Source organism: Protopterus annectens, chromosome 3.part1, assembly GCF_019279795.1.
Source record: "Protopterus annectens isolate FY-2018-M chromosome 3.part1, PAN1.0, whole genome shotgun sequence".
NCBI lineage: Eukaryota > Metazoa > Chordata > Ceratodontiformes > Protopteridae > Protopterus > Protopterus annectens.
Genome location: NC_056732.1, coordinates 1,829,091,278 through 1,829,333,777, shown reverse-complemented (window position 1 = coordinate 1,829,333,777; position 242,500 = coordinate 1,829,091,278). Strand labels below are relative to the sequence as shown.

Below are 242,500 nucleotides of genomic sequence, written 5' to 3'. Positions count from 1 at the left end.
ACCCAGTCAGAGGGAGCAGGCAGTCCAAGAAATTCAAAAATTACTGTAAAAAAAGTGTCATTCAAGAGGTCCCAGTCGAGCAAAGAGGATTAGGAATTTACTCCTGCTTCTTTTAAGTGCTGAAAAAGCAAGGGACCTGAGACCCATACTGGATCTGGATCTGGATCTGGATCTAAGCAATTTGAATTTTTATGTAAAGAAGTCAGGGTTCCAAATGTTTATGCTTCAGTCCATTCTGACCCTGTTGTGCAATGATGATTGGATGTGCTCAAAGATCTGAAGGATACATGCTATCATATCAAAATAGACAGGTGCTCTAAGAGATACCTGCACTTTTGGCTGGGAGCCAATCACTTTTAGTTCAGAGTATTGCCCTTTTGGCTCACCACAGTGCCCAGGTATTCACCAAATGCATGGCAGTCATAGCAGTTCACATGAGACTCAAAAGATTCCGGGAGTTTCCATACGTAGACGATTGGCTTCTTACCACCCCAATGAGGCATCACTTTCTTCAAGCCAGAGATTATCTGATTCAACTCTCATACTCCCTGGGCATCACCGTAAATTTAGACAAGTTCAATCTGCCTCCTGTGCAGAACCTAGAATTCATAGGAACACAGTTGAACATGCAGGATCAAATAGCTTCTGTCCCCCTTCACTGCATAATGACACTGAGGAATCAGGCCCGGGAACTTTTGCCCCCCCACCCCCCTCACTTTTTAGTCATACAAGCTCTGGGGTCAATGTCAGCAGTGATTTTTTAGCTCCTCTGGCAAGGAACTTTATGCAAATTCTTCAATAGACATTAGCAGTACAATGGTCTGTACTCTACTAACCCCTATCTGTTACCATCAGACTGACACCAATCTGCAAACATCACATCATTTGGTGGATTCAATCAGATAACCTCTTTTTAGGCAGACCCTTCTTGATTTCCCCCTCCAATAGCCACAGTGACCACTGATGCTTCGAATTTGGGGTGGATGGGCATTACAAGGGAACGATGGTCCAGGGCACATTGTCCTATCTGGAGACCAGGATGTATGTCAGTGTCCTCGGGATGAGTGCAGTTCTTCTAATGTTGCAAGCCTTTCAGGATGCTCTGCCTCTGGGGACCATTGTTGTTCACACATGTTGTAGTCTGGTACATCAACAAGCAAGGAGGAACCCATTCTTATCCATTGTGCAGGGAGGCCATGAGGGTGCGGGAATGGGCAATATCTTTGGACTGCCTTCTGATTGCAACTTACATTCTGGGGAAAAAACAGTGAGCTGGCAGACAGACTCAGCAGATCTATTCTGATTCTGCACGAATGGTCCCTCAAGCAGTCCTTGACAAACATGATCTTCAAACACTGGGGTCAGCCTTGCTGCGACCTTTTTGCCTCTCCCCTCAACAACAAACACAGCGAGTTCTTCACTCTGATTCTCCCTTAGGGGAGAGTCCCTGAGAGATGCTCTGATGCATAATTGGCCCATGGGTCTCCTTTATGCCTATCCCCCTCTTCTGTTTATTCCAACATTTCTTCAGAAGGCAAGCAGGCTGAAGAAGTTAATCATCCTCATTGTCCCCTTCTAGCCTCGACAGATATGATTTCCCTTCCTCTGGTCTCATCTAAAATATCCTCTGTGGATATTGGAGATGAGACGGGATCTTCTGTCTCACCCATCAGGATTGCAGCATCCCAGTCTTCTTGCCCTCAAGCTGACTGCATGGTTTTCTCCACTTCCAACCATAGTAAGGCAGTCCAGGCTTGCTTCCACAGTTTGTAACATCATTTTGGCCTCACAAAAGGTTTCAACTAAGTCAACGACAGTAAATGGAAAATATTCGTTGTTTGGGCTGCAAATAAAAAAAAATTGACCCCTTCTCAGCACCTGACTCAGACATTTTGCTTTTTCTTAGTACCGTGTTTAAAGAAGGAACAAGTTTTTCTACCATCAAACTACAGCTAGTGGCAATTTCTAATTTTCAAATGATTAGCCAGTCTCACTCCTTTTCTACTTTTAGATTATGCAAATCATTTATGAAGGCCATCTTTTTGTCGAGATCACCCACTGAAGATCCTTCCCCACCTTGGGACATCACCGTTGTACTGCAGAGTTTGACTCAAAGATCATTTCAACCAGTTGCTAGTTATAACTTGAAGTTTTTGTCATGGAAGACAATCTTAGTAGCCATTACTTCAGAGAAGAGAATTTTTGAACTACAGGCATTATCTTCCAAATCTCATAGGTTCATAGGTAGGTACTAGGATATTGGGCATGGGGCCTGTATAAGCCTAGCCAAAAAGGTTCCCTGGCTTTCGCCACCCAAGAAAATTATTTTCCTGTGACCCTGTCAAGCAGGGCCGCAGAAGTGCTCCCCGGGGTGAATTTTCTATTTCCCATCCAGTCGTCAATATTTTTCTTAAAGAGGGCCAATGAGGAACCTTGCTTGACATGACTGGGTAGTTTGTTCCAGAGTATGGGAAGTCTCTGGGACAGGAATCTATCCCTCCAGCATGTTCTGTTTATTGTGGTGACAAGGTTTAGGTCCCTGGAGCATGTAGTTCAGAGAGATTGGGATTTCTTTAAGTGCAGCATGTCCAACAGCTCTGGGTTTGACATAGCTTTGTATGTTAGGCAGAGATCGCCTCTGTGTAGGTGATATGTGATGGAGTAGAGCTGGAGTTTTTTGAGACGGTCTGCATATGGCATCTGTTTGAGGCCGGTAATCCTCTTAGTGAGGTATTTCTGTGGCCTTTCCAATTGTTGTAGGTATCTTGTGAGATGCATGCCAAACGGAGCAATGTACTCTGTAATGGGTCTAATGATGGATTAGTAGAGAGAAACAATGACCTCCTTTTTTCTAGAGGAGAACACTTTTGTGATGAGGTATGCCACGTAGAAGGATTTCCTGACTACTGTGGCAATGTGGTTATCAAAGGAGAGACTACTGTCCACCTGTGTCCCGAGGTCTCTTATAATACTTTCAGTGTTTAGTAAGCTACTGCCTATGTGGTAATTCATGAGTACCGAGTTTTTCCCAAAGGGGATGACAATGCCCTTCTTGGCATTGAGTTTGTGGCCATGACTTTGACACCAAGCATCTGTCTCTGTGAGGCCCTTTTGTAGAATGTCTACATGATTAGGTGATTCTATTATGGCTCCAACTTTGCAGTCATCTGCGAACTTTGTTAGCCAAAGACCTTCTGTGTTGGCCTGCATTTCAGAAAAGTAGATGCCGAACGGGAGAGTACCCAGGACCAAACCTTGTGGTACTCCACTCATCACTGGTCTGAAGTCGGACTTGGAGCCGGCTACTTTTACTGTGTGGGTTCTGTCAGTGAGCCAGTAGGCCACCCATCTTGTGACATAGGTATTTATGTCCAGTTTAGTGAGTTTATCTATAATTCCAGAGTGGGGAATGGTATCAAAAGCCTTGGTGAGGTCAAGATAGGGTATGTGCACTACCTTGCCCTCATTTACAGCTGTAGTCACTGCTTCAAATAAGTCAATTAGGTTTAGTAGACATGATCTACCTTTTACAAACCTAAATTGAGTGGGGTCCAGGGTTTGGAGGTTACCTATGTCTTTGTTTATAAGCTCCAAGATGATACTATCTGCAGAAAATCACACTCACAGCAGCACAGATACTTGGTCGAGAAACCTAAGCAGAGCCACAGGTTAGGAACACAAGATATTTTTGGTGCAGAAGACCCCCCCCCCCGCAAGAATTGAGTTGCATAGAGGGCCTCAGTGCAAGAGCCTAATTGCTTTCTACCAGTGTATGTGGTGGAGGCAAGTAAATATACTTATCACACAAGCAGTTTTTTCCGTAGTGTAGTGGTTATCAGAGGCAGAGGAGGAGGATTTAATGGTTGACATTGCCATAGAGGCAAAGAGGGTCCGCAGAACCAGGGCTTCAGAGACACGTTTCCTGAAAAGCACTATCAGCGCTCCTGAAGCGCTGCCAAACTGTCCATCTCTGGAGGCAGTCGGGGGGTTTACTTTCCTTTCACCCAGAAGCCTGGACACACTTGACAACCAATTCATAGGTTCTAAATGTAATATCCATAGGCTACTACAATCCCTTTTCCTCCCCTCCAAACACCAGCAAGAAACTTTTCAGTGTGCCACCCAGTCAGAGGGAGCAGGCAGTCCAAGAAATTCAAAAATTACTGTAAAAAAAGTGTCATTCAAGAGGTCCCAGTCGAGCAAAGAGGATTAGGAATTTACTCCTGCTTCTTTTAAGTGCTGAAAAAGCAAGGGACCTGAGACCCATACTGGATCTGGATCTGGATCTAAGCAATTTGAATTTTTATGTAAAGAAGTCAGGGTTCCAAATGTTTATGCTTCAGTCCATTCTGACCCTGTTGTGCAATGATGATTGGATGTGCTCAAAGATCTGAAGGATACATGCTATCATATCAAAATAGACAGGTGCTCTAAGAGATACCTGCACTTTTGGCTGGGAGCCAATCACTTTTAGTTCAGAGTATTGCCCTTTTGGCTCACCACAGTGCCCAGGTATTCACCAAATGCATGGCAGTCATAGCAGTTCACATGAGACTCAAAAGATTCCGGGAGTTTCCATACTTAGACGATTGGCTTCTTACCACCCCAATGAGGCATCACTTTCTTCAAGCCAGAGATTATCTGATTCAACTCTCATACTCCCTGGGCATCACCGTAAATTTAGACAAGTTCAATCTGCCTCCTGTGCAGAACCTAGAATTCATAGGAACACAGTTGAACATGCAGGATCAAATAGCTTCTGTCCCCCTTCACTGCATAATGACACTGAGGAATCAGGCCCGGGAACTTTTGTCCCCCCACCCCCCTCACTTGGTTAGTCATACAAGCTCTGGGGTCAATGTCAGCAGTGATTTTTTAGCTCCTCTGGCAAGGAACTTTATGCAAATTCTTCAATAGACATTAGCAGTACAATGGTCTGTACTCTACTAACCCCTATCTGTTACCATCAGACTGACACCAATCTGCAAACATCACATCATTTGGTGGATTCAATCAGATAACCTCTTTTTAGGCAGACCCTTCTTGATTTCCCCCTCCAATAGCCACAGTGATGACTGATGCTTCGAATTTGGGGTGGATGGGCATTACAAGGGAACGATGGTCCAAGGCACATTGTCCTATCTGGAGACCAGGATGTATGTCAGTGTCCTCGGGATGAGTGCAGTTCTTCTAATGTTGCAAGCCTTTCAGGATGCTCTGCCTCTGGGGACCATTGTTGTTCACACATGTTGTAGTCTGGTACATTAACAAGCAAGGAGGAACCCATTCTTATCCATTGTGCAGGGAGGCCATGAGGGTGCGGGAATGGGCAATATCTTTGGACTGCCTTCTGATTGCAACTTACATTCTGGGGAAAAAAACAGTGAGCTGGCAGACAGACTCAGCAGATCTATTCTGATTCTGCACGAATGGTCCCTCAAGCAGTCCTTGACAAACATGATCTTCAAACACTGGGGTCAGCCTTGCTGCGACCTTTTTGCCTCTCCCCTCAACAAGAAACACAGCGAGTTCTTCACTCTGATTCTCCCTTAGGAGAGAGTCCCTGAGAGATACTCATGCATGATTGGCCCATGGGTCTCCTTTATGCCTATCCCCCTCTTCTGTTTATTCCAACATTTCTTCAGAAGGCAAGCAGGCTGAAGAAGTTAATCATCCTCATTGTTCCCTTCTAGCCTCAACAGATATGATTTCCCTTCCTCTGGTCTCATCTAAAATATCCTCTGTGGATATTGGAGATGAGACGGGATCTTCTGTCTCACCCATCAGGATTGCAGCATCCCAGTCTTCTTGCCCTCAAGCTGACTGCATGGTTTTCTCCACTTCCAACCATAGTAAGACAGTCCAGGCTTGCTTCCACAGTTTGTAACATCATTTTGGCCTCACAAAAGGTTTCAACTAAGTCAACGACAGTAAATGGAAAATATTCGTTGTTTGGGCTGCAAATAAAAAAAAATCGACCCCTTCTCAGCACCTGACTCAGACATTTTGCTTTTTCTTAGCACCGTGTTTAAAGAAGGAACAAGTTTTTCTACCATCAAACTACAGCTAGTGGCAATTTCTAATTTTCAAATGATTAGCCAGTCTCACTCCTTTTCTACTTTTAGATTATGCAAATCATTTATGAAGGGCATCTTTATGTCGAGACCACCCACTGACATCACCGTTGTACTGCAGAGTTTGACTCAAAGATCATTTCAAACAGTTGCTAGTTATAACTTGAAGTTTTTGTCATGGAAGACAATCTTAGTAGCCATTACTTCAGAGAAGAGAATTTTTGAACTACAGGCATTATCTTCCAAATCTCATAGGTTCATAGGTAGGTACTAGGATATTGGGCATGTGGCCTATATAAGCCTAGCCAAAAAGGTTCCCTGGCTTTCGCCACCCAAGAAAATTATTTTCCTGTGACCCTGTCAAGCAGGGCCGCAGAAGTGATCCCCGGGGTGAATTTTCTATTTCCCATCCAGTAGTCAATATTTTTCTTAAAGAGGGCCAATGAGGAACCTTGCTTGACATGACTGGGTAGTTTGTTCCAGAGTATGGGAAGTCTCTGGGACAGGAATCTATCCCTCCAGCATGTTCTGTTTATTGTGGTGACAAGGTTTAGGTCCCTGGAGCATGTAGTTCAGAGAGATTGGGATTTCTTTAAGTGCAGCATGTCCAACAGCTCTGGGTTTGACATAGCTTTGTATGTTAGGCAGAGATCGCCTCTGTGTAGGTGATATGTGATGGAGTAGAGCTGGAGTTTTTTGAGACGGTCTGCATATGGCATCTGTTTGAGGCCGGTAATCCTCTTAGTGAGGTATTTCTGTGGCCTTTCCAATTGTTGTAGGTGTCTTGTGAGATGCATGCCAAATGGAGCAATGTACTCTGTAATGGGTCTGATGAGGGATTAGTAGAGAGAAACAATGACCTCCTTTTTTCTAGAGGAGAACACTTTTGTGATGAGGTATGCCACGTAGAAGGATTTCCTGACTACTGTGGCAATGTGGTTATCAAAGGAGAGACTACTGTCCACCTGTGTCCCGAGGTCTCTTATAATACTTTCAGTGTTTAGTAAGCTACCGCCTATGTGGTAATTCATGAGTACCGAGTTTTTCCCAAAGGGGATGACAATGCCCTTCTTGGCATTGAGTTTGTGGCCATGACTTTGACACCAAGCATCTGTCTCTGTGAGGCCCTTTTGTAGAATGTCTACATGATTAGGTGATTCTATTATGGCTGCAACTTTGCAGTCATCTGCGAACTTTGTTAGCCAAAGACCTTCTGTGTTGGCCTGCATTTCAGAAAAGTAGATGCCGAACGGGAGAGGACCCAGGACCAAACCTTGTGGTACTCCACTCATCACTGGTCTGAAGTCGGACTTGGAGCCGGCTACTTTTACTGTGTGGGTTCTGTCAGTGAGCCAGTAGGCCACCCATCTTGTGACATAGGTATTTATGTCCAGTTTAGTGAGTTTATCTATAATTCCAGAGTGGGGAATGGTATCAAAAGCCTTGGCGAGGTCAAGATAGGGTATGTGCACTACCTTGCCCTCATCTACAGCTCTAGTCACTGCTTCAAATAAGTCAATTAGGTTTAGTAGACATGATCTACCTTTTACAAACCTAAATTGAGTGGGGTCTAGGGTTTGGAGGTTACCTATGTCTTTGTTTATAAGCTCCAAGATGATACTATCTGCAGAAAATCACACTCACAGCAGTACAGATACTTGGTCGAGAAACCTAAGCAGAGCCACAGGTTAGGAACACAAGATATTTTTGGTGCAGAAGACCCCCCCCCCCCCGCAAGAATTGAGTTGCATAGAGGGCCTCAGTGCAAGAGCCTAATTGCTTTCTACCAGTGTATGTGGTGGAGGCAAGTAAATATACTTATCACACAAACAGTTTTTTCCATAGTGTAGTGGTTATCAGAGGCAGAGGAGGAGGATTTAATGGTTGACATTGCCATAGAGGCAAAGAGGGTCCGCAGAACCAGGGCTTCAGAGACACATTTCCTGAAAAGCACTATCAGCGCTCCTGAAGCGCTGCCAAACTGTCCATCTCTGGAGGCAGTCGGGGGGTTTACTTTCCTTTCACCCAGAAGCCTGGACACACTTGACAACCAATTCATAGGTTCTAAATGTAATATCCATAGGCTACTACAATCCCTTTTCCTCCCCTCCAAACACCAGCAAGAAACTTTTCAGTGTGCCACCCAGTCAGAGGGAGCAGGCAGTCCAAGAAATTCAAAAATTACTGTAAAAAAAGTGTCATTCAAGAGGTCCCAGTCGAGCAAAGAGGATTAGGAATTTACTCCTGCTTCTTTTAAGTGCTGAAAAAGCAAGGGACCTGAGACCCATACTGGATCTGGATCTGGATCTGGATGTAAGCAATTTGAATTTTTATGTAAAGAAGTCAGGGTTCCAAATGTTTATGCTTCAGTCCATTCTGACCCTGTTGTGCAATGATGATTGGATGTGCTCAAAGATCTGAAGGATACATGCTATCATATCAAAATAGACAGGTGCTCTAAGAGATACCTGCACTTTTGGCTGGGAGCCAATCACTTTTAGTTCAGAGTATTGCCCTTTTGGCTCACCACAGTGCCCAGGTATTCACCAAATGCATGGCAGTCATAGCAGTTCACATGAGACTCAAAAGATTCCGGGAGTTTCCATACTTAGACGATTGGCTTCTTACCACCCCAATGAGGCATCACTTTCTTCAAGCCAGAGATTATCTGATTCAACTCTCATACTCCCTGGGCATCACCAGAATTTAGACAAGTTCAATCTGCCTCCTGTGCAGAACCTAGAATTCATAGGAACACAGTTGAACATGCAGGATCAAATAGCTTCTGTCCCCCTTCACTGCATAATGACACTGAGGAATCAGGCCCAGGAACTTTTGTCCCCCCACCCCCCTCACTTGGTTAGTCATACAAGCTCTGGGGTCAATGTCAGCAGTGATTTTTTAGCTCCTCTGGCAAGGAACTTTTTGAAAATTCTTCAATAGACATTAGCAGTACAATGGTCTGTACTCTACTAACCCCTATCTGTTACCATCAGACTGACACCAATCTGCAAACATCACATCATTTGGTGGATTCAATCAGATAACCTCTTTTTAGGCAGACCCTTCTTGATTTCCCCCTCCAATAGCCACAGTGACCACTGATGCTTCGAATTTGGGGTGGATGGGCATTACAAGGGAACGATGGTCCAGGGCACATTGTCCTATCTGGAGACCAGGATGTATGTCAGTGTCCTCGGGATGAGTGCAGTTCTTCTAATGTTGCAAGCCTTTCAGGATGCTCTGCCTCTGGGGACCATTGTTGTTCACACATGTTGTAGTCTGGTACATCAACAAGCAAGGAGGAACCCATTCTTATCCATTGTGCAGGGAGACCATGAGGGTGTGGGAATGGGCAATATCTTTGGACTGCCTTCTGATTGCAACTTACATTCTGGGGAAAAAACAGTGAGCTGGCAGACAGACTCAGCAGATCTATTCTGATTCTGCACGAATGGTCCCTCAAGCAGTCCTTGACAAACATGATCTTCAAACACTGGGGTCAGCCTTGCTGCGACCTTTTTGCCTCTCCCCTCAACAACAAACACAGTGAGTTCTTCACTCTGATTCTCCCTTAGGGGAGAGTCCCTGAGAGATGCTCTGATGCATAATTGGCCCATGGGTCTCCTTTATGCCTATCCCCCTCTTCTGTTTATTCCAACATTTCTTCAGAAGGCAAGCAGGCTGAAGAAGTTAATCATCCTCATTGTCCCCTTCTAGCCTCGACAGATATGATTTCCCTTCCTCTGGTCTCATCTAAAATATCCTCTGTGGATATTGGAGATGAGACGGGATCTTCTGTCTCACCCATCAGGATTGCAGCATCTCAGTCTTCTTGCCCTCAAGCTGACTGCATGGTTTTCTCCACTTCCAACCATAGTAAGACAGTCCAGGCTTGCTTCCACAGTTTGTAACATCATTTTGGCCTCACAAAAGGTTTCAACTAAGTCAACGACAGTAAATGGAAAATATTCGTTGTTTGGGCTGCAAATAAAAAAAAATCGACCCCTTCTCAGCACCTGACTCAGACATTTTGCTTTTTCTTAGTACCGTGTTTAAAGAAGGAACAAGTTTTTCTACCATCAAACTACAGCTAGTGGCAATTTCTAATTTTCAAATGATTAGCCAGTCTCACTCCTTTTCTACTTTTAGATTATGCAAATCATTTATGAAGGGCATCTTTTTGTTGAGACCACCCACTGAAGATCCTTCCCCACCTTGGGACATCACCGTTGTACTGCAGAGTTTGACTCAAAGATCATTTCAACCAGTTGCTAGTTATAACTTGAAGTTTTTGTCATGGAAGACAATCTTAGTAGCCATTACTTCAGAGAAGAGAATTTTTGAACTACAGGCATTGTCTTCCAAATCTCATAGGTTCATATGTAGGTACTAGGATATTGGGCATGGGGCCTATATAAGCCTAGCCAAAAAGGTTCCCTGGCTTTCGCCACCCAAGAAAATTATTTTCCTGTGACCCTGTCAAGCAGGGCCGCAGAAGTGATCCCCAGGTTGAATTTTCTATTTCCCATCCAGTCGTCAATATTTTTCTTAAAGAGGGCCAATGAGGAACCTTGCTTGACATGACTGGGTAGTTTGTTCCAGAGTATGGGAAGTCTCTGGGACAGGAATCTATCCCTCCAGCATGTTCTGTTTATTGTGGTGACAAGGTTTAGGTCCCTGGAGCATGTAGTTCAGAGAGATTGGGATTTCTTTAAGTGCAGCATGTCCAACAGCTCTGGGTTTGACATAGCTTTGTATGTTAGGCAGAGATCGCCTCTGTGTAGGTGATATGTGATGGAGTAGAGCTGGAGTTTTTTGAGACGGTCTGCATATGGCATCTGTTTGAGGCCGGTAATCCTCTTAGTGAGGTATTTCTGTGGCCTTTCCAATTGTTGTAGGTGTCTTGTGAGATGCATGCCAAACGGAGCAATGTACTCTGTAATGGGTCTGATGAGGGATTAGTAGAGAGAAACAATGACCTCCTTTTTTCTAGAGGAGAACACTTTTGTGATGAGGTATGCCACGTAGAAGGATTTCCTGACTACTGTGGCAATGTGGTTATCAAAGGAGAGACTACTGTCCACCTGTGTCCCGAGGTCTCTTATAATACTTTCAGTGTTTAGTAAGCTACCGCCTATGTGGTAATTCATGAGTACCGAGTTTTTCCCAAAGGGGATGACAATGCCCTTCTTGGCATTGAGTTTGTGGCCATGACTTTGACACCAAGCATCTGTCTCTGTGAGGCCCTTTTGTAGAATGTCTACATGATTAGGTGATTCTATTATGGCTGCAACTTTGCAGTCATCTGCGAACTTTGTTAGCCAAAGACCTTCTGTGTTGGCCTGCATTTCAGAAAAGTAGATGCCGAACGGGAGAGGACCCAGGACCAAACCTTGTGGTACTCCACTCATCACTGGTCTGAAGTCGGACTTGGAGCCGGCTACTTTTACTGTGCGGGTTCTGTCAGTGAGCCAGTAGGCCACCCATCTTGTGACATAGGTATTTATGTCCAGTTTAGTGAGTTTATCTATAATTCCAGAGTGGGGAATGGTATCAAAAGCCTTGGTGAGGTCAAGATAGGGTATGTGCACTACCTTGCCCTCATTTACAGCTCTAGTCACTGCTTCAAATAAGTCAATTAGGTTTAGTAGACATGATCTACCTTTTACAAACCTAAATTGAGTGGGGTCCAGGGTTTGGAGGTTACCTATGTCTTTGTTTATAAGCTCCAAGATGATACTATCTGCAGAAAATCACACTCACAGCAGCACAGATACTTGGTCAAGAAACCTAAGCAGAGCCACAGGTTAGGAACACAAGATATTTTTGGTGCAGAAGACCCCCCCCCCCGCAAGAATTGAGTTGCATAGAGGGCCTCAGTGCAAGAGCCTAATTGCTTTCTACCAGTGTATGTGGTGGAGGCAAGTAAATATACTTATCACACAAGCAGTTTTTTCCGTAGTGTAGTGGTTATCACGTTCGCCTAACACGCAAAAGGTCCCCGGTTCGAAACCGAGCGGAAACACTTTAGGGGTTGGGAGGGTGGCGTAATGGTTAAGGTGTTTGCCTTGCAAGCACAAAATGCAGGGTTTGAGTCTCACAAGGGATAATTGGCTAGGCTTAAAATGGCTCACAAGGACAGCTAGCTTAGTACTAATCCATGAACCTATGAACCTATACGTTCCATGGCCTTGCAGACAAGGCTCATCAGGCTAATGGGCCGGTAGTTTCCGGGGTCCATGGTGGTACCCCCTTTGTGGAGTGGGATAACTTTTGCTGTGTGCCATTCTGTAGGCACATAGCCTGAGTTGATGCTATGATTAAACATGGTACTTAGGCGGGGTGCCAGTTCGTTCTGTAGTTCGTGCAGTACGCAGCCTGGGATGTTGTCTGGTTCCATGGATGCTGTGTTTTTGGCTTCGGAGAGTGTGGGTTTTACTTGTTCATCCATAATTACAGGGACTTTGCATTCTTCCGGTGTTAAGATGGGCCCTTTGGAGGGTGAGAGGGGGGTAAAATTAGCACTGAAGGGTGAGAGTGGGGTAAAATTAGCACTGAACCTATCTGCCAGGATGTTGATAATATCGATTGGTTCTGTATATTTAGTGCCATTGTGCTGTAGCTCAAGCAGATCTGAGTGTTGCCATTGAGATTATTGACATAGCTGTAGAATGCCTTGTGGTTGTCTTTGGAATCAGTGGCGATTTTATTTTCATAACTGGCTTTGGAGGATTTTGAGGGATCTCAGCTTCTTGCTGAGACTGACCAATCTTGGGATTTTACTCTCTTTTTGCAACAGCTTCTTCCTTCTGTTGTAGAGTTTGTTTATGGCAGGGGACCACCAGATTGGCTTCCTTTGTTTGGAGGATAGCGTCTGGATTCTGTTGGGCATGACACGATCCATGCACTCATGTATGTGCTTATACAGTGCATTTGTGTAAGATTCAGCAGTTGTACCTCTATTTTCCGTGAAGTTTGCCACTTCTGTCTTAAGAAGCATGAAGCTGGCTTTGGAGTAGTTTTTGACGATGGTTTCCTTAATGGGGGGTGGGGGTGGGATATGGATGTCTAGGGTGATTAGCTTGCAATCGGATATGACCAGTGAGGAGTTGACCTCTGGCTTGGAACACCGGTTACCCATATTGGTAATGACCAGGTCCAGGATATTGCTGCCCCTGGTGGGGGTGTGGACAAGCTGATCCAAGGCATTGGAATTTATGAAATCCAGAAAATGTTGAGCGAATGAGTTGGTACTTGAGTAGTTTTCCCAGTTGATAGTGGGGTAGTTGAAATCACCCATAATTAAGGTATTGGGTTGTACCGTAATATTTTCCAGTGTCTCAAGAAATGAAGAGTGGGAATCCTGGGGCATGGTGGGGGATCTGTAACAAGCTGCAACCTGGATTGCAGTCCTGCGTAGTGTTAGTTGCACTTGGATATACATACTTCCATACATAATGTTTCATAACTCAGTGTGTACCAATCCTTCTTTTATGCCTAAAGTAGCCACAGAAAACAACATTAACCATTACTTTCAGTTACCGGTATTTTTCCCAAATTGTTCCAACAAAGGAGAGTGCATTCTATATCTCCTTGATGTTCATAGACAACTGCATTTTTATTTGCATAGAACAAAGCAGCATAGGAAGTCAGACCAATTGTTTATAGCCTTCTCTGCTAACAAATTAGACCAATCTATATTTTATTTTAATATTGTATAATAAGTTACTGCCTATGCTTGGAGCTTTTCTCCCCGGGCCTCTACTGAAAATGGACATGTATCCAGTTAGACTAGCCCGATCAACAAATGTAAAATAAATGAAATAAATAAATAAAATAAAATAAAGTGGTGTTTAAAATCACACTGGCCAAATGGATTACTGACTGTATCACCTTCATTTATTCTCAGAGAGGCTTAGAACTACCTCACCCTCCAAGAGTGCATTCTATTAGATCTATGGCTACTTCTTCTGCCTTTTCATCCAGTATTTCCATTGTTATTTGTGTGGCAGCCAGCTGGTCAAACAATCACACCTTTGATGTGCACTATAAATTGGATATTGTGTTTAGGAGCAGGGATTCCTTTGGCTCAACAGTACTTCGGCACATCCTTCCATGAGGGCCACCCAGGAATCACGTACCTGGAGAATCTGACCCAGTCATGAGAAGGAATGAAGAACAGGACAACATCAGATTAGAAAGTTATGTCTTACCATAACTTGGCATCTATGTTGTCCATCTTCATTCCTCCTCACTTTCCCACTCAAACAACCCCCTGCCTTATTCTTCTAGAGAATCTGTGGATGATTGTGGGTCACTAAGATCCTATGTCTGAGCCTCAATTGCCTTTCTTCTGTTCTGTCCTTGTTATCAATGGATGATGAATCAGCAAACTCAGTCTGAGATGCTGGGGTGAATGTAGTGCATTATAGGTAAAGGAAGGAGCTCAAGAGTCAGATCCAAGTATGAAAAATGTGGCCAAGACGGATCCGAGGATCGGACCTGAGACCCAATCATGAGGAGGAATGAAGATAGCAACACAGATGCCAAGTTATGGTAAGACATAACTTTCCATTTCATTTTATCCCACTCCCTAGCTATGTTTTCAGAAGAAATTTCTGTCTTCTCTAATAGCGCCTGAATAATTTTCACTACCCATTCCTAAAATTCCTCTCTTTTCAACATATGGATGTGAAAGTGCCAGTGTCTCATTTTTATTTCATTACCCTGTATTTTTATTTTATTCATTATTGTTGCATGGTCTGAAATAGTTATTGGGTACATATCAATACCTTCAATTAAATGCACATGTTCCTATGAAATGTAAGTTCAGTCTAGCCTAGCCCAGATTTTGTATCTTGGGGAATAATATGTAAATTCACACTGAAGTCTTAGTACTGAATTCACATTTTGCATACCAAATATTTTCACAAATTTCTTTAAACATCTACCTCCTTTGTTATATTTTCCCTTCTGGGGCCCCCAGACACATCTTTACTGTTCCAAATCAAATTCCAGTCCCACCTATAAGTAATATTCCTTGTTGAAAGCTGATTATTTCTCCCAGAATTTTCTTAAGCTCCATTGTAGTGTTTTTCAGTGGAATATAAATATATACCAGAGTAATCCTCCTCCCTTGCCAGTAGCCCCTTAGTACTACAAATCTACCATTATTATTTTTTAATCTCTTCTGTCACTATTAGGGCCCCTGTTGTAATGGATGCAAGTACTCCTCTTTTTCTTTGCCACAGGTATTCCGCTGAATAACCATACTGAAACCCTTTCTTTATCAGATTCACATTTAGTTTTTTGCCAACTGTGTCTCCTGTAGCATAGCTATTTGCACTCTACATTTTAATATAGTTTACTACTCTTTTTTATTTACTTGTGAGATCATTTAGGTTGAAAGACATTACTGAAAGCATCATTGTCTTAACAAGTTGTTATTCCCACCTTTTATGTATAACAGCTTTTTGTTAAATGTCTGGTTCCAGCTTTTGTGTTACATGCATGTACTATTTAACATGTTGATCCTTTAACCAATTGTTTCTTGTCATATCCATTTGCGCCTATGTCACATATTACAAAACTTTTTGTTTCATTTAAAGCCCTCAAAAAATCACACCCCAATACCTCCAAAACCTATTAACTTAATAATAATACACAAAACTATGTACATCTTCAAATATTGAAGTTTTACCTTCCTAACAGGAACAAATGTTCCAAACTGACACCCACACTCAGACTTGAGATAACCTAAAAGAAAGGTTATCCATGCTAAGACACATGGTACAGCCTGCACTTCTACTAAGTGCTGTCTGGCCTTGTCTTATCTTTATAGCTCTGGCAGCTGGGAGAAAACTTGAATGCCTTCAGAAAAAACATTTTCCACAAGCCATTTTTCTTTATCAGATTATCTCCTACAGACATGAGAAGCAGACACAAAACTGCCAAGCATACATTTGTTTACCAGAAAAAAAGCCTTACAATATTCAGTATTATTTTTCATTTACTTGCTTTCTCTTAAAATGTATTACTAGATTAAGCTAAGGGCCTTAACCTAGTCATTCCACTATGCCAAAATGAGAAAAAGTACACACATTTTTCTTTTGCCATGCTCTTTTTAAACAGATTTTTCTTTTTTTACATTGCAGTGCCTACATTTCTTAAAACTGAACAAAGAGAAAAAGAGAAGAAGGGAGAAATTAAAAAAAGAAAAAAAAAATCAGGAGCATCTGGTTACTTACAGTTAACTTTCTCCCTCCTCTTCCCCTGTCCTGAGTATTTTTCTGAAAATTAATGACATGAAGTAGGCCATATGCTTTAGAGTCCCCTACAGATTGTAAGTCCAAACAAGTCCAATATTTCCAGAATTTCTTGTTCCGTCATGTTTCACAAATATTATTATTCCTTTGTAATCCCACATTTGTCAATTTCCAAGTTGCGGGTTTTATTCCTGTTCATCTCCATCTCCCAAATCATGTCTTTGCTTCATTTCTGACTTACTTTTGATTCTTCTAGTCAACCATTGTGTTTTTTTCCTTCTCTCAAGCATTTTCCATTGAAACATTGGAAACATGTTCATTGTTACGCCCTCTATGTGGTCTTTATTACCTGAACAAGAAGAATAATCTCCTTCTTTTTCACAGCTCACTTTTTGTTGGACAAACTTTTTTATTTCTTCCTTATCATGTACTTCATCAAAAATGATTTTGTCCTTCCTGGGAAAAATATTTTGAAGATAGCTGGGTATAACAGTTTAAATCTCACACCTGCTTCTCAGCATTCCTTGAATAATGGAGTAAATTTACTCCTCTTCTGCATGGTGTAAAATGAGTAGTCATTCTCCACAAATACTCTGCTGCCTCCCACTTTTAGTACTTTGTCCCTTTGCCACAGCTTTGTCAGAATCGACTCCTTCTGCTGGTAAGATTACATCTTTTCCATTAAAGGTCTAGGTTGCTTTTTTATAACTGGGTTTGGAGTATGGGCACAATGTGCCCTTTCAGTTAATAATTCCTGTTGTGGAATATCTGTCTAGTTGCTTATTTGTGCTTTCATAAATTAATACAGTCTGTTCCTTCTAGCTTCTCTGGTACAGCAGAAAATTTCACGTTTTCCCTAGGTGCTCTGTCCTCTAATTCTATTATTTTTTTTTAAACATTTCTTCTTGTGCAGTCTCCTATTCGGCCAGCCTTTTCTTCATTTCAGCCTCTGAGTTTTGCAATTTTATCAGCTTATCTGAATATCTGTTTAAAGCTTCTTTACTTTTTTTCCAGCCTTTTATTATTTGAGTTGATATACTCCATCAGTGTTTCATTTATTTTAATCAGGTCTGTGTGCAGTTGCCTTAAACTTTCCTCTAGGTTACTGAAAGTCATGTCTGGAGCTTGCACTGCTTTTTGCTGAACAGCTATTGTAATTTTCCCATCCAGTATTTTTTGTCATCTTTTTATAGCTGATTTTCCTTCAGGTCCTCTGTATTTCTTTTTTTCCCTGGCATCCAAACAGTGCACTTACTAGCCACTTACTGAAATGTAGGTCCACTGGCTTTCTCTGCTATGTTTCTGTTTTCATACTGGGAGAGCTAGAATTAAGCTGCTACTCAGTGTGCAGCCATCTTGGAAGTCGTCTCAATTTGGGACATTCTTGAGGGAATGCTGTTATCATTCCAACTGTACCCAAACCAATCAATAATGTTTGTAATGCGGTGGTGTTGCTGCAGAAACTCTTACAAGTTGCATATTGCCGACATAAGGAAGTTCTAGACGACTGTCTTTAAAATTGTAACCTGATTTTTTTTCAGTGGGGTAATGTTATAAAATTGGTCTCGGAAATAAAAAAAGAGACATTATATTACACCACAATTCCAATAATATTATGACAACTTGTAAGCCATCAAACTGCTATTTAAAACAAACATTTTTCAGTTTTGCAAGCTATTAACCAGCAGGAGTTACTTAATGAATGTGCTGCTGAGGGTGTTAAATTTCCTTGCTACTGCTCTGACCATATAGCATAAGCAAATTGGTCCTCCTTCAACTACAACTGTATTCCAATAGGCAAAGCAGATCATACTTTATAGGCATGGCTTCTGCCTAAACATTCATTTAGGCCTTAAAATAAAATATAACAAATAATTAAGGAAAAAGTAATTATCATCTGAGTGATCATTAGACTTGTAGATATAAATTCATTAGTAACCTTAGATAGTATTCCCTTTTTGTTATAAATTCTGCTTTGTTGACAGTAGAAAAGCCTCGTTTGGACTTTATTTATTTGCAGTTGATTAACTGGGAAAGTCCATTGGGCCAGAATGAGCCCATTTTCAATGGAGGACTGGGGAGAAAAGCTCTATATACAATTATTACAAAGCTAATATCTACAAAGTTAAGAAGTACAATACAATTATCAAAATCTGCTCTCTAATTCAGGTAGAACTGTGCTATTCCACAACACTTAAACCTAGCTGTGATAGCAGCCTTTGCAGTTTGATTGACAGCATTCTAAATTAGAACTTGGCAGGGCTTTCACTGTGCTGAAAGGTAATCAATCTTTGCATAGTGGTCTCTATTTTTTGTGTCAGTAAAGCACAAAGGGGAACATTGAATCAGGTGCAGTTTGAGTTCTGCCTTTTACTGTCTCTAAAAAGACAACTTAAAAATATTAAGTTTGAGATTATTTCCATTAGTAACTTTAATGATTTGAACTGTACTGTACCAGGTTTTTAAAACTGTAGAAAAGAAAAAGTAGCTGCGGTGGTGCAGCGGTTAGCGTTGTCGCCACACAGCAAGAGGTTCTCCCGTTCGATTCTCGGCTGGAGCGCCTTCTGAGTGGCGTCTGCATGTCCTCCCCATGGTCGAGTGACGTTAAAAGACATGTAGGTAGGTGCGAATATGAATGGGTGTGCCTTCTTTGAAGGTTGGGTGACGGGCTGGCAAATTGGCACCGTAAAAATCTACTGCCAATCATGAGTGGACCGGAGTTCCGCTGTGGTGACCCCTAACCGGGAAAAGCCAAAAGTCTTAAAGTAAAGAAAAAGCTGCTTATGCCACAACCTTTATTACAGTAGTACAGCATAAATAACCATTTTTGATGGTAAGTTTTAGGAATTCATATTAAAGAGCGGTTATATGACAGTTATATGATAATAAATTCTGCATTTATTCTATTTCAGTATTTTTCTTATTTGTAAACCATGTTAAAGCAGACTGAAAAGATAATGCTGACTTGTAAGAAGAGGTATTAGTTCTCTGTCCTGATTTATTAAAGGAGAACCGCATCCACAGACTCAAAAAAACATGTTTATTTCATCATGGTTTGGTGTTGCATACATTTTAACACCACTCTGGGACTATTCACAGGTTTTTAAATATTTTTATACGCAATTTCTAAGTCTGACCACATGGGGTCTGGCATCTTGAAGTAATTCTGATTGTTGAGTCTGCCTCTAGGTATCCCATAATTCAGTGCTTGTCTGTAAAAAAATTACATCAAATGGGTCTCTCTTCCTAAAGCTCCTGTCACTGCACTGATCTTACATGCATACACAACTGTCTTTCAGTCAGTTAGTTTTAAGTAACATTTCATGACGTTCAATGACTACTTAAAACACAAACAGTGCAAGTGCCACAGAACAGTCTTTCAAAGTGCTTTTTACTGCTGCTTCTTTTTAGAATGGCTAAACTGCAGTCTTTTGTGAAGCCTGAATTTGTACTACTTTGACTCATCTCCCATCCCCCTTCACACCTAACTTCCCTAGCTGTCCAAGTGTTAAGGGTAATTTGAGCTGTTACCTACTGTTTTGACAGCTCACAGCAGGAGATTCGACTCATGTACCGTTTCCTTGTTCTAGCTTTTACTTTCTGTATGGGTAGGGGAAGGACCAGGGAGCTGTGACATCACAGCATGGGTGAGTTTTTCGGGTGGTAGTCATGATATCAGTCTGGGGAGGGAAATGGCCAGAAAACTACCTGTATCCAGTGGCCTGGATGACATCATTGAATTGGAGACTTTTCCAGGGTGGGACAAAAGTTTTTTGAAAGTGAAACCAACACAGTACAGTAAAATGCTGTTCTAGTGGAGAGAAACAGTCAGTTTAAAATATTTTAAATGCTGTATTGTTGTTTATTCATAGCAGGGACAGTAAATGTGGAGAAATGACAAAGAAGTTGAGCATTTAATAATAGAATCCCGTTATTGTCCTTTAAAGTACTATTTCCCTGTTGCTTTACATATGAAGTAATTAGCACATTTGACATATGCATGGCTTATAGCAACTCACATGATAGTATTATTTAAAAACTTCAAAGGTGCCAATATGAGCAAGTAGCTGCACCATAAGCCCAACACTTAAAACAAAATGCTCACAAAGAGTATGCTACCTCCCTTTATTGTTAAGCGCTTTCTTCCCCAGTATACACCTCGGGGACTTCCTCAGAACAAGAAACAGAAGAAATTACATTACTCCAAGTCAACACCCTTTATATGCAATGAAACAATCAATTAATCAATTATTCTCCCACAATTTTAAAGACATAGACACTAAAACACTAAAAACCTTCGTACTTTAAATATACACACAAAAAACTTTGGAAAATATTGAATTTTACATTATTAAAAATAGTATGTTGTACAAAATACAATAAAAATTCAGATGTTTAAAGCTCTTTTTCTTAGAACAGGAACCAGGGAAATATGATCATTTAACCCTGGTTCAACAGTGGCATTTAACCTAATAATCCAATAAAACTCTCTAAGATCAACCTGAAGCTCCCACCAACCACCTCTAAAATTCCTTGGGACAACGTCTAAAATGCCAAACTTAAATCTTGTGTCTCCCTCACATGCTAGTGTGTGCCTATACAATGCATTATTTACATTCCCCTTATTAATGGCATAAAGGTGTTCATATAGTCCGGTCTTAAAATTCCTTTCCGTTTTGCCAATATAATAATATGAACATGTTTGGCAAACTGAAGTATATATATAACACCTCTCGTGTTAACTGAAATATATATAACACCTCTTGTGTTAAACTGAAATATATATATAACACCTCTCATGTTAACTGAAATATATGTAACACCTCTCGTGTTAACTGAAATATATATAACACCTCTCGTGTTAACTGAAATATATATAACACCTCTCGTGTTAACTGAAATATATATAACACCTCTCGTGTTAACTGAAATATATAACACCTCTCGTGTTAACTGAAATATATAACACCTCTCGTGTTAACTGAAATATATATAACACCTCTCGTGTTAACTGAAATATATAATAACTCTCGTGTTAACTGAAATATATATAACACCTCTCGTGTTAACTGAAATATATAACACCTCTCGTGTTAACTGAAATATATATAACACCTCTCGTGTTAACTGAAATATACATAACACCTCTCATGTTAACTGAAATATATAACACCTCTCGTGTTAACTGAAATATATATAACACCTCTCGTGTTAACTGAAATATATATAACACCTCTCGTGTTAACTGAAATATATATAACACCTCTCGTGTTAACTGAAATATATATAACATCTCTCATGTTAACTGAAATATATATATAACACCTCTCGTGTTAACTGAAATATATATAACACCTCTCGTGTTAACTGGAATATATATAACATCTCTCATGTTAACTGAAATATATAACACTTCTCGTGTTAACTGAAATATATATAACACCTTTCGTGTTAACTGAAATATATATAACACCTCTCGTGTTAACTGAAATATATAACACCTCTCGTGTTAACTGAAATATATATAACACCTCTCGTGTTAACTGAAATATATATAACACCTCTAGTGTTAACTGAAATATATATAACACCTCTCGTGTTAACTGAAATATATATAACACCTCTCGTGTTAACTGAAATATATATAACATCTCTCATGTTAACTGAAATATATATATAACACCTTTCGTGTTAACTGAAATATATATAACACCTCTCGTGTTAACTGGAATATATATAACACCTCTCATGTTAACTGAAATATATAACACCTCTCGTGTTAACTGAAATATATATAACACCTTTCGTGTTAACTGAAATATATATAACACCTCTCGTGTTAACTGAAATATATATAACACCTCTCGTGTTAACTGAAATATATAACACCTCTCGTGTTAACTGAAATATATATAACACCTCTCGTGTACTGTACTGGGGAAGAAAGCACTTAATAAGAATTTTGTTTTAAGTGTTGGGCTTATGGTGCAGCTACGTGCTAATACTGGCACCTTTGATGTTTTTATTAGTAGATTTTTGGTGCCTTATCAAACAGATTTGTTGTTGTTAATAGCCTTCTGGTTGAAGGCTTATAGTGCATGCATATCTGAACTGCTTCTTACTGAAGTTGGTGCGCCTTGTTTGCTGTGGCATCGACTGGATTCGGGCCTGCTGGATCTAGCTTTGTTTGTGTAACTTGAGCACTAATCCAGGCATTCTCTAAAGTATTAAATTGTATTTATTACTGCTTGGTAGTAACTTGATTAAAGTGTAGCTATCATTCTAAGTCTTTTGGATTAAGCACTTGGGCTTCAGACCAGTTGTTTTACATTAGAAAGGTTTGTGGCATGCACTGTGGTGGCAGGACAGGTAGCTTTCATCCTTCTAAGTTGGGAACTGCTGATTGAGAGCCCAGTGTCTGTTATTCTTAAAGTGTATTAGTTCTGGTTTAAGCTCTTGGGCTTCAGGCCAGTTATTTTACATTAAGAAGGTTTGTGGTCTGCACTCTTGTGGGAGAAGAGGCTGGATTCTGCCCTTCTGAGCTGGGAATTTCTGGTTAAAGGTTTATAGTGCCTGAATATTTGAACTGTATCTTAATGAAATTGGTACACCTTGTTTGCTGTAGCATAGACTAGATCCAGGCCTGCTGAATTTAGCTTTGTTTATATGCTTGTTGTTTGTTTGTTATTTCCCTGGAACGCTAATTCCACCTGATGCACGGCTTCTCAGCGCTTCTGTGGATCACTAGTGGTGTCTGCATTGCTTACTGTACTTGTTTCCTTGTTTCACTTGAAAGAAAGTTAGTTTGTCGTTTTTGCATTTGAGTTACCTGTAACACATTGCACTTAAGTTACCTGGCACTTGCTCACTAAAGCAATTATATAAGTCAGCACTAAAAATTAAAAGCACTACACCTTCACTCCCCACTCCCCACTGGCCCTGGTTTTCAATTATTAAGGAATTCCCAATATTATTCTAGCATGTCCAAAGGTCAGTTGTCAATCTCCTCTCCGGTCCAGCTGGTGAATCTGGGAATCTTGAGGCAATGTTACAACTGCCTCATGTACACAGACAACCCTCTCCTCCTCCCAACAAATTCCAACACATGTGAGAGATGCAACCATATAGCCAAACTGGAGGCTAAGCTCTCTCAACTCAGTACTGGCATAACTAGTCAGGAGGAGAAGGAAACCACACTCACTACAATTCCAGTCTCACATAGACCTACCACGACAGCAAACCAAACACATAATCACACAAAAACATACTCGGAGGCTCTAAATAAAGATCTGCCGAAGCAGCAGAGACCTCCAAAGCAGACACCCAAGCAGCCGCTACCCCAAAACAAAACATGTGCAACACATATCTCACAAAGCCAGTGTGCCAAACAGTCACAGCCCTTAAGACTAAACAACACACCTGATACACTTGTAATAGGTGACTCTATCGTCAGGCACACTGACGTCCGCTCACCAGGCTGAACAAGGAGAGGGTCACGGTGAGCAGCCTGTCGGGCGCTAGGATCCGCCACATAACACAAGCACTCAGGTCACTCCAAGGCAAGTACAAATATGACTCAGTCATTGTCCATGCTGGTGTGAATGACCTGAGACGCACCTCCCTGGACTACATGAAAAGAGACATAAAGGAGCTCTCTGAGCATGTAGCCCAGGCCGGTATGACCCTGACCTTGAGTAGCATCTTACCCTCACCAAGAATGATGCCACAATATGAAGACAAGATGATCAATTTCAACAATTGGCTTAAGTACTGGTGTCATTCAAAGGGGATCCAATGCCTGTCAGCTTGGGATGATATGCTCGACAAGCCACGATGCTTCGCTAGGGACGGCTTGCACCTGTCACCCTGGGCTTTCGGATATTGGCAAAGGCTCTTGCTACCCCCATAGTGCCTTTTTTAGGCAAGGCTCAAAAGACAAACCCACCTCCATAGGTATCACAAGGGATAAGAAACTAAGAGTAATGCTACTCAACGCCAGAAGTCTAAACCTCAAGATGCACGCACTCGAAACTCTCCTTAGCATGGAGAACATCGATATCTGTGCAGTAACAGAAACCTGGTTCAGGGCTCCCAAGAGCACCCCAGCACTACCAGGTTATACCTCATACCATGCTTTTCGGCCCCAAAACTTGGACCAAACCACAAAAGGAGGGGGGAGTATCGATATTCATCAAAGATACCCACACCTCCAGGTCGGTGGCAAAGCACGAAGCATCAGAGACTATCCATGTGCAACTAACAGTGGGTAAAACTGCCTTCCAGTTTATAGCCTGTTACAGACCACCCTCCGAAACCCAGGAACCCCACTCGGCCTTCCTGAGAACACTGGAAAATATGAAGGTCTCTCCAAACACCATTATATTGGGCGACTTCAACTACCCAAACATAGACTGGGAGCATTACTCTAGCTCCAACACCCTAGCCCAAAGGTTCCTAGAATTTATAAACTCAAATGCTATGGAACAACTTGTTACCACTCCCACAAGAGGGGAAAACATACTGGACCTGATCATCACCCTCACTGGTAAGATCAGACCATAAACTAATCTCACTGGATATTCACATCCCGACCCCACCCCCTGCCCAGAAAACCACAGTGAAAAACTTCTATAAAGCAAATTTTACACTCCTCAAAACTGAGGTGGAATCCTTCAAAGCCCCCAGGCCTGTGGAAAATATGGCCCAGACCGCAGAATCCTTTATAAACGCATTCTATGAACACCTTCAGGAATGCATGGATCATGCGATCCCAAATAAAACCAAGACCCAATCCTCCAAAGGCAGACGTCCTGTCTGGTGGACCCCAGCCATAAACAAACTATACAATAGAAGGAGGAAGCTACTAAATGATAGAGCAAAATCCCAAAAAGGGAAGGCATCACTGATCAGTATTAGCAAAAAACTACGGGCACACATAAAATTGTCTAAGGCCAGCTTCGAGAGAAAAATTGCACAGGACACTAAGGATAATCACAAGGCTTTCTTTAGTTATGTTAGGAACCTGGGTGGTAATTCCCAGATATGCTCAGAATTAGTCCAAAATGACAAAAATACACCGAACCCACAGACATTGCCAACATCCTAGCTGCCAGGTTCAGCGCAAACCCCCCCCCCCCCAACAAGGCAAATACCTATCCCAGCAGAGTGCTGCCCCTGACATCTCAGATGCTCAGGTAAGAGCCGCCTCTCCAAAGCAAAAACACAGCATCAATGGGACCAGATGGTGTCCCGGCTGCGTCCTACATGAACTCCAAGAAGAGCTAAACCCAAACATAAAACTACTGTTCAATCTCAGCCTTACTACAGGATATGTGCCCAAAGAGTGGTGTACAGCAACAGTGGTCCCTCTCCATAAAGGTGGTGCCTCAACGGATCCTGGAAACTATCGCCCCATAAGCCTGACTAGCTTGGTCTGCAAAGCTATGGAAAGGATCATCATGGACCTCATAAATAAAGATATTGGGGACCTACAAACACTGGATCCTACCCAGTTCGGCTTTGTTAAGGGCAGATCCTGCCTCTTAAACCTGGTTGATTTCTTTGAAACAGTCACCAAGGCCATTGACGAGGGGAAGGTGGTCCACACAGCCTACCTGGACCTCGCAAAAGCCTTCGATACAATACCCTACTCGGGCATTATAGATAATCTCACCAACTTAAATATAAACCCCTATGTCACTAGATGGATTGCAAACTGGCTCAAGGACAGAACCCACATGGTTAGAATTGCTGGAGCCATGTCAGACTCCAAACCAGTTACAAGTGGTGTCCCACAAGGCTCAGTCCTGGGACCTCTCTTGTTTGGTATATTTCTCGGAGGTACAGGCCAACACGGAAGGACTGTGGCTGACCAAGTTCGCAGATGACTGCAAACTGGGTGCCATAATCAACTCCCCAGCCGACACAAGCATCCTCCAAAAGGGCCTCATAGAAACAGACAACTGGTGCCAGAGCCATGGCCTCAAGCTAAATGCCAAAAAGTGTATAGTCATCCCCTTTGGCAAAAACAAAGTGCCCACAAATTACCACATAGGTGGTAATCCATTAAGTACAGAAGAAGTAATTAGGGACCTGGGGACCCAAGTTGATAGCAGTCTCTCATTTGACAACCACGTGGCCAAAGTGGTTAGAAAAACATTTTATATAGCCCACCTAATCATGAAGGGATTCACATCTAGATCAGGGGAGGTCATCGTGCCTCTTTACTCATCCCTCATCAGGCCCATAATCGAGTACAATGCCCCTTTTGGGATGTACCTTACCAGACACCTGCAGCAACTGGAAAGACCCCAAAAGTACCTCACCAAGAGGATCAAAGGGCTCAAACAGATGCCATATGCTGCCCGGTTAAAGAAACTCCAGCTCTACTCAGTGGCATACCGCCTGTTCAGAGGTGATCTGAGCCTGATGTATAAAGCCATGTCCAACCCGGAATTAATGGACATGCTGCACCTCAGAAAATCCAAATCCCATCGAGCTACGCGCTCGAGAGACTTGAACCTCAGCACTGAAATAAATAGGACATGCTGGAGGGACAGATTCATAACCCAGAGGCTCCCTTCACTCTGGAATAAAATCCCAGTCCAAGTTAGGCAGAGTCCCTCATTGACTCTCTTCAAGAGGAATCTTGATGAGTGGATGGGAGATCGTAGGTTTACCCCGGGTATCACTTCTGTGTCACTGTTAGACAGAGGCACAGTATACTAACCTCGAAAAAGGGCATAGCAAAATAAATTTAAAATGGGTGGCGAAAGCCAAACACATTCTGGCTAGGCTTATAAATGCCCTAGGGCAGATAGCCTGGTATGAACCTATGAACCTATTATTTAGACTAGACAAGATTTGCTGTTAAGGGCACAAGCTGCTAATGATTCTCTTCATGTAGTCTAGGGTTTGATTCCCCTCTGTCTGCATTTGTTTACTGTGTAACTCTGAGCTAGTCACTTAACAAGACTACGCCCCTAAGCCTGAACTGAAAATGAGCATTAACTAAGGGGGACAACCCCATTAACAAAACATATACATATAAAAATATAAAATAATGTTATACAGAAGTAATGTCACATGCTCAAAGTATTAACTCAGAGTAGCAGACAAACACTGCGACAATAGTAATTAGCATTCCACATATTTAGTGCCACCAAAAATCTCAGCATTGATTGCATTTAACTTAATCATCAGTGGCATCAGATAACTCTGGATTCTAGCTATCGGGCACTTGGATTCATATTCTAATACTGATACTTTAGTGCAAAGTCCTGAGCTGTTGTCTTTCAGATGATACATTAAACCTCAGTTAAATGTGACTGAGTTGGTGACAGTTCAGGCATATTTTAACAATCCCTTGCCAGCCCTGAAGATGAAGAGGGAAGCTTTCCCTTGTGTGCTGGAGTAATGTCCTCTGGTCAGCATAAATACAACCTCAAGTCTCCTCTAAATAAGGGCTATATGTTCAGTCCGTGGGATCTACCCAGTAAACAAAAGTAAATACATGTATAGTCTGTTAGATACTTCTCTCATACTGACCCATAGTGATGAAAAAGTAGCTGATATTACAGTAATAAAGTGGATCAGATTGTAGCTATGTTACTTTCTTTGCTAATGCCTATTTAGTAGGACAGCCGTCTACATTGTATCTAAAGAGCCGAATATAATGTTTTGCACAGTTCTTCTTTCAGCTTTTCCCAGTTAAGGGTCACCACATTGGATCACCAGTCCCTTACTGATTGGCAGTGATTTTTACGGTGTCAAGTTGCCAGCACATATACACTCACACACCTACCTGCATGTCTTTAAAGTTCACTTGACCTCAAGAAGGACATGCGGACTCCAGACAGAAGGCGCTCCAGCCGAGAATCGAACCAGAGGACCTTTTGCTGTGAGGCGACAATTCTAATCACTGCACTATTGCAGCTGGTAATGTTTTTTACATTTCTGCAGCTATGAAATGCTGCTAATACCATTACTTTAAACAAAGTGTCAGTGAGTGCGGTCTTTGAAATTATGGGACAGAAGCTTCCCTTTTAACTCTTGCATGCTACACAGTACTGCAGGGCATTTAATCTTGAAACATCAGACTGCTTTTTCTTACTGCATCAATGTCAGTGGCACAACAAGTAACGTACTCACCTTTGAGTACATATTTTTCATCAAAGTGTTGTTACTTTTAATAGAGAACAGATTTGTGTGATGTGAGCTTAGAAATGCCACCAGATGTATTTTTGTTGCAAGTCTTCTTGTGAAGCCACAAGTGTATATAATGAGTTCTGTGATGGGTACATTTGGTGAGTGATGTGATATAGTACAGCACATGATACAGTATATGCATTCAAGAATTCTATGAATTTCAGACTTCAGTGCTGTGCCGCATTAAATGGAGGTACCGTAGTCTGAGAAATCCATGCTCTGAAGCTGCTGGGAGCACATGTAAAACTAGGTCAGTCAGTTGAGCTGACCTTGGCAAATACACACATGTAGAAGTGATGCCTCTATTGCATTTGTGTAGCAGAGACAGGGCACACCTGTCAGCATTTTAAATCTCTGTACTCTAGCAAGCGGCTGAGAAGCACTAATTACTCCAGATGGAGAGATGATAAAATCAGTGAGCAAAGGAGAGTAGTATTGCTGGAATTGAATTCATCAAGTCTTGGTGACTACCTTTGCAAGGTGGACCCTGTTTTTACAAAAGCTCACCAAGATGACACTAATGTATAGACTGTATTTTATATAGCATATATCATGTACAGAAGTAGATTAAAGACCCCTGGATGTACAAATCCCAGGATGAAAATAAGTGCCCAATCCTGGTAGGCACACTGGTGTCAGGACTTTAAAAAGTGTCAGTGCAGAATCCTCAAGACACAGAAACATTCCTACAATGGGGTTAGGCCAGGCTCAGAGGGAGGATACCAGCCCCCATTGTAGGAGTGCTTAGTGTGGGGGGGTAGGAAGAGGCAATATTTTCAGCCTGGTAGCAGCTCGGAGGGCATGTATTTAGGTTCAGAAAGACTGAAACTATCACTTGTCTGGAAGAAAGCATTTTGTCATTCAGGGTAGACTGAAGTTCCTTAAGAATTGATTTGTCAGGGTGACCTGATATGAAAATGACTGAGTTGTTGTGCAATTTCATCCGCATACATAAGTATGTTATGAGTCATTAATTGTGTAGAGACGTTATTTATAAAAAGCAAAAAAGGAAAGGAAAGGGGACGAAAGTAGAGCTTTGAAGTATACTTGTGGAGAGACTGTAGAACAAAGGATGATCCCTACGGAGAGACTGTAGAACAAAGGATGATCCCTACGGAGAGACTGTAGAACAAAGGATGATCCCTACGGAGAGACTGTAGAACAAAGGATGATCCCTACTTTTACTTGAAAACCTTTATTACCAAGATAACTGTTGAGCCACACAAGTATACAGTTACCAAAACTGAAGAATTATAGAGCTATTAGGAGTAGGGTATGACTAACAGAATCAAAAGCATTAGGGAAGCCTAAAAAACAGGGCTCCAGTGAAATGGCTTAATTTAGCTGAGGTGAGTATTTCATCCATAAAAGAAAGTAAAGGTGTTAGAATACTGCCTCCTTTAGTGGATCCATGTTGAAAGTGAGAGAGCGATATGGGTTTTGTAAGTTAATTACCGATAGTTTTCTCAGGTACTGTCCTGAAAGGTGGAGTGATAAACCAGACTTATAATTGGAGAGATTTGTAAGGTGAAGTTTTTTTTTAAGGTAAAAGGTTCGTAGATTCATAGAAGGTTACTAGGCTAATGGCCCTAGAGCCCTTACAAGCATCATCATATTTACAGGTTCATAGAAGTTTACTAGGCTAACGACCCTAGAGCCCTTACAAGCCTAGCCATGTTTATAGGTTCATAGAAGGTTACTAGGCTAACTGCCCTAGAGCCCTTACAAGCCTAGCCATATTTATAATTTCATAGAAGGTTACTAGGCTAACATCCCTGAAGCCCTTACAAGCTTAGCCATATTTATCCCAAGTTGCCCCAGTTGTTTAGGTAAGTGAAGTTCGCAGAGGGTGAGGGTCTACGGTAGTTAATAATGACTTCCTCTGTCCAGGAGGGACGTGGGCACCACCACAGGAGTGAATTTGGAGTCACCCATGCATTGATCTAGGTTGCATTTGAAGAGGATCACAGAGGAGATCTGTTTCACGTGAATTGGAAGCTTGTTCCAGAGAAGTGACAGTTTCTGGGGATCTCTCCAGCATGACCTGTTCATGTCAGAGGCTAAGTAAAGATCCCTGGAGCGAGTGACCCTCGTGCAGTTTGATTTAAATGTGTACCATTTCCATCAGGGCTGAGTCAGAGACTGTCTTGTAAGCCAGGCACAGGTCACCCCTTAGCAAACTGTGGGAGACAGAATACAGTGACAGGGTTTTCAGTCTTTCCACGTAAGACTTGTTTTGTGTACCCTGTAATTTCTTGGTGAAAAACCTCTGTGATATCACCAATTGTAGGTGTTTGGTGAGGTTCATAGGGAGCATTGTTCTCAGTTATTGGTCTGATGAGGGCCAAATATAATGGAATTATAACATCCTTAGATTTAGATGTAATGCCTTTACTTATAAGATGTGCCACATAGAAGGATTTCCTTACTACTGTGGATATGCGGTTGTCAAAGTTCAGATTGCTATCAACCTGAGTACCCAGATCACATACCACTGGGTCTGCACTTAGTGGGGGTGTTGTCTATAATGTAATTAGCAGGGATATCCACTTTCTCAAAGGGAATAGGGTCTTGGTGACTTTCTCTAAGGAGTCAACAAAGTTTAACAGGCATGATCTACCTTTAATGAATCCGAACTTGATTGTGTCCAGAGTTTGGAGATTATGTATGTCCTTGTTAATAATGTCCATAATGATTCTTTCCATGGCCCTGCAAATGGGGCTAGTCAGTCTTCTGGGCCTGTAATTCCAAGGGTCGGTTAATGGTCCACCTTTGTGCATAGGGGTTACTATTGCTGTCCTCCATTCCACTGGAACTTAGCCAGTTTACAGGCTGTGGATAAATAGGGATCCAAGTGGATCTGCTAATTCATGTTTTACGTTGTTTAAAAGGCAATCTGGGATGTTGTCTGCTCCCACTGATGCCATGTTTTTGGCCTTGGAGAGTGTTGAGATGACCTGCTCTCTTGAAATAATAGGTTGAGGAATGGTGGCAGGTATACTTTGGGGGATGACTGGAGGGGACAGTAGGGTGAAGTTTGCTTCAAATCTGTCAGCTAGCAGGTTAGCTGTTACCTCCAGTTGTGTATGGGTGGTGCCATCCACAACCAGTTCAGTGATCGCTGGCTATTCCCCTTTAGATTTTGGATGTAGGTAAAGAATACCTTCTGATTATCCTTAGCTAGGGAGGCTACTTTTGCTTTGTAATTAGCTTTGGAGGACTTAATAAGCCATGGGATTCATTGATAAAAAGAACATCCAAAAACTAGTATACTCCACAAACGAAATTGAAAAATAAAGGCTCAAAACCACAAAATGTTATATGTAAGCACTTTCGTTTACTAAAATACAGCACACTTCTTCAAACAAAAAGTTGGATACAATAACCAGTTTAACTACTGTGCAAGTGTGATATCATTACGCACATTGGACAAAACCTGCCCACATTTAAACTAACAGCAGCCAAAAAGTGAAACATCACAAATCAATAAATCTCATCAAATACATTAAACTCATCAACTAATCAAAATTATTTCTCATTAAAAACAGTATCCTACTCATTAAATTACATTACATAGTTTCATAGTTTCATAGTATAATACTAGGCTATCTGCCCTGGGGCATTTGTAAGCCTAGCCATAGTGATGTGGCTTTTGCCACCCCATGAAATGGTACAAAAATGTACAGAATAAATCTAGAATACTGTGCCTCTGTCTAGTAGTGACACAATGAAGGTCCCCTTATATAATAGAATTAGTTTACTGTGCCCCTGTCAAGCAGTGACACAGATGTGATCCCTGGGGTAAACTTTCGATCTCCCATCCACTCATCAAGATTTCTCTTGAAGAGAGTCAGTGAGGGGCTCTGCCTAATACGAACAGGGATCCTGTTCCAGAGCATGGGAAGCCTCTGGGTTATGAATCTATCCCTCCAGCATGTCCTATTTATACTTGTGCCGAGGTTTAAGTCTTTAGCTCTCGTGGTCCTGATGGATTTGGATTTTTTGAGGTGGAGCATGTCCATCAAATCCTGATTGGACATGGCCTTGTACGTCAGACAGAGATCACCCCTGAGCAGGCGGTATGCCACTGAATAGAGCTGAAGTTTCTTTAGTTTGGCTGAATAAGACATATGTTGGAGACCCTTGATCCTTTTGGTGAGGTACTTCTGTGGTCTCTCCAGCTGTTGCAAGTGCCGGGTGAGGTACATACCAAATGGGGCATTGTACTCAATCATGGGTCTGATGAGGGAGGAATATAGGGGTACAATGACATCCTTGGATCTGGATGTGAATCCCTTCATGATGAGGTGTGCAAGGTAGAATGTTTTTCTAACCACTTTGGCAACGTGGGTGTCAAATGAGAGGTCGCCGTCTACTTGGGTCCCCAGGTCTCTGATTACTTTTTCCGTACTCAGTGGGTTGCTGTCTATGTGATAATTTGTGGGTACTTTGTTTTTTCTAAAAGGGATGACTATACATTTTTTGGCATTTAGTTTAAGGCCGTGACTACGCACCAGTTGTCCGTTCAGTGAGGCCTTTTGTAGGATGTGTGTGTCTGCTGGTGTATCGACTATGGCTCCTAGTTTACAGTCATCTGCGAACTTTGTCAGCCACAGCCCTCCCATGTTTGCTTTAACATCTGAGAAATAAATGCCGAACAAGAGGGGTCCCAGGACAGATCCCTGTGGGACACCACTTGTGACCGGCTTTGAGTCTGACATTGCTCCAGCGATTTTAACTTTATGGGTTCTGTCCTTTAGCCAGTTTGCAACCCATCTAGTGACATAGGGGTTTACTTTTAAGCTGTTTAGCTTATCTATGATGCCTGAGTGGGGTATTGTGTCGAAGGCTTTAGCCAAGTCCAGGTATGCTGTATGGACTGCTTTGCCCTCATCAATGGCTTTAGTGACTGTTTCGAAAAAGTCAACCAGATTTAAAAGGCAGGATGTCCCCTTCACAAAGCCGAACTGGGTGGGATCAAGTGTCTGTAGGTCCCCTATGTCTCTGATTATGAGTTCCATAATGATTCTTTCCATGGCTTTGCAGACCAGGCTAGTTAAGCTTATGGGGCGGTAGTTTCCAGGGTCTGTAGAGGCACCCCCCTTGTGGAGTGGGACCACTGTTGCTGTACGCCAGTGTACAGGTACATATCCCGAAGTAAGGCTAAGGTTAAATAGCATTTTTACGTGTGGGTTTAGCTCCTCTTGGAGTTCACGTAACACGCACCCCGGGATACCGTCAGGTCCCATTGATGCTGTGTTTTTTGCTTTGTTTAGGGCGGTTCTCACTTGGACATCTGAGATGACAGGGAGATTACATTCAGCTGGGATAAGTATTTTTTCTTTTGGGGGTGAAGGAGGCGAGAAATTTATAATATAATTATAATAATTAAAAATGTATATCAAAAATATATACATACACTCATATATACACGCATGCACACAGCATTTTAAACCATCAAACAAGGAACATCAAGAATCAATGAATAAATATAGGGAATGTAATTTCATAAATACATCATCTCAGCAAGGATTTTAATTTAAGCATACACTTAATAGATAAGCTATCATTTAGCCCTGGGGGTCTATGGGCATTAAGCATAAGCTGCCAGGCTAATTCTTTTTCCTCTAATCTTAGACATGTTGGACCCCCCTATCCTTATCTATTACCCTGTCGATGGCTAAAAACAGGAATTTGTGGGTAGGGTTCAAACTCGCATGTCTAGCCAAAGCATTATTCAAATTCATCTTATTAATGTTTTAAATATGCTCATAAATCCTAAGCTTCAAGGGTCTTTCTGTCTTTCCAATGTAAAAAGATGGACAAGACTGGCACATACTCAGATAAACCACCCCCTTTGACTCACAATTAAATTTCCCCTTAACTGGGAAACGATAGTTTCGTATTGTAAAGGTGTTACTGGTGCTAATGTATTTGCACGACCGACAATGCCCACATTTTGACATACTGAAGAAGTTTGCTGTATTTTAGTAAATGAAAGCACTTACATAAAACATCTTGTGGTTTGAGCCTTTATTCTTCAATTTCGTTTGTGGAGTATACTAGTTTTTGGATGTTCTTTTTGTCTTTGGTTTGGTATGGAGAATGAAGTGGCTTCTGAACCACAAGTGCTTTTTTCTGGTGAGAGCTCAACCAATCTACCGAGGTCTAACGAACTTGGGATGCTTACGGCCCTTATCCAGAACCTTACGCAATGTGTTAATGATTTATACAGCCAAATGAATGTGAATTCAACCAATGGGGAATACTTTGTTGGTGCAACCTTTTGGATTGCAGGATCGAAGGATGAGTATTCCTGTGTCCATTTCTTTGGCTGGTTTAAGTGGTGTTGCCGGCCAGGAAATACTTATTAATACCACCAGGAACAAAAAACGTCAACTGGTGAATGCATATCAAGAAACTGTAAGTACTAATAATGTTGTTCCGAATTTGAATGACTGGTTAAAAGAACCTATTTTGATGGGGCTTAATAATGTGGCACCGGATGGTTTGCCTAATGCCTCTGAACAGAATCGGAACCTTGTTGAGAATTTAAAACTTTTTGACCAGAAGCTTTTCAAGTTTAAAAAGCTTCAGGTGGAAGTAGAATATCTTAGGGAATGTCTTAACAGACAAGTCCCAAAGGGATTAAGACAATGGCGCTATCCTACCGGTTTGATACCTAATTCCACACAGCATGTGGAATTATTGAAATTGTTCAATTGACAGGGCTGCAAATTCTTATAATTTTTGATTAAAGATTACAGTTCGCAGACTGAGGCCCTTAAAGTGGACATCCAGGTGGACACTGAATTTCCGCATTACAAGTATGATTTCACTCATATTTTTTCTAGTATTGAAAATGCTTTGGTGAGAATTAAAGAGACCAAAATTAAGAAACATAATAGGGATAAGCATGACTATGAGCATGGGCTTGGTTACCCGTTGCCTCCAATTAATGTGCAGACCAACATACGGGTTGATAATGGTTTGGGGGTAAATGTGATTAATCCAGTTAATGTCGCTAATACTAATGGTACTACTGGTACTGTTGTTTTTGACAATAACACCGAACCTGAAGGGCCAAGTGTTAGAAGGAGCGAGAGAATCGCTAACCAGCGGGGCCATAATGGTTCTACTAACACTGTGGATGCAGACAACAATTCTAATAACCTCCTGCATTTTCGGGGGGTCAATGGGAACAAACCAGCTTACCAACAGGGTGGTTTCCAACAACAGCGTTGGAAGAAGAAACAACAGAACAGACTGAGGAGGAGATAGTTAATACTGAGCCCAATATATGTGAAGGGCCAACTGAGTGTAACATATGTGAAGGGCCCACCGAGTGCCCCAACACAGTGCAAACTCTTTATAACAGCACTGGTGACTTTAAGATATTCAATTATTCCGATTTTGAACCTTCAGTCAGTTTGATTGAGACCTTGGTTAAGGCCTTACTTTTGTACCGACTAAGCGTAGTGACTTGGTAAAGACATTGATGGATTTGAAATGTTACACTAGGAAGCTTAATTTGAACATTTTATTGGGTAACTAATAGTTTGGTGTCTGATTTTAGGATTGCCAGTATATTTAACCCTCCATTGCAGACGTCTATTTTATTATTTGAGAAGGTGTGTGAGAATGACATTAGGTCTCTCTTGAATAATAAATTGGTGCATCACTGACATGTTGATAATCTATCTACCCCTGAAAGGAAAGCATTGATGGACTTGAAATTTGCTGGTATTCGTATCATAAAACCTGACAAGGGTGGAGGCTTAATTTTTATGAACAATGATGATTATGTTAGGAGAATGCGTCTCTTATTGTCTGGTGAAGCATATGATAATTTTCCAGAAATGAAATTAATGGAGCCTACCAGCAAATTAGAGGGTTTATTAATGATTTGTTTATTGATGGTTCAGTTGATATTAACCTGTATAACTACCTGAATATAACTTGCCCAGTTGTGCCTGTCATTTTTGGGTTACCAAAAATCCATAAGGATTTGGTCAACCCTCCATTATGTCCAGTTGTGGATGGGAGGCAATCCATTACTTATGGGTGTGCCAAATTTGTTGATTCTAAATTGAAGCAAGTGTTATTAACAGAGTCTCATATTTATAAAGATTCTTGGGCATTTTTAGAAGCCATTAATACGTTACTGTACGACAATGAGGTTAATTTTTTAACAACTGATGTCCGGGATTTGTATACATCTATTCCCCAAGATTTAGGGCGGAATTGGGTAAGGGACTTTTTGTTGGATAAAGGCATGGATGGGCTAACTATAAATCTTATTGACTATCTATTGGATTTAGTATTAATCAACAACTTTTTTTATTTTTAATAAAGAATATTACTTGCAGAAGACGGGTGTGGCCATGGGCTCACCCTGTGGAGCCACTTTTGCAAATATTGTAATGGCCCACTAGAGAAAAATGTTTTATTTAAGGATGATGTTTTCCAATGAAGAGCTGTGTGGTACACCCACTATTTGGATGACATCTTCATCATGTGGAAAGGTGATGAAGTTATGGCATTAGATTTTGTACATTATATCTCAGGGTACACTAGCTTTTTGGATTTCGCGTGTGACTTTCAGGAAGAAAAAATAGCATATCTAGATGTTAAGCTAAATAGGGACAGGAATAATAACAGATTTACATCTAAGATTTTTAGGAAACCCACATACTCGAATGCCTTTCTCCATTACACAAGCTCCCACCCTTATCATCAGAAGAGAGCGGTTATCAAAGGGCAGCAAGGATGGTGACCCTTGAATTCCGACTTCTTGGATAATGTAACTTATTGAGGGAACTGTTTCTTAAGAGGGGTTACCCTTTGAGGTTAGTGGGCCAGTTAATCAGTGAAGTTCACCATAAAAGAATTGATGGGACATTCAAACCACTATTGGTTGCTCTAGGTGAGTGTGAACATGTGATTGGAGACAGACCAATGGGGAACATAATTGGACAGGAATTAGTTCCCACACAGGAAGATGATTGTTTGCCATTTATTGTTGAGCAAGATCTTATGGTGGAATAAATCTGTACAACAATTGATAATGAACCCCAATAACCACAAATACAATTGGATTTGTTACAACTTTTTCACTTGATGCACCTTTATTGAGGGATATTTTATGAAAAATTGGTGTTTCCTTTATGAGGATACATCCATCCGAGACAAAGTGGGTGATACACCAACAGTGGTTTTTAGGAGGGGGTGGAACCTGAAAGCAATACTTGAGAATTGTATGTCATATACCCACTCCCCTTATTATGGTATGTCAAAATGTGGGCATTGTTGGTCGTGCAAATACATTAGCACCAGTAACACCTTTACAATATGAAACCATCGTTTCCCAGTTAAGGGGAAATTTAATTGTGAGTCAAAGGGGGTGGTTTATCTGAGTATGTGCCAGTCTTGTCCGTCTTTTTACATTGGAAAGATGGAAAGACCCTTGAAGCTTAGGATTTATGAGCATATTTATAACATTAGTAAGATGAATTTGAATAATGCTTTGGCTAGACATGTGAGTTTGAACCCTACCCATGAATTCCTGATGTTCATTGTGTTTCACTGATGCAGTCATTACAATTGGGTTATCCTGTTAGCAGGCTACCCGCAGTCGGCCTGAGTTCCAAAGTCTAGGTCCGGCGTCAGTTGCTGTCGCCTCTTCACTGACGTCAGTGCGCCAGGGGTATATAAGATGCAGCCGACGCCATTTTCTTCAGTCTTTCTTGCCGCGCGGTGCCCGAAGCAAAAGCAGTTCGCAAGTGCTGGTCGGCCGACTCCTGAAGTTTTCAAATTCGAATTTCAGATCCGAAGTCTTCATTAAAGCTAAGTACCCCACTGGGGAAACTTTTTTTCTTGCTCCAGACCGATGTCAGAAAAAGTTAATAACTGTATTTCTTGTGGGAAGCAAATACCTGATAAGGATTTTTATTCTTACTGTATTCCTTGCCTAGGCCCTGACCATAACGTTGCTAGTTGTCAGTTTTGTGCTAGATTTAATCAACGCACTATTAAGCGTCGGTACGATTTTGCATTTCATTACTTTGGCAGAAGATTTAATTATATAATGCCGTCGGATCAGCTGACTACCAGAGTTTACAAAAAACGAAAAGAAAAAGAAAAGAACAGGCATCCGAGATCCAAAACCGACGACGAGGCTTCTTCTAGGCCCATCGCCGGTTCTCAGTGAAGCACTTTCGCTGCCCCTGACGCCCACTACCTCAGAGCCACAGGCCGCTTCCGACTCCCACGTGGAGATGACTGGGCCTCTGGAAACTCAAGGTATTGGACACTCGGAAACTATTCCCTCAGATGGGTCTGGAGCCGCTGAGCAGGCATCGGCTTCTGAGGGTGTTTTCAGGCCTACACAGTTATATGTGAAACCTTCTTCAGCTACAAAGACAAAGACTAAAGCAGCTCTAAAGACAAAGAATCAAGTACATCATTCACCTGGACAGGCCACCATGCCTAAAAAACAGATGCTTAAAATGGCCGAAGACCTCATTACTTTGATCAGGGGTTCCCATCCCCCTCCTGAAAAGAGGCCTAGGCAAGACTTAGAATATAAATCTTCAGACCAGGTTTCCATTTCCTCTGATTCCTCCTCTGAACAGGATTATTCTATTCCTCCCTATGAGGATTCTGATGCTGAAGTATCTATCCCTTCAGCCTCTCCTCCTGAGGATTATTCTTTTGGGGAAACACTGCATACTATGAGGGAGAATTTCCACTGGGAGAGCCAAGAATACTCAGAATCCAAGAAAAGGCTCAGAGATTTCCTTTTATTGCCCCAGCACAGGTCCCTTGCTATCCCGCTTGTTTTAGACATTGTAAATTATGCATTTACAGAGTCCAGTTTTTCTCCAGACTCTTTACCACCAGCCCCTTTTAAGCCAGACAGATACTACAGGGTTCCTGATTCACATAAATTTCTCTATAAGAACCCTGCAGCTGACCCAGAAACCATCTCTCAGGGTCCCAAAGGGGTCAAGGCTTCTACTGCAAAAAAACACTATCCCCTCTGATAGGGATTCTAGGGCCCTAGACAGATGGGGCAAAAAGATTTATATCTCTGCTACCTTGGCTGTAAGAGCTTTAAATTGCCAATTTCATATGCTTAAGTATCAGCAATATCTTATATCTTTGCTTAAACAGAAAATGCCAGCAAATACAGAATGTGCAGACAATAAAGAAATGCAGGATTTATTGCATGCAGCTGAACAAGTTGGAAAGCATACTTTGCAATGTGGTTTTGATTCTCTTGAGGCCTCCTGCAGGGCCACTGTTACAGGTTCTGTCATTAGGAGGCATGCTTGGTTAAAAGAACAAAATTTGCCGGATCATGTTAAAGCAAAACTATTAGACGCTCCTTTACAGCATGATACTTTGTTTGGTGCTAAAGCAGAAGAGGTGTTGAAGAAAATGGAGGACAAGGCTAAATCTATGCAAACAGTCAAGGATTTCTTGCAGGTACAGCCTCCCAGATTTAGCAGGAACTGGCCTACAAAAAATCGGTCTTTTCCAGTGTCAGACAGACCACAAAGGGTCAAATACAGACACCCCAGAGGCAGATCACAGCCCCAAGGCTCATACAGGCCTAAACAATGGGGTGCTTCTACCTCCAAGAGCGGAGAGGAAAAATCACAGCCATACAGGAAACAGTCTCAATGACTTTCCACATCCAGCACCAAGCACTTATCTTTTGACAGCCCCTTTGGGGGGAAAGCTAGCACTTTTTTCACAAAATTGGCATATGATCACCCAGGACAAATGGGTTCTAAATATAGTTTCACAAGGCTACAGGTTCCACTTTCACACCCTGCCAAGGCAAAACGGTATGCCAGACCTGCCACGTAATCAATGGGCAGAGGCACAAAAACAATTTTCATCACTCATGGACATGAGGGCCATTCAACAAGTACCAGAACAAGAGCAGGGTCATGGATTCTATTCAAGACTGTTCTTGGTAACCAGAAAAGACAAAGCTTGGAGACCAATACTGGACCTATCTATTCTAAACACATATCTGGATATTCCAAAATTCAAAATGTAGACTCTACAGCAGCTTCTGCCCATGTTGGGCAAGAAAGCTTGGCTTGTGACTTTAGATCTAAAAGAGGCATACCTGCATGTCCCAATCAGACAAACATGCAGAAGATACCTCAGATTCAAAGCTGGTCTAATGCACTACCAATTCTCTGCACTGCCCTTTGGCTTATCTGCTGCGCCCAGGGTCTTCACAAAGTGCCTGGCACCAGTAATTGCATTTTGCAGATAAAGAGGAATACAAATATATCCTTACTTGGATGACTGCCTTATTCAAGCGGAGAACAAGAACATTCTACTACAGCATCTGGCGTTTGTAAAAAGATTATTGACAAGTCTAGGGTACATAGTAAACGAGAAGAAATCAAAACGCGTACCCTCTCAAGAGATAATATTCCTGGGTGCAAGCTTAAATACAACTGCCCAGATGGCTTATCTCACGCCAGACAAACACAGACAACTGACTACTTATTTCAAAATGTTGGCAACAAAGACCAAGTTATCTGCAAGAAAAATTCTGCAGGCTTTGGGTTTCATGGCATCCTGCATTCTGCTAATTCCATATGCAAGACTGCGTATGAGGAAACTTCAATGGTATCTAAAAAGTGTTTGGACTCAACATTGCCACAGCCTGGAAACAATAATTACCCTCATTCCCTGCCTGCAACAGGAGTTTTGATGGTGGGCAAAAGCCTGTCACCACAACACGGGACAGCCATTCACCTTACCCACAGTCAGGCAAACATTGACAACAGATGCATCAGATTACGCCTGGGGGGCCAGTATGGCAGGAAGATGTATTCAGGGCACATGGTCCACATGTCAAATGCATCTACATATCAATCAAAAAGAGATGCTAGTTGTTCAGAATGCCCTAACAGCCTTCAAGGATCAACTTCATCCAGGACAACTATTAATAAAGACGGACAATACTACAGTCATGTGGTACATAAGCAGGGAGGCACACATTCCTACCCCCTCTGCAGGCTAGCCATGAACTTGTGGCACACAGTATTGACTTACCAAGTACATCTGCAAGCTCAATTCCTGCCAGGAAGAAAAATACTCTGGCAGATGAACTAAGCAGAAACCTAATGGATCCCCATGAGTGGAAATTGGATCCACAAGTCTTCAGCATGATAACTAGGACCTGGGGATGCCCGGACATAGACCTATTTGCCTCCCCTCACAACTACCAACTACAAAGATTCTGCACAAGGACTTATCACAAGTAAGCATGGAAAGTGGATGCTCTATCTTTCAGCTGGAAAAATCTGACAGTATATGCCTTTCCTCCTCTGCCTCTCCTTCCCAAGGTACTCCTCAAGGTCAGACAAGAGAAACCAAAAATGATGCTGATTGCCCCAGACTGGCCCCGCCAGCACTGGTACCCAACCCTAAAGAGCTTGTCTCACTGTCCAGCCTGGACATTACCTCAAATTTCTCACTTATTGACCCAACAAGACAGTCAGATACTGCACAGCCAACTCAAAACCTTAAACCTGGCGGCATGGCAGATAATATAGCCTCTCAACACACACCTCTCTCTAAAGCAGTGATGGATGTTATTTTGGAGTCCAGGAGGCCTAGCACTAGCACATCTTATGCAGACAAATGGAAGAGACTCTGTGCTTGGAACCAAGCACAAGGTATTGACATGGTTGTTCCAAATATTCCTCAGATATTTGCAGTACTTAACTGAGATGCTGGATAAAGGCCTTTCCTTTTCATCAATTAAAATTCATTCCTCTGCCATTTCAGCTCATTACAATACAGAACCACCTATTTTTTCTCATCCATTACTGAGGCAGTACCTCAGAGGGGCCAAAAACATAAGACCTCCAAGGAGAGCACCAATACCTGCATGGGATCTTAACTATGTCTTGGAAAAACTTACACTGCCTCTGTTTGAGCCAGCCTCTGCAGCTGACATAAAATTCTTATCCTGGAAAACAGCTCCGCTCCTAGCAATAACCTCCGCTAGAAGAGTCTCAGAGTTACAGGCACTCATGGCTGTGGAACCTTTTATCATTTTTCATCCTGACAGGGTTTCGCTGAGGACAAACCCTACATTTATGCCTAAGGTAGTGTCCAGTGTGGCCCTTAACCAAACAATTCATTTGCCTACTTTTTATCCAAACCCACAGAATAAGGGTGAGAGAATTCTGCATTCTTTGGACATTCACAGACAGCTAACGCTTCTACTTGGACAGAACTAAAGCTTTCAGAAAGACTGATCAACTTCTAGTGGCATATGCTGCAGCATCACAAGGAAAGTCTATCTCAAAACAGACTGTTTCAAAGTGGATAGGCCATTGCATTCATTTCTGCTATTCACAGCATGGCAAATCAGTGCCTAAGGGCATTAGGTCACATTCAACCAGAGCAGCAGCCACTTCAGCAGTCTTCCTCAGAGGAGTACCAACCAAAGACATCTTGGAGGCTGCAACTTGGAGTTCAGTGCATACCTTTACAAAGCACTATCACTTACCTCTCTACTCTAAATCCAGGGAGGGCTTTGCCGCTGCAGTTCTGCAGGGCCTTATAGCCTCTCCTAATCCTATTTAGCTCCAGCCTCCCAACCTTAGTTTTGGGATTCAACCCAATTGTAATGACTGCAACACTGAAACATGATGAACATAGTACAGTTGTGTACCTACCATAAATGTAGATGTTCGAGTGTATTCACTGTTGCAGTCTAGGTTACCCTCCCACCATCCCCATTTTTTCTTTGCTGGGACGTATCTGTACTTTTCTACTCTATACAACCTATGTGGTGTATTTGCTTGTAGATGAAGGAAAAGTTGTTTTTTGTGCATGCATGCTTGTTGGCATAATTTAGCCTACCTTTTTAGGGGCACCTGACATCTGGGGCAAGACAAAATGAAGAAAATGGCGTCGGCTGCATTTTATATACCCCTGGCGCACTGACGTCAGGGAACAGGCGACAGCAACTGACGCCGGACCTAGACTTTGGAACTCAGGCCGACTGCGGGTAGCCTGCCAGTAGGATAACCCAATTGTAATGACTGCAACAGTGAATGCACTCGAACATCTACATTTATGGTAGGTACACAACTGTACTTTTTTAGCCATCGACAGGGTAATAGATAAGGATAGGGGGGTCCAACATCTCCAAGATTAGAGGAAAAAGAATTAGCCTGGCAGCTTAGGCTTAATGCCCATACACCCCCAGGGCTAAATTATAGCTTATCTATTAAGTGTATGCTTAAATTAAAATCCTTGCTGAGATGAAGTATTTATTTATGAAATTACATTCCCTATATTTATTCATTGATTCTTGATGTTCCTTGTTTGCCGGTTTAAAATGCTGTGTGCATGCGTGTATATATGAGTGTATGTATATATTTTTGATATACATTTTTAATTATTATAATTATATGTAATGTAATTTAATGAGTATGATACTGTTTTCAATGAGAAATTATTTTGATTAGTTGATGAGTTTAATGTATTTGATGAGATTTATTGATTTGTGATGTTTCACTTTTTGGCTGCTGTTAGTTTAAATGTGGGCAGGTTTTGTCTAATGTGCGTAATGATGTCACACTTGCACAGTATTTAAGCTGGTTATTGTATCCAACTTTTTGTCTGAAGAAGTGTGCTGTATTTAGTAAACAAAAGCGCTTACATATAACATCTTGCCATGGGATTCATTAACAACTACACTTCTGAGTGAGCAGACAACACAGACATAACACACATCTTCTTCCTAATTTTAGTTTTCCTAGTGATTTTCCTGCAGCGTTAAATACTGAGGGGATTCATAAAAGTTACCACAAAGTGTAGACTACTTGTACACTTAGTGTAATCTTTTCGAGTGACTAGAAAGTGCAAAAGATGTGTTAGGGATGTTCTTGAATACAAATTGTGTACACTTAGTGTAGGTGTTACTGAATCTGGCCCAAGATCTCTAATTTGTTTGTTTAAGCTAGAGAGAGATTTCTTCCTCTGCTGAGCCAGTTCCCTTAGACATTATTTTTTTTTTCTTTTGTTGTATAGCCAGTTTATAGTAGGGGTCCACCAGGGTGGCTTGTTTTTTCATCAAGAACTGGTTTTAATCTAGTCAGGTACAGCCGATTCTGTACAACTGCTTAAGTGGTTATACAGGGTCTTGGTGTATACCTCTGCATAGCAGTCTGTGTAACCTGCATTCAAGGGGGCTTTGAAACTTCTTATACCATCACTTAGTAGGAAGTAATTTGTCTTTCAAAAATTCTTAAGTGTTTTTGAGCTTGAAGGGGTATCTGGTCTTATAATTATATCGAACAAGACTGATTTATGGCCTGATCTTACCAGGGAAGACACCACAAAGGGGGGGGGGGTGCAGTGCTCTCCCATGTTAGTGAGTACAATGTACAGAACATATGAGCCTCTTGTGGGTGTAATGACTGGCTGTTTCAGAGCATTTGCATTAACACAGTCCAAGAACCTCTGAGCCAGCATGTTTGTGGTCATGTATGTTTCCCAGTTGATGGTAGAATCAGTAAAATCACCCATGAGTAAGGTGTTGGGCTGTATAGCTAGTGACTCCAGTAAGTCCAGGTATGAGGTATGCTTTTCCTGTTTCATGGTGGGGGACCTATAGCTAGCTATGATGTGGTAGGGGGTTTTGCCTATAGTTAATTGGACATGGAGTAGCTCAAGAGAGTCATACTGTTTGACCAGTCTCCAGGTGTACTTATCCTTAGTGAAGATGAACACACCTCCTCCTTTGGTTCTTTCACGCTCAGTTTGTGGTTTGAATGTATGGAAGGCATAGTAGCCCTACACGGCTGGGTAATTTCTGCACCTTTGAACTACATCTCAGTGGCTGCACAGGCATCATCATTTTCCAAAATGAGGAGTGCTTCCAGAGAGTGCAATTTTTTGTTTAGAATCCTAGCATTAAGTAGCAGTACTTTGAGTTTATCTAGAGAGGATTTTGCATTGTTGGAGGTTGGTTGTTTTGACATTGCATGAAAAATGCACGACAGGAATGGCTAATGGCTTTGGCAGTATCGAAAAGCCTAAAGGAGACAAGTGCAGACCATCTCTGGCAAAGCAGTGTGGCCTGTCGACCATGTCTTCCCAGGCTGATAGATATTGGATCCCCTTGGACTGACACCAGAAGCTAAGCCAATTGTTAAAATCACTCATTTTTATTTGTATTGTGGACTCATCCTTGGAAAAGGTAGAATGCTGCTTAAGGCTAGACTTATACCTGCCTATGACACATAATCTGAAAGCTCAGTCATGGCTCTCTTCATATAGTCCAGTGAGGTACTTCTCAAGTCATTCACTCCCATATGGACTATGCTGGAGTCATACTGCTACTTGTGGTTGAGTGACTTGAGTGCTTGGGTGACTTGAGTGCTTGGGTGACTGCTATGATGGCTTAGTGGTTAACTACTGTGATTGTAGTGTACAGGGTCTTGGGTTCGAGCCTTGCAGAGGCTGTTTATTTATATCTGATGCGGCTTAGTGGTAAAACACTTTGGCTATGGTGTGCAGGGTCCTGGGTTTGATCCTTGCAAAGGCTGTTTATATCTGACTTGATGGATCCTGGCATCTAAAAGGCAGCTAACTGTGTCTTACTCCTTATCAAGCCTGGTGAGGGGAATATCCGTGTGTCTCGCAATGGAGTCATCTGTGACCAATACATTAGGTTTTATGGTGTTACACCTTATGGGCTTATTTATTGAGACACTGGTGTGTGTGTTATTATGTGTTGTGATTGTTTTTTGCATTCTGTGCAAGTGGTTTCCATTTGGGAGGCTTCTGATCTTTTGGTAAGTTACTAGTGGGTACCTCAGCATATGTGGGTTTATGTGCCCTGCCCTTATTTGGTGTGAGAAGTGTGTGTGTGACCTAACAACCCATTTGGCATTCGATTTGTCCTTATATGAGAGTCTTGGCTCCAGTTTCATAGTGTAAGTACATCTCTCACATAAACTGTTTGTTTCAGATTAAGTGATTGTCTATATACATGAGACAATTGCTACATTTATTTATTTATTATTTATTTTACATTTGTTGACCGGGTTAGTCCGACTGAGTTAGTAGCTCATTTTCAGCGGAGACCCAGGGAGAAAAGCTCCTCAGTGAGTTACAATTTAAACAGCACATGCAGAAACAAAAATACATTCAAGATTACATGACATAAGCACTGGATAAAAAAATGTGATGTAGATTTAAAAGTTTCATTGTATTAGTATTTAGTTTACAGTGGTAGTAAAGTGATAATGAGGACAGTAATCCTTCTCTGTGAGACTGATATTTTCAAAAAGAACAAAATAGATGCCTAAGATGGATTAAAAAAACAGTAGGTAATATAACATAGGATGCAACAATCTGAGGTACGTTGAAAGGTTATGTAGTTTGTTAAAGGTTTATACTGGCAAAAAAGAAGAGGTGAGAGAGTATCTGGAGATTAGTGTTAGAGCAAGAGTCAACTAAATAGAGCTTGTTTTGTATGGTATGAAGCCAACAAATGAGAAGGAGACGCTGGAGAAGACAGATGTGGAGGGGAGATGAGAGATGGGAGGTAACGTCTGGAGAAGGTAGGATAGAAGGTATGATTAGAGGAAAAGTGCAAGTAAAAATTTGGTGGGGTCAAAAGGGATGAAGGAGGTAAAGTAGTGTGAGGGTGTATCAATGAGGGACTGAGGAGAGAAGGAATTATTGGATGCAGGGGAAAAAGTGGTTCAGGGGGGATAAGTGCAATGGCAAGACCAGCTTTTCTTTAGGTAATCTCGTGTGGCTGGTTTAAATTGTTTATAGAGTGTTTAAGTGACCTCAGGATGTCCGTACCTGTTAGGCTGGCTAGAGAAATGATGGGGAAAACTGCCCATCCATGATAACAGGCCCTTACTGTATGTTTTATTAGGGAAGGGAATGGGTTAAGATGCAGGTTTCTGAATATAAGGAAAGGTGACTGCTAGATGTTTGGGTGTTGGATGGGTGAGGTCAGTGCATTATTGTGCAAAGGTGTGAGGAAAGATCTGTGATTGTATTAGGAATTATCTGGTTATGGCTTTGTTGACTTCATGTTAGAATTTTCTGGAGCAGGAAAAATGTTCAATAGTTTCCCTCAGTAGTATGTAGTTTGTCTAGTGGATATTTTTTTTCTTTGCTTCATTGTGTAATTGTATATGCCTTGCAGTCTAGTTTTGGATGGGAAATACTTAGACTGAACATTAACAAGTATATTTGTTAGGATAGTACACGTTTCATCAACAAAAAAAATTATAATAGGAAGAGCAGTATATTTTAGCAAGGTCTTCGTGGAGACCGAAGAGCAGTATATTTTAGCAAGGTCTTCGTGGAGACCGAAGAGCAGTATATTTTAGCAAGGTCTTTGTGGAGACCGAAGAGCAGTATATTTTAGCAAGGTCTTTGTGGAGACCGAAGAGCAGTATATTTTAGCAAGGTCTTCGTGGAGACCGAAGAGCAGTATATTTTAGCAAGGCCTTCGTGGAGACCGAAGAGCAGTATATTTTAGCAAGGTCTTCGTGGAGACCGAAGAGCAGTATATTTTAGCAAGGTCTTCGTGGAGACCGAAGAGCAGTATATTTTAGCAAGGTCTTCGTGCAGACCGAAGAGCAGTATATTTTAGCAAGGTCTTCCTGGACACCGTAAATATTTCTGTGGTTCTGTTCTTGTATATAAATTGGAAAGTTGGTGATGTGGAATTTTTTGGAGGTGCAGTTGAAAATTATTGGGCAGTGGTTATTAACATTAAGTGGTTGTGTTGAGAGATTTATGTAGTTTTATTGGTGGATTTGTAATAGAGAGAGCTAGTAGTGAATGATTCTTTACTTTTGGGTAAAGTAGGTTCTGTTATTTCTTGGGAAAAAACAACTTTGTTGCATATGAGCTGATGGAATTTAATTTGAGGCCACCTTTGCCATTTTTTTATGACTAGGGGAAATATTTCCTAAAATAGTGTTTGGAAGCTTTGTGGTGCTGATGGAGGGGTGTACACCACTGCAGTGGTGCTGATGTAGGGGTGTATACCACTGCAGTGGTGCTGATGGAGGGGTGTATACCACTGCAGTGGTGCTGATGGAGGGGTGTATACCATTACAATAGTGCTGGTGCATTAATTGTTAATTGAGGTGTCTGCTATTAACCATTTTAAGGGATACTTACCAGTGCTAGAGGAGAATACAGTGAGGCTGCTCTGGAAATGAACTGTCCAAAGAAGGAGTCCTCTTCCTAAATGGACACCTGGCCTATCCTAGGACAGCACAGCATAATCATGGGAGTGATTAATGGAATGTCAGGTTTTAGCCACATTTCAGAAATGGCGGTGATGTCTAGATTATGGTTTGACATCCAGGTGTGGATGTTGTTGGGCTTATTTTTGACGTTTTCAGCATTGAGAAGTCTAATGGTTAGCTGTGTGTGCGTGTGCGTGTGTGTGCGTGAGTGTGTGTGTGCGTGTGTGTGCGTGTGTGTGTGTGTGCATGCGTGTGCGTGCATGTGTGTGCATGTGTGTCTGTGCGTGTGTGTGTGTGCGTGTGTGTGCGTGTGTGTGTGCGTGCATGCGTGTGTGTGCATGCGTGTGTGTGTGTGTGTGTGTGTGTGTGTGTGTGTGTGTGTGTGTGTGTGTGTGTGTGTGTGTGTGTGTGGGTGCGTGCCCACCCTAGATTCATAGGGTAATACTAGGCTTCTGTTCTGGTGGACCATTTGCAGCCTAGTCAAAAGATCCCAAATCATATGACATGAATAATACTTACTTTTGATCTCTTTTAATGAGATCTTGATAGCCCAGACCATGGGAGTATTTATGTTTGCCCGTCCATTCGTCTAGGTTTTGCTTAAAAAAGATCAGGGAACCCACTCTGCTTTTAATCCAACAGGAGTCCGTCTCATTCAAGAAGGATCCCTTGGGAGAGGGATCTGTTTTGCCTGTGGGGTCAGATTTATGTTATGGTGGAAGTTTAGATCTGTTGAGCAGGTGTTTAGGGTGTTGTCTGTTTTGTGGATGTGCAGGAGGTCACACAGGATTGGATCCTATGACGCTCTATAGGGCAGACAGCGAACACCTCTCTGGAGTCTGTAGGAAGAAGAACAAGGAGAGAAAACACTATAAGTTGCTTTGGTTAGCTCATGGAAGGCATTCCCTTGGTTTGTCTTGGTAATGAAACACTGCACTCTCTCAAGATGGGCGATGTGCTTAGACAAGTACTTACCAAAATGACCATTATACTCTGTGGCCTGATGAAGGAGCAGTAGAGAGGGATGATGACGTCCTTAGAGCTAGAAGATAAACCCTTATTGGTTAGTCTGGGTAGATAAAGGGACTTCCTTTGACCACCATGTACCCACTGTTGCTAGGAACATTTGTCAATGAAAGTTATCTAGGTTCCTGCTGACTGAGTCAGTTTTCAAAGGAGTTTCACCTATTTGGTAGGGGAATGAGTATTCAGTTTTGCCAAAGGACGCAATGCTGCATTTCACTGGCATTTAGTTTAAGGCTGTGGTCCAGGTACCCTTTGTTCACGCGTGGTAGACCCTCCTGAAGAATCTGGAAGTCAGGTGGTGGAGTTTATGACAGCAAGAAGTTTACAGTCATATACATACTTGTTCAGCCAAACGCCCTTGATATCGACCTTGACATCAGAGAAATAAATACAAAAGAGAAATGATCCCAGGATTGATGCCTCAGGGACACCTCTGGCTACTGCTCTTTTTAATGAATATTCCTCCAACAGTAGTAGGTCGGCTTTTATCACATACCCAGTTTGCTATCCAGCAGATAACATAGGATTTCACATTTTGTTTGATTAGCTTATTAATGCTAGAATGTGGGATGGTATCAAACACCTTGGCCAGGTCTAGGTAGTCAGTGTGAATCGAATTGCCTCCATTTAATGTCAATGACTTGTTCACTGAAGTCCAGCAAGTGAAGAAGGTAGGATCTACCTTTAAAAAAATCAAACTGCTGTAGGTCCAAGGATTGTAGACTGCCTATTTCCTTGTTAATAAATTCCATAACGATGCACTCCATTTTGTAGATAAGGCTGGTGAGGCTTATAGTCTATAGTTTCCTGGAATGGTAGTGAATTCCCTTTGTGGGTTTTGTTGACCAAAGCAGTTTTTCATTCCTCTGACATGAATCCAGTGGTGAGGCTGAGGTTGAAAGGGTTTTGTACCGAGTCTTCCAGACCGTGTCTGCTGCTAACTAGAAGACAGTATGGTACCTTATCAGGACTCATGGGGCTTGTGTTTTGGGCTTTTTTTAATTTTTAAACACCTTTATTAAATTATCACTAAACACACTGGCGCACATACATTAGTAAAAAAGTAAAACAAACCGTATTAATGTTTTTTTTCATGCATTATACTTTACATACAAGTTTTCTTTATAACAACTGCCATTCACTCCATCATTATGTAAATTGCTCAAGTCCTGCCTTCCCTTATGTGTTTTTAGCTATTGAAAGAACATTCCTGACTTGCTTTGAAGTGATCAGAGAGGCATGGTGTGGGTATGTTAATGTGTTGGGGGGATAACTGAGTAAAGTTTGAGGTGAATTTTTCTTCTAATATGTTGGCTGTGTCTTCAGGAGATGATGGTGTGGTTATGTATTAGCTCTGAACATTGCTGGACATTACTTCTAAGGTTTCTAACCCAACTGAAGAAGGCTTTGTGGTTGTCTTTAGCAGAGGTGGCAATTCTTAGTTCTTAATTTTCTAGGACATGATTTTGTTTCAGAGTTCTTTGATATTTTTGAATTCTCCCTTAAATATTTGAGCATTAAATTTCTCTTATGGACTATGAGTTTCTTCCACTTTTTGTTTATACTAGGGTTCCACCAAAGTGGTTTATTCCTGAATCTGGAATTATATTTGCCTTGTGGGAACAGATGCCTCTGTGCATGCTTTGAGGTAGGCAAAGTATTATCCACAGTTGTTGTAGCATGTGAGATGAGGTCATTTATTATCCACAGTTGTTGTAGCATGTGAGATGAGGTCATTGAGGTGGGGAGGGTGCTTAAATTTCACCAGATAATTAGTTACCTTGGTAAGGTTTGCCTTGGAGTATTTCTAAGCACATAAGGGTTTGCAGTAAATCAAGTTTTACCAACAGTGGTCAGATCTGACCAGTGATGAAACTGTTGATGCTGGGAATTGGGGGGGCTGTATTCAAGTCTCCCCTGAAAAGAGGGCATTGTCCTAGTTGGACTAACCCAGTTAACAAAGTGTAAATAATAAATAAATACTGATGCAGCACACAAAAGTACCAAGTAGAGGTAGTCAAACCCAAAGCACGAAACACAATCCAAAGTGGAAGCACCAGCAGGAAGTTTGTCGTTTTGGGTACCTGGCCTCTTGTGTTTTTTACGGTTAATAAATAAATACTGGTGAGAACTAGGACCAAAATTTTAGAATCCCTAGTTGGGACTTGAGCTAATTGGCCTAAAGAACTGGCATTAATGAAGTTCAGGATTCTTTATGCAAACAACACAGCAGAAGTGCACTCAGACTGATGTTTGAACTGGCGGCAAAGAAATTCTGAGTATCTGTGTCCATACAGTATCTTTATGCCATATGTGATACACAGGGAGCATACATGTGATGTATGGCACCTATAAGAGCTGAAAGCCTTGGTATAGCGACCGGATGTTGGGCTATACTTGGCAGGAGATGCCTTAGGTGAAGAATACTGCAAAATTGAAGAGAAGGACATCTACTGCCATGGTAAGATATTACACAACTGTTCGTTTTAATAAGTGGAAATATGTAAAACATCCAAGTCTAGTTTAGGGCACACATGTTTAGTCAGGATAGCATGTACTTGTCAAGACAACAGAAGAGAATTTTTGCTGCAAAGATATTTTAATGTTTGACTAATACAAGACTGGATTTTTGCCAGGTCAGAAATTTAACAGTTCACAGATAGCAACATCTGATGTATGTCTCTTGGTTGTCAATGCAAGGAGCATTGTAAGAGAGCCTCTTTTTTATTGGAAAATTCGGTCATTACCTCAAGATTGATATTGTTGTTTGTGAAACTTGGTTAAAGAACAATGACTGAAAACCAGTTTAGTCAAAGTATAAATGTTTTTACTGTAATAGGCATTCTAACAAAAAATCAGGTGTAGGTGTTATGACAGGGATTAAAGATAGTTATGAGACCTGTGATTCTTCCATGTTCAGGAATAAGACCAACACTATATACTGTGTAACTGTTACAATTAATGCAACCCTGAAACATATAACAATTGTTGGAGTGTATAGACCACCAAAGTCAAGTGCTGATGACTTAGAGGAATTCATATATTTTTTGCATGAAACACAGGAGGGAAGAATAATATTAGCTGGGGACTTGCATTTACCGGAAACAGACTGGAATAATATTGATTCAGTAGTGATAGTAAGGAAATTATTCACAGTGTGTGTTCATGAACAACGTTTGCTTTAGATTGTAAAAAAGACCACCAGGGCATGGAATGTTGTGTTCCTAAGGAAATGGCTGGCACTTCATGTCAGTAGATGTTCAGTGATCATGGTGTTATAAAGGATAAATTGCTGCTAGATAGTACTGCCAACCTGAAATCTAAACCAGTGCACATAAGATTAATAACGGACTGTATGGAAGCAAAACGGTCACTATGGAAAACTAATTAGAGTAATGCATTTTGTGGAAAACGTGCAGAAGGAATGTGGAAAGTTTTGAAAGAGAAATTGGTTGCATGCAAAAAAAAAAATCTTTTAACATCAGGATCTAGGCACGCAAGGTCAGGAGGATATATTTCCATTAAGACCAAGATACTTGATAAAGGTGAGAGACAAAAAAAATATATAAGAATAGAAAAGAGGTCAAACTAAAACTTTGCGAACTGAAATAAACAACATGGACAGATAAATAGAGTGTGAGACAAGATCAGGAAACATTTGAAGAAAATTTATGTAAAGATATTAGGCATAATAGGAAAACATTATACAGATACATAAGATGTGGTAGGAGAGAAGACATACAAATTGATAAAATGTGTATATATTCTAAAATACTATATATTCTCCAACACAACAGATTATAGATATATTTACAAAATTTTATGCAACACAGTTGGCTCCACAGACTACTTTGCAATTCTTCTTCTTCTTTCGGCTTTTCCCAGTTAGGGGTCACCACAGCAGATCACCTGCGTGCTCATGATTGGCAGTAGAGTTTTACAGTGTCGAGTTGCAGCCCGGCACCCAACCTTCCAAGGAAGGCACAAACATGCACGTACTCACAACTAGGGCCAATTTAGAGTGTCCAATCCACCTACAGCATGTCTTTGGGATGTGGGAGGAAACCGGAGCACCAGAGGAAACCGACGCAACCACAGGGAGGACATGCACAGAAGGCACCCCAGCCGAGGATCGAACCAGAGAACCTCTTACTGTGAGGTGACAATGTTAACCGCTGCACCACCGTGGCCGGCCTCAGACCACTTTGCAATTAAGTCATGATAAAGGACAAATTATTATCCCAGGGATAAAGATTCAAGGGGGGATATTCCAGGGTGTCTCTGTCACCATTGCTGTTCTGCCTTGCCCTTAACCCATTAAGCTGTTTACTTAACAGCTTAGGCCATGGCTACAATTTGGCGCCTAGAAAACAACAAAGTCTAAAGACTTTGCATCTTCTATTTGTCGATGATTTAAAGCTGTATAGCTCATCGGATTTGGAACTGAAAGCACAGCTGCAGGTTGTCAAAACTTTTTCAGATGATATTAGAATGTCATTTGGCCTTGATAAATGTGCAAAAACAACCTTTAAAGCAGGAAAACTGCAGCACCAGGAAAACATCAGTTTAGGACAAGAATGTGATATAAAAGAGAGAGTATATAAATACTTGGGAATTGATGAAGGATCAGCAATAAAACACGAACAAATGCGAGTAAAACTTAGTAAGGAATATTTTAGAAAACTTTAACCCTAAAACCAGCACTGACATCTAGGAACAAAATCCAAGCAATAAACCAATTTGCTCTTCCTGTCCTAACCTACAGTTTTGAAGTTATTGATTGGCCCCAAAATGTTTTGGATAGATTAGATATTAAAACAAGAAAGATGCTTCATGCTCACCAAATGATCTATAAAAAATCAGTGCATACCAAGATTATATATTCCCCATTCCGAAGGAGGGATGGGCCTTCTTGAAATTGATTACATGTACAGGTCTGCAATCGTGGGACTCCACACATATCTGCTGACCTCACAAGACCCAAACGTAGTGAAAGTTTTAAACATTAGGAGAATAAATCTAAGGTAACTTCTCTGCTTAATCTAGCAGAAGCATATTGGCGTCAAGCAGGAATGGAAATCAAACCAGAAGTAGATAAAAAAATCAGGCAGCAACTGAATGTGTCAAAAAACAAAAGAAAGAATATAAGTTGAAGGATCAGATGAAAAAGCAAAAAAATGTGAAAAATGCATAAATATAGTTGCAAGTGTAGAAAACTTCTGGAAGAATCTCATGTTGATCAGGAATGAACGCAGGAATGGTTAAGGAGAGGTGAATTCAAACTAAGAGATGAAATGTTAATATTGGTGGCTCAAGATAGTGGGCTACATACATGCTGGTTTACAAAGTCCATTGAGCATGTGGGAGAAACAGACATGTAGGTTTTGTAAAACCGAACTGGAAACAGTCGCACACCTCATTGCTGGTTGTGACATACTAATGGCAAAAGGACTGTATATTGAAAGGCACAGTAATGTGGCAAGACTGTTGCAGTGGAGTTTGTGAAAACATTATGGTTTTGAAGTGGCTGAAAAGCATTGGAAACATGAGCCACAAAGCCTCATAGAAAATGAAGACGTTACATCACATGGGATCATCCATTACCAACACTTCAAAGGATAGATGCTAGAAAACCAGATATAGTGGTCCAAGAAAAGAAGGCAAGAGTAGCATTGATCACTGAAATCACCACACCCAGTGACTATAGTGTCCTGCGCACAGAGAGACATAAAGTTATAAAATATCAGGATCTACAAGCAGAAACGAGAGCAATGTGGAAGAAAGATACCCAAATAGTTCCAATAGTAGTAGGAGCAACAGGTCTTATAAAAAAAATAATAAAAAAGAGTCTAAAATCTTATTTAGATATGCTACCAATACATGTAACTCCATACAAACTGCAGAAGGAGTCATTACTGGGCACGTTGCGAGTGCTGCGAAGAGCACTTTTGGCTGATATCAGAGAGTGAAACAATACTAATTTCATGAACTTTAATCGTACTTTGACTTTGGAATGGGATCCATTCCCGTCATGGTATTAGAAACCCAAGTGATTTGGAGAAATTGATAAATTGTCCTAGTAACACCTAGGTAACCAGATACCGATTATATTGAAAGAGCTCTACATAAACTGGACCCAAACAAAGTGCAAGAAGGAGGCAAAATTAGTAATAATAACCTGAGAATACTTTGACATGAACTTTCAGTACCATTACATCCGTAATTCACTAGGTCTTTGGGGAGATTCCTCAAGAATGGAAACGCACGATTGTTAAACCTATATTTAAGGGAAAGAGGACTAGCACCAACCCAGAGTCATATAAATGTACCTTAATGTTGTGGAAAAATAACGGAGTAGGTTATTTTGGATCAATTATCAGAATTGGAAAGGTTCATAGGTAGGTACTAGGCTATCGGCCTGAGAGCCTACATAATCCTAGCCAACAAGGTTCCCTGGCTTTTGCCACCCAAGATAGGTTCATAGGTAGAAAACCAGAGCACCCAGAGGGGACCCACACAAATGCAGAAAGGACATGCAAACTCCATACACAAAGCACCCCAGCCAAGAATCAAACCAGAAAACCTCTTGCTATGAGGTGATAATGCTGGGACTTAAAACCATATATCAACATGAATATGTTGAAAGTAGATCTATAACTAAGGGTAACATAATGTTTAATAATAATATAACCACTGCAAATGAAAACTTGTACTATGATGTAATTTACATAGACTTGACTTCAGCATTTGATAGAGTCCTACACAAAACACTGATCAAGAAATTATAACAACTGGTTATTGATGCAATCTCAAGATGGCTTACAAACAGGACATGACAAGTATGATACAGTAATTGGACAGGTGAAATTGGTTACAGTCAGGGTGTCCCACAGTACTTTGTCTTTGGCTCAGATATGTTTAGGTTGTATCTTTCAGATCTATCTTCTTCATCTAAGGTGTTCTACAGTCTGCATACGGATGACTTGAAAATGGGTAAACTTACAGATAGGGCATGTCTGCAAAACATCTTCACTAAATTGACCATTTGGGCACAGGAGAATAATATGCTGATAAATACATCAAAAACTAAGCATTTGATATTTGGGAGGCATAGACTGAAAGGTGAGCATTTCATACAGCAAATAGTCATTGAAACTGTAGATTAATTTAAGTACCTGGGTATACGCCTAGATCCAGCTTTGATTTTTTCTAATCATTACGACCATTTGGTTACCAGAGCAGGGCTAGCCATCCAGCGATGTAAACCATGGCTGTAGATGATTGTCACTGTTGAAGTGACACCCCGACCCCATGTGCAAAAATGGGGAAAAAGGGGTTGCGGACAGATGGATCATCCATTTGATTAATAATAGTTATAGAAACTATAGGTTGAATAAAAAGATTTATAAAGTCTAGGAAATAAATGATAAACTCATTGCTTGTTAGTTACATCAGACCAAAACTTGAGTTTGGAATAACAGTTTGGAAACCTTACAAGAAAACCAGTGTGAATAAATTGGAAAGAGTGCAACAGAAACATTCCAAGAGCATCCGTGATTTGCAAATTTAATTTATTACAAAATAAAATATCTGAATTTGTACAATGTTTCATACATACATTTAAGAGGACACCTTATTCAAGTATATATAGAATATTTAGAGACAACTACCTCTTATAGTATTTGGAGATGTCAAAAAGTACTAGAGAATCATCAGGCAAGCTATTCAGAAGATTGTATAGGAATGACAAGTGTACTAACTGGGTCTCTGACAGAGTAAATGACACATGGACTAGAGTACCAAATTACATGAAAGTAAGCACCTGGACACATATTATGGGATTAACTGTTCTGGTATATTGAAAGGCTAGAAGGGCATTATTTGCCCAATGGGCCTGAAATATTTGTATGTATGAAACTGCTTCCTTAGTATGAGGCCACATTGTAACAGTGCTTGGTGGGGTGCTTAACAGTCAATATTAAGCACTCGCGTAAGTGCCGTTATGATCATGTCTTATGCTAGGGACTCAGAGAGGACAGTGCTGGCCAACATCAGCTTTGTTTCTGCCTGCTGCTCATGACTTTCAACTGTCTCAGAGTTTGTCTCATATTTCCACTCTATCCTTTGTAAATTTTGTTTTACTTTTATGGTAAATCACTGAAAATTACAGTCAGGCAGTCACTAATGCCAGACATTAGACTCTCATCCTTATTGTTTAGAAAAGGCATGTTGAAGCAAATCCTGTTGTTCTATTAACCTTTTAAATGAATAAGAGCAATATTTAAAGACTCTCCCTGGATCTGGTCCTTTGCACTCTTATTAGTTTTGGGTTTGTCCAGAGTTTGTGAGCAATGAAGCTAATGGGTATCCTGCGGAATGACAGCATTAAGTGTTTACCATCTTTCAAAACTGGTACAACACTTCACAATCCTACATTTTCTCAATTATTTTCTCTGACTGGTAGAACATAAAACTTCATGACTACAGTGATCGTATTAATTAATTAATCCATGCACTACAGCGATCCTGCATTTTCTCTCTTTTTTTTTTTTTTTTTTTTTTTTTAATCTAACTGGTGGTATGTAAAGCTCCAGGCACGACAAAGAATTATAATCATGTTTCCTGTCATAACATGTTATGTGTGCTCATCATGGATGGAAAGATTCGCCTTGAGCTCTTTACTCCAATGTGAATTTGTCATCATCCATGTCTCAACCACATAATAAGCCTGCTATTTTCGAAGACCTGATCACAATCCTGTATGCTAGTATCCAGAAATTATCATAGCAAATGTATTAAATGTAAGTACTGAAGTTATCCAAGTATTGCCAAATAAGCAGTGAAGCTTGGAACACAGAAAAAACACCCCCTCAAAAATAGCTTATTTTACAAAAACTGAAGAATTCTCCTTCATGTCTGAGGAACTTACTGTAGGCTGAATCACATTAAACTCAAGACTGAAAATGGTGACTAAGATGCCATCATAGTGACAGATGCAACACACCTACTGATGGTACATTTATCCCCTTAACTGCTGAGCATTTTCAGATCTGTCCTCAGAATATTGTCTGTTTTGGCCATTTTAGTTCTATGATTTAAAAGCCTATGTCTCCAAAATGGTTCAGCATTTATTCAAGATACTTTGAGGGAATGTTACTGGTATAAGTATCTATAAAACACCATTGGACCTGTCCTCCTATCCACAAAGAAGACAAAGTAGCAGGCATCTTGCATTTTACTGAAAAAAATGGCTTTTTAATGTAATTTTTGAGTCAATGTACAAAAATATGAAAACAATCATTTTAGGTCTGAAATTACTGTCACATTATATGGTTTGTTTTTTGGTAGTTTTTATTTTGTTGTCTGAAGAGAACTGAAAGTTAGACCATTTGTCTTCGGCTATTTTGTAAAATTTGTACTCTGTCAGTTTACATATTTTATGCTTGTCTGAATTCCACCCTGATTTCAATTGAAACCCCCCCCCCCCCCCATCTCTCTCTCTCTGTCTCTCTCTCTGTCTCTCTCTGGAAGATATTTATATGAAGCTTTCCTGGCAAAACCCCTTGGTAATCCCAATAACTTTTACAAAAGTTAGACGTGAGAATTTCAAATATGTGTATGCCTTTCAAAGCATGTATAATACGCATATTTTGCTAAAACTACAAAATGACAGAAAATATTACTTTTCCCTAGAAAAGAGTATGATTTTGTGGTTCTTATTTCACATAAACATACCTGTATTATGATAGTGATGCATTCTGAGTTTATCAGCTTGAAACAATGCAAAATCTATATTTTTTTTTATGAAACAAATGGCAAAAGTTAGGTTCATTGATGCTTACTACTGTATTGAGCTATGAGAAAATCAAGAAGCCTGGGCTTAAATTCCCAGAGTAGGTTTTAGCCCTTATATTTTGTATATGAATAACCCAGAGGTGGGCAGAACTATGATGTACTGGGACATTTACTTGCTGCCCATTTCCATGAGGATAATGGGTGTTATACAATGGTGACGTTACGGTTTTACATTCACGTGTCCAAATTTCATTTGAATAGAATAAGAGAAATACTTTCCTTAATGTGGAGTGGAAGACAGTTCCATAGGAGTGGTATTCTCTGAGATGCATAGGTATTCCTTCAACATATCCTGTTTGTGTTGAGAAAGAGATGGAGATCCCTTGAGGGGGTATTCATGCTACTATCAGACTTGCAAATGTTTAATAGGTCTGACAGGATAGGGTCTACGGAAATTCTGTGTGTGCCAACCCTAACCCTGTCCCTGCTTCTAACCCCGACCCTGCACATTACATTACAAAAAAACTTTCCATAACACTACCACTATTCAGATAAAATTGGTCTTAATGTAATGGTAGGATTTTAATTAGGGCATTACTAAAAGAAAGTGTTTTCATTTTGCAGTGATTTTTGTTTTTCTGTAAGTTGCTTTTCAAAGGTAAAACATCAATCTATATTTTGTTTTGATTTTCTGCATTTCACTTGTTTGATATACACTCATATTAAATGCATTATATGTACTGATTTCCCACTACTCTGGAACTGGCTTGCAATATGTGCTTTATAAATTACTGCCCAAAAGTCCATTGTTATGGTATTTGGCACTAGCAAAAGCTACATAATGCCTTACCACCACTAATTATTTTTTGACACCTTAACTTGTAACACTACTCAGTGGCATGGGTACACATAGGTTCATAGGTTGGTACTAGGCTATCGGCCCTAGGGCCTATACAAACCTAACCATAACAATTCCCTGGCTATTTCTTCCCACAATATTTACTTCCATAAAAAAGAAAACAGGCCATTACAAACATGTTTCCTTTTCATGCATTGCACATGCATGGTTTCTTTCTTAATTATTATTTAATTTAACAATACACAGATTGATCAAGTCCTGCCTTCCCAGAAGTTTCAGTCCACCTTCTGAATGGTATTCTGCATACATTGTCCGCACAAATTCCATTTCTATGAAATTTGTTCCTTCCTTTTTCTAAAGATTCCACCTCCAACTCTTTTATCTCTTTTCCGTAATTCTGTTTCTGTATGTTTAGTTTTTGATTTCCATTTTTCTAGTAATTGCCTTTTTGGCATCCAACAGCATTAAACTTAGTAGGGCCTTACTATATGTAGCAATTCAGTTTCTGTGTCGTCATCATTATCAACGTCCTTTTTCCCCATTTTTCTACTTGGGGTCGGGGTGTCGTGTTAGTTGTCCCCATGTCTCTCTCCTCAGTGCTGCTCTCCTACCGTCTTTGACACTCATGCCTGACTGTCGCAGATCTTCATTCACACAATCCATCCACGTGTTTGCTAGATGCACTCCTTTCCTTTTACCCTCTTCCTGTCTGTCCCAAATCATCATCACCAGATTGTCTTCTGCTTTTCTGCACATGTGCCTGAACCACCGTAATCTGTTCTCTTTGATCTTTTCTGAAACTGGAGCTACTTTGGCTTCTGCTCTTATGTCCTCATTTCTTCTGTCCCACAGTGTGCATCCTATCATCCATCTCAGACACTTCATTTCCATCTCACCTCTAGCTTTCTCATCTGCTCTGCCTTTACTGCCCAGGTTTCTGTACCATACATTAGTACTGGTCAACCACTGTTTTCTACACCTTACTTTTCAGCTTCTTTGGCATTCTTCTGTCAAACACCACACCTGACACTCTATACCAGTTGACTGCAGTCCCTGTGATTCTAGCTTTGACATCCTCATTCAGACATCCCTTCTCCTCAACCACTCCTCCCAGATACTTGAAGCTATTAACCTGTTCCAGTATCTTTCCTGCTATCTCAGATCTCATCTTCTTGTGATTTCTCCAGTTTGCTGCCATTACCACTGTTTTATCTGCACTTAGTTTTATCCCATGTGCCTTCAGTTTTGTATTCTATCCCCCAATCCTTTGCTGAAGTTCTTGCTCAGTCTGCCTGTAATGCCACATCATCTTTTTACAGCAATTTTGTTGATATGTCCCCTCTGACCTGTTTGCTAATATAGTCCATCACCAGTACAAACAGCAGCAGACTCAGAGCTGAACCCTAATGCACAGCCACTACCACTGGGAACCTCTCTGTGAGACCAAACACTGTTCGTACTTGGGTCACTGGGTCCTTGTACACAGCCTACGCTAATTCTGCCAATGTTTCTGGGATTTTAAATCACTGCAGTAATACACAAATAAGCTTTCTTGGGACCTTGTCATACGCTTCCTGCAAGACTAGGGATGTTCAATTGGACTCTTTCCTCATATTTAGGTTCTTCTCCACTATCTGTCTCACTGCAAACATCAGGTTGGTTGTGTTGCATCCTGATCTCAATCTGAACTGCTCATCTCCCATCTTACTTTCTACTACTCTGCGTATTTGTTTATCAATCACTCTCTCCAGAATTTTCATGCAATGTGACAGGAGCTTGATATCTCTGTATTGCCCACAGTTATGGATGTCCCCTTTGTGTACACTGGAACAAATATGCTTATTCTCCAGTCATCTGAGATGCATCTTTCTCTCTAGACTGCTACAAACACTCTCAAGAGCCAGGTTGTTGCTGGCATTCCTTATTGGGCTGTTTGTCTGTCTTCTTTATCTTTCTGCCTTGCAACCTGATACAGTTTCTTTGTGCCACATACTGAGTCATTTTCCAGAAGGTGGAAGAGTGCCTCCGATGCCCTGCTTTTTGCTATTGCAACTCCTTTCTTAGCTTCTTTGTTAGCCAACCATTATTCCTTCACATCCTGGTCCGTCTTTTCTATCTCACACTTTTTTTCTGCACTTCTTTCTTTTGATGACTTCTTGGTTCCACCACCAGCTTTTCTTGTGTACCTTAGTTTCATACCTGTGGCCCGGCCATGTATCTGTTCTGTAGTCCTCACACATGCCATTTTGAGGTGCAACCATTCTTCTTCAACTCCACCCATTTCCCCCTCTTCTTGGGGTGCTGGAGCTCTGAGTAATTCCTTGAACTGTTGTATTTTCTCTCCAGTCAGCTTCCAGGTCTTCAGCCTGGTCTCTGTTGACCTTAGAGGCTTCTCTGACCATTGGTTGCACCTGATTGTGGCAACCAGTGGCTTATCCTGTGGGCCAACTGTTTCACTGGGGATGACACTGCAATCACTGATTCTACGCTGAGACCTTTCCTTACTAGGAGGACGTTTACCTGAGTTTCATGTTGGCCACGCTTATATGTGATCTTCTGACTGTCTGTTTTTCGGAAGCATGTGTTGGCTATTGTCAAGTCATTTGCCAGACAGAAGTCTAGAATGGCTTCTCCTTCTTTATTCCTGTTGCCCCACCTATGACGATCCAAGTAGTCCTCATATCTTGTTCTCTCTGTCCCGATATGTGCATTCAAATCACCCATTATCAAAAACATTTCCTGTTGTCCTGCTTTATCTAGTAGGTCCTGCAACCGCTTTCTGAATACGCACTTTTCCTCACCGTCACAACCCTGCTGTGGAGCATAGGCTGAGATTATGAATACTGTCCTTTCACTGCATTGGAGTCTGATTGGCCAGGGGCCTATCACTAATTCTGATGCTATCCCTCACTGCCTTCTGAAGCCTCTCTCTCTCCACAATTCTCATGCCATTTCTAGACTGTCCTCCTCCTGAGTAGGAGACTGTGGACCCCAAGCCAAGTGTCTTTGCTGCACCGCCCTTCCATCTCGTCTCTTGGATACATAGGATATCCAGTCTCCTCTGTACCATCATGTCATCCACTCCACTTTACTTCTTCCTTCTGTGTAGTGTTTCTCAAATCACCACCCCTAATTGGGGTTTGTATTACTTGCAATATAAGAAATTTTAAAGAATGTGTTGAATCTGTTAAACTAATATGTTTATAAACTGGGTTAGTAAGTGTCTACCTGCCTATGTCTGAAAGATGATTGATTACATTTTGTAAACTTCTTATTGGTCTTACTAATATAGTAAGCCTCACAGGTTGTACATCTGACCATATATAATGTTTTTGGTGTCACAAGTCCCAAATGCACATAGAAAAAAAGTATTTTTGAGTACTGGAATCTGTATAAATTTCTCAGTAAATAAATGCATAGAAAAAGTGCATTTATGATATTTAAACATGCCTTGCTTAGATAGTTTGAACATCTTGGGAATTTTCAGTTGTTCCTTATAACATAAACAATGGTAGTGTAAGCATTAAACCAGTTTTACATGAATTACACAATCAGATTTAATGAACTGTTTCTTTAAGCCAATTGAAAGTCTGATCATGTGACAGTTTTATTTCTTATGTAAAGCAGTTGATTTCATTGTTGTGTCATTAAGCTTGAAGAAGTGATATGCAAAAGTTTTACCTTGTGTTATTAAATCTTGTTGCGTCTTTTGGCTTTTCCCGGTTAGGGGTCGCCACAGCGGAACTCCGGTCCGCTAATGATTGGCAGTAGATTTTTATGTGCCAAGTTGCCAGCCCTGACGCACAACCTTCAACGAAGGTGCGCCCATTCACGCATGTCTCCAGACAGAAGATGCTCTAGTTGAGAATCGAACGGGACAACGTCTTACTGTCAGGCGACAGCACTACCGGAGCACCACCACCGCAGTTGTGTTATTAAATCTATTTTGCATAAATACTTTGTGGTTCATCTGGACTTTTTATACTTGTTGTTTTTTTTTTTTTAAACCACTTAATGCCACGTTTGATTTGGTTTTCATTTTTCCTGTGGTTTATCAGCATAGCGAACATGAGTGTTCCTGGAGTTTTACCTTCCACCAGCAATTTGTCCTTTAGGCTGGTTATTTCCATTCTTGAACTAACTGATATTTCATCATATGCCCTCCTTATGGAAGTAACAGCTGATGTTCAAAGGGAGATTGAATTAACACTTAGCAAGGAGCTATTGCAGCAGTACTGACATAAACTTGAATTATTTGAACAGAAAATCTTGATGTTTAAGCGGTTACAATGGCAGTGGCTTAGTTTTGCTGTCTATTGGCAGTATAATATAGCTCCAAGGGGTTTTCGGATCCTAAAAATGCCTACTTGTCACACTACCCTGAGCTCCTGAAGCAATGGCAAGCCATCAGTTTGAATTGTTTGCATGAGTACATGAAAATTATGAATACATTTTTTGAGCCAATTGAATGTACACTAAAATCTGAAGTCAAATCCCATAATTGCACTTTTTATATGCATTTATTTACTGAGAAATTTATACAGCATCTAGTAGTCAAAAAACTTTTTTTTCTATGTGCATTTGGGACTTGTGACACCAAAAACATTATATACATGGTCAAATGTACAACCTGTGAGGCTTACTATATTGGCAATACCGATAAGAAGTTTAAAGACCATATTATCAATCATCTTTCGGACATAGGTAGGAAGGTACTTACTATCACACTTTATAAACATGTTAGTTTAACAGATTCAACACATTTTTTAATTTTTTTATTGCAAGTAATACAAACCCCAATTATGGGTAATGATTTGAGAAACACTACAGAGAAGGAAGAACTAAAGTGGATTATGTGCTTTTGAGCACACACCTATCCAGGTCTTAATGGTAGTGTAAGCATTAAACCAATTTTACATGAATTACAGTCAGATTTAATGAACTGTTTCTTTAAGCCAATTGAATATTTGATCATGTGACAGTTTTATTTTTTATATAAAGCAGATGGTTTTATTGTTGTGTCATTAAGTCTGAAGAAGTGATATGCAAAAATCTTTGTGAAGCGATGTGTCATGGCAACATCTGGGATGGTGCTTCTGTGAGTGAATTTTGAAACTTTTGTTTTAGAATTTGATGAGATTAGTTCATTTTAAAATCATCATTGAATTTTGAGATAATTGCTTTCTGTGGGGTCAAAGATTTTGATGATGAGGATAAGTAGTTTATGATGTAACTTAACCAGGGAAGGAGATACCAAGGCAATAGTGCATGAGGAAGACACATTCGTAAGGACCAGGTCAAGAATATTTTGTCCTCTAGTCAGGTTATTAACAATCTGGAATTTGTTTTCATTTATTTATTTATTGATTGATTTCTTTTGTTGACTAGGGTAGTCTCACTGAGCTGTGACAACCCCTTTTCAGTGGAGACCTAGAGAGAAAAACTCCAATAACAAAATAGGCAAATTTATATTACAGAGAAAACTGTAAAGCCATAACTTTCAGTATGGATTTCCAATAACTAAAAGGCAGCTATCTAGAAAATTCTGCAGTCAGTAAAATACAGCGTTATTACATATTAATACAAGACAATTTGGAATATTCAGTGAAGTTTAAAATATCAAATTACAATTTTACATTTAGGGGTAGCAGAAATGAGAGAGTAGGTGTTGGAGATATGATTAGAAAGCAGAGGGGAGGTGAGAAAAGGTAAGTAGGTGATATAAAGAAAACATAGTGAAGCTGAGATAAATGTAGAAGGAAGGAAGTATATGTTGGAATTTTGCTGCAGGGAAAAACTTGTCAGGTGGTAAATAGAGACAGTAGAAGTGGCAAAGGGATACAAGACAGAAAGTATATATTGAGAATTTTCTTTGTTGAGGTATACAGGGGTAATGAAGATATATAAGGGTCGAGGTTGTCCACCCTCCCCCCAGACCGGGAGGTGCAAGAGCAGAGCCAAGTATTTTTAAAGTGTTGTTTTAACAAATATTTGAATCTGACTAGGTTGCGTTGTTGTCTGATGGTGGTAGGGATAGAATTCCAAATTTTGGGGACATACTTCGAGTATAGGACATACTTCGAGTATAAGGGCACACCATCAGAGTTGTGGATTTTGGTTATGGTTGACAAGGCCTTGTCTGTGGAGTGAAATTATAGCACAGGGTTGTAAGGTTCCATGGAGTTTTGAGGTTTGTAGATTATATTATGAACAATTGCTCACTGGGTGACAGAGAGATAGTGTGGAAGTTCTAGCCAGCCTGTTTTAAGGCTGGGCAGTGATGTTTTTTAGCAGATATCTTGTTATAGCATTGTTTAATTTTTGTTGGGTGACATTGCTGAAGGTTAGTGTAGATGGGGGACAGCATATATTAGTGAAGGCAGGATATATGCAGAGAGCTATTTTTATGATATTGCTAGTTAAAAAGTGTTTTCGTTTATTAAATCTAATAACTTTTGGGCATATCCTACATTGGAGCTATAGTCTGAGAGGTAGTTAGTCATCCAAAATAATGGTTCTCTTGTTTATAGGAAATTCATCAAGTACATTTAGGAAGCTTACATAATTTTCAGGGTACACACAGGGTGTCCTGGAACAGATTATAAACTGACAGTCGTTCTTGTTTAGTGTGATATAGAGGTCCATTTGTGGGTCTTTGGGAATCTGTTTAGAGGTGATCAAGTCCTTAACAAATGTGGAGACACCACCACAATTGGCATCAGATCTGAAGGTATAGTAATACAAAACCCAAGTATGGAGGGAGTACTTTCTCAACATTCAAACTAAGATTGAGTAATCAGACAGATATGGATACATTCCAAATACAGGAGAGCTTTCAAGGTTGGTCAGTTTGTTGTTGAGACTGACTGCATCGAGCACAGCCACCTGATTGTGATCCTGTTTTGGATTTAATATGTTAGTTGTCGACATGGCCATCAGCTGGAGTTTACCTAAAAATGGCACTGTGGGGGTCACAAAAGGATTTAGCTGTTATGCAGAAGCCTTGGAATGATAAGGTGGTGGGACTGTCCAGCATGTCATCCCATGCTGGCAGATATTGGATCCCTGTGGAATGATACAACCGTTTAGCCAGTAGATGAAGCCAGTTATCTATTCATTGTGCCTAGGCATCATTCTTTGAAAAGAAAGGATTCCACTTAGGACCAAAGTGTTGTTTGCATTTGACATGCATGGAGAGTTCTGACATGTCCCTTTATGTCCCTCAGGGTTTTTTGTCCCAGGTTGCTCATTCTCACTTGGTCCGCCACCATATTGTATTCATATTTGTTAAGTGAAATGGCCTTAAGGGCCCTTGAGATATCTGAGACCCTTTCACCTAACATCTGAAATGCAACACACCATTGTTTGTCCAGCCTAGTGAAAGGAGAATCATTGTGCCTGACTATAGAGCCAGTGATCACTAAAACATTGTTATCTGGAGAGTAGTCCGGTGTACTGAATTTGATATAATTTAACCCCTGATGACTCTTTGAAACTGTTTATAAAGGTGATGTGGTGCTGAAGTTTTGTGAGATCTAGTCTTCGTGGGTCTTAAGGGCTTTGGCAATGATTTTTGCAGACTCAATGTAAGATATATTTTAGTATGGGTTGAGGCAGTGTGTTGTGTTTTTTTTTTTTTTCTGAGTGTGAGGATATTTGTTGAAAACTTGTATCTCTGACAAACAGAATTTCTTGTGTTAAGTAAAAGTTCATTGTGAGCAGAGGGCAGGTAGTACACTGCCTATAGATACTAAGTCCTATGAGTGTGACAGAAGAATGGAAACAAGCAGGTTGACCCTCCATCTTGGTCCAGAAATTCTGAGAATTAATTAGGATTATGTTGAGTACTGTATGTAGATGTTCATAGTGTTACACTGCTGCAATCATCACACTTGGGTTATCCTGCCGTCAGGCAGTCCCGCAGTCGGCCAGAATTCCAAAGTCCTGGTCCGGCGTCGGTTGCTGTTGCTTCTTCCCTGATGTCAGTGCGCCAGGGGTATATAAGATGCATCCAACGCCATTTTCTTCAGTTTTTCTTGCCGTGCAGTGCCCGAAGCAGAAGCAGTTTGCAAGTGCCGGTCGGCCGACTCCTGAGATTTTCGAATTCGAATTTCAGAACCGAAGTCTTCAATAAAGCTAAGTACCCCATTGGGGAAACTTTTTTCTTGCCTCAGACCGATGTCAGAAAAAGTTAACAATTGTATTTCTTGTGGGAAGCAAATACCTCATAAGGACTTCCACTCTTACTGTATTCCATGCCTAGGCCCTGATCACGACGTCACTAGTTGTTGGTTCTGTGCTAGATTTAACAAACGCACTATTAAAAGGCGTTTTGATTTTGCATTACACTACTTTGGCCGAAGGTTCAATTATACTATGCCGTTGGATCTTCCAATGACCGGATTACCAAAAAAATGCAAGGACAAGGATAAAGACAGGCATCAGAGGTCCAAAACCGACGACGAAGCCTCTTCTAGGCCAGTCGCTGGTTCGCCGGTTCTCAGTGAGGCGCTTTCGCAGCCCCTGACACCCGCTACCTCAGAGCCACAGGCCGCCTCCGACTCCCATGTGGAGACAACTAGGCCTCTGGAAACTCAAGGTATTGGGCCTACGGAAACTAATCCCTCAGATGGGTCCAGAGCTGCTGAGCAGGCATCGGCTTCTGAGGGTGTTTTCAGACCTTCACAATTTACTATCAAAACAACAACCAAGACAAAAGTACCACTAAAGACAAAGAAACAAGTACAGCCTTCTCCTGGACAAGCCTCCATGCCTAAAAAACAGATGCTTAAAATGGCCGAATACCTTATTACTCTAATCAGGGGTTCCCATCCCCCTCCTGAGAAAAGGCCTAGGCAAGATACAGAATATGATTCCTCTGATCAGGTTTCCATTTCCTCTGACTCCACTTCTGACCAGGGGTATTCTAACCCTCCTTACGAGGACTCTGATGCTGAAGAATCTATCCCTTCAGCCTCTCCTCCTGAGGATTACTCTTTTGGGGAAACTTTGCATACCATGAGGGAGCACTTCCATTGGGAAAGTCAGGAATACTCAGATTCTAAGAAAAGGCTCAGAGATTTCCTTTTACTACCTCAACACAGGCCCCTGGCTATTCTGCCTGTGCTAGATATTGTGGATGATGTGTTTTCGGAATCCAGCTTATCTCCTGATTCCTTGCCCCCTGCACCAGCCAAGCCAGATAGGTACTACAGAGTCCCTGACTCCCACAAGTTTCTTTACAAAAACCCTTCTGCTGATCCAAAAACTATTTCCCAGGGTCCAAAAGGGGTTAAGGCTTCTATTGCAAAAGATCCAGTACCCTCTGACAGAGATTCCATAGCTTTGGATAGATGGGGGAAGAAAGTATACACTTCCACTGCTTTAGCTGTAAGAGCCTTAAATTGCCAGTTTTACGTGCTTAAGTACCAACAATATTTACTGACTCAATTAAAGCAAAAAATGCTTGCAAGCTCAGAAGCTCCTGATTGTAAAGAAATGCAGGATTTATTGCATGCAGTTGAACAGGTGGGAAAACATATTCTGCAATGTGGTTTTGATTCTTTAGAGGCCTCTTGTAGGACCACAGTTACAGGCTCTGTGATTCGAAGACATGCTTGGTTAAAAGAACAGAGTTTACCTGATCATGTTAAGGCAAAATTATTGGATGCTCCTTTACAGCATGATACCTTGTTTGGTGTTAAGGCAGAAGAGGTCTTAAAGAAAAGGAAAAAGCTAAATCAATGCAAACAGTCAAGGATTTCTTACAGGTACAGCCACCTCGATTTAGCAGAAATTGACCTACAAAAAATTGGTCCTTTCCGGTGTCAGACAGGCCACAGAGAGGCAGATACAGACACCCAAGAGGCAGATCTCAACCACAAAGCTCAAACAGACAAAAACAGTGGGGCACCTCAACCCCAAGAGGAGGTGAGGACAAGTCTCAAACTTACAGGAAGCAGTCACAATGACTTTCCCTTTCGCACGCCAAGCACTTCCCTTTTGGAAGCCCCCTTGGGGGGAAAACTAGCACTTTTTTCTCAAAACTGGCAAACAATTACCCAAGACAGATGGGTTCTGAAAATTGTGTCTCAAGGTTACAGGCTCCACTTCCACATGTTACCAAAGCTGAAAGGAATGCCAGACCTGCCACAAAATCAAAGGGCAGAGGCACAAAGGCAAATTTCAGCCCTCATGGACATGAGAGCTATTCAGAAGGTACCACAGCAAGAACAAGGACAAGGATTTTACTCAAGACTGTTCCTGGTCCCCAGAAAGGACAAGGCTTGGAGGCCCATACTAGACCTGTCAATTTTAAATACATACCTGGATATTCCAAACTTCAAAATGTTGACTTTACAACAGCTACTACCCATGCTGGACAAGAACGCTTGGCTTGTTACTCTGGACCTCAAAGAGGCATACCTGCATGTCCCTATCAGACAAAATTGCAGAAGATTCCTCAGGTCCAAAGCTGGATCAATGCACTACCAATTCTCTGCACTGCCCTTTGGCTTATCTACTGCGCCCAGAGTCTTCACAAAGTGCCTGGCACCAGTAGTTGCTTTTTGCAGACAAAAAGGAATTCAAATATATCCATACCTGGACGACTGCCTCATTCAAGCAGAGACAAAGGACATCCTCTTACAGCATCTGGCGTTTGTAAAAAGGTTGCTAACCTTTTCAGGGTACACTGTAAATGAAAAGAAGTAAAAACTAGTGCCCTCACAACAGATTATATTCCTGGGTGCCAGCTTAAATACAACGGCCCAGATGGTTTACCTCACGCCAGACAAACAAGTGCAACTAAATCAATATTTTCAATTACTGGCAAAAAAGTCCCATCTCCCTGCAAGAAAAATTCTGAAGGCCCTGGGATTCATGGCATCCTGCAAACTACTAATACCATATGCCAGACTGCATATGAGGAAACTACAATGGTACCTAAAAAGTGTTTGGACACAACACTCTCACAGTTTAGAAGCAGTAATACCAATGATTCCCTGCCTACAACAGGAGTTTCGATGGTGGGCACAGGCATGTCACCTAAACAAGGTTCAGCCTTTCACCCTACCCACAGCCAGGCAAACTCTAACAACGGATGCTTCAGATTACGCCTGGGGAGCACACATGACAGGAAAATGCATACAGGGCAAATGGAGCACAGACCAAATGCATCTACACATCAATCAAAAAGAGATGTTAGCGGTGGAAAATGCCCTAACAGCTTTCAAGGACCTTCTGCACCCAGGACAATTATTAATAAAGACAGACAACACCACGGTTATGTGGTACATAAACAAACAAGGGGGCACTCATTCTTACCCCCTATGCAGGCAAGCCATGACCTTATGGAACACAGCTCTAACGTACCAAGTACACCTGCAAGCACAATTCCTGCCAGGCAAGGAAAATACTCTGGCAGACGATCTAAGCAGGAATATCATGGACCCTCATGAATGGAAATTGGATCCACAAATCTTCAGCATGTTAACACAAAAATGGGGTTGCCCAGACATAGATCTTTTTGCCTCCCCACTGAACTGCCAACTACAAAAATTCTGCACAAGGACTTACCACAAACAAGCATGGAAAGTGGATGCTCTTTTGCTCAGCTGGAGAAACCTAAAATTATATGCATTCCCACGTCTACCTCTCCTTTCAAGAGTGCTCCTAAAAGCCAGACAAGAGAAACCACAGATGATACTGATTGCCCCAGACTGGCCATGCCAGCACTGGTACCCGATACTAAGGAACCTTGCTCAAGGACCACCATGGATTTTGCCTCAAATTCCTACTCTTCTGACTCAACAAAACAATCAGATCCTGCACCAGCAGCTCAAAACCTTAAACCTGGCAGCATGGCAGATTCATTAGACAAACAGGCAACATCTCTTTCTAAAGCAGTTATGGATGTTATTTTGGAGGCCAGAAGGCCTAGCACCAGGAAGGCTTATTCCGAAAAATGGAAAAGATTCTGCGCCTGGAACCAGGCTCAAAACCTTGATCCTCTTGTCCAAAACATTCCTCAGATTTTACAATACTTAACTGAGATGCTGGACAGAGGCCTATCCTTTTCATCAATTAAGATCCATTCCTCTGACATTTCAGCACATTACAACACGGATCCTCCTTTATTCTCTCATCCTTTGCTAAAACAGTACCTCAGAGGGGCTAAAAACATAAGACCGCCCAGGAGAGCTCCAACACCAACTTGGGACCTCAATTTTGTTTTAGAAAAACTGACTCTGCCTCCTTTCGAGCCAGCTTATACAGCAGATCTAAAATTTTTATCATGGAAAACAGCTCTGCTCCTAGCAGTAACTTCAGCATGAAGAGTCTCAGAGCTACAGGCATTAATGGCAGTGGAACCTTTTATAATTTTTCATCAGGACAGGGTTTCTCTAAGGACAAACCCTACCTTCATGCCAAAGGTGGTATCTAGTGTGGCCCTTAACCAAACCATCCATTTGCCAACTTTTTATCCAAACCCCCAGAATAAAGGGGAAAAACTTCTGCATTCTTTGGACGTACACAGGCAGCTACGCTTCTACTTGGACAAAATAAAAGCTATCAGGAAAACTGAGCAACTGTTTGTAGCATATGCTGCAGGATCACAGGGCAAGGCTATCTCAAAGCAAACTATTCCCAAATGGATAGGACACTGTATTCGTTACTGCTACACTCAGCATGGAAAATCAGTCCCTAAACACATTATGCCACATTCCACCAGGGCAACAGCCACTTCAATGGCCTTTCTCAGGGGAGTACCTACAAAGGAAATTTTGGAGGCTGCAACTTGGAGTTCAGAGCACACCTTTACCAAGCATTACCACCTGCCTCTTTACTCTAAATCCAGAGGTGGATTTGCCACTGCAGTTCTGCAGGGCCTCGTAGCCAATCCTAACTCCTTATAGACCAGCCACCCAACCGTAGCTTTGGGATTCCACCCAAGTGTGATGACTGCAGCAGTGTAACACGATGAACATAGTACAGTTTTGTACCTACCATAAATGTAGATGTTCGAGTGTTCACACTGCTGCATTCCTGGTTACCCTCCCTCCATCCCCTCTGAACTGGCTGGCCTTATCTATACCTTTCTATCCTATACAACCTTTGTGGTGTATTTGCTTGTATCTGAAGGTATTGTTATTGTATATGCATAACTGTTTATAGCAATATGTATTGCCTACCTACTTGGGGGCACCGGACATCTGGGGCAAGAAAAACTGAAGAAAATGGCGTCGGATGCATCTTATATACCCCTGGCACACTGACGTCAGGGAACAAGTGACAGCAACCGACGCCGGACCAGGACTTTGGAATTCTGGCCGACTGCGGGACCGCCTGACGGCAGGATAACCCAAGTGTGATGACTGCAGCAGTGTGAACACTCGAACATATACATTTATGGTAGGTACAAAACTGTACTTTATTGGGTTATAGTAGGAGGAATGTAACTGCAGATTTTCATGTATAAGGTTTATACTGAGTTATATGAACTAAATGACGTAAATTAAAGTATGGTTTGTAGGGGCACATTGCCTTTAAAGTATGGTTTGTAGGGGCACACTGCCTGTTATATGAATAAATGAGGTACACTATATTTGGTTAATAGGGGTACACTGCCTGCTATTAGATGAAGTAAATGAGGTACACTAGATTTGACTAGTATAGGGTTATATTGCTTGAGGAAATAAATTAGATGAAGTAATTTGGATTAAGTTGCTACAGTGATAATGGACAGTATAGAGTTATTATGTTGCTTGCATATGAACTACATGGAGTAACTATGAGCTGATTTGGGCAGTTTAGAGCAGCTGTGGACTGTTAGATGTGTTAGGACGGTGCAGAGGTGCAGCGGTTAAAGTTGTCGCCTCACAGAAAAAGATTCCCCAGTTCAATTCTCGGCTGGAGTGCCTTCTATGTGGAGTTTGCATGTCCTCCCTGCATTTGTCTGAGTTTTCTCCTGGTGCTCCAGTTTCCTCTCATGTTACAAAGACATGCATCTGGAGTGTTTCTCCCTGGGCCTCTGCTGAAAATTGGCTCGTTCCAAGTCAGACTTTCCCAGTAAAAAATGTTAAAATAAAAATAAAATAGAGGCTATTTGGAGGTACATCTTTTACAGTGCAGTGTGTTGTGCAGCTACAAGTAGCCCACTGCACTGCTGTGTATTGCTGTTCACAGTAACTGATCTGTTTATGGAGAAGTAGGTATTAAGGCAGGTGGGGATCAAGATGCCTGCGTCTACACAGTGCACGTTGCAACATTGCTGTGCTAAAGTGGTGCTGCTCAGTGCCTGTTGCAACATTGCTGTGCTAAAGCAGTGCTGCTCAGTGCATGTTGCAACATTGCTGGTCTAAAGCAGTGCTGCTCAGTGCACGTTGCAACATTGCTGTGCTAAAGCAGTGCTGCTCAGCACATGTTGCAGCATTGCAGTGTAAAATAGTGCTGCTCAATGCACATTGCAACATTGCTGTGCTAAATCAGTGTTGCACAGATGAAGTCAGTTTATACAAAACTGACAAAAGCTGAAAAAAATTCAAATGAACACATTTGCCAATGGCAAACAACTTTTCTTAAGATTCTACAGCAATCTGAAACCTAAAAATGGCTTGGTTCTGTCCTGACTCTCTCTACAACAAACAAGAAGCAGTTCTTGGCTAAAGTACAAAAGCACAAAAAATATGCAGCTATCAAAGTAAAATCTGTAGAAAATCAGCAAAGCACTTTTTTGATCTGTTTATTTATCTCTGTATCCTTTGTTGACCTGGCTAGTCCCAGTAGGTTATTGTTCTCTTTGGAGACCCAAGGTGCTATTTATACTAATAGGAGAAATTTGACCTGGGCATTAGGGGACTTCCTCTACTCTTTTTTACAGGTGTCATGGGATCTTTTATACCCATCTAAGCAAACAGCAACTTAAGCAGGTGGGCCCTCTTTAATGTATCATCTGAAGGATGACACACGCAGGAGTGCAGCACCACCCTAATGCTGTACTGCAGTGTCAGCAATCTAGTCACCTGGAGTGGGAATAGAACCCACAGCCTTCTGATCTCAAAGGCTAGTATGTTACTTGTTGTACCACTAACATTTATCCCGGGCTTTGTAGGGCAGACTGACTAGTAAAGTAAATAAAGGCAAGCAACAGGGTAGGTATTTAACTTTGTTGTTTTGTCCCAGAAGTTGCAAGTTTAAAAGTCAGCTGGAAAAAAAGGTTGATATATCTAGGAAATGGAGTGTGCACTAACCAGGCAGGAAAATATGAAGGAGGGGTAAATCCAGAATTAGTTGTTTAAGGAGAGGAGCTTCCTGTCTTATCTTCTAGTGCTCCCTAGCATGAGCAGATTAGATACCACCTAAGAAGAGTGTAGGAAGACATTTTGTAGTAAAGGCTGGTAAAGAGCCGCGGAGTACAAATGAGCAATGCATCTTTGTTGGTTGAGTGGAAACGCCATCTACTAGAGCTATGGAAAACAGTAGGCAGGTAAATAGCTAAAAAGGAAGCGACTTTGCAAAATGACCACTTAAACGGCCAAGGCAGTGCAGCTGTTTACTGTAACTGCTGAATAAAGGCTTGCAAAACCTGATGCTGTGGGGTCGGAAACAAAAATGATGATTAACTTAATGATTTAAAACTGCTAAATCAGATGCTAACTATTGATTTAAGACAGAAAACAAGAAGGAAAACTGGTGAAAAACAGATGCATACTATTAAAATGAACTTAAAAACACATAACAAGAAATTAACATTTTTGGCTATTTTTTTATTTATTTATTGACATTTGTTTACTGAGAAAGTCTGACTGGGCACAGCTGCCATTTTCTAGCTGAGGCATGGGGAGAAAAGCTCTAAGGTATCATATTTAATACACTTAATTCACTTAACCTAGTTGTTGAATAGACTGAGAATATCCTGTCTATTCTGCACATCTGATGCCTCTTGAAGATTAGAATTGACATAAGGAGAACTTCCAGCAGCTTCTGAATGAAGAAAACTCAACACAAGTTGTACTGGCCCAGACACAGCCTACTATGAAAGAAGAGGAGGGGCCCACCCCAAAAGAAGTAAGAACAGCACTAAGGAAGATGGTCAGGGAAAGCAGCAGGCTCAGATGAGGTCACAGAAGGTATGATAAAGATGCTGGGTGAGATAGGAGAGAAATGGCTCCTGAGGGTACTCATAGCAATGTGAAGAAAAAGGTGTACCCCAGATGACTAGAGAATAAGCATACAAGTCCCAGTGTACAAGAACAAAGGGACATCCACAACTGTGGGCAGTACAGAGGTATCAAATTCCTGTCACACTGCATGAAATTTACAGAGAGGTTGATTGATAAATGAATATGCAGAGTAGTAGAAAGTAAGACAGGAGATGAGAGTTCAGATTCAGATCAGGATGAAGCACAACCGACCTGATGTTTGCAGTGAGAGACATAGTTGAGAAGAATCCAGAAATGAGGAAAGAGTCCAACTGGGCATTCCTAGTCTTGGAGAAAGCATATGACAAAGTGCCAAGAAAGCTGATTTGGGCAGTCCTGAGGTAGTGTGATGTCCCAGAATCATTAGTGCAAGGTATGTACAAAGACCCAATGACTCTAAGTACGAACAGTGTTTGGTCTCACAGAGGCATTCACAGAGGCATTCCCAGTGGGAGTGGGTTTGTATCAGGATTCGCCTCTGAGCCCACTGCTGTTCATACTGGTGATGGACTACATTAGCAAAGAGGTCAGAAGAGACAGCTCAACAAAACTGCTGCATGTAGCAGTGGATGGTGCAGTGGTAGCGTTGTCGCCTCACAGCAAGAGGTTCTCTGGTTCGATTCTCGGCTGGGTTGTCTTCTGTGCGGAGTCTGCATGTCCTCCCTGTTTTCATGTGGGTTTCCTCTGGGTGCTTCGGTTTCCTCCCACGTTACAAAGACTTGCGTCTGGAGCATTTCCCCCAGGGCCTTCGCTGAAAAGTGGCTCACTCCAAGTTAGACTTTCCCGGTTAACAAATGTTAAATAAATAAATAAAATAAATGTAGATGATGTGGCATTACAGGCAGACTCTAAGCAAGAAATTCAACAAAGAATAGGCAAATGGAATTCAGAAATTAAGTCATATGGGATGAAACTGAGTACAGGTAAGACACTTGTAATTGCATCAAGTGGGGGAACCAGAAAAAGATGAAAATAAGATGGAAAAGATAATGGAATGGGTTAACAGCTTCAAGTATCTGAGATGGGTGGTTGAGAAGATTGGAAGTTGGAATGAAGAGGTCAAAGCTAGAATCAGGCTGCAGCCAGCTGGCACAAAGTGTCAGGGGTAGTGCATTACAGAAGAATGCCAAAGAAGGTTAAAAGTAAGGTGTACAAAACAGTGGTGTGACCAGTGCTGCTGTATGGTACAGAAGCCTGGGCAGTAAAAGGCAGAGCAGATGAGGAAGCTAGAGGTGAAGGAGATGAATTGCCTGAGATGGGTGGTAGGATGCACACTGTGGGACAGACAAAGAAATGAAGATGTAAAAGCAGAAGCCAAAGTAATTCCAATTGCAGAGAAGGTCAAAGAGAGCAGATTATGGTGGTTCAGGAATATGTGCCGAAAAGCAGAAGACAATCTGGTGAAAAAGAGTTTGGACAGACAGGAACCAGGCAAGAAAAAACAAGGGCAGAAGTTTACTGAATGTATATATGAACACCTCTTGGATATTAAGAAAAAAAAGGGGCACAACTGCATTATACAAGCACATAGCAGACTTTAGTAATCATTATTTTAAATTTTTAGTTATAGAGCAGATGAAACAAGATTCACCGGGGTGGGTAACTGGGGAACATCTGGAGGTTTGTGAGTTCAAATGGCAGGTCTTTTTAAACGCCACTAACCACCCTGGAATAAATGAAGCCTGCTCTATTAATCCGATTTTAAGATTAAAGCATTATACTGTTTCTAACTGTCTTTAAATTTTGATTTGTCGCTTTGGACTCATGATACGTTTGTTGTTATAATCTGGTTTGCATTTATTGCTTTTAGTTCTGATGAAGTTCCAACACTTAGAAGTGAAAGCGCTCACTGTTTAAATACATTTTGGAAAGTATTGCTGGCTTGTCCTCATTGCATTCCCACTACCACAGGGGTGTATTTTTCTTGGTTTGTCTTCACCGTTAGGTTCTTCATTTGTGAATGTTGTGCACTTCTGGGTACTCATTTTCCCTTGTCTTCGACGTATTTGTCTTAGACAAATGCCTGTTATTCTTCACACTGGATCTTAGTTCAACTGTTTTCCTAACTAGATTTGATGCTATCCATGTCATTATTGATCACAGATAGGTCTTGGATCTGACCTGAGATCTGAGCTGGCAGAATGAGCGACAGCTCCTGAGCTCGAGCTCTTCCCCTCTTAGGAACCCCTGCTACCCATAATCCTCAGATCTCGTTTGCCACAAACTGTAAGTGGATGTGTTCTCTGCAGCCCAAGTGTTTTATCTAGATAAGTAGTCTTTTTTGGTATTTTTTGGGGTTTTCCTCTTTCTTTTTTTTTTTTCTGGTTAGTTAGTTTGGCTAGTTTACTGGTAGGTCCCTCCCGTCCGTTAACTGATCGTTGGTCCTTTAGGTTTTTCCCGGCCTTTCCTCTGCCTTAGTACTTTGTTCTAGTTTCTTTGAGTGAGTGCTTATGTGTGTGCTGGGGGGATTGTATTTTTTTGTTTTTAGTATGTCGGACAAACCCTTTGATTTTAGGCGCTGCTCCTCATGTGGTCGGAAGTTAGCTCCTGCCGATACGCATGAGAAGTGCATCTACTGTCTAGGAGAGCCCCATTTAGAGATTGAATGTGATATTTGTGTAGGGTTCAACCCCAGGGTTCTCCTAGACCATAGAAATAAGCTTTTACTAAAAGAGCTAGCCAAAGGGGTTCATCTGGTCTCAGAGTCCCCTCCAAAGCCCTGCCGGATCAAAAAAGGAAGCCCTCTTCCTCTCGGGACTCTCCTTTAAAAGGACGAGGCTATCAGATTCCAGTGCCCCGAATCCAAGTCAGCCTCTGGGGCATCAGCTCTGGGGTCTTCGTCTCCAAGAGCCTCAGATCCACCTATCTGATCCGAATCCTCAGAGGCTCAGAGGTCCTCAGGTCCAATCGGGCCCAAAACCCCCTCGGATCTGACTTGTCCATTGGATTCATCCATGGGGTCCTTAATGCATTCAGATCCATCAAGGCCGTCCTCGGAGCCCATAGTTATTGTTGATCTTCCAGTCCCTTCAAGAGCCTCAGATCTGAGGCAGTCTATCAAGTCCTCTTCTAGGGACCGCAGACACTCAGTCCATTCAGGCCATTCTTCGGTTTCCTCCCAGTCTACTAGGTGTTTGCTCACATCAGACATGGACCAGATTATGAGGAACTTTCTCAAAGCCCAAATGGAACTTGGCTTATTACCATCCCCTAGCCACTTGCTGAGGGGATCTTCACCCACGGCAGAACTCCTCTCTTTCTGTCCAACTCATGTGAGGTCGGCCCTCCAGGGTCAGAGCTTGCCTAAAGAGAGGCCATCAGTGTCAGGTAGTGTTCCCATTCCCACATCACCTGGGTCCTTGGCTGGTTCAGCCCCGTTGTCCTCAGAGCTGGCTTTTCCTTGGTTCCTGAGAGGTCCGTGGGGTCACTGAGGTGGAAGATTCAGTCTGGAGTTTTTGGACCATTCCCTTCCTTTGGAGGCATCCACTTTGGATAGCTTGAGACCGATATCAGGGACATCAGTGCTTTGTCAGGGTTGCCTCTTCCGCCCCAGTTGGCCTTCCCCAGCAGGGATGAAGGTGAGGCTTTTTCCAGTCTGTCAGCCTTACGGGCGATAGAGAGGACTGTCTCTAGTTGGTCGGCAGCCTCTACCTCAGCTCTGGACCCACCCCTGCCTCTTTCTGTTTTGGGTGGCTAGCCCTCATCATCAGTTTGGGGTCAGCCCTCCCAAGTATGCTTTCAGAAGGGCATTTTCCCCCATGGGGATACCCTCTTCTTCTGAGTCCTCCCCAGAGTCAACTGTGGAGGAGCCTCCACAGAAGAGAATGTGCACGAGGAGGCATCTGGACTCCCCTCTAGAGTCCCTCACTGAGGATACAGATTTCAAGGAAGGAACGGGTCCCCCAGATTAACATCCAAGGAGATGTCCTTTGAAGACATTCTCGAGATCCTGAAAGAGCAGGGTGGTCTGCCCCTACTCCGTCATCAGAGGTATCCGTGTTCCTGAAGTGTTCTGGATGGGCCAGTATTCCTCCTGGGTGTCTCCCCCTGCAGATGAGCTAGCCCAGCTTATTGTCAGAAAGGAGTGGAAGGAGCAGGACACAGTAGAACCGGTCCCCAAGAGAGTGGACAAGTGCCTAAGTCCACTGAAAGACAAAGCATTATGGAGTAAGGGTGTCCCTCTGGATGCCATTGTGGTTGCCGCAGCCACCAAGAAAGAGCTCACGGAACAGAACTCTATGGTCCATCCCCCTAATAGGGAGTCGCAGGTGAATGACCATTTTAGGAAGCGCATGTATGCCTCAGCTACCTTCGGACTGAGGACAACTAATTATATGGCACATTTCACTTAGCTGCAAAGGAATTTGGTGTCTGAGCTTTCCTCTTCCCTTTCAGAGTAGTTGCTTCTGAAGAGCTTTAACTGGTTTCTCTGAAGGTTTCCACTCTTGCATCCCTTGCTAATGCCTCGATGAGGTTGATCTTTAATGCGGTTGAGGCCACCTCTCAAGCAGCGGGCACAGGCACTGCCATCAGGTGTCATGCCTGGCTTCGTCTTTATGGGTTTGTGGACAACTTCAAGGCATCCTTTACTAATGCCCAGTTTGACAGAGCTGCGTTGTTTAGTCCTTCTTTCAAGGAAACCCTAACCCACAATGAGCAGGAGGAAAAGACCTCGTCCACAGTAGGGATCAAGTTTTCTACTCCCCAACGTTCCTTCTCCAAGACTCAGAGGGGTAGTAAGAGTTTGTGGTTCTGAAAGGCTCAGTCTTCCTTCCAGCATGCTCCTCAGGAATCCACTTCTTCCAGACGGGGAAGGGGATTTCATGGCAGACGCTACCCCAGAGGCAGAGAAGTTCTGCTAAATCAGGGCTCCCAAGAACCCTATTCAGAGAAGCCCACACAGCGCTCCTGAAGCACTGCCTGACTGTCCTGCCCTGGAGGCAGTTGGGGGCCATATCTCCTTGCATCCCCTGGCCTGGGCTGCTATTACTTCAGACCACTGGTGCTAAGCATTATGTCCTGGGGATACTTTATATCCTTTGATCACCTCCCCCCAATCCAAAAGTCGTTCCCAGACGTTCCACCCTGACAAAGGGAGTTAGCTCTTGCAGAGGTCCAGGACCTCCTTCAAAAAAGAATCAACAGGACAATGAGGGTCCAGAACTTACTCTCGCTTCTTTTTAGTGCCCAAAAATAAGGGGACCTGCATCCCATTCTGGACCTCAGCAAGTTGAATTTATCAGTCAAGAAGTCGAAGTTCCAGATGGTCAGTTCAGTCCATTCTTCCGCTTCTGCAGAAGGACAGTTGGATGTGCTTGGTAACTCTCAAAGATGCATACTATCACATAAAAATCAACAGATAATCCGGGAGATTCTTGCGCTTCCAGCTGGGGGTCAATCACTATCAGTTCAGAGCCCTGCCCTTTGGTCTCACCTCAGCCTCCCGGGTGTTCACTAAATGTATGGCAGTTGTAGCAGCCCATATCCGGCTGCAGGGGTTTCTGGTCTTCCTGTACCTGGATGATTAGCTCATCACGGCTCCCACAAGGCATCATCTCTCTCTAGCCACAGATTACACACACTGCCTATTTCAAAATCTGGGCATTACAGACAGCCTTCCCAAGTCACACCTTTTTCTGTGTCAGAGACTGGAATTCAAAGGGGTTCTTCTGGACACTGTGTCTGAGACTGCAGCTCTTTCCCCATGCAGGGTTGACGCGATCTGGGAGCATGTCCTCCTCCTCCTGGATCGGGAGAGTGCCCCTGCCCATCTAATTCTTCAAGCCTTCTGTTCTATGGTGGCAGCTGTTCAGCTGGTTCCCCTCACCAGGTACCACATGCGAGTGCTTCAGTGGACCCTTGTGGTACAGTGGTCAGTTCATCTTCACCCTATGTCCATGGCAGTCTGGATATCTCAAGTCTGACGGCATCATTTAGCATGGTGACTCCAGTCCAAGGATCTTTCTCTAGGGAGTACCTTATCTTTTCCACACCTCCAGGCCACAATGACCACAGACGCCTCCCTGTTGGGGTGGGGGGGCATTTTCAGGGAAGGATGGTCCAACGCATGTGGTCCCCATCGGAGACCAAGTTGCACATCAATGTCCTAGAGATGAGAGCAGTACTGCTGTTACCGCAGGCCTTCCAAAACTATCTCATAGGGTCATAGGAAGTTACTAGGCTATTGGCCCTGAGGCCCTTACAAGCCTAGCCAAGAATTTAGCCCATGTTCCAACAAGTCAGCACCCTATACTACTGTCCAGCAGGGATGCAGATGGAATCCCAGAGAGTGTATTTTCTGTTCCCCATCCAGTTATCCAGGTTGCGCTTAAAAAGGGTTAATGAGGTACTCTGCTTTACGTGGAGAGGGAGTCTATTCCACAAAAGGGGGAGTCCCTGGGACACAAATCTGTCCTGCCAAGAAGTCCTATTAATGTCACAGACCAGGCTGAGGTCGTGCATGTGGGTTACTCGAGTGGAGCTTGACTTGCAGATGTGCAGCAGTCCCATCAGGACAGGGTCTGAGGTTGCCTTGTATGCCAGACTGAGGTCACCTCTGAGGAGTCTGTAGGCAACTGAGTAGAGGGACAGGACATTTAGCCTATCTGTGTAGGGTTCATAGGTTTACAGGTTAATAGGTAGGTACTAGGCTATCGGCCCAAGGGCCTACGTAAGCCTAATCAACAAGGTTCCCTGGCTTACGCCACCCAAGAAAGTTATTTTCCTGTGCCACTGTTGAGCAGAGACACAGAAGTGATCCCCGGAGTGTATTTCCTATTTCCTATCCACTCATCAAGATTTTTCTTGAAGAGTGCTAATGAAGAACTTTGCTTGACATAGATGGGTAGCCTGTTTCAGAGTATGGGAAGTCTCTGGACAGGAATGTATCCCTCCAGCATGTCCTGTTTATTGTGGTGACAAGGTTTGGGTCCCTAGAGCGTGTAGCTCGGAGGGATTGGGATTTCTTTAGGTGTAGCATGTTCAACAGCTCTGGGTTTGATATAGCTTTATATGTTAGGCAGAGATCACCTCGGAGTAGGTGATATGCTACGGAGTAAAGCTGGAGTTTTTTGAGACGGTCAGTGTAGGGCATTTGTTTGAGGCCAGTAATCCTCTTTGTGAGGTACTTCTGTGGCCTTTCCAGCTGCTGCAGATGTCTTGTGAGGTACATTCCAAAAGGGGCATTGTACTCTATAATGGGTCTAATGAGTGTCGAGTAGAGAGGAACAATGACCTCTTTTTTCCTGGATGAGAACCCTTTTATGATGAGGTGTGCCATGTAGAAGGACTTCTTGACTACTGTGGCGATGTGACTATCAAAGGAGAGACTACTGTCCACCTGGGTCCCAAGGTCTCTTATCACACATTCGGTGTTAAGTAGATTGCTGCCTATGTGGTAGTTCATTGGTACAGAGTTTTTACCAAAGGGTATGACACTGCACTTTATGGCATTGAGCTTGAGGCCATGGCTCTGACACCAGGCATCTGTCTCAGAGAGGCCCTTTTGTAGGATGTCCACATCATTTGGGGACTTGACTATGGCTCCTAGTTTGCAGTCATCTGCGAACTTCATTAGCCAGAGGCCTTCTGTGTTAGCCTGTACATCAGAGAAGTAGATACCAAACAGGAGAGGTCCTAGGACGGAACCCTGTGGTACTCCACTTGTCACTGCTTTGTGGTCAGATTTGGAGTCTGCAACTTTTACAGTGTGGGTTCTGTCAGTGAGCCAGTTGGCAACCCATCTTGTGACATAGGGATTTATACCTAGTTTAGTGAGTTTAGCTATAATTCCAGAATGGGGGATGGTGTCAAAAGCCTTGGCGAGGTTAAGATAGGCTGTGTGAACCACCTTACTCTCATCTACGGCTTTGGTGACTGCCTCAAAGAAGTCGATCAGGTTCAGGAATCATGATCTGCCTTTGACAAACCCAAACTGGGTGGGATCCAGAGTTTGGAGGTTACCAATGTCTTTGTTTTTGACTTCCATGATGATGATACGTTCCATGGCCTTACAGACCAGGCTCATCAGGATAACAGGTCAATAGTTCCCGGGATCAGTGGTGGCTCCCCGTTTGTGGAGTGGGATAACTGTTGCTGTGTGCCATTCAGTGGGCATTAAGCCTGATGTGAGGCTGTTATTGAACATGGTGCTTAAGTGGGGAGCGAGTTCGTTCTGAAGTTCATGTAAAATGCAGCCTGGGATGTTGTTCGGTCCCATGGATGCTGTGTTTTTGGGTTTAGAGAGTGCAGCTTTTACCTGCGTAGTTGTGATTACAGGGACTCTGCATTCTTCCTGTATAGATATGGGCCCTTTAGGGGGTGGGGGGGGTTAAAATTAGCACTGAACCCATCTTCCAGGATGTTGGCAATATCAGTTGGTTCTGTAATTTTCATGCCATTGTGCTGTAACTCAGAGCAGATCTGGGTATTGCCATCGAAATTCTTGACATAGCTATAGAATGCTTTGTGGTTGTCCTTAGAATTAGTGGTGATTTTGTTTTCGTAGCTAGCTTTGGAGGATCTTATAAGGGATCTCAGCTTCTTACTGAGGCTTTCCAGGGAGCTCCTCCACTCATGGGATTTTACTCTCTTTTGCAACAGTTTCTTCCTTCTGTTGTACAGTTTGTTTATGGCAGGGGACCACCAGATTGGCTTCCTTTTTTGGAGGATAGCATCTTGGTTCTGTTTGGGATAGCACAATCCATGCACTCGTGTAAGTGCTTATAGAGTGCATTTGTGTAGGATTCAGCAGTTGTAACTGTGTTGTCCATCTGCATGGGTGTCATGAAGTTCACCACTTCTGTCTTAAGAAGCATGAAGTTGACTTTGGAGAAATTATTTACTGTGCTTTCCATAATGGATGGTAGATGTTTGAGGCCCTGGATTCTCAGGGCGAGGAACCTCTGTGTTCTCTCCAGCTGCTGCATGTGCTTTGTGAGGTACATGCTGAAAGGGGCATTGTACTCAATAATGGGGCTTATAAGGGAAGAATACAGGGATGTTATGACCACCTTGTCCCTGGATGAGATACCCTTACTAATGAGGTGGGCATTGTAGAAAGCTTTCCATACAATGGAGACAATATAGTGGTCAAAAGTCAGTTTGCTATAAACCTGGGTGCCCAAGTCCCTCACGACTGATTGCATGCTTAGGACCTTATTATCAATGTGGTATTCCACATCCTGTCTGGTATTCCTGATTCCATTCAGCTATATAAATGCTCATGTAGTACTTTGGTGTAGGTTTGGACATATGTGCCATCTCCCTCTTGCGACTGTGGCAATTCATAACCACACTGACACCTCCAACAAGAGGATTGACTGATAACTGTGGTGATTCAGACAGACAACATGGCAGTAGTCTGGTACATCAACAAGCAAGGGGGACATGGTTGTATCCTCTGTACAGAGAAGCCATGAGAGTGTGGGAATGGGCTACGTCCTCCAGGTGCTTTCTTCTTGCATTGCATATTCCTGGCAATTCCACCATGTTGGCAGACAAGCTCAGCAGATTTATCCTGAGTCCCCACGCATGGACCCTGAATCAGTCAGTAGCAGGCCAGATTTTCAACCATTGGGGTCTTCCGTACTGTGAACTGTTTGTATCCCCGATCAATCACAAGTGCACCAAATACTTTGCCTTGATCCCCCCACTGGGGGACTCTCCCAGGGGCACTCTGATTCACAATTGGCCACCGGGACTTCTCTATGCCTATCCTCCAACGTCCCTCATTCACAAAACCTTACAGAAAGCCTGTCACCTGAATACTCACCTCATCCTCATTGCTTCCTTCTGGCCTTGTCAGATGTGGTTCTGCCACCTCTTGTCTCATCTAAAATTGCCACCCTGAATATTAGATCCAGTTCAGGATCTCATTTCCCATCCCTGAGAGCTTCCTCTTCCCAATCTTCAATCCCTGAGGCTGACAGCTTGGTACCTCCAGTTCCAGTGATTGTCAACCAGGTTAAGCTGCTTTCTCTGGTGAAGGACATAATTTTGGCATCCCAGAAGCCTTCGACTAAAAAGGTTTATTCTAGCAAATGGAATAGGTTCCCTATTTGTGCTCATCAGTGGGACATAGATCCTTTTTCTGCTACTGTTCCAGACATTTTGTCGTTCCTTTCCTCTCTATTTCATCAAGGAGTTAGCTTCTCGATGATTAAGCTTCAATTGGTAGCTATTCCTAACTGTCATGTGAAAGCCCCATGTTTTCTTCTAGGCTGTATAAGGCCTTTCTTAAGGGTGTTTTCTTGGTCAGGCCTCCTTTTCAAAGATCCGTCTCCTCCTTGGAATCTTACTTTGGTGCTGCAGTCCCTGATACAACCCCCCTTCGACCCTGCCATGAATTGTGATATTAAGTTTCTGTCTTGGAAGACGGCATTTTTAGTGGCTATTACCTCTGCCAAGAGGGTTTCTGAATTGCATGCTCTTTGCATAAAAGCTCCCTTCTTGATTTTTCACATGGATGGGGCTTCTCTCAGGACCAATCCTTTATTCATTCCTAAAGTAGCCTCAGAAACTAACCTTAATCAGTCAATTCAGCTTCCCATCTTTTCTCCCACTTTTTCAAAGTACAAATTATATTGCCTGGATGTACACAGTCAGCTACGTTTCTATTTGAAGAGGACAGAGAGTTTTTGAAAGTTGGGTCAGCTTTTCATAGCTTTCTCTCAAGCCAGGAAAGGGAAGTCCATTTCCAAGGTGTCAATTTCACATAGGATCGCTTCTTGCATAGCTCACATTTACGAAAGTAATCACATTGATCTTTCCAGGCCTATTAAAGCTCATTCTATTAGGTTGGTGGCTACTTCTTTGGCCTTCTGGGCTAGGACTCCCTTGGATGACATTTGTGCTGCTGCCACTTGGTCAAATCCCCATACTTTTGTAACACATTACAAGCTGTATTTGGTGTCCAGGGGTAGAGCTTCATTTGGTTCTTCTGTACGTCCTGCATGTCCTTCCTTGAGACCACCCAGGGTTATGGGTAGCTGGAGACTCTAACCCATCAGTGATCAATAATGACACAGATAACATCAGATAAAGCATTGTGTACTTACCATAACTTGGAATCTGTGCTATCCAGTGTCATTATTTATCACTTTCCCACCCTCCGTCCCCCCTCTTTTTAGTGACCAGTGGATTCATGGAGTATGTAATATGCATATATATATATATATATATATATATATATATATATATATATATATATAATATCCTAAGGTTTTTATTAGAGGCATAGTGATAGGGGGGGGGGGTGAGTAGTGTCACAAAATAATGTATATTTATTTTATTTAGCATTTGTTAACCAGGAAAGTCCGACTTGGAACAAAGCCACTTTTCAGTGGAGGCCCGGGGAGAAATGCTGCAGACGCATGTTTTTGTAATGTGGGAGGAAACTGGAGCACCCAGAGGAAACCTACACGAACACAGGAAGGACATGTAGACTCCACACAGAAGGCAATGCAGCCAAGAATCGAACCGGAGAACCTCTTGCTGTGAGGCGACAATGCTACCACTGTGCCTGGGAGATGATAGTAAAACTATTTGGGTATTGAAGACTGGTTGTGAGGTACAGGCTTCCGAGAGAAAAGAAATGGATTGACAGTATAGCAAGGTGAAGATAACAGTGCTATTTATCATGAATGTGTACAGGAGCAGATCCATTGATTTGTGGGTGAAGTCTTAGTTGCGTTTGAAATGAGTTTGCATTATGGTTGGATTTCAGTGGTAGTGAGATATGATTCCATAGTTTAGCTACACTGAATATTGAATCACCTGCAATATTATTTGATTTTAATGAATATTGATTTTTCTCTAGAGTGTAAAATACTGCCTTCTGCTTATATGTTTGGAAGTCCAGAAATACTGCTGTAGTAGCATTTCTGCCTCTGCTGATCATTTTCTGGTGTTTTTTTTTTACTTTATATTGATTTTCCTTTTTTTTTTTTTTTGTTTTTTGTTTTGTTGAATAACTCTGCAGAACTGGCCCAATGTCAGTAACCATTGACTCCCGTCCTCCCTGGCCAGCTTCATCAGATACCCAAACCACTAGCTGAACTGTGGTCACTTGGGCCATTGCAAGGGCTCTGTCCCTCTATTCCAACAGAGTTGACACTGCATTGATCATTTTATTTTCTTTCTTTGTGTGTGTGTGTGTGTGTGTGTGTGTGTGTGTGTGTGTGTGTGTGTGTGTGTGTGTGTGTATATATATATATATATATACATACAGAAATATGTACACACACACGCACACACACACACACACACACACGATACAAGACTTTATTAGATGGCAACAAACTGGTGTCATTGTCACACCGTGAATAATCTGGTACTGGCTATCATTTCCTCCTGCTTATTGTTGTTATGGTATGCATTGTAAATGACTCAACGCTACTTGTTTTGTGCGAGCCAATACTTCACATCTCTTGCATTTTGCTGTTCTTAGGTTTGATATCTTCTCATCCTTTACTCTTTTGAGTTGGCTGGGAACATTTTTATTTATTTAATTAACATTAAGCCTCTTTTGTCACCAAACAAAAATTAAAACTGAATTTCTTTACTCAGTGATGATTTTTGCTCGGGCGACCTCCTCGTTGTAACATCTTTCAGTAACTATATTTCTAAGTCAATGTCAGTAATTCCCTGAAAAGTCTGTGTAACATTGTACAAGTCACTTAACCAGATAGTACCCTCAGATCACCTCTGAAAAGGGACACTTGTGTCCAGTTGGCTTACCCAGTTAATGAATAAACTAAAAAAAATTATATAGTATAAGTGATTATGCGAGGTATTGCCAGCTATGCCAGGAGAAGTAGGGCAGTGGATGTGTAACATATGCCAGCAGAGCTAGGTGGAGTTTTGTAAAGAATTATATCTCATTTGTATATCAAACTGATTTATACAGATGCTTGTGTTGAAAATGTATTTGTAAAGCTGCTTGTGTTAAACATGTACCAACAATGTGTCCTACTGGACTGAAAAAAAGAAATACACATGCATGTCAGAATGTATTATGACTGTTGACATTAATATTGTAACAGAGGATACTGGAAGAGAGGAGGTTAATTTCAGTCCAGCTAACTCTGAAAAATAGTCTGAAATTAAAGTTATCTGGTAGGCCCTAAAGATTGTATCTTACAGTTCTGATTGCAGCCAGAGACAAAATGTCTGTGAAAACAAGGACTAGGAATCGTGCTATATTGTCCTTAGCAGTGAACTAATTGCTGCCGTGGAAAAGTGGAAGTGTTGAAATGGTTTTATGGCTTCCAGATGCTATAACACATCTTAGCAAAACTCTATCTGTGTGTATGGTAACACTTATGTCCGTGATTCTGGTTCAGTTTCTAGTAAAGGGGGGTAGTATGGATATCAGACGTCAGATGACCAGATGTATGTGATGTCATTTTGTAATCCAGCACTGAAATAATGTTTTATTACTAAGTGAGACTGAAGTCTCAGTGCAGTCTGTTTTTGTAACCTGACAAAGAAGTATCTCTCACCCACTTCATCTTGCCTTGCTTTAATAAGCAAGGAATATTAATTCTTTAGATCAGTCAGGAAAATATAGTGAGATTAGTGCTCTCTGTCTGTGTGAACCTGTTCATCTGTGTTATTTTTAATATTCCCTGTGACTGAAACTCTGGTGTTTTCTGTAAATAGATATTTACTCTTTTCATGTTCTTTTATTATTTAATATTAAATGTATTTAAACTTTTCATTTTGGCTGGTATTTTAGATAATATTTTAACCTTTGAGAGTACTTATATTTATTGGTGACACTGTGGCTGCTCGTGTAAGCCTTGTTGTTTGGTCAACATTACCATTTGTATTAATATTAATTTATTCAGTATAACTGGGTACCCTTCTAAGAGCCTTAGAGGAGCTGGCTTTGGAGTATCCTGGTGACAGTATCTACCTTATAATCTGGGCAGAGGGGCATAAGTCTGTGCCAGCCTTTCCCAGAGTGTGTGTGTCAGCTACTTGGAGCAGGGACACAGAGCAGTGGTTTCACAGAGAGAGTGGTGCAGGACTTGGCTTGGACAACTCGGCTGAGGACTCAACTCTCCAGCTGTGCCAGATGATAGTCTTACTGGGGGCCTGGAGAGAGATAGAGGGAGAGAGAGAGAGAGAGAGATGAAAAACCCAGGCCTGGACTGTGTGTGTTCCCTTTGTGCTCTTAACGGAAATTGTGCTTGATGCAGAGAGCTGCATCTGGAAATGCTGAGTGAATCTATCTTTGTTCCAAGTGAACGTCCCTCGCCAGTGTCAGTGGTGAGGATGCAGGCTCCTTAATTACTAGTAAAACCAGGAAGCAAACAAGAAGCAGTACTAAACCAGTAAAGCCTCCAGAGAATAAAGGAGTCCACTCCAACAGTAAAACACGTCCTTTAATACACCACTGATAACCACAAAGCACTTTGTGGTTATCAGTGGTGTATTAAAGGATGTGTTTTACTGTTGGAGTGGACTCCTTTATTCTCTGGAGGCTTTATTGGTTTAGTCCTTGATTGCTAGCCTAGAGGAGAGACATCACAGTATATTTGCTCTTTGAAGTTCCTTGCCTGGTCTGCATTTAACTTTCAGATCATACTTCTAAAGATTTAAGTAACACTCTGCAGTCTCAGAGGTGCTTTTTTATAGGTTCATAGGTAAATACTAGGTTAGTGACCCTCATGGTCTTTATAAACCTAGCCTCACAACCCAACTAAGTTGTGTCCATGGGCATTTATTAGCAGAAGTTGTGCTAGTTAAAGAGGTTTCTAAAGGTTATGGGTGAGGGGGGGGTTATGTTAGTTTGGGCATAGTTACTGTCTATCAGAGACATGGGGGCCAGACCCGGGGTGAATTTTTAATTTCCCATCCATTGGTCAGGGTTGTGCTTAAATAGGGTTAGGGATGGACTCTGCTTCACATGGCTGGGAATCCTGAGACACATATCTGTCTCACCAACATGTTCTATTTATTTTGCAAGCAAAATTTAAGTTCTTGTATCTAGTGGTTCTGATGCTGTTTGTTTTCTGGATGTGCAAAAGGTCCATCAGAGCTGGATCTGAGGATGCCTTATATGCCAGACATAGAGCACATGTCAGTAACCTGTAGGAGCCAGAGTATACAAATAGGGTTTTAAGATGATCTGTATGGGATGATGTGTTTATACCCTGAATTCTCCTGGTGAGGAACCTCTGTGGGTGTTCCAACTGTTGCATATGTTTGATCAGGTGCATGCTGAAGTGGGCATTATACTCAATGATAGGTCTGATAAGGGCTGAACAAAGTGACACTGTGACTTCCTTGGACATGGATGCCGTACCCTTACTTATAAGTTTGGTGACATAAAATTATTTTCTTACTGAATTGGGCACATGTTGGACAAAGGCCAAATTACTGTTTACATATGTTCTCAGATCTCTTTTACTAAGTCAACTCTTGGGGGGGGGGGGTCTTATCGATGAAGTAATTAGTCTAGGTGACTGTTTTCCAAAAAGGCATTATAATGTATTTCTTAGCACAGGTCAATTGTCTGTTAGACCTTCTTGTAAGATGTTTCAGTGTTCAGTATTATTCCGAACTACAAACATCTCCCCTATCTCGACCCATGTTAAAACCCGTTCCTAGGTTAATTTTTTGTCATCGATATTACCGTTTTCGAACTTAAGTGTTCGCCAATAGTACAGTCGATAGAGTTCGTTTCGAAATTTTAATAGTAAACCCTCTGTCACATATCGTCTACTCAGAGGTAATCTCTGCTTAACATACAAGGCCATGTCAAACCCAGAGCTGTTGGACATGCTACACTTAAAGAAATCCCAATCCCTCAGAGACACATGCTCCAGGGATCTAAACCTTGTCATCACAATAAACAAAACATGCTGGAGGGATAGGTTCCTGACCCACAGACTCTGGAATAGACTGCCAATACATGTCAAGCAGAGCGGCTCTTTGGCTCTCTTCAAAAGGAACCTTGACGATTGGATGGAAGATAGGAAATTCACCTCGGGGATCACGTCAGTCGCCCTGCTAGACAGGGGTCCAGGGAAGTAAATACTGTGGGAAGAAATAGCCAGGTAATTGTTATGGCTAGGCAGGGAGTTGTTATGGCCGATAGCCTAGTACCGACCTATGAACCTATGAGAATACTTTACTGGAGCTGCTTTTTTCCTACAACCTTTATAGTTCCTTCCTTTCTTCTGCATTGACATTCGAGGTGCTTTTTCCCTACAACCTTTATAGTTCCTTCCTTTCTTCTGCATTGACATTCGAGGTGCTTTTTTCCTACAACCTTTATAGTTCCTTCCTTTCTTCTGCATTGACATTCGAGGTGCTTTTTCCCTACAACGTTTATAGTTCCTTCCTTTCTTCTGCATTGACATTCGAGGTGCTTTTTTCCTACAACCTTTATAGTTCCTTCCTTTCTTCTGCATTGACATTCGAGGTGCTTTTTCCTACAACCTTTATAGTTCCTTCCTTTCTTCTGCATTGACATTCGAGGTGCTTTTTCCTACAACCTTTATAGTTCCTTCCTTTCTTCTGCATTGACATTCGAGGTGCTTTTTCCTACAACCTTTATAGTTCCTTCCTTTCTTCTGCATTGACATTCGAGGTGCTTTTTTCCTACAACGTTTATAGTGCCTTCCTTTCTTCTGCATTGACATTCGAGGTGCTTTTTCCTACAACCTTTATAGTTCCTTCCTTTCTTCTGCATTGACATTCGAGGTGCTTTTTTCCTACAACCTTTATAGTTCCTTCCTTTCTTCTGCATTGACATTCGAGGTGCTTTTTCCTACAACCTTTATAGTTCCTTCCTTTCTTCTGCATTGACATTCGAGGTGCTTTTTCCTACAACCTTTATAGTTCCTTCCTTTCTTCTGCATTGACATTCGAGGTGCTTTTTCCTACAACCTTTATAGTTCCTTCCTTTCTTCTGCATTGACATTCGAGGTGCTTTTTCCCTACAACCTTTATAGTTCCTTCCTTTCTTCTGCATTGACATTCGAGGTGCTTTTTCCTACAACCTTTATAGTTCCTTCCTTTCTTCTGCATTGACATTCGAGGTGCTTTTTCCTACAACGTTTATAGTTCCTTCCTTTCTTCTGCATTGACATTCGAGGTGCTTTTCCCTACAACGTTTATAGTTCCTTCCTTTCTTCTGCATTGACATTCGAGGTGCTTTTTTCCTACAACGTTTATAGTTCCTTCCTTTCTTCTGCATTGACATTCGAGGTGCTTTTTCCCTACAACCTTTATAGTTCCTTCCTTTCTTCTGCATTGACATTCGAGGTGCTTTTTTCCTACAACCTTTATAGTTCCTTCCTTTCTTCTGCATTGACATTCGAGGTGCTTTTTCCCTACAACGTTTATAGTTCCTTCCTTTCTTCTGCATTGACATTCGAGGTGCTTTTTTCCTACAACCTTTATAGTTCCTTCCTTTCTTCTGCATTGACATTCGAGGTGCTTTTTTCCTACAACCTTTATAGTTCCTTCCTTTCTTCTGCATTGACATTCGTTTAATGTCGCTGGTTTTTAACATCAGCCAAGTCTGCTAATGTTAGAACATAACTCATGAATTTCAGACTTGTCACACTTATTTTACATTTGCTCTTATTTAGTTGGAATTATGATGTCATAACCTATTAATCGGCCATATCGGTCTCTTGTCATGCTGTTCGTAATATCTTACCCTATATTAATAAATCAACAATTTTTCACCTTCTAAGCCTTTAGTTCCTAATGCAGTAACTGTGAGGAACATCTCTCCTGCTAACTAACTACCAGCAGAAGTCTAAGGGATCTTCACCTTCCTAACTGCATGTTAAATGTTCACAGTATGGCGTTGTCTTCATTATCTTCCAGAAACAGTGGTTTGCTTCTTTCTTTCTTTCTTTCTTTCTTTCTTTCTTTATTGACATTTGATTACTGGGAAAGTCTGACTGGGTTTTGTAGCACATTTTGAGCTGAGACCCAAGGAAAAAAGCTCCAAATTATTGCAAAACATTTTAAGAACAATAATTTTACATTCTTCAAATGTAAAATAAAAACATCTGCAGTTTAATTATAACAAATTAGACAATATAAAAACACTGGTTAAGAATTGATAGAGGTTATACGACAATCATTTAATATTTAGAGAAAAACATGTGGCACACGTGATACCACTCTTTCATCTGGAGCCAGTTATTAAGTTTGTCTTTTAATTAGACTCTTCATTTCTTGTGTAGCAATACAAATACAGATCTTCATGACTGAACCCATACTATTCGCCCATCCTTTTGGCTTCAAATGCTCCTTGGTGGTGCCTAGGCTTTCTGTTTACTTCATTTACTGCTTTGCTCTACTTCTGAGAATTACTATTAATTTCGTAAAAACATTTATCACTATCATAACATCAGGATTTATTTTATATGATATTCTCCTGATAAACTTTCTGAGCCTGTAAAAACAAATTAACATGGTCTTGAAGGATATCATTTATTTACTGCCGCACTGCACTCAGGATGTCTCTGAGTTTGTGACTCACTGTATAAATGCATTTTTACTTTTATACTGTGAGTTTATTTTACTAAACTATTCATGGCTTCTCACAAGCCAAACGACCTAGAATATATGGATTTACTACTTTTTAAATTATGTAATTTGAAATAAGATATCTTGATTCTTATTTTGTATTCTTGTGTCAGCAACTTTTGACCTACTGGTTTTACATGATGCCCTTAGTATGTTAGCAAAGTGTGCACCTATTTTTTTCTATGTCTTTGTATCCCAGTGCTTAAAAAGTATCTTTAGACAAAAATATTGTACTGTTCCACTATTCTAGTTTAAATCCAACATATTGGTTAGTAGTACTCAGCAGTTTTTGCAAACAGGCTGAATGGTAGTCTTTTCTTGGTACCAGTGATATGCCTTCATACTTCACTGAATCAATTTTTATAGCTATATTTAGTATGAGAGCTTCAAATTTTAGTTGCATGGTCTCTTCTTTGCCATTAATTGTTGTGATTCAGGTCTCCATTACTCTTAGAGGAAATTCTCACATGGCTGGCTTTTTTCATATCCATAGTATAACCGCACATTCACTCTTCCTTCTTTTGACAATATTTTCTTGCATTTTATTTTATGCGTGCCTATTCCCTCAGTTCTTTCAAATATATACTTGTAATTTTACTTGCTGTACACACATCAGTAGTTTTTGATAATGTCAAGTCTGTTTTCCTTAGTCTTCCACTCAATAATATATAATAACTCAGACTGTTCTGTTTCTTACTAATAAATCATGCAACTCCCCCTAATTCACACTCATGCTCAGTAATATAAGCATAAGAAGTCTTTGCAGTGCCTTGTTGTTGTTGTCTTTCGGCTTTTCCCGTAGGGGTCGCCACAGTGGAACTCCTGTCCGCTAATGATTGGCAGTAGATTTTCACGAACGCCGAGGTGCCAGTTCGACATTCAACCTTCAACGAAGGCACGCCCATTTACGCATGTCTTTCGAACGCCCACCCAACCGCGGGGAAGACATGCAGACTCCACACAGAAGGCACTCCAGCTGAGAATCAAATGGGAGAACTTCTTGCTATGAGGCAACAACGCTACCACTGCACCACCGCGGAGTAAAGAAAAAAATGTGATTAATAGCATATTATTTCTAGGCATGCAGCCATTACTGAACTTTTCTTTAACTGCTTCTGTTTTTTTGTTTCTCGTGTTTAGGAGAAGTAAATTAATGAGTGCCTTTAAGAGTTTGTTTCCTCTTCCCTTTTCAGACATGTGAAACAGCACAGTGTATCTTCAGGCTTTTCAGCTGTTCCACTTGGTGAGGAGTAAATCAAATTCCTGGATTTGAACCTTGAGTTTTCTGTTAAATTTCCATGCTTTAAGAGAACTACTGTTTTACTTTCAAACTCACAGAGAAAACAGATGTATTTCTTTACTTCTGAAAACATGTGATATATGAGTGTTTATCAGGCTGGTTAATAAACAACTCAGACATTGTAACTGTATAACTAAATTCCAGGAAGTCTTTAATAAGACTGCTATATACACCCCTTGTATCATATGAAGCATGTCAGAGGCACATCTGAGAACATTTATGCATTTTATTTATATTTTGCCACGGTGGTGCAGCTGTTAGCATTGCTGCCTCACAGCAAGAGGTTCTCCGGTTCGATTCTCAGCTGGGGTGCCTTCTGTGTGGAGTCTGCATGTCCTCCCTGTGGTCGCGTGGGTTTCCTCCGGGTGCTCCGGTTTCTTCCCAGATCCCAAAGACATGCTGTAGGTGGATTGGACACTCTAAATTGGCCCTAGGCATGAGTGTGTGCATGTGTGTGCCTTCTGTGGAAGGTTGTGCGCCGAGCTGGCAACTCGACACTGTAAAACTCCACTGCCACTCATGAGCGGACAGGTGATCCGCTGTGGCGACCCCTAACCGGGAAAAGCCGAAAGAAGAAGAAGATTTATATTTTGCTATAAGTGTCACTCCCTGCCCCAGAAATATAACTTAAAGCCTCCCAAAGTAGTTTTTTTTCTTGATGTTCTAAGTGATTGTGTGCAAAAATTCTCACAATGAATGCCTCCAAAAAAGTTGTTTGGAACCTCTGAGAGACTGAAAGAAAAAAACTAGTCAAGTTATGCATTTCTTATACCCAGGGTACTGCATACAATTGCTATACATCAGTATATGGTTATACCCCACACTGATGTACGTCTCACATTATATCTCTGCCACAAACAAGATCTCAGTAGTGCTGAAATTGTAGTGTGGAGTTACATACTTGTGCATCTCTCAACCATGTATGGCTGTTGCTAAAAGGTACTTATCACTCCATTATTGTAGCCATTTTTGCATTTACTGTAGGCTTTTCAGCTAATGCCAACACACTACAGACTGATTTAAATCAAACTTATTGCTTTATTTTCCCAATCTGACATTACTTTGTTAACCCTTGTAAGGGTTACAAAAACAGCAGGTCACATCATTTGTAGTTCACAAGGCCCCTCTAGAATAGAATGTCACATGAGATTTAGCCTGCTTAGTTTATAAATTTCTGTATGAAGACCACTGTCCCCCACATACGTTGCTTAAAAACTGTCCAGTTTCCCTTGGGGTACTGAGATTTGCATTCATTTCCTGTGATCCACTTATCTTGTATAGAATGTCTGAAGTCATTGAGGTCACTTAGTAATGGAGCAGCTGCCCAGGTAAACCCTAAACCTACTAAGGACAAAGGACCTTTTTTTTTTTCTCTCCTAGGCTGTACAACTTGGAACCAGGTATCCGTGAACTATGATATACTCAATATCACTACTGCATATTCATCTTAAGGAACAAACCAAAAGCTTGAGTTCTTCAGTTCAAATCAGATTTAATGCTCAATGAGACTTCAATCTGAGCCCAAAGTGAACCAGAGCAAAAACATGTTCTGGGATCATGAGACCTTAGAGCACATTGGGGGTGACATCTTTTAAGCAGATGTAGTGTGGGATATGTTTATTTGCTTACTTACATTTCCATCCTACCTAGCACATGTACTTATAACCTACTGAGATTCCTGCATTTATAAATGAAACCGCTCTATTTCTCTCTTTCCTTTTTTTAGCTTTGGAAAGGAATCCTAGATTTCTCTGTTCTCAGAATGGTTGACCTGAAAACCATTTTGGTATATGCATAGAGTGTCCTGTGCTCTTTAGTGTAGAAACTGAGCACCTGTGATATATGCCCATCAGTTGGCCATGGGGATCATCTTGTGGACAGTAGATGTGCCAATTCTGTATGTACACTGGATACTGCCCAGGTGGTAGTAACTCTTTCGCAAACCAAAACTAATCTAGGTCATGGTGCTTTCTTCACTTCTCCACCATCTGCATCTGCAATGTAATTCCTGTCAGTTTTAGTACTATTGCAGCTGTTAATTTTGTCATTGTCAAACTGCAGCATGGGTCTGATATGACTGTTATTACATACGGGTGTCTGACTTAACTGGGAGCCTAACCTGTAAGATCTGTGCCACTGTGTAAACACAGAGGGTGTCTTAATGGCTAAGGTGTTTGCCTTACAAACACAAGGTGCAGGGTTTGAGTCTCACAAGGGATAATTGGCTAGGCTTAAAGTGGCTCGCAAGGGCAGTTAGCTTAGTACTAAACTATGAACCTATGAACCTATGTAGCCTGATATGCATTGTTTAGTTAGCATAGTCTGATGTGCATTGTTCTGCTGTTAATATGTTGAAATGTTGTGTTCTGTCATGTCCCATGGCTTCCAACTACTCTGATTATAATTTATCTTGCCTTTGTCTCCGCTATGTATTGAGATTCCACTTAACCAGGTTAACTCACTCAAGCCTATAATACCTTTTTTGTATACATCCTGTTCACACCTGTACCTCCTTGTGGTATCCAGAACTTTTTAGATTTGGCTTCTTTAAGCAACTTACCAACTGATAATAGTCAGTATTAGAAAGGGCAAGGAGTTATTAATAAAAGGACACTACAATTGCAAGTCTAAGATGTCTTGCAGTGAGGAAATGAATCTTTGTTTCCCACTTGTTCATATTTTCTTATTTATGTTCATATTTTTATAACTGAGATACCTACATTTTATTTTTCTTTTCAAACACCTTTATTGAATTATCACTTGTGGCATAGGTAAATTTACATTCATATAAAAGTAGTCAAACTATATTAATGTAACAAACATTATACTTCACATATATTGCTATATACCATATAACCTAAGCAATATTATATAAATTATTCAATTCCTGCCTTTTTTTAAACAAGAAACATCTTTATTAAATCACCACTTACAACATAGGCAATCATACGTTTATATAAATGAAAACAAACTACTCTGACACACACTCCAAGTTGTAAGCATTTTACATCACAAACCATACTGACACACTTCCCGTTGCAAACATTTTACATCACTTATAATCTACCCAAGTCTTTCTTACTCAAACTTTACATAGCTCGTTTAAGTCCTGCTGCATTTTAGACCTCATTCCTCCCTTGTATGCATTGTTCCCGTGATTCCCATTTTTTCCTATGTAGTTTGCTCCTACCCTTTTCTAAAGATCTCAATTCCAGTTGTTTTATCCCTGTTACTATGTGCACTACTTCCAGTATAGATGGATTAGATTTTGGTTCCCATGTTCTAGTAATTTTGTTTTTTGGCAGCCACCATTATTAGACACAGCAAGGCCTTGCCATGTCTAGGCAATTCAGATTCTGTATCATAGCTCAGAAAAAGAGACCTACATTTTATTAAGATGTATGGTGTGAAGCACCAAATAGGACAGTTCACTCTCAGGTGAAACCTTAAATGTTGTTGAAAGAAATTGTCTTTGATATTTGCTTTGTAAGCTGCACATCTTGAGAAATATCCAGTATTATTTATATTGGTAATTATACAATTAAACATATGTGTTAATATTTCTGTAAATATCTCAGTAAACATGCACTTATAGAGAAATGTCTTGTCATGTGAAAACGTATGTCTAGTTAACAAAAATGTTCTAACAATATATGTGTAGGTTGTATAGTTTCCAAGATACGACAATTTGTGAAAGTTTTTAGAAATATATTTTCGTTTATGTGTGTAGTATAATATATACAGTAGTTACCTTTTATTGTTCACAAAATATTTACATTTGTTTATCTTATGATTTTTAAGTTTGTTTTTCAAGAAATGCTCTGGAATGCAAGATGTGGGTAGGCTGCTAAAGTTATGGCATTCCACACCAGACAGTTAACTAGATCATAAGAGCCAGGATTGAACCTGAATCTGAATTTCAGCATCAAGAAAAGTGGTGTAAAAATTATATTCCATAAAATAGAATAAGCAAAATAGCAGCGTGTGCAGATTGTTTTAAGATAAATGGTGTAGTATTGTTCATACTAGGAGAGAATGCAAGGGTAAAATAGAGTGCAAACATGTGGACAGTAGCTATTTAACTCCAGAGATGGTCAGGCTTTTACCATAGTTTGCATGAGAAGTTCCTCTGGTTTTGTGGATTTTGTTTCTTCTCTAGCAGCTATCAATGATTAAGTTACATGAGAAGTTCCTCTGGTTTTGTGGATTTTGTTTCTTCTCTAGCAGCTATCAATGATTAAGTTACTGTAAACACAGAACAAATAAATCCTGGGATAATGAAATTTAACTGTATAATTCCTGTTGATTTAATTTTACAGGGTATAACATCCCACTGGAACATCTATGGTTATTTATTAACAAAGCTGAGAACATTCTGTCTGATGACACTGAAGAAGAAATGATAGTACAAAACAGCTTGATTTCTGACAGTAAGTACAATTTAGTTAGTTTACTGTTTGGGTTTTCCCACCTGTGACTAGCAGTAAATAAAGGTGTTCAAGGCGGCAGAAGATGGGAGAATGCTTGCTAGGGTGGATCTACATAATACAGGCCTCACTGTGCCTCAGATGACTGAAATGTTTGGTGCTACATGACATAGTCTTTACTGTGCCTCAGATAACTTGGATTTGAACACCAGGTTTATTCACTGGTGGAGCTGGCTGGAATGGAATGGTAGTAAATGTTCGATTCCAGGGATCCTAAACTGGATTGAGGTAGAGAATGTAAGTTCCACTGCTTTGCCATCTGTTGGAGGGATGGATGCAAGAAGGGTCTCAAGATATGGAGTCAAAGCATGGGTAGTCTGACAAAACATGAGTGGATGGACAGGAATGTACACTGGCACTTATTGACCCAGTGTTACAGGTAGCACTATATCTGCTGACTGGCAGAGTTAGGAGATGGAACAGCAAAAGTAAAAAGTGCCATGGATGTTGACTCGCCATCTCCTGATCCACCCTTTGCCATGGATGATGATTCACCTTCTCCTGACACACCCTTTGCCATGGATGATGACTCACCTTCTCCTGACCCACCCTTTGTCATGGATGATGACTCACCTTCTCCTGACCCACCCTTTGTCATGGATGATGACTCGCCATCTCCTGACCCACCCTTTGCCATGGATGTTGACTCACCATCTCCTGATCCACCCTTTGCCATGGATGATGATTTGCCATCTCCTGACCCACCCTTTGCCATGAATGACAACTCGCCATCTCCTGACCCACCCTTTGCCATGAATGATGACTCGCCATCTCCTGACCCACTCTTTGCCACAGATGATGATTCACTGTCTGCTGACCCACCCTTTGCCATGGATGATGACTCGCCATTGCCTGACCCACCCTTTGCCATGGATGATGACTCACCATCACCTGACCCACCCTTTGCCATGAGTGATGACTCACCATCTCCTGACCCACCCTTTGCCATGGATGATGACTTGGCATCCCCTGACCCACCCTTTGCCATGAGTGATGACTCATCATCTCCTGACCCACCCTTTGCCATGGATGACTTGCTATCGCTTAACCCACCCTTTGCCGTAGATGATGATCCGTCATCGCCTAGCCCACCCTTTGCCATGGGTGACGACTCGCCGTCTTCTGACTCATCCTTTGCCATGAGTGATGACTCGCCGTCTCCTGAACCACCCTTTGCTATGGGTGAAAACTCGCCGTCTCCTGACCCACCCTTTGCCATGGATGATGACTCACCATCACCTGACCCACCCTTTGCCATAGATGGTGACTCACTGTTTACTGACCCCTTCCTTCACTGCCAGCTAAAATTTTAACGTGAGAAAGACAAGTCTTCCACAGAAATGGGGATCAACCAAGGGTGATGTGGGGTGCAAGGGACAATAGAGCATGGATGGAATAGATAAATTAGTTTGGTTCAGTGGGCTGATGTTGAAGAAAGAGGGTGATAAAAAGGTCTTTCTCTGTTGGCTTTGTAGAGTAGGCCCTTTCCACATCTCAGATAACCCACATTTGACTAGTGCTATGGCTACTGGAGGAGCTAACAAGGAAGGATGGTAGTGAATGGTCAGTGTTGGTCACCTCCCCTGGGGGAAGTGAGTGGTCTGCTCTGCTGTGAAGCTGAGTTGTTCATAAAGCAGGAGTACATTGCGCAGTTTACAGGCTAAAGACATACATGCACTTGGCCATTGATAGGCAATAGCTTGCTGGGTAGCATGTGCAAAGCATAACAGGCCCTAACTTAGGTCAGCATGCTCACCAGTCACCTAGGTCTGGGGGTTTAAAACCATTGCAGGGAAAACCCTAATTGCCACCTGGATGACAATCTCCTTTGATCAGCCCTTTCCCTACAGGGGAATGAATGACCAGATGATTGTAAGATGGCTGTTAGTTAGCATGGATTAGGGGCAAAAGTACAAATGATAGTGATTCCATTATTAGTCAAGAAGGCTTCCTGCCAAGTATTCTCCTCAGCTGAACTTGCTTTGCACAAGAGCAATTACAAATAAAAAAAAGCTTCCAAATACAAACAGCTTTCAAGAGTGGCACACCCCTTCACCCCCTAATGTTTGGGGGTGTACCCCACACATACTCCTGCTTGTACACACATATAGCTTATATATACCAATTTTGAGGTCACACCATCAGGGGGTAAGGATATTCCTTAGTGTACAAGTAATTCACCCTTCTGGGAAAAGCTGCAAGGTCACATACTAGAGACCACACAAACGCACGCCGATCACTCATGTTTCAAACTCAGGTCTGGACTATTAATGACAATGCAGTCCTTAACTGTGGGGTGGGATAATCACTCTGACACGACTGGGTAAAGTAATGTACAGCAAATAAGTTATTGCCTAGTATAATTAACTGCTTTAATCAAAACAAGTTGGGTAAATAATATGAAATACAACCATGAGTAGCAATATCTTGTTGTCATACAAATCTGGACTCTGCATCTAACTCATACCTTTCAACTGTTCCTGATTTTGCCTACTATTTCTGCCCTGTTTTTCATAAAATGTTTAATTTTCTGACAAATCACTGAAGATTACAGTCCGTCATTAGAGTGACACACATTATTGTTCAAAAATGCATCATGAGGCAAAACCTATTGCTCTGTTAACTTTAAGCTGGAGTAATGTTTAGAACCAGTCCTGGATTTTCGGCCTTTGTCCTGACGTTACTTTTCACTTTGTCCAGAATTCCAGCATAAGAATTTGAGAAGTATAACTATGCACCCTGGCTTACCAAAGAAACCAGGTCCCTAATGAAACTTCGGGATAAAACATGGACTGATTGACATAAATCTGGCTCTCAAGCTCTCAAAACATCTAACCTGGAACTCAGAAATAAAGTCAAAAAAGTGGTCAAACTAGACAAAATCTGCTACTATCATGACATACAGAAAAAACATCTAAACAACCCTCATAAATTGGACAGAATTAGCAGAACAAAAGTGTATTCTCCTCCTTAATGCAGATAGAGCCCCTGGTTTGAATGGGGTTCTTTCACTAAAACCTTTCCTTAAAGCACGTGCCTTGAAACATTAATTGAGAATGGATATAATTTTTAATAGATTTTAAACAATCAGAATGCACTTATGAAGTTTTTATATTTTAGGATTTATATTTTTCCATATATAACTGTGTATATGTATATTTTCTATACTCATATTTTTATGGTTGATTTTGAATAGGTATACTGCATCTATGAAGTTTGTTTTTTTAAGAACTGTAGGTTGATACAGTCCTAATTGGAGTTAATTGATTTTAATTAATCATTTCACTTGTTTGTGTTTCACTATTTAAACAGAGTTTGTATTTCATAGAGTGAGTCTAATGAAGCGATTTGAACTATCGCGAAAGAGCTTACTTTTATTTTGAATAAATTTCTCTTTGCCTAGCTGTGTTGGTCCAGCACTTTTTTGTTGTACTATATACAAGTTTATATTAGTACCGGTCCTTTATTGGAGCCCCGTTTTTATTTTATTTAAAGTTAGAACTCTCCCCCCTACCATTACAAACACTAGTGATAACATAGCTACTCAGTTCAACAGGTACTTCACTGAATCAATTCTAGTCCTAACCAAACCTCGACCTTCCTACACCCTCACTACTTCTTACAATATAGACAATAACAACCATTTCTCTTTACAACTCGTAAACATGGATAGAATAAAAAAAAAATGCTAAAAAATTGGAACCCCTTACATTACAGCAGATAAACTTCCAGCTGACTTTCTGAAACTAGCTGCTGAGGCCATAGCTTATCCTGCAGCAATTCTTATTAACTGATCAATAACTAAAAAACTGTTCCTGATATCTGGAAAATTTCCTATGTAATCCCTCTCCACAAAGGCGGCACCTCAAAGGAACTGTCAAACTATCACCCCATTGCTGTCCTCTCATCTCTCTCCAAAGTTCTGGAAAGTTATATACATAGGCAAATTATGGGCCACCTCAATGCCCACAACCTACTTACTAACACACAACATAGATTCCGCCCCTCTCACAGTACCACTACTGCCATCTTGTCATTTACGGAAACTGTAAATAAACATAGAAACAATGGTAAGTTTGTATCAGTTCTCTTTCTAGACCTCTCAAAGGCATTTGATACAGTAGCACATAATAAACTTATCAATATCCTTTCTAACCTAAGCCTATCAGAGTCTACTATAACTTAGTTCCAAAGCTGTCTATCAGGCCACCAACAGGCAGTTCGCTGGCACACCATTTCCCCACTACTCCAGTAACACTAGGTGTTCCCCAAGGTTCCATCCTTGGGCTACTACTTTTCACTATCTTTACCAATAATCTCCACACCTGTATACCTCATGCTGCAGTCATACAATATGCAGATGGTTCCACACTAATATGTGATGCCTCTTCCATCAGAGAATTACACATACTCACACAAGCATCCTTCCTATCCGTTGAATCCTGGTTATCTGACCACAAGCTAATTCTGAACCCCAATAAAACAAAATTACTACTATTCAGCCCTTCTTAATACAAACCTCCTTCTCCTCCCTTCAATATAGTATCCAAAAATAACACAATTATCTCACCTTGAAAACGAAAAAATACTTCACAAACTGAATAAACATAAAACAAGCAACCGATGTAAGAACACCACAAAATCTATTTATTAAGCGCTTTTCATCCAGCGCAGTGGCTGGACTTCTTCAGATAAAAGAATCAACTTCATAGACACTCTTAAATGTTTCAACAATCCAGTCATGTGACCAATGTCTCAATTAAACCTCTTAACAATGTTCAGTTAACGCATCACTTGATAAAAGTTCTACCATAGTTAAAAATACAGAGAACTCTTTATTCAGGGCTTTTAACTCTGTATTTATAACTATGGTAGAACTTTTATCAAGTGATGTGTTAACTGAACATTGTTAAGAGGTTTAATTGAGACATTGGTCACATGACTGGATTGTTGGAACATTTAAGAGTGTCTATGAAGTTGATTCTTTTATCTGAAGAAGTGCAGCCACTGTGCTGAACGAAAAGCGCTTAATAAATAGAGTTTGTGGTGTTCTTACATCGGTTGCTTTTTTTATGTTTAACCATTATCTCACCTGTTAATCACTCCAATCGTCTAGGAATAGAGACTGACTGTAACTTGACATTTGATATTCACATTGCCCATACCATAAAAAAGTCCACAGTAAACTCAGGATCCTATATAGGAATAAACCCCTTCTGACAGAAACGACCAAAGAAATGATAACAAAGACACACCTTCTTTCCACACTCACATATGCCTCTCCTATTCTCACTAATCTAAGAAAAACAGACAGCATTGAACTACAAGCACACTACAATAAAATTGTCAGGTTTGCCACGAACTTGCCGTATAGGTCACTTCATTGTATAGCCCTAAAACAACTACAGTGGCTTGAATTCCCCCATCTCTTACTGTATAACCAGCTAACCCCATCCCATAAGATTCTACATCATCCAGAAAAAAACCCACCCTAAATAATCTACTCCAGCCATACACTGGAAAAAGAGTTCTACATTCCAATAACAAACACTTATTAGAAGTCTCTAAGGCCTCTAACTCTGTGGGAAAATCCCTATACTCCTCTTATATAGTCAGAATATGGAATTCCCTTCCCACCAGTCTAATAAGCAAAAGCTCTACAACTGAATTTAAAAGAGCCCTAAAGGCCCACCTCGCTAGCACCTGGCTGTGTCCCTGTTCCACATCAGGGTAACATATTTATTTATTTATTTATTTATTGCAGTTGGTTTACCAGGATAGTCCATTGGGCCAAAATGAACCCGTTTTCAATGGAGTCCTGGGGAGAAAAGCTCCAAACAATCAAGGTTACAGTAGGTTATGAATGATAATTATACAAATGTAAAAAATATGAATGATAATTATACAATTTTAAAGAACAATTCAAGCAAACAATAACAAATGGTACACAAACGTTACAACTAATACAAAGTAGTGATTGAAACTAACAGATGATACAAACTAAAAAAGGTGGCTTAAGAATGCAAATACCTTCATCATCTCCTCCTTAATCCCTTCAACGGTGTTAACCACGGATTGTGGGCGGCACAGTGGTGCAGCGGTTAACGTTGTCGCCTCACAGCAAGAGGTTCTCCGGTTCGATTCTCGGCTGGGGTGCCTTCTGTGTGGAGTTTGCATGTTCTCCCTGTGTTCGCATGGGTTTCCTCCGGGTACTCAGGTTTCCTCCCACATTCCAAAGACATGCATCTGGAGCATTTCTCCCCGGGCCTCCGCTGAAAACAGGCTCTGTGGAACCTAGTCGGACATTCCCGGTCAACAAACGTTAAATAAATAAATGACCACAGATGATCCTGTATACCATGACTGTTAGTAACCTATTTTGCTCTATACTTGGTGGCTTTACCTCAAGATCTTTATACAATATAAGAATACTGTATATCTTTTCTTATGTAACTGTTTCATCAATGTATTCATTGTTCCTACTTGTACTAATATTGTATATAAATGTGGAGCTTTTCTCCCCAGGCCTCCACTGAAAATTGACTGCTTGTCCAGATGGGCTTTCCCGGTTATCAAATGTAAAATAAATATAATCCGAGTTATGAGTGTACTCCCTGTAGTCAACACTGCTCATGATACATCATCTTTAACCTGAGGGTAAAATCACATTCAGTCATACATGAGATATCTTTCCTAGACTTTTCCAATGATAATCATGATGCATTGAATTAAATACTTAGGAAAATGCATTAGAATACTTTTTTCTAAATGACCCAATTGAATCTACTCAGGATTCTGTCAATGAGTTTTATTATATTAACTTCTGTATTTATGCTGGCAAGACATAAATATACAGGTAAATTCCAATCAAAAGTCTAATGGAATTACAAATTTAATAATATATACAGAAGAAATAGGAACAGATTTTAAATATTGCTCATATAAACTTAAAAGGTTGCTAGAATAATAGGTTTTGTATTACCATGCATCTTTTAAAGGATATGAAATTTGAAACTGAAATACCTGTTATTATTTATTGGTTTGAATCCTCACTGATTTGCCAGAAAAGCAGAGATTTATGAGTAACAGAACCAGAAAACCACACATTTATGAGGAACATAACCGAAAGTAAGAGGCAGAAATCTGGACATTCTGCATAAATCTGGATAGCTGTGAGGTATGAAGAGTCTAGATTAAGTTCATAGGTTCATAGGTAGATACTAGGCTATCTGCCCTAGGGCATTTATAAGCCTAGCCGGAGTGTATTTGGCCTCCCTATTAGATTAGCCTACTGTGCCTCTGTAAAGTAGGTCACAGAAGGTACCCTTTTAAGATTAGTTTACTGTGCCTCTGTCTAGCAGGGACACAGAAGATATCCCAGGGGTGAATTTGCGATTTCCCATCCACGCGTCCAGATTTCGCTTGAAGAGGGTCAGCGAGGGGCTATGTCCAACATGAATTGGGATTCTATTCCAGAGTGAGGGGAGCCTTTGGGAAATGAATCTGTCTTCCAGCATGTCCTATTTATTTTTGTGCTGAGGTTTAGGTCCCTGGAGCGTATAGCTCTAAGGGACTTGGATTTTTTGAGGTGGAGCATGTCCATTAATTCCGGGTTTGACATGGCTTTGTACGTCAGGCATAGATCGCCTCTGAGTAGGCGGTAAGCAACTGAGTAGAGCTGGAGTTTCTTTAGTCGAGCTGCATAGGACATCTGTTTGTAGCCCATGATCCTCTTGGTGAGGTGCTTTTGGGGTCTCTCCAGTTGCTGCAGGTGTCGGGTAAGGTACATCCCAAAAGAGGCATTGTATTCAATTATGGGCCTGATGAGTGACGAGTAGAGGGGCACAATGACCTTTCTTGATCTAGATGCGATCCCTTTCGTGATAAGGTGGGCTATATAGAAGGTCTTTTTAACCACTTTGGCAATGTGATTATCAAAGGAGAGATTACTATCTACGTTGGTCCCCAAATCTCTAATTACTTCTTCTGTACTTAATGGATTACCACCTATGTGGTAATTTGTGGGCACCTTGTTTTTCCCAAAGGGGGTGACTATGCCCTTTTTAGCATTTAGTTTGAGGCCGTGGCTCTGGCACCAAGCATCCGTCTCTGTGAGACCATTTTGGAGGATGCTTGTGTCAGCTGGAGATTCGATTATGGCCCCCAGTTTGCAGTCATCTGTGAACTTTGTCAGCCATAATCCCCTGCGTTAGCCTGAATCTCAGAGAAGTATATACCGAACAAGAGAGGTCCCAGAACTGAGCCCTGTGGGACACCACTTGTAACTGGTTTGGATTCAGACATGGCCCCTGTGATTCTGACCATGTGGGTTCTATCTCTGAGCCAGTTTGCAACCCATCTTGTGATATAGGGGTTGATATTTAAGCCGGTAAGCTTATTTATGATGCCCGAGTTGGGTATTGTGTCGAAGGCTTTTGTGAGGTCCAGGTAGGCTGTGTGGACTACCTTGCCCTCATCTATGGCTTTGGTAACTGTTTCAAAGAAATCAACTAGGTTTAAGAGGCAAGATCTGCCCTTAGCAAAGCTGAATTGGGTAGGTTCCAGTGTCTGGAGGCTCCCAATGTCTTTGTTTATGAGTTCCATGATAATACGCTCCATAGCATTACAGACCAGACTAGTCAGGCTTATGGGGCGATAGTTTCCAGGGTCCGTTGTGGCACCACCTTTGTGGAGTGGGATCACTGTAGCTCTACGCCATTCTTTGGGTACATATGCTCTAGTAAGGCTAAGTTTGAACAGTGACTTAATGTGAGGGTTCAGTTCTTCTTGGAGCTCATGTAAGACAGAGCCTGGGACACAGTCCGGTCCCATAGATTCTGTGTTTTTTGCTTTGGAGAGGGCAGCTTTCACCTTTGCATCTGTGATATCAGGGAGGTTACATTCAGTTGGGATAGGCATTTGCTCCTTTGGGGGGGAAGGGGGGGAGAAGTTTGCCCTGAATCTGTCTGCCAGGATGTTGGCTATGTCTGTAGGTTCGGTATATTTTGTACCGTTATGCAACAATTCAGAGCATATCTGGGAGATGTTCATTGTGCTATGCTGCTGCAGTCATCACACTTGGGTTATCCTGCCGTCAGGCGGTCCCGCAGTCGGCCTGAATTCCAAAGCCTTGGTCCGGCGTCGGTTGTCGTCGCTTCTTCCCTGACGTCAGTGTGGCAGGGATATAAAAGAGTCAGCCAACGCCATTTTCCCCAGTCTTTCTTGCCACGCGGTGTCCGAAGCAGAAGCAGTTCGCAAGTGTCGGTCGGCCAGCTCCTGAGATTTTCAAACAGATTTTCAGCCGAAGTCTTCTATAAAGCTAAGTACCCCATTGGGGAAACTTTTCTTGCCTCAGACCGATGTCAGACAAGGTTAATAATTGTATTTCTTGTGGGAAGCAAATACCTCATAAGGATTTTCATTCTTATTGTATTCCTTGCCTAGGCCCAGACCACGACGTTTCTGGTTGTCGGTTTTGCACTAGGTTCAATAAACGCACTATTAAGCGTCGGGCTGATACCGCCAGACATTATTTTGGCAGAAAATTCAACTACATTATGTCATCGGAACCTCCGACTACCGCTATGTTTAAAAAATGCAAGGACAAAGACCGGCAGCCTAGACCTAGGCCAGATACCGAGGTCTCGGTTAGACCTGCCGCCAGATCTTCGTTATTCAGTGAGGCGCCTACGCAGCCCCTGACTACCGCAGATTTAGAAAATACGACTACCTCTCAGTCAGAATCTACTGGGCCACTGGAGCCGGTTCCTCCTCAACTCACGGACGCCAGCCCTGGCGGCGATCCGGAGACTATGGGCAGGCCTTCGGTTTCAGAAGGCATCTTTAAACCGATGACTCTTTCCATTAAGTCATACGCTAAGCTTCCAAAGGTTAAGAAACCGGGTCCACAGACTCCCATACAGGCCCCTATGCCTAAAAAACAGATGCTCAAAATGGCGGAGGACCTGATTACCCTTATCAGAGGTTCCCAGCCCCCTCCTGACAAAAGGCCTAGACAGGAGGAAGATTTACCTCCTTCTGACCAGGAATCCATTTCCTCAGCAGACTCTGATGAACAGGATTACCTCTTCCCTCTCTATGAAGACTCAGATGCTGAGGAGTCTATTCCCTCTGTTTCCCCCCTGAAGACTTCTCTTTTGGGGAAACCCTGCACACCATGAGAGAGCATTTCCACTGGGAAGGACAAGATTACTCTGACTCCAAGAAAAGACTCCATGAGTTTCTTCTTTTGTCTCAGCATAGATCCCTAGCCATTCCTCCTGTTTTAGACATTCTGGATGATCTCTACACTGAATCCAGACTAAATCCAGATTCCTTACCTCCAGCACCACCTAAACCAGACAGATACTATCGAGTCCCTGACTCTCACAAGTTTTTATATAAAAGCCCTGCTGCAGACCCAGAAACCATTTCCCAGGGTCCCAAAGGGGTTAAGGCCTCTACTGCTAAGAATCCACTACTTGCGGAAATAGATTCCAGGGCATTAGAAAGATGGGGAAAAAAGTGTATACCTCTGCCACTTTGGCCATAAGGGCATTAAACTGCCAATTCCACATGATTAAATACCAGCAGTACTTGCTTACTCAGTTAAAACAGAAAATGATCCCTCAAACAGATCAACTAGATTTCAAAGGGATGCAAGATTTGTTGCATGCAGCAGAACAAGTGGGAAAACATACCTTGCAGTGTGGTTTTGATTCTTTGGAGTCCTCATGTAGAGCAGCAGTCACAGGGTCTGTAATACGTAGACATGCTTGGCTAAAAGAGCAGACCTTACCAGAACATGTCAAAGCAAAGTTACTGGATGCTCCACTGTAAAAGAATGTGTTATTTGGTGTCAAAGCAGATGAAGTTTTAAAGAAGATGGAAGAAAAGGCAAAATCAATGCAAACAGTTAAAGATTTTTTACAGGTACAACCTCCTCGCTTCAGCAGAAACTGGCCATCAAAAAACTGGTCCTTTCCTGCTTCAGACAGACCCCAAAGGGGCAGGTACAGATGCCCTAGGGGCAGAGGCCAGGCACAGGGTACCTTCAGGCCTAGACAATGGCAAACAACAACTCAAAAAGGGGGAGACGACAGATCTCAACCCTTCAGAAAACAAACTCAGTGACTTTCCTCTTCGCCTGCCAAGCAAAATTAATAAAACAACAAATATTGCCACAGAACCTTGCTCCAGCACCAGAAAAACTCCGTACTCAGAATTCAGTAAAAACAGCTGAACGCAATTTTTATTATTAAGCGTTTTCGCCTTGCTTAATAATACAAATTGCGTTCAGCTGTTTTTACTGAATTCTGAGTACGGAGTTTTTCTGGTGCTGGAGCAAGGTTCTGTGGCAATATTTGTTGTTTTATTAGTTTGTGTTTTTTTGCGTTTTATGCCAAGCAAAATTGCCCAGGCAGCACCTCTAGGAGGAAAACTGGCTCTTTTCCCACAAAATTGGCATAGCATAACAAAGGACAAATGGGTTCTGGATATTATTACCCGAAGCTACAGATTTCATTTTCACACTTTACCACGGATGAGAGGCATGCCAAATCTGCCAACAAACCAATGGGCAGAGGCACAAAAGCAAATTTCAGCTCTCATGAACATGAAAGCAATTCAAAAGGTACCTGCAAAAGAGCAAGGTCAAGGATTTTACTCAAGACTGTTTCTAGTACCAAGAAAGGACAAAGCCTGGAGACCCATCTTAGACCTTTCAATTCTAAACACATACCTGGACATTCCCAAATTCAAAATGCTCACACTACAGCAGCTTCTTCCCATGCTGGGTAAGGAGTCTTGGCTGGTAACATTGGACCTCCAAGAGGCATACCTGCATGTCCCTATCAGACAAGATTGCAGACGATACCTCAGATTTTTGGCAGGCACAACGCATTATCAATTCTCTGCATTGCCCTTTGGCTTATCTACTGTGCTCAGAGTATTCACAAAATGCCTGGCATCAGTAATTGCATACTGCAAACAGCGAGGAATACAAATTTAGCCATATCTGGACGACTGCCTGATCCAAGCGGACAGCAAAGACATCCTACTACAGCATCTGGCATTTGTAACAAAGCTGCTAAGTTGCCTAGGGTACACAGTAAACAAAAATAAGTCAAAACTAATACCCTCACAAGAAATAATTTTCCTGGGTGCCAGCTTGAATACAACGGCCCAGATGGCTTACCTCATGCCAGACAAGCAAAAACAACTGGCTCAGTACTTCAAAAAGATGGCAACTTCTACCCAGCTCACTGCAAGAAAATTCCTGCAGGCATTGGGGTACATGGCATCCTGCATTCAACTAATTGCATATGCAAGGCTGCATATGAGAAAACTACAATGGTACCTAAAATGTGTATGGTCCCAACACAGACACAGCCTCAAAGCAACTATAACTCTCATTCCCTGCCTTCAAAAAGAGTTTCTGTGGTGGGCTCAAGCATGCCAAGCAAACAAGGGCCTTCCTTTTGTCTCACCTCCTGCAAACCAAACCTTGACAACAGATTCATCAGACTATGCCTGGGGTGCACACATGGCAGGAAAATGCATACTGAGCAAATGGTCTGCAAACCAAAGGCAACTACACATCAATCAAAAGGAGATGCTAGCTGTAAAAAATGCACTAACAGCCTTCAAGGAACTTTTGCATCCAGGACAACTTCTAATAAGGACGGACAACATCACAGTTATGTGGTACATAAACAAACAAGGAGGGACGCACTCCTACCCACTATGCAGACAGGCAATGGACTTGTGGAACACAGCATTAACTTACCAAGTATAACTGCAAGCACAATTCCTGCCAGGAAAAGAAAACATTTTGGCAGACAAATTAAGCAGAAATTTGACAGACCCTCACGAGTGGAGACTACACCCACAAGTATTCTCAATGATAACTCAAAAGGTGGGGACCACCAGACATAGATCTGTTTGCCTCAACCAACAATTGCCAGCTACAAAAATTTTGCACAAGGACTTACCATCCCCTGGCCTGGAAAGTGGATGCCCTATCATTCAGTTGGACAGCATTGTCAGTCTACGCCTTCCCACCTCTGCCTCTACTCACCCAGGTATTACTGAAAACCAGATCAGAGAGACCACAGATGATCCTCATTGCCCCGGACTGGCCACGTCAACACTGGTACCCACTACTACGAAACTTGACTCACAGCCCTCCATGGATCTTACCTCAATTCCCTCTGCTGTTAACCCAACAAAACTCTCAGATCCTTCACAGTCAGCTAAGGACCTTAAATCTAGCTGCATGGAAAATACCTTAAATTATCAAATAACACTTCTCTCAAAGGACGTCCAGAATGTCATTTTGGAGGCCAGGAGGCCCAGCACCAGAAAAACTTACTCAGACATATGGAAAAGATTTTGTGTATGGAGCCAGGCCAAAAGCCTAAATCCTGGCATCCCAAATATTCCACACATACTCCAATATCTAACTGAAATGCTACACAAAGGCCTTTCTTTCTCATCAAGATCCATGCTTCAGCCATTTCAGCTCAATATGATATTTCAGCAGAGCTTCAATACTTGTCATGGAAGACAGCCCTGCTGCTGGCTATCACCTCAGCACGCAGAGTCTCAGAACTGCAGGCACTTATGGCAGTGGAACCTTTCATCATTTTCCATCAGGACAGAGTATCTTTACGCACCATCCCTTCCTTCATGCCAAAGGTAGTATCCAGTGTGGCTCTCAATCAGACTATACACTTGCCCACCTTTTATCCAAACCCACAAAATAAAGGAGAAAGACTCCTTCACTCTTTGGACATTCACAGACAGTTACGTTACTATTTGGACAGGACAAAGGCCTTCAGAAAATCTGACCAACTCCTTGTATCCTATGCACCAGGCTCAGAAGGAAAGGCTATTTCAAAACAGACCATCTCCAAATGGATAGCACATTGCATCCGCTTTTGCTACTCACACCACAGGAAAGCAGTGCCTGCTAGTATTAGGTCTCACACTACCAGGGCTACAGCAACCTCAGCAGCCTTCCTCCGAGGAGTCCCAACAAAGGACATTCTGGAGGCAGCTACCTGGAGTTCAGTGCACACCTTCACCAAGCATTACCACCTTCCTCTGTACTCAAAAACCAGAGCTGGGTTTGCCACTGCAGTTCTGCAGGGCATCTTAGCTGCACCTAACCCAGTTTAGCTCCTACCACCCAACCATAGCTTTGGGACTCTACCCAAGTGTGATGACTGCAGCAGCATAGCATGATGAACATAGTACAGTTTTGTACCTACCATAAATGTAGATGTTGGAGTGGTTATGCTGCTGCAGTCCAGGTTACCCTCCTTCCATCCCCTCTACCTAACAAGGCTTTTCTTATACCTCCATGTACTTCAACCTTTGGGATGCATGTCTATATGGTGTATTTGCTTACAACTAGTACCACTGTTTTGCACTAAGGTATGTTTTGCAAGCTTCTTATTTTGCCTTCTTAGTTTGGGGCACCTGACATCTGGGGCAAGAAAAACTGAAGAAAATGGTGTCGGCTGCCTCTTTTATACCCCTGCCGCACTGACGTCAGGGAAGAAGCGACGACAACCGACGCCAGACCAAGGCTTTGGAATTCAGGCCGACTGCAGGACCGCCTGACGGCAGGATAACCCAAATGTGATGACTGCAGCAGCATAACCACTCGAACATCTACATTTATGGTAGGTACAAAACTGTACTTCTCTGCCCATGTTCCTGACATAACTAAAGAAGGCCTTGTGATTATCTTTACTGTCTAGGGCAATTTTTCTTTCAAAGCTGGCCTTCGATGATTTTATGAGGGATCGAAGTTTCTTGCTAATACTGATCAGAGATGCCTTCCCTTTTTGGGATTTTGCTCTGTCATGTAGTAGCTTCCTCCTTCTGTTGTATAGCTTATTTATGGCTGGGGTCCACCAGAACGGTCTCCTGTTTTTGGAGGAGTGAGTCTTGGTTTTATTTGGGATAGCATGATCCATGCATTCCTGCACGTGCTCATAGAATGCATTTGTAAAGGATTCTGCGGATTGGGCTGTATTATCCTCTAGCCCAGGGGCTTTGAAGGATTCCACTTCAGTCTTGAGAAGTGCAAAGTTGGCTTTTGAGAAATTCTTTACAGTGATTTCCTTGACTGGGGGTGAGGACGGGATATGGATGTCCAGGGAAATTTGTTTATGGTCTGATCTTACCAATGAGGGGGTTTACCTCTTGTGTGGAACATAGAGTCCCCATGTTGGTGATGACCAGGTCCAATATGTTGTTCCCTCTTGTGGGAGTGGTGACCAGTTATTCCATTGTGTTAGAGTTTATAAATTCAAGGAACCGTTGGGCAAGGGTGTTTGGGCTTGAGTAGTTTTCCCAGTCAATGTTTGGGTAGTTGAAGTCACCTAATAACATAGTGTTTGGTGAGACCTTCATATTCTACAGTGTTCTCAGGAATGCCAAGTGGGGTTCCTGTAATAGGGAGGGTGTTCTGTAGCAGGCTACAAACTGAAAGGCAGTTTTGCCCGCTGTTAGTTGCACATAGATGGTTTCAGATGCTACTAACCTGGAGGTATATGTATCTTTGATGAATATAGATACTCCCCCTCCTTTTTTGCTTCGGTCCGAGTTTTGGGGCCGAAACGCATGGTATGAGTTATAACCTGGTAGTGCTGGGGTGCTCTCAGGAGCCTTGAACCAGGTTTCTGTTACTGCACAGACATCGATTTTCTCCATACTGAGGAGAGCCTCGAGTGCGTGCATCTTGAGGTTTAGACTTCTGGCATTGAGTAGCATTACCTTTAGTTTTTTTATCCTTGGGTTGTCTATGGAGGTGGGTTTGTCCTTTGAGCCTTGCCTAAAAAAGGCACTATGGGGTTGGCAAGAGCCTTGGCCAGTATACGAAAGCCTAAGGGTGACAGGTGCAAGCCGTCCCTAGCAAAGCAACGTGGCTTGTCGAGCATGTCATCCCAGGCTAACAGACACTGGATCCCCTTTGAATGACACCAATACTTTAGCCAATTGTTGAAACTGATCATTTTGTCTTTATTCTGTGGCATCATTCTTGGTAAGGGCAAGATGGTACTCAAGGTCAGGGTCATACCAGCCTGGGCTACATGGTCAGAGAGCTCCTCTATGTCTCTTTTCATGTAGTCCAGGGAGGTACGTCTCAGGTAAGTCAAGTACAGAAAGTACTTACTTACTGTATCTTTTAGATCTCGATATAAAGGCACTTTGTTCTCAGAGGGAGAAAACAGCAACAGAAAAATTGAGAATGTGACGTTGTCTGACTCCTCAGTTGCAGGACTTGGTGAATGTGCCTACAGAGGCAGTCTGTGCAGACTTTACAGTAAGCAGAAACATATGTCATAGCATTATAGCAATAAGGTGGATGGATTTATTGTATATAACTACAAATGTGGTAATTGCTGTTACAAATGCAATTATAACTCCAGGTTCCTTTGGACCAGACATTATACCCATCTGATGTTCTTCGTGTTTCATTGTTGCAGTCATCACATTTGGTTATCCCTGCCAGGGTTGCCCTCGGCCGGCCCGAATACCAGAGACTTAGTATTTCTGCATCGGTTGCTGTCTCTCCTGGACTGATGTTAGGTTGGCAGTAGTATAAAGTAAGGCAGCCGATGCCATTACATCAGTCTTTCTTGCCATGGAGCTCGAAGCAGAAGCAGTTTGCATGAGTGCCGGTCGGCCGCTGCCTGAGTTTTCGTCTCCGAACTGAAGTTAGGTCTTCTAAAACTAAGTACCCCATTGGGGATCCTTTTTTCTTGCACTAACCGACGTCAGAAAAAGTTAATAATTGTCTCACCTGTGGAAAGCAAATACCACACCGAGATTCCCTCTCTTACTGCGTCACTTGTTTAGGCCCAGACCACAAAGTCCCTCGTTGTCCTTTTTTTTTTTTTTTTTTTTCAATGCCAGAACTATCCATTATCAGGCCCTTATTGTAGCCAGACATTTTTGTTTACAGTCCTCGAATTCTGATATGGCTTTGGTAAGCCGTCAGACAGCAGATCTTCTGAAAAAATGTAAAGATAAAGACAGAGACAGACCTCACAGGTCCAAACCTACCGACGATACTTCCATTAAGCTAGTCGTCAGTCCTCCGGTACTCAATGAGACACTTTTGTAGCCCCTAATGCTCGCTTCAGTTGATTCACAGGCCACTACCGAGACCTTTTCGGAGTCCAGTATGCCGCAAAACTCTTCTTTGACTAAGGATCCTGTGGTCCTCTCTACCTTGGATGGGTCAAGAGCTGCTGAACAGGCACCGGCTTCCGAAGAAGTCCTTCGCACTACCGAATCTCGACACAAACCGATGTATTCTTTTGTGACTACTGTTCTTTCAAAAACGCCTGTTTCTTAGGCCCAGAGTTTGAACCACACCCAAAAAACCGACGACCCACTCTCAGGTGCCTGCTACCTTGCCTCAGTCTCAAATGCTTAAAATGCTGGAAGACCTTATCATGTTGATCAGGGGAAGCCAAGCTACCCTCTCAAAAAGGAAAAGAGGTCTGTCTCCTCTAGTTTTGTCTGAAGAGTCAGATGAATCTGATGCATCTGACTATGAAGACATGCAACCCCTCTCAACTTTTGAGGATTCTGATGCAGAGGACTCTATTCCTTCAGCCTCTCCCCCAGAGGAATTTTCCTTTGGGGAAACTCTGCATACTTTAAGGGAGCATTTCCAATGGGAGAGTCTGGACTACCCGCAGTCTAAAAAGAGACTCAGGGAATTTCTAGATCTTCCACAACACAGACCCTTGGCCATCTCCCCAGTCCTGGATGTTGTGGATGATGTTTTCCTTGAATCCAGCTTGACTCCTGATATCCTACCTCCTGCTCCCAGAAAACCAAACGGATACTATAGAGTCCCTGACTCAGGCAAATATCTTAAAAATCCAGTAGCTGACCCTGAGGTCATTTCTCAAGGGCCAAAAGGGATTAAAGAAACCTCTGCTAAGAATCCCACCCCCTCAGACAGGGATTCCCAAGCATTGGACAGATGGGTAAAAAAGTATACACCTCAGCTATTCTTGCTATCAGGTCACTAAATTGTCAGTTCCATCTGCTGAAATTTCAGCAACATACCTTGGAACTCCTTAAACAAAAAATGTCTTCCTTTCCTACTTGGGCAGAATCTAAAGATTTACAAGACTTAATGCATTCTGCAAGTCAAGTAACTAAACATACTTTGCACTGTGATTTTGATGCCCTAGAAGCTTCTTGCAGGGCAGCAGTCACTGGATCTGTCATTAGAAGACATGCATGGCTTAAGGAACAGCCCCTGCCAGACCATGTCAAATCTAAATTGTTGGATGCCCCCTTGCACAAAGATAACTTATTTGGCACTAAGGCAGAATAGGTCTTAAAAAATATGGAAGAAAAAGCAAATATCTATGCAAACAGTTAAGGATTTCTTACAGGTCCAGCAGGCATTGTCCCTCCAAGCACTGGTCCTTTCCTGTTCCGAGTAAACCGGCCCAGCCTAGGCCCCTGGAAACAGACCCTCCCCCCAGACAGCAGCCCCAGGGAATGCAGAGATCTAAGCAGTGGACTACCTCCACTTCAAAACCAGAGAGTTCTAAGCCACCCCCTTATGGTAAGAACTCACAATGACTCACCTCCTCCACCCCCCTGCCCAGCTTCACTTACCCCAGGAGGAAAACTCTCCTTTCACTCAGGCATCTGGGCCACCATTACCAAGGACCAATGGGTTCTGAATATTGTGTCTCAGGGATACAAATTTTCCTTCCACACCCTTCCAACCCCAAAAGGTTTTCCAGATCTACCACCAAATCAGTGGACAGAGGCTCGAAAGGAAATCCTTTCCCTGATCTCTGTGAGGGCAGTGGAGCATGTTCCTGCAGAACAGATAGGCCAAGGCTTCTACTTCAGACTTTTTCTGGTGCCCAGAAAAGAGGGCACCTGGTGCCCTATCCTTGATCTATCCATTCTAAACACCTTCCTGGTGTTCCCAAAATTCAAAATGCTCACCCTCCAGCAGCTGCTACCCATGCTCTCCAAGAAAGCTTGGCTAGACACCCTAGATCTAAAAGAGGCCTACCTCCACATTCCTATTAGGGAATCATGCAGGAAATATCTCCACTTCAGTGCAGAATCTCAACACTTGTTCTCTGCGCTTCCCTTTGGTGTATCTACTACAGAGTTTTCATAAAATGTCTGTCTCCAGCCATTGCCTTTTGCAGACAAAGAAATATTCAGATTTACCCATACTTAGATGACTACCTTATTCAGGCAGACAGCCAGGAAAAGCTGATCAAGCACCTGGCCTTTGTAAAGACCCTACTAACCTCCCTAGGGTACACAATCAACGAAAAGAAATCCAAACAGGTGCCCACCCAAAGGATAATCTTCCTGGGAGCAAGTCTGGACACAGCATCCCAGATGGCATACCTTACACCAGAGAAACAAATTTTCCTGATAGCCTACTTCTTTCAACTAGCCACCAATCCCCAGCTATCTGCAAGAAAGATCCTGAAATCTCTGGGGTTCATAGCATCTTACATACTACTCATTCCATATGCCAGACCGCATATGAGGAAACTTCACTGGTACCTAAAGAACCTTTAATGTCAGCACTCTCAAGACCTGGAAACTATTCTACATATAATTCCTTGCCTCAGAAAGGAATTTCTTTGGTGAGCAACAGCATGCTCCCACAACAAGAGCCTGCCCTTCTTCCCACCCCCCACCAATCAGACCCTCACCATAGACAAATCAGACTACACCTGGGGTGCACACCTGGACGGCAGGTGCATACAGGGCCAATGGAGCCCACAGCAAATCCCTCTGCACATCACTCAAAAAGATGATGGCTGTGCAGCATGCTTTGATAGCTTTCAAACCCCTTCTCTCTCCAGGGGTTCTCCTGATTAAAACAGACAACACCACTGTGATGTGGTACATCAACAAACAGGGAGGGACACACCCCTACCCTCTCTGCAGGCTGGCCATGATCCTTTGGCTCACAGCCTCTTCCATGCAACTACACATGTTAGCACAATTCCTACCAGGCTCTCTCAACTCTCTGGCAAACCAGTTAAGCAGAAACCTTCTGGACCCACACAAGTGGCAACTCAACAGAAGTACCTTCACCCTAATAACTCAGAAATGGGGAACCCCGAAGGTTGACTTCTTTGCCTCCTGCACCAACCATCAGCTCAGCAAATTCTGCATCAGGGAGCATCACTGCATGGCTTGGAAAGTGGATGGCCTGTCCTTCCCCTGGGTCATTCTATCAGTCTGTGCCTTTCCTCCTCTACCTCTCATCCCCAGGGTACTGCTCAAAATAAGGGAGGAAAAGCCAAGGACCATTCTTATAGCTCCAGACTGGCCCCAACAACACTGTACCCTTTGCTGTGCAGCCTGTCCCTGCTGCCTCCATGGCATCTTCCTCAGATTCCAACTCGCTTGACCCAGAGGGAAGGGGAATTCATGCATCCATAATTGTAGACACTCAATATGGCAGCTTGGCTTTTTCCCTAACCCCAAACCAATCTGCCATCCTCAGTAAACATATTCTGGATGTTATCCGTGAAGCCAGATGTCCTAGCACCAGAAAGTCTTATGCAGATAAATGAAAAAGGTTTGGCACCTGGATCCAGTCTAAGGGAGCCAATATGGCACAGCCCTCCCTCCCTCTCATCCTGGATTACTTAGCTGACCTACTACACAGTGGTCTCTCTTTCTCCTCTATAAAAATTCATGCCTCTGCTATTTCTGCTCATTTTCCCACTGAGCAGCCCCTTTTCTCACACCCTTTGATCAAACAGTTCCTCATAGGGGCTAGCAACTTGAGGCCCCCCAGAAGGGCAGCAACACCAGCTTGGGACCTTAACTTTGTCTTGGAAAAGCTCACCTTGCCCACTTTCGGACCAGCTTCTTCTGCAGAGCTAAAATTTCTCTTCTGGAAGACGGCATTCCTTCTGGCCATCACTTCAGCCAGAAGAGTCTCTGAACTGTAAGCACTCATGGCTGTGGAACCCTTCATCATCTTCCATGCAAACAGGGTATCCTTCAGAACTAACCCATCCTTCATGCCCAAGGTGTTGTCCAGTGTGGCACTCAACCAATCCATTAATTTGCCCACCTTCTTTCCTAATGCCCAGAATAAGGGGGAAAGTATTCTTCACTCTCTATATGTGCACAGACAGCTCAGATTCTATCTGGACAGGACTAAATCCTTCAGAACATCTGCTCAATTGCTGGTTAGCTTTGCTACAGGGACAGAAAGTAAAGCTATCTCCAAGCAAACCATTTCCAAATTGATAGCACACTGCATCCATTTCTGCTACAAACAGCATGGAAAGCCTCTCTCCAGGGGGTCAGGACACACTCCACCAGAGTAGCCTGCACCTCTGCAGCTTTCCATAGAGGTGTCCCCTTTTTACCAAGCATTACCACCTGCCTCTTCTCCAAATCCAGAGCAGGGTTTGCCTCTGTAGTCTTGCAGGGCATCCTAGCCAGCCCCTAGTTTCCTTCACTGCCTCCACCCATTTCCTCAGCTTTAGGAATCTACCCAAATGTGATGACTGCAACAGTGAAACACAAAGAACAAAGTACAGTTGTGTACACTTACCATAAATGTAGATGTTCAAGTGTATTCACTGTTGCAGTCCTGGTTTCCCTCCCTCCATCCCCCTTTTTTCTCCTTCTCCTTTTGTTACCATTCTTCCTTGTTGTTCTCCTTTCCTTACAAAGGACATATTGGTATTTATTTTCCACTGGTGGGGTTCTTCCACCAGAACCTGGCCTCCTACTTTGGGGGCTCCTGACAGGTTAGGGCAAGAAAAACTGATGTAATGGCATCGGCTGCCTTACTTTATACTACTAACAACCTGACGTCAGTCCTGGTGTGACAGCAACCGACACAGAAATACTAAGTCTCTGGTTTTCGGGCCAACTGAGGGCTACCCCTAGCAGGATAACCCAAGTGTGATGACTGCAACAGTGAATACACTCGAGCATCTACATATATGGTAAGTGTACACAACTGTACTTTTCCTCTACAGGCTCAAGGAAAGTAAATTAGACCCTTTTCAAATGTGTTAAAACAAAATGACCAGACCTGAATGTATACCATATGGCTGTAGTATTTTATTTGTTTTATGTATTCTTCTTAACTGGGTAGATCAGCTGACCAGAAGATCCTTTTCAGCCATGATCTGAGGCAAGGGACACATTTTATAGTATTGTATAACAGAGTAAATGGTGAAGTTATTACATTTATTAACACTACAGACATCAGAACAACACTACTTATTTCAATGATACAACCTCTTCAGATTGACATAGTTTCTGCAGAAGAGGTTTTGGGGGTACTTCTGGCGGACCTGCTGTTCTCAGGGGCATGTGCTACCTGGCATCACTTGCTCTTGTCTCGGCTCATAACTAAAGATGGTACATCCCTCTTAATTCACAGACATGCTGACATCCAGATGGGTGGGTTTCTACCCAGCAATGAGAGAAAAGAATAAAAATGTCTGGAAGTCAGATTAGAATTAGGCTTTCTGCAGCAGAAATCCCAAGTGTTATCACTTCTGCAACAATGAACATACTCTAGTATCAACTAGTGGTAAGTTCTTAAAATAACTATACTTTCATCTGCATCATGGCATATTTACACTATGCACTGCAACTCAAAAAGTTCACACACACACACACACACACACACACACACACACACACACACACACACACACACACACACACACACACACACAAATATGGAACTGGTGATTGCAAGTAAACTTTGTTAGCTGTTTGAAAATGACTATAATGTTATTTGCCTAAATTACTTTCTCAGTGTCCAAAAGTGTCTGTAAAGAGCCCAGAAGGTACAGTAATCCCTCAGATATAGAACCAAAAATAATTGGGGATCTGGTTTGATCAGAATCTAAACTTCCACTAGCATACTAAGCTAGTATGTAATTCAGCTGTTCTACTGCTGAAATTGTCTTACTAGCCTCCTGTCCTATGACTCCAAATAATCTGTTGGGTTATCCTAAAAAAATGAATGTGCTCTTCCTACCATCTGTTTAAACTGAGCAGAAAATACTAAAAACCTAATTATAGAAAGCGTCCTTTTCTGGTTTTATTGTATATAAAAACATGTCATCTGCAGATAAAGCCAACTTCTCTGAATTTCTGAGTCACTTATTTTCTTTTTCATTGGTTCTAAATATAATGCAAATAACATGGGGAAAGAGGAAACACCTGTCTGGTTCCTCTGTTCAACAGAACTTATTAGAGAGGAATCCCTAACACTTTAATTTTTCACCACTGATCCTTCAGACATCCCTCTAATTGACCTTATTATTTTGTCAGGGAATGCAAATGCAATGCTTCCACTGCCCACATGTAGAATCCCAGCGTACTCTGTTGAATGCTTTCTCTTCACCAAGACCCACTAACAGAGGTATTTTCTCACATTCGTTGCTCTATTAATGTTGTCAAATGTTTTCCTCCCCTCTACAAAACCACACCAATCCATATCTATCAATATTTGGCATAATCTTTGCCAGTCTTTTAGCCATTGTAGTCATAAACGCTTTGTAATCATGGTTTAGAATCTAAATGGGTCCATATGAAGCTAGATCTGATGGATCTTTACCACCTTTAGGTATTACAGCCACCACAGCTTTATTCTAGGAATTAAATGAATTAATCAGTTAATTCATTAATTAATTCAAGAAATGTTAAAACCTTCCACATCTTTCACTTTCTTCCCTCCTAGCTTCCAAACTTCCACAGGAATGTCATCTATTCCTGGAGACTTTCCTGTAAATTGGTTATACATCACCATTTTTATCTCATCTCCTCCTATCCTAACTGTTACTAGCTGACATTCATCTACCTCTAAGCTTGGCATATTTAATTCTTCCATAAATATTGTAATTTTTCTTGATTTTCTACATTTTTCTGCTTTATACAGACTTTCAAAAAACTTCCAAAATATTTCTAATACCTCTACATGATCTCTGGTTATTTCCTTGTTATAGGCTCCCTAAGTTTGGCAACAACCCTTTTTACTTTCTGTTGCATGAGCCATTGTGCTAAAAGCTTTTGTACCCTGGAGTTATTATTGAAAAACAGTTGCTTAACAGCAATCTTTATAAACTCATGCATGTTATCCTGCTAGTCCCTTATTTCCCCTTTAGCACTATTCAGTTGCTTCTCTTCTTGTTCTGCAAAATTCCCCTATTCTGCAATACTTTAACCTTTGTCAGTCCCTCTAAATAATTCTTGTTACATATTAGCCATATGTCTTTTTCTTTTATGTTTGCCCTATTTTTAAACTCCACTTACCCTACGCCCTAGCTATATTTTCTGAAGGAATTTCTGTCTTCTCTAATAGCTCTCAAATAATGTCCTCTACCCATTCCTTAAATTCTTCTCTGTTTAGCAGATTGGTGTGTGTGTGTGTGTGGGTGGGGGGTGGGGGGGTGCTCTAGTGTCTAATTTGTGTTTCATTACCCTCCATTTTTATTTTAGTTATTATCGATCCATGATCTGAAATGGTTATTGTATGTGTATCAAAACTTTCAATTAAGCGGACATGTTTCTTTGAAATATAATTACTGTCTAGCCTAACCCATTTTTTATACCTTGGGGAATACTATGTAAATTCTGTCCAAGCACCTACTACTGAATTCGTATCTTCTATACAAATAGTTTTAATACATTTCTTCAAACATCTAGCCTCTTTTGATGTATTTTCCCTTCTCAGCCCCTCCCAGATACATCCTCACCATTGCAAATCAAATTCCAGTCACCACCTATAAGTAATATTCCTTGCCGGAAGCTGATTATTTCTCCCATAATTTTCTTAAACTCCATTGCAGACGTTTTAGTTGGACTACAGGTACATGCAAGCTCCATTGCAGAAGTTTTAGTTGGAATACAGGTACATGCAAGCTCCATTACAGAAGTTTTATTTGGAATACAGGTACATGCCAGCATAATCCTCCTCTCTTGTCAGTAGCCTCTTACTACTACAAATCTACCATTATCTTTTTTTCCTGTTCCCCTTCTTCTTTGCCCCAGATATTCCACTGAATATTCATCCTGAAATCCCTTCTTTATCAAATTCACACACTCACTTCTTTCCAAATTTGTCGCCTGCAGCATAGATATTTGCACTCTGCATTTCTTAATATAGTTCACTACTATTGCTTTTTTTATATATACCTGAGAGACCATTTATGCTCAAAGATAATATAGAATGCGTTGCTGTTATTCTCACCTGTTGTAAATAACAAATTTTTTAATGTCTAGTTTCAGCTTTTGTGTTACATGCATATACCAGTGATTGGCAGGTTGGTCTTTTGTACAGTTGTTTATTGTCATATCCATTTGAATCTGTCTCTCATCTTACAAGATTTTTTGTTTTAATGAAAAACCTCAAAAAAAAAAAAAAAAACAGAGTACCTCCATTGCCTGTTAACTTAATACAAACACACAAAACTGTGCATATCTTCAAATAATAAAGTCTAACCCTCCTAATAGGAACACTTGTCCCAGATTGACAGCTATACTTACAGGCTTGATTTGACCTATAGTGAAGGTTATCCATGCTAAGATGCATAGGTACAGCCTGTGTTTCTGCTTACACTAAGGGCTGTCTGTTTTTGAGTTTTCTTTATTCCTTTCACAGATGTAGAAAACAACTTGAAAGCTTTCAGAAAACATTATCTTTTAGCCACTGAGAAAAAAGGTATAATGTTTTTATTGCCTCTTATCAGCTTGTCTCCATAGAAACATGAGAACCAGCTACACAGTTGCTTTCAACTACAAGCTTCTCATGTTGCACTATGAACATTTATTTGCTAAAATAAAACCTTTCATTACATTTAGTGTTCTTTTATTTACTTGCTTCTACTTTGAAACTTTTTGTTAGATCAGACCAAGGACCTTTATCCAGTCATTCCCCTAGGCAAAAGTATGAAGAAGCATATACATTTTATTTGTGTCATGATCTGAATACTTTTACAATCTGTCCTTTTTCAGCAACCCAAGATTACAGCCTAGTATCTTAAATATGATTTTCTGTAGGCTTTATTTTCTTTTTACATTGCAGTGTCTGGGTTTCTTAAAAGTAAACAAGAAGAAAGGAGAAGGAGAAAAAGGGCAGCTGTTTACTTTAGTATCCCTATAACATACAAAAGTAACTAAATATTTTATAACATGCAGTATATGTCATGTTTTATAAAAATACTATTAAAACAAAAATTGCTGTACTTACATTTATCTCTTTCCTTCCTCTTCCTCTCTCATCAGTGCTCTTCCAGACATTAATGACATAAAGTAGGACAAATGCTTTTGAGTCTCCTACAAGTATGACAAAAGTAAAAAAAAGTCCAATATTTCCATTTTTTTCTTGTTCAGCCATATTTCACAAATTTGTTCATTCATATCCAAGTTGCTGCTTTTCTTTCTGTTGATCTTTGTCTCCCAACTCCAGTCTCCAGTTCATTTCCAGCATACTCATGGGTCTTCTGCCCATCTCCTGTGCTTTTCTCTGTCTTTCAAGCATTTTCCTTTGAAACACTGTAAAAAGTTTCACTGACATAGTCTCTGTATGAGCTTTATTATCAGAAGAATAAGAAGCAGAGTCCCATTCTGTTTGATAGCTCACTTTTTATTGTATAAACTTTTATATTTCCTCCTTAGCATGTTCTACATCAAAAAATGGCTTTGACCCTCTAGGAAAATTTTTCTCTATAAAGTTGGATATAGTGGCTTGAATCTCATACCTGCCTGTCAGTATTCCCAGATTGCTGGAATAAATGTACTCAACTTCTGCCTGGTGTATAGGGACTAATCACTTTCCACAAACATTTCACTGTGTCCAACTTTTAGTACTTTGTCCTTCTGACACAATGTTGCCAGAATCAACTCTTTCTTCTGGTAGGATTGCATCTTTGCTATTAGAGGTCTTGATGTGCTCTTTCAATTAACAACTCCTACACTTATTTGTGCTTTCATAAAATTAATACAGTCTGTTCCTTCCAGTTTCTCAGGTATAGCAGAAAATCTCAGGTTTTACCTACGTGCTTTCTTCTCTAATTCTTCCATTTTTTGAAACATCTCTTCTTGAGCAGTCTCGTACTCAGCCAGCTTTTTCTTCATTTTGACCTCTGATTTTTTTTGCAGTTTTATCAGCGTATCTATCTATTTAAAGCTTCTTCCATTTTTTCTACCATTTGTTGTTTGAATTGCTATACTCCTTCAATGTTTCATTTATTTTAATCAGCTATGAGCACATATGACTTATTTTTTCCTCTAGATTACTGGAAGTCATGTCTTTAACCAGAGCTAGAGCTTTAACTGATTTTTGCTGAACAGCTGCAGGATTATTCCCAGCCAGTGTGTTTTCCTCACTTTTGTGGTTGATTTTGTTTCAAGTTCACTAATTTTCTTGGTGGGGGTTTGCTAGCATTCAGGCAGTGCACATACTAACCAATAACTGAAATTTTGCCCAAAAAGACAGTCAGTGTCTCATTACAGCTGTGTGTGTGTCTCCATGCGTTTCTGTAGTTAACTCCTACTGCGCCTCTAGGCGTCAAGTTTTGCTTGTTCATGTTTGCATTAATAATTCCAAAACCATGCTACATACAGGGTATCAGAGTATTTTATCTTGAAGCATATGTGATGGCAAACACAATTGTATTGCTATTTGACCTCTGCCCCCAATTGCCTACTGTGTGACCTTGAGTAAGCACATAATCAGACATTGCTCCTGGGTCACCAGGCACTCCTTAAAATGGAGAACATCGATATCTGTGCAGTGACTGAGACCTGGTTCAAGGCTCTAGAGAGCACCCCTGCATTACCAGGCTATAACTCATACCACACTTTTCGACCATCTAACCTGGACCAGAACACCAAAGGCAGAGGTGTGTCCATATTCATTAAGGATAGCCACACCTCCAGGCTAGCTGCACAGCATAATGCATCTGAGGTTATCCAAGTGCAACTAACTCTGGGCAAAACTGCAATCCAAATTGTAGTTCGCTACATATTCCCCACCATGTCCCAGGATTCCCACTCTTCTTTTCTTGATATACTGGAAAATATTAGGTTTCAACCACCCTAATAATGGGTGATTTCAACTACCCCACCATTAACTGGGAAAACTACTCATGTGCCAACTCCTTCACTCAACGCTTTCTGGAATTCATAAATTCCAATGCCGTGGATCAACTTATCCACACCCCCACCAGGGGCAACAATATCCTAGACCTTGTCATTACCTACATCAGTGACCAGTGTTCCACACATGAAGCCAACTCCTCATTGGTCAGATCCGACCATAAGTTAATCACCCTAGAAATCCGCATCCCACCCCCACCCACCATTAAGGAAACCACTGTAAAAAAATTTTCCAAAGCCAACTACATGCTTCTTAAGACAGAAGTGGTGAACTTCATGACACCCATGCAGATGGACAATACAGTTACAACTGCTGAATCCTGCACAAAATGCACTATATAAGCACTTACACGAGTACATGGATTGTGCTATCCCAAACAGAACCAAGATGGTATCCTCCAAAAAAAGGAAGCCAATCTGGTGGTCTCCTGCCATAAACAAACTCTACAACAGAAGGAAGAAACTGTTGCAAAAGAGAGTAAAATCCCATGAGTGGAGGAGCTCCCTGGTCAGCCTCAGTAAGAAGCTGAGATCCCTTGTAAGATCCTTCAAAGCTAGCTACGAAAACAAAATCACCACTGATTCTAAGGGCAACCACAAAGCATTCTGTTCTATAGCTATGTCAAGAATCTCAATGGCAGCACCCAGATCTGCACTGAGTTACAGCACAATGGCATGAAAATTACAGAACCAACTGATATTGCCAACATCCTGGCAGGTAGGTTCCATGCTAACTTTACCCCCCTCTCACCCCCTAAAGGGCCCATATCTGTACAGGAAGAATGCAGAGTCCCTGCAATCACATCTATGCAAGTAAAAGCTACACTCTCTAAAACCAAAAACACAGCATCCATGGGACCGGACAACATCCCAGGCTGCGCTTTACACAAACATCAGAATGAACTGGCTCCCCACCTAAGCACCATGTTCAGTCATAGTCTCACGTCAGGCTTTGTGCCCACTGAATGGTGCACAGCAACAGTTATCCCACTCCACAAAGAGGGAGCCACCACTGATCCTGGGAACTATCGCCCTATTAGCCTGACAAGCCTGGTCTGCAAGGCCATGGAACGTATGTATCATCATGGAACTGATAAACAAAGACATCGGTAACCTCCAAACTCTGGACCACACCCAGTTTGGGTTTGTGAAAGGCAGATCATGCCTTCTGAACCTGATTGACGTATTTGAGACAGTCACCAAAGCCGTACATCAGGGTAAGGTGGTTCACACAGCCTATCTTGACCTCGGCAAGGCTTTCAACACCATCCCCCATTCTGGAATTATAGCTAAACTCACTAAACTATGTATAAATCCCTATTTCACAAGATGGGTTGCCAATTGGCTCACTGACAGAACCCACACTGTAAAAGTTGCAGACTCCAAATCTGACTTCAAACCAGTGACAAGTGGAGTACCACAGGGTTCAGTCCTGGGACCTCTCCTGTTTGGTATCTACTTCTCTGAAGTACAGGCTAACACAGAAGGTCTCTGCCTAACGAAGTTTGCAGATGACTGCAAACTAGGAGCCATAGTGGAGTCCCCAAATGATGTGGACATCCTACAGAATGGCCTCACTGAGACAGATGCCTGGTGTCAGAGGCATGGCCTCAAGCTCAGTGCCAAAAAGTGCATTGTCATCCCCTTTGGTAAAAACTCTGTACCCATGAACTATCACATAAACGGCAGTCTACTTAACACCGAATTTGTGATAACAGACCTTGGGACCCAGGTGGACAGTAGTCTCTCCTTTGATAATCACATCACCACAGTAGTCAGGAAGTGCTTCTATGTGGCACACCTTATCACAAAAGGGTTCTCATCCAGGACAAAAAAGGTCATTGTCCCCCTCTACTCGGCACTCATTAGACCCATTACTGAGTACAATGCCCCTTTTGGAATGTACCTCACAAGACATCTGCAGCAGCTGGAAAGGCCACAGAAGTACCATACAGAGAGGATTACTGGCCTCAAACAGATGCCCTACACTGACCGTCTTAAAAAACTCAAGCTTTAGTCCGTAGCATATCGCCTACTCAGAGGCGATCTCTGCCTATCATATAAAGCTATGTTAAACCCAGAGCTGTTGGACATGCTACTACTTAAGAAATCCCAATCCCTCCAAGCTACACACTCTAGGGACCTAAACCTTGTCAACACAATAAACAGGACACACTGGAGGGATAGATTCCTGTCCCAGAGACTTCCTGTACGCTGGAACAAGCTACCCATCTATGTCAAGTGAAGTTCCACATTAGCACTCTTCAAGAAAAATCTTGATGAGTGGATGGGAAATAGGAAATACACCCCGGGGATCACTTCTGTGGCTCTGCTCGACAGAGGCACATGAAATTAACTGCACCTATGAACCCCTGAAAGGGGAGCATGTGTCCAATGTCCCTAGCTGATTAGTAATAGTGTTGTTGTTATTACAGAGAGAAAGAAGTTGTGTGTTGAACTTAAAAATGTTATCCTATTAAGTATGTCAGTTATTATGGTAATAGATTTTAAGTGCAAATTGAAAACAAGAGGGGGAAAGTAATGCAAGATGTAAGTTATAAGACATGGAGGTTGAAGATAGGGGAAAAATGGACATATTAAAGGGTCCATTTAGGACTGAAATAGATTGTGTGATGTAATCAAACAATATGAAAGAAATAACAGGTGAGATAGAAATGGCTGAATTTTCAGCTCACTGAGTGATGTGGTCTGGAACAAAAGATGACCAAGCAAAAGGAAGGAAAAGATTGGAGAGACAGCTAAACCAGGTACGATGAAACGGGAACACGGGATTTTATGGGAAGAGCATGTGACAATGAGAGTAGATTAAGAAAACTTGAAGCTTGGTGGAGTGCTTATAAAGAAAAATACAAGAAAACAGTTTTGATTGCATAAAAAGAGTGAAGCAAATGAATAGGAGAGTATATATAATGAAATCATAAAAAGGCATGAAGAAGGCATAGAACAATGGGGTGATATAATACAAGAAATAGCGGGCAGCAGGAAAATAGTGAAAAGGTTAAAAAATGTTGTTTAGACAAAACGTTTTTAAAGGAAAAAAGTTAGCATCACCATTTTTGGGAAAGTGGTAAAATATGAGAAGGAAGAATTTCTAATGTTTAATAAAGAAGGCAATATTAGATCCAGACAGAGAAATAATGGAAATTGCAGAAAAGTTTGAGTAGAATATATGAAAAGGAAACAGTACAAGAAAAGAATATGGATCATAAAAAAACATGTGAAAATGTTAGGAATTCTCTAGAAATGGAGATATCTCTGGGATACTTGGAAGGAATATTAAAAAGGAAAGGAAGAACTGGCACAAGGAGTAGATGAAGTTATGAATATGGAATGAAAACAAGAAATTAATCATGTCCTTCCTTAGTGCGCTTTAACTTGGAATATCCTGCCAAGGATAGCCTGACAACGGTCAGCATACCAAAGCCTTTGAAGCTTCCTGCCATTGTACATCAGAAGAATGTCCTACACACAACTCATAAGGTACATATGTGACATATGGATACCTAATCCTCAGAACTTCTTTGCTGCTAGTCCAAATGCTACTTCTGAATTCGGCCTGTACACTCTTCACTGAGCTGGTTCATCTACCGATCCTTCTAAAGAGAAGTGCCTCATTAGGGTTCCTTCCTTTCTTTTTTCTCCTTGTAGTCTAGTTTTGTGTCATCCAGGAAGGGGAAATGTAAGTGTGGGATGTAGATTCCCCATAAATACAGACATTTAAAGTGTCTTTTTTGTTTAGGTGCTACACGCGACCATATTCAGTGTGGTATCTGTCAGCCATTTGTCCCTAAGACAATCTGCAGTAGTTTGTCTTCCCTTTTTGTTTATCTGGAAAACCAGTGTCTGAAATTACTAACCCAGTGTACTATGGCCAAATCCAGCTGCCCTGAGGTTGAGCCGCCTCTTAAGAAAAAAAGCTGAAAAAGCACACACTGAATCTGCTGCTGTCCAGCCTCCACTGGATGTTTCCCTCAGGTTGGAGGAAGAACCCAATGACCATCTGGTGTTGATGTCAGTTCCTGCTGCCACAATCCAGTTGGAGGCTGACACAGAGCTGCCTTCTAGCATGTCCACTGAGGCTGCGCATACATCTGGTTCAGCTGTAGGGGAGAGCCATGGCTGATTATGTCTGAAGGACCTAGGGGAATCCCCAAATTTTTATTAAGAAGGAGGTGTCTGGTAACCTCATTGAATCCAGGCAGTGATCTGACCCTACTAGATTTGTCAAAACTGATGTTCTTCTAAAAAAGAAACAGAAAAACAAACATGGCTACTGTAGCTAAGGATCCTCACAAAGAGTGGCAGGATTTTACTCAAGGGCTGTTTAACACCCTCATGGTGCTGAAACCCTCTCAGGGATTGTCTGTCCCTGCTGCTGCTCCCTGGTCATCCACCCCATATAAGAGACCTAGGGATTCTGATTCTTCTGATGAGGAGTTGGACTCTGGTGAAGAATCCTTAGCATATTCCTCAGAAATGCACCTTCTTTTGGCTTTGGGGCCTGTTGAAGAAGATTCTTTGTCCCCTCACTCTCCTTTTGAGGAATTATCCTTTGAAAATACAGTAATCTATATAATAGAACACTTTAAAGTGGGATTGTTCCCATATCTCAGAGGTCCAAAAGAGGTATTATGAACTCATGCATCTGGACTCACCCAAACCTTCTGCAGGCCTTCCGGTTTTAGCTGCCATGTTGGACACATTTACAGTAGCTTCTCAGGCTTCTAATTGTCAACCTCCAGCCCCTAAGATGCCAGACAGACTTTATAAAGTGCCTGAGAATCACAAATTCCTGTATAAAAGTATTTTCTCTGACCTTGTTGTGGTTTCTGTGTTCACCCTTAAGCCATACAAACTGCTTATCTCTTCCACGCTTCTGCCTTCTGGCAAGGCCAGCCATGCTATGGAAAGATATGGGGAAAAAAATATGTATTTCTGCCACTTTGGCTTTCAGGGCCATCAGTTGTCAGACCCACATGACTAGATATGCCCTGGCCTGCTGTCCCAGCTGGCAGGGTTGACTGACATTCCTGGTTTGGACAGTAAGTCTTCTGCTGTGTCTCTTGTGAGTTCTGACTCCTGGGTAGCTCACTATTCCCTTAAACGTAGCTGTGATGCAGCCGATGCTTCTTCTAGGACAGCTGAATCTGGCTTTGTTATGAGGAGATATTCCTGGTTGCGCTTGCAGGCCTTACCTGGGGACATTGAGGACAAACTTTTGAATTTGCGATTAGGCAACCAGAATCTTTTTTTACACTGCTGCAGAATTGTCTAAAACACTGGAGGACAAGGGTAAGGTTATGTAGTACCTCAAACAATTTTTTGTTTCTCCTTTACCTAAGTTCCAGAGGAGCTATACTTTGAAATCTTCTTTTGTCCATAGGCAGCCTAGACAATCTACTTGAAGTATCACCTTGATACAGCACTCTTGTTATAGATAGTACCCCAAAAAGGCGAACCCCATTTCTCGGACACCCACATCCCCCGGAATCTCCTTTAAGTTTTTTTGTCTATTCCTTCTAGCATATCGAGGGATCAGTTGCTAGTGTCCTCTCCTGCTCAGCTGGTGAACCTGGGAATATTGAGGCAATGTTACAATTGCCTCATGTACACAGACAACCCTCTCCTCCTCCCACAAAACACAAATACATGCGAGAGATGCAACTATACGGCCAAACTGGAGGCTGAGCTCTCTCAACATAGGACTGGCAAGACCAGACAGGAGGAGAAGGTTACCACACACACTATAGACCCAGTCTCACATAGTACCATCACAACCTCAAATCATACACATAAACACACAAAGACATACTCGGAGGCTCTGAGCAAAAATCTACCAAAACAGCAGAGGCCACCAAAGCAGACACCCAAACAACTACACCTCAGAACACAACACCTGCAACACATAGACCTCACAGTCAGAGTGTCAAACAGTCACAGCCCTTAAGGCCAAACACAATGCCAGACACACTAGTCATTGGTGACTCCATAGTCAGACACACTGACATCCCGCTCACCAGACTGAGTAAGGAGAGGGTTACAGTAAGCTGCCTGTCGGGTGCTAGAATCCGCCACATAACGCAAGCACTCAGGTCTCTCAACAGCAGGTACAAATATGACTCAGTCATTGTCCACGCTGGTGTAAATGACCTGAGACGTACCTCCTTGGACTACATGAAAAGAGACATTGAGGAGCTCTCTGATTATGTAGCCCAGGCAGGTATGACCCTGACCTTGAGCAGTATCCTACCTTCACCAAGAATGATGCCACAATACAGAGATAAGATGATCAGCTTTAACAATTGGCTTAAACTCTGGTGTCATTCAAAGGGGATCCAATGTCTGTCTGCCTGGGATGACATGCTGGACAAGCCACGCTGCTTCAAGGGACGGCTTGCACCTGTCACCCTGGGATTCCGGATATTGGCAAAGGCTCTTGCCACCCCATAGTGCCTTTTTAGGCAAGGCTCAAATTCTAAACCTACCACCCTAGAACACAAAAATGGAAAAAAGCTAAGGGTAATGCTGCTCAATGCCAGAAGTCTCAATCTCAAAATGCACGCACTCGAGGCCCTTCTCAGTATGGAGAACATCGATGTCTGTGCTGTGACAGAAACCTGGTTCAAGGCTCCTGAGAGCACCCCAGCACTATCAGGTTTTACCTCATACCATGCGTTCCGGCCCCAAAATCCGGACAATACCAAGAAAGGAGGGGGGATATCCATATTCATCAAGGACACCCACACCTCAAGATTGGTGGCAACGCACGATGCATCGGAGACCATCCAGGTGCAATTAACCATAGGCAAGACTGCTCTGCAAATTGTAGCATGTTACAGGCCACCCTCACAAACTCAGGAACCTCACATGGCTTTCCTGAAAACACTGGAGGGGATAAATGTATCTCCAAACACCATCATACTAGGTGACTTCAATTACCCTAATATAGACTGGGAACACTACTCAAGCCCAAATACCCTAGCCCAAAAGTTCCTGGAATTCATAAACTCAAACGCCATGGAACAACTGGTCACCATCCCCACAAGAGGAGAAAACATACTTGATCTCATCATCATGAACATGGGAGCACAATGTTCAACACCAGAAGTATACCCCTCACTGGTGAGATCAGATCACAAACTAATCTCGCTGGAGGTCCTCATCCCACCCCCACCTGAAATAAAAAAGACCACAGTAAAGAACTTCTCGAAAGCCGACTTCACACTTCTAAAGACTAGTGTGGTCTCCTTTAAGGCCCCCGAGCAGGCGGAAAACAGTACCCAAGCCGCTGAATCACTTACAAATGCCTTCTACCAGCACCTACAGGACTGCATGGATAAGGCAATCCCAAGCAAAACAAAGACTCTTTGTACCAAAGGCAAGCGTCCAGTCTGGTGGACCCCAGCCATAAACAAACTCTACAACAAAAGGAGGAAGCTACTACAAGATAGAGTAAAATCCTTAAAAGGTAAGACACCTTTGATCACTACAAGTAAAAAACTAAGAGCTCTCATAAAATCATCCAAAGCAAACTTTGAGAGAAAAATAGCTAAAGACTCAAAAGACAATCATAAGGCCTTCTTCAGCTATGTTAGAAACCTGGGAGGAAACTCCCAGATATGCTCAGAACTAGTTCAAAATGATGTGAAGATTACTGATCCTACAGACATTGCCAACATACTGGCTGACAGGTTCAGTGCAAACTTCTCCCCCCCAAAAGGAGAGATATCTATACCAAACGATTGTAGCCCCCCAAACATCTCTAACACCCAAGTGAGAACTGCTCTCTTCAAAGCAAGAAACACAGCATCCATGGGACCTGATGGTGTCCCCGGCTGTGTGCTCCACGAACTCAACGAGGAATTAAACCCACAGCTAGGACAGCTGTTTAATCATAGTCTCACCTCTGAATACGTACCCAGGGAGTGGCGCACTGCGACAGTGGTCCCACTTCATAAAGGCGGTGCCTCCACCGACCCTGGAAATTACCGGCCCATTAGCTTGACAAGCCTTATCTGCAAAGCCATGGAGAGGATCATAATGGATCTCATAAACAAAGACACAGGGAATTTGCAGACTTTGGATCCAACCCAGTTTGGCTTTGTCAAAGGCAGATCATGCCTTTTAAACTTGGTTGACTTTTTCGAAACAGTCACCAAAGCCATTGATGAGGGAAAGGCAGTCCATACAGCATACCTCGATCTGGCGAAAGCCTTCGATACAATACCCCACTCGGGTATCATTGAAAAACTCATCAGCTTAAATGTTAACCCATACATCACAAGATGGGTTGCAAACTGGCTGAGTGACAGAACCCACAGGGTCAGAGTTGCTGGCGCCATGTCAGACTCTAAGCCTGTCACAAGTGGTGTCCCACAGGGCTCAGTCCTGGGCCCACTCTTGTTTGGCATCTACTTCTCAAGTACAAGCAAACACAGGAGGGTTATGGCTGACAAAGTTTGCAGATGACTGCAAACTGGGCCGAGTCGAAAACACATCTGACACAGATATCCTTCAGAAAGGTCTCACAGAAACGGATAACTGGTGCCAGAGCCATGGCCTAAAGTTAAATGCCAAAAAATGCATAGTCATACCCTTCGGGAAAAACAAGGTTACCCCTAGCTACCATATAGGTGGCAATCCACTGAGCACAGAAGAAGTTATTAGGGACCTGGGGACCCAGGTTGACAGTATCCTGTCATTCGACACCCATGTAGCTAAAGTAGTTAGGAAGACCTTCTACATTGCCCACCTTATCATGAAGGGATTCACATCTAGATCAAGGGAGGTCATAGTTTCCCTGTACTCATCACTCATCAGACCAATGATTGAGTACAATGCCCCATTCGGAATGTATCTGACCCGACACTTGCAGCAGCTGGAGAGGCCACAAAAGTTCCTCACCAAAAGGATAAAGGGTCTCAAAAATCTGTCCTATGCTGCCCGACTGAAAGAACTTCGGCTCTATACAGTCGCTTACCGCTTGCTCAGAGGTGACCTGTGCCTGACATACAAGGCCATGTCAAACCCAGACTTGATGAATATGCTTCACCTCAATAAATCTAGATCCGTCAGAGCCACAAGGGCGGGAGACTTAAACCTCGACACGGCTATTAATAGGACGTGCTGGAGGGATAGATTCATCACCCAAAGACTCCCTATGCTGTGGAACAAAATCCCGGTATATGTGAGGCAGAGCACCTCGCTGGCCTTGTTCAAGAGAAATCTTGACCAATGGATGGGAGATCGCAGATATACCCCGGGGATTACCTCAGTGTCACTGCTCGACAGAGGCACAGCAAAATAATGGGTATAGTTCCCCATATTAAAGGGGTGGCGTAAGCCACAAAACTATGGGCTAGGCTTGTAAATGCCCTCGGGCAGATAGCCTAGTATAAACCTGTGAACCTATGAACCTAAGTAACAGGGTTTCTAAGTGGATTTTCCCAAATAAACCCAGTCAGAATGCTAAAGGTCAAAAACCCACCTTTCCTGATAAATCTGCCTCTATCCTACATGCAGCCCCCCCCACCCCCACCCTCCCAGCCAGATTCCTCTGTTGCTCAGGCTAACCCTTTCATTTCCTGTTTGGCAACAGATAACCACAGATGCCTGGGTTTTCTCCATTACCAACCATGGTTATTTTATGGCCTGGAAGTCCCTTTCTCTGTGTTCTGGCTTTCCTTATCCTCCTCCTTGCCAGCTTCCTCATTTTCCTCTGGTCTTGCGGGAACTGATAGAACAGAGAACCATACAACCTGTTTCTTTCTCTCTACAGATAACAAGATTTTATTCCAGAATGTTTCTGGTCCACAGGAAAGAGAGGTCATGGAGGCCCATTCTAGACCTGTCCTATCTCAACACCTTTCACAAAGTCCCTTCCTTGAGGATGTTCTCTTCAGACCCTTCTTCCCCCCTTTTACTTCCACAGGCTTTTCTGGCCTCTCTGGCTTTGAAGAATGCTTACCTCCATATTCCTATTCACCCTGTCTTCAGGAAACTTTGACATTTCTCTATTTCTTCCTGTAATTATTAGTCCTCTACTTTGCCTTTTGGTCATTCTGCAGCTCGAAAGGTATTTCCCAAATGTCTGACCCTATAGTAGTTTTTTTATTCCCTTATCTGAATGACCTTCTGATTCTAGCTCCCTCTCAGCAACTCTTGCTTTACAATCTACATTTCACTATGCTTCTCCTGTGCAGTGTGGTATTCATCCTCAATCTCAAAAAGTCAGTGTTGACTCCTTCTCAGGACCAAGTGTTTTTGAGTTTCGGGACTCAGACCATCCCACTGCTGGCTTCTCCTCTGCCTCCCAAGGGCCTGTCTTTGACTGCTTGTTTCAAGTCTCTTCATTCTGTTCCAGTTTTTCTTGCAATGGAATTTCTCCAAGCCTTGGGGTTCATGGCATCTGACATTCCCATCATGGTTCATTTGGACAAACTCCACATGAGAAAATTTCATTGGTATCTCAACACTGCTTGACTCCAGCACTACCACCCTCTGGAGTTTCCAGTCTCTCTTTTACCCTGTTTCAAACTCTGTAACTCTGTGGGTGGATTCAGCAGATCTCCCTAAATCCAGGCTTGCCTTTTTAGGTTCCTCTTCCTACTCAAGAGCTGTACATGGATGCTCCCAATCAAGATTGGGAGCTTCCTCCAACAATCTGAAATTTCATGGTCTTTGTTCCCATTGACAGATGTCCAACCACATCAGTATCGGTCAGATGAGGGCTCCAATCTGTTCACATTGACAGATGTCCAGCCACATCATTATCGGTCAGATGCGGGCTCTAATCTGTTCCCATTGACAGATGTCCAACCACATCAGTATCGGTCAGATGAGGGCTCTAATCTGTTCCCATTGACAGATGTCCAACTACATCAGTATAGGTCAGATGCGGGCTCTAATCTGTTCCCATTGACAGATGTCCAACCACATCAGTATCGGTCAGATGAGGGCTCTAATCTGTTCCCATTGACAGATGTCCAACCACATCAGTATCGGTCAGATGAGGGCTCTAATCTGTTCCCATTGACAGATGTCCAACCACATCAGTATCGGTCAGATGAGGGCTATAATCTGTTCCCATTGACAGATGTCCAACCACATCAGTATCGGTCAGATGAGGGCTCTAATCTGTTCCCATTGACAGATGTCCAACTACATCGGTATCGGTCCGAAGAGGGCTCTAATCTGTTCCCATTGACAGATGTCCATCCACATCGGTATCGGTCAGATGAGGGCTCTAATCTGTTCCCATTGACAGATGTCCAACCACATCAGTATTGGTCAGATGAGGGCTCTAATCTGTTTCCATTGACAGATGTCTAACCATATCAGTATCAGTCAGATGAGGGCTCTAATCTGTTCCCATTGACAGATGTCCAACCACATCAGTATTGGTCAGATGACGGCTCTAATTTGTTCCAATTGACAGATGTCCAACCACATCAGTATCGGTGAGATGACGGCTCTAATCTGTTCCCATTGACAGATGTCTAACCACATCAGTATCAGTCAGATGAGGGCTCTAATCTGTTCCCATTGACAGATGTCCAACCACATCAGTATCGGTCAGATGACGGCTCTAATCTGTTCCCATTGACAGATGTCCAACTACATCGGTATCGGTCCGAAGAGGGCTCTAATCTGTTCCCATTGACAGATGTCTAACCACATCAGTGTCAGTCAGATGTCCAACCACATCAGTATCGGTCAGATGAGGGCTCTAATCTGTTCCCATTGACAGATGTCCAACCACATCAGTATCGGTCAGATGAGGGCTCTAATCTTTTCCCATTGACAGATGTCTAACCACATCAGTATCAGTCAGATGTCCAACCACATGAGTATCGGTCAGATGAGGGCTCTAATCTGTTCCCATTGACAGATGTCTAACCACATCAGTATCGGTCAGATGATGGCTCTAATCTGTTCCCATTGACAGATGTCCAACCACATGAGTATCGGTCAGATGAGGGGTCTAATCTGTTCCCATTGACAGATGTCCAACCACATCAGTATCGGTCAGATGAGGGCTCTAATCTGTTCCCATTGACAGATGTCCAACCACATCAGTATTGGTCAGATGAGGGCTCTAATCTGTTCCCATTGACAGATGTCCAACCACATCAGTTTTGGTCAGATGAGGGGTCTAATCCTAACCCTTTAAGCCTTTCACTCACTTTGGTTCCAGGTCCTCTAAAGATTTTTAAAGACAATACCACAGTCATGGTACATCAACAAGCAGGGAGCACAATGTCTTTCCTTCTTTGCAGAATGTAAGAAAATACCACTGTTGGTGGTGGGTCTTGATTCAGAAAAAGTATCTGACAGACAGACTAAGCTGATATTTATGAGTAGGGTAATGGAAGCATTTGCATTCTCTGATACAATTATAAGGTTGATTAGGAGGGTATATGAGGGATTGGAGGTGAAAATTAAAGTGGGTAGGTTCCTCTCTGATCAGAGGAACCAGGCAGGGTGTCCTCTCTCCTCTTTATTATTTGCATTATATTTAGAACCATTGGCAAAAAAATAAGAGACTCAGAAATTCAAGAATATAATTGATATGATAGTCAAGAAAAGTTTTCTTTATTTGCAGGTGATATTATTGTATACATGATAAAACCAGAAAAGGACATTTCAGTGTTGTGAAATATTCTGAGACAGTTTCAAATCTATTCAGGATACAAAATTAATGAAGATAAAACAAAGGCAATAGCTGTAAACTGCGTACCCACACACAAAGTGGTTCAGCAGTACACATTTGTGGGGGGCATGATAAAATGAAGTACTTAGGAGTATGGATTAAAAGGAGTTCTGTTACGGCAGCTAGGGGCATATGGGAAGAAACTAAAGAAAAGGTAATAAAAAGCCGAGAAATTGGAGGCTCTGTCTTGTGGATAACAAGATACAAGCAGTGAAAATATTTTTAGTCCCTTTAGTTGTATTCACAAATCAGGGATATTTTATTAACCATATTCGTTGTGGATGGCAATTAATAAAGAGTTGAAGGATTTTATTTGGGAGGGGAAAATGGCAAGAGGCAAGTGAAATAAGCTGATCCTTCCAAAAGAACAAGATAATTTGGTATTACCTGATTTGAGGGGGTATTACAGAGCTACTCAGTTAAGGCTCCTATACATACAACAAGCCAAAACCAAAAGTGGAAAAATATGATGGTGAAACAGGGGGGGATGCTCAAGAAACAAGGAAAGAATGGGATTTTGGATGCAGATCCTTAAGGAGAATAACAATAACCATACAGAAATTATATTCATAAAGTAGTAGAAAGTGTTTTAAGAACTAAGCCAACATGGGGATTTAGAAAGGAGATTCTGCCGATAGGAATGACTGCAATTAGGGATACAGACAATAGGCTGGAGGGGGCTGGAATATACTGGAGAAAACTGCCAAAGGAACCAAGTTTTTGGGAGCAAATAACTAGAGAGGGAATGTTAATATAATGGTAAGTGACCAATAATTTATTTGGACTGCAGGTTAGAGAATGTCTTCCCTATCAAGGATTGATATCAGAGTGTAGGCAAACATAAAGAAATAGGGGGTCCTAAATGAAAGACTAGTATTGGTGGAGTTTTTGGTAGAATCTAGAACAAAAGCTGCTGTTAAGAAAGGGATAATCAGTAGGGCATATAGAATGTTGCATGATAACTATATGAATAAATCAGAGGAGATTAGAAAGGCTTGGGCAGGGATATTGGGTAAGAAATTCACAAAGAAACAAAGGGGGTATATGTATAACTCCCAAATGTGCAACAAAATCGAGAAGATTTAGAAGCTTTGCTTGGAAGTGTTATACCCCAACTAGACACCAAAGGAATTTTCCTCAGGTAGACAGGAAATGTTGGAGGTGTGGTGAGGAAGAAAGAGGTAACTTCGAAAATATTTTATTTGGGGAATGTAATCAGCTGGCAGAATTAAAAAATTCCTAGCAGACTACTCTATCAGAAATTCTGGGTGAGCAAACTAGTATAACTAAGAAATTTTTTTTTGAGTCATAGTACAGAATTAGAATTGCCTAGACATACGAAAGCCTTACTGAGTCTCTGGTGGCTGCCAAAAAAACAATTACTAGAAATGGAAATCAAATTTACTAGAAGCAGTGAATATAGTAACAGAGATAACACAAATGGAAATGGGATCTTTAGAAAAGGGTGGGAGCAAATTACCTAGAAAAAACAGGAATTGTGGGAGAGTACATGCAGACTAATGTTTTGGAGGGGAAATGAGGTTCAAAAGAATACTGGATTTGAATGAGCTATGTAGTGTTTGACAGACAATGACAGGACAGATTTTAAATGATGTATAATACATGCAACTAAAAATATGTCAATATGGTTTGTTTTCATTTATATAAATATGTGATTGCCTGTGTCATAAGTGATGCTTTAATAAAGATGATTATAGGTTCATAGGTTGGTACTAGGTTATCGGCCCTAGGGCCTATACAAGCCTAGCCATAACAATTCCCTGGCTATTTCTTCCCACACTATTTACTTCCCTGGACCCCTGTCTAGCAGGGTGACTGACGTGATCTCCAGGGTGAATTTCCTTTCTCTCATTCAATCATCAAGGCTCCTTTTGAAGAGGGCCAAGGAGGTGCTCTGCTTGACATGTATGGGCAGTCTATTCCAGAGTCTGGGGAGTCTATGGGTCAGGAACCTATCCCTCCAGCATGTTTTGTTTATTGTGATGACAAGGTTTAGATCACTGGAGCGTGTAGCTCTGAGGGATTGTGATTTCTTTAAGTGTAGCATGTCCAACAGCTCTGGGTTTGACATGGCCTTGTATGTTAAGCAGATCTTGGCTCTAAGTAGACGATATTCTTGTTGATGATGATTCTTGTTTAAAAAGAAATACTGGTTTGGCATATTCCTCTGTTAAAGCTCATTTGTCAACCATTTTATCTACCTGCCCTTGAGTCCACATTTGGCTTCTAGTTTTGAAGTTAAACAATTCCTAAAAGGCATCTTTCATATCCGCCCCCCCCCCCAATAAAGCCTAGCCCTCCTCCGTAGGACCTTAATTTTGGTTTTGAAAAACTGACTCGGCCCCCTTTTGAACCCATCTTTTCTTCTTCCCGCAGTATTGTATTTGTATGGCATGGTTCTTCTGCTTTTGTTTTTTCATAAGGATAGGGTGTCTCTTCATACTAATCCTTTTATTCCCAAGGTGGTTGATGATTTGTCCTTGAATCAGTCCATTCATCTTCCTTTCTTTTTTCCTTCCCCACAATCTGCTAGTCTGAGGGTACTACACACCTTGGATTTCTGTAGACAGCTCAGATATTACTTGGATAAGACAAAATACATCAAAAAATTTGAGCAACATTGTTTCCTTTCATGGTAGGAAATTGGGTTTGGCAGTGTCTAAGCAAACCCTCTCCTCCTGGATCTCTAAGGCCACTTCCATTTGTTATTATTTTCATGGCAGCCGCTTTCCCCTTTGATTTGTGCTCACTGTACAAGGGCAGTAGCCTCTTCTGGTGCTTTTTTTACAAGGTCTGGATACTAGATCCATCTGGGAAGCCGCTACTTTGTCTTCTGTTCACACTTTTACCAAGCATTATAAGCTGTATGTCATTTCCATGGCCAGGGTAGGATTTGCCAGGGACATCCTTCATAGGTTTGTGGAGGGTTGGTTTTTTGGCTTCCTTCACCCATACTTTACAGTGGCTTTTGAAATCTCCCAAGTTAAACAATTGTGCAACAGTGATAAGGAAGGAAATATGAAGTTCAGTTGGGTTAAGATCTTACCATAACAGTTTGTGTCTTACTTTTCACGGTTGCAGTATTCGTTCCCTTACTCCTGACCCATTTTTATTTTTCTGTTGCCCTACTGCTCACCAGGGTGTTTTCTTTTGCATCTTTATCTCCTTTTGTTTCCCTTCCTGGATGATCATATTATTATTCTTCTGGGGTACTTCAGTTCTGAGGATGTCCGTATGTCACATATGTACCTTACACTTTGTGTGTAGGACATAAGTCTGATGTACAATGCCAGGAAGATTTGAAGGCTTTGGTATGCTGGCCAGAGTCAGGCTATCTTCAGCAGGATATCCCAAGTTAAAGACTACCACAACAGTGAGAATTAGGACATCTAGTGTTTGGGTAAGATCTTGCACTGTACTTTCTGTACAATATTAAATGAACGGATAGAGAAAATAATAGCAAATAAAAATGGATTTGTGGTGAAGTAATTAAGTTTATATGGAAAAAATAAGAAAGAAAATGTATAAAAAAATTGGAGATCTATTAACACTGGGAAATACCTTTGTGAAAGTAATACAAAAAAGATGGAGAATGTTTTGGATGCAGTTACAGAAGAAGGGGTTTTCAGAATCACGGGGAAAGATTTTGTATGAAAGTGTCAAATGAGATCCTATTAGGTAAAGAAATAACAGATAGGATTTTGAAATAAAATAAGGATCTAGTGATTTGATATGGCTAAGGCATTTGATAAGGTTAGTCCTGAAGAAGAGATATGGAAAATTCTAGAGACATATGAGATAGGAGAAAATATTGAATATTAAAATAAATAAGGTGTGAAATATTATGGGTAAAAGTTATGACAGATGAGCAAAAAGTTACAAATTAGGACAGGAGATGAACAAGGATGTCCAAAAGCAATAATTCAGTCATGTATGTGTGAAATGAAAGAAGCAAAAGCTTACTGGGGAAAGGCGTTATAATACTAATTTGTAACATGTAGATTGATTTAATGGCTGGCTAAAAATAAAATATGAACTAGTAAAGTGGTGGTGCAAGCAGAGGAATGATAAAGCTGGGTTACAGTTAAATAAGGCAAAAAAAAAACAAGGGCTGGTGAAACTAAGAAAATAAGTAGAATATATTTTACTAGAAAGCAAGTGTATTAGTAGTAAAATTGGGAGATTATGAAAATATAATATCTCTGTGGAAAATAATGCTGGGAGAAATAAAAAGATACTGTCATGGTGGACAAGTTTTAATATGTCATTTAAGAAAAAGTGTTTGTTAATCCATATTAGGAAAATGACCACATTTTTGGGGGTGTGAATAGTTACAACTAAAATGGAGAGAGATGTTAGAAATGTGTTTAAATTGTATTTGACAATCAAGACTGATTCCAGTGAAAAGAGGAGGTGTGTACAATAAAGAAAGAATGTTTGAATCTGAAAAATCTTGTAGTGTACTTGGTATCTGCATTTTTCCTGGGCAATAAAGAGGGTGAAAGAGAGAGCCGAAAATGATAGGGAAATGTAATGTAAGGTGTGAAGGAGGGAAAGAAGTAATACAAGATGGAAGGAAAAGACAAAAACAGAATTATGAAAGGTGAAAATTAATGACATTGATGAAAACAGATTTTTTTCTGATAACAATATTATAAACTAAAACAGTGAGTGAGAAGGTCACTGAAAAACCAATCAGTAAAAACATAATGAAAACTCCAGCAAAGCTAGAACTTCCTGATGTTCATAAGGATCATTTACGTATATTCCATGTGCCTCTGATAGATGAGGTTTGGGAGGTCACTCAGTGGAAGTTCTAGCTTTGCTGGAGTTTTCATTCTGTTTTTACTGATTGTTTTTTCAGTGACCTTCTCACTCATTGTTTTAGTTTGCTGTTGGGGATATTTTTACAGTGACCCTAATGATAATGGACATCAGTTGGGTATAACAGCCCTGTGTTTCTAATGTTTAGTCAAACACTCTGCTTGTGCTGTGCTGATGAGGTCATAAGGCCGAAATATGCATATCCACAGCTTGTGCAGTTTGGCTTTATTGGCCTGAAATTGTCCATTAAAATGATGAAGCAATTCATGGGCGTTCAGAATCGCCAATTAGCTGAAACACCTGATGTTCATAAAGATTGTCTGCATATATCCCATATGTCTCTGATACAAGAGGTTTGGGAGGTCACTCAGTGGAAGTTCTAGCTTTGCTGGAGTTTTCATTCTGTTTTTACTTATAACAATATTATGGAGAAATGCTATATGGCATGTCCTCTGAAGGGATTAAAAGAATATATAAAAAAATGCTGTGAGTAACAGTAGGAGAAGGTTTGAGCAATTTTATGAAAGAAGACATCTCCTGTATAGAATTTTGTTGGATAACTTACTAATTAGAAGTAATATGAAATATAAGGTATTGGAAGAAATAAAATGTGCAACAAGGAAGAAACAACGAAAGTTAAAAAAAATGTAAGAAAAATAGAAGTTTTGGAGAATGTTTTAAAAAGATTATCAATAGGAAGGATTTTAAAAAATATAGCAATAGATGTGATGTATATGAGAAAGAAAAAAAAGTGAAATTTAAAAATGGACAGAACATTTTTAGTAATTCATAGATTATGGAAACAAATAAATGAAGGATTAATGTATAATTAAACCAGAGATGGTAAAGATAAACCAGACAAAATAAAAATATGGTTGTGAAAGAAAGGACTGGGGATAAATACAGAAAATTTGAAAAATAGTTGATGACTTAGAAAAAAATCTTCTGTGCAGATTATATGCTGAGATTTAGAAAAAAATGTGAAATAATCGACAAGATATCATCTATGAATATGAATGCATAAATAATGTAAAGAAGTGTAAATAAAGCAATCCTTTCGGTTTTTGATAACTGCTATGGGAACATTTACATCCACCTGAGCTACTACCAGTCTGAACAGATGGCACCTCGATTTAACATCTTATCCAAAGGATGGTGCAGTCAAGAGTATAGCACCCACTAATGCTGCACTGTACTAACATCAGTTTGAAAATAAATGCAGTCTCCTGCAGCGGGAGTAGAACCCATGGCTTTCTGGTCTTCCAGCACCAAACGCAAGTGTGTTTCCTGTTGTGCTACTGACACTGACTTGTAAAAAGATCAGGGATTACTTGTTTCACAGAGTAAAGGCATTATTAAAGTAATCTGGAAGAAAGAAGATGGAAGAGCAACAGGGATTATTTTCATCCAGTACAACCAGTAGGGATAAATAGGGTGCACTAGAAAGTGAGAAATGATTGCATACTATGAAATCTGGGGTTCTGATATTGTGAGGGACCACATTACATTAAAAGAAATTATGTTATTTTATAGAAAAGAATTGTGATCTGCAGGGGTGGTTGTATTCTTGGACAGTATCTATGGTAAACATGTCAATATGTACCAGGTTACAAATCTAAGGCAGTAAAGTACATATGGTTTTGTTTTATTGCAGTGCATTTCTGTGCGTCATCACCAGAGTTATTTGTACCTGATGATGCAGGTATTTGCAGTGATTTGTTGCACTTTATCGTGTCAGGTGGTCACTATGATTATAAGGCTCCTCAGATCTCAGTGTATTTTATGGTTTGTACTTTGTATTTACAGACATGATAGTAGAAGTACTTCAACTTATAAGCCAAAAGAAAGCCGTAGTCATTTGTTGACAGTGTTATTTACGTGTGGAATAAAGTTCAATCTTGCACAGTTCGTTTTTTGACTTCTCTCCGTATCTACGACTTTCTTTTGGCTTACTAGTGACTGCTTGGAAGCTTCCACTGTTGTAGTTTTTTAGTACTTCAACTTATACTACAATAAGAAATTAAAAAAGGTTTGTATGGAAAAAACACACTTATGTACAGTTTGTGTTGTAGCACTTGGGATAACACAATAAACCTTCACTGTACCTCATTGCATTCTGACCCATTTTTTTCTCTCTTAAGTCAACAGAAATACAGATTTTACTGAGGTACACTGTCTACAGTCATCGCATGGAAAATGCCGCAATTCTGACTACAGTGAAGTTTCCCCAAATGTGATGTCGCTTGCAGTGCTAGACCTGGTGTTCGCTGAAAACCAACATGATAACCATATGCAAAGTAATGAGGACTGTATCGAGAAAACTGAATTAATAATGCATCTGACATCCTGTGCAGAAAAAAGGCACTACAAACAACTTAACGAGAGTGGTACTTCAGTGCTTAATAGTAAGAAATTAAATGCACAATTAATTCATAGTGAGAAAAGGCAGACAATAATGTTGGCAAAATTCAGCAAAGAGAAATGGCATAAATCTGCCATGCCTGGCAAAAGTTTTACAGGTGAAAAAAGATCATCAGTACAGAAACTCTTCAAAAGTACAGGGTGTGGCAAACGTTTTGCACTAAAGTCAGTTATGGAAAAACAGTTAGTCCACACAGGACAACAGCTATATGCCACACATGACAAAGGCTTTACCCATAAACCTTTAGCAGGAAATAATAAGAGGGGGCACACTCCACAGGAACCCTGTAAGTATACCACATGGGGCAAAAGTTTTAGACAGAAATACTGCATGCTAAAACATCAGTATGACCACAGTGGGCATAAATCCTACAAGTGTGCCACATGTGGCAAGGCTTTTACGTACAAGTGTAATATGGTGAGACATCAGTATATACACACTGGACAAAAACCCTTTAAGTGCACAATATGTGATAAGAGTTTTAGACGCAAAAGCACTGTGGTAGCACATCAGAATATCCACACAGAGCAGAAACCCTACAAATGTACAATGTGTGATAAGAGTTTTGTGCGAAAGTCTCAAATGAGAAGCCATCAGATTATTCACAGTGAACAGAAGCCACATAAATGCTCCATATGTGACAAGAGTTTTAGACATAAAAGCACTATGGAAACCCATCATAGTATACACACTGGGCAGAAACCCTATAAATGCACCATGTGTGGGAAGAGTTTTAGGGACAGAAGAGCTATGGTAAGGCATCAAAGTGTCCACACTGGCCACAAACCATATAAATGTACCATGTGTGACAAGAGTTTTAGACTGAAAGTCACTATGGTAAGGCATTATAGTATCCATGCTGAGCAGAAACCCTATAAATGCACCATGTGTGAGAAGAGCTTTAGACTGAAAGGCACTATGGTAAGGCATCACAACAATATCCACACTGGACGGAAACCCTATAAATGCGCAGTGTGTGATAAGAGATTTACACAGAAGAGTCATATGGTAAGCCATCAATATAGCCACAGTGGACAAAAACCTTATAAATGCACAGTCTGTGACAAGGGGTTTGCACACAAAGGCAATATGAAAGCCCATCAGAGTATCCACATCGGACTGAGGCCATATAAATGCACCATATGTGGTAAGAGTTTTAAAGACAAAAGTAGTGTGGTAAGACATCAGAATATCCATACTAATGAGAAACCATATAAATGCACCATATGTGAGAAGAGTTTTAAACAAAAAAATAATATGGTATTGCATCAGAATATTCACACTGGGCAAAAGCCATATAAATGCACAATGTGCAATAAGAGTTTTTTACAGAAGAGTTACATGGTGAATCATCTAAATATCCACACCGGGCACAGAACCTATAAATGCTCGATGTGTGATAAAAGTTTTAGACACAAAAGCAGTATGACAAGACATAAAAATATCCACATTGAGTAGAAAAAGACAAACTATTCAATATAAAAAAACAGCTTCGAAGATATTTGAAGAGAACTACATCCAAAAATTCCCAGATATGGTGAATTTCATAATCAAAGAATAAGATCACAAAAGGGGAGTGTGAAAAAAATGATTAGTGAATTAGAAATTAAAGAGAAATTGAAGTGACAGACCATTTCAAGTGAAGGCTTTAGTGTGGAAACTCCAGTACATGCAGTGCTGCAAAATGATGAAGCAATGGGTTCCCAGATGCAGGACCAGCAGGTGGAGCTGGATGCATCTGAAAAGGATATGCCACAGGGTATGATCTCGTGCCTTCTGTAGGAGACCACAAGAAAGTCCAATTGAAGGTGTATAATAATGGAAGGAGCAGGAAACAGTGGCAACTCTGGCACATGTAATGTTGCAGCGTGATGGGCCAGTGGGTCCCTATAGAGAGGAGCAACAAATGAAGCAGGATGCATCCACACAAGTTATGTCACAGGGCAATGTTCTAGAACATTCTGTAGAAGACTCACAGAAAACAGAGAGCAAAGAAGATGCTCTTAGTCCAGACATCGATCTAAGAGAAGACTTGCTTGATTTACAAGAGATCGGTATCAATATTAAGATAGATGAAGGAAACAGAGTATACAAAGTTAGTAAAACCCAAACATGTTATAAAACTGGCAAAACATATGAACACAGTAATTAGGACTGCTAAGAGAAATGAATGTAATATAACAAAAATAAATACAATATACCACTGTGCAGCTAAACTAATAACTGGTGCATTTTACTACAAAGACCTAGAGTAGCAAAAGAAAGGATGGGATCAAGTGGAATGACACCACTGAAGAATCAGATAGAGAATGGAATGACACCATTGAAGAGTCAAGTAGTGAGTGGAATGACACCACTGAAGAATCAGACAAAGAGTGGAATGACACCATTGAAGAGTCAAATAGTGAGTGGAATGACACCACTGAAGAATCAGATAAAGAGTGGAATGACACCATTGAAGAGTCAAATAGTGAGTGGAATGACACCACTGAAGAATCAGATAGAGAGTGGAATGACACCATTGAAGAGTCAAATAGTGAGTGGAATGACACCACTGAAGAATCAGATAGAGAGTGGAATGACACCATTGAAGAATCAAATAGTGAGTGGAATGACACCACTGAAGAATCAGATAGAGAGTGGAATGACACCATTGAAGAGTCAAACAGTGAGTGGAATGACACCACTGAAGAATCAGATAGAGAGTGGAATGACACCATTGAAGAGTCAAATAGTGAGAGGAATGGCACCACTGTAGAATCAGATAGAGAGTGGAATGACACCATTGAAGAGTCAAATAGTGAGTGGAATGACACCACTGAAGAATCAGATAGAGAGTGGAATGACACCATTGAAGAGTCAAATAGTGAGTGGAATGACACCACTGAAGAATCAGATAGAGAGTGGAATGACACCATTGAAGAGTCAAATAGTGAGTGGAATGACACCACTGAAGAATCAGATAGAGAGTGGAATGACACCATTGAAGAGTCAAATAGTGTGTGGAATGACACCACTGAAGAATCAGATAGAGAGTGGAATGACACCATTGAAGAGTCAAATAGTGAGTGGAATGACACCACTGAAGAATCAGATAGAGAGTGGAATGACACCATTGAAGAGTCAAATAGTGAGTGGAATGACACCACTGAAGAATCAGATAGAGAGTGGAATGACACCATTGAAGAGTCAAATAGTGAGTGGAATGACACCACTGAAGAATCAGATAGAGAGTGGAATGACACCATTGAAGAGTCAAATAGTGAGTGGAATGACACCACTGAAGAATCAGATAGAGAGTGGAATGACACCATTGAAGAGTCAAATAGTGAGTGGAATGACACCACTGAAGAATCAGAGAGTGGAATGACACCATTGAAGAGTCAAATAGTGAGTGGAATGACACCACTGAAGAATCAGATAGAGAGTGGAATGACACCATTGAAGAGTCAAATAGTGAGTGGAATGACACCACTGAAGAATCAGATAGAGAGTGGAATGACACCATTGAAGAGTCAAATAGTGAGTGGAATGACACCACTGAAGAATCAGATAGAGAGTGGAATAACACCATTGAAGAGTCAAATAGTGAGTGGAATGACACCATTGAAGAGTCAAATAGTGAGTGGAATGACACCACTGAAGAGTCAAATAGTGAGTTGAATGACACCATTGAAAAACTGAATAGAGAAAACCATATAGCAACTAAGACAAGAAGTATCACTGTTAGAAGAACACAGAAAAAGGGACAGATAAGCAAACATTTTTAGAAAAACAGATGTCGGAAAAGCAACATACAGCATTAAAAACAGACCAGGGTTCATCATACACTGTTCCAGATAATAAACTGTCAGCACAAGCAGAAAAACATAGAAGGTATACAAATAAATGCAAAGGAAAATAACAAAATAACCAATTCATTGATAACCCAAAAAAAGTTTTACAGAGTACTGGGAAACAAAGCAAACAGAATAGCAAAATCACCAAAAAGAGAAGAAATAGGTACATTTTGCAGATGTAATTATGAAGGCTCATTTAAACATAACAAAGATGTTAAAATGTGGAAGAGTTGAAAGAAACAATAGAGTTCTTATGTAAAAGGGTATAAAATGGAGAAGTTAATAGCCTAAGAAGATGAGACAAAATTAAGAGACGCTCCAACTGGAGGATCCAGCCCAAATGCAGAACTTTTGATTAAAGGTATTTACATCTTTACACAAAGACTTATCACCAAGTAAGAATTACCTTGATGCACATTCCAGACACCAACATGGTGGAAAAAGGAAAATCCTCCTTAGGAGTGAGTCTATAAGTCATTCTAAGAACTATGGAACAATTACCTGCCATCTGACAATATATAAATTGTATACAGGAACTGATGCAGAGTTAAACAGTGCCCTAATACAGAGCTGTGGAAAAGGGAAGACTCTAAGTATAGCATTGATAGATTGCAAAAACACATTCCTCATTCTATGGAATATGGAAGGTTTATGAAGGTATAACATTTGCTCTACAGTGATCAATTACATTGTAATGCCAATGAAACATTGCCAAAGTACTTCGCAGCTAAGCCAAGAAAGGCCAAAGTATTATCCCAGGGATAAAAATTCAAAAGGGGGATTCCAAGGTAATTATTTTGTTACCACTGCTGTTATGTACTGCCCTTAACCCATTAGGCTGTTTACTTAATAGATTTGGCAGTGGTTACAGTTTAACTGGTAGAATCCATCCTTGTAAGACATCTCATGTACTTTTTTGGATGATTTAAACTTGTCCAAGCTATAATTCAATATACTCTTCCTGTTCTAACTTACAGCTTTGGTGCCATTGCCTGGCCCCAAAAAGTATTAAATCAAATTGACAAGAAAACAAGAAAAAAAGATCTTAATGCTTATCAAATGATGTATAAAAGCAGTGCATGCCAAGATTATATATCCCTCACTCTGAAGGAGATATGGGCCTCCTCAAAGTTGACTACATCTAGATCTGCAGTCATGAGACTGCATACATATTTGCTGACCTCATCCGATTCGTACTTAGTCAAAGTTTTTAAAAACCATAAAGAGAAGTCAAAGATGACATATTTCCTTAGTTTAGCAGAATCATCTCAGAACAAAACAGGAATGGAAATCAAGCCAGAAGTAGACAAAAGCCAGATAGAAACTGAAAGTATCAAAAACGGCAAATATAAAGGAACAGAAAAAAGGAGAGAAATTTGGAAAGCCCAGAAACATAGTGGCATGTATAGATATCATCTGGAACATCTTCACCTTGATCAAGATTTGATGAAGGTTCATAGATTCATAAGTGTATACTAGCCTAATGACCACTAAAGCCCTTATAAGCCTAGCTATGCAACCCAAGAATAGTTGGCCTCAACAGTCTCAAACTCGCATACCTGTTCAGATTCCTGTGCCTTACCACTAGATCATGGTAGCACACCATGGAATGGATAAGGATAGGTGAATTGAAACCACAAAATCAAAGGCTAATAATGGCAGCCCAAGATTGTGGGCTATGCTGGTTTAGAAAGTCCATTGAAAAGTTGGAGACACATACAAATGCAGGTTCATTGGTAGTTACTAGGCTTGCAGTGCAGCCCACATTCTCATTTGCCTCTAAGGACTGTCTGGCTAAGTGAGTAAGAGACTTCCTGAAGGTCACACAACATACAAATGAGGGCTGAGAGAAATAAACCTTGTACCACAGGAACTACAGCTCATAGCGTTAAACCCCTGCACCAACTACTCCAACAAAACAGAACTGGAAACCATTGCACATCTTGTCTGGATGTGATACCATGTAAAGATCTTCAGCCAAGAATGTAAGGCACAGTAATGTGGCAATTTGTTGTACAGGAGATTGTGCAAATAATATAATATAGATGTAGCTGAGAAGCTTTGGAAATATGAACCACAAAGCATTAGTGACAGTGATGGAGTTTGTATCAAATGGTATCACCCATTACCAGCAGTTCAAAAAACAGATGGAGTAGTCTATGAAAAAAGACAAAAGTAGAAGTGATCATTGAAATTGCTGCACCAGTAATTATAATGTCTTACATACTGAGAAACATAAAGTCATAAAGTACCTGGATTTATATGCAGAAATGAGAGCAATGTGGAATAAAGGTACTCAGACAGTAGTAGTAGTAGGAGTAACAGGAGTAATTAAAAATAATTCACGATCGTAGTTAAATGTATCACCAGTGCCATGTCACCATGTATGGTCTGCAAGAGGTGGCAGTTCTGAACACAGTGAAGATGCTGAGAAGAGCACTGACATCAAAGACTGAAGCAATACTAGTTTCACAAACTCTAACCATAACTTGATGTAAGACTGGAGTCCATTCCCATAATTATACAAGAAACCCAAAGCATTTGAAGTAATTAAAAATGGTAGAAACTATATACATGATTCACTTGGTCATAGGAGTTAAAAGGCAACCACATTTTTGAGGTCATTTCTGCCTTGCCTTTACTTTGAAGGAAGGCAGGCCGACATACCAAGGATAACTGTATGAATGCCCATCCAGTTGGTTCAGCACTTTTTAAACACCAAACAGTGTGTCACTCTACTTAATTTGTCTCAGAAAAGGGGAAGTCCCTGCATGACAAATCTAGCCCTCTTTTTAGTGTCAGTGGGCTTTCAGATAGTAACATTCCTGATATATTTAATCCAAAATACTACATTCAGGGCATTCAGCAGTTTCTATAGCTTCAGTATGCAATACTTTTATAAGGAAACCCTCTCAAGCACCCCTTGCACGACTGTTTGTCCCTGGGCCTTGACTTGTCTATTCTTGGCTCTATCAGTGTCTTAGAGAGAGCCTGACAGCTCTTTCCTATGTATCTGTATGACGCTTCTCTGTTCACTTTCCGCTGATAGTGTTTCACTCCACTTCTCAATATGAGAGGTCGCCTGTTTAGGTATTACCCCTAATTCAATCCTCGCTCTCTCTCTCTCTCTCTCTCTCTCTCTGTCTCTGTGTTAGCAAGTAAACTTTTGTCTCATTTAACCAAGAAATGTCTTCATAAATGTGTAAAATAGAGCCTGAGCTACTCTCCTTTACTCCATCCTGAATTTGCAATAGCCCTGTACCTGCAGCCGCTGCTTCGATTGCACGCCAGACTCTCCACCACAGCGTCCAAGCTAGCCATTTAGTTCCTGTCCATCACCTTCACTCCTCTGAGAAGAAGCCTGTTCTCTGTTTTTCTGTGCATCTGGTTTTAGCTACACTGTTCAGACAATGTTTGCAGTACTTTGGTTCACTACACCTTCACTGTTCAGACAATGTTTGCAATGCTTTGGTTCACTACACCTTCACTGTTCAGACAATGTTTGCAGTACTTTGGTTCACTACACCTACACTGTTCAGACAATGTTTGCAGTACTTTGGTTCACTACACCTTCACTGTTCAGACAATGTTTGCAATGCTTTGGTTCACTACACCTTCACTGTTCAGACAATGTTTGCAGTGCTTTGGTTCACTACACCTTCACTGTTCAGACAATGTTTGCAGTACTTTGGTTCACTACACCTTCACTGTTCAGACAATGTTTGCAGTGCTTTGGTTCACTACATCTTCACTGTTCAGACAATGTTTGCAGTGCTTTGGTTCACTACACCTTCACTGTTCAGACAATGTTTGCAGTACTTTGGTTCACTACACCTTCACTGTTCAGACAATGTTTGCAGTGCTTTGGTTCACTACATCTTCACTGTTCAGACAATGTTTGCAGTACTTTGGTTCACTACACCTTCACTATTCGGACAATATTTGCAGTACTTTGGTCCACTACACCTTCACTGTTCAGACAATGTCTGCAGTACTTTGGTTCACTACACCTTCACTGTTCAGACAATGTTTGCAGCACTTTGGTCCACTACACCTTCACTGTTCAGACAATGTCTGCAGTACTTTGGTTCACTACACCTTCACTGTTCAGACAATGTTTGCAGTACTTTGGTTCACTACACCTTCACTGTTCAGACAATGTTTGCAATGCTTTGGTTCACTACACCTTCACTGTTCAGACAATGTTTGCAGTGCTTTGGTTCACTACACCTTCACTGTTCAGACAATGTTTGCAGTACTTTGGTTCACTACACCTTCACTGTTCAGACAATGTTTGCAGTGCTTTGGTTCACTACATCTTCACTGTTCAGACAATGTTTGCAGTGCTTTGGTTCACTACACCTTCACTGTTCAGACAATGTTTGCAGTACTTTGGTTCACTACACCTTCACTGTTCAGACAATGTTTGCAGTGCTTTGGTTCACTACATCTTCACTGTTCAGACAATGTTTGCAGTACTTTGGTTCACTACACCTTCACTATTCGGACAATATTTGCAGTACTTTGGTCCACTACACCTTCACTGTTCAGACAATGTCTGCAGTACTTTGGTTCACTACACCTTCACTGTTCAGACAATGTTTGCAGCACTTTGGTCCACTACACCTTCACTGTTCAGACAATGTCTGCAGTACTTTGGTTCACTACACCTTCACTGTTCAGACAATGTTTGCAGTACTTTGGTTCACTACACCTTCACTGTTCAGACAATGTCTGCAGTACTTTGGTTCACTACACCTTCACTATTCGGACAATGTTTGCAGTACTTTGGTTCACTACACCTTCACTGTTCAGACAATGTTTGCAATGCTTTGGTTCACTACACCTTCACTGTTCAGACAAGTTTGCAATGCTTTGGTTCACTACACCTTCACTGTTCAGACAAGTTTGCAGTACTTTGGTTCACTACACCTTCACTATTCGGACAATGTTTGCAGTACTTTGGTCTACTACACCTTCACTGTTCAGACAATGTTTGCAATGCTTTGGTCCACTACACCTTCACTGTTCAGACAATGTTTGCAATGCTTTGGTTCACTACACCTTTTCTTTTTTTTAAGACAGGCTGTTACTTTGTCCCGCATTCAGCTCCTGCTCCCTTTGTAGCTGGATGTAAGATGGCCAGTTAACTGCTCTCCTTCTCTCATTTTGAAATAACCCTTCAACTGTTGTATTTCAGTTTCAGCTCAACATTTCCTCATTGTCTAGAAGTAGCCTGCTTGCATCTCTCCTTTCCTCACGTCCCTGTCTGAGGTAGGCAGTCAGCCTGTTTGCCATAACCATTCCAGCTACGCTCTCCATCATTATGTCAGAGATGTCCAGCTAATTCATATTCTTCAGTTCCACTCATCTTTGTCCTTCTCTGATACTCTTGTCTACTGTCTGTCTCGTAATCTGATAGCCACATGCATACTTAGTAGACCATTTTTCTTAAATATGTTGGTGGTCCTCCTTTTATTTCTAAGTCACTTTACTAGGTACCACATAGTTTAATACCCATAAAGTTGTCCTCATTGTTTCAGATATAGCCTGTTAGCATCTTTCCTTTCCTCACTTCTCTGTCTGAGATGGCCTGTCAGCTCCTTTCTTGGTACACTTCCAGCTACACTCTCCATTATTGTGTCAGAGATGTCCAGCTAATTCATATTTTTCAGTCTGACTTCTCTCTCTCTCCTTCTCTATGATACTTATGTCTATTGTGCATGTTTTTATCTGCTAGTCGCAGGATTACTCAGGGGCTTCAGTATGTTTCTGAAATATTCCAGTAGTCAGCCCTCACCAGACCAGTCACTGAGTACAACTCCCCTTTGGTATGAACCTAACTAGGCATGTGCAGCAATGGAAGCATCAACAGAGGTTCCTCATCAAAAAAATAAATGGCATAAACATGTTCTATGTGGACTGCCTCAAAGCTCTTTCCCTGTACTCTGTCACCTAGAGACTATTCAGAGTTGATCTATGCCTGGCCTTCAAAGCATTCTCTGATCCCAATCTGATGGACCTGTTGCACATTTGCAAAAGCAAATAGCATCACAATTACCCAGTCTAGGGACCTAAACCTTATCTGCAACATAAATAGGATGCACTAGAGGGCCAGGTATGTGTCTCAGACTACCCCTTCTCTGGAATAGGTTTCCAGTGCATGTGAAGCAGAGTGCTACCCTAACTCAATTCAAATATAATTTGCACCAGTGGATGGAGAATCGGAGACCTACCTTTGGTCTGTCACCTATGTCTGCATTAGATAGAGGCAGCCTGAAAATGCTTGACTACCTGTGCCCAAACCTACCCCTTAAAGTAATCCCAGGGTATCCAAGCTTGCCAGATAAATTTGGGATGCATGGCTTGGCTTAAAAAGGCTCCCTGGGATCATTAGCCTAGTAATCACATATGAACCTATTGAGTAGATCTCTGATTGAGTTATCGGATACCATTAAGATGACTTATACAAAGACAAGGTTTAGATTTCCACATATACAAGAATGTAAAATTTTCTGTGAAGCTTGATATTGAATAAACTGCCTGTATGAGGTGGTGTGAAATATAAAGTCTGAGTGAAGGATGTGTGCAGTTTGTAATACAGAAGAGAGGCTGCTTCACGTTTTATTGGGATGGTGCAGGGTTCAAAGATTTTGGGGAAAAGAATTAACCTATATGAGAGAAAGATGACTTAGAGAAAATTGATAACTCCCTATTGTAACTCTGAGACTCATAGGTGAGATCTGTGAAATTAATAAAGCAAATCTGAAAATATACGAGAACAGTGAATGTTAAACATTGCTGTCCTCCTTTAAAGTTCTTTATTGTAGAGGGCAAGCCCCCTGCCCCCCAGTGTGGGAGGTGAGCACCCCCATACCCCAAAGCTGTATATTATTACTCTGGAAGCAGATTCTGGTCAGCAAAGCTTTGCTACAGTTCTAGTGCCAAAAAAAAACAGACTGAAAGCTTATGGACAAGTAGCTGTGGGTGATTCTCAAGCATAGTGTGCTCATACAGTACAGGAAATGTTTGCTAGAATTTTAGTGGTTAGAAATTGTAAGACTATTCAAAATATATTCCATAAATCTCTCCATAAAGCCCCAGCAAAACAACACACAATGCTACTGTCTTTATAGCAATATGGTCAAGCTTGGTATAATCCACCTAGGCGAATGTACATAACATGCCTATAGGAACCTAAAGAGGTTTTAATGAAGAGAGGTCGAGACATTCTAGTCTATACCCTGTGCCCTCTGAAAATTGGGAATAACTTGAGTGAGTATAAGAAAAGACATTTCATTGCTGTTACTAGATATAATACTAAATAATTGGACATATTTTGATAAATCATTACCTTGGACATTTATGTTTATTTTTCTGACAGAGATGAGTTTTTCTATCTACAATGCTTGTTGTTCAGAAATGATAGACTCATTTTCCCATTTCTCTTATCTGAGTCTGTGCTGAATAAAATATGAGAGTCACATATGGCGATCACTAAAAGTGTAAAGAAGGGTTCATGTTATTTTTTTTTACTGATCTAAGACATGTGAACAGACAGAACAAATGGTACTGAAAAGTGATTTCTGTATTATATTCAGGAATAAAAATCAAAAACAGAAATGATACCATATGACAGTATGAGTATTTCTTGGTGGTGACTAATTTGTTCCAGGATAAAGATGCATGTTGTGTGTGGTTATTATCCACAATTTCCACAAGTTGTACAGTTACATAAAACTACCGTTATAGTGGTGCTGCTGTGCTGGTCTGTTTTTTAAAGGGTTTTATTCAATTATTCAGTGTTTCTTTTGTCAAAGGTAAGTTTTGCAGCATTGTCTCTCTCTCTCTCACACACACACACACACACACACACACACACACACACACACACACACACACACAGTGAAGTCACCAGTTACCAGGATGTTTTAGGCATTGCCAGCATTAGGAACCTGTGAAGCCCACAGTCAGAAGGGGCCCAGAGATTACTTGCTGCTGGGGTGGTCCTGAGGAAAAATGGAGGAATTTTTGGTAGCAGCAAGGAGAATGCATGGCTGCCTTTGTGTAACTCTGCCAGGCAAATTGTGATTTCTGGTTACATTTTTTTCTAAGCAGGCAAAAGGGGTGACAGCAAGAAATGGAGCAGACATGGTAAGTCTTGCAGTCTTTCAGATCCACTATATGCAAAAAGGAGTCTGGATGTTAAACCCTAACAAAACTAAGCTGCTACTTTTCTCGCCTACTTGTAGGTCCACTGCATTATCCTTTTTCCATAAAATCTAATAATGGCACCATAATCTCCCCAGACGCCTATACGAAACACCTAGGTGTTATCGTAGACAACAACCTTAAATTTGATATGCACGTCAATCAAACTATTAAAACAATCAATAAAAAACTTGGCTCACTATACAAGATTAAACCTTTTCTAACCCCACTAGCTAGAACTGCCATCGCACACTCTCATCTACTTTCAACTGTTCTTTATGCTTCCCCTTTACTTACCAACTTAAACAAAACTAATCTAAATAAACTCTCTAGCTGCTATAATCACATTGCCAGATTTGCCACTGTTATGCCCTACAGGGCACACCACTGTAATAACCTAACTTATCTTGGGTGGCTATAACTGCCCAGCCTAATTCAGTACAACCAGTTTATAGTGACATAGAAAGTACTTAACCTGAAAATACACCAGCACTTAAAAACATTATCAACCCTTACAGTAACCAGAGACCACTCCGCTCTTCTAGTAGACTCCTACTTCAAACTGTCAAAACCAACAATTCAGCTGGTGACTCTCTGTTTGCCAACTCTGTTGGTAAAACTTAGAACTCACTTCCTGCTGACATTACTCTAGAACCCACCCTAAGTCAATTCAAGAAAAGTCTCAAACAGTATTTTAAATCACACTGGCTGTGTCCTTGCACCAAGCCTGATTAGCTCTTTCCCTATGATTGTGTGCTTATATTATTCATTTGCAACTCTGCAGCGTCGTATTTTTAGGTCTTTTACCTTACGAAATCTTAATTTTGAGAGACTGTATAACTTGCTTGTCTGAACAGAGTCTGTAAACTGTGCTTATCGTGTATTATGTAATGTTTCGTCTGTCTGTACCTTGGAGCTTTTCTCCCCGGGCCTCTGCTGGAAATGGACATGTATCCAGTCGGACTATCCCGGTCAACAAATGTAAAATAAATAAATTAAATAAATAAATAGTTGCAACATTTTCTCATGCAATCTTTGCTTAGCAGGCAAGAGGAGGGAATGAAGCATATGTGTCCTAACGATGCAAGTTTTCTCATCTTTCAGGTCATTTCATGCAAAAAAATGTTGCAGCACATTGCTGATATCTACTTCCTTTCTTTCTTTCTTTTTTTTTTGGCATAATGTTTGTTATTTATTTCAGAGATACAAGGTACAGGATTTTATTCTGACCTTTGGCTAGTCTTAAAATAGTTCACTCAAGAGAAGTGTGAATAATTTTATAATTTTATTATTGCTGTTAGCACGCTTTCGGAGAGCTCTGTGTCCCTCTTTCCTCAGACACAAAAACAATACAATAATTAACTAAAAATACTTTATATGTACCTCAAATCAATTAATTAAATAATTAATTATACTAAACAAGTTCAAATGCAGCAAAGCACAAAACCAGAAGCAACTACAATTTCATGATGATAAACTACTAAAATCTCAGTGCTAAAACTTACAATTCCGTTCAAACAATGTATAATTTAAGTAATTAGACAAGCAGAAAAAATCTATATTTAATTTATAACAAAATATAAACATATATATAACTGTAATAAATATAATAAGTATATTTATATATATTCTATATGTATATAAATGTGTAAATCAAGAGCAGAAATATGCATTATACATAAATATGTATATAACACATATAAAAACCTTCATTTAAAAACCAATTTTAATTTTAAAACACATTTAAAAATAAATAAAAACTAATAAACAGTTCTTCATTTTAAATTTACTATCCTTAAGATGGTTAATTCCGATATCATGGGTGGCCCTTGGCAGAATCAGTTGGAAATTGAAGAATTGCTTTGGCAAATTCGTACTGCTGCATATATTTATCCTGGTTTGAACGACCATGTGTCTTTAAGTTGCATTTTAAAAAGTCTTGCCTTAAAAAGGTGATATTAGTTTTTATTTATTTTTAAATGTGTTTTAAAATTTAAATTGGTTTTTAAATGAAGGTTTTTATATGTGTTATATACATATTTATGTATAATGCATATTTCTGCTCTTGATTTACACATTTATATATATATAGCATATATATATATATATATATATATATATATATATATATATACTTATTATATTTATTACAGTTATATATACATATGTTTATATTTGGTTATAAATTAAATATAGATTTTTTCTGCTTGTCTAATTACTTAAATTATACATTGTTTGAACTGCATTGTAAGCTTTAGCACTGAGATTTTAGTAGTTTGTCATCATGAAATTGTAGTTGCTTCTGGTTTTGTGCTTTGCTGCATTTGAACTTGTTTAGTATAATTAATTAATTAATTAATTAATTTGAGGTACATATAAAGTATTTTTAGTTATTTATTGTATTGTTTTTGTGTCTGAGGAAGGAGGGACACAGAGCTCTCTGAAAGTGTGTGCTAACAACAATAATAAAATTATAAAATTATTCACACTTCTCTTGAGTGAACTGCTTTTGAAAGCTCGTTTTCTGTCAGTTTCTTCATTGGTTTGTGAATTTTGGAGTTTCTAGTCTTAAAATAGTCTACACACTGATGGCCTAGCATTTACATGTGAACCTGTGCATATACCTTAGCTCAAGGTCTGAGTTATAATACTTCATCTTAAGGAATGTTCCTTGTTTTGAGTCTTAAAAAGCCCATATTCCATACTGTTCCTTACTGAAAAGGTTTGTCACACAATTCATTGTAAATTAAGAATTAAAAATATCCATGGTAAATGTAAGATCAGGTTTCATTTAAATCTGTTTTGTTACAGTATTCTTTTTGCATACATCTAGAAATGCAGCCATATTAAAGCATGCTTTCAAGTGTGCATACAGTTTCAGTAAATGCACTTTCAATCAGTGAAAACAACCTTCAGTCAAAAATACTGGTAATAATAATAGAATGTGCTGTACCTTGAGTACAAACACATCTTGTTTTGAAGGTACAAGGCTTGGGAATCGAGGTTAAAGAGGCATGTAGAAATTTACAAGGTTTTGGTATTATTAGGAGATACTTCATATCAATCCAAACAAACTAATCGTGACTGGAGAAGGTCATTGTGCAGTCCTCAGAAGTCTGGTACAGACACTTGAGTGTGAGTGCAGATGTCAGGTCAAATAACCAACATTCCAGAATATTAGTTATATTATTCAGGAGGAAAAGAAAATGAGTGCAGAAGCTACAGAAATAATTATCAGCACTGTTACTGGAGACGGTAAAATTCAGCATTCTGAGTGCAGAATTTATGGACAGTATAATCAGTGCAGACACTAAGAACATTAAGATTTGATTAGAATATTGTTGACATCGACCTCCACTTTACATAACAAAACATTCTTAACCAAACCACAGTGTATGCAAACTTTATTCTGAAAGGTACAAGAAGGCTTGGTACATAAATGAGAGACTGGCACCTGACCAGCACAGTTCTGAGTAATTAACAGATAAAGACATTAATTCCAGCCTCATTCCAATTTCTTCCAGTTATTTGCAGTTCATTTCAGTATTCTACAGTCCTATCAATTCTTACAATGAAGAGCCAGCATTGATTTGGGGGGAGGGACAATATTTGTAGTTAAAGTCCCAAAACCCCATAGCAACCTTGCAAATCTATCAGCAGTGTTCCTTCAGAATATTACTTCAGAAAATCTACAGTAAAGTCTCAAAGAAACTCAGACTCTCAAGGATATCAGTGTAAAGGACATTATCCAGTTAACAAAAATGTATCCTCAAAGAACCTCAAACTCTCCAGGATATCAGTGTAAAGGACGTTATCCAGTTAACAACAATGTATCCTGAAAGAAACTCAGACTCTCCAAGATATCAGTGTAAAGGACGTTATCCAGTTAACAATGTATCCTCAAAGAAACTCAGACTCTCCAAGATATCAGTGTAAAGGACGTTATCCAGTTAACAACAATGTATCCTCAAAGAAACTTAGACTCTCCAAGATATCATTGTAAAGGATGTTATCCTGTTAACAATGTATCCTGAAAGAAACTCAGACTCTCCAAGATATGAGTGTAAAGGACATTATCCAGTTAACAACAATGTATCCTCAAAGAAACTCAGACTCTCCAGGATATCAGTGTAAAGAACATTATCCAGTTAACAACAATGTATCCTCAAAGCAACTCAGACTCTCCAAGATATCAGTGTAAAGGACGTTATCCTGTTAACAATGTATCCTTAAAGAAACTCAGACTCTCCAAGATATCAGTGTAAAGAACATTATCCTGTTAACAATGTATCCTCAAAAAACCTCAGACTCTCCAGGATATCAGTGTAAAGGATGTTATCCAGTTAACAACAGTGTATCCTCAAAGAACCTCAGACTCTCCAGGATATCAGTGTAAAGAACGTTATCCAGTTAACAACAATGTATCCTCAAAGAAACTCAGACTCTTGAGGATATCAGTGTAAAGGACATTATCCTGTTAACAATGTATCCTCAAAGAAACTCAGACTTTCCAGGATATCAGTGCAAAGGACATTATCCAGTTAACAACAATGTAGCCCCAAAGAAACTCAGACTCTCCAGGATATCAGTGTAAAGGACATTATCCAGTTAACAGTGTATCCTCAAAGAAACTCAGACTCTCCAAGATAACAGTGTAAAGGACGTTATCCAGTTAACAACAATGTATCCTGAAAGAAACTCAGACTCTCCAAGATATCAGTGTAAAGGACGTTATCCAGTTAACAATGTATCCTCAAAGAAACACAGACACTCCAAGATAACAGTGTAAAGGACGTTATCCAGTTAACAATATATCCTCAAAGAAACTCAGACTCTCCAAGATATCAGTGTAAAGGACGTTATTCAGTTAACAACAATGTATCCTCAAAGAAACTCGGACTCTCCAACATATCAGTGTAAAGGATGTTATCCTGTTAACAATGTATCCTCAAAGAAACTCAGACTCTCCAAGATATCAGTGTAAAGGATGTTATCCAGTTAACAATGTATCCTCAAAGAAACTCAGACTCTCCAAGATATCAGTGTAAAGGACGTTATCCAGTTAACAACAATGTATCCTCAAAGAAACTCAGACTCTCCAAGATATCATTGTAAAGGATGTTATCCTGTTAACAATGTATCCTGAAAGAAACTCAGACTCTCCAAGATATGAGTGTAAAGGACATTATCCAGTTAACAACAATGTATCCTCAAAGAAACTCAGACTCTCCAGGATATCAGTGTAAAGAACGTTATCCAGTTAACAACAATGTATCCTCAAAGCAACTCAGACTCTCCAAGATATCAGTGTAAAGGACGTTATCCTGTTAACAATGTATCCTCAAAGAACCTCAGACTCTCCAGGATATCAGTGTAAAGGATGTTATCCAGTTAATAACAGTGTATCCTCAAAGAAACTTAGACTCTCCAGGATATCAGTGTAAAGGACGTTATCCAGTTAACAACAATGTATCCTCAAAGAACCTCAGACTCTCCAGGATATCAGTGTAAAGGACGTTATCCAGTTAACAACAATGTATCCTCAAAGAAACTCAGACTCTCCAGGATATCAGTGTAAAGGACGTTATCCAGTTAACAGCAATGTATCCTCAAAGAACCTCAGACTCTCCAAGATATCAGTGTAAAGGATGTTATCCAGTTAACAATGTATCCTCAAAGAAACTCAGACTCTCCAGGATATCAGTGTAAAGGACATTATCCAGTTAACAACAATGTTTCGGAAAACTTCACTACTGCCAAAGCAGAAAACAAACTTTCAAGTTTCTAGTGTGATGTCAGTGATCCGTGGGCATCTTTACAACAGGGAGTTTGAAAAAGCTGCGAGACATCTGTCAACCTTCATAATGCAACTTCAACTTTCCTCAAAACCGATCAACTCAAAACAAGAACAGGGGTGTTTGATACACTTCAATCCCCATCAACTTCAACTGACTGCCTGGATGATAGGGTCTTGATTTCCTGTAGGCACCTGTTACCAAAGACATGGATCAGGTACTAATGAGTGTAATAAAGCCTGTGACTAGAAAATGATATATTAGCAAATAGAACGGATTTTCTACTTTATGCATTCAGCATAACCAGCACCCATTCACGGGTAGTCGCTCTCTAGTTTTAGAATATTTGTACATGTCGCTATTCTGTGGCCTTTCTTACTCCTCTGTCAAGGTTAATTTTTCATCCAGTTCAGCATGTCTATCCATGGATCTTCCTCTTTCAAGACCTTTGTATGTCAAAATGTTTTTGAAAGAGGTTATGCAAGATACCTCTAAAACAAGTGGCTTCTTCTTGGGATCTTAATTTTTTGTTAGAGTAGCCAACAGTTGCACTAGCTCATATGGCTGACTTGAGGTTCTTAACACAGAAAATTGTATTATTGATTGCTCTTACCTCTGCAAGAAGAGTATCGGAGTTGTCAGCTCTTATGGTGAGTCATGCTATTTTTCAAAAAAGACAGGGTTTCTCTGAGAACTAATTCTTCTTCTTTTATGCCGTCTCCCCATTTTCTTTCTTGAAACTAAAAATGAGAGAGAGAGGGTACCCCATACCTTGGATGTCCACTGCAACCTGGGTACTATCATGACAGAGCAAAATCTTTCAGATCTGCTTATTAGTTGTTCATTTTTTGTGAAGGTAAGACGGAACAACCTGTGTCAAAACAGACTATTTCTGAATGGCTGTCTCAGACTATTATCCTTTGTTATTTTTGTGAAGCCCCACCACTGGACCAGTAATCAAGGGGCCTCAGTCCTCACCACTGGAATCAGTGGGGGACGTACTTTGGGAGGATGACAAGGTACGCACACAGTATTTCTGTATGTAGCTCTCTGCATCAAGTGCATGTCCAACAGCTCTGGGTTTGGCATGGCTTTGTATGTTAAGCAGGGATCACCTCTGAGTAGGCAATATGCGACAGAGTATAGCTGGAGTTTTTTAGATGGTCAGCATAGGGCATCTGTTTTAGGCATGTGAGTCTTTTAGTGAGGTATTTCTAAAACCTTTCCAGTTGTTGCAAATGTCTTGTGAGGTACATACCAAATGCGGCATTGTACTCTATAATGGGTGTAATGAGGGATGAGTACAGTAGGACAATGACCTCCTTTTTTCTGGATGAAAAGCCCTCAGTGATGAGATGTGCCACATAGAAGGATTTCTTGACTGTTGTGGCGATGTGGTTTTCAAAGGTGAGACCACTGTCCACCTGTGTCCCTAAGTCCCTTATCACATTTCTGGTTTAGTGTACTGCCACTTATGTGGTAATTCATGGGTACAAGTTTTTTTCCAAAGGGGATAACTATACATTTCTTGGCATTTAGCTTAAGCCCATGGCTCTAGCACTAAGCATCTGTTTCTGTAAGGCCCTTTTGTAGAATATCCACATCATTTGGGGATTCAATAATGGCTCCCAGTTTGCAGTCATCTGCAAACTTTGTTTGCCAGATTCCCTTAGTGCTGGCCTGTACTTCAGATAAGTAGATACCAAACAAGAGTGGTCCCAGGACTGAACCCTGAGGTACTCCACTTATCACTTGTCTGGAGCTGGATTTTGAGTTGGCTACTTTTACAGTGTGGGTTCTGTCAGTAAGCCAGTTGGCAACCCATCGAGTGATGTAGAGATTAATGCCCAGCTTAGTAAGTTTATCTATGATTCCAAAGTGGGGGATGGTGTCGAAGGCCTTGGCGAGATCCAGATAGGCTGTGTGGACCGCCTTACCCTCGTCCATGGCTCTGGAGGCTGTCAATCAGGTTGAGGAGACAAGATCGGCCCTTTACGAAGCCAAACTGGGTGGGGTCCACTGTTTCAAGGTTGCCAATATCTTTGTTTATAAGTTCCATGATAATGAGTTCCATGGTTTTGCAGATCAGGCTCGTCAGGCTGATGGGACAATAGTTCCCGGGATCCAAGATGGATCCCCCCTTTTGGAGTGGGATAACTGTAGCTGTGCGCCACTCATTGGGCACAAAGCCTGAGATGAGGCTATGATTAAACATGACACTTAGGTGAGGTGCCAGTTCATTTTGTAGTTCATGTAGTACACAGCCCGGGATGTTGTCTCGTCCCATGGATGCTGTATTCTTAGCTTTGGAGAGTGCGTTTTTTTACTTTTGTGGCCATGATTACCAGAATTTGGCAGTCTTTTGGTATTGAGATGGGCCATTTAGGGGGTGACAGGGGGGGTGAAGTTGGCACTGAATCGATCTGCCAGGATATTGGCAATATCCTTGGGATCAGTATATTTAATGCCATTCTGTTGTACCTCAGAGCAGATCTGAGCATTGGCATTTAGATACTTAACATAACAATAGAATGCCTTGTGGTTGTCCTTGGAATCTCTGGCAATTTTATTTTCGTAACTGGCTTTGGAGGATTTTATGAGAGACCTCAGCTTCTTACTGAGGCTGGTAAGGAAGTATTTTGCATCCTGGGATTTTCCTCTTTTCTGCAACAGCTTCTTCCCTTTGTTGTATAGTTTGTTTATGGCAGGGGACCACCAGATTGGCTTCCTTTTTTTGGAGGAGGCATCTTGGTTCTATTTGGAATGGCACGATTCATGCACGAGTGGATGTGCTCTTACAGTGCCTTAGTGTAGTATCCAGCAATTGAACTTTCAGATCCCATCTGCATGGGTGCCATGAAGTTTGTCACTTCTGACTTGAGTAGCATGAAGTTGGCTTTAGAGAAGTTTTTATGGAGGTTTCCCTACTGGAGGGGGGGGGATATGGACATCAAGGGTGATTAGCTTATGGTCAGACCTGACCAACGAGGGGGTGACCACTGGTGTGGAGCATCGATCTCCCATGATGGTAATGTCCAGGTCTAGGATATTTGACCCCCTGGTGGGACTATGGATTAGCTGATCCAGGGCATTGGAATTTATGAATTCCAATAACCGTTGGGCAAACGTGTTGGTACCTGAGTAGTTTTCTCAATTAATGGCAGGGTAGTTGAAATCACTCAGTATTAGGGTGTTTGGTTGTATCTTAATATTTTCCAGTATGTTTAGAAAGGTGTAGTGAGAAACTTGGGGCATGGTGGGGGATCTGTAGCAAGCTACAATTTGGATTGCAGTCTTACCTAGTGTTAGCTGCACCTGTAGAATTTTAGATGCATTGTGTTGGGCATCTAGCCTGGACGTGTGAATATCCTTGGTGAATATGGACACTCCTCCACCTTTAGAGCTTCTGTCCTGGTTTGGTGGCCGAAAAGTGTGGTAAGCGTTGTAGCCTAGTATTGCAGGGGTACTCTCTGGACCCTTGAACCAGGTCTCAGTTATGCACAGATATCAATGTTCTCCATTTTTAGGAGTGCCTCGAGAGAGTGCATTTTGAGGTTTAGACTTCGAGCATTGAGTAGCATTACCTTCAAATTTTTCATGCTTATATTTGTTATGGTGGTGGTTTTGTTCTTTGAGCCTTGCCTAAAAAAGGCACTATGGGGTGGCAAGAGCCTTGGCCAGTAATCTGAATCCCAGGGGCGACAGGTACAGACCATCTCTGACAAAGCATCATTGTCTGTCGATCATGTCTTCCCAGGCAGACAGATACTAGATCCCCTTTGAATGACACCAGAAACTTTGCCAATTGTTGAAGTCAATCATTTTGTCCTTATACTGTGGTATAATTCTGGGTGAAGGCAGGATGCTACTCAGGGCTAGGGTCATACCTGCCTGAGTCACATGATCAGACAGCTATTCCATGTCTCTTTTCATGTAGCCCAGGGAGATAAGTCTCAAGTCATTCACTCCAACATGGACAATGACAGAGTCGTATTTGTACTTGTTGTGGAGTGACTTGAGTGCATGCATTATGTGGCAGATCCTGGCACCCGACAGGCAGCTGACAGTAATTTTCTCCTTGTTCAGCCTGGTGAGTGGGACATCAGTGTGCCTGTCTATAGAGTCACCTATGACTAAAGTGTTGGTGGAAGTCATAAAGCAATTGCATCCCTTCACATTTCAACACTAGTAATTAGTTCACCTTAAAGACAATAGAGAAAGCTCCCTATTATAAACATTGTGTCTCCTTGCTCCATTGAAACGGATATCATTTTTATTGCGTAGCCCTAAAGTAATTTAATTTCATCTATTTTTCTGAAGTTAACCTCCTGTATTCCAGTTTCTACTGTTAAAATATACATTTAAACAGTTACAGTAGTGCATGTACATTTCTGTTCTTTTCCAGTAGGGTACACTGTGGATACATTTCAAGCACTTTGCAAAACCCTTTTCAACACACACTTTTGTACCAGCAGTTTGATGTACACATGACATACATTTGTAACACAAGCATCTTATATGAATAATGTTGATATTCACAAATGACACATTAGTTACAAAATTCCAGATAGCTGGGCTGGCAGTATCTACCCTTGTCAAAATTTTCACCACAACAAAAGTTTTCCAGGCAATGTTGAGGCCCACTGTAATAGGGCCATGGCTTTTATCTATGGCTTTTGGGAAAGATTTGGAGTCTAGAAGTATTCTAGAAGCTACTACTTGGTCCTCTGTACATACTTTTACAAAGCACTACACTACAAGTTTGATTCCTTCTGTAGGGCTAGATTAGACCCACCAAGACCATTCTCCAGGGGCTCCTGGTCCCTCCCGTTTCCACCTCACAGATGTATTAAGCTAGGGTAATCTACCCATATAGCTAAGTTACTGCAGCAGTGATCATTCAAACAACTGTTTTTTATTTATTTATTTATTTATTTTACATTTGTTAACCGGGCTAGTCCAACTGGATACATGTCCATTTTCAGTGGAGGCCCGAGGAGAAAAGCTCCGCTATCTACTACATGGTAACAAAACAGTAAATACAAAATACACAAAGCATATAAATCTCTAATAAGCAAGGCATTAAACAACAGTTTCAGGAAGTTTGAAAAAAGGTGATAGCAAGACGAGGAAGTAACTCAAGTAGAAGGGGGGGGGGAGTGAGAGAAGTAATTAAGTTGTTTAAAAAGTTAACAATAGTGTTACTAGAAAAGTATAGTATGTTGATGAGATAGTCATTTCTCAAGTAGAAATGAAAAAATAAAATTGAAGAAATATATTTGGGAGAAAGTGTAAAGGATACAGGAGAAGATAGGAGGTAGAAGATCAACTAGATCAGCTAGGGTTGTTGCAAGAGCAAAGCCAGTGATTAGTAAGAAAGTGTTTCAATTTAGTTTTAAATAGTGTGATGGAAGTCTGGGCTATAAGGTCTGGAGGAAGATGATTCCAAATTTTACCAACTGAGTTGGAAAATATAGAGTCACCTGTCGTGTTCTTTGATAGAGAAGTTTGAATCAGTATTTTGTTAGAAGAGTGTAGGGTTTTTAAGTTGTTGTATGGTTTAATAAGGGTGGAGAGCATAGATGTATTTTCAGGGTGATAAAGGGCTTTATGGGCAATTGTAAGCTGATAGTACTGAATTAGCTGGGGTAACTCCAGCCATCCTAGGTTAAAGAGGTTGAGACAGTGATGGGTTTTATATGGGGAGGCAGCGGCAAATCTGGCAATGTTGTTGTAGGCTGCTGTACATTTACTTACACATCTGTATTGTGTCTGTATGAATGTGGTTGACTGTGATTGTGAGTGATCCTCTGTTGGACTGGCTACCTTGAAATGGTACAAAGACTTGTAATAACATTGTTATTACATGCCAGTCCATGTGTCTGTATGAATGAACCACAGTGGGAATGGATACTGGCTACTTTGTAGTGCAGAGGCTTCTCATAGTGTAATAACGTAGCAACTAAATGCCAGCCAGTGTATGTGACAATAGCCCTTTGTGGGACCTGGCTAACTTGTTTTGCACAAGTAAGGTGGGCCTTAGGGACTTGCAACCTAGAGGACAACATGGGGTGTCACTTCAATGGCAATTTTCAGACTTCTATCTTGCCTTTTTTTCATCAAGCTAAATGAGCAGTCTTACACCCTACACCTACAAGAAACAAGCTTCATTTCCAGTCATTCTGCTTAGTCTCACCCATAAGAATTTGGTCTGTGATGTGTTGTGTAGATTGTGGGGGTTGGGATTCAGCAGAAAATCCAAAACTTTAAACAGTGGAGACAGAGGGCAAATGCTGTGATAATTTTGAGAGTTTGTATCCAGTGGTACTATGCAGGCCTGAAAAAGAATGCAAAGTCAGGGTGCATCTATGCAGAATAGTGTGCTTTGTAACAGGCAAGCGACCAGATATTCAAACTGCCCAACTGTCCATGATTTTGCATCATATTTTGGTTACTTTTCTTTTTTTTTTTTTTCAGCACGGCAGGCTATGGTCAACGGCCCACATTGCATTTCCAAGAATGGTCTGCACCTTTCCCCTCTGAGCTTTCAAATACTAGCGAAAACATTGTCTCCCTCACAATGCTTTTTTTAGGCATTGCCAAACCAACCCAAGGGAATTTAAAGGTGTTCCAGCTCAGTGTCAGGAGCCTAAACAAGAAAGTCCACTCTCTCCAGACTCTCTTTGACCTGGAGAATGTTGACATGGTTTAAAGCCACAGATTCCACCCAAGCAGTGCAAGGCTACAATGCCTTCCTCACATTTAGGTCAGCTTCATCACAGGCAGGGGGCAAAGATGGAGGTGTCTCAATCTATAGCAGCAAACTCACTTCAAGACTAGTCAAATAGGATGATGTGCTTGAGCTTCTCCATGTTCTGGTTTCTATAGGCCAAGTCCCATATCATATCCTTGTAAGCTATAGGTCACCCTCTCTGATTCAAGAAACACATAGCTTATACTTGGACTTACTGGAGGCTCTCACCATTTAACCCAATACCATATTCATAGGTGACTTCAACTATCCCACTATAAATGGGATGCTTACATGACCCCAAGCTTACATGCCCAGAGATTCCTGGACTTTGTAAACACAAACTCCCTGGACCAGAAATTCCTTATACCCACTTAAACGTGTTTGACCTGGTACTTGCAAACATGGAAGAACACTGTCTCCTTCCCCCCAGTGTAGTGTATTCTCCGGTAAGCAACAAACAAAAAACAAAAACTAAGAAACATGGTAATAATCCAGAAGGCAGAATTCGTGAGAAACACACTTTTTAAAACACCTTTAAAACTTTATTCCATAAGCGCTTTCAGCTAGAAAATATCAGCTTTCTTCAGACATTCAAAAAAATCATATGACAAACACTTTTATATATCTCAACCCAACCACTTGAGTCTTAAAGACATAGCACTGCAAAAAATACAGTGGTGACCATACTGCAGTTGCCCCTAGGAAATGTCATCAAACATAACTGTTACCCAACTATTACTAGCAGCAGGTCATAACTGAACTCAATAGGCAAAAAAACCCACCACAATGATGGACCCTGATAATATCCCAGAATGCTTCCTAAATGGCCTGAAACGACCTCTTGGGGCCACTGGAGTCAGTGTTCAACCATAGCCTCCAGACAGGCTTTGTGCCATGTGAATGGAGAACTGTAGTGGTCATCCCTCTCCATGTAAAATGCACATACTCAGGAAACAGAAATCAGCCACTGAAGTCCAACACCAAGATTTTATTCACACACAGACAATATATTAACATTCCCCAAAAATGAACAAATACGTTTTTGTTTGAATAACTTTGTCAGATGTGGACTGAATGGAAACTAAGCCCTTTATATACCGTCCAACCAATTGAATATTCTGTTAATCAATTTACTTTTAAAGTTAAAACACCATAAAAAAGTCTCAAAAAACATAAAAAACAAATTATTACAAATATTTCCTTGCCATCGTTAATAAATATATATACATTAATAAATAAAGTATATGATAAAATATATAAATCTTTTAAAAATGTTTAAAATGTTGTGACCATCTTTTTTACACAAAAAGTTTAATTTAACCATTTTAACATATGAACTTACTAAAAACTGGGACAAGTTTATTAAAGAGACATTTATGTAAGTTGATTTGGTCGTTTTTCTCAATCAATTGGCACTCTGAAGGGTTGTCCGTCAAATAACATGAATTCCCCTTACCACAGTACTTGTGTACTCTGTAGACTAATATACCTGTTTAATGCCGAAACCCATCAGAACCCTCCTTGCCCCTCTTTCTGCAGATTGATGTGGAGCAACCTCCCCAGCAAGAAAAGAATCACACATTTATCCAATCTTCACACTTGCCATTGCTCTGTGTAGCCTTATCATAGCAGATGTACAACAGTTCTGTACTTTGTAGACCAATTTACGTATTTAATGCAGAGATCCATAACACCAATTTCTTTACCCCCTTGTCCACGGGTGGCTGTTGATTGACCTCCCCCCCATAAAACATCTTACAAAGCCTTGACACTCTTCCTCCATGCTTCTGGCCTCTGTACCCTTACCACAGCACATGCGGAATAGTTTGTCACTTTGTAGACAAAGGTACTTATTTTATTCAAGATTTTCAAATTATACTGGATGTGCACCCTCAGTTGTAGCAGCTGTTTTGGGATGTGCACCTGAAGTTGTAGTAGCTGTTTTGGGATGTGCATCTGCAATGGTAGCAGCTGTTTTGGGATGTGCACCTGTATGATAGCGGCTGTTTTGGGATGTGCACCTGCAGTTGTAGTGACTGTTTTGGGATGTGGGATGTGCACCTGCAGTTGTAGTGACTGTTTTGGGATGTACACCTGCATGGGAGCAGCTCTTTTGGGATGCACACCTGCATGGTAGTGGTTGTTGGTGGTAGCAGCTCTTTATATAGTGCTATTTAACATACAAAGTGTATTAATTATGTTACTGAATTAACTTATATTAAATGTCTCTAAGTGGCACATTTAGCTCAATGCATACCAGCCATAGACTATGCAATGATACTCAAACCTGCCTGTGCAGATGCCTGAACAGATGTATGACTGACAGGGCTACAGCTTTCTTAAAATCTGTTTCACAGCTCCTAGGAGTGTTATGCATCTACCCTGCCATGTGAGGCTTGTCAGTGCTGTGGTGAGCTACTGGACATCTGGACATCAGAGTGTTAAGCACAGGCTCAGTACCTTGCATATTCAGCTTACCTAGTTCCCCCATGGGCAAGTCTCTGGGATATGTCATGCTGTTTTGAGATCAGGATTTCTACTTTTGATTTATGGTATAGAAAAGCTGGAAGTTATTGTGGTAGAGTATGTGGTGCCCCCCACCCCTCTTTTATGTTTGTGAGGTCAAGGTTTAGTAACTTATAACCAGGTGGCAAATTATCTTAAGAGATGAAAGTGGGTTTTAACCATGTCTCAGTTATAACTAGAATGTCATTTTTTCATAAGTTTATAGTTGTATGGTAGGCTCATGACCATGGGGGCCTTTATAAGGCTAGTCATGCAAATCCAATCCCATGGGTTATTGTGCCTTAGAGGTGTTTTTTTTTTAATTCAGGAGTGCAGGCAGGGGATTTTATAACATTTAGATGGAAAGAGTTTGAGTATCTTTGATAATTCTTTGTATGAGGTGTTGATGGTTGGGTAGATGGGGGCCCTAGCATTTGGTGGATGTCCCCAAGGGGAGATGTGGGCCCTGAGTTGTCCCCAGGGGGAGATGGGGTGGGCCCTGGGTTTGGGTGGATGTCCTCACTGTGTTCCAGTGAATCAAATGTGGGAGAAAAGATGATTTTGAATGATTTGTGTAGTTTAATAGTTTGGTTAACTGATGCAGCTTTAGATGGTGGGAATATATTAAGGTGTTAGGAAGTAATGGAAACTGGTACAATACGTTGTGGACTGATGTCAGAGTAAGGGTGCATGAGATCTAGTTGTAGATTTTGTGTACTAGGGTAGAGTATTGTGGACAATTTGGTAGTTGGTCAACAGGTTAGGGATAAGAAGGACTATTTTAAGATTGGGACCATCATTTTATTTGGGTTAGAGGTTGTAGCAAAATTGAAGTGAGTGGGAAGATAAGTATGTTGGTGATATGGCAAGTGAGGGGGTTAAAAACTATAAGTGGATGGGGGCTAAGAGAGTATGTAGAGGAGGAAAGTGTTAGGTAATTAATTGGTGGACTTGGAGGAAGTGATGAGGAAGGAGCAGGTGTAGGACGAAATGGGAATTTTATTTAGTGATGGTGTGAATGGTTGGAATATAGTGTAAAGGGGGTGGCTGAGAATTGGGAGTCTGGTATGGCAGTGGATTGCACCGGGAAAGGACTGATGTCTTCCCAGCAAAAGAAATTGCTTTACCCAGTTTTCAGGTATGTATGTGTATAGAAATCAAATGCAGTAACAAGTACTAAGTTCATCCAGAATGCAGTCCTAAACCGGTTTGGGTAAGAAATTATATAAAAAATGCAATTTATCTTACTATAGAGTGAGGCAGCTGGGGGGAAATGGATTCACTTGGACCAGGGCGTCCAAAAGTGATTGATTTTAAAAATGGAGACACAGCATCTCCACCAGCTGGAGACCAAAAGAGCTAAGATGAGGGCAATCAGGTAATGAAATGGAATGTAGCTGCGTCACCTCAGATGGTGAAATCTATGAGGTAGAATAGGCCAAGAGAGAGAAAAAGAAGTTCTTAGTATGGTTGCTTGAGATGAGACACAGCTTTAATTTTATTTTTATGGTTTGCAGGATTTTGTTGGTGTTGTTTAATATAAGTTGTGTGTGTTTTTTTCCATTATTTTTTGGTTTGTTGTTTTGTTTTTTTTGTGGTGATTCTAATCTTAAGTTTTAAGGTTGCCCATTAATGTTTTTTAATCGGTGATTTTAATCTTAAGTTTAATCCCTGACATCTTTTAAGTTTTTTTATAATTAATTTTTTTTTATATCTTTGCTCTTGATGTGCTTTTTTGCTTGCAGTACTTCTTCTTCTTTTACATACTTTTGCTTTTATTGTTACTTTAGGCTTCTTGTCTTTCCCACTTTGTGGGAAACACTTGTCACAGAACTTGGAGAACACTGGCAGTAGAGCATGACCATGCAGTATTTGTGTGTCTATTTTTTTAGTATTCATGGGTTTTCACCAAGGTTACCTGGGATGGGGCTGTTTTACCATAGGATCTGTACCCCTTTGTCCATTTGTCTATTTCTGATTTATCTTTTGTCAGGAGAAACACATGATACACATAATCATGAAAAAGACATTCAATTATACATTTCTTCTTCAATGGGCTTACAATGACATATTTCTATCTTAAATGGAATTCATATAGTATACTTTTGATTTTTCACTTTCGAGCTGGGATCATAAATGTAAGCCACAGGCTCTTTTTAATGTACTCTTTATCATAACATTTGGCTTGGCCACCCGAGGTGGATCATAAAATGCTTCACAGGCTCTTTTTGTACTTACTCTATTGATAACATTGAGAGTAGATTGGATGTTTTTGATTGAGGTCATTCTTACTTCTGATCTAGAGAGCAATATCTTCACTATGACTAGTTAGCTACAATCTATTATTTAATATATTTAATATAATATATATGTTTTTTTCCACTTATTTATAATTAATTTATTCCATATTATTATCTCCATTCTTGAAGCTTTTCTATACACCTTTACAAGCCTATTTATACCTACTAAGCCTTTTACAAGCCTGGATATAAATACAATATATAATGAAAAATTATATAAATATATTAATTATATACATTTTTTAAAAAATATATTTATATTATAGTCCATTAAATAAAAATTTCCAAAGTTTTTTTTTTTCAAGAAAGTAGAGAGAGAAGCACACAAGGAGACCATTGAGGACAAATGAGGCCTGTTACAGAGTTAACAGAGATACAGAAACAAACAAAACAAACAAAGCGTTAAAAATTACAGATACATAACACACAAGAACAAAAACAGACAGCACATAATTACAGCAAATAACAGATACATAATGAACAGATACATAAATGAAGGAAATACGTTGTACTTCATAATGCTGAAAATAATTTAGATTAGAGATATTAATATAGATTATATAATATGATTTAGAAGAGTAGCAAGACTAGTTTAAAGGGACAAGAATTTGAGTAACAGGTGTCTGTTAGAGTGTGACCCTAAGGAGCTTTTTAAGTGTGAGTACAGTGAATGTAGTGTCTGTTGTTTGGCGTGGTATTCCATACTTTAGGAAGATAGTTAGGAAGATTCTTCCAGAAGAAAGTTTATTTCATACTTTGGGAAGGAAGTTAAATTGTTAGTTGGAAAGTTGTTGTTGGTGGTGGTGGTATGTAGGTGGTGGGAATTAAAGAGTGGAAGGTTTGGGATGTTTTGTGGGTATTTTATATAATTTTTTGTTAGAGGGGTGGGTGAGAAAGTGGGGAAGTTTGAGCCACTTTAGTTGTTAAGAGGTGTGAGTTTTGATGGACTGTTTGTTGGATGCATGTGTATGGTCTGGTATATTATGCTATGTAATTAGGATTATTTATTTAGTCAATTTTGCTATTGTTTGTTTCAGATTTGCAGAGGTTGGTTAGGGTTGGGGAGGTGTAGAGGAGGGTGGGTAAGAGGTGTGTATGTTGTTTAGTAGCTTGTTGTTTTCTTTTCTAGTTTTTTTTCTATACAGGAGACCCTAGTTTCCTGTGGATGATTGCTTTGTTTATTGTATTGAACATCAATTGTCAATTCAATGAACATCACACCACATTGTGAATTAATAGTTATAGTATTTTTTTTTTTATTTTTGGACAAGAGTATAGGGAGGGGGGGGGAGAGGGGGATCTAAAGAAGGAAAAAAGTTTTTGCTGGGATTCAGGATGAGTTGCGAGTTGGGAGTTGGTGAGAACATGTTCAACAGACATGTTTGGAATTTTGGAAAGGAATAAAAGTATGATGTAGTGTGCAGGCTGCACATATTAGGGTGGAGTCATCTACATCTTGTACTACAGAAGCATTTGGTGTGGAGATGCTGAGCTGGTTGGTGAAAACAGAGAATAGCAGAAGTCTAAGGATGGAGCCTTGTGGAGGGGAAAGGTAGTGTTGCCATCGGATGGCTTGCAGACGTCCTGCTAGGTAGCTTTTTGAACCATAAGATAGAGGAGCTGATAAGGTTTAGGGTGGAGAGAATGTTGATGAGTTTATTGCCATATCAAAGAGTTTGGACAGGTCCAAAAATATAGCAGAAACATATTGTCTGTTGTTTCAATGGTGGTACACTGTATTGGTAAAGGGCATAAGTGTGGTGGTGGTGCTGTTAAAGTGACAAAAACAGTGTTGGGTGTGTGATAGTAGTTTGTGTGTGAGAAGGTAATTTGGATAAGGGAGACAGGATGGTATTTTGCGATGATTTGTAAGTTCAGCGGGATTACCTCCCTTATGCAGTGATAGAATATGGGAGGTTTTCCAAATAACAGGTACCTGGCTCTCAGATATTGACCAGTTGATGAGTATGGCTACTGGATAGGCTATTGCTTCAGCTGCTATGTGCAGAAAAGTCAGCTGGAAGGTTATCTGTGGCGAGGGTGGCTGGTTTCAGTTTTTGAAGTAGTTTTTTATGGATTTAACATGCACTGGGTGTATGGTAAAGTGGGAGGTGTTATTGTGGGAGCTGATGCTGTGCTGGGGTGAGAAAGGTGTAGAGTTGCTGATAATTCCATGAGAGTTGGCTAGGGCTTGAATAGTCTCTGTGAAGTATTTATTGAATTGGGTTGCTATATTGTCAGAATTGTTAGTTGTTGTTGGGGTGGGGGTAGCTGATTTGCCTGGATGAAGTATGTTATTAACTGGGGCCCAGAATTTCTGAAGGTGGTTTGTGTGTTTATTTTGGATATTGTGACAGTAGTTGATTTTGTCTTATTTTACTAGTTTTTTGCTTTGTGATTTGGGTTTTATTTTTGTGAAATTGTTCCCAAGCCTTGTCTCTAGTCTTGAGTAAGGATTGACATTCTTTTGTTAGCCATGGTGCATAATTAGATTTAACTCTAATAGTTCTAGGGGGTACATGGTAGTTTAGTATGTCCAGGAAAGTGGTGTTGAAGGAGTTGACTGCATCTTCTACAGGAAGCCGTTTGAGAGATTCTCAATTGCAACTATATAGAGTGGAGATGAAACTGTATGGGTTGAAGTTTTTTTTTGTTTCTGATTAAGAGGAAGGTGGTCTGGGTGGATTGGTGAGTATGGGTCCTAAGGAGAAAGGTTGGCTGATGGTCACTTAGACTGTCAGGAAGCCACTCTGATTGAGATGTCACATGTCACGGAGGGGTTGCTCACCAAAATCCAGTCAAGGATTGACTATCATTTGGAAGATCTGTTAGTCCTTGTAGGGGATGTGATGAGTTAGATGAACCCGTGGAGGTTAATATGGGATGATGAATTTTGTGACGAGCAGTTAAAGTCAGTCAAAATTGAAGTCCCCATCAGGATTGTTTCTTGTGGGAAAGACTTGAAGATCCAATGAAACAAGTTTTCGAAAGTGAGAATACTGTTTCCTGGTAGAATATAGCCACCTGTTATGTTTAATGTGTTTTTGGGGGTTAATTTTTAATTTGGCAAATATAAGTTCCTTGTTGTCAAAGTGAGGAGTGGTTATGTCTAAGTGGTCAAGTGTAAGTTGATTATTGAATAGGATTGCTACTACATAAAACATTACAAACTTTGGAATATGAGTACTAAAAATACAGAAATATATCTCATGAAAGTAAAATGGAATGAATTTGGTTGTACATAATCAAATACTTTATTTGAGAAATGTCTAAACAAAATCGAACACAATGATAGTGTGACTATCATATCAGTTCACAACACGCAATGTTACAGGTTACAGTCACGTGAAAAGGCAATATGCTGGGTTCTGGAAATGGTTAGAGTAAAGCAATCTGCCAGCTTTGTAGAACTTTTGGATACTATATAAACCAGCTGGGGAAGGAATGCACATACTTGTCTGTGCTGGTGACCACCAAGACTGGTATGACTGAGTACATGTGAGAGAGATGGGTACCAAGCATGAGTAAATGAAATACTGAAGTTGTGTTATAAGGTTGGTAATGCAGAGTGGGTAAAAAGGTGATTATACCGAAAGGAATGTGTCAAATACCGGGTAAAGCACTAGCAGGATATGCTATTGTAGTGTAATATTGCTAGAAGAGTGGGTTATTAGAATACCTATAGGACAACAGTATGTGGTTGTGCAGGTAAGTAGGTGGGTATAAACTGGAATGGAGTATAAACTGCTTACAACTGCACACAAAATTAATTTAAGGGTAATATATGTAAAACGAAGGGTGAAAAAGCCACACTGAGGGCAAGTCGATTTATAACAAGCTTTGTTACCTAGATGTATTAATTTTGGCCTTCAGAAATACTCCTTATTAAACTTTGTTGTAAATTGTTTTTGTTGTACTACTGACCCTTCTGTTTTCAGATATACTATTTCTTCTTCCAGTCCTTTCATACTGCAGTTTTCTCCTTGGCTGATATTTCCCTAATGCTTCGGTTTTCCTGTTTCAAATACTGCTTTCACACATTTGTTAAGGCAGAATGTCATTTTTATATATCTGAAAAGGTTTGAAGACTCTGTTGTTGTGCTTCAGTTGATTGTCAGAGGAGTTAAACAGCTTTAAATTAGCCAAACAAAGTGACTGGCAACTTTTTCTTTAAGTCAAAGTGCAGCCATGGCCTAATTTACTGAGTAAACTACTTACTGGATTGTGGGAAAGGCAAAATAGCAATGATCCCCCAGACCTTACACCTGATATAGTAATTTGCTCTTTTTCAGGGTTCAGCAATAAAGTGGTTTGACACTTTTTTGCCATATAATTCAGTGTATAATGCATTTTATACATCTGTAAGCATTCTATGACTCTAGAATGTGGAGTAATGCCAGATGTTTTTTATAATCTAGCCACAATATACTTACACTCCAGCCATTTTGATAGGTCTTTATTATGGCTCCGTTTAGCATCACATGATCCAAGGTTCCATGTACTTTCTTTTATTGCCTTTCTGTCCTATCACCATGACTAACGTTCTGTCTAAATGACTGTAGATTTTGTATACATTAGAAAGCAGGTTCGTACTAGGCTTTTAATCCAGTGGAGCATTTGTGGTAAGCCAGTGATCCCACTCATTTACCAAGACATGAGTAAAAACCAGACCCTAACCTAGTTACAGGCCCTGTCTGTAAGAGTACAAGGGTCACAGAAGGGGTGTACTTACAGTTGCCCATCCAGTTAATCAGATTACACTTCAAAATGGTCAAGGAGCTACTCTGCTTAACCTTTAAGGAGAGTCTGTTCCATAAAAGTACTCTCTGTGAGACATATCAATCCCACAAATAAGTCCTACTTACGTTTTGGTGGAATTTTAGGTCTTATGAGTGGGTGTTTGGGTAGTAGTAATTTTGCGGATGTGTAGAGGATTACAAAGGACTGGATCTCCTCTAATTAGTTGGTAGGAAATGAAAAATAGTGAGAGCAGTTTAAGGTAGTCGGAGTAACTCAAGGAGGACAGGAACTTGATTTTTTTTTAGTAAGAAAACTCTGGAATCTCTCAAGCTGGGTTATATGCCTAGTCAAATACATACCAAAAGAGGCATTATATTCTATTATTGGTCTTATAAGGGAAGAGTAGAGTGGGACAATGGCTTCCTCAGCTCTAGAAGATATGCTCCTCATGATTAGTCTGGTTAAATAAAAGGATTTCCTAACAACAGTGGTCACATGGTGGTCAAAGGATAGTTCATGGTCAAGGAAGATGTCCAAGTCCCTAATGGAGTGAGGGTGTCATCTATGTGATAGAAACAGGACTACCAAGGTTTTCCAAAGGACGCAATGCTGCATTTTTGTGAATTTAGTTTGAGGCTGTGTTTTCAGCACCACTTGTTTGCATGAGTTAGATCCTTCTGTAGAATATGTATAATGTATAATTGACTCTCCGGCTGACACAGACATCCTTCAAAAGGATCTCACAGAGACGGATACCTAGTGTCAAAATCATGGCCTCAAGCTAAATGCCAAAAAGTGCATAGTCATCCCCTTTGGAAAAAACAAAGTACCCAAAAACTACCACGTAGGTGGTAGTCCCCTAAATACGGAAGACGTAATAAGGCATCTGGGGACCCAAGTAGATAGTAATCTCTCCTTTGATAATCACATTGCCAAAGTGGTTAGAAAATCCTTCTATGTGGCCTACCTAATCACAAAAGGGTTCTCATCCAGATCAAAAGAGGTCATTGTGCCCCTCTACTCATCAGACCCATCAGAGTACAACGCCCCATTTGGGATGTACCCTACAAGACACCTGCAACAGCTGGAAGTACCTCACCAAGAGGATCACTGGCCTCAAACAGATGCCCTAAGCTGCTCAACTGAAAAAACCCCAGCTGTACTCGGTTGCATACCGCCTACTCAGAGGTGATCTCTGCCTGACATACAAGGCCATGTCCAACCCAGAATTGATGGACATGCTCTACCTAAAGAAAACCATATCCCCTCAAGCCATATGCTCTAGGGATCCAAACCTCACCACAACAATAAATAGGATGTGCTGGAGGGATAGATTCCTGTCCCAGAGACTTCCCATGCTTTGGAAAAAGATTCCAATCTACATTAGGCAGAGCTCCTCGCCAACACTCTCCAAGAGAAACCTTGACGAGTGGATGGGAAACAGAAAGTTTACCCCGGGGATCACTTCAGTGGCTCTGCTGTACAGAGGCACAGGGAACTAATCTAAGGGGGAGGCAAAAGCCAACACATTCTGGCTAGGCTTATTAATGCCTTCTGGCAGATAGCCTAGTACCTACCTATGAACCTATGGAGGTCATCTTGGGTATTTGTGATGGCTGTCAGTTTGCAGCCATTGGCAAAGTTCATCAGCCACTGGCCTTTGGTGTCTGCTTTAATGCCAGAGAAGTTGATACCAATGAGGAGTGGCCTCAGAACCATTCCCTGGGAGATGATGCTGGTAACCACTCTTTTAGTTAAGAGTGTGCCTGCAACACCAACAGACCGGTTTCTTTCGGTAAGCCAGTTTCCTATCCAGCAGGAAACATATAGGTTTACATTTAATTGGATTAGCTTATCAATGATGCCTAAGTGAATGCTTTGGTTAAGTACAAGTATGCTGTGTAAACTGTTTCAGCAGAGTCTAATGCCATTGTTACTTGTTCAAAAATGTCCACCAGGTTCAAGAGGCAAAAGATCTGCAAGCTATCATCACCCTAGAAAATGCTGACATATGTGCAGTCACTGAGACATGGTTTAAAGCCATGGACAGTACATCAGAAGGCTATAATACCTTCCTCCCCATTTAGACTAGCTACCACACAGGCAGGGGCTAAAGGAGGAGCTGTCTAGATTTACATAAAAATAATATACCTCAAGGCTGGTAAAACAGGACAATGCAGTTGAGCATCTCCATATTCGAATCATCATAGGCAAAATCCAGTACCACTTCCTTGCAAGCTATAGGTCCCCTCTATGACCCAGGAAGCCCATACCATGTTTTTAAACTTATTGGGAACACTCACCATCCAACTCAATACTATATTCATGATTGAATTTAATTACCCTGCTGTTAACTGGGAATCATATATGACATTAAACATGAAGGCACAGAGATTACTGGATTTTGTACACCAACTAGGCATGCAAACATACTGGATCTGGTCCTTGCTAATATGGGAGAGTGCTGCACGCCTCCTAGTTTAATGTCTTCTCTGCTAGAGTCAGACAACAAAATGGTCTCCTTTGAAGTAAAAATAAATTTCAGAACCCAAACTAATCCTAGAATGTTCAGGAACTATTCAAAGGCTAAGTTCCTACTATTAAGTGAAAACCTGGCAAATTTTCAAGCCCCCATAAACTCTCAGAACACTGCTACTTACAGAAACTTACAGAAGAGATTACGATCTCTTGAGCAGGTGCATATACTGCCATTGGACTTGCAGATATGTAATAATTCTAGGAGGATATGGTCTGTTGAGGTTCTATATGTGAGGCAAAGGTCGTACCTCAGCAACGTGCACAATACTGTGAATAGGGACCAGGCTTTGAGAGTATCAATGTGCTTCTTATCATTTAGACCCTTGATTATTTTGGTGAGAAAAATATTGTGGACATTTCAAGTTATGTCAAATGTTTCGACAAATAATTGCCAAAAGAGGTAGATGTCTGATGAATTGTCTAATAAGTACTGAATACAGTAGAATGATCAAATCTATGGACCTGGATGCCATACCCTTAGTAATATGTGGTGCAATGAAAAAACGAGTTTCTTACAATAGTGGATACATGGTGATCTAAAGAGAGTTTGCTATTTACACTGGTTCCCAGATCCCTAACTAATGGCTCAATTTTCAGGGTTGTCTAGTCAATGTAATAGTTGCAAGGGTTGTTGTGCTTGCTGAAGGAAATTATTCTACACTTTTTAATAATCTATGATTTTGACATTAGCTGTTTTTATGTGAAAGGCCCTCTTGGAAGATCTTGGTATCACCTAGAGAGTGACTAATGGCACCTAGTTTACAGTCATCAGGAAATTTCATGAGTCATAATCCCTTAACACTGGCTTTGACCTCTGAAATAAATGCCAAAGAGGAGTGACCCAAGGACTGCACCCCTGGGGTACATTGCTGGTGACAGGTGTTTTGAGGATTCTGTTTGTGAGTCGGTTTGCTATCGATCAAGTTACACAGGGACAGACATTTAGCTGGAAGAATTTATCATTAATACTCGAGTGTTGAGTGGTGTTGAATACAGTAATGAGATGTCGGTATGCGGTGCGTACTGATTTCTATCATACTTTGCTTCGGTAACCTTTTGAAAAATTCAGGCTGTGGAATAGGCAAGATCTGCCCCTGACAAAACCAAAGTGACTTGGGTCAAGGGTTCACAGGTGTACCATGTCCTTGTTTATTAATTCCATAATGGTCCTTTCTATAGCCTTACAGGTGAGGCTCATCAGACTTATGGGTCAACAATTACCTTGGTCAGTTGACACCCCGCCCTTGTGCAGGGGAATGACTGTTTCTGTCTGCCATTCCTTTGGCACATAGCATGTTTGCCAGCTGATTATTGAATAACCTCTGTAGGGGCCTTGCAAGGTTCTATTTCAAGCTGGCCAGTAGTAATCCTGGTATGTTATCTGGCCCAAGGTGAGCAGTGTTCTTGGCCTTGACTAGTGTCTTATGGACTTGTTCTTGGGAGATTGGGGGGTATCGTAGATACAATTTTGTGATCTGGGAATGTTGGGGGTGAAGTGGGTGAAGTTTAAGCTATGTAGGTACAGAACCTAGAGTAGTCAGGTTTACAGCACCAGATATGTAGTCTTACAATGTGTCTCCACCTCCAGCTGGATTTTTAGTGGAAGCAAAGCAAGTTTGGTGGGGGTCTTCAATACCAGTCAGTGCATAAAAAAAATACATAGAAATAGTTTGAGCAAAACAAGAGTCTGCTCAGGACTGGCTGTGTAGTTCAATCCCCCTGTTGAGGTGACTGTGAATTTCACTGACACTGGCTGTACTGTCAGTAATCAAATGTGCTGAGTAGAGATTTCATTACTTATGCTGACGTGCACATTGCAATACATATTAAACAGAAGGAAATGATGCTAGGTAAGAATACCTTTTCTGTGTAGTTCTACAAACCATTAAAAAGTAGACACAGTAATTCTGGTACACAAGACTTCTAGCTCACAAAGTCATGCTCTATCATATCTCCGAAGCCATGGAACATATTATAACTGACCTCATAAACTGTGATTATCAAGAATCTTGTTAGATGTGACCCACCAACAACTGAGCTGTATCAGGGTTTGATCCTGTCTGTTTAATATGGAACTTGTTTGAAAGGATTAGTGAGGCTGCTGATAGTGACCATACAGTGCACTCTGTGAATCTGCACTTGGCCAAAGCCTTCAACACCATTCCCTATGCTGACATCATAAAAAAGCTAGATGCTTTAGAAATTTACCTACATGTGTTAAGTTGGATAGCAAACTGGCTGAAAGACAGAAACCAAACATAATAAGTTACATGTGGTTTATCAGAAAGCGTGAAAGTGACCAACAGTGTCCCTCAGGGCTTGGTGCTGAGACCTCTTTTTTAGGTATTTATTTCTCAGATCTCAAAGCAGAGAGCCAAAACCTCTGGCAAACAAAGTTTGCAGATGACTCCAAACTGTGGTCATCCTATGACACCCAAACATGCCACAGTTATAGATTACATCTCCTCCTTTGCAAGGATCTAATTAAACATAGCAAACAGACTCCAAAGGTTTGTAAGCAGAAAAAATTCAGACCTAAAGTCCCTGAGCTACCAGGAGAGACTGTAAGTTCTAGCCTTTCATCTAGTATCTTATACACTTTTGAGGGGATACCTCCATCATGTTACTTGTGCTATTACAGACCCAATTGTCCTGGAACTCAGATTTCTTCACAGCACCAGTATCTCCCCCAGAACTAGATCTAGGGACCTAAATCTTCTCCCACAGAATTAAAACATGTTGGTGAGACCAGTTTATAAAACAGTGCCTTTCAGAATGCTGGACTAAACTTTGTCTACATGTTAAGTAATGTGACTGTGTTCTGTTAAACATAAAATACATGCATGGATATTCACAAATTTACTCTAAGACTGACCGGAATGGCCCTCCTGGAGAGAGGAGGTGTAGCCTGAGGGAGGGTACTGGTGACTGATCATAGGACATGGTGGTCTTGGAATGTTTATAAATGTAATCTGTACTTATAGCATTCATAAAGCATAAATTTACAACTGATAGATGCACATATAAAATGAATAAACGAGTGAATAAAATTCATGGCCACAATATGCTAATCCTGTTGGCCAACCTCTTAGCAACCATTTTTAATAAATGATGTGGATCATTTCTACTCTAGAAAAAAACATTCGAAGTCCCAATAGAACTGACATAGTATTATCTTGCTTAATGTGTGTCCATATATGGATTTGCTTTTGTTTACCACATTTGTCTGATTGGGTTTAATAAAATAAAAATGTTTCAGCAGAGACCTGAGGAGAAAAGCTCCAACATATTTTGAACATGTTTAAATAGTCATTCAGTAATATATATGAGCACCAAGTCAAAACCATCAACACCATCCAAACTGACAGGGGAACCAGGAATCATAACGATAAAATGAAGACTAACAAAAGTATTTAATAAGTTGAGCACTTTTGCTTCAAATAAAACAGAACTTCATCAGAACAATGAAAAAGAATTACATGAACTACTTAAAACATCTGCCTATTGATCACATGATGTCTGACATCAAATCAAACTGTGAGCTATCTAATAATGCATACAGTGCTTACATTTAAAGTAAAAAATTAATAATGTTAAAAACACTGCACTTAAAAGTATCATCATATATAAAGTTGTATAAAAAATATAAAACATTATGTATAATTACATCCTTGTATACCTAATTAAACTTCATAATGTTGAAGTTTTAAAACAGAACTAATAGAATATGGGTCTATATCATATGAGCGAATCGCACAAATTGCAAAAGCTCATAATATCAAAAGTACCAGACCTCAAACTTCCTATTGTGTGCCCCCCCACCTCCCACTAAATATATAACTACAAGATCACACTACAGTGAGGAAAGGGCAAATATCCCATTCTTCACTGTACCGCAATATCAGAAAAAGCACTTTGAGGTCCAGTACGTTCGATATTATGAGCGTTTGCAATTTGTGAGATTCACTCCTATGATATAGACCCATAAAATATATATAATTTAAACCTTGAAAATTCAAGGCATCCAGAGCCAACTGTCATCTAAGATCACTGGTTTCAAGAAGTTCATCATAAAAGCCACCCCAAGGATCATATTTAACCTAGTCCAAAACAAAAAAAAAATTAAAAGAATGGTCCACAAAGTTTTCAATGTATTTAGCTAATGCATTACTAATCTTTTTTTTTTGTATAAATATCGTAACAGTGCTCATACATGCGTTCTTTCAATTTTCTATTAGTTTTACCTATATAAAACACACAGCATTGTTGACATAAAGCAATGTAGACCACACTCCTTGAATCACAGGAAAAGTGTCCGTTAGAACATAGAACTGACCCACTTATTTTATTTTTGTTCACTACCAAAATATAAGAACACTGATAGTAATGACCACATTTAAACAATTTTGACCTATCGTTTTTGGAACAACTGAGTTCATAAATGTTAAATACCGCCCCCTTCCAAAAGGTTTTTAAGATTGTTCCTTTTCTGTATGTAATAAGTGGACCAGTTCCCAGCTTATTAAATATTTCAGTATGTCCTCTAAATAAACCCCAATTTTTTACTAATATATTTGAAAGATTGGGACTATCGAGAGTAAAGGTCATAACAAATGCATTAAAATTTTTACAACTTTTATAATTTTGACTTGAATGAATTGATGTCTCATTAGCTGTGTTAAGAAACAATGAGATAAAAAAACACTCTGTATTTTTTTGCAACTTCTTCCCTAATGGGTTTAGTAAAATGGTAAGAATAACCTTTCCTGTAGAACATGTCTAACAGAATATCACATTCAGATGAAAATTCATCAAAATCTGGCACCATTCTTGCCAAACACACTATTTACCTTTTCACCTCTGCTTTTTTTCTGGTGGTGTGGGTGCCAGCAGTCAAAATGAAGGAATGAAAGTGTTCAGCTTATTAAATACTTTTATTGGTCTTCATTTTATCGTTGTGGCTCCTGGTTCTCCTGTCAGTTTGGGTGCTGCTGACGGTTCGGCTTCTGATAAGAGAGACCATGCTATCACAAAGGTTATATTACAAGAATAGAGGTGTGGGTCAGCAGTGTCCCAAAACTGTGTATATGGCTGGGAAATGCTAGTAAAACTATTCAGGTATTGGTGAATAAAAGTTGTGGGGCACAGGATTCTGAAAGAAAAGGAACAATTTGATGATATGGCTAGCTGAAGATATCTGTAGCATTTTGGATCATTAATGTGTATGTTTTGATTGGGTTAGTAATAAGCTTTTTTTAGTGTGTATGTTTTGATTGGCTGAGAAATAGGCTTTCTTATCTTTGATGATAAGTTGCTTAGTCAGTTTTTTTTAGTTGCTTATATGCTAGTAAAGTGGGGTCTGTTTTGTTTTTTTGTGCACATCTTCCATGCTTTGTTTTTTTGTGCACATCTTCCATGCTTTGTTTCTTTGTTTCATGAGTTGTTTATTTACTGACATGTATTTATCAGAAAGTCTGACTGGGCACAAGTGCCCTTTTTCAGTAGAGGCCTAGGGAGAAAAGCTGCAAGGTATCATATTTAATGCAATCAGTACTTCCAATAACACATTTTATACTGCAGTTTCAGTGAAAATGTAATATAGTTGCTGAGGATAACCACGGGGGTTATCCTAGTGCTATATAATTGCTTAGGATAGTAATGGGACAGGGTTGACTTTGATTCTTTTTATTTTGTTTTGGGGGGGGTACAGTGCTTATAACAAATAGGAAGATCTTTTTCAACTCAAAGACAACATTGTCTAAGGAGATGAAGTGTGTTAATAAAACTGTCTTTGTGAAAAGTAGTAAGTTTTCTTACCAGGTTGTAATGATGTGTTTTGAGACTATTCCTCTGGTACCTTATGGTATGGCCTGGCAAGTGATCACCTAGGTTGTCTGATGGAGTTCTATGGGATGACATTTTATTTGGGGAGGACGTTAGGATCCGATCAAGGGTTGTTGTTTAGCTATGCTTTTGTTATATCTAGGTAGTGTGGTTCTAATTTTAGTGAACTTGTACAGATGTATATTATTAACTAGATTTTCAGAGTGCATAGTTAGCTAATCTATAGGTTCAGAGGTTCACAGGTGATTACTAAGCTAATAATTTAAGAGCCCTTACAAGCCTAGCCAGTTTTACCCAGATTTTACCCAATTTCAATCCCTAGAGGAAAGGTAACGAGGGTATGATTTTACTATATTACCATCACCAAATATTATGGCTTCACAAGGGATTATTGGAGAGGCCCAGCAGATAGTATCTTCTAGTGTTTTACCATTGTTAACTGAGAGTATGAGTATACCCATGACTGCAATTGCCTTGTGAGTTATTAGTTTTACGATGGTTAGCAGGATTTTTGAGTTAGAGAATGTTGACAGACTGGGGGGAGATATCTAGTGTTTCTGTAGAAAATAGTAACATTACCAGCTGTTTTCTCTGCTCTGTTTTATCTGATAATGGTATACCCTGCTGTGGTAATTTATTTTTTGTTTCCTGGTATAGACAGCTTTCTGTGGCAACTGTTTGGAAAGTGTACTGCCACCAGTACATGCACTTCAGGGAGTTTGTTATAAACACTTTGTAAATTGGTATGGTATGTATGAAGACTAGGGTAGGACTCTGGGTGAGGTGTTAGCGATAAAGGAGTTGATAGGGATATGCTGTCTGGTGCCCGGATATACTGAGTTGCGCCTGGGTTTTTTTGGGGGGAGGGAGTGTCACCACAAAGTTGTATATTTATAAGCTTTGGTGTAGGTGGAGGCATTTTTGCTTGATTTTATATTTGATACCAAATTTGTAAGTAAGTAGCTCTTACTTTAGATAATTGTACCTAAACAGTAGGATATGTGAGTGCTGATATAGAAAGTATGTGATTTGGAGATGAGGTTCAGAAGTATTTTGCTTAGAGGACACACTATAAGATTTTTTTTTTTTTGGAATTGTAAGGGTAATGGATGTTAGCAGGATGTCAAATGTGCAAATCACAGAAGAGGTACTAATGTGAGGAACTGTAGGAGAAATATGTTTCCGAAATGTAAAAACTATAAGGTTTTGAAGGGTAGTGGCTGAGGATATATTTAACATAGGAAGTGGGTAGGGATTATTTGGAAAAAGTAGAAGTTGAAATTTAGAATAATAGATTGTATTTAGTTTATAGGCTTACAGGTGATTTTGAGATGTGTGGGTTATTAAGTCTGTAGGTGTGAGGAAGAATTTATATGAATAAGGGTAAATTTATGTGCTGAGAAATCTGTTAATATTGTAGAATTGGGTATGATACAAAAGAGTATTCAGAAAAAAGTATTGATTTAATCTATATGGACAATAATTTTTCAGCTGTGGATTGACATAAGACTGCTGGGCAGGCAATGGGAAGAGTGTCAGTACATACTGTTTGTAGCCATGGCCTAGGGAAGTAATAATCAGATATCAATTGCTCTGGCCACATTAGCCATACATCATTCTTTAGTAGAGAAGTAGTCATCAATTAATGTTTATCTAGTATTCAGTGTATGTGTTTGTGTGTGTGCGCACGTGTGTGTGTATGTGTGTGTGTCTCTGTGTGTTTGTGTATCTGATAGTCTACTAAACTAACAGCTGTTGCTTTCACTACAGTAGCCATACAGGGTCTATATTATATATTCGAAGTTTCAAAACTTCGAATCCCATATGTTCGACAACATATGATCAAAGTTTGAAACTTCAAATATATAATAAAACATTAAAAAAATAAAACTTACCTTAATGCTCCAAGCAGGGGGGCAAGCCCCCCTGCAACCCCCCTACTTAAATATACCAACTCCGAGATCACACTTCAGTGCAGAAAAGGGAAATTCTCCCATTATGCACCATATGGCGCCATTACATTTAACCTTCAAACTTTTCAAAGTTCGATCATATGGTGTTGAACATATGACTTTGAAAGGTTTGTTCATGTAACAGTAACCCGCCATAAAGCACTGGTTTGTAGAGAAATGGTTATTGTGCGATTATCCAGTACAGAGTGCATGTGTGTGTGTGTGTGTGTGTGTGTGTGTGTGTGTGTGTGTGTGTGTGTGTGTGTGTGTGTGTGTGTGTGTGTGTCTGGGGGGGTGCTTGAACATGCATGCTTGCTGTAATGGAGAACTGGTGTGCAAAGATGAAATACTTGTTTGCTGACCTGGTAGGGTCAAAGTTATGTCTGTGCACTTCACTTCCAGCAGTAGGTGGGAGGTACTGTACTAATCTGATATTGTCAGCAGCTTTTGTGCGTGTGTGTGCATGCACACATGGTATAATGGAGATCTCTGAAACAAAGATGGCTTGACACGTCCTTGCTGCTCTGCTGTGATGGGAGTTGTGTCAGTGCAGCAGGCATCCTTCCATTGCTAGTCAAAGTGTAATGGACAATTATTTTGGAAATGTTGATTGACATATGGCTGTACAGGAGATGGACATGTCAGTATACTGGATTTATAGTCATGGATAGGGAAAACATCAGTTGCTCAGGCCATATTATCCATGCAGTACTCTTTTGTAAAGAACTGGCCACTGGCTCATGGTCATCCCATATATTCCATGCGTGGGTGTGTGTGTGTCTGTGTGTGTGTGTGTGTGTGTGTGTGTGTGTGTGTGTGTGTGTGTGTGTGTGTGTGTGTGTGTGTGTGTGTGTGTGTGTGTGTGTGTGTGTGTGTGTCTATTGCACTTATATGGTGTAACGGAACTGTGGAGCAAAACATTACTGACACCTGCTTGCCACTGTATTTGTGGAAAGTGATGTCAATGCAGTGGGCTTACTGCAACATCTGCAGGGTGTCCTGAGTAGACATGTGTCGATAAAGCACTGTTTTGTAGAAGTGGGGCCAAACTGCACTGTTTTCACACACACACACACACACACACACACACACACACACACACACACACACAGTTTATGCTTGTGTGTGTCTGTGTGTTTCTACTGGTCAAAGGGTAATGTATGGCAAGTTTTGAAACTGTGGCCTGACATCTGACTACTAAGAAGATAATGGTGGCAGATGTCATAAGACTGGGTTTGCAGATAAGTGTAGTGGCATTGACCAAACATTGACTATGTATCATTGTTTTGTTGAAGAATTGGCCATTGCATCATATTTATCCAATTGTGTGTGTGTGTGTGTGTGTGTGTGTGTGTGTGTGTGTGTGTGTGTGTGTGTGTGTGTGTGTGTGTGTTTGTATATATTTATGGTGAAACAAAACTGTGGAAAAAACCTGGACTAAGACCTTTTTGCTGTTCTGCTGAGGGACACTTGCGTAAGTGAAGCAATCTGGTTGTAATAGTCAGGGTGTTTGTTCTGAGCTGATATCCATCAATCATTTTGGTCTGCCATGGCCATTAGTGCAGTGTTTTGCAAAGAGATGTGAAAGGCCTCTAAGTTCACTGGTATGGATATGTGTGGGGAGTAGAAGTGTGCATTTGTAAGTGTGGTGTGAATATTATGTATGGTGGAATGGGAAGATTAATAGTAAAGTTGTGCTCAATGTGATTCCTAGCACCTTCAACAGTGCTTGGTTGAGACATATACTTTGCCCTCTGTTTGCCAGTACATTATCAGTTTGTCAGCAAGTCCCCTGTTTGGAATATGGTGTAACTGCCGTGTTTGCCGCTACAGGAGTTGGTGCTGTTTCAATGCATGTGTCATGAAGTATGTACATATGGGTTTATATTACATAGTCGAACAAGTAAAATGTTGACTTACCTTTAATCAACCCGTATTTGTCGAAGCTGCACAACATCGAACTGCCAAATCACCGATTTCTTTCTAAGGGAAAGAAATTGGTAGCCCAACCATGCACACCACATTAAAACAAACACTATGAAAGTGGGAGGGCTCTAACTAAATATACTAACTCTGAGATCGCACTACAGTTGGGAAAAGGGCAGATTTAAAAGAACATCCAACCGATTTCTTTCCCTTAGAAAGAAATCGATGGTTTGGCCGTTCGATGATGTACAGTTTCGACAAATACGGGTCAACTAAAGGTGAGTCAACATTCTGTTTCTTTGCGTAAATGATATAGACCCGTACATATATTTGTGATTTGGGGTAGTCATAATGGAGAACAGAAAGGTAAGAGTGTTGTATTGCATGTCAGCACACCTCTCAAGTGTTCCTCATTTTGGCTCATACTTTTGTGACAATCTATAATGGTTTTTGAAAAAGCTGTTGTATCATCAACAACAAATAATGACATTTATTACATTTAAAGACTTTTTATTTCAGAAAATGAATTCTAATTCATACAGTCATTTTAGGCTTATTAAATCAGTAATATTGCTATTTCAAAAGTATCTGATTTGGGATCTTTCTCATAGGTTTACAGGTTCATAGGCATATGCTAGGCTAATGACCATCAGGGCCTGTATAAGACTAGTGCAATCCAACCCAGTTGTGTCCCTATGTATCATAGGTGTTTATTAGTTGGTGGTATGCTAAGATGTTTCTAGAGGTTATATGGCGGAATATGTTAGTTTGGGCATTACTGTCTGCCTCTGCCTCTGTCTGTCAGACACATGGTGGCTAGATCTGGGGTGAATTTCTGATTTCCCATCCAGTGGTGAAGGTTACACTTAAATATGGTTAGGGATGACTCTCCTTCACATGGAGGGGCAGCCTGTTCCACAGCATGGGGATCCTGTGAGACAAGTACCTATCTTACCAATGTGTCTTATTTATGTCACAAGCAAAATTTAAATCCTTGGATCTAGTGGTTTGATTCTATTCATTTTTTAAATGTACAAAAGGTGCACCAGAGCTGGATCTGAGGAAGCTTTGTATGCCAGGCATAGATCGCCTCTCAGTAATCTGTAGGAGGCAAAGTATAGAGAGAGAAGGCTTTAAGACGATCTGTATAGGATAATGTGTTTGTACCATGGATTATCCTGGTAAGGAACCTTTGTGGTCATTCCAACTGTTGCATAGGTTTGGGTATGTCTTTGTTGATCATTTCCATAATAATTAATTCCATGGGTTTGCATATTAGACTAGTCAAACTAATACGTCTGTATTTTCCAAGGTCAGCTGATGGTCCACCCTTGTGAAGTTGGGTAACCATTGCAGTCCTCCATTCTCATAGTGCTAGTAGGTATTTCATGGAAGGAGGTGGAGATGGGGGAATGAAGTCTGACCTGAATTTGTCAACCAGCAAATTTACTATGTGGCTGTGCTCAGTGAAGGTGGCACAATTTACCACCAGTTTGGCTCACTGATGTGTGCTGGCTTTGAGGTTACAAACATAACTTTAGAATGTCTTGTGGTTGTTTTTAGCATATGAGGCTACCTTGACCTCATAATTGGCCCTTGCTGCAATTAATTAGTTGTCTTAGTTTCTTTTTTTAAGAACTTTTTATTACAATTTCCATAACAACAAAAAAAAGATAGTAAAATAAACAAAAAAGGAAAACATAAAACTAGTTATAAAAGTCCTTAATAAAAAAAAAAACTAAGTACAAAATAATTAAACTACTAAATAATTAATATTTATCCAGAAAATTATTATGTTTTAACCAGGATTTATATGAATACATAATAATAGAAGTTCTCACTTTTATAGTTAATACTTCATTTTACATAAGTTTTTGCTAAGTTACTAAATGTAATAAATGAGGGCGTCATTATATTTTTCCAATCTTTGAGATTAGTTTTCTAGCTATGGCTCAAATAGACCAAAGAAGAGGCACTTGCATCCTTGAAATAACAGCAGGAACTGAAGCATTAAAAAAATTAATGATTTAGAAATGATACATCTGTCTGGGATCTATGTTTAGTCATCGAACGGTCAAATCAGCGAACTTCTCTACATCGAACACAAAACAATGAACGTTCATTTCATCTTCATTCATATCAATGAATGTTTTACACAGAGACTGGAGGTAGTTGTCCAACATCAGGAAATGTACCCTTTTCCCCACTGTAGTGCGATCTCAGAGTTGGTATATATAAGTAGGGGTGCGTCCCACATTGGTGGGTTTGATATACTGCATTGTATATGACAGTCAGAATGTTGGTCAACTAACTAAGTTCCCTGTATAAAATATTTGCTGATGTGAAATTTGATGAAATTAATGTTTTCTGTTTTGTGTTCATTGAGAAGAGGTTCACTGATTTGATCATTCGATGACTAAACACAGACCCATCTGTCTGACCACAATGTCGGAGTAAAACTTTTAATATCTGTCAAAAGAAGAGCTATTATCTCACATTCTAACACTATGTGTGACCAGTCAGCTTCTATTGCTGAATCACATCTCCAACACTTAACATTAGTTGATTTTTACATTAAAGCGATCTTATGGGGTGTCATAAAGGATCTATGTAAATATTTCCAAGTGAAAAATTTCCAGTATAATGAAGATGTAATTTTCCATGCAGACTGTAATATTTTTTTATTTTCATCAGAAAATTCTTTATAAAATTGTAAAGAATAATTTCAATATTTAATAAGTAGAAAAGGAGGAACATGATCTAAGAATTCTATGCATTTTAGATAAACATGGCATATCTGCATAGGCGCCAGAAGCTGTTAAAGACTGAGGGGGGGCAGAAGGTGACAGGGGCACTTAGTGAACTAAAAAGGGTAATTCTTTATAACTATTTGCTACCACAACATAGGTTCACTTGGAGGACATTTTAAGCTTAGCCAATTCCCTTTTGGTGCTTGAATTAACATTTTCTGATTGGTCTTAGCTATCCCCATGGCTGATAATTGTATATTAGCCCTAGTGAGAAGAACTGTGATCATACCATAGATAATTTGAGAGGGCCATGTAACGGATGCAGCATTTAGGAGCTGCCTTTATCCATTAGTGGCATGAGGAGAAATCCTGGAGTACATTTTTTATTACCCATCCTTAGATCCAAGTTGCATTTGAATATGGATGGATGAGCTTTGCTTTATTTCTATGGATAGTCTGTTCCTGAACAGTGGTAACCTGTGTGATATATATCCATCTCGCCACAACATTCAGTTTAGATACTGAGACTGTGTATTTCTGATGCCATTTGACTTGCTGATGTTTACTAGGTCCATCTATATTATGTCAGAGGATGCTTTGTATGCCAGACACATCACCTCTAAGCACTCTGTAGGATACTGAGTATAGTAATAAATCTTTGAGGTAGTCTATGCAAGACCTATTGTTTAGGACTTGTATCCTTTTAGTAAGGTATCTCTGAAGGTATTCCAATTGTTGCATGGGGCTGGACAGATACATACCAAAGTGGGCATTATACAAAATGATTGACATAATGAGAGCTTTGTAAAGGGACAACAACATCTCTACATATAGTCACAATCAATTTGTTTATAAGCTGTGCAATATAGAAAGGCTTCCTTATGACTCTGGGCACATGTTGGTCAAAAGTTAGGTCACTGTACATACATGTTTCCAAATGCCAAGCAATTGGATCAGTTCTCAGAGGGCATTGTCATGATTTTGACACCAGTTATTATTTTGGACAAACCTTCCTGCATGATGGTTAAGTCATTTGGGGATTCAATAACTTATCTTAGCTTGCAGTCATTTCAAACTTAGCTGGCCAAAGCTCTTTGGTATTTCCTTTTACTTTTGAGATGTATATGCCAAACAGAAAAAGTCTCAGCACCAAACCCAAGGGGACTCCATTGGTGACTGGTCTCTTCCCCTGTTTTGATCTCCTGCATCCTGTGAGCCAAGTTGGCAATGCAGCTGGTGATGTAAGTATTTGTTCCTACATTATTCATCTTTTGTACTACACCTGAGTAGGGATTGTGTCAAAAGGCTTGGCCAGGTCAAGGCAATGTGGTGTGAACTGTTCTACCTTCATCCATTGCTTTGGTAACAAGAGTAAAGCTTAAAATTTGCCCATGATTTTAAGCCTTTCACACTTTCCACTGGGCTGTTTTCAAACACATTTTTAGGGCCATGCATACATGTATGCATTCCTTGATTCATCTTCCTGATTGTATTAAATTATATTCCTTGTATAATACAGCACACTTGTTAGACTTAAGTTAGAGCGCATTTTAAATTTATTGCTTAAACATTTTTCCAGTAGGCAATGAAGCAAAATGCATACACCAATAATGATAAAACTGCCCTATTTAGAACATTTCCATGATAACAGTCTACTTCTACACACAATATATAAATACAGAATCACAGCAGAGTATAAGCCATAGGCATGTTAAACTTATTTTCAATTGGGGGGGGGCAAAAACCAGGGACACATTTGAAACATTGTGTGTATAATTTTGGAAAGTTGCTTGCATAAAAGTTTGTTACCACCATGCATTTCACTGCCACGTCTTGAACCCAGAAACCTGTGAAAAACAGGAAGACAAACTTAAATGGCTATCATATCATTTAGTGAATTCAGTTCTCACTTCTCACCATAGCTCTCAACCTCTTAACACAAAAATACAGAACAAAGCCAATAATGGGGGAATTCAACCCCAAAATAGGGACACAATTCAAATACTGATTTTATAAACTTAGAAAATTGCTAGAATAAAAGGTTTTACCACTTCTGCAAACCAGAGGAACAGAACAAAACTGTGATTCATAAATTCACAAATGATGGTGGCTAGGTACTTTAGGCTCCTTTTACCTGTACCCAAGGTACAGGGCTTGAGCCTGAGAACCTCTAGCCACCAGACATCCTGTTGGGGGCATTTACACACACACACACACACACACACACACACACACACACACACACCTCCCCAATGAACTCTAGTAGTGTGTACTCACTCTGCTAGACTAGCGCTGCACTCTGCAGTTGTTCCTGCTTCAGCGTTTGTCCGCTCCACTCTGCAATTACATCCTGTTGTTCCTGCCCTGCAGCAGATAATCCACTCCATTATTCTGGAAAGTAAATCCTTTCTGTTTCATCTGTTCCCACTTGCAAAAACAGCTGGAAATAGGTGTGCTGACATCATCGTGCATGGAAAACGAGGGGCAGATGTTCTGCAAAACTGGGAGGGCACCCCTCCCCTCACACTCTGTGGTTCTGGTGCCCATGCATATCTGATATTATATTATTTATATCAATTACAAATCTAGAATTCAAGATCTATTATTTTAAAGGATACAAATTGCTTTCAGATTTGTAAAAATAACCAGTTGCTTCAGTCTACACTGTATTTTCCAAGAAGATATTTTGAAGTATGTGGTTTATTTCCATTTAAGATTTGATGCTAAAAAACTAAATTACAACTTTTTAATTCTAACAGTTTAATAAATGATGTGAGTTCAAACATTCATTAATATACACAATGGGCAACAAAGAACAAAATACTTTTTTATGCTAGGGGTACAGTAAATAAATTTCATGAAAGGAAAATATTAATATAATGGATAGGATAAGAACAATTAGCCTCTTTTGTAAAGTAATCTTTTAAAAAAGCAATAAAACTTATTTGAAACAAGTTGTAAATGAGATGAAGTAATAAAACTGTTATTGAGTAAAAGCTTATCATGAATTAATTTCCATTTTAACTGACATGAATCATTAAGCCATAGTGCTAATATTGTTATGATGACTAAGGTAGTTTATAATTCAATATCTGAAAAGTCTATGCAACCATCCTCCCAACTCTTATGCGACTTGAAAGAGTTTCTTGGTTTATTTGGGTACCAAACAATTTAAGAAGAATAATATTTATTTTTCTTTAAAAAGGATTTGAATGGGATTAAAGTTAATTTCTGCATAAAAGGACAATTTTGGGCAAAATTCCCATTTTGATTAATGTTAGACAATCCTCCATAGTATAGAAAAAATATTCCAATTGGTTATTAATTGAGTAATTACATTAAGAATATGTGTAAAATTAATTGATACCAAGTCTTTACAATCTCCCAAAAAATGTTTTATTTTCAATTAAAATAACATTTACATAATATTTTTAAATATCATTTTAAACAAATATATACAATATTTGCAATAGCCTGACTTTCAGTTATATTATTATACAATGTGTGTTATTATAGAATGAACAGATCAGTTATCAGAGATACAATATTGATTATTGCAGAGTGTCCAACAAAGATATATTTTTTTTCCAAGAATGATTTACCAATGGCCTGGGATAGATTCATATTTCTTTGATTTTTATTTCCATCAATGCAGTTGTCTTCAGTAAAGTGTAGAATTCTTCCAAGCTCGGGGGTGTATTTGAATTCCACCTTTTGGTTATGCCTTTTCTTGATATAACAAGTATTGTCCATAACAAATACATATTTATCTTATTTAGGTAGGGACCTTCATTTACAAGTCTTTACAATCTGATGTTATGATAGTACCTAAATGTTTAACTTGTATATAACCCCAACTAAAATCACTATTTTAATTGAATTATTCAATTTTATTAATTAATTGGACTTTAGTTTTATGATGATTAAAATTTAGATTTCAGATTGTTTCAATTTGTTTCATAGCTTCAACAATGTGATTTAATGATGTTTCAATATTACCAATTGTAAAATATCTTCAATAAAAAATTGAATTTTTGACATAAGATTATCAGCTAATGAAATACCAATAATATTATCATTTGCTCTAATATAATTTGCAAAAGGTTCTATAACTAATACAAATAACAAAGGAGACAAAGGACATCCTTGTTTAGTATCTTTTTGAATTTAAAAGCACTAGGAAGAAAAGATCGTATTTTGACAAGACTAAGAATTACTGTAAAGTTGAAAAATTTATAATTTCAAAAGAGAAGTTACATTCTTTAAGAACTTTAATTAAATAAGACCAATTCACTGAGTCAAAATCTTTATAACTATCTAAACTTATAATTGAAAGTTCTTTATTTTTTTATTAGCAAAATCAATTAAAGTAGTAATTCTGATTATAGTATGTTAAACTTGTCTTTTTAATATAAACCTGGTTTGTTCATCATTAATCATGTTTGGTAATATTAAATTATATTTGCTAAGATAGACATAAAAATGTATAATCCACATTTAATAAAGAAAAAGGTTGATAGGAGGAACATAATGTCGGATCTTTAGCTTGCTTCAAAATAGGAGATATGAGGGAGAATCTCCATGATGGAGAAACAAAAGATGTGGATTGAATTTCCCCAAAAGATTTTAATAACAAGTTAACTACATTATCAGGTAATAATTTATATAATTCAGATATGATACCATCCATTACTGGTGCTTTGGTATTTTTTTTTCATTTTTTAATTTGATCTTTAATTTCTTTTAGCAAAAATGGTTAATCTATTTTTCTAATTTGCTCTTTAGTTAATTTATATTTTATATTATGCTTAAAAAAACTTCCACTAGAGAGTCATCCATTAGATTATTACTTGTGTCATTTATAAATGCTTGTATTGGTTCCTAAAGCACTCCAGAATATCTTTTAAACGTGTCATTGTTTATTTCATCCTCCAGATGTACACGAGATTTAATTAATGTGATTTAATTTACTCATTTTTTGCCCTAATTTCCAATTTATGCAAACTCATAGGATTTAATAAATATGATTAAAGTTTAAATGTTTCCAAATTGATGGAGAACTTATGATTTAAGATTTCAATATATTTAGAGTTTAAATATTTCAGTTCAGTATGTGTAAAATTTTAATTTGATTTTAAATCTAACTTTAATTTATCAATTTTAGACTATAATATTGGAAGATCATTATCCCATTCCTTTGTTTGTGTATGTACCAGTTAATAATCTTACCATTTAGGTAAACCTTCAAAGAACCCCATAGAACTACATCAGCAACTTCTCCATTATTATTTATTTCAAAAAGTTGTGTATTTCATTTAGAAAACATTAGTTAAAACCTTTTATTTTAACTATATAAGTTGGTAGTTATTGCAGTGTATTAATTTATTTGATTTTATTGTAAGATTAAAAGAAACTGCATTATGGTCAGACAGAGGACAACATACAATTGTCAAGTCACCAATATTTGAAAGAAAAGTATTAGAAATAAAAACCTTACCTTATATTAGTTTTAGTACCAAATCTATAAGAATAATGAGTGTAATTAAGAGGACTGGGTGACTTCATATCACATATATCCTTAAAACGTGAACTGGGTGACTTTATATCATATATATCCTTAAAAAGTAATGTGTTTATAAAAAAATAATAAATGGCAGATGACAAAATTTTAGGTTTCTTAGTCGAAATAGAGTCTTTTTTGAGAGAATGCAATTAAAGTCATCAGCTATAAAAAGATCTCCTCTCATAAAAGAGATCAGGATATCTAAATATTTTTGGAGCTTTATCTCCAATTCCTGGATTCCAGTAGGAGCTAACAGAAGTATACATTTTATTACTTATTTCAACTACCACAGTACATAACATTGCATTTTAATCTAAATAAGTATCAATTAATCAATACAATAAGAGTGCCTCTTCTTTTAGATCTAAACTGAGAATTAGCCAAACTTGAGCATCTCTTTGAAAAAAATCCCCTGATGTTATTATCAAGTAGATGTGTTTCTTGTAAAAAAAAAACTATTTGAGCTTATGTAGACTTAAGCATTTAAATAAACTACCCATTTTTATTTATTTATTTATTTATTTATTATCTATGTATTTCTGATTTGCTATAATTGACAAGCACACCTATGGTGTATTTACTGCTACATCTCAATTGATGTTCTTGCAGTACTTATCTTCATAAGTTGTTAGTATAATTACTGTGTTGAAAAACGTGAGTGGAGATCCAGGTGCCCAAAAAGACCAGTATCAAATGATTTATTAAATATCACCAAATGATTTATTAAACTCAACAAGCAGCAAAAATAGCAAATGATAGCAGTTTAGCACTTTCATCCAGGTAGACTTCTTCAGAACTGCTAGTACATCCACTATTTCACTTAAATACTCACAAAATCAACACATGTGATCAAACCGACCAATGGAACACCAGTGTTGACTTTCAAAAAATTGTGTGAGAATCTATGTTCAAATCCAAGATACAAGCATAATATTACATGCATACAATGTCAATAGAATTCACTAATGAATAACAACATTATATAAATACAAATCTATGTTAAACTCAGGAATGTAAATTAAAACAAATTATGTGTAAACTCCAGAACATTTAAACCACATTGTATCTGTAATAATCACTCCTCAAGACTCTTTAACTTGAGACTGGGGGTGATGGAACTACTTTCATTAAGGCCTGGGGGAGATAAAGCATCACATGTAAGAATCCATTTGCGTTCCTTTTTTTAAATGATCCTCAATGTAGAAACCCCTTGGATCACTGTCCATGTGGTCAATCACCACAAACTTGAAAAAATGCCCCTCCCAAGAAGAGATGTGTCTGTAAAGAGCATTAGTACACCTTTCTCTCCTAATGTCATTTAAATGCTCATAAATTCTCTCCTTTAACATCTGACAGGTCTTCCCAATGTAAAAAGCCTTACATTTTTGGCAAAGGGCCCCATACACAACTTGCCTAGATAGGCAATTGAAATGCCTTTTCACTTCTATTTTCTTATGCCTAACAAAGAATGAATCAAAGCACTGGATATGTTGGCAATAGTTGCAATGGTTGCACTTAAACACACCCTTTGATCTATTTGAACCCATATTGTCTCTTTTCATCTCCAATAAACTCTTAAAACACATACCTTTCCTAAAAACAATTTTTGGTATAGTACCAAATAGTTAACACCTTCATTAATAGAGGTGACAGATGGCCAGAATTTGTTAATCACCTCAACAATTTCCTGACTATTCACTGAAAATGTAATGACCATAGAACATTTGTAAGGCACCTCAACTATTTGAATACCATTGTTGTTATTTTGATCCATAACTGAGTCAACTTGTGGGCCTTTTTGGATAGGGAGTAAAGGTTGGTAAAAACTTTTGTTCCTTTTACCAAGGACTTCATCATTGACAGACACCAATAGTTAGTTTCAAAGGGTAACCCCTTTTGTTGAACATGTCAAGAAGCTTGTCTATCTCCTGCCCAAATGTGGTGTCGTCTGACACCATACGAGCCAGTCGTACAAATTGCCCTTTCACTACTACTCTTTTTTGAAAAGGAGGGTGACAACTGTCGTAGTAGAGATAGAAATTTGAAAAGGTCTTTTTACGATAGATATTAGAACAAAAACACTCCCTACCATAATCATTACTAACCATAACATCTAAGTAGGCTATTTGGTTGTGGCCAAAGGTATGAGTGGATTTCAAAAATGCGGTAGTGCTATTGATGTATTCCAAAAGCTCATTCAACTTCCTGACTGAGTCATTCCATATTAAAAAAATATCATCCAACAAATGGATGTAAAAAGACCAGTTTGTCGCAAATGAACTTTTGAGAACAAAATGCCTCTCCCAATATGTCATAAAGACATTGGCAAAGCTAGGAGCACAAGAAGCTCCCATTGCCACTCCACTTTCTTGCCTGAACAAATGTCCTTCAAAGTATAGGTAGTTGTTACTCAGGACAAGGTCCATCGTGTAATAGCAGTATTTATGCTATTTTGATCCTAAAGACCTATGTCAAAGAGTGTGATTTGGACCCAGTCCATTCCCTCTCTATGGGGGATAACCGAATATAGGTCTTGGACATGAATCATTACAAAAACACAATCTTCCAAAAAGTCAAGCTGTATTAATCTAGACAGGAAATTCCATGAATCTTTACATATATGTTTTACATGACTTGTAGATGGTTGTAGTAAACTATCCACATACTTAGCTATGTAAAATGTTTTACTTCTCCCAGCTTCCACTATATGTCTCAAAGGTAGATTATTTGAATCCTTGTGGATCTTAGGGATTCCAAAAATATCAGCTACCACTGGAAATTGATTATACAGATAATCATGAGTGTCCTTGTCTATCTGCCCCTGTATGACCATGTCATAAAGGCAAGCATCTATTTTGGAAAAAACAATATTCAATTCATTCCTTGAAATTTGTATGTACCTGTCAGATAACAACATATCTAACATCCTACTGTTGTAATCTTCAGTGTCCATTATTACAATACCCCCACCCTTATCTGGTTTCACCACTCTAATAGTCTTGTTACAAATATCATTTAACAGGGATTCTTCCTTTTTAGAAACATTTTATTAATGTATAGCCTGGTAAGATCCAGAGCAACTTTTATGAATATCTTTCTCACATAATGTTTCAAAAAGGGATAACCAGTTGTTTAAGGGAAGGTTGAAAGAACTAGCTTTCCTAAGTGTTTTACTAGGACCTGTAGTAGAATTGGGGTTCCCTGATTTAAACCATAAAGCAAAATTCAGTTTGCTGGTAAATAGTTTTAAATCAATAAGTGCCTCAGGCAAGCTAGATTTTTTTAGCTGGTACAAAACTTAAACCTTTGCTCAAAAGTTTAGCATGGTCAGTTGTAATATTAATGCTTGAAAAATTATAGACAGTAAAATCCCTATCAGTGTTCTTTGTTCTTTATAGGTTCATAGGTTCATAGGTTGATACTAGGCTATCTACCCTAGGGCATTTACAAGCCTAGCCAGAGTGTGTCTGGCTTTCGCCACCCTTCTTAGATTAGTTGACTGTGCGTCTATATAGTAGGTCACAGAAGATAGCCCATTTAAGGTTAGTTTACCATGCCTCTGTCTAGCAGTGACACAGAAGAGATCCCAGCGAACTCCCATCCAAACGTCAAGATTCTTCTTGAAGAGGGTCATTGAGGGGCTCTGTCTGACATGGATTGGGATTTTGTTCCAGAGTGAGGGGAGCCTCTGGGATATGAATCTGTCCCTCCAGCATGTTCTATTTATTTCTGTGCTGACGAAGGCAACAAATAACAAAACGACTGTACAACACTGTGAACCAAGTCCAGTTTGCTAACGTATTTTATTAAGGAAACAAGAAGCTTCTTCAGACATAGTAAAAGAAACCTTTTTGTTTTGATGATGTCACATCCTTAACACATGATAAACAACTATGAACCATTTTTTTAATATACTTATAAAACAATCAACCTAGACCAACATTCCATCAACAAACAGATGACTCAAACATCTTAAATGTTTAAAACTTTTTTTAAAATCAAAAAAATATACTTCCTTACAAAAAAATATCTTTAAAAACTTAGGTTACTATACAGAACCTATGATCAAGTACTTATGATCCTTAAAAAGGTGTCAGATAAAATGTCAATTAAACACCTATTCACTTAGTTATAATAATAATGTTACAAAAATAATATACCTAGGGTGGTACTTTATAAGTTGATTAAAATCTACAAATTGATGTAAAAATTGATGTAAAAATCAGGCTATTCACAACTCCATTAATTACTGGACACAATTGTTTAAGATGGTTACTGAACTACTTAATTCCTTAAATAACTTTTGTATTTTAAAATAACAGAAATGTTACAGGCTTCATTCAACCCAGGAGGGGAAAAAGCATTTAGTAGTAACTGCCATTCTAGCTCTTTGATTTCTAGAAGGAGAGACTTTGACCAAGTCAATACCCATAAAGCAAAAACTGTGTCCAGCATGTTCTAAGACATGCTTTGATAGAGCGTTGTCTGTTTTTTTATTTTTTATAGCGTAATTATGTTGGTAAACACGGTCCGTTTTACCAACATAAAACGCAGCACAACAATTACACAGTGCAATGTAAATAATTGACTTAGTATCACAACAGATCTTATGTTTAATGAAAAATTTCTCATTCCTTATAATGAAGGAGTTCCCTGTTTTCAATAATCTGCACCAGTTGCAAAAACCACAGGAAAAAGTCCCAACTTGTCTCATTGGTAGGCCATTAAAATCCCCTGTTTGCAGCAGTTCTTTTAAGTTTTTACCTCTCTTAAATACAAAAGAGGGGAATGAACCCAAGATTTCAAGTAAGTGGGCATTGTTTACAATAAAGTGCCAATTTTTCTTTATAATTGTACACATACTATCAATGTGTTTGTTGTGTGTAATAATGAAACTAATCTTAAAATCCTGGGTTGGGCAACCCTTTTCATGAACACTGTTGTTATTTTCTTGTGGAATAGGGTTAGATTCACTACTAACTATAGATGTTACCAAAACTTCGGTGCCTAAAAGGTTACACGGTTTAGTACCTTGGAGGAGTGGTTGGTAAAACCCTGATGTTCTTTTAAGTGACACTTCATTGATTAAACTATCAAGGAGTTCACAAGGGTAACCCCTATTCAAAAACATACACCTAAGTGTAGAACACTCATCTTCAAAGGCCATTTGGGTGTTACACATACGTGTAGCTCTCACTAACTGGCCCTTGACGATGGACTTTTTCTGTTTCCATGGGTGGTTGCTAGAAAAATGTAAGAAAGCATTGCAATAGGTGTGCTTTCTAAAAATACTAGAGAGGATTCGATTATTATGGAGATCTTTAACAAGTTTAACATCAAGATAGTCAATCTCACTAACAGAAAAGTGGTGAGTAAATGTTAAAAAAGTGCATGATGCATTCATTTTCCCCATTAAGTTGGTAACAGTATCCAGGTCTCCTTGTATGAGAATAAACACGTCATCTAAAAAAACTGGGTGTCCTTAAACAGGAATGTCTTTTCCCAATAGGCAACCACTAAATTAGCAACGCCTCCACATGGATTATTAAAAATGAAAAAGTTGGACGATAAAATAATATCAAGGAGAATGGTGACCATGTCAATTTCATCTTTTGGAGCTCCTAAATCAATTAACATCAATTCAACCCATTCCACAGCCTCCATGTTGTTGATGGACCCCAAAAAAGACCAAGAGTCTTTACAGATCTGGGGTAGTAGCTTGAGGTATTTATTTAAGATGTAATCAACAACCTTAGCACAAGGATGGGTAATACAACATCTCCCATCCACTAGAGCACGCATAGGTGGGTCCAATGAATTTTGGGGATCCCAAACAAGGAGATGTTGATGAAATTAAGGTTTCGATATCAATCCTCCCTTCAATAAATAAATCCCTAAAATCCTTTTTAATCGATTGTATTGACCTGAAATCTCATTGAGAAAACATTTTGAATTATAGTTGTCTTTATCAAGAATGACACTTTCAAACCATTTGGTATTCTCAAACAGTTGTCTGAAATCAATTTCACAAGCATACTCAAATGTTTGCAAAGTTTATCTTTAATAGAGTCACCATTAAATAGAACTTCAAAACATTTAAGGTCCATCAAACACTTAGGTAAACAGATCAACAGTTCAATTAAGTCTTGATCAATGTTGACTTCGGAAAAATTGTATACCTTAAAGTCACCTTTTTTGTTTGTCAAAATATAGGGTTTTCCAGTAGGAGAAACAATAGGCTCCATTCCTAGTTGTTCTGGTTGTTTTTCCGTTGGTTCTTCTTCCGCCCTAAAAAAGAATTATTTTGGTTTTTATAATTAGGGTGATACCCATTTTTATTATAGTTTGTTTTTATTCTATTGCTTCTCCTGGGTTGATGAAAAGATGGACCTTCATCATCGTCCTCATTTTCAAATTCATTCTCTTCCAAAGGAACTAGAGGGGGGCAACATCTCTGTCATTAGAATTTTTTGTATGTAGTCCACCTTTATTTTGATGACCTTGAGTATTCTTGGCCAAGTTTGGATAGGTCTCAATAGTTTTATTTTTGTTTGTTTTAATTTGACCAGTAATGAGTCTTATAATCATATTTATACCGGAGAAAGTTTAAATCTGTTTTGATTTTATCATCAAGGGCATTAGTTTCTGACAGCAAAAAGTCAATTTGTTTTTCATAATGTTTGACCATGACTCCTAATAATTCAAGCCCTTGTTTATTTAAAACGCAAGCAAGTTCATCCATAAATGAGGTGTCGATCCTGGCAATTTAAAGTTACTGGACAATAGATTAGGAAACTTCAGCTCAAGTTTCCTATTTTAAACAGTGCATCAGAGAAAGTGTTTCAAATTGACTTTTGCTGTCAGAAACTAATGCCCTTGATGATAAAATCAAAACAGATTTAAACTTTCTCATTTTTGAAAGCATAGACTCATTACTGGTCAAATTAAAAACAAACAAAATAAAAACTATTGAGAGAACTGAGATGGCCTATCCAAATCATCAAAATAAAGGTGGACTACATACAAAAAAATGACAGAGATGTTGCCCCCCTCTAGTTCCTTTGGAAGAGAATGAAGTTGAAAATGAGGACGGTGATGAAGGTCCATCTTTTCATCAACCCAGGAGAAGCAATAGAATAAAAACAAACTATAATAAAAATGGGTATCACCCTAATTATAAAAAAACAACCAGAACAACTAGGAATGGAGCCTATTGTTTCTCCTACTGGAAAACCCTATATTTTGACAAACAAAAAAGGTGACTTTAAGGTATACAATTTTACTTAATTGAACTGTTACGCTCGCTTACTCTGCTCCTGATCAGAAAGATCTGTTTACCTATGGCGCTCGCTCAGAAAAGACTGCTCTACCCTAAGTGTTTGATGGACCTTAAATGTTTTGCACGTAGCTTGAACCTTAGTAAGTAGTAATGGTGACTCTATTAAAGATAAACACCCCTTTAAATGTTTAAGTACCTTTAATCCCCCCCTACATCCTATTTTGCAAACATTTGAGTATGCTTGTGAAATTGATTTCAGACAACTGTTTGAGAATACCAAATGGTTTGAAAGTAAAAGTAACATCTCTGATTAAACCAGATAAGGGTGGTTGATAAAGACAACTATAATTCAAAAATGAAATCTCATCTCTCAATGAGATTTCAGGTCAATACAATCGAATTAAAGGGTATTTTAGGGATTTATTTATTGAAGGGAGGATTGATATTGAACAACATCTCCTTCCTAGAGTGCGTTTGGGATCCCCAAAATTCATAAAACTCTGTGACCCACCTATGTGTGCTCTAGTGGATGGGAGATGTTGTATTACCCATCCTTGTGCTAAGGTTGTTGATTACATCTGCTACTACCCCAGATCTGTAAAGACTCTTGGTCTTTTTGGGTCCATCAACAACATCCCTTTCAACCCTTCCATGTGGTAGATTTGTAATACCTGTATACCACACCAGGAGGCTGTGGAATGGGTTGAATTGATGTTAATTGATTTAGGATGAAATTGACGTGGTCACCATTCTCCTTGATATTAATAATAGCTATTACCTCTCTGGGTTATTGCTATATTAGCTCCCCCATGGGAGGGTCGTTGCTAATTTAGTGGTTGCCTATTGGGAAAAGACATTCCTGTTTAAGGACACCCAGTTTAAAGAGGTAAAGTTACCAACTTAATGGGGAAAATGAATGCATCATGCACTTTTTAACATTTACTCACCACTTTTCTGTTAGTGAGATTGACTATCTTGATGTTAAAAGTATTTTTAGAAAGCACACCTATTGCAATGCTTTCTTACATTTTTCTAGCAACCACCCATGGAAACAGAAAAGTCATCGCCATGGGCCAGTTAGTGAGAGCTACACGTAGTCATCCGTCAAGGCATTAGTAGTGAGAGCTACTATGTGTGTAACACCCAAATGGCCTTCTTGATAGTTTAATCAATGAAGTGTCACTTAAAAGAACATCAGGGTTTTACCAACCAATCCTCCAAGGTACTAAACCGTAACCTTCATGAAACCCAGGAGTTGCCCCAACCCAGGATTTTAAGATTAGTTTCATTATTACACACAACAAACACATTGATAGTATGTGTACAATTATAAAGAAAACAGCACTTTATTGTAAACAATGCCCACCTGTGGTTTTTGCAACTGGTGCAGATTATTGAAAACAGGGAACTCCTTCATTATAAGGAATGAGAAATTTTTCATTAAACATAAGATCTGTTGTGATACTAAGTCAATTATTTACATTGCACTGTGTAATTGTTGTGCTGCGTTTTATGTTGGTAAAACGGACCGCAGGTTGCGGGACCGTGTTTACCAACATAATTATGCTATAAAAAATAAAAAAACAGACAACGCTCTATCAAAGCATGTCTTAGAACATGCTGGACACAGATTTTGCTTTCTAGAAATCAAAGAGCTAGAATGGCAGTTACTACTAAATGCTTTTGTGTCCAGTAATTAATGGAGTTGTGAATAGCCTGATTTTTACATCAATTTTTACATCAATTTGTAGATTTTAATCAACTTATAAAGTACCACCCTAGGTATATTATTTTTGTAACATTATTATTATAACTAAGTGAATAGGTGTTTAATTGACATTTTATCTGACACCTTTTTAAGGATCATAAGTACTTGATCATAGGTTCTGTATAGTAACCTAAGTTTTTAAATATATTTTTGATTTTAAAAAGTTTTAAACATTTAAGATGTTTGAATCATCTGTTTGTTGATGGAATGTATATTAAAAATGGTTCATAGTTGTTTATGATGTGACATCATCAAAACAAAAGTAGGTTTAAAAAAAAAGCTGGCCTTTTTACTATGTCTGAAGAAAGCTCTTGTTTCGAGAGCTTAAAACGGTCTTAATAAATGAGATGGAGCATGTCCATTAATAGCCTAACTGCATAGGGCATCTGTTTGAGTCCCTTGATCTCCTTGTGAGGTACTTTTGGGGTCTTGAATGTCTTTCTAACCACTTTGGCAATGTGATTGTTAAAGGAGAAATGGATTACCACTTATGGTAATTTGTGGGCACTTTGTTTTTCCCAGAGGGCATTTAGTTTTAGGCCATGGCTCTGAGGTTGTAGTCATCTGCAAACTTTGTCAGCCATAGTCTTCTTGTGTTGGCCTGTACCTCAGGGAAATATATACCGAACAAGAGAGGTCCCAGGACTGAGCCTTGTGGTATGCCACTTGTAACTGGTTTAGAGTCTGACATGCCACCTGCAATTCTGACCATGTGGGTTCTATCCCTAAGCCAGTTTGCAACCCATCTTGTTTGATATTTAAGCTGATGAGCTTATTGCAAGGTCAAGGTAGGCTGTGTTTGTCTATGGCCTTGGTGACTGTTTCAAAGAAATTGACCAGGTTCATGAGTTCCATGATGATGCAGACCAGGCTAGTTAGTGATAGTTTCCAGGGTCCGTTGTGGCACCACCTTTATGGAGTGGACTCACTGTTGCTGCACGCCATTCTTTGGGTACATATCCTGTTGTAAGGCTGAGACTGAACAGTGATTTTAAGTGAGTGTTCAGTTCTTCTTGAGCTCATTCCCATTGATGCTGAGTTTTTGCTTTGAGAGGGGCAGCTCTCACCTGTGCATCTGTGATATCAGGGAGGCTACACTCTGTTGGGATAGTTTGCACTGAACCTGTCTGCCAGGATGTTGGCAATGTCTGTGGGTTCAGTGTATTTTTGTCATTTTGCACTAACTCAGAGCATATCTGGGAGTTTCCACCCAGGTGTCTGACATAACTAAAGAAAGCCTTGTGATTATCTTTAGCGCCTTGTGCAATTTTTCTTTCAAAGCTGGCCTTAGATGATTTTGCTAGTACTGATCAGAGTTGCCTCTATCATGTAGTAGTTTCCTCCTTCTGTTGTACAGCTTATTTATGGGGAGGAGTGTGTCTTGGTTTTATTTGGAAGTTTTTTTTGAGAAGTTTGGATATGGATGTCCATAGTGATTAATTTATGGTCAGATCTTACCAATGAGGGTTATACCTCTGGTATGGAACATAGAGTCCCCATGTTGGTGATGATCAGGTCCAATATGTTTTCCTCTCTTGTGGGAGTGGTGACCAGTTGTTCCATAGCATTTGAGTTTATAAATTAGTAGTGCTCCCAGTCTATGTTTGGGTAGTTAAAGTCACCCACTATAATGGTGTTTGGAGAGACCTTCATATTCTCCAGTGTCTTTCCTGAGTTTGAGTATAAACTGGAAGGCAGTTTTGCCCACTGTTACTTTACACAAGTAGGTCCCCCATTCACCTCCATTGGGCTGGAAATTGTTTGGTCCATCTCAATTTCAATATAATTGACCAAATTCTGACTCAAATTAATGAGATCCAACAGGGGTAATGAGTGTGACTCACCAGCTTCATTATTAAGTGCTCTAATATGAAAATGTGAATTACTATCTTCTGTCATTTCATTAAATTTAATACTACTAAAATGTGAATGAATGTTTTGGTCTTCACCAACTAACTCACTTAAGGGTCATATACCAAATTAACATCACTAACAGTTTGAGTAATTGAGTTGTTGCAAGTATCCATAGAAAAATCTGCTACAATTCTTCTACCATTATCTAGGGGTTTCTTATTCACATCTATTATGTTTGATAATGCATCCTCAGAACACTCTAATCCATTACTTCTACTTTGACTATACAAACTATTGTTAGTAAAGATACTTTCAGAGTCACTTGAAATGAAACCATAAACGTCTGCATTGCTCTCATCAATACAAATGGTTTGTTCAAAACATCTAATATCTGTAGTTGTACTATTAATACAAGGCTCCACAAACTCAGTGAGAGTTGTACATACTCCTACCAAACTTATTTCGGAAGTTAAACTACTATTGGGACAGCTAGCCCCACAGTTGACAGGTACACATTGTCCACCACATAGTTCACTTGCAATACTTGTGTTCATTGCATTAAGTGAATTAGAATTTTTAGCCAAGGTTTATTCCCTTTCAGCTACATGTTCTGTGTCCATGTTCATAAGACTACAACAAAATTCTGTTAATGATGCATCCAATAATGCTACACAATTATCAATGTTTGAATTCAGCCTCAAATTACTGTCTGTTATAATGTCAAACATAGACAATGCTCAGTTCTTATATATAGACCCAGAATCTGGGCGAATCAATTCAGTTAAAAAAAATCATTGATTCTAAATTAAAGTCACAAAACTTCTTTGAAACTAAATTGAAGTCACAAACTTCTTTGGATGGCCAGATATACTTACTTGTTTCTGTAAAAGTACTTCTTCCTCATGTTTTTCATTCCCCTGTAGTTTTTTTGCCAAGTATTCCTCTGCTTGTTGTTTTGAGCGGTTCCAAGTTTTGGTCTTGCTCCTAACTGCTCAAAATTAGGGTTAAGATTGTCGTGCAGATAGGAATTGGGTTTAGAGTTGTTTCTAGGATAGTCCAAAGTTGTTTGAGGACTATTGTCCTGATTTTTACCCCTTTCCCTTTGCCACAACCTCTCAGAGCGTCTTATAGCTTGCTCATCTTGTGTAGAGACTTCTTGTACCTCCTCACTGCAAGCCTAACTTTGATTTATGCCTTCCCCCTGTCTATCATCCGAATAATTGTTCAGGATTTGTTGGCTTGATTCTGTGAATCTAGAGGGTGGAGGGTAAGCTGTTCCTGTGGAATATGCATTAGTATCTCTTTTTAATTTCTTAAGTTTTATCAATTGAATTGTTTTACAAATATCATCAATTTTATTGAACAAGTTACTGTAGTTAGTGCTATAGTGCTCATACAGCACATCACTCATCAGGCTCCCATTCAGAATGTCAGGATCTTGAGATATTTTATCTAGTTTAACATAATTTTCATTTATAATAAGATGAATTATGTCAGTACCTGCTTTGTTAAAGATGTTAATCAATGCTTTGTGAAACTCTGAATTTTCCTCAACTCCATTAGGGAAACGCCAAATTCGTAGACCCTTAGGTATTAGCCCTCTCTTCAGATTCTCATGTACATAGGCATTGTCCATCTGCAATTTCTTGTAACAAAGCAGCTTTTCTTCACATAATTTAAGCTGGTCTATGAAAGAAAGCTCACCTATAGCTTCCTGATTGGTGTTGACACTATTTAAGTTGGTAGCATTTATGGAGAACTTGAAATTATCTGTTTTCCAAGTGTCAAAATCAATTGTTAGTCGGTTAGTATTTGCATTTGTTTGTCCAAGTTCACAAAGTCGGTTTGACCATGAGGCAAGTATGCCTGCACATTGATCCAATTGGGAAGAAACCACCTTGGGAGAACTGCTGTTTCCATATACTTGTTGGTTGATTTTTTTACGAAAAAGGATGAAAGATTACCAATCCCAGCTTGAAGTTGTGTAACCAGGTTCAAAGAAGGAGACCCAGATATTCCACCAGATGCCGTAAAACATTGCACTGACAAACCAAGAACCAAACCAAACAGATGAAAACCAATGGAACACCAGTGTCGACTTTTAAAAAATTGTGTGAGAAACAATTTTTTGAAAGTTGACACTGGTGTTCCATTTGTCAGTTTTATCCCATGTGATGATTTTGCGAGTATTTAAGTGAAATAATGAATGTACTAGCAGTTCTGAAGACATCTTTACCTAGATGGAAATGCTAAAATACTATGACTTGCTATTTTTGCGGCTTGTTGATTTTAATAAATCATTTGGTGATATTTCTCTGCTGTTGGTACTGGTCTTTTTGGGCACCTGGATCTCCACTCAAGTTTTTCATTTGTTTGGTTTAGTTCTTGGTTTGTCAGTGCAATGAGTGCAATGTTTTATGGCATCTGGTGGATTATCCCTTAAGAGCACACAAAGATCACAGTCAATCTGGGGCTGGTCGCTCCCTTGCTCTCCAGGTCCCCAATAAGACTCCCCACTGCTACAGTTATAGGGTCCAGATCTCAGCCTAGCTTGGCAAGCTAAAATCTCCAGCACCCTCTCTGTCCAACCAGTGCTTCATGTCCCTGCCCAAGTAGCTGACACACACACACACACACACACACACACACACACACACACACACACACACACACACACACACACACACACACTTTGAGATAAGAGTTTATACAACCACACAGACACTTCTGGGGAAGGCTGGCACAGGTTCTCTAGCTGTGCTCCTTTTACCCAGACTATACAGTAGTACCCTGCCACCACCCAGCTAATAATTATCACCTACTCAAAGGCCCTTAAAAGGGTTTACAGTTATTACTGTGCAATATTATTATCCAATTGGTAGACTAAACAGTCTCAAGGCTTATTAGAGTGACCTGGTACAGTATCCTTATATATATGCAATGTACTCTTAGAGCTTAATGTATCACTACACAAACCAGCCACAGTTAAAAGGGTTTTAAAATATTTAATAATAAATAATTAAAGCCACAAGACAATACTTTCTACTACACAGTCAGTGCTAGTCAAGAGTTCAGAGATCACACAGAAATACTTAAAATAATTCAGTAGTACAGTTCTGACATAACAGAAAAACATTTAGTCTAATCTTTTCTAATTCCTAGCTACTTCTAGGAGAAAACACAGTTCTAACACACCACTTACATAGAGAGAGCATACAGCAGTGCTGACTTGGATGTCCAGACAAAAATGTTTAATGCCTTCTGATTCTCTCTGTTTAAATTGCTATTTCAGTTCTGATAAACATTACATTATTCCCCCTTCCCTTGAGAATCAGGTGCCTCCCTAGCTACTTGCCTCAGGCCTTGCAATGTAGGGTATGAAAGCTGAGCCTGTCTTATCTCTCTCCTTGTAACCCTTCCCAGTTCCCCTTTCATAGAAAGTCTGGCATCCTCTGACAGTGGTGCCTCACTGTCAGCCTGGGTACTGCTACTCACCTCTACCTTTGCAGTCACTCTGTCCAAGGCAACATTAGTACCCACAAGCAACTGTGGTTCACGTTCAGTCTCACTGCTACAAAGTAGCTCCCTTCCTGAAGTAACCACCTCACCAGTCCTGGCTGCAAGTATGCCATCTGTCTGGGCCTCCCCTAGGCTACCAGACCCACATGCTTGCCTCTTAGCCTGACCGCATGCAACTGCATAAGCACATGGTACTGCTTCATCCAAATCCTTCCCTTTCAGGACATCTGCAGGATGGTAGTTTAGTACTCCTGTTGTCTCAAGACAATCTACTATATTCATTTTGTCTTGCCCACTTACTGGCTGTCTCACCTTTTGTTCCCCACCTTGCCTCCATGGACACCTGTATGCCACATGGCTCCACTGGTTGCATTCAAAACATTTAACCCTAGCTCCTGGACATATACTTGGACTAGTGGCTTTCCCTGCTACTGGCAGATTCTGTTGGGGCAGTCTGTGCTGCCCACCATGGGTTCCTTGAGACCCATGAGCAGTACTGGGAGTCCTCTTCCTGTGCAGGGCTGCACTGCTTGCCATGTATAGGTCTCCCTTTTTCCCCAACTCATCTGAAGTAGCACATTGTCTGTCAGCTAACCAGATCCTCATGTCCTCAGGCAAAGTGCTAAGGGCTTGTTCCCTCACCAAAAAGTCTGCCAGCCCCTCAAAAGTGGTGAACTAACATCCACTCACCCACCTATGGAAATAAGTGCTTAATTCAGCAACATATTCACACAAACTTTCATCTGCCTTGTATCTATGCTCATGAAATTTTTTCCTGTACATTTCAGGTGTTAGTGTAAACAGTTCTAAAAGACATTCCTTTACAGCAGTATAATCAAAACATGCAACATCAGACATTTTAGCTAAGGCAGTTACAGCTTTACCATGGAGTAAGGGGGTCAGGAACCGTACCCAGAGCCCTTGATCAACTTCATACTTTTTACATACCCTCTCAAACATATAGGTTCATAGGTTCATAGGTTCATACTAGGCTATCTGCCATAGGGCATTTATAAGCCTAGCCAGAGTGTGTTTGGCTTTCGCCACCCATTTTAAATTAATTTTGCTATGCCCTTTTTCGAGGTTAGTATACTGTGCCTCTGTCTAACAGTGACACAGAAGTGATACCTTGGGTAAACCTACGATCTCCCATCCACTCATCAAGATTCCTCTTGAAGAGAGTCAATGAGGGACTCTGCCTAACCTGGACTGGGATTTTATTCCAGAGTGAAGGGAGCCTCTGGGTTATGAATCTGTCCCTCCAGCATGTCCTATTTATTTCAGTGCTGAGGTTCAAGTCTCTCGAGCATGTAGCTCAATGGGATTTGGATTTTCTGAGGTGCAGCATGTCCATTAATTCCGGGTTGGTCATGGCTTTATACGTCAAGCACAAATCGCCTCTGAGCAGGCAGTATGCCACTGAGTAGAGCTGGAGTTTCTTTAACCGGGCAGCATATGGCATCTGTTTGAGCCCTTTGATCCTCTTGGTGAGGTACTTTTGGGGTCTTTCCAGTTGCTGCAGGTGTCTGGTAAGGTACATCCCAAAAGGGGCATTGTACTCAATTATGGGCCTGATGAGGGATGAGTAAAGAGGCACAATGACCTAGATGTGAATCCCTTCATGATTAGGTGGGCTATATAAAATGTTTTTCTAACCACTTTGGCCACGTGGTTGTCAAATGAGAGATTGCCATCAACTTGGGTCCCCAGGTCCCTAATTACTTCTTCTGTACTTAATGGATTACCACCTATGTGGTAATTTGTGGGCACTTTGTTTTTGCCAAAGGGGATGACTATACACTTTTTGGCATTTAGCTTGAGGCCATGGCTCTGGCACCAGTTGTCTGTTTCTATGAGGCCCTTTTGGAGGATACTTGTGTCGGATGGAGAGTCGATTATGGTGCCCAGTTTACAGTCATCTGTGAACTTGGTCAGCCACAGTCCTTCCATGTTGGCCTGTACCTCCGAGAAATATATACCGAACAAGAGAGGTCCCAGGACTGAGCCTTGTGGGACACCACTTGTAACTGGTTTGGAGTCTGACATGGCTCCAGCAATTCTAACCATGTGTGTTCTGTCCTTGAGCCAGTTTGCAACCCATCTAGTGACATAGGGGTTTATATTTAAGCTAATGAGCTTATCTATAATGCCCGAGTGGGGTATTGTATTGAAGGCTTTTGCAAGGTCCAGGTAGGCTGTGTGGACCACCTTCCCCTCGTCAATGGCCTTGGTGACTGTTTCAAAGAAATTGACCAGGTTTAAGAGGCAGGATCTGCCCTTAACAAAGCCGAACTGGGTAGGATCCAGTGTCTGTAGGTCCCCAATATCTTTATTTATGAGGTCCATGATGATCCTTTCCATAGCCTTGCAGACCAAGCTAGTCAGGCTTATGGGGCGATAGTTTCCAGGATCCATTGAGGCACCACCTTTGTGGGGAGGGACCACTGTTGCTTTACGCCACGCTTTGGGTACATATCCTGTAGTAAGGCTGAGATTGAACAGTAGTTTTATGTTTGGGTTTAGCAATGAAATGAAACTATCAAAATTATTGCCCTCTTTAAACTGCGGAAGGAATTTACTGACCTTTTGTGCTTCTGGGGTCCAGTTACTCTCTTCCCCATTACCTCCATGACTCTGGTGAAGAGTCAGCATCTCCTTCTCATGTTGCCTTTGTCTTTCCTTTTCCCTCACCTTCCAGACGTAACAGTTTGTCGTTCTCCTCAGCCTGTAGACTCCCCAGTCTCTCAGCTGCTTCTACTTCCAAATGCCTGGCCTCCAACTCAAGTATCTTTAGCTCCAACTGGATTTTTAAGTCCACTGCAGAAAGGCTGAGCAGTCCATTCTCTGAGGGAATTACATCTCCACTGCCAGTCTGATTGTCCTCCTGGTTGCTGTTTTCTGATGCAGTTGTAACCAAGGCTGCAATCAGGTCTGCCTTAGTCTGGTTTCCATGCACCGGTCCCCTAGCCTGGCACATCTCCACCAGCTGGCTCCCTGTCAGCTTTCCATACTCCTCTGCTGACATGCTACCTGCTCACCCTGACTAACTAACCTAACAAAAGAAATAAAACAGTTGTGATCTGAACTCTGAGTATTCACTGTGTGTCTGATTTAGAGTACAAAACACCTTAAAAGCTTACTGTACACAAGCTACAGGATTCACTCTACCCACACCACTACAAGCCAATTAGTATTTGCCAACTAATTAATATGTGATGTGGATATCCCACCACTGCCAATGCCACCACAAATGTAATGTGGATATCCCACCACTGCCAAACACCAATTAATATGTGACAGCCGTGCCCTAGCCCAGCAATCAAGGAGCTTTAACCCTCATCACTAACACCAGAGAAGGCATCTCATATGAGAGGAAAGGATAACAAATACACACAGTAAAGTGCAATTTCCCTTAAGAGCACACAGAGATCACAGTCAGTCCTGGGCTGGTCGCTCCCTTGCTCTCCAGGTCCCCAGTAAGACTCCCCACTGGTACAGCTATAGGGTCAAATCTCAGCCTAGCTGGGCAAGCTAAAATCTCCAGCACCCTCTCTGTCCAACCAGTGCTTTGTGTCCCTGCTCAAGTAGCTGACACACACCCACACTCTGAGATAAGAGTTTATACACCCACACAGACACTTCTGGGGAAGGCTGGCATAGGTTCTCCAGCTGTGCCCCTTTTACCCAGACTATACGGTAGTACCCTGCCACCACCCAGCTAATAATTATCAGCTACTCAAAGGTCCTTAAAAGGGTGTCCAATTATTACTGTGCAATATTATTATCCAATTGGTAGATATGACTAAACAGTCTCAAGGCTTATTAGAGTGACCTGGTACAAGATCCTTATATATATATATATATATATATATATATATATATATATATATATATATATATATATAGTACTCTTAGAGCGTAACTTATCTCTACACAAACCAGCCACAGTTAAAAGGGTTTTAAAATATTTAATAATAAATAATTAAAACCAAAAGACAATACTTTCTACTACACAATCAGTGCTAGTCAAGAGTTCAGAGATCACACAGATATACTTAAAATAATTCAGTAGTACAGTTCTGACATAACAGAAAACCATTTAGTCTAATCTTTTCTAATTCCTAGCTACTTCTAGGAGAAAACACAGTTCTAACATACCACTTACATAGAGAGAGTATAATGCAATGCTGAGTTGGATGTCCAGACAAAAATGCGTAATGCCTTCTGATTCTCTCTGTTTAAATTGCTATTGCAGTTCTGATAAACATTGCATCATCTCTTTTACATTTTCCTGGAGTTCCCAGGCTGACTGAAACTGCATTTACATTATTTTACACTTAGAGCAATAAAGGACATTCCACATTTAAATTCTAGTAATTATTCCTTAAGTTAAAACAATAGGCAGGATGCTTACTCCAGACTCATCGACTCCAAATTCTAACTTCAAAGGAACAGACATAAAGTAATTTTAATTTCAAAGGACCAACAAGAAATGCTTGACTTAGCTTTCTTTACAGCAGAGGGCAATGTTGCCACATTGTTTTGAGTTCAACGTTTCACAGTATTTACAAATGATAGAATTATCTGCACAATTCTAGCTGGCTAGGCTGGCAGCCTTCACCCATCTCTACCAGTCTTCAAAGGGACTATCATTTTATTTGGGTTAGAGGTTGTAGCAAAATTGAAGTGTACAGTATAATTTTTTACTGCTCTTTATTGTATCATATGTAATAGTTACTATGTCTATGTGGATTGTGTTTGTAAGGCAAACACCTGGAAATATGGGCCATCCAGTCAGACCCCATTAGGCCAACCTCCCTAACAAATGTAAAATAAATAAATAAATAAATAAGTGAGTGGGAAGATAAGTATGTTGGTAATATGGCAAGTGAGGAGTTAAAAACTATAAGTAGATGGGGGCTAAGAGAGTATGTAGAGGAGGGAAGTGTTAGGTAATTAATAGGTGGAGATGGAGGAAGTGATGAGGAAGGAGGAGGTGTAGGATGAAATGGGAATTTTATTTAGTGATGGTGTGAATGGTTGGAATATAGTGAAAAGGGGGTGGCTGGGAATTGGGAGTCTGGTATGGCAGTGGATTACAGCAGCAAAGGACTGATGTCTTCTCACCAAAAAAATTGTTTTACCCAGTTTTTAGGTATATATGTGTATAGAAATCAAATGCAGTAACAAGTGCTAAGTTGACCCAGAATGCAGTCCTAAACAGGTTTTAGTAAGAAATTATACAAAAATGGAATTTATCTTACTATAGAGTGAGGCAGCTGGGGGAAATTGATTCACTTGGCTCAGGGAGTGCAAAAGTAATTGATTTTAAAAATGGAGCCAGCTGGAGATCAAAAGAGCTAAGGTGAGGGCAATCAGGTAATGCAATGGAATGTAGCTGTGTCACCTCAGATGGTAAACCTATGAGGTAGAATAGACCAAGAGAGAGAAAAAGAAGTTCTTACTGTGGTTGCTTGAGATGAGACACAGCTTTTTTTATTTTTATGGAAGCAGTGTTTATCTGAGTTCATCTAAGTCTACCACAAAACTGCCATTTTAGTAGTATATTCCATTAGATGGAGGCTGGCCACTATTTCACTGTTGTTTTTTTTGCAGGTTGGAAAACTCTCAGCAGAAATTTTGTGGCTTAGGGAATTGCTTTCATGGGGGAAGTTTTACTCTGCTGAAGCAGAATTAATGTTGCATCAGATTCAACAAAAGTGGCATAAAAGTCTGTGGATGGGTGTGGATAAACCTTCCAGCAAATTCCACAGTACAGCACAATCTACTCTAATGCAAAAGTGATGGAAAAGTGTTTGCAGTTCTAATGTTTCTACAGTTTCATTTAATTTGTTGGTGTTGCCTTACATTAGTTTTAACTGAAGGTGTTTTTGTTGCATTTAGGAACGGCAGTATATTTCACCTGTGGAGGTTCTTAATCTTAAATTTTAATCTCTGACATTAGATGACATTTTCAATACTAGTGTTTTTCACTCTTAATTTATTGCTTACTTTTATTGTACATTCTCACAACAGAAATTCTTAGGCTGCTGCACAGTACAAACACTTCATTACTTTTTGTCTTCAATGACCTTATCATCCCTAAGTCCCTTGTCTTTAATTGATTGTTGCTTTCATACATGATGGAGAACACTGGCAGTACAGCCTAACCATGGAGTAGGAATTTCTGTGTCTTCAGAGTATTTAGTAATGTCTATTTTTTTTACCTTTGCTAGGGATGGGGACCTTTTTACCATAGGATCTGTACCCCCAGTATCCATTTTTGTTTTCTGGTTTATCTTTTGTCATGAGAAACATATACACATATACTTATGAAAATAAAAGATACTAAGCAGATGAATGCTTTCTCCCTTCAATGGGCTTCATCGGGTCTAACTCCAGTTTATATGACATACAGTATTAATGTACTTTATCACACAGTTCATTTTCAATTCACTGGAGGTTTGATCATAAATGTAAGCTACAGGCTGTTTGGCCAAACTGCAATGGGATAGCATTCACTTTCATACCTGTTCTACATAATACTTATTTGCTTACTTACATTTGTTCACCAGGTGAGTAGATTGGACTATCGACCTTTTCAGTCATGATCCAAGCTCAAAGATCAGAATATCTACTCTTGCTAGTAGCTAAAGGGTTATAATTTTTGTGCTGTATAATAATAGGGTCTATATTAGATGAAGGAATGATCAAAATGTCGAGTACAACATGCTCAATACATTTTGATCGAACGGTCACCTAATCGAAAACTGAAAAGCCTGAATACAACTAAATCGAAACATTTAGTTTGTCCCACACCTTCCCTATACTAACATACAACACACACACATACAATGAATACATATAAACTCCTACATGCTCACATCACTCAACAACTTTAAAACCTAAACATACTCTTCTGCTTTTAAAACAAAGTGGGGGGCTGTGCCCCCCACACCCCCCTAACTAAATATACCAACTCTGAGATCGCTCTACATTGGGGAAAGGGCAATTTCCCAGTAACTGCAAAACAAATACTTAGACAAGTAAAGAATTTGCTTACTTAGCCATTCCAGACAGTGTAGCATCTTTACGTCACAAGCTACACTCACTACCATGGCCAACTAAAACTTTTCAAAACTCTAGTTTTCGGCATTTGCAGATTCCGATTAGATGAACGATCGACCAAAGTGTGTTGAGCATATTGTACTCGACATTTTGATCGTTCATCTAATATAGACCCATAATAATATTATCCATATTTCCCACTTTTTCTATACATTTTGTGAACCAGATTTACAGCCCACTATCTTGAACTGCTATTATCAGCCTTTTAGAAGCCCGGAGCGAAAGGCTCCACTCCAAGTATTGTATTTTATATATATACATCACAGTACTACATCAGGCAAAAAATATATTTATTTTTAAAATATTTTATATTTGTTTACCGGGAAAGTCTGACTGGACACAGGTCCTTTTTAGTGGAGACCCGAGGAGAAAAGCTCAAGTTACAGCAAATTAGAGTTTAACAAACATATAAAAAAGATACAGAAGTATCAATTACAGACATGACAGAAGTTAACAAACATTTAGGCATTTCTGCATTTACAGCAAATAACAGATACATAATGCATGTGATAGCAAATAACAGATACATATTGGTGGAAAATACAATTTGTTAGCTAGAAGGATTTACATTATACTTCATAATGAGTTGAATACAGTTTAAATCATACAGAAGGCTATTTTCAAGGATAATAATTTGTAAGGAGACTAAGGGAAGCCTATCCTGGCAATTTGCAAGAACATAGCCAGGTGTCTGTTAAGTGTGACCTAAGGAGCTTTTTAAATTTAAAGATGGAGCTGTTTGAAGTTACTCGAGATGGCAGCTTATTCCATATATTAGGAATGTAGTTAGAAAAGAGAGAATTTCCAGCTAAGTTGTTGGCTTTGGTGGTCTCTGGAAGGTGTTGGTTACTGGAAAGAAGAGCTCGAGATGTGGTATGTGGATGTATAGTATTTTGGAGAGCTGGGGTTTTATCAGGTTGGTGTAGAATTTTGTGTGCAAAGATTAGATGATTAAAGTGTAGAAGCTGGGGAAGTTTGAGCCACTTTAGTTGTTTAAGGGATGTACAGTGATGTGACTTATAGGATGCTCCAGTAGCAAATCTTGCTATTTTATTATAGCAGGATTCCAGTTTGATTAAGCCAGTTTTGCAGAGGTTGGTTAGTATTGGGGAGGCATAGAGGAGGGTTGATAAAAGGTGTGTATGGGCTATAGTAGCTTTTGTGTTTCTTTTAAGAAATTGTTTCTTTCTATACAGGATACCTAGTTTCCTGTGGATCCTATTGATGGCTTGGGCTATGTGAATATCAAATTTCAAGTTATTGTCAATTTTGACACCAAGCAATTTATTGTGCGTTATTGGGAAAATTATAGTTTTATTTTTGGCCAAGATAGTAAAAGTTTGGGAAGAGGAGGGGGATCTAGTTGGGCTAAAAAGAAGGAGCTTAGTTTTGTTGAGATTCAGAAAGAGTTGGGAGTTAGTGAGCTGTTTTTCATCAGATAGAAAGGAATCTTGGGTTTTGTTATGATGGTTTTGTAGTGTAGGGGCTGCACATATTAGGGTGGGGTTGTCTGTGTATTGTATTACAGAGGCTTGTGGTGTGGAGATGCTAAGCTAGTTGGTGAAAAGAGAATACCAGCGTTCCAAGGATGGAGCCTTGTGGAATCCCTATAGCAACTGGGAGCAGAGGGGAAAGGTGGTGTTGCCATTGGATGGCTTGCAGATGTCCTGCTAGGTAGCTCTAGAACCATGTGATAGAGGAGCTGCTAAGGTTTAGGGTGGAGAGAATGTTGATGAGTACAATGTGATCTACCATATCAAAGAGTTTGGACAGGTCCATAGTAGATACATATTGTCCATTGTTTCTCTGGTGGTTCACTGTATTGGTAAAGGGCATAAGTGTGGTGGTGGTGCTGTGAAAGGGACAAAAACTATGTTGGGTGTGTGATAGTAGCTTGTGTGTGAGAAGGTAGTACATTAGTTGGGTGTGCACTACTCTTTCTAGTATTTTGGATAAGGGAGATAGGATGACAGTTGGGCAATAATTTGTACGTTCAGTGGAATTACCTCTCTTATGTAGTGGTAGAATATGGGAGGTTTTCCAAATAACAGGTACCTGGCTCTCAGATATTGACCAGTTGATGAGTATGGCTACTGGATAGGCTATTGCTTCAGCTGCTATGTGCAGAAAAGTCAGCTGGAAGGTTATCTGTGGCGAGGGTGGTGGTTTCAGTTTTTGAAGTAGTTTTTATGGATTTAACAGACACTGGGTGTATGGTAAAGTGGGAGGTGTTATTGTGGGAGCTGATGCTGTGCTGTGGTGAGAAAGGGGTAGAGTTTTGACAATGCCTTGAGAGTTGGCTGGGGCTTGAATAGTGCCTGTGAAGTATTTATTGAATTGGGCTGGTATGTTGTCAGAATTGGTACTTGTTGTTGGGGTGGAGGTAGCTGATTTGCCTGGATGAAGTATGTTATTAACTGCGACCCAGAAGTTTTGAGGATGGTTTGTGTGTTTATTCTGGATATTGTGGTAGTAGTTGATTATGTCTAATTTTACTATTTTTTGCTTTGTTTCACAGTTCTATGTATGTTTGCCTTGTGATTTGGGTTTTGTTTTTGTAAAACTGTTCCCAAGCCTCATCTCTAGTCTTGAGTAAGGATCTGCATTCTTTTGTTAGCCATGGTGCATAATTAGATTTAACTCTAATAGTTCTAGGGGGTGCATGGTAGTTTAGTATGTCCAGGAAAGTGGTGTTGAAGGAAATGACTGCATCTTCTAGAGGAAGCCGTTTGAGAGAATCCTAATTGCAACTATTTAGAGCAGAGATGAAACTGTATGGGTTGAAGTTTTTTTTTGTTTGTTTCTGATTAAGCGGAAGGTGGTCTGGGTGGATTGGTGAGTATGGGTCCTAAGGAGAAAGGTTGGCTGATGGTCACTTATGCTGTCAGGAAGACAGCCTGATTGAGATGCCAGGGAGGAGTTGCTCATTTAATATGGCAAATATAAGTTCCATGTTGTCAAAGTCAGGAGTGGTTATGTCTAAGTGGTCAAGTGTTAGTTAATTATTGAATAAGATTGCTACTACATAAAACATTAGACTTTGGAATATGTCTACTAAAAAAATCAGAAATATACCTCATGGAAGTAAAATGGAATTAATTTGGTTGTAAATGATCAAATACTGTATTTGAGAAATGCCTAAACAAAACATAAAAAGGTAGGTCTGTCAGGAGCTGCGTGGTCAGCTATATGAGGCTTTATCCCTTACCTTCATTCATTTTTATCAGCCAGCTGTTTGTGAGTGTGAAGCCCACATCTGATGAAGTTTTACAAATGAAGACGTAAATCAGAACATTAATGCAGAGCTTTGTTTTTGTGCTTTGGTTGTGACATTAAAGGAAGAGAATTCTACTGTCTGCGAGCTTTATTGTACGCCTTAATGGTCACAGGAAAACCCACTCGGGGCACAAAACGCAAAATAATAAAAACAGTGAAACCACAAAGGACGCTCCAAGGAGAACGGTGAATTAAACACTTTTATTACCAAAAACAACCACGACTTAGCGCTTTCACCAGTACAACTGGCTTCTTCAGAGTCGTTTAAAAGTTCACATTCTCATATATTTATTGCACTCAACCCATAGCCATAGGTTAAAATCAAAAATACCCCACCCAATAAAAACATCACCCTAATTAATATGTATGTAATCACACAACAATATTTTTAAAAACATAATATGTATATAAACTTTGTAAAAAATATATATATTTGTATATAATACATGTGTCTCATGTATAATGTATATGTAACCATATATGTGTTGTAACCATACTGATAAAGAATACTGCAAAACCATAATAAACATACTGAACTTTAAAAAAATATAACAATGCATTATCAAAGTGTAATGTTTTCACCCAACTTAGTAATAAAACATTCCATTAAATTGAATTAAATTTGTTGCGATTTCAACTTTAAAAGGGGCTTTAAAGACACACTGTCATTGAGCCCAGGAAATTTTAGTCCATCAAGTCTTAACTGCCATTCTGTTTCCAAAGCACCCACTTTATTTACCGTATCCCCACCACCACCAACCTCAAAAATCCGTCCTACCACAAAGAACAAGAATTTATTGAAATTGGAACATGTAGTGCTGTGTAGATATAACGCGTTGTGTGTGTCTTTCTTTCTAATAGATCTAACATGTTCAGATATCCTGTCTTTTAACCTCCTAATAGTCTTCCCCACGTAGAATGCCTCACATGTCATACATGAGGCCACGTATACTAAATTCTTAGTATTACAGTTACATTGACCAGGACATGGTATAGTGTATTTGTAACCCCCCACACATAAATATGATCCTTCATTGATAAATCTACACCACCTACATGCCCCACATTTCCTCATACTGAACAAGGTGGTAGCCCTGCTACATTCGCCCTCGCTACGCTATGGCTCACTTCACTCCTCTACCCTACCCCCATTCCTACACCCCCCCACATCAGTTACATTTATACTTACTAACCACACCCAATCACACACACCCTAACTGGCAATTAACTAATTAACCTATTACACCACACACACCATTCCCATAGAAACACACTCCACCACACCCTTACCTCCACCTTACTATCACACAACACACACATACTCATAAACATCAAACCTGTACACACCACAGTCTATCTCTAACTAGATAAGATGTGCTACTTACAACTATCCCAACTATTGAAAGCAGTACTCCACTTGCTACCACTCTTCATTCCTCTCCTACTCTCCCTCCTCTCCTCCTACCACACTCAACTCCAAATTGTTCACCCACCCCAATGGCAAACTGAAGCTATATCCAGTAACTTAAAACTTAAAAACTTCCCTATCTCACCCAGTGACCTCAACTCCCACCAACCCTTCTCATACTTACAATATAAACTAACAGTCAAACCCAGCCTCTACTTCTCTGCTAGACAAGCTAACATAGTATATAAACTATCTAAATTCGATCTTTACCTACTCCATACTCTCACCCAATGCGGCGATATACACTCCAATCCAGGCTCCACTACAGCCACATATCCCAACCCAATGCAACAAAGCCCCTCTACCACAGGCCTACCTCATCACTCCTGTTTCTTAACATAAATGTAAGGAGCATATCTAACAAAATACAAGACCTTCATGCCCTAATAGCACTATATCAACCTGATATAGCAGTATTAACTGAAACTTGGCTCAAACCGCAACACCATAATAATGAAATTACACCTCCAGGCTATAGTATTATATGGAAAGATAGGCTAGAAAAGAAAGGAGGGGGCACTGCAATACTATTCCAAAGTCACCACATCCTAGAACAAATAGACTACAACACCCAGGAAGTGAAAGGCATAGAACTAATCATTGCAAAACTAAATCTTAACAACAACAAAAATACAATTATTGCAGGGGGCTACATCCCACCAGGTAATAACATCCCTATCATGGAGAGCCTGCTAAGTTGGATCTCTACCTCCTTACCACAGGAAACCACACTACTAGGAGAATTTAATAGTGACTGGACGACCTGCTCCAGCCAAATCCCAACTGCCCACATCAATCTACATGGATTCACCCAAGTAATATCCACCACAACCAGAACCGACAAATCTTCCAAACATGAATCCATCTCGATTGGATTCTGCTATCCAACCCAACTCTAGCACAACAATCTGGATGCCTGCCCGATAGTATAAGTGACCACCTACCAACCTACTTAATTAGAACTAGACTACATAACTTCAGCCAACCCATCCTCGCAGTCATCAGCAGTAAAAAAAACTTTGTACCCACCAACTTCATTAATGCACTAAAATGTACCAATTGAAACCACCTAAAACTACTACCTCTACACGAAGCCGTACAATACTTCAACTCTACATTCTTAGATATCCTAAACCTTCATGCTCCTACCCGTACCATAAGACTAAAAATAAACTACACAGTATGGCTAACCAAAGATATTAAAACTACAATGAAAGAAAGGGACAAAGCCTGGATCCAGTTTAAAAAAAACAAAACTACAAATACAAAGCAAATCTACCTTGAACTCCGCAACAAAGCAAAGAGACAGGTTAGACAGGATAAAATTAACTACTATAAAACCATGCAAGAAAAACATGCCCATAACCCAAAAAAATTCTGGCCCACGTTAAACAGTATAATGCACCCAGGAAAGGCCCCCATCCCAACCCCAGTACTATCAATTGACCACAGCAACATTCCCACTCATTTCAACAAATTCTTTATCGAAACAGTTCAAACCCTTGCTAAGGCTCAAAATAGCACTAATAGCCCCACAACAGTAAACACCCTCCACCCCCAAGTACAAGCCTAAATAACAACACCTCTAACTTTCCCCTACAACCAGTACCCACCAAAGTAATTTCTCAACTTCTAAACAAACTTAAACCTACCACACTAGCAGCTGATAAACTACCAGCAGATTTCCTACAAACAGCAGCATAGGCAATAGCTTACCCAGTATCCATACTCATAAATAGATCAATTGCAGAAAGTAAGGTTCCCACCCTGTGGAAAACATCTCACAGTATTCCTTTACACAAAGGAGGTAACTCCTTAGAATTCACCAACTATCGACCTATAGCAATCCTATCACCACTATACATAATATTAGAAAGGGTTGTGGACTCCCAAATACTCCAGAATCTCCTTCAATATAATTTACTTTCCAGAACCCAGCATGGCTTTAGACTCTCCCATAGCACCACTACAGCACTATTATCTTTCTCCAATACAGTCAACAACTATAGAAATAAGGGAATATTTGTATCTTCCATATTCTTAGACCTGTCAAAAGCATTTGACATGGTTAACCACAGCCTAAACGTATGCTCCTCCTCCATAGATTGGTTCACAAGCTACTTAAAACAGCAACAAGCTGTCCTCTGGCAAGGCCAACTGTCCCCCCTACTCCCAGTATGCATAGAAGTGCCACAAGGGTCTGTCCTAGGCCCGATGCTCTTTTCACTATTTACCAATCACACCTCCTCTTCCTCAGTCAGTGCCCCTGTAGTACAATATGCAGACAACACAACCCTTGTTTGTGCCACCCCCACCTTAAAAGAGCTACAAACCTTGACCCAGAACAATTTTACTCTAGCTAAAACCTGGTTCACTAACATTAAACTGAGTCCTAATCCCAAAAAAACAATCTATTGATTTTTAGCCCCAGTCAAGTCCCCTCACTAAACAATGATTTCACCATCAAGTCAATGGACAACATCCAAATAACCCCCACTACTCACACAAAGCTATTAGGTGTTGAAATCGACAATAATCTAAAATTTGATACCCACATAGCCCAAACCATCAAAAATGTATATAAAAAACTAGGACTCCTTTATAGGAATAAGCAATATCTGAACAAGCAAACCAAAGCAACCATAGCGAGGACTCATCTCCTGCCCATCCTTCTCTACGCCTCCCCTGTCATAAGCGCGCTCCGCTAATGTGGCTCTCTCAAGTGTCATAACATAGTTAGGTAGGGGTTTGAATCCTGCAAATGCTCAGTGTGTGTGTGTTTGGGTGAGGGGGGTTAGTGTGTGTGCAATTCTGTGTGAAAGAAATGTTCCTTTAAAAAATTCATGTTAGGCAGAGCACCTCACTGACTCTCTTTAAGAAGAATCTTGATGAGTGGATGGGGGATCGTAGGTTTGTCCCGGGGATTACTTCCGTGTCACTATTAGACAGAGGCACAGTAAACTAAACTTTAAAAAGGGCACAGTATACTCAAATCAAGGGGTGGCGTAAGCCAAACACAATCGGGCTAGGCTTATAAATGGCCCAGGGCAGATAGCCTAGTATGAACCTATTAGTCTATGCCAAACAGACCTAAAGAAAATGGAATCTTGTTACAACAAGATTGCCAAATTTGCAGCAGAAGCCTCATACAGATCCCACCATTGTCTTGCCTTGAAGCAACTCAACTGGCTCGAGCTCCCTCATCTACTGCTACTCAGCCATCTTTCAACAGCTCATAAATTCTATTATTTTCCTGTAAACACCCCTGCCCTTCAGGCGATACTTCAGTCCCACATGCCCACAAGACCTTTAAGATCCAGTAGCCAGAACCTCATAAAGGTCATCAAACGTAACAATGACACTGGGAAATCTCTATTCGCCTACACCATTGCTAGAACCTGGAACTCACTACCAGGCCAGATAACCTCCACTGTATCTACCAGTCAATTTAAACATCTCCTGAAAACCCACTACATAGATAACTGGCTATGCCCATGCTTCTCCCTGGGATAGTTCCTATTACCAACGAGGCACAACACTATACAGTAGGTTCCATAGCATACTACTGCATAGTATTAATCCACATCCCAACAAAAATACACAACAGAATATAAATATCAAAATATTGCTGTCCATTCCATGCACAAAGACAATTATGTCATTCTTACGTGATAGCTACAACTCCTTATTTAAGACAATACTACATAACTATGAGACAATTATAGGTGTTACTTTTAGAAACTTAATAAGTCTTGCTTATAAATTGTTTGTGTTTTTTTTTTGTAACGTTTCTGTAAGTTTCTGTATTGATTATAAATGTTAACTTAAATCCTTGCCTAAAATGTAAGGATTTTTGTTTGATTTGTTTGTTTGTTTTGCTTTGGAGCTTTTCTCCCCGGGCCTCTGCTGAAAATAGATCTGTATCCAGTTAGACTTTCCCAGTCAACAAATGTAAAATAAAATAAAAATAAAATAAAAAAAACAGAACATGTGTGTCCAGCCTTCAGTGGCCCCTGTCTATCATCTCCAACAACATGAATAAGAGTCAGAAAATATCCTACAGACCCTAGCAGGTGAGTAAACATACTTAAATTGGCATTGTCAGCCAAAGAAGCAAACCTTAGAGGAATGTGTTGTGTACCTTGGAGTCAATAGAATGTGTGGCCATTCCTCTTTAGTTAAACATATGTTTAATTCTTTATTCAATAGGACCCTAAACATATCTGATACTCACCGTTTTGGCAAATATAGCACCTTATATACACAGGATATAGGGTTTAAATTTAAATATTTCAGTTCCTAGTTTTCAATAGCCAAATAAGTACTTTAGGCCAAGCCTTCAGGGCAACCCTGACCAGCCCACTGTTGGCAAGTTTCAAGCAGAACCTCCTATACAAACCAATCCTGGCATCTGAAAGAGCATAACAGGTCTGAAATTACACCCAAAATAATATGTGAGAATTCTCCAAAAGCTGCTCCCAATACAAAAGATCTGTATAATCCCTCGTACCTTTGATGATCTCGTCTCTCTCTCTCTCTCTCTCCATACCCCTCAATAGAATGTTGAGCTAATAGGTAATAATTCTTTCAGCCATGAACCCAAGCCTAAAGAATCAAATGCTGAGTGGACTGATGTGATCAGAGATATGGTAAGTTTTGGGGTAAATCCTAAGTTCCACTTACCTTTTATAAAAGAGTTTGTCATATACTTGAAAGCCCCCAGTTATATTCAACAACATGTTCTTCCACATATCCTGCTCCCCTTACAAGGGTTAAGTAACTCCTCAAACACCTTAAATATGGCTGCTTGACAGTACATTTCAAGATTAGGTAGGCCTAAGCCTCCTTTCAGAAAAGGGAGAATGAGATGGTCCCAGCCAGTAGTAGGTTTCTCCCCCATCCAGGTAAAATTCCTAATATAAGATTTAATTTTAAACCAAAAGGGATTAGGAGGAGAAAGTGAAATACCCTAGAAGGCATAAAGTATTAATAAACTCTCTGCACCATCTCTGTACAAGGAAGCTTCTACTTACTACAATAGGCCTTGTCAGCAATATTGCTTCCAAAGTACCTTCAAGGGATGCAAGCAATGAAGGACATAACTGCAAACTAAATATGCCTATCTCCTTACTATAAGAAAAGGTACCAGTTTATATGTTGCCCAGAGAGGACAGAATTAATGTTAATACATTCAGTTTTCTTGGGGTTCACTTTATATTAGCCTTGAGATCCAAATCTATGCAATAACAAAAATAGTCAAACTCAGGGCTACTTAAGTATATCAAAAAGTCATCAACATATAATGATAACTTGTGAGTGATCCCTCCTTAAATATATCAAGAGGTTATCGATATATAATGTTAACTTGTGAGTGATCCCTCCTTAAATATACCAACAGGTCATCGACATGTAATGATAACTTGGGAGTGATCCCTCCTTAAGTATACCAACAGGTCATCAACATATAATGATAACTTGGGAGTGATCCCTCTGAAATTATAGCCATGTAGGGGAGAATGTTATAGGGTTAAGGCCAGAGGTTCTGAGAAAATGGCAAATAAAAGGGGAGGAAAGGGGCACTTTTGTCTAGTACTCCTGCTGACTGGACATCGGAAGGACAGACATGAATTAATCTAAAGCCTAGCAGAGGAGCCTAGATGTAATTACGAAATTAGCTTGACAAAGTTTTCTGGAAAGGCTGTAGCATGTAAGGAGTGCCACAGGAAAGACCATCTGACCCTACTAAATATTTTTTGCACCCAAACGAGCAATGAAATGGGGATGGTTGGTCTCCTGGGCATATTCCATAACAGATAAGGTTTAAATAGTATTATGAGAGGTTGACCCATCCTTAATAAAAACTGTCTTATCTAAATGTACTAGCTTTGGGAGAGCTTTGGCCAATCTGTTTGACATTATTAGCATAAACAGCTTAAAGCTCATAGTTGAAAATGGTAATGGGTTTTTACAAGGCTGGGGCACTAGAGTTCTTACAAGGTTTACATATTAATACCAGTACTGCTACTATCCAAGATTTCGGGGATAGACAATTTATAACAACCTTATATGCCAATAAACAGAATTTTTTTAATAAACCTTTATTTACCCTCCTTGTAAATTTAATCAGGGATAATGTCTATACCAGGGGTTTTATCAAGTGCCATACTACCAGTGAATGTCAATCTTCAGCTTCAGTTATCGGACTTAACAACTTGTCCCTTTCCTATATTAAGTCCAGAACATAAGTATTATCTTGAATGATTAATTCAAAGGAAAAAAAAAAGAAGAGTTTTCTGCTAGTTTCCAGAATTTACACTGAGTGCCCCACAACTCTTTTCAGCTAGCAATACCATCCTGTGGGCTGCCTTTTGTTTCTCAAGAATAATTTTCTTTAATACTAGGAAAGGCTCCATTGATCTATGAGTGGGGAGCCTCCCATTAGTATCTGTTATAGTTGAAATAGCAGCAGAGTCCTTTGTAGCATCATGCATGTCCACACTGGAAGACTGTGAGAGTTTACTCCTTGTATCATTTGGTGAAAAAAAAAAAAGACACTTGACCCCCTGTAAGAGCTACTTTCAGAGCTGCTGTGTAGAGCAGTCCAGATTTACAGCAATTGAGTTCGCAAACTCTTATAGTTGGTCAAAACTCACAAGGTTTGAGACAGATCGCCACTGAGCAATCTTGCACCACAAAAAGTTTCTGATCATCTTTAACCATTTGCTCCCTGGTACTCATAACCGTCTCAGAACTTTCTTTTTTACTTAAAAAACACAGAATAGTGGGACAAGAGGGGTGTTGAATTGAAGATGTTGGGATATAAGTTGATGGTCTTCATTCTAAGGTTAACTCTTCCAATGGGATCCCTGACCATTCACTTAATTTGTTTCTGATGAAAGCCATGCAGTCTGCCCCTTCAGGACCCTGATTATTCTCAAGTTCCTGTGGTGATTTCTATCTACCATATCAATTAACTTTTCTTCTAACAGCTGCATTTTGGCATCTACATTTTGGAGTCAATATTAGTTCTTAAATGCCTTATTCTTGTAGTTAGCTGGTCTGAATGATCTGAGACTACTTCTTCAATTTTGTGTATCTTATCAGACCTAGCTATGTACCAAATCTGTCCACCAATGTAGCTTTGATCTTTTGCAACTCATCCATTAATGAGTCAAACTTACAAATGAACTACTCCTTTACTGATTTATCCATGTCTGATGAACATGCCAGCAGAGGTGTTCATTGCTGAGTCCTTGGGAGGACCCAAAGTTAATGCAGCCTTTTGTTCCCTTTCTTTGAACATCACAACATTCACCATACGATCTTTAGAATACCAGAGTCCTTCATTTTTCAGAATGTGGCTTAAAGAAAGACTTGACTTTAAAATGCTATTAATACATTGAGGCAGAATGTGATGAGCTTAAATATGTCATAGGTGTTCCTTCTCCAACTGGAAGTTAGTCATCCCACCCCTAGTTATTTTTTTGTTTCAAAGTATTTAGTACTTTAGTTAGTTGGTTAAGATTTTGATTTCAGCTTTCTACTAATTACTTTTTTGGCAGCCCATAGCATCAAACTTACTAACAATAATTCAGAACGTGTGTCCCACCTCAAAATAATAATTTCCTTCATTACTTCCTTTTGCCTACTGCGTGACTCTGAACAAATCACTTATCCAGACAGCACTCATCAGTTGTCTTACCTAAGGAAAGGACAGTGCACAAACATAAAACAGAGTTTTCTGAATAATAATTATAAAACATTAATGTTTGACATTATTAATAATTCTGAGTGGCTTACCTGAATGATCCAGGAGAATGGAATTTATACTTGGTTGTCTTACAAGAGATGACTCAGTAAGGAACACATGCACACACGAGCACAAGAGATTCTTTTCTGTAATGGCAGTTTCATCAGAAAATGGCAAAAAATGGCACCTTTAACTGCAAATGGCAGTTCCACAGTAAAATGAAATACTGTCCTTTGACTGAATGTTAGTAACAATTCCACAGTAAAACAAAATATAGATAGAACTCTGACTGAATGATGATAGCAATTACACAGTAAAAGTACTACACTTTTGATTATGCAGCTCAGAAGCCTCACTATCATTGGCTCTACATTTCATCCAATGAGAGAGAGACTTCCTGGCCATAGAATAGCTGAGGAGTAATTTTTGGTTTAGAACAGCCATGTGTTAATCATTGTTAGATGTAGGTGAGACTGAGACAGTCTTTTTTTCTGGTTCTCAACATTTTATAGGACCCATGTCTGCACTATACAGAGATAACAACTTCCTGACAAACACTACAAACATCTCTGGTTACTACTTACCCATACTGTCACTCCCATATGGTTCATCTATTCATAGCGACTTACAGGCTACGCAAAAAACAATACTACACCAAAGGAATAACAAAGTTGCAAAATTTGGATCCTGTAAACCTTGTAGAACATACCCTAAAACAACAAAATTAGCTTGAATTTAAAAGGCTCAGCACTAACCATCATTTTCTACTAGAAACAGACCTCTATGCTGAAGAGTCAGAAAAAAACCTCCTCCGCACCTCCAAACCTTTAAAATGTGCAGGACATGCATAGTACTGTAGCTGTGTGGCCAGATTCTGGAAATCAGTCCAACTAGCTCAGAGTTCAATATCGAACTTCCGCACTTTTAAAAATAGATTAAAACAAATTCTAACAGACTCCTGGCTTTGCTCCTGCCCTACTTCTGGGTGAACGCTATTCTATACACTTCCATGGCTAATCCTGTTTTTCCACAATACGTAAGAGTTGCCCAAGTACACCTTTGTTATATATTTCCCTTCTTCACCCCTACTTATTATCTTAATGTCACTCTGTAAATACCATATTCTATATCTGGACTTTATACTCCTTCTGTAAAGCCTTACTATTTAAAACTACTACCTTTTAAGACAGAATCATTTACTGTTTCTCATATCCACTTTCCCAGTAGTTTTTCTCCTTATTCTGTCCGCCCTGGCTACCCTTTCACCAATATTCTCCAAATGTACATGTCATTATATATCTGACATCAAAGTATTGTATTAACACTTTGCATCAATTGTATAGTTGATTGTATTAACCTTGTGTGTCAAAGGTATGCTTGAAATACCTGTTAATTATGTTCGGTTTACTGGAGCTTTTCTCCATGGGCCTCCATGGGCCTCTGCTGAAAATGGGCTCCACTGTGCAGTTGTATTTTCCCAGTAAACAAATGCCAATAAATAAATAAGTAAACAAAAAACATTGGCATAAGAAAAGAAGCTCTGGCTTACCTGTGTGCAGCGAAGAATCAGATTCCACAGTTCCTGCTGGGAGGAAGTAGAGGGGGTATTCTTTGTGTGCATGTGTGTTTGTGTGTGTGTGTGTGTGTGTGTGTGTGTGTGTGTGTGTGTGTGTGTGTGTGTGTGTGTGTGTGTGTGTGTACATGTGTGTACGCTCATGCGTATCTCCGTGTGTGTGTGTGTTTGTGTGTGTGTGTGTGTCAGTGTGTCAGACAGAGAGATCCATAGATAGAGTCTATGAGTGTGACAGAGAGAAAGGAAATGAAATAGAAGCCTGCATGCTGTTGACTTTTGCATGTTATAAAGAACTGTTGTAAGTGATTTTAATGCTGTGCTAGGGGTAAGCGCAAACATCTTCACATATTCAATAGAAGCAGTGATATATGTTGTCTTTGGAAGTTCTCTCCATGTAGCTTTCTCGCGTATCACTCATAATGCACAATCTGAATTATTCTGAGGGGTATTCCAGATTGCATTGTCTTCTGATGGAGACAGGGTAAAAAGTACTGGTTATTCAGGTTGGCAACTATTCTGAAAAAAAAAAAAAACAAGTGTTGTCTGAAAAGATTTTTACCATCCTGACACTTTACGACCTGATTCATCTTAAAGCATTAAATCCATGCAATAATTTAGCTTCTAGATTCTAAAAGTTACTTTCAAAACATGCTACATACACAAACTGATGCCAGTTTCACCATACTACTGTGTTGTTTATAAATGCTGCATCAAGGGCAAAACTCACTCACAGCAGCTTCCCATGGTCATAACCCCATCACTTTATATGACAACAGTGGCAAATCACAGAGAAAAAAATCTGAACTCTGTAAGCATTTGTTTGCATAGCTGATAAGTGAAGCACAAAGGTAATGTAAGGTGCAATAATTAAATCAGAAAGCTCAACACTTGAAGCTTTGAGTATAGTCATTGTTTTACCTAGCAGAATTCTGTGAGGGAAAACATCAGATCTGCCTTGTTTTGAACATCAAGTACAGATAATGAGGAAATTAAGGCTTCTCTGAACCACTGCGACACATACTACCCATCTCTAATGACTACAAGAAATGCCATTATAACCCTAGATAAAATTACATAAATTAAATTCTGTAGGATTTCTGATTAAAGTGCACTTTTACCATTACAGTAATGTAAGCCATTTACATGAATCTATTTAATTCAGCCAGCTACAATTTCAAAATTGTGTACTAATGCCCTATGGTATATTAAACCAAAAAGATAAAAAAAATCACTGTTTTTTACTAGTGGGTCATTCAGTTGGTGTATAAATTATTAGCTGGTTCTCATTTATTTTCATTCTTCTTTCATTTTTTATTTATATTCATACATGTAACAATATGTAGGCGTTCTTTATTAACTGTCACTTCTTTGCATACTTTACATATGTATTTACTCTTTTATATTGCTACATTCTTTATACTTTGTAATACCATGATGGGTTCTTTAAATTGTGGCAACACTTTAATTAATGATGCTTTCTGTTTGATGCAACTACATTATTTATAGACAAGTTTTTAATTGTTAAATTATCTGATGAAGTTTTGTTTTATTCGATAAAGGAATGAAAGCGCTCAGGTCACTATTGCAGTTCATGGTGTTTTCTTACAGCAACCTTTGTTCATCTGGAGTGGCATACTAAACAACTGTTTCACTGCTACAGTGCACAGTATGTTTGCTGCTTCTTAAAATTATAACAGGCCACTAGGCTGGTATTCCCCAAGCCCTTAATGGTTACCATTCACTCATCAACACACCTGAGAAAAACTAGCATAGAGTTCGCTTGTTAGATAAGCTCCTGTAACATTTCAAAACAGACAAATAGAAAAATGGTCTGTAATCCCTGGTGTGCACAATTGATTGCTTAAATAAAGACAGCAGTAATCTCACTTCTAAAACGTATTTTGTTAGAAAGTCTGAATATGGAAGATGTCACCAATTTAGTTTTATTGTAGACATGACCAGTAACACAGTCAAAAAATCTGACAAACTGATTAGTTGCCCTTGAATTATAACTGTAATACCAACGCTGTAGTTTAGAATTTATGAACATTATGCTGTGATAATCTAGAAGGCAGTCACCTGTGCCTTATTTGTGCACACCACTGTGTGCACCACTTTTTAAAATGTGTTTTTTTATAGTTGTTAAGATTATGAGACCAGAAAATGGAGATCCCTGGAAAGATAAATTGAAAATAGACTAATTCATTTGTCAGTTGAAATCGAATGCTGTCAAAGTACCAGCGATTAATGATAATTTTTCTATTTTGTCTGTTTTAAAACCAAAATCTTTTAATGTATAGTTGTGTCTTTGTGTTCACTACCAAGTGGTAATCACATGATGATGTGTGCATCTTTTAATTGCAATCATTCGTTGGGTGCTTTTAAACATGTGATACTAGTTAGTTCCTATATAAAATGTTTGTTGTTTAATGTCCACCACTTTCATGGACAGAAGCATTCAACTGCTAGGAATAATAAACAAGATTTTACAAATTTGATTTTTTCCTGCAGCAGGTTTTTTCCCCATAATTTTTTGTGGTTACTCTAAAATGTCTATAATGTGGTTTTGTGATAGTTAAAGGATAAAGGAAAACCAATCAAAGGGGCATGTGATTAAACATAAAAAGAAATGTGTCATCATGAGGGACCGTTAATTAAAAAGAAAAAGGAAAGAGTGTCATCCTAAGGGACTAGTGATTAAAAAGAAAAAGGAAACAGTGTCATCCAATGGGAACACTGTTTAAGAAGAAAAAGGAAACAGTGTCATTCAATGGGAACACTGATTAAAAAGAAAAAGGAAACAGTGTCATCCAATGGGACTAGTGATTAAAAGTTAAGGGAAACGGTTGTTTTACAGTTGAAAAGAAGAATTGCCCTGCTTTTCCAATTTCTATGAGGACAGATAGG

The 242,500-nt window shown here is 40.2% G+C and overlaps 1 protein-coding gene and 1 non-coding gene across 2 annotated transcripts; both read left to right on the top strand.

Annotated features, from left to right (window-relative positions):
- The first annotated feature begins 12,026 nt into the window (after positions 1-12,026).
- On the top strand, positions 12,027-12,102 carry TRNAV-AAC. Its single transcript has one exon. It is a non-coding gene; the product is annotated as a tRNA-Val (tRNA).
- A 24,171-nt stretch (positions 12,103-36,273) lies between these two features.
- Positions 36,274-151,583, top strand: LOC122797893 (zinc finger protein 883-like). The gene is made up of 3 exons (XM_044066412.1): positions 36,274-36,442; positions 100,906-101,016; positions 148,981-151,583. Exons 1-3 carry the CDS (start codon positions 36,274-36,276, stop codon positions 150,717-150,719), a joined length of 2,019 nt encoding a protein of 672 aa, XP_043922347.1. The 3' UTR covers positions 150,720-151,583.
- The last annotated feature ends 90,917 nt before the right edge of the window (positions 151,584-242,500 follow it).

What these genes read in the sequence shown, in the direction of transcription:
- LOC122797893 (XM_044066412.1), top strand. Translation starts at nt 36,274, where the DNA reads ATGGACTTGAAATTTGCTGGTATTCGTATCATAAAACCTGACAAGGGT. An exon ending in GCCTACCAGCAAATTAGAGG is followed by an intron (nt 36,443 to 100,905) that starts GTTTATTAATGA and finishes TTAATTTTACAG; the next exon opens with GGTATAACATCCCACTGGAA. An exon ending in AAACAGCTTGATTTCTGACA is followed by an intron (nt 101,017 to 148,980) that starts GTAAGTACAATT and finishes TTCTCTCTTAAG; the next exon opens with TCAACAGAAATACAGATTTT.